General features: G+C 43.1%; 1 protein-coding gene across 3 annotated transcripts; it reads right to left on the reverse strand.

Annotated features, from left to right (window-relative positions):
* Positions 1-86,071: 86,071 nt before the first annotated feature.
* MRS2 (magnesium transporter MRS2) lies at positions 86,072-243,268 on the reverse strand. 3 transcript variants are annotated; one of them, XM_085607042.1, is made up of 13 exons: positions 243,004-243,051; positions 233,994-234,067; positions 228,587-228,661; positions 228,369-228,405; positions 225,070-225,182; positions 218,318-218,491; positions 217,310-217,440; positions 205,304-205,420; positions 154,020-154,172; positions 141,041-141,158; positions 108,499-108,597; positions 96,906-97,019; positions 86,072-87,754 (listed from the first exon to the last, which is right to left on the reverse strand). In XM_085607042.1, the coding sequence occupies exons 5-13, from the start codon at positions 225,112-225,114 to the stop codon at positions 87,644-87,646; spliced, it is 1,062 nt and encodes a 353-aa protein (XP_085463168.1). In that variant the 5' UTR covers positions 225,115-225,182; positions 228,369-228,405; positions 228,587-228,661; positions 233,994-234,067; positions 243,004-243,051; the 3' UTR covers positions 86,072-87,643. The 3 variants fall into 3 exon arrangements, with proteins under 3 accessions (XP_085463168.1, XP_085463166.1, XP_085463167.1); XM_085607040.1 differs by lacking the exon at positions 228,587-228,661 and having other exon boundaries at positions 243,004-243,246; XM_085607041.1 differs by lacking the exons at positions 108,499-108,597; positions 228,587-228,661 and having other exon boundaries at positions 243,004-243,268.
* Between the last annotated feature and the right edge of the window lie 525 nt (positions 243,269-243,793).

Below are 243,793 nucleotides of genomic sequence, written 5' to 3' on the forward strand. Positions count from 1 at the left end.
AAAAGGAAAACAGCCTTTACCACAGAATGCCTTTACCACGCAGACTTTAACACGCATATGTCTTTACAACATATGCCTTTACCACACATAGGTCTTCAGCATGTATGCCTTGACCACGCATGACTTCAGCTTGCATGCCTTTACTACGCATAATAGTAGGTAACTATGATTTTTTAGTACATTTTTTAAAACAGGTATGTTTTATTGATTAAATTTTACACAAATTTGTAATGATTTTATAAATGATATAATATTTATATTATTTAAATAGTTATTATCTACTGGCGGTCGCCAGTAGATAGTTATAGTTAGGACCGTGTTTCCATAGGAAATCTGAAAATTCTATTTTGAATAACTTTGGCGCCGGTTGACGGATCCTCGCGAAATTTTCAAAACTAATGGGGCGCTTCGCTCAACTCCTACCCTGAAAGTCTCGGGGTGATTCGTCAAGCGTGGGCTGAGAAAAAAGGGGGGTCCCAAAACGTGTTTTCCCCATGCATTTTCCCATAGGACCTTTAGTCGAAGGTATAGCCCAAACAGCTGAACAGAATTACTTGAAATTTGGCAAAGAGGTAGTCCTCAGGTCAGGGATGTGCCTTTTGCATATATGGTGTCAATCTGTTCAGTAGTTCCTGAGAAAATTGCAGTTAAAAGCACATAAATATCTATAGCCACGCACCGTGCGCGCACGGTGCCGTGCGCGAGCGTAATTGTGATTGGTGGTTACATGTCAGTCAACATTCGAATCGGTCGAAATCAGGAAGTGTTGTCCGCCATTTTGTGTGTGACAGTGAAAAAGAAAGGTGGAGAACGTGAAAAGGGGGCAGGGTACAGAGTTCCTGACCCCCTAGCTTTTGTCAGGGGGTCCCTGAAGGACCATGAAGGGTGAAAAACATATATATATTTATTTTTAATCGCGGGGTGCGTGCACCGTGCACGCACGGTGCGCGCACGGCGGCAAAAAAATCATTAAAAAAATAGAATTAAAAATCCAATTTAAGTGTTTAGATGTTAGGTGGCTCTAAAAAGAGCCGTTGTGTTAATAGAGGGACAAAGGAACAGAAAAATGGCAAAAATTATAGGGTGCCGCACGTGTGCTGCTGTATCTTGCTCTCTATTAGGGGAATGCTGGTGTCCCCATAAGAGAGAAGAGCATTGCACGCATTGCACCGTATATGCACCCTCTTAAACAGAGGGTGTACATCCAGAGGAACAGAAGCAGGTGAAGCTGCCGCCGCAGATGAAGTGCTCGGCTGAGCTGCCGATGATCTGCTCGGCTGAGCTGCTGCGGATGTGCTCGGCTGAGCTGCTGGAGGGTTTTCTCTAGCAGCTCGAGCATAAGCCACAGGATGTACATCTCTAACGTGCCTGATCATAGTGAAGATACTAAAAGAGTATTTCTTTTTAGGATCTCCTCTTGATAAGTCACGATCACAAAGAGTGCAGGTGACTTTTGGAGCATTCACCTTCTTCTGCCCCTCTGTAAATGTAAAAAATTGCCATATAAAAGAGTCTTTCTGTTTCCTCTGTCTCTGTCTCACAAGGGTCTCCTGCTCACTCCCAGAAGATGACTGCTGCTCTGCCATTCTCAAGTACTGGAGTACTGGAAAAGCTGCCCAGCTCCTTCTCCCAGGGAATCAGAAGTAATAATGAGGGGAGTGGGTGTGGTGTTGGAAGTTTCTGGAACTGAAACTACTATAAACCAATGAAAAGTGTTGTTTCTTAATCACATGACCTGAAACTACTATAAACCAATGAAAACTGTTGTTTCTAAATCACATGACTTGCCGTGCGCGCACTGTGTGCGCACGGAGCACGCACGCATGCGCGCACGGAGCACGCACGCATGCGCGTACGGAGCATGCGCGCATGCGCGTACGCGCACGGAGCACGCACGCATGCGCATACGGAGCACGCGTGCATGCGCGTACGTGCACGGAACATGCACGCATGCGCGTACGGAGCACGCGAGCATGTGCGTACGGAGCACGCACGACGTACGCATGCGCATGTGGAGCATGTATGCATGCGCACACGGAGCACGTACGCATGCGTGCACCGTGCGCGCACCGTGTGCGCACAGACAAAAACACTTAAAAAATATATATATATGTTTTTTAAAGTGTTTATAAGTTTATAGAAGATATTAACTATGCTGTTCAACTCTATCCAAATAAAAAAATAAAAAAACTTAGCCATTCCATATTACAGGATAAAGTTAATCTATAACTATATATATAGGTAGCTTATTGTAAAATATATATTTAAAATATATAATAATACATTCATAAATTAGCATTTAAAAAACCTTGCAAATTCACTTAAAAAACCATAGGTTTCACACATGTTATAGTTAGGAATTAGCATTTAAAAAACATTTGAAATTCACTAAAAAAACTATAGGTTTCACACACGTTATAGTTAGGGATTAGCATTTAAAAAACCTTGCAAATTCACTGAAAAAACCATAGGTTTCACACACGTTATAGTTAGGAATTAGCATTTAAAAAACCTTGCAAATTCACTGAAAAAACCATAGGTTTCACACATGTTATAGTTAGCTGGACATTTCACTCGTAAAAAAACAATGAAATTCCCCCATTATAGTTAGTTCAGCTAACTATAACTCGCGCGCCCGCAATCCACTGCTGATGACGTCACATATTACATCACTCATGACATGGTCAGTGACATCACTCATGACATCACTGATGACATCTCAAATTACATCACTGATGACATCACTGATGACGTCATCCATGTGATAAATTACCACATCTTCTCAAACCCTAACATAACCTTTAATACACGGACACAAAATTTCAGAGTTCCATTCTCAAAACCATACATACTCCAATACCAATAACTACATAGCCATTTATTAACTGTTAGGTCTACATACACTTCCACTCATTCACCTGTACAGTCACTCATACTTACAGTCACTCCATACAAGACTATCATATGCATTTATACACCTATATAGACACTCACACACCACCAATCATCCATAGAGGTACTCTCACACCTAGTCAGTCATGCAAATAATTACACTCCCATTTACTCACCTATGCGGTTATACACACTCAAGTTCACTTAATCATAAAAATAGTACCACATTCTTACTCTCTTATAGAATCATTGATACAAGCACACACTCATCCATACAGTCACTCTCACAATCACACACTCTCACATCTACCCACTTATATACTCTTACACGCATATATACTGCCTTTCACATATGTAGTTAGTCACAAATGTACCACTGAGATATACATTCAATCCCTAACACACCCATACATACACTCACTCAACCATACAGTCCATCACAGATGAACTCATAAAACCATGCACCCATAGAATCACCCACTCACACATCTATGCATAGAGTCACACACACCCTACCCACATAAACACTCAGAAACCCATACAGATACTGATACAAGCAATCAATAACTCATATAGACACTCATATAGGTATTCACAAAACCATGCAGCCACTTATACACCAACATACAGAAACATACAGACATTTACACAGTTTAGTCACTAGTCTGCAGTAAGATACATTTAATGACTCATTTATAGAGTTAGTTACGCACCACAGAAAATCATCCATTTACACACTTGTACACCCACTCATTCTTGAACAGGCCTTTCCCTATATATATTAAACATATTAAAATTGTTCAGAAACACATACTCAATGGATGATGTCATCAGTGATGTCATCAGTGATGTCATGAGTGATGTCATGAATGATGTCACTGACCATGTCATGAGTGATGTAATATGTGACGTCATCAGCAGTGGATTGCGGGCGCACGAGTTATAGTTAGCTGAACTAACTATAACGGGGGAATTTCATTGGTTTTTTACGAGTGAAATGTCCAGCTAACTATAACATGTGTGAAACCTATGGTTTTTTCAGTGAATATATATATATATATATATATTACCTACTGGCGGTAAGAGGTGTGAAAAATTTAAATATTACCTTTCAAAACGAAGTGCATCATATGTCCTCCATGTGCGCACGGTGCGCGAAGCGCATCGTGCGTACATGGCCCATCTTGCGTAACGTGGGCACGCGGTGCGCCTAGCACACCGCGTGCCCACCGTGCGTGCACGGCACTAACTGCGTAAAGTGGGCGCGCGGTGCGCGAAGCGCACCGCGTGCTCACTGTGCGCGCACGGTGCGCGAACGGAACGAACTGCGTTAAGTGGGCGCGCACGCCACGAATGGCGTAAAGTAACTTAGCATTTAAAAAAACGTACAAATTCACTGAAAAAACCATAGGTTTCACACACGTTATAGTTAGGAATTAGCATTTAAAAAACCTTGCAAATTCACTGAAAAAACCATAGGTTTCACACATGTTATAGTTAGCGTAAACCAATGAAATTCCCCCGTTATAGTTAGTGCAGGCAACTATAACTCACGCGACCGCAATCTTCTGCTGATGACATATGTGTCTTTATGAAAAAAAAATATTTGTAATATATGTATAGCTAAAAATTTATGGAAGAAGACATGGGCAAATAAGTGTCTAAATACAGTATTAGCATCAGCAGAGGATTGCGGTCGCGTGAGTTATAGTTGCCTGCACTAACTATAACGGGGGAATTTCATTGGTTTTTTATCAGTAAAATTTCCGCTAACTATAACATGTGTGAAACCTATGGTTTTTTCAGTGAATATATATATATATATATATATATATATATATATATATATATATATATATATATATATATATATATATATTCACTGAAAAAACCATAGGTTTCAGGGGCGTTATAGTTAGCTGGACTTTTCACTCGTACAAAACCATTGAAATTCACCCGTTATAGTTAGTTCAGCTAACTATAACTTGCGCGCCCGCAATGCACTGCTGATGACGTCACATATTACATCACTCATGACATGGTCAGTGACATCACTCATGACATCACTGATGACATCTCAAATGACATCACTGATGACATCATCCAATGAATGTGTGTTTTTCTGAAAATTACACATGTTTTATATATGTATATCTCAAGGTCGATGGAAGAATAAATGGGTTTATAATTGTCTAAATGGATGATTGTTTTTGAAAAATTGATTGTATAACTGACTGATTAAGTGTATCTTAGTGAATACATGGCTTAGTGAGTAATGTTTAAATGTGTAAATATCTGTATCAGGCTCTCACTTTGTGTATAAGTGGCTGCATGGGTTGGTGAGTAGCTACATGAGTGTCTATATAGGTTATTAGTTGGTTTTTTGAGTATCAGTATGAGTGTCTGAGTGTCTGTATGGTTCGGTGGGGGGTATTACGTAGTGCATAGGTGCATGAATGAGTGACTCACTGTTTGTATGTGTTGAAGACAGCATGTGTGCAGGACTTTATGGGTGGATGAGTGTGTGCATGGGTGTGTTAGTGAGTGATAGACTGTCTCAATAGTGTCTTTATGAGTAACTACATATGTTTTAAACTAGTATATGTGACTGTTGGTGTATATAAATGAGTATATGTGAGAGTGAGAGATTGAAAGAGTTCCTGTATGAATAAGTATGTGTTTCTATAAGTGATTGTTTAAAAGACTAAGTATGTGGTAGTTTCTGTAGAAGTAAGTGTGGTGGTGTGTGTATAACTGTATATGCAAGTAAATGGATGTTTGATTCTTTTTAATAGCATGAGTGACTATGTGTGTGAGTAACTCTATGGATGAGTGGCGTTGTGTAACAGGATGTATAGGTGTGTGAGTACATATGATGAGTGAGTACATGTATGAGTGACTGTATAGGACTGTTGGTGAATGAGTGGATGTGTATGTGGATCTTAGAATTACTGAATAGGTTGTTGTAACTGGTATTGGTATGTCCATTGTTTTGAACATTGTAGTTTCTATTTTTGAATGTGTGTATCAAAGGTTATATTAGGGGAAGAGGAGGTCTGCCACTCTATCACAAGGATGATGTCATCAGTGATGTCATTAGTGATGTAATTTGAGATGTCATCAGTGATGTCATGAGTGATGTCACTGACCATGTCATGAGTGATGTAATATGTGACGTCATCAGCAGTGCATTGCGGGCGTGCGAGTTATAGTTAGCTGAACTAACTATAACGGGGGAATTTCAATGGTTTTGTACGAGTGAAAAGTCCAGCTAACTATAACGCCCTTGAAACCTATGGTTTTTTCAGTGAATATATATATATATTCTTTAGTAGTGGGATTTAAGGGATATGGGGCAATGCGTGGAGAAGTGTATTAATACTCAGGTATTAATCAAAATACCGGTATCTTAAATATTTAAATGTAATTAATTTTAAATAGAAATGTAATGCATATTATGCCGCAATATGCTGTAAACACTTTTTAGTGGCAGGAGTAAAGGAAATAGGGGCAATAGGTAGTGTAGTGTATTAATTAAATGCCCGTGTACTAAATATTATAATTACATTAATATTAAATAATTTTTTTAATTGTGCATATTAAATACAAATATACCAAAAATGTTATAGGGAAGGGATGTAAAGGATATAGGGGTATTGGGTCAGGGTGCGTATTAATACTTAGGTATTAATTAAAATACCTGTATATTATTTAACAAATGTAATGAAAGATTTTTAAAAAAATGAAAATTAAATTACTGTTAAAATACAGAAGAGTATTTGTAGATTAAAAACATTTTTTTTAAAGTAATTGAAAAATTAAAAAATACATCTTTTTTTTAATTGGTTAAAAAATGAGATTGATTATAAGAGAATTATTAATCATTTTTAGAAATAGAAGTTAACAAATAAACACAGGTTTTATATATTTTCCATGCATTGCCATTCATTTAAATGGGAGAAATTGTCCTTTCTTGTTCTAACTATTCAGGTAGGCATTCATGGTTGTGCGTCTGTTTCTACAGTCAGTGGAGTGTCATGGTCTAGTCAGAAGCACGAAGGAGCTGCTGTCAGGTAAGATTATTTAATTTACTTTAAACAACCTATTGTTTAACTATAACCATAACTGATAAGGAGGGGGAGGTAGATAGATGTAAAATGAAGGTGAAAAGTCCTGTCTGGCCATTTAACCAGTCTTACATCCCCATATAGGTTGTGTTCATGTGCACACATTGAGCCAATTGACATTTTTTTACATATAGGTTTTTTTTGTTTTTTTTCTAAAGCTTTATTTAGTTTTGAAGAGCATAACAATATAAAAATATCGGCTGTGCAGTCAGTTAATAGCCAGTACGGAGATACAACATGACACTCCCTTCTCATATACAAAAAACAGTACATTATCAAGGCATCGGACCATAGAAAGACCCCTACCAAGAGCCCACCACCCTCGTCCGCCGGAACTCGTAAATGAAAAGTACGCATGCAGGACCCATCATTCAAGCTCAGTGGTCACCCCTATCTTCGGTCCATATCCCCCAATCCAGCCCACACCTATAGAATACTACATATAGGTTTAAAAAGAAAAATGTTAAAATTTACAACACTTCTTTTTAAACCTAGAATAAAAAAAAAAATAACCAATTTTAATATTTTTTCTGTCGTATTTTTAACCGTGTTCTATTTTTGAAGAAGAAGAAGACAACGACCAGGAAGAGAGAAGACAGTATCTTTGGATTGGATTTCTCTCTTTTATTTTTTGGAATATTTTTTAAAACATTTTTTCAGGATCTTTCGACATTTTGAAATATTATTGGAAAACTGAATGATATTAGCTTAATAAAGATGAGCTTTTGTAAAAAAAAATAGTAATTACATTTAATCTACTATTGGATTACCACAGGCTCTTTGTGAGTAGTTCTATGAAAAATCACCAAGAGTTGAAGAAAGAAAACGTCAGGTAGGAGATAAAAATATTAATTAATTTATAAAAATAATAAGCAAAATGCCAATTTACTTTAAGATTTGGATTTTTGTTAAAACAGGGGAGTAATGTATTTTAATGTTTAAAGAGATTAATAGTGCCAGTTGTGTACAATAATTTAAAGGTAGTCTGAATTGTGCCTGTCTTATTTCTTGAAAACCTTGTTCCTGTTTTTCAAATTTACAAGGAATGATGCAGGTTGGGGCCATGTTTACTGAAAGAACCATCACAAGAAATTTGACAATCCTTGATGGCATTATTTGTCTTTGCACCTCCCTGTAAGCAGGTAGAGTACCAGTTCCGCCATTCAATTGGAAAGTGTGGCTTCCTCTTGTGACCCAACCTGCTTAGATGCCATTTCATGTATCTTCAAAATAATTTAACCCTTTCAGTGCTTATGACGGAATGGTTCCGTCATGAGCACAAGTGCTGCTGTGCTCATGACGGAACCATTCCGTCATGAGCGCAAGCTCAGAGAATCCATCTGCTGCAGGTAGCAGAGGGGTTTCCCTTTCTTTTTTTGCCTGGGGAGGTGGGGAAGAGCTCCCCCAACCACCCCAGGCCTATTTTTAGATTTTGTTGCAATGACGATCGCGCGCATGGTGCGCCATCTTCATTGAAACAAAAACTAAACTAAAACTTAGTTTAAGTATCAGTGTTGAAGTGCTCATGGGGCTATCTCAGCCCCCGAGCACCGAAACACTTGGGAGAGGTATCGTTGGAAAGGGGAGAATCTCCCCTTTCCAATGGTACCCTTCCCTAGTGGATCCCTGCTTGAGGATCACCCCAGGAGGGCGATCCCCAAGCAGGGATCCACCCACTAGCACCAGGAAGGGGGGAGCAGCCCTTTGGGCAAGGGCCTTTGCTACCCCCATGTTTGTTGGGCAAATTCAGTCTTTCTGCCCCCCGGGGGGTAGATGGGGAGGCAGCCCCCAATCTGCCCTCATGGGGGGTAGAAAGCTCACTAGAAGCCAGGGATTTTTTTTACTAAAAAATAGGGGTGGGGGCTGCCCAATATGAGCACCCCATGCACAATTAGAGTCTTTCGCCCCCCCCGGGGGGGCAGAAAGACCACTAGAAACCAGGGATTTTTTTTTTATTGACGTTGGGGCGGGGGCTGCCCAAAAAGGGCATGACAATGCCTGACCCCCTCACAGAAATGTCAGTCTTTCTGCCCCCCCGGGAGAGCAAAAAGCCCACTAGACACCAGGTATTTTTGGGGCAAATCTGAATTAGGCTGGGGGCTGCCAAAAATGAGCATGCCAATGCCCCCACCTCTCCCCGTAAAAATTACAGCCTTTCTGCCCCCCAGAGGGCAGATGGGGGCATTAGCCCCCAATTTGCCCCCCGGAGAGGGGCAAAAAGTCCACTAGATGCCAGGGATTTTTTGGGGCAAATTTTAATTAGGGTGGGGACATAGGCATGCCCATTTTAGACAGCCCCCACCCTAATTAAAATTTGCCCAAAAGAATCCCTTGCATCTAGTGGGCTTTCTGTCCCCCCCTGGAGGGCAAATAACAGCATTAGCATCCAATCCGCCGCCCCAGGGGGGCAAAAGGCCCACTAGACACCATGGATTTTTTGGGGCAAATTGATTTAGGGTGGGAGCTGCCCAAAATGGGCATGCCCATGCCCCCTCCCTCGCACAAATTACAGCCTTACTACCCCCTCTGGGGGGCAGATGGGGCAGTAGCCCCCAATCTGCCCCCCCGGAGGGACAAAAAGCCCACTAGATGCCAGGGATTTTTTGGGGAAAATTTTAATTAAGGTGGGGGCATTGGCATGCCTGGCATCTAGTGGGCTTTCCCCCCCCCCCGGGGCAGATGGGGCATTAGCCCCCAATCTTCCCCCCCCGGGGGCAAAAAGCCCACTAGACGCCAGGGATTTTTTGGGGGCAAATTTGAGTTAGGGTGGTGGCTGCTCAAAACGGGCATGCCCAGGCCCCCTCTTCCTCCCCCGCAAAAATACAGCCTTCCTGCCTCTCCTGGGGGGCTGATGGGGCAGTAGCCTCAAAGCCCACTAGACGAAAGGTATTTTTTGGGGCAAATTTTAATTAGGGTGGTGGCACTGGCATGCCCGTTTTGGGCAGCCCCCACCCTAATTCAGATTTGCCCAAAAGAATCCCTGGCGTCCAGTGGGCTTTCTGCCCCCCCAGGGGCAGATGGGGGCATTAGCCCCCAATCTGGCTCCCAGGGCAAATTTGAATTAGGGTGGGGGCTGCCCAAAACGGGCATGCCCATGCCCCCACCCCCTCCCCCACAAAAATTACAAACTTCCTGTCCCCCCTGGGGGGCAGATGGGGCAGTAGCCTGGGTTTTTGTCCCCGGGCTCGGCAGCCATCTCGGGAAACTACCAAACCCAAACATTTCTGAAAACTAGACACGCAGGGGAGTCCAGCGAGGTATGGCTTGCGTGGGTCCCCCAACGTTTTCCTACCCAGAATCCCCTGCAAACCTCAACCATCCTAGATTCCCCTGGGTGTCTAGTTTAAAAAAATGTATAGGTTTGCTATGTTTCCCTAGGTGCCGGCAGAGCTAGGGTTCAAAATCTACAGCTAGGCACTTTGCAAAAAAAGGGTCAGTTTTCACTCTGAAAATGTGGTGTGTCCACGTTGCGTTTTGGGCCGTTTCCTGTCACGGGCACTAGGCCTCCCCATACAAGTGAGGTACCATTTTTCTCAGAAGACTTTGGGGGACGCGGGGTGCGTGGAAATTTGTGGATCCACACAGATTCCAGAACTTTCGCCTTGTGGACCAAACACAAGGCCTTAAACTGGGTACGCTTTCTAACTGGTAGCCAATGAAGCCTCTGTATCTCCTTAGAGATTGAAGCATATTTAGGGATTCCTGATACCAACCTAGCGGCGGCATTCTGCAGGAGTTGCAATCTATTCATTATTCCCTCCTGGATATTGAGATACAGGCTGTTACAATAATCCAGCCTGGACATAGTAAGTGCTGTAACAACTGTTTGATGACACTCTACAGGTAGGAGCGAGAGAATTTTCTTACAGGACCTTAGAGCAAAAAAAGTGGCAGAAGACACTGAATTTACTTGGTCACTAAAACTGAGCTTGTGATCCACCCACACTCCTAAATTTTTTACCTTCTTGTGTGCAGGAAGAGAACCCAAAGTGTCAGGCCACCAATCAGGGGTCCAGAACGTAGGGGCATTGCCAAAACATAACACCTCCGTCTTACTGGAGTTCAATTTAAGGCAGTTTCTGGCCATCCAGTTCCCTACGGCGCTCATACAGCCCCTAAATCGAATCGCCGTACTTCGCCACTCATCTGTTTGTAGTGAGACCACAATTTGAGTGTCGTCGGCATAAGAGGTCAAACTAAACCCAAAAGACTGAATGAGCGGCGCCAGGGAGGACACATAAACATTAAACAAAGTCGGGCTTAGAGAAGACCCCTGTGGGACCCCACAAGGTAGAGAAAAGGACTTGGATGAATTTTTTTTTGGACAAGATTGTAGGTTTGCAAGGGATTCTGGGTAACAGAACCCAGTGAGAGCCAGTCAAGTCACCCCATCCTGGATTTCACTGGGTGTCTAGTTTTCAAAAATATATAGGTTTGCTAGGTTTCCCTAGGTGCCGGCAGAGCTAGGGTTCAAAAACTTAAGCTAGGCACTTTGCAAAAAAAGGGTCAGTTTTCACTCTGAAAATGTGTTGTTTCCATGTTGCGTTTTGGGCCGTTTCCTGTCGCGGTCACTAGACTTACCCACACAAGTGAGGTACCGTGTTTCTCAGAAGACTTTGGGGAATGCTGGGTGGGTGGAAATTTGTGGATCCACAAAGAATCCAGAACTTTCCACCACAGAAATGTGAGGAAAAATTTTATTTTTTACAAATGTTTAGGTTTGCAAAGGATTCTGGGTAACAGAACCTGGTGAGAGCCAGTCAAGTCACCCCATCATGGATTTACCTGGGAGTCTAATTTTCAAAAATGTATAGGTTTGCTAGGTTTCCCTAGGTGCCCGCAGAGCTAGGGTTCAAAATCTACAGCTAGGCACTTTGCGAAAAAAGGGTCAGTTTTCACTCTGAAAATGTGGTGTGTCCACGTTGCGTTTTGGGCCGTATCCTGTCGCGGGCACTAGGCCTACCCACACAAGTGAGGTACCATTTTTCTCAGAAGACTTTGGGGAACGCGAGGTGGTGGAAATTTGTGGATCCACGCGTATTCCAGAACTTTCCACCACAGAAATTAAGGAAAATTTGTTTTTTGGGACAAATGTTTAGGTTTGCAAGGGATTCTAGGTAACAGAACCTGGTGAGAGACAGTCAAGTCACCCAATCCTGGATTCCCCAGGGTGTCTAGTTTTAAAAAATGTATAGGTTTGCTAGGTTTCCGTAGGTGCAGGCAGAGCTAGGGTTCAAAATCTATAGCTAGGTACTTGGCAAAAAAAGGGTCAGTTTTCACTGTAAAAATAAAAGTGTGTCCACCTTGCGTTTTGAGCCGTTTCCTGTCGCGGGCACTAGGCCTACCCACACAAGTGAGGTACCATTTTTATCGGGAGACTTAGGGTAACACAGAATTGTGAGCAACTGTTCTTACCTTTCGACTTTTGATGCATTTCTGCCTTCCAAATGAAAGACTAGAAGTAAAAAAGAAGCCATTTTGAAAAAATTACCTATAATTCTCATGCTACTATGGGTACTCACAATTTCGGAAATGTGGAAATTTCTACTGTTTCTAAACTCTATATTTTGTTCCTATTTCATAAATACATAGGTATCTCTTATACCGATTTTTCCATGTATATATTTTCCCAAATGAATTGCTCTATACCCGATACATAATAAAAAACCATTGCAAGACGATGCTCAGTTATTGGCTCAGGGTTTGTCGGGGTCTTGGTGAACCTACAAGTCCTATATATCCCCACAACCAGAAAGGTCCAGCGGATGTAACGGTATATTGCTTTTCAAACAGCTCTCATAATTTGAAGAAGTTACAGGTGAAAACGTTGGCCCAAATAGCTGCTTTTTTCAACTAATTTTCAATGTTTCCTATATTCAACTGTTAGTTTCTATAAATAAACCTTAAAGGATCTACACAAATGACCCCTTGCTGAATTCAGAATTATGTCTACTTTTCAAACATGTATAGATTTCCAGGATCGATTATAGCTTTAATTCCCATTTCTACCATTAACTGGAAGAAGGTTGAAAGCACAGAAAATAGCAAAAATAGGCTATGTCCCAGAAAAATGCCAAAACTGTGTAAAAAATGTTGGTTTTCTGACAAAAGTCTCCTGTCCCTGAAAGCTGGAAAGATGGTGATTTCAGCACCACAACTCCTTTTTTGATATCATTTGCATGGAAAAAAACAGACGCTTTCATCTGTAGCCCTTTTTTCCCATTTTTCCACAAAAAAAAACATTTTGCTGTATTTTGGCTAATTTCTGAGTCCCCTCCAGAGTAATCCACAAACCCTGGGTACCTTTAGAATCCTCATGATGTTGGAAGAAAAGGACACAAATTTGGTGTTGATATCTTATGTGGTCAAAAAGTTACAGGGCTCTAAGCGCGAACTACCGTAAATCGCCAAAAAAGGGCTTAGCACAAGGGGGAAAGGCCTAGCAGCGAAGGGGTTAAAAGAGGTACCAATTTTTTTCATATTGTGTAAAATCATCAACATAATTTATGTGTAGAAGTCTTCTACACAATTAGAAGGTACTTAACACAAAGCTGTGAGTTTTAAGTTCAAATTGTAGTTTATTGTTTGACATGTAATCATCAGCCAACTATGTTTTTTTGACTTTTTCCCAATATGCCTGAGAAAAATGAAAAAACATTGTTGAATTTTGGTGCTTGGGTACATTTTAATAATAGTGTTTATCATTTGTAATTTTACAACTGATAAAAACTCTGTATATTTTGAGGATTGTTAATCAGGGAGTAAACCATAAATACGTGGGATGGTAGTGTTAGTTATGTTAGCACGTATGATGTACATTTGGGTGAAAGGATGGGGGTTGATTTAAAGGTGCCACCCATCATTCAAATTTCACTATTTGCAAGGGTTACAGTACTATAGCAAAGGGTAGCAAAGATAAATTTATATTTTTGAGGATGTTTGTTATCATATAGAAGGAAAGGTTCACAGTTAAAAGATTCTGTTACTTCAGGGGGCAATGTTAACATCAGAAGAGGTGTGAGTAGTTGTTATTTGAGGACTACTCACCTGTTTTTGTTGTTGCACCATTCTTCTTAAAATCGGAATTGCGGGCATACTATTAACAACATGCATAGCCTCCATTCCTCCCCACTCTGCACACCACCAGCACCGCGGGATTGAAGATCTTGTTAGTGCTGGCGGTGTTGTGGCAGGCTGGTGGCTGTACGACCACCAGACTCATAATCAGGCGGTCGGACTGCCTAGGTTTCGGCAGTTGGACTGCTCCCACGGGTTCGGCACCAAACTCGTAATACGCATCTAAATCTGCTCCTCTTCAGTGCCCAGCACCTTCCCTAAGCTGGCCCTCACTGGAGTTAGAATAGTAATTCTGCCTGCCCCCTTCAGTGTCCAGCACCTTCCTTGAGTTGGCCTTCACTATAGTTAGAATAGTAAATCAGCCTCCCTTCAGTGCCAAGCACATTCCTCAAGATGGCCCTCACTGGAGTTAGATGAGTAAATGTGCCCCTCTTCAGTGTCTGGCACCTTCGCCTAACACAGAAGGTGCAGCCCTTTTAACACTGCCTGTACAGAGGGCACAGCCCTTCTAACACTGCTTTTACTTAGATTTTTCTTGTACGCGCTAAAGCGCAAGCTTTTGGGAGGTGCCTGATTCACACGCTCGCCGCATATCGGCACCATATTGGAACGAGTCTTTTAATGTTTTTTATGTGTTATTAGAGTTTCTCCTCTTTGATTTAGTTTGGTTTTCTTTTCCAGTATTTTTCAGTTTTGCAAGGGAGCTTTCCTTCTCTGCATACGGAGTAGCTGGACTCCAGTTCGGTCTTCCTTTTCACCCTCACGTTAGTTGAGCGAGTGCCTGGACATGCCCCTTTCCCTCCCCCTGGTCCCAGACGTTGGGATATTTAAGTAGATAGAGAGCGTGTCTGTGCAGCCTAACGCAGAAGGTACAACCCTTCTAACACTGCCTCTACTTTCTTTTCCTTGTCGGCGCTAGAGCACAATGTTTTGGGAGTTGCCTGATCAACACGCTTGCCGCATATAGGCGCCATATTGGAACAAATCTTTTTATGTGTTATTAGAGTTTCTTCTCTTTGATTTAGCTTGTTTTTCTTTTCCTGTATTTGCAGTTTGACAAGGGAGCTTGCCACTCTGCATACGGAGTAGCCAACTCTGTTTTTTTCTTCCTTTTCACCCTCACATTAGTTGAGTGAGTGCCTGGACATGCCCCTTTCCCTCCCTCTGGTCCTGGATGTTGGGATATTCAAGCAGATCGAAAGCGCATCTGTGCAGCGGATGGGCGCAGCAGTCACACCGCTGTTGCCACAAAGGCATGCCAAATACAAGCCCGTCCACGCTCAGCACCAGCTGTGCTGCCCGTTGACAACCAGACTCTGGGATAACTCACACTTACTCTCAGGAGGCACTCCTAGCACTAAAATTCACAGGTAAAGATCAATGTAGCACCCTCTTTGTTCACCAGAACATTGATTCTTACTGTATATGCCTTAACTGTCAACTAGGCCTTAACCCACAGGATATTAGTGCAATAAAGAAACCCTTGGGCCCTACTGGCATTGAGGAAATTCCCCACCATACATTAAGTGGCTCTCTTATAAACGCCAGATCACGCATTAAAATAGACTTGAATTTTTTGAATTTGTACATACATAGAACACGGACCTATTCTTTATCACTAAGACCTGGGCCGACATTTGATTCAGACCTGACTTAGCACTCACCAGTCCTTCCAAATAATCTCTTCTTAGATTAGATAGGGTAGGTAAGAGAGGTGGTGGGTTAGTACTCATGTTTAAGCAACATCTTAAATGCACAAGCTCAAGTGTTTGTTCCTCCAATGATTTGGAAGCCTTAATTTTTAAGTCCATTATTAAAGACCATTATTCCTTTGATGGTCCACTATTATATTGACCCACTGGATCTGGAGTGAACTTCTTTGACTATATAGGCCATGTGTTGGAGACTAAGGTCAACTTTGAGGATTTTACTGTACTCGCAGATTTCAATTTCCATTTGGAAAATCTTGAAGATGGAGACACAGCAAAGTTGATAGACCCTATGAATAGCCTTTGCTTACGCCAAAGGGTCACCACCCCCTCACACAGCACCGGCCATACACTAGATGGCATCTTTTCTGACAACTCAGCACTAGCCTTTTCCGGGTCAGTACCGTTGACTTGGTCAGATCACAATGCAGTTATGTTCCATCTGATCGTCGACCCCTCACAGGGAGAGTACAATCGGTCTTGATGGATCAATCAATCAATCAGTTCATTTGTAGAGCGCACTGCTAACCCGTGAGGGTCTTAAGGCGCTGGGGGGGCGGGGTGCTGCTACTGCTCGAACAGCCAGGTCTTGAGGAGTCTCCTGAAGGCCAGCAGGTCCTGGGTCTGTCGTAGGCGGATGGGGAGGGTGTTCCAAGTTTTTGCAGCGAGGTGGGAGAACGATCTGCCGCCGGCGGTCGCTCGACGGACGTGGGGGACGGTGGCAAGGGGGAGGTCAGCGGAGCGAAGTTGGCGGTTCGGGGTGTAGAAGGTGAGTCGTTCGTTGAGGTACGCTGGTCCGGTGTTGTGGAGTGCTTTGCGAGCGTGGGTGAGGAGCTTGAAGGTGATCCTCTTGTTGATGAGGAGCCAGTGCAGGTCTTTCAGGTGTGCTGTGATGTTGCTGTGGCGCGGCATGTAGAGGATGAGGCATGCAGAGGCGTTCTGTATGCGTTGTAGTCATTTCTGGAGTTTGGCTGAGGTTCCTGTGTAGAGAGCATTGCCGTAGTCCAGTCTGCTGCTGACAAGGGCCTGGGTGACCGTCCTTCTGGTTCCGGTGGGGATCCATCTGTAGATCTTGCGGCGCATGCGGAGGGTGTTGAAGCAGGAGGAGGGGACGGCGTTTACTTGCTGGGTCATTGACAACGCGGAACCCAGAATGACTCCCAGGTTGCGTGCATGGTCAGTGGGCATCGGTGCAGCTCCCAGTGCGACGGGCCACCATGAGTCATCCCAGGCGAAGGGGGTGGATCCGATGATGAGGACCTCCGTCTTGTCCGAGTTCAGTTTCAGGCAGCTGTTCATCAATCATTCGGCGATGGCCTTCATTCCTTTGTGGAGGTTGGATTTGGCGGTGGTGAGGGCCTTGGTGAGGGAGAGGATCAGCTGGGTGTCATCAGGGTATGAGATGATGTTGAGGTTGTGTGATCGAACTATGTTGGCGAGTGGTGCCATGTATACGTTGAAGAGTGTCTGTCTGAGGGACGATCCTTGGGGTACGCCGCAGATGATCTTGGTGTCTTTAGAGCGGAATGGGGGGAGGCGGACACTCTGGGTTCTGCCAGTGAGGAAGGATATGGTCCAGTACAGTGCTTTGTCGCAGATCCCTGCGTTGTGGAGGCGTGTGTGGAGGGTGTGGTGGCAGACAGTGTCGAAGGCGGCCGAGAGGTCCAGGAGATGAGGGCCGCTGTTTCTCCGTTGGCTTTCTTTCTAACTTTTTCTCCCTTCCTTGTGGCGTTCCGCAGGGCTCCTCGTTGAGCCCTACCCTTTTTAATCTATATGTCACTCCCATAGCTATCCTGATAAAAAAAATGGGTTTCTCGGCCATCAGCTATGCTGACAATACTCTAATTAACATTTCAGTTTCTGGCAATCACCAAGAATCAGCAGCCAGCTTCCGTAATGGTATGCGACAAGTCAGTGACTGGATGCTGAATAATTGTCTGAAATTAAATTCTGAGAAAACTGAAATACTGCTGCTGGGAAACAATGTCTCCTTCTGGTCCCCTAAGTGTTGGCCATCTGGTTTAGGCTCGGTCCCAACCCCAGTAGAAAAAGCTAGAAATCTGGACGTTATCTTTGATAATCGTCTGTCCTTTAACAAACAGGTGAATGCAATTACCTTCAGTGACTTTCTCTCTTTAAAATTTTAAAATGCTGGGAAAATTGTTGACTTTTATCCCAGTAGATCGAAGGAAACTAGTAGTAACTGTAGTACTCTTTCTAAAATTAATTACTGTACTGGTCTGTATATCAACCTATGGAAACGCCTGGACAATAAGTTACAGATCCTACAAAACCCAGACTCAAATCGTTCACTAAGGCCCTAGTGAAACTTCATTGGTTGACAGTTCAGAAGAGAATACATTTCAAGGCACTCTGCATAGCATTTAAAGCCTTACATGATGAGGGCCAATACTACTTTCAAAAGAAGTTTGTTAGGTACATCCCTTCTAGGACACTTCAGTCCTCCTCAGCAGTCAACTTCATAGTACCCGAATTTAAATGAGTCAGCTGGGGAGGCAGATGTTTTATCTGTGGTACAACCAAACGGTGGAATGCCTTACCTGCTCACTTAAAAACCTGTCCATCTCTGCTCTCTTGTAGAATTCTCAAAACCTGGCTTTTTAACCACCCACTGTGCCAACTATTCTGTGAAAGACTAGCGCCAAGACGCCCTGGGGCATTCGAGCGCTTTACAAATTCCGTTTTCATTTCATTTTATTTCGCTGAGTTGGCTCAAACTGGAGTTAGAATAGCAAATCTTCCCCTCTTCTATGCCCAGCACCTTCCCCAAGTTGACCCCTCACTAGAGTTAGAATAGTAAATTCCCCCCCCCCCCTCATTGTCCAGCACCTTCCCCGAGTTGGCTCTCAGTGAAGTTAGAATATGTGTGATTTATGTGTGTGACTTATATAGGCGATTTATAAAGTGCGGCTCTTACTCCGAGGAGTGTCCAGGCTCTATAGTGAAGGAGCTGTCTGTAGGCAGAAAAAGAGAGCAGCCTGAGCTGCCCCCTTCAGTGTCCAGCACCTTCCCTGAGCTGGCCCTCAATGAAGCTAGAGTAGTAAATCTGCCCCCTTCTGTGTCCAGCAGTCTCTCCAAGTTGGCCCTCAGTGGAGTTAGAATGTTAAATCTCCCCCCACCTTTAGGGTCCAGCACCTTTCCCAAGTTGGCCCTCACTGGAGTTACAATAGTAAATCCCACTGTATCCAGCACCTTCCCTGGGTAGGTCCTCACTGGAGTTAGAACAGTAAGTCTGTGCCCTTCATGGTCTATCTACCCCCCTTTAGTGTCCAGCACCTTCCCTGAGTTGGCCCTGACTTACGTTGGTGATAGTAAATCTGCCCCCCCCCCTTCAGTGTCCAGCAAGTTCTCCGAGTTGGTCCTCATTAGAGTTGGGAATTGTAGATCTGCCCCCTCGTCAGTGTTCAGCACCTTTCAGTGTTCACTTCAAGAGTTTACATAAATACTCACTTTCAAACCTAGGTGGCACTGTGATCAGCACTCTCCGTATCTGACTCTTCTCCCATCAGCAGTGCTTGTGGTCAATTCACAGGGCAGTGTATCGCTGAGCACAAAATGAAGGACAGCTGTTTTTATATGCTTTTATAGGGTTTACCAATATTTAAAATAAAGTAACTGCTGTAATCTTTGTTTTGTTGTTCGAAATATAGACTTTATATTTTTTAAATAAAGCTTTTTTGTCATTGTTTTTTACCTTCTTCAGTGTGTGGGGGTCGCCATCTTGATTGGGGAAGCTAGCTATAGAGTTATTCATATTTTTTTATTGTCATGCAAACCTGTGCAAATCGGTAATTGCATTGCATTTTAATTAAAAAAAAAAATGTTTTAGGTTAACTTTCGTAGTGTAGCGCAGAGCAATTTGGAGAGTTTGCTTTTTAATGTGTTGTTTTGTGTGACGCTGGTATAATGTAGTTGTATTATAATTTAGAAATGATTATAAATCAATATTTTGTTTGTGTATTTTATGTGTTTTAATCACTATAATGTGTTACAATTTTTAAAAATAATTTAAATAACTAAGTTATAACATAGAATTGCGCGGTAAAGGTATACGTGATAAAGGCATGCTTTGTGATGTCATGCAACCTCCCAGACGGGCATGGGCGACTATTTTATTATATGCGTCACTAGGATGCATTAAAAATGCTAAAGTTAACAGGGAAACACATACTTAGTTCTATTTAGATTCCTGTATGTGTAACACTACAGTGGCGTCAGCTGAGTGTTTATTCAGCACAACGACTTGAAATGAGAACGATCATAACAAGTGTCAGGAGGCCCATTTAGCATTTGTGCATTGCTGTGGGCAAAATACTAAACGGTCTTTCACATTTCACCTCAATATTTTTTTTTAAGTCAGAATGTTCAATACATAAGTATGGATAAAAAATGGGTGAATATGCAAAGCAGGAAACATCATTATAGACACAATAATATACTACAACATAAAATTGTTAGGGTGTACGATATTCCTAATACTGACATAAATAAATGCATACACAGGGGGAATCCTGGTGAGCATAAAAAGTCTTGCATCCGGGGCACCTCTGTGCTTTCCACCGTGATGTGAGAATGACCCATTTAAATTGTATAGCCCTATGACAAAAGGAAGCATTTCACACATATTTTCCTTTCTTTACAGGAAAAAGGACAATGATGCATTCAGAGAAGTATGGAAAGCAAGTTCCTGCTCTGCGTTTTTGTGTTATATATTTGACGGAGGTGACCTCGTTCCACGTGGCGGTTATTTGGTTTCCCCTGTCTATTTTGCCTTCTGACATCCTGTTTTGCTGGCTTTAGGAATCTTGCCACTTTACCACAAATGCATGTGCTCTCTACTTAAAACATGGTAACATTGGCTTATCCACAATTGGTATATTTAATTTACTTATAAGTCCCTAGTAAAGAGCATTACATGTGCCCAGGACCTGTAAATTAAATGCAGCACTGATTGGTCCACCTACCTAAGTAGCCCTTCAAACATGTCTCAGGCTTGCCACTGCAGAGCCTGTATGTGCATGTTGATCTGGCAAACTAACTCTCTTGCCAGGCCCAAACCTTCCTTTTTGATGCATATACGTCACTCCTAAGGTAGGTTCTGGACAGCTAAGTGCAGGGTGTCCTGGCAGGGAAAAACTCTTAGATGTGTTTTTCATTACTGCAAGGCCTTTCTCTCCCATAGGTTAACATTGGGTTACCTTACTACATCTTCTAAATGTAGTTTCTAACCGGGTAGAGATGGGACCCCCAAATTTAGTGTCTCTGGAATCACAATTTAAAATACTAACTTATGGTGAACAACTGGGTATAAGTGCTGGACCACTGACACCAACACTTCAGAAAACATCTGGACCTGTAGATACTCTGCCAGGAAGAAGGAATGCTGTGCTGCTCAAAGGACTGTCAATCTGCTGGACTCCTGCTCTGCTGTGCTGATGTGCTGCCTGCTTCCTTTTTGCCTGGGAAGAAGGACTGGGCCTCCATCTCTCTACCAATTGAACCAAGGGTTGCTCAAAGGGCTTTTCTGCTTGCCTCCTGTTGGAAGTCTCGGGGACTTCAAAGACTTCACTCCACTCTTAAGCAGCACCTGCCATCTAAGAGTCTTGCCCTGCCAAGTGGTGCCAAATCAGTCCTGGACCCTTGGAAGTGGGTTTAACGTGCTGCAACTGCAAAAAACCACACATCACTGTCATTGAGTGACTCAGTACCAGCGCATCTCCTTCAACGCCGAGGCATCACCGCTGCTGCTAGGATCAAGGACATCACATCGCTGGCTGCATGGCTTGATGATGACACATCACCTACATCAGTGGGGTTCGAAGACGATGCATTTCCGATTTGCGCGGCTCGGAACTGACGCATCTCCTACATCTCCAGGATGGATGCATCGCCTCCTTTGCACCTTATATCTCGATGCAACCCCGAATCAAGGTTCTGCTTCAGAGGGCCAAGGCTGTTCTCTGTATCCGACCTGTGGTACACTGCGGTCAGCCTGAAATTTTGGATTTGACCTGGTCTAGCGCGACCAGAAAGCCCCGATTCGTGCTTTATGCTTTTAAGCACTATATTTCAAGATATTCTTTAAAGATTCATATCTCTGGTTCTACATATTGGATTTTCGTTGTTTTGGTCTTGCATGGTTCAGTAAATTAAGCTCTATTTTTCTAACCAGGTGAGGTATAGTTTTATGTGGTGTTGTCACTGTTTACTGTTTTAAGTGTTGCACAAATACTTTGCACTCTTAAGTTGAGCCTAACTGCTTTGTGCCAAGCTACCAGAGGGTGAGCACAGGTTGATTTAGGGTGTGTATGTGACTTACCCTGACTTGGATTGTGGTTCCTGCTTGGATAGGGTGCACACCTCTGCCAACCAGAATCCCAATTTCTAACACAGACAGATTAAGATTCACAGTGTAAAAGCAAGAATACACTCAGTTATGACTGTACTGGCTTTAAATAGGAATTTGAATCTGAAGTACTGTGGACACAGCAACCATTTAATTTACACACTTATTAGGCACCCTTTTATCACAGTGACAGAGACATTTTTGCAGTTTTATGTAGCTAAGAGTTGGCCTGAGGGCATCACATGATGTTAAACCGAGGCTGGTATAAGAATCTGGTTCCCGAGATCCAATGGACAGCCACTATAGCTGCTAGGCCCCAAATCCTCCCCTGCACACAGCATTCAAACAAGTTAAATTTGTACAGTTTTCACAGATAGCTTTGCAAGAGAATAAAATACAGCATCCAATTATTAGGAATACAGATCTAGCAGCATACGGAAACTTTGTTTTCGTTTGATGTCGGCTTTCAAGAACTAGAAGTGAGCTTGCATATCAGCAAACTTTCTCAATTCTTGACCGTTCCAAGATATCCAACATATTAAGGCATCAGAATGTTTCGCAAAAGAATGGGACTAAGACACACATTATTTTGGATCACTGGGTGATTAAGTGATTTGCCCTGAATCACAGGATGTGAACCCCAGTCTGGAATTCGTGCCTGGTTCTCCATGTCCAAGGTCATTCATTGTAGTTACTAGAACTCATCTCCTCCCTTGTACACAGCATTAAAAAATGTTAAAGTGGTACAGTTATACAGAAAGTTGTGCAAAATATTAAAATGTAATATTCATTTAACAGGAATACAACTCTAGAAGGATAGTGTAACTGTGTCCCAGTTTGATGTTGGCATTCAGGAAGTAAATGTGAGATAGCATATTGGTACACGTTCTCAATTCTTGCCTGTTTCAAGATGGCAGTATGTAAGCGCATGCAGTGATCTTTGAATGGTTTACCAGTACTTTATCATTGGCTTACTATCTAAAGTTAGCCGATGGGTTCAAAAGCAACCCATTGGCCTGTCTTGGAATAGGGAACCTATAATAAAGTAATAGTAAGCCATTTAAGAGATGACTGGCAATGAAAGCAGTATCTTTTAATATCAAAATACTTTTTTTAGCTAGACCTCATAATAAAATCTGAGCACAAACACAAAGATATACAATACAGTACCCTCACTACCTTTATACATCATAGAGCTGAGTACATGAAATGCCTTAGTTTACCTTTGGAGTTGTGTGTATGGATATAAGTATGTATGTTTTATTTGTATGTTGCAATTATGGCCGAAAGACTGTGGAGCTCTCTACAATATCAAAGGCAAACATGCAGTCATTGAGTGGTTGTAGCAGTAGTTGGGTTCTGAGAGTTGAGATACACTGTTACTGAGTCATGATGTAGCGTTCTTCAAGGAGATGTATCTTCAGCTGTTACCGAAATGGGATCAGAGTTGGGGCAGTCCTACTGCCAGTGTACTTATGGTTAGGTCTCACTTTCCAAAGAAAAAGCGTTAAAAAAATATTTATTAACTTTTGTGCTGTTTGATGAATCTGCCAAACTTTTCTGACCAATCGGGCAGGAAGTTAGAACTTTACTCAGAATGAGTGCTTTTCGTTATTTGGTGTAAATCCTTTCAGCTGTTTTCGAGAAATTTGAGTTTAAAGGAGGAGCAGGGGTGCTGGTCATGCAGGGGTTGATTTCCTAGAAACGATAGTGATATCTGCACCGTTATGGACAGCCGGAGTCCTGCAGGACGTCTGTAGGACTGAAGATTAAAAAAAATACTCGAAACCCATTGGCAGAGGGAGCTTTCTCTCAGGTCAGCCAATGTGCTATTGCGGTACCCGTGACTTTATCACATTACCTTGTGATCTGATTGGCCAGCTGCAGCAGGTCAAGAAAATGTTGTGTCCACCATTGCAGGACTCGGGGACTTGGTCCCCATGTCCTTAAAAAGTTTTGATTAAGGGCATATGGGGCAGGGTATGGACATCCAGACCGCCCAGGCACTCGTGTTGGGGACCCAGAGAGAGCTTATCTGTGATTAATATAAAGAAATTACTTTGGACCATGGTGTACCACAATACTTCCGTGGGACACAGCATGGCCCTCCTGTAAGATATCGTGGTACTCCTGTTGGAGCCACTGTACACGCTTTCACCCCAGGATACTGCTGTGCCATGCAAGCTTCCTCGGAGACAAGTGGAAGACAGCAGATAATGTCTCGAAGTGACCACGTTACCTGACAACATACTTGCTTTTGTCTCGAGATTGACAATTATTCTGGTGACTAAGATTAGCAAATCTTCTAATAAGGGCTAGATATACAAGCTGAAAGATGGCAAAAAGGATTTAAGTGCACAACCATTAAGAGATTAGATACAAGAGGTCCTGGAAAAAGATAGAAAAATGCATCAGTCATTTTGTAAAGTGGATGAAAGCATGGGTACACTATAAAGAAAAATATGTGCAATAGATATTTTATTCATATGAATATGAGGGCACTGATGTTTTAGTTAATAGGCACATATGTATGAACATCTAGAGCCATTTAAAGGTCTGATAGCAGGCAAATCGTTAAGGGCCACATAAATGAAATAATTTTGCATTTGCTAACGGTGCGAATCGCTAAATTTGACTGTTTGCAAATTCAAAATAGCTTCAAGATGTATAAAGGCTTTGTAGTCACAATTTTAGGTAATCACAATTTTTTGCGATTACCTAAAACCGCGAATGCAAATAGGTAATTGCAATTTGCGATTCTGTAAGCATATGTACCAAGCATTTTCTAATTGCAAACTGTGCATTTAGGAAATGCTATTACCATCGACTCCAAGTCAATGGTAACCATGTGCAATTTTTGAAAAATGCATTATTCAAAGTGCCATGTAGCACACACATGCCCCTAGGGCATACGTGTGCTTTACAAGTGCACATTTTTTGGGGGGTGCTTCAGGGGGGCCGTAGGCCCCCGGGCCCCCTTGGTTTTACATTACCATATTTGTGATTACCATTTAGGTAATTGTAAATTAGCTAATGAAAACCATTTGCACCTTTGGGCCTTTAGGTCCACAGGAATGAATGAAGTAGTATTACCTAATAGTGATTACCTAATTGTGATTGCAAGCCTTTAGGAATCGCTATTTGGTAATCGCTATTTTTTTACATACCATTTTGCATTCCTTAAATAGCGATTACTTAAAATTCAAGAAATGCTAAATGTTTTTCTGATACATGTGGCCATGAATCACAACTCACAACTTAAAACTCCAATTCCTGTGTCCAGTGCAAACCAATCCCGATAAGCAGTAGTAGAGTCCCACAACACCACCACCATGAAGTTTTAAGGACAAGAAGCCGCCCACTGTGAGTTTTCCTCCTCCGAATTTGGATATCTGTGTTCCTGAATTCAGCTGTTTTCGAGCAGACAGCATATTGCCTTTGGAGACGTGTATGCTTGCAAAGAGTGTTTAAAACAATGAGGCGGGCGATTATGTCTGAAGAAATGTTACACAAACTGCAAATATGCGTAACTTTGTGTTTTTTTTTAAAATAAGACATTGTTGTGTTGCCTCTATTGACAGTTTGAGAACGGGTATTAATCCAGTTCGGGTTTTACACAAAACATAATGAGGCAGGATGGGACCTTTTGAAACCAAAATGAACTGAAAAGCATAAAACTTTGAGCATAGTCAGTAAGAAACCTTAAAGTAATGTGATATATAGGGCTTACTCTGTTGCGCTGTTTCTTTATGAAAACCCGTTTATGCAATGGTGAATATTGGTAATTTTCCCACGAGTATGTGTTTACCCAATTGCTGTTTAGTAGAGTGCATCTTCTATTTTTAATTGTGCAAGGGCTTTAAAAGAAGCACCAATATGGCGCTTTTTAGGTCGAGAAAGGCAGCGTGACTGCCGAAACGCGTCCCTCATATGCTCTAGCATGTGTCTGATGCAAATGATGCAATCCTCTTGTGCTCTAGCATGTGTAAATGATGCAATAAACGGGAGAAACCCCCATAACAACAATGAGTGCAGGCTCCTTAATCAGAAGAAGGTTTGGGAGAATTTTTCTACATTTCGAGCACTAGTGTTATCGCTACTTCCGGTGCACCACCAGCGATCTGGCAGCACGCCAGTATTACCGCAAATGTGTTTGAAAATAAAAAAAAAAAATATATATATATATATATATATATATATATATATATATTCACTGAAAAAAACATAGGTTTCAGGGGCGTTATAGTTAGCTGGACTTTTCACTCATACAAAACCATTGAAATTCCCCCGTTATAGTTAGTTCAGCTAACTATAACTTGCGCGCCCGCAATGCACTGCTGATGACGTCACATATTACATCACTCTTGACATGGTCAGTGACATCACTCATGACATCACTGATGACATCTCAAATGACATCACTGATGACATCACTGATGACATCATCCTTGTGATAGAGTGGCAGACCTCCTCTCCCCCTAATATAACCTTTGATACACACATTCAAAAATAGAAACTAAAATTTTCAAAACAATGGACATACCAATACCAGTTACAACAACCTATTCTGTAATTCTAAGATCCACATACACATCCACTCATTCACCAACAGTCCTATACAGTCATGCTAATTCCTAACTATAACGTGCCTGAAACCTATGGTTTTTTCAGTGAATTTCAAAGGTTTTTTAAATGCTAATTTCTAACTATGCCTACAGAGATAGGACATGTGAAGAAAGAAGAAAAAACGCACAGAAAGAAAAACAAGAAATGCAGAAAGAAGCAACAGAAGTCCTCAAAGACGGAGAAAAGTGCAGGAAGAAGGATAACGTGCAGAAAGAACAAACAGAAGAGCAGAAAGAAGCCTTGTTGCAAAATCATCCTGTACCCTCAACTTTTTCAGACGGATACTGGTGGTAAGTCTGACTAACCAGCCCTAGAGCCAGTGCTATGTTAAAAGACACTCAGAATACAGTGAAAACACCTACATACTCTAGGGAACACTATGCGTTGGGGTCCCCCTGTGATTAGCATGACCTCCTCTGTAAGCCCCTAGTATATAATAGGGCAGGGGATTAAAACGACCTCTTAAAACGCGCCACAGGGCGTGTTTGCACACGTCACCTCAGGCCCCATCCCCTCCCTTCCCCACTGTGTAAACACGCCCTGTGGCCGTTTTAAGTTGGGAGATTAAGCCCCCTTGAATCCTGAGGGTCCCTAGGGTCCAACTAGACCACTAGGTACCTCCAGTAAGCGCCACAGAGCTGCGTTGCAGAGAGATGTAAAAAGGGGCACGGCCTAGACCACCTCTCTGCAACGCAGCGCAGTGGCGCTTACTGGAAGCACCTGGTGGGCTAGTTGGCCCCCAGGGTCCATCAGGATTGAAGGGGAAATATTTCCCCAACTTAAAACGTGCCACAGGGCTTGTTTGCACACGTTAACTCAGGCCCCGTCCCCTCCCTTCACCACTGTGTAAACACGCCCTGTGTCCGTTTTTAGTTGGGAGATTAAGTTCATTTGAATCCTGAGGGTCCCTAGGGTCCAACTAGCCTACTAGGTACCTCCAGTAAGCGCCACAGAGCAGCGTTGCAGAGAGGTGTAAAAAGTGGCATGGCCTGGACCACCTCTCTGCAACACAGCTCAGTGGAGCTTACTGGAAGCACCTGGTGGGCTAGTTAGCCCCCAGGGGCCCTCAGGATTGAAGGGGAATTATTTCCCCAACTTAAAACGCGCCATAGGGCTTGTTTGCACACGTCACCTCAGGCCCCATCCCCTCTCTTCCCCACTGTGTAAACAAGCCCTGTGGCCGTTTTTTTAAGTTGGGAGATTAAGTCCCCTTGAATCCTGAGGGTCCCTAGGGGCATAATAGCCCACTAGGTATGTCCAGTAAGCGCCATTGCATAGAGGTGTAAAAAGGGGCACAGCCTCCACCACCTCTCTACAACGCAGAGCAGTGGCGCTTACTGGAAGCACCTGGTGGGCTAGTTGGCCCCCAGGGTCCCTCAGGATTGAAAGGGAATTATTTTCCCAACTTAAAACGCGCCACAGGGCGTGTTTGCACATGTCACCTCAGGCCCCGTCCCCTCCCTTCACCACTGTGTAAACGCGCCCTGTGGCCGTTCTAAGTTGAGAGATTAAGTCCCCTTGAATCCTAAGGGTCCCTAGGGTCAAACTAGCCCACTAGGTACCTCCAGTAAGCGTCACAGAGCTGCGTTGCATAAAGGTGTAAAAAGAGGCGTGGCCTCAGAACACCTGTCTGCAACGCAGCTCCCTGGCGCATACTGGAGATACCTGTAGGGCTAGTTGGCCCTCAGGGACCCTCAGTATTGAAGGGGAATTAATTCCCCAACTTACAACTGGCCAGGGGGTGCGTTTGCAGAGTGCTGCAAGGAGGGGGCGTGGCCTCCGGCACGATGCCGGTTTTTTATTTATTTTATTTTTTTAAGAAGGAGGGCTGTGTGACCCCCCTTCTTTTTCTAATTTATTGGCCCGGAGGACCCCAGCACCCTAATTTGTTTTGTTGAAAAAAATAAATTTGGCCCTCCCAAGGCCCTAATCGGCCCCGGGGACCCCAACGCCCGGGTCATGGGCTTTTTTTTTTTTATTCTTTAGGAGGGGGCTGCGTTGCCCCCCTCCTCAGGCCACTTATGGCACTGGGGACCCCATCCCCCGGGGCCGGCCTTTGTTTTTTATTATTTAAAAAAATATATATATGTATAGAAACAACTAGGACATGCTGGACAAACCGTATGTACCTATCACCATGACGATTTCCGTGATATTCATTAAAAGGCGACTATGCATACAATGAATCCACGTGGAATGTATTTACACCGCTAGTGAAGCTTTGACGTGTCTGACGCCCTACCGTGCCTAATCCCGACACCCCCGCCGGTGGGTACTCTCCAAGTACACACCCTTGTCATTTATTTACACAAACATGGGTAGCTATTGACGGGCACATTTAATACACACGCACACCAAGCCATTCAAAGGGGACTCAACAAAAATTCGACCAAACTATGCAAGAAACCCCCCTCACGGTTAATAAAACACACATCCACCGCCGGATGTGTAATACCTTTTATTTTACTCTCTGGAAAGGACACAAACCTCACTTGAGAGTCACAGCGTGCTCCTGGCTGAACCCAATGCTGTGTTACACCCACCAGTGCCCGCCGAGTGCCACACACCTCTGTGTTGTATTCCACCAGCTAGTGCGTATGCTATGACACTCTCTAGCCCATGTGCACTGTAACACCACCCCGTGAATATGTCATGCCACACTTGCCTTCGCACGGGTTATATTGCCCCATCTAACGTGCCTTCCTCGATGCCTATGTTATAACGCACAGCGCTATGCCATACATAATACAATCTGGGATCCATATCTTTGTCACAGTGCATATGCAACGTTACACTCCCCAGCACATATTTTATATTACAACTTTAGAGACTAGTTAGGTTACACAACACTGCCCTGTGCATATTACACTTCAAGGCCCATATCACATAGCATGCGCTAGTGCCTGTGCTATCTCACGCTCGCCAATGAATCTGTCATTGCGCACAATGTATTGCATATTATATTTCACACCCCGGTTCATCTTATATTACACTTTTTGGTGCATAGTTTATACCATATACTATATCTAGTTTACATTTTCAATCGTGCTCTCAGGACTATGTTCTATATAACACTGCGTCCACCTACCTTTTTCACGGGCATTACATTTTGCGATGGGGGGTGGAGGGTCAGAGGGTGTTTCTGCCAAGTGAGCCCGGAGTCACAGTCACAAACGTCCTCTTCTTCCTGAATAAAAGTGAGATTATGCTGCATACTTGTCAATATTTTAAGTAGTTCACACAGACACACATTTTAAAAACAATAAAGTTCCTAATACCCACCTTCTCTGAACAGTTAGCTTGTGTGCCCTATCCACCTCCTCCCTACCTGTGTTGTCTGAATCCATGGACTAGCCTCCTCCCTCCTGCCTTGCATGGTCTGATGTGCTGCCACTGCCCTCCATTTAGCATGAGGTACCAGTCCACTCCTCCTGCCCTCCATTGCCCAATTCTATTGCCCATCATTGACCTCCTGCTTAGCCTCTGTGCTTAGCTTGCTGCCCCTATTCTCCTTCCCCCTGCCCTCCGATGTCTTTGTGCATGCCCCTGCTCCATCGTTTTTGCCCACCATGTTCCATGGACCTGCCACTCCTATCTACTCTGAGTGTTCTGTTGAGCTGCCACTCCCCTCCCACCTGCCTAGCATTGTCAGATGACTGTAACCTGTCCCTGCCACCTCCACCCTGCCTGTCCACATGCCATGCCCCTATCCCCTTCCTCCTGTCCTCCATGGTCCATTTTACTGCCACACCCTTCTGCCCTCCCTGGTCTGTTGTGCTGCAACTGCTCCTCCTGCCTGCCCCGCGTGGTCTGCTGTGAGGCCCCTTCGCCTGAACTCTCTTGTCTGTGCCCAGGTCCTGACCCTCCCTTCTATCCTCCATGGTCCTTTGTGCATGCCCCTGCACCCTCCTTCTTGCCCATCATAGCCATTGTGCTGCCACTAACCCTCCCGCTTGCCATGCATGGTCTTCTGTGCTGCCATGGCCCCTCCCACCTTCCCTGTGTGGTCAGATAGCTGCCCCTGACCCCCTCCCACCTTCCCTCCATGGTCTGTGTGTATGCCATCATAGTCTCATTGTTGCTCTCCATGGTGTGTCTTGTTTCTAGTGTCCATCCTGCCTGACCTCCATGGTCATCTTGCTGCTCTTGCCCCGCCCCCTTGCCCCCAGCCCAGTTTCCATGTGCAGACCCCTATTCCCTCCCTCCTGGCCTGTCTGTTCCATTGTAATGCCCCTGATCCGTCCCTCCTGCCCTTTATGGTCTGTTATGCTGCAGCTTTCTCTCCTGTCTGTCCATTATGGTCAGCTAGCTACTATTGCCTCTTTCCCCTCTGTTCTCTGTTGTCCATGTGCATGGTCCTGTCCCCTCCCTATTGCTTTCTATGGATTGTTGTGCTGCACTCCCGTCCCGCATGCCCTGTGTGGTGTATTGTTCTGCTGCAAACCCTGATGCCTGCCCTGTAGGGTCAGTTTGGTGCACCTCTCTATGTCCCTCCTGTCCTCTGTTATCCGAGTCCATGTCCCTACCCCAATTCCTCCTGCCTACCATGATCCAATGTACCATACTTGCGAACATTTTGAAATTGGTAAGAGGGAGATTTTGAAAAAAAACTGGCGTATTGATTTTCCCCTTTGAGTTACATTGAAAAAGAGGAGATTGTAGACAGGAGACAGATCAAATAAAGCCCATTTGAGCTTAAAAACATTGGGCGTTTCCTGGCTGAAACGGGTCTGTTGGCATGTATTGTTGTACTACCACTGCCTCTTCCTTCTGCCCACAATGGTCTATTATATTGCCACAGCCTCTCTTGCCAGTCCTGTATTGTTGGTTTGTTGCCCCTGCCCCCCTTTCCACTGCCCTCCATAATCTGGTGTGCTGCCACTGCCCTTCCTGCCTGCCCAGTGTGGTCAAATTGTTGCCTCAGCACTCTCCTACCTGCCTTCAATTTTCAGAGTCCGTGCCCCTGGCCTCTGCCTCTCAACAGTATCCCAATGAACAACTAGATCGCTAACATTCTATATTTCTTACAAAAGTGTGGAATGTCTGCCGTCATCTTGATGTAATCAAAACTGTAATACCTAGAGCATTTCCTTTAGAAATTACATATATGAGAGGGTCTTATTTGCATCAAAATTATGGTTAGTGCTCTAAAAAACTAAAATGAGGACATATTTTCTGAGTTTTCAAATAGCGACAAAGAGCTTTTAAATTATTTGTAATCTTTATGTTTTTTTATCCCGTTGACCACTTGATTAAATGTTGCACCTAGGGGAGAGGATGTGGTGTTACTTCCAGAGCTGCAGACTTTGCAACTGGGGAACCAGGTTGGAGTTTCGGCTTCAGCTCAACATTCTGTGATTCTGGTCAAATCACTTAATCTCCCTATGTCTACAACCAAAATGAATTTGATCTTGTGTGATGTAACCAATTCTCATGTAAAGCACTCCAATACCTGACAAGTCTGCACTATATAAAACTGCAAATACACAAACAATACGTGTTTTGCACACTTCTGTCATTGGGCTACATGTGGGCGATATCTGTGCTGCATTTGGGCTCTTTTGTCTCTGGTGGCCATCTTGGTAGATTTATTTGTTATGAAGTTTCCTAATTTCCTCATTTACTGCAGTCTCCTCAGTAGGAAAGGCTTTCAGTTTTTTACTTTGATTCCATCAAGAAGGTATTCAGATATGTCACACATTTGCCATAAATTCTGAATGTTAGCACTCTAGTTGCTTATTAGATCACTGTAGTAAAGCTACTGCTCACCACAGAAATCTGCTACTGGTATTAAAAGTGCATGTTTCAGTCTGCATATCAGAATTTTTTAATGACATAGAAGAGGATTTGAGAAGTCACTCAAAATGTTCCCTAATTTTTCTTTCTTCAGCAATAATCATAATTTCTATGGCAAAATGATCCCCCTCATTGTGTTCCTTGTTAAATAAAATGTTTTAAGTGTTACCAGTTTATTCCAATCAAGATGGCTTCAGGTGTGCCATACTTTTGTCATAAGTAAGACAGTAAGCGCTCTAGCTGTTCTTAAGAACACTCTGGAACATTCTGTCATTGGGCTATACTTGGGCTACATCTGGGTGATATTTGGGATACATTTGGGTTATTTTGTCTCTGGTGGCCATCTTGGGAGATTTATTTGTTAAGAAGTTTCCAAATTTCCTCATTTACTGCAGTCTCCTCAGTAGGAAATACTTTCAGTTTTTTATTTTGGTTCCATCAAGAAGGCATTCAGATGTGTCACACATTTGCCATAAATTCTGAATGTTAGCACTGTAGTTGCTCATTAGATCACTGTAGTAAAGCTACTGCTCACCAGGGAAGTCTGCTGCTGGTATTCAAAGTGCATGTTTCAGTCTGCATGTCAGAATTTGTTTATGAAATAGAAGAGGATTTGAGAAGTCAACATGTGCCCTAATTTTTCTTTCTGCAGCACTAATCATAATTTCTATGGCAAAATGAACCCCCTCATGTTGTTCCTTTGTAAATTAAATGTTTTAAGTGTTACCACTTTATTCCAATCTAGATGGCTTCAGGTGTGCAATAGGTTTGTCATAAGTAAGACTGTTAGCACTCTAGTTATTCGTTAGAACACTCTGGGACATTCTGTCATTGGGCTATACTTGGGCTACATCTGGGTGATATTTGGGCTACATTTGGGCTCTTTTGTCTCTGGTGGCCATTTTGGGAGACTTATTTGTTATGAAGTTTCCTAATTTCCTCATTTACTACAGTCTCCTCAGTGGGAAATACTTTCAGTTTTTTACTTTGGTTCCATCAAGAAGGCATTCAGACGTGTCACACATTTGCCATAAATTCAGAATGTTAGCACTCTAGTTGCTTATTAGATCACTGTAGTAAAGCTACTGCTCACCAGGGAAGTCTGCTGCTGGTATTGAAAGTGCATGTTTCAGTCTGCATGTCAGAATGTTTTAATGAAATAGAAGAGGATTTGAGAAGTCACTCAAAATGTGCCCTAATTTTTCTTTCTGCAGCACTAATCATACTTTCTATGGCAAAATGAACCCCCTCATTTTGTTCCTTTTTAAATTAAATGTTTTAAGAGTTACCACTTTATTCCAATCAAGATGGCTTCAGGTGTGCAATATGTTTGTCATAAGTAGGACTGTTAGCGCTCTAGTTGTTCTTTAGAACACTCTGAGAAGCTGCAGTAGAACACAAAGGAATCAACTGCAGTATCTGCCCTTGTTGGATGTACATGTTTTACTGAGAATGTCAGACTTCATTCTCATATGACTGAGAAAGATAATGTGAATTTACAGAAATATGCTCTCAGTTTAGCTTATAGATATAGAAAATAGTTTTCTCTCAAACATGATTCATGATATGACAGCAGAAGGCTTTTTCACATGGTAAAATCACCTTAGAACACACCACAGTTCCTAAAATGAGTATGGTACCATCAACAAATGATTTATAATGTAACTAAAGTCTTAAAACCTTCTATTAACTGCAATGCTTTTTAATGAGGTGCTATCATGTATATTGGTCCCAAGATGGCTGCCAACACTTCTTGGATGAAGTACTGACAGCCAATCAGATCTCACGATGAGATGTGTGGTTAGGCTCTGCCCAGATATATCTATCTTTTTAACTCTAATTTTCTAAGGAACTACTGAACGGATTTACACCATTTAAGCAAAAGGCACGAGTCTGAACTGAGGACTACCTCTTTGCCAAATTTGGTGTAATTCCGTTCAGCAGTTCGGGCTGTAGCTGCGTCAACAGGTCCTATGGGAAAATGCATGGGGAAAACGCGTTTTGGGACCCCCCTTTTTTCTCGGCCCCCGCTTGACGAATCACTGTGAAATTTTCAGGATAGGAGCGGACCGGAGCTGGCCAAAAGTTTGGAAAAGTTCGCGAAGATTCGTCAATCGGCGCCAGCGTTATTCCAAATAGAATGTTGCGGATTTCCTAGGGGAAATAGGTCCTAACTATAACTACCTACTGGCGCCTGCCAGTAGGTAATATCTAAATATATATATATATATATATATATATATATATATTCAGTGAAAAAACCATAGGTTTCACACACGTTATAGTTAGGAATTAGCATTTAAAAAACCTTAGAAATTCAGTGAAAAAACCATAGGTTTCACACATGTTATAGTTAGCTGGACATTTTACTCGTAAAAAACCAATGAAATTCCCCCGTTATAGTTAGTTCAGCTAACTATAACTCGCGTGCCCGCAATGCACTGCTGATGACGTCACATATTACATCACTCATGACATGGTCAGTGACATCACTCATGACATCACTGATGACATCTCAAATGACATCACTGATGACATCACTGATAACATCATCCAGTGAATGTGTGTTTTTCTGAAAATTAAATATGTTTTATATATGTATATCTCAAGGTTGATAGAAGAATAAATGGGTATATTACTGTCTAAATGGATGATTTCTTTTTGAAAAATTGATTGTGTAACTGACTGATTAAGTGTATCCTAGTGAATACATGGCTTAGTGAGTAATATTTAAATATGTAAATATCTGTTTCATTTTTTCACTTTGTGTATAAGTGGCTGCATGGGTTGGTGAGTAGCTACATGGGTGTCTATATAGGTTATTAGTTGGTTTTTTGAGTATTAGTCTGAGTGTCTGCATGGTTCGGTGGGGGGTATGACGTAGTGCATAGGTGCATGAATGAGTGACTCACTGTTTGTATGTGTTGAACAGAGCATGTGTGCAGGACTGCATGGGTGGATGCGTGTGTGTATGGGTGTGTTAGTGAGTGAATGACTGTCTCAATAGTGTCTTTATGAGTAACTACATATGTTTAAAACTAGTATATGTGACTATTGGTTTATATATGTGAGTATATGTGAGAGTGAGAGATTGAAAGAGTTCCTGTATGAATAAGTATGTATTTCTATAAGTGATTGTTTAAAAGACTAAGTATGTGTAAGTTTCCGTAGAAGTAAGTGTGGTGGTGTGTGTATAACTGTATATGCAAGTAAATGTATGTTTGATTCTTTATTAGCATGAGTGACTATGTTTGTGAGTAGCTCTATGGATGAGTGGCATTGTGTAACAGGATGTATAGGTGTATGAGTACATATGATAAGTGAGTACATGTATGAGTGACTGTATAGGACTGTTGGTGAAGGAGTGGATGTGTATGTGGATCTTAGAATTACTGAAGAGGTTGTTGTAACTGTTATTGGTATGTCCTTTGTTTTGAAAATTTTAGTCTCTATTTTTGAATGCGTGTATCAAAGGTTTTATTAGGGTGAGAGGAGGTCTGCCACTCTATCACAAGGATGATGTCATCAGTGATGTCATCAGTGATGTCATTTGAGATGTCATCAGTGATGTCATGAGTGATGTCACTGACCATGTCATGAGTGATGTAATATGTGACGTCATCAGCAGTGCATTGCGGGCGCGCGAGTTATAGTTAGCTGAACTAACTATAACGGGGGAATTTCATTGGTTTTTTACGAGTAAAATGTCCAGCTAACTATAACATGTGTGAAACCTATGGTTTTTTCACTGAATTTCTAAGGTTTTTTTAAATGCTAATTCCTAACTATAACGTGTGTGAAACCTATGGTTTTTTCACTGAATTTCTAAGGTTTTTTAAATGCTAATTCCTAACTATAACGTGTGTGAAACCCATGGTTTTTTCAGTGAATTTGCAAGGTTTTTTAAATGCTAATTGTTTTTTTTTTCTTCTATTTTTTTTAACTTATTTATTTTTTATTTTTCTTACCTTTTATAAAGACTATGGCTAAATTTTTAAAATTCTTTAATATGTTTTTTTTTAAATATATTTTTTAAAATAAACATGTAAAATTTATTTGCAGTACTTTTTTTTTTTTTTATTATTATTTTTTTAGTACGCGTACCGTAAGCTTACGGTAAGCGTACGGTTTTCGCAACGCTCGTAATTTTTCTACACTGCTTGCGTATAGTTACGCAATTTGCGTAGCCGCGCGTACTCCGCGTGGGACGCGTGCGCGCGTACGCTACACGCGCACGTTACGCGGAAGTGTCGGGTAGTGTCTGTTATGCGCATGCGCGCAAGCGCGTGTCTTTTTTACGCGCATGCGCACTTTTGACGTAAGCGTACCGTAAGCGCACCGTAAGCGTACGGTAGGTCATGTGATCATGAAACACAACTTTTGATTGGTTGAAACTACTTTCAGTTCTAGAACTCTCCTACACCACACCCATTCCCCTCATTTCTGCTTGTGATCCCTTAGGAGAAGGAGCTGGGTTGTCTTTGTGATACGATGGCAGAACAGCAGAGCTCTTCTGAGAGTGAGGCTAGCACTAGCAGCACTGTTTTGAGGCAGAGAGCGAGGAAACAAAAGCCCTCTTATGTATGGGATTATTTTACTTTTCCTGAAGGCCAGCAAAAGGTGAATGCACCCTTAGTAACTTGCAAGCAGTGTCAGCGTGTACTTTCAAGAGGTAATCCTGACAGGAAGTATTCCTTTGGGAATCATACCATGAAGAGACACCTCAAGGATGTACACAAAAGGACACATGGTCATCTTTTTGGAGGTAACTCTTCAGAAAGACAAGCAAGTACATCCACAGCAGCTCAGCCTGGACCATCATCTGCAGAGCTGACTCCTTCTTCTGCAGGTCAGGTGAGCCCTTCATCTGTGGGGGGAGCATCTCCTTTTGCTGGCCCTCTGGAAATGAACCCTCGATTTTGGAGGGTTGATATTCGATGCGCCTTTTGTCAAGATCTAATTTGCCATAGGGAGACCAGTGTTTCCCTAGTGAACAACAAAATAGATCAGCGCACTTGTCGCTTTGAATAATTTTCCCATTCTTTCTTTCCTCTGTCCCTGCATGAACACAACGGTTCTTTTAAGAGCCAACCTTCTATTAATTTACACATACAGCCTAGTTTTTATTCTAGAATGGTATGAAACAGCCAATCAGTTCTTTTTGTTTTGTAAAAAATATGTATGCCTCCATTTCCAAACTGTCTTTCTTTTCATATTGCCATTCTACTGAAAGACACCTCCTGAGTGCATCCAGTTCTCCTTTGAAGATGTTCACAGTGTGGATTGTAGGGCACAGCTATGTCTTCTGGAGTGAAAAGTTTGCAGAGAAAACAGATATGGTGAGAGACCTTGCTTTGCCAAATGTAGACATTAAATGGATTGGTCAGAGAGGGTTAAAATGGCACCAATTGATGCCATTGGTGAAATCCTTCATGCAAATCCAACACCCTGACCTCATAATAGTGCACTGTGGTGGCAATGACCTAGGCACTTTGACTGGGGTAGGTCTGGAAATGCTTATGAAGGACACCTTTGCACAACTGTTTTCACTTTTCCCTAAAACTGCCTTTGTGTTTTCCAACATATGCCAAAGGCAAAAATGGAACTGGTCCAATCATTTCTGTCCGCAGATTGACAAAGCAAGAAAGCACGTCAACAAATATGTTTCTGCTTTCCTCCGTGACTATGGTATGGGTGCCATTTACCACAACAACTTGCGTTATGACATGCAAGACATTTATAGAGGAGATGGTGTGCACTTCAATGATGAAGGGAACAGAGTCTTCCTCTTGAACCTTAGACTCTGCATCGGTACTTACTTGTAGGTACCACTAAAAAATCATTTCATAAACACAACGGCTCTTTTTAGAGCCCCCTAATATCTAAACACTTAAATCTGAATTTCATTTTTTTTTTTTTTTTTTTTTCTACCGTACGCTTACCGTAAGCTTACCGTACGCGTACCCCGTGATTTTTTTTAAAATCCATAAATGTTTTCTTTGTACTTTTCTGTCCTTCTTTGACCCCCTCACAAATGTAAGGGGGTCTGTAACTCTCCTCATTGCCCCCTTTTCTTGTTTTCACTCTTTTTTTTCTGAGTGAAACACACAAAATGGCGGCCGCCGCTTCCTGGTTTCGGCCGATTGGAATGTTTACTAAGATCTAACAGCCAATCAGAATCGCGCTCGCGCACGCCACCGTACGCGTACCGTAAGCTTACCGTAAGCGTACGGTAAGCGTACCGTAAGCGGGCTCAGATATATATATTGATTTAAAGGCTATTTTCTCAGAATCTACTGAACAGATTTACACCAAACCTACAAAAGGCACTTCCTTGACATAGGGACTACCTCTCTGCCAAATTTCTAGTAATTCTGTTCAGCCATTCGGGCTGTAGCTCGTTCTAAAGGTCCTATGGAAAAATGCATGGGAAAAACGCGTTTTGGGACCCCCCTTTTATCTCAGCCCCCGCTTGACGTATCCCCCCGAGACTTTCAGGGTAGGAGCGGAGCCACCTATTTTGAGAAATTCGCGAGGATTCATCGACCGGCGCCAAAGTTATTCAAAATAGAATGTTGCGGATTTCCTATGGAAAAGGGGTCCTAACTATAACTACCTACTGGCGACCGCCAGTAGGTAATATATATATATATATATATATATATATATATATATATATATATATATATATATATATATATATATATATTATCTACTGGCGGTCGCCAGTAGATAGTTATAGTTAGGACCGAGTTTCCATAGGAAATCTCAAAATTCTATTTTGAATAACTTTGGCGCCGATTGACGAATCTTCGCGAAATTTTCAAAACTAATGGGGCGCTCCGCTACGCTACTACCCTGAAAGTCTCGGGGTGATTCGTCAAGCGGGAGCCGAGAAAAAGTGGGGGTCCCAAAACGCGTTTTCCCCATGGATTTTTCCATTGGGACTTTAGTCGCAGCTACAGCCCGAACGGCTGAACAGAATTACGTGAAATTTGGCAGAGAGGTAGCCATAAGGTCCATGAAGTGCCTTTTGCAGGTTTGGTGTAAATCTGTTCAGTATTTCCAGAGAAAAAAGCATTTAAATCAATATATATATCTGTACGCGCGCACCGTGCGCGCTGGGTGCGCGCACCTTGCCGTACGCGAGCTCAATTCTGATTGGTTGTTAGATCTTAGTAAACATTTGAATCGGTCGAAACCAGGAAATGTCAGCCGCCATTTTGTCTCTCGCACTCTGAGGGGGTGAAAAACAAATGTGGAGAACGTGAAAAGGGGGCAGGGTGGACAGTTCCTGACCCCCTAGCCATGGTCAGGGGGTCCCAGAAGGACCACCAAGGGCCCAATTTTTTTTTATTTTTTTTTCGAAAAATCGCCGAGTGCGTGCACCCTGCGCGCACCAGCCAAACGGAAAAAATTCTGCGAAGTTCACGCAGCGTGCGCGCACTCCGCGATTTATAGAAAAAAAAAATGTATTTGGCCCTTACTACGGATTTGGCCCATACTACGGACTGCATATAGTGGGCGCGCGGTGCGCCGTGAAAAAATTTTGTTTAAAAAAATATATTAATAAATACATAACTTAGCATTTAAAAAACCGTACAAATTCACTGAAAAAACCATAGGTTTCACACACGTTATAGTTAGGAATTAGCATTTAAAAAACCTTGCAAATTCACTGAAAAAACTTTAGGTTTCACACATGTTATAGTTAGCTGGGCATTTCCCTCGTAAAAAACCAATGAAATTCCCCCGTTATAGTTAGTGCAGGCAACTATAACTCACGCAACCGCAATCCTCTGCTGATGGCGTCAGATATTACATCAATGATGACATATGTGTGTTTCTGAAAAAAAAAAACATGTAATATATGTATAGCTAAAGATGAATGGAAGAAGACATGGGTAAATAAGTGTCTAAATACAGTGATGTAATATCTGACGTCATCAGCAGAGGATTGCAGTCGCGTGAGTTATAGTTGCCTGCATTAACTATAACGGGGGAATTTCATTGGTTTTTTACGAGGGAAATGCCCAGCTAACTATAACATGTGTGAAACCTAAGGTTTTTTCAGTGAATTTGCAAGGTTTTTTAAATGCTAATTCCTAACTATAACGTGTGTGAAACCTATGGTTTTTTCAGTGAATATATATATATAGATATATATATTATCAACTGGCGGTCGCCAGTAGATAGTTATAGTTACAACCTAGTTTCCATAGGAACTCTCAAAATTCTATTTTGAATAACTTTAGCGCCGGTTGACGAATCCTCGTGAAATTTTCAAAACTAATTGGGCGCTCCGCTCAGCTCCTACCCTGAAAGTCTCGGGGTGATTCGTCAAGCGGGGGCCGAGAAAAAAGGGGGGTCCCAAAACGCGTTTTCCCCATGTTATTTTCCATAGGACCTTTAGACACAGCTACAGCCCGAACGGCTGAACAGAATTACGTGAAATTTGGCAGAGAGGTAGCCATAAGGTCAAGGAAGTGCCTTTTGCAGGTCTGGTGTAAATCTGTTCAGTATTTCCTGAGAAAATAGCATTTAAAAGCATATCAATATCTATACGCGCGCACCGTGCGCGCATTGTGCGTGCACCCTGCCGTGCGTGAGCGCAATTCTGATTGGTTGTTAGATGTCGGTAAACATTCGAATCGGTCGAAACCAGGAAGTGTCGGCCGCCATTTTGTCTCTCGCAGTCTGAGGGGGTGAAAAAAAAAGGTGGAGAACGTGAAAAGGGGGCAGAGTGGACAGTTCCTGACCCCCTAGCCTTGGTCAGGGGGTCACAGAAGGACCCCCATGGGAGGAAAAAACTATCTTTTTTATTTTTAAAAAATCGCGAGGTGCGCGCACCCTGCGCGCACGGCACGAACTACGAACCGTGGGTGCTCGGTGCGCGAAGCGCACCGGGCGCCCACAGCGCGCGCACGGTGCGCGAAGTGCACCGTGCACGCAGGGTGCGCGCACCTCGCGATTTAAAAATAAATAAAAAAATTCACGGTGCGCGCACGGTGAAAAACCTGAAAAAAAAAAAATTTATAAATACATAACTTAGCATTTAAAAAACCGTACAAATTCACTGAAAAAACCATAGGTTTCACACACGTTATAGTTACGAATTAGCATTTAAAAAACCTTGCAAATTCACTTAAAAAACCATAGGTTTCACACATGTTATAGTTAGCTGGACATTTCACTCGTAAAAAACCAATGAAATTCCCCCGTTATAGTTACTGCAGGCAACTATAACTCACGTGACCGCAATCCTCTGCTGATGACGTCAGATATTACATCACTGATGACATATGTGTCTTTATGAAAAATAAATATTTGTAATATATGTATAGCTAAAGATTAATGGAAGAAGACATGGGTAAATAAGTGTCTAAATACAGTGATGTAATATCTGACGTCATCAGCAGAGGATTGCGGTCGCGTGAGTTATAGTTGCCTGCAGTAACTATAACAGGGGAATTTCATTGGTTTTTTACGAGTGAAATGTCCAGCTAACTATAACATGTGTGAAACCTATGGTTTTTTAAGTGAATATATATATATATATATATATATATATATATATATATATATATATATATATATATATATATATATATATATATATCCTTTCCATTATGGCCCATATTCCGACATCCAGGAGCTCTTGGCGGTGCATACGCGGTACGGCGGAGCCAAGCCATTCCATATTGCAACCAGCATCTCCAAACGGAGACAAATCCGCTCGCACTCACAAAAAATAGAAGCTCTTCTGCTTTTGAAATTTTTAAAGCTGTGATTTATTTCAGCATACCAGTAATCCTCCACGCGTTTCGATCTTAGCAAAGATCTTGTTCATGAGGTGGGTAATTCAGCGTTGCCACATTCTTTTCTATTTTTAAAGGTTTCCTGACACAAAGTGACATAATTTCCTGCTTTCTGTTGCAGTGCATGCTGGTTACTGTAGTTCTTTATAATCAACCGCTATTATACTCCAATTATTTTGTAACCCAAATTCGTGAAAGCAAATACACGCAGTAATTATATATACATTTCAATAAAACCAATTCATATTTCAATTTGAACTCAAGCTCTATGGTATTAGCGAAGCCTTATTACACTAATGATACAAATGCATATCTTTAAATCAATTGATGATCATCATTTTCCAGCAATATTCCACGTGTTGAATGACAACCCGTGTCTATTTATAATTTCAGCACGCGGTTACCCGTCATCTATTGTGGTCACTTTCAGTTCTATTAATCAGCAATCCCGCCCTCTAGTGGGAGAACTTTCTATTTTTCTTACCCTCCAATGGGTGAAAGCTGCAGCCAACATTTCCTTGTTTATCAGAATTTTAATCTTTCTACACCACTGTTGTAATTTCTCCTATTTTCTTTTCATCGGCCCATTCAAATATATTTGTGTTGTCGACAGATTTGAAACTATAAAATGTCTGAATTGTATTTAACCCATTTATCAAAACTATAAATTCAATTTTGAAATTTTAAAATAATTTTTTTGTCTTGATGCAACCTAAATTATAACCCTCCACCAATATACAATGTAAACTAAAAGTATTAAACATAATCTTACAAATTGAGAGAGGTCAGTGATTTGTTCAGTTCATCATATTCAGTCTTCAGATTTACAAGTGCAAGTACATCTCTTCGTCCTGGTTCAATCCATTCGGAGACAAGTACAAAAGTTAAGAATATGTCTTGATTCTTTCTGTCTGAGAATCTTTTCTCTGTTTCCTCCTTTTATGTGTTTGGCTACTGCTTCCACCTGCATGCATTGCTTCTGTCATTGTTAATTGTTGCTCGCACATGCTCAAGGATACGTTTTTTCAGTTCACACTTTGTGCTATCCATATATATATATATCTCCAACAAAAGGTTAGCCCCAATGGAAAGAAGCCTCAGGCAGGTGAGTAGTTCATCTTGTTAATGGTGGCAACTTGCAAACAGGCAAGGACACAAACATCTTCATCTCAAAGCCAGACGCGTTTCAGGAATCACTTCCTTTCTTCAGTGGCATGTACTGCTGAGTGAAAGACAGCGTTTTGTCTAAAGCTAATCAATCTTGCAAAACTATTGTTCTAGTAGCTACTAATTTGTATTATCTGCTAATAAAGCACTATACATACTAGTAGTCAGCTTATCTTCTTCTGTAGAAAGTTTTTTAATTTCATTGTCATTTAAAATTATTCCCAAAAGTGGAATGATTTCCCCAAAAATATCTCCCACTAATTGTGTCCCATCAGTAGAACTACATGTGTGTATGTGAGATGAAGTCATTGTTAAAGGGCCTGCGCTATTTACATGATACATCTTGGGAAACAATAAAGCTAAATAACAAAACCCTTCCCAGTCAGCAGATAACTGGAAATATGCATCCTGTACACAAGCATGATAACTCCAGTAATAATTGCTATTCCATTACTGTTTGAGCAGGCCCTTCAGAACTTTGAATGTGTGCACACAGCTACTTATCCCAATGTATCTCCTTCTAAAATGGTTTCTCCCCTTGTAAACACATGGCCTCCCTTTTGGTCTATATAATTTTAATTTTAGACATATTTTCTTTTTGCATTCATCTTCCTCTTTCTTCCAACCATTCATTAAATCATCTTCCTCTTTATTTGCCTTACCAAACACGTGAGCTCTCCTTTCTTCTAATGCTAAAATACATTTCTTCTCCAATAGTCTCATCAAACAGGTTAGATTCATTTTGTATGCCTTGACAGTGTCTTTAACTGTAGTGGACTCAAAGAAATACCATGCAACCTCCAAATCTTTAGCTTGTGGATCAGGGTTCCTTCTTTTCTGAAGGGAAACGTTAGAAAGAATCATGTCATAATTGGAAAACTAATAATTGAAACATTGCTGTCTATAAAATAAACTAAGCAATATACTGAATGTAACTGCGTATGAAAGTAGAATGTAGTGATATGCCACATCTTCTGCGGCTGAAGAAGTTAAATGTGTGCAAACGTAAACATCCTTAGTATCTAAATCTTGATTGTGTTCCCGAACGAATCTAGGATAAACCTTTGTTGTGAAATCTTCTTTTGAGACATCTATAAATGAAGCTTTTCGTTTCTTCTCATCTATTGTGTGTGTAAGTGATGTTGGTGCAATGGCACCTCTGCCCAGTGGATCCATGCTTGAGGATCACCACTGGAGAGTGATCCCCAGGCAGGAATCCATCCACTAGACACCAGCGATTGGGGGCAGCCCCTTAGACAATCTGCCCTGCCCAGGGGAAAGAAAGTTCACCAAACACCAAGAAAACAACGTATGGCTAGGGGCTAATCACCATTAGCATGGTGATGCCTTGCACCCCACAAAAGCACTCAACAGTCTTTCTACTCTCCCCCAGGAGGTGGATGGGGCCTTAACCCCCAGTTTGCTTCACCTAGTAGGCAGATACCCACTAGACATGAACGACTGCATTTATGCAGTATTACTTTGGTGGGGAGGGGTCACTTTGGGCTTGGGCGTATCCTCTCCCCACCCTAAGGCCCATTAGATGTTTTACCACCCCAAAGTGGTGGGTAGGGGTATTCATCCCAATCTGCCCTCCTAGGGGTTGGGGGATCCAGAAAGCACAGTAAACACCAGGGATTTCAAGAAGGCACCAAAACAAACAAAAGGAGGCAGCAACTTAACTTGGCATCGACTCATGGTGTCTCTCCAGAACGGGTAATAGCGTCTTTCCGCCCTACCACTGGCAGATAAAAAGTTTGTCCCAATTGAGGAGGCTGCCCCAAATCTGCTCCCCAGTGGGTAGAATTCTCCCTAGACACCAGGCAGTTTGCATTTGGGGCAAAAGAAAGGAGTGTGGCCATTGCATTCTGGCATTGGCATACCTCCACCCCATAAGGGACAAATCAGTATTTTGGCCTCCACAAGGGCACAGAAGGAGTTTGCCCCAGCAAGCACAGTGGATGACAGGACTGTTTTTTAAATTAAATATCGGGGTGGCTCTAACTCAACCTGACATCAGGCCTCACCCCAACCCTAAATCCACAACAGTATTTCTGCTCTCCTGGGGACTATAACATCCCATCCCACAGGCAAGAGAGAGGCCATTTGATTCTTTTGGGTATTGTTTTTTCATATAGGCCAGGAGAGTGGGGCCAAATCAAAATATCTTACCCATGCCATGGTGAATGGCTGTCCTTTTTGGGCTTCAGTAGGCTGCCATCTGGAGAAAACTACCGGACCCAGGCAATACAGAAACCTAGACACCCAGGGGAGTCCAGTGTGATGTGCTTCCCATGCTGCCTATGACGTTTTCTTACTGACAGTGCCATGCAAACCTTACATTTTCCTTGCATTTCTGTGATATAAACTTACAGAATTAGGAGGAATCTAAAAAATTGCTACCACCTACAGTTACCCCACTCATACCAATAATAATGCTGCACCACTTGTGAGGCTGGACCTAGTGCCCATGAGAGGAACGGATCAGACCAAGGTCAAGGAGCCCTTGCGTGGGAACTCTTATTGGCCTCGGTGTGATTCATTCCTGTCCCGGGCACTAGGCCCAACCACACAAGTGGCGGCGCAATTTTTACGGTACATGGAAGCCAATGCTGGGTGTTAGAAGTCTGTGGATTCCATAAGTTTCCTTTACAGAAATGGAAGGACAATGCATGATTTCAGTCAAAATTGAAGGTTTACAGGGCAGTGTGGGTAAGAAAAACAAGGCACACCCCCCTGGAATCCTGTTTGTCTAATTTTCAAAAATGTCTGTGGTTGGTAGGCTTCCATGGGTGGCGGTGTGCACAACCCAAACTCTGCAGCTACCCCTATTGCTGATCTCTCTATGTAGCACTTTAAGAGCTCTTGTGCCAAGGTCTCTTTACCCTCCCACACAAGTGAGGTACAATTTTTATTGAGAGACTTAGGGGAATGTTGGCTGGAAGGAAGTTTGTGGCTCCCCATAGATTCTAGAACTTACCATCGCAAAAATGTGAGGAAAATTTGATTTTTTTAGAAAAAGTTTGAAGAAGCAGGGGATTCTGGGTTAAAATAAACCCGGTGAGAGCCACACAAGTCACCCTACCTGGATTTACATATTTGTCTAGTTTTAAAAAAAAGTACAGGTTTGCTAGGTTTTCCTAGGTTTCAGAAGTGGCTGAGCTAGGGCCCAACATCCACAGCTACCCACTTTGCAAAAAAATGTTCAGATTTAAATGAAAAAATGTAACGTATCCATGTTGCACTTTTGGGTTGTTTCCTGCCACAGGCACTAGGCCTACCCACACAAGTGAGGTGTCATTTTTATTGGAAGACATGTGGGAGCATAGAATAGTAGATCATTTGTCATTACCAATTGTATTTCATTGCATTTATGCCTTCCAAATGTGAGCCATTGTGTACAAAAGAAGACATTTTGAGAAATACCCTCTGAATCATATGCTAGTATGGGCACATACAAATTCAGAGATGTACAAATAACAACAGTTCCTAAACTCCTTACCTTGTGTCCATTTCAGAAATACATAGTTTGGCATAATTCACCACATGAGTTGGTCTATACTTGGTACACAATGAAAACCTGTTGTAAGGTACAGCTCAGTTGTTGGCTCTCAGTACTTTGGGTTCTTGGAGAACCTACAACCTCTATATATACCCGCAACTACAAGGGTCTAGTGGGCGTAATGGTATATTGTCTTTGTATATCAACCAAAAGTTACATATGAAAACATTGTCACGAATGGCAGTTTGTTCGTACTCATTTTCAGTATTTCTTTATTTCAATAGTTAGTTTATTTGAGAAATCCTTAGGGGCCTACACATATGACCCCTTGCTGAATTCGGAATTTTGTATACATTTGAGGAATCAATATCTTCACTGGATCACCCATGGGATTCACACTGGTTTCTACCACAAACTGGAAGTAGGCTGAGAGCACAAAAAGTAGGAAAAATGGGCTACCTCTTTGAAAAATGCCAAAGCTGTGGAAAAAATCTAATTTTCTTTTTACTATGCTGCACAGTCATCCATACTTCTCTACAGGGCACTGAAAGAATAAAAGCCATATCCGCCACTTCAGCCATATAATGAGTACCTAGGTTGGTTTACTTGAAAATGCAGTTCGCTGGCAGAGATTAAGCAGTCGAACTGTGTGACAAGTTGGCTGGTTGCAGGTTGTGATGGTAGAATGGGCAGTCTGACGGTGTAAGCCCCCGGGCAGCATCTTAGGATAGGGCAACCGATGCATTCAGATCACAGATCACTCACTGGCCCACTGGACACTATTTGTACATGGGGTTATCTGTGTTCGCTCCATGCCTTTGCATGCCCCAGATTGCAGAAGTCTGCTCTCAGATACTGTTTTGTGGTAAGATATTACTAGCTACACTAAGCAATAGCAGGAGATGGTCATCTGCAGTGGATAGTTGGCATTAGGAGCGATTCTCTGTAAAACACTTGAACAGTAAAAAATAATCTTTAGGGCTGAATCCTCGCAGAATTTGTTTACCAGTTCTGTTGCAAATAAACAGTTTCTACCCTTTATTTCAATTTTTGGCGAAAATAAGCATTAGTTTATCACGCAGCTTGGAAAGGATTAGACTGTGAAATCGTTGTTCTGCATGATTTTAACAAAATAACAAAAATCATCATTTGTATGATGATGTAAAACACAATCCTTCAAGCTGAGCCAGAAACCAGACATTTTCAGCTAGACTTCCAACGATTACAGCAGCTGTGAACTCAGCAAAAAGCTGTTTTATGACTGGCAAGGTTTAGGAAGCAGATGTGAACAAACATTATCACGTCGAGAGCACTCAAACACAGAACATACACTGTAAATCAATCTACAAAAAAAGCTTTGATAAAAAAAGATTGTTGGAATGCCTGACGTCATAACAAGCCTTGTGTACAAAATGTGTCTTCGATTTTTATATGTATGTAAAATCTTTGTTAAATTTGTCATTTTCAGTTGCCAAACATTTATACACTACAGATTCTATTCATATTTAGCATCGTGAAATTATCTATATCGAGATGAAAATTAAAACTTCCGAGTGGTGTCCTAGTTAGCTTTTTCTGTCATTCGGGTTTGTACTTACACAATGAGTCAACTGCATGAGTTAGAACTGGAATTGAATCCTTTATTTTTTCTTAATTTTTCAAACATGACTACTAGCATGTACATTCATGTTTATTTCATAAATGTATTTGTATTTTTTGGTCTCGCCTGAGGGAGCGCATTTGCTTGCGAGTTTTGTTTATTTAACTACAGTGGGGTCAGAGGTGTTTAGAGGCGGTTTGTAGAGCGAGTCTGGATCCGGTCAGTGTGAATGGGGGTGGATTAAGGGCTACCGGGCCCTGGAGGGTCAAGCCCATCAACGTGGTTTCACTATCTGCTATGGTGTCAGGGTAATACCAGTCTACCCTTCCTCAACATCCACAAGGTTGGAAATTACCTGCACCCAATGTTCCACCAAAGGGGGCCTATGAAGTCCTCCCTCATATCCTCCTCCCAAAGGGCCCCATCCTCTTCTCTCGCTCAACTCTCAACCTCTTACTCACCCTACTAAGCGGTGGGCCAGTCGATGATTTCCAGTGATGTACGATATCCCTACGGGCAACACCCATGGCCAGGTCCATAAATCTGTTACCCACTTATTTTCTCTGGCAGTTTGTCATATAAGCCTAGAAGGCAAGTCTCTACTACAGCGTGCAACTGTTGGACAGCCCAACATCATATGCAGGAAACCTGCACAGTTGCGGCTCCTCCGCCAAGGCGGAGTAGCGTCGACTAACTGCCTCTATGCAGCAAAAGAAGATAAAATGATAATAACTAATGTCATCATTTTATCTTGTCCTCCTGCTGTGGCAGTTTGTGTGAGGCGGGCGGGGCTGAAAAGCGGGTGAGGAGGGTACAACCCTCTTAAGTTCCCTCCTTTCGGGCCACCCAAAACAGCCATGCACACTTTCAGTGTTCTCCATGCAGGCTGCATTACAGCCTGCGTGGAGAACATGCCCCCCTCTCCAGCTCCTGTCTGTGCGCCGTGTCATTGTGCTCAGACCAATCACCATGCTACATAGCAGCGTGGTGATTGGCTGAAGGGAGCGTGGGAGCCCTGGCATTTCCTGTTTCTCCCAAGAAGGAAGAGGACGCAGAAGAGCCACGGTAGGGGCTGGCCTGATGGCCGGCCGGGCTGACCGGCCCGGAGGTAAGTGATTTGTTTCCATTTTTTTATCCGATCCCCCCTGCACCTTCACTCCCACCTGCCCACTGTGGGTGGGAGGTAGCTGCCATGACTGAACCTGCATCAATAAGAGCGCAACGAGGGCAGTAGGTGTTCGTGATATGTAGTATTACATTCAGTCTAAGGAATGAGCGGTAGATGCAATGTAGGTAGTTGTACTGCATGAATTTAAATGGCGTGTTGCAGGTCGATGTGTATGTGCATGCTAGAGCCTTTTCTTATTCCTTCCCTGTAAATTGCCTTCCAATTAAGGTCTCCCACTTGTCCCGCAGTGCCGGCATGGGATCCGCTTTCATTGCTTATGACATTCTGAGCAAACAGGAGATTAAGTGGCTGCCCTGTCCAAATGTTACTAATGTCTGCAGGAGGTTGTGTGTGGGTGGCTCTAGGTCCAAGGCTCCATAAAAGCTGTGCACCGCCCACGCCGTATATGTTAGAAACTGGCCATCTCATAGAACACCCCCATCACCATTCCTCCTGTGTGCAGAGAGCCACCTCATTTTAGCAGTTTCCCAGCATCTTCAAGTTTGCTTCTGTCCAGGCTACCATGTGTCTTGCCATCATGAATCCCCCTCTCATCATCTGCAATCCACTAGTGGCAGATCCCAGCATATGGGGTGGCTGGGCCCACCCTAGCAAGCAGACCTCTTCAGCAGCGGCGGGCTATATGGAGAAGCCTGGGTTTCCTGCTTGGTGTCACTTTGTTTCCATAATCAGCACTACTATCGCTTCCTCCTTGCTCGCACCCAAGAATTACCCCAGCTCTGTCAAACATATTCCTAGCAACCAATGGGTCAACTATTCCAGCTGTGCTGGATAATTGTACATTTCAAAGCTGGGGATGCCCAGCCCACCCTTGTTGGTCAGTCTCTGAAGAGTACGGAGAGACACCCGATTGCTCTGCCCATCCCAGCTCAGGACTTATAGGAATGTATTCACGGTCCAAACCAAATCTTCGGGATCCAGGCTGGTAGGTTTACAAAGAAATACAGCACTCTAGGCAGCATAACCATTTTGGTTAAAGTTATCCTGGCCATTATGGGTAGCCAGAGTGTTTGCCGCATTGCTTCTCAGGCAGCATATCGCTCCGCTCAGGTTGTCCTCCCTCATACCCTTATCTTCATGGTATACTTTGATACTCATGTATTTAAAGACCCTGGGTGCCTATCAATCCCCAGTAGCCATACCAGGGCTGGAGGTTCTGCATAATTTGGAGATATCGGTAACGCATAGGTTTTCTGCCAGTTGATACAGAGTCCAGAGATCTGCCCAAAAACCTCCAACAGTTTCACACACTGGGGGATACCTGTCGAGGCATCTGGCAGATAGAGGATCATGTCGTCTGCAAATAGAGAGACCTCATGCTCTCTTTCAAGTAATTGGATCCCTCTGTTGCGCCCATCGGTGTGCAGTATGCATGCAACAGGCTTAATTGCCATGGCAAAGAGCAGGGGCAAGACTCAACAGCCTTGTCTGATGCCCTGAAATAGTCCAAAGGGCTCTGAGATGTAGCATCCAGTATGGACCTGCGGTCTCACTCTGTTATACAGCAGCGCGACCAACTTACCTCAACTTTCTCAATGAGATATTCTGGCCGTGACCGCCTGTAAATAGTCCCAACATAGGGTATTGAATGCTTGCCAAATGTCCAATGTCCATCACTCCAGCCCGGTAGGTCAAGCGGGTTTCAGACAGCACAAGGTACAAACACCGGACGTTGTAAGAGGTATTACACTTTGGAATTAACCTATTTTAGTCCTCTGCACCAGAGTAGTGAAAGGAGGCAATAGGCAGTTGCCCATGATTTACTAAGAATTTTAAAATCTAGATTCAACATTGAGAGGGTGCGGAATGTGATCCATGGATATTTCCAATGGCTATGCACAAACTATACCAGGGTCTCCCTAGTGGTCTTGGTAGCGAACTGCAGTTCAGTACCCGTGCATACATTTCAGCTAATCTCATACTCAGTTGTGAGGCAAAGGTCTGATAAAACTCAACCGGTAGCAGATCGATCCCGGGAGTCTTTATTCGAGCTAGGGACTTGATGGCTGCTCTAATATTTGGTTCTGTTATGGGGTCCCCAAATAACTAATCGTCCTCCTCCATCAACACCAGCAATGTCGACATGGCCAGAAATGCATCCAGTGTAATACCATGGAGGTGATTGCGCATCTCATATAACCCCCGGTAGTGGTTGATGAACACTGTATGGATAGCTCGATGCATGTATACGGGTTCTCCCTTTGGTCACATAATCTAGGTTATGGGGCATCCACTATCCCCCAGGCGAATGAACCATGCCAGCAATCTATTCGCCTCTCCGCATGGGTGGTGGTCAGATAGTAACACAACTTTAAAGACCTATGTCTCTCTGCAGCATGATTTTCTGTTTCCTCCCTCAGTACCAGGGTGCCAACCTAACACATGGATGGTCTGGGATTTCCCTCCCAAGTCAAGAATGCCACCCTCCAGGGTGGTCAGCTCAGTCCGGCATGCTTGCTCTACATCCACTGACTGACTGAGACAGAAGCTCCAGACGACTGCCTTAAAGGCATCCAACTCAATATTAATGTGAGAAAATGTTTAGAAGTTTGTCCTAAAGTACTCTTATATTGTCTCACCTAGGGAGTCTCTGAAGGTGGGGTCGTTTAAAGAGCCCGGTGGGTTTAGGCACAACATGTATACCCCAGCGGACGGTGGCCAACAGTGGGTTAAGGTCAGATAGGGTACTGCATGCTGGCAATCTGTGTGATCAAGTCCAGGCAGCACAGTATTTTGACCAGGCGCACATGTCAGTCATGCACTGGAGAATAAAATGAGTATTCTCATGCATTCTATAACCTCCACATGTCGGTCAAGTTCACGTGAATTGTCCAGTCCTTGAAGCTCTCTGCCCCCTGCACCATCAGGGAGTCCCAGAGTGGTGGGACAGATCTGTTCAGGGTGATGTCTGCTATACAGTTGTTGTCTGCCCCTAGCAGCATCAGAGCATTAGGGTCAGTGGAGAGTATTTGAGTGAGAGTGTCAAAAAAGGGGGCTTACCCTATCTTCAGGGCGTAGATGCTACCCATCCCCATTGAGCCATCCCGTCAGGAAGACATAGCGTCCTTCATGCTTGAGGTGTGTCTTCTCAACTTCCCAGGGGACCACAGCCCTCACCCACATCAGCACCCCCCTGGAAATCGCAAAGTACCCAGTGGCATAAGTTTGACCTCCCTACCTCTCCTCCCATCAAATGCGTCTCCTGAAGGAGTGCCATGTACTCCCCTCTCTGCCATAAGTAGGATAGTACCATATATCTCTTGGTGATGAATCCAAACCCCCGAACACTCCAGGAGATGAAAGTATATGGTGTTGCTAATTCTGACATTCTGAGTAGATCTACAATTCTCCCAATCCCCCTCCCCAGTTCGGCAACCAGTGACACCTCACCCCACCCATCCAAGAAGTATGCGACTGTCGACCATCAGCTGCATCATCAGAAGCTGTGGGAAACGGTGAGTGCATGTACCAGAACTGGGTGTGAACACAGAAACAAGCCCATTCACCCTTACCACCGGACAGAGGAGCAATGGTCCCCGACCAAAACAATAAATTAACAGTTGCTTATATCATATCCCTGATGCCATAGTGTTGGAAGAGGTGTCTCTGTGAGGGGGTATCCAATCGCCACAGCCATTCGGGAGGCCTATCCTGCTACTGACGTCTCGTGGTTGCATCAGTGATGGATTCCGTGCAGCAGCCAGGAAGTCACCTTTCAGGTGCCAGCTACGTGTGGTCAGGTGGGCAGAGCATCCAAATCCTGCAGTAAGTGGTGAAGATGCACCCTGTCCAAGTTTTTGTTTCAATAATATCCCCTGTTTTGGTTGCATGGCCCTTAGAGGTCATCCGCCAGTCTAGTAGTTAAGGTAGGTCCATGCAACAGGACCTCTGGCATCTTGTACGAGTAAGCAGCACTCTCCAATGAAGAGGTGGTGCGGCATGTTTTAAGGCTTGGTCCCGGTGAGGTTGGCAGGGAAGCGGCTGCATCTATTGTGGCACCTCTGTGATGTTCTACTTGGTCCCTGGTCAGGCATGCATGTCTGGAGACAGCTCAGCACCGGCAGCACTTCGGCACCCCAGTCCCCCTCTGCTGCCTGCTCCTGCTTTGTATTGCTCAAGCCAGTACCAGGTGTCAGAAGGGTAAGTAAAGAACATGTTTCGGTCATAGACTTTGAGTCATGCAGGGAAGAGCAACCTGTAGTGGATACCAGCTTCTTGCAGTTCCGTTTTTGTCGTTAAAAAAAGAGAGGGTCTATGGACTGTAATAGTGTTGTCTGGCAATATGGAGACCGAGGTGGTGTCCAAGCTGAAGTGTCCAGCCTCCTGGGTGTGCCGTAGTATGCAGTCTCTGTCTCTGTAGTGGAGGAGCGCAGCACCACCGAGCGGGGGGTGCCCGAGGTGGTGGCAATCTTGCCAGCACCCTGTGTACCCTTTCGAGGGCGAAGAAGGGTGAGAGTTGCTGGGGGACAACATACACCACAGGACGGTGCACCCACAACAAAAGTCCAAAATTCCTTTTCTGTTTTTATTATTTTCTTTATTGAGAATGTTCTATTTTCTTTTCTTAAAAACACAGCCAAGGTTGCAGCCAACACGTTTCGTTCAGTTAAACTGAACTTCATAAGGGCTTATTTGTGAGTAGTTGTCGAATAAGTATTTTTTTCCTGAAAACTTCACAAAGAATCCATTCCGATGCATGCCAACTTAATAATTTGTGGCATCATTTTCATCCACTCAAAACACCGGAATTTGTGTCTTCTATTGCACTCTCACATTCTCCCTCAATTTGGGACTAGATTCAGGTGTTGTGATTGGGAAACAACTGTCTCATCCAAGTTTAATTGGATGAAAATGATGCCACAAATCATTAAGTCATAGTTATAGATAAGGGTAAACCCAAATTAGCCACTGGAACTAGGTAAAGAACAGTACAGTAAACAGTAGGTCCCACTAGAAAAAATTAACACAAAATTAAATGTCATAAGGCATTAATACAATCATACTCAATGTATTTGAGATCAATAGTATTTAATCTTATCAATCAGCATGAAATAATCACGATCCTGTAATTAATCCGGTAAACAGTGTATCACAGATGTGCCCTACTCAGAGGGGGAGGGGAAGAAGTTGTGTGCACTTAGTGAGGGTTGAGAAAGTGAAAGGAAAGGTAGTGACAATATATCCATCACAACATGGTTTGGAAAATGAAAATGGCTTAATTCAGCCTTTTAGTTAAATAATAACACAATCGACCTGTTTAGGGGTTTGTGTGTTTTGCAAATCATTAAGTAGACAAACTTTCTACAAAAAAAGACTTATTCATCACAAACTCACAAATAAGTCCTGATGAAGTTCAGTTTAACTGAACAAACCGCATTGGCTGCAACTTTGGCTGTGTTTTAAAAGAAAATATGACTTTCTCAATAAAGAAAATAAGGAATAAACAAAAGGAATTTTGGACTTTTTTGTGGGTGCACCATCCTGCGGCGTATGTTTATGTATCTCCAGACCTCTGTAGGGTGCTCCAGTGGACCACTGCCAGTCCGGTGGGGGGGGGGGGGCGGGGGGGGTTTCACCCAGTCCAGCACCTGAAGGCAACGTCCCACAGTGTCTATGTCCTTGCACACCCCTGTGTGCAACATGGCTGTCCAAGACTCACGTGTCCCCAAGAAGTTACTCTATTTTCGGTATGGGCCTTCAGTGCATCATGCTCCCCACCTCCATCACTTCTTTCTCCTGCAGGGGTTGTTCCACCTCTTGTCGCAACCAGTGCTGGGTGTTACTCAGCTCCACTGGCCCTCTGGGGTAAGCGTTGCGTCTGCCTCTCGTTTGCCAGGGCCCTTGTATGCAGCCCCAATCCACAGCGGTCGCCGTCTCCTCAGATGGCAGGGGACCCACAGCAGCTGTGGATGGCGTTCCTGGGTGGAAGCACTCCAACCCTGGCTCCAGAGCTGCTGTACAGGCAGATCCCAGCACACTGCAGCGCTGGGCAGTTGGCCACCCCTCCTATCTCGCTACTGGTGGACATCAAAGCGCCATGAGACTGGTCCTCCTGGGTGTGCCTGATGAGCCCTCTAGAGCCGTGGCCACCTCAGCAACTGTTGTGCCCCCGATCTGACAGCGACTTACTAGCCCGCTGTGCTTCTCACTGTGCTAGAGTTCCACTGGCTTCAGGCGCCGTTGCCCGGTAAGAATCTGAGGACAGGCCAGAAGCAGCTCTAGTGCACGGCCACCTTGCTGTGAGGCTAAGCAAGCCTCTATGGACAAAGTACTGATTAATTGCTTTATTAGTGTCCTTCCGCTTGTTGCCTCGGACTCATCTGTTTATGTTTTTGGCAATTTTTATAGCGCACAACTACCCGGGGGTGTCTCGGCGCTCTGTAAACAGAACGATAGCAATGGCAGATTTTAATGTGGGAAAAGCCAGGTTTTCAGTTTCTTCCTAAGGCTAATAAGCGTTGGGGCAGTTTTAATGGAGAGGGGGGAGTGTGTTCCAAAGTTTGGCTGTGGAAATCACGAAGCATCTGTCTCCCCAGTTGGCCTTTTTTGTTTGTTGGACTTTGAGCAGATGAGCTGTGGAGGAACTAAGCGTTCTTGGATTCTCTAGTGGGCAGAGGGCGTTTTTGAGAAATTGTGGGCCTAAGTTATTGATGGCTTTATAGGCAATACACAATGCCTTAAATTTTGTCCGGTTCCTCCTGGGAAGCCAATGAAGCTGTTGAATATACGGGGAGCTGGAGGTGAACTTAGGAATGCCCAGTAGGATTCTGGCTGAGGCATTCTGTACTAACTGAAGCCTGTTAAGAACTTTTTCCTGGGCGTTAAGAAGGAGGGCGTTGCAGTAGTCTGTTTTGGAGAAAACCAAAGTGCTGATTAGAGTTTTACCAGCTGAAATGGGAAGGTAGGGAAGAAGTTTTTTGATTTTTTTCAGGGTAAAGAAGGAAGCGGAAACTACGGAGTTGACATGATGGTGGAAGGTCAGTCTATTATCAAAAATAACTCCAAGGTTACGAACCTTGGTGACAGGTTCAGGTGGAGGTCCCATCTCAGTAGGCCACCATCGAGGGGACCAGGTAGGTTCCAGTTTCCCGAATGTCATCACCTCTGTCTTGTCAGAGTTTAATTTGAGACAGTTTGATGACATCCAGGAACTAAATGCAAGCATTCCTTTTTGAAAGTTTGCAGCAACTGTCATTCCGTCATCATGTACGGATAGGACCAATTGGGTATCGTTGGCATAGGTCGTGAGGCCAATGCCGTAGGACTTAATCACCCTCGCCAAGTCCGAAACATATATATTAAATAGGGTCGGACTTAGCGAGGAGCCCTGTGGTACTCCGCAAGGAAGGGTGAACGTATGGGAAGTAAAAGGGCCCATTTTTACTGCCTGTGAGTGGTTGGCCAGAAAGGAGGCGAGGAGTTCTTTGGCCTTGTTCTGAATGCCTATTGCTGAGACACGGTCGATCAGGGTGGCATGATCGACCGTGTCGAAGGCAGCAGAAAGATCTAGCAGTATTAATACTGCCGCTCCTCCTTTGTCCAGTGTAATTCGTATTTCATCTGCCGCTTTTATTAAAGCGGTTTCAGTTCCGTGTCCCTGCCTAAACCCAAATTGGGTTTCGTCCAGTAAGTTATTTTCATCTATGAATTTAGAAAGTTGTATATTCATAGCTTTTTCAAATCATTTTGCTGGGAAGGGGAGACATGCGATAGGTCTGTAACTGAATGGAAGAAAGGGATCAAGGGTAGGTTTTTTCAGAAGTGGCTTGATGATAGCCTCTTTCCACACTGAGGGATATGAGCCAGTAGTGAACATAGCGTTGCAAATGTTAGTCAAAGCGGGGGCAATGGCTTCTGGAATAATGTTGAGAATAGTCGGAGGGCAAGGACCTAGGGGGGATCCTGATTTAGTGCTGGAAATTAAGCAGAGGATTTGTTCCTCAGTGACTGCTTTAAAGACAGAGAAAGAAGGAGCGTTAGAAGGTGGTGGTTGATTTGTTGTGGTAGTGGAGGAAGATTTATGGGTGAAGGCTGAAAAGATTAAGGTGACTTTGTCTTTAAAGGAATTAGCAAGGGAGTTGCAGAGGGATTGAGATAGATCAGAGCGGGGGGCAGAGGGGTTTGAGAGTTGATTAACCACTTGAAACAATTTTTTTGCGGAATTGTTTGCCTGAGTAATTTGGGAAGTATAATATGTGTTTTTTTCGGAAGTGATGAGGTCTTTATATTTGGAGAGGGCGCTTTTGTATGAGATTTTGTCAATGGGATTGTAATAACGGCGCCAGTGTCTTTCCAAATTTCTGCAATGTTGTCTCTGAAGACGTAGGGATTCCGAAAACCAAGGGGCAGAAGGAGACTTTCTATTACGTTGGGAAGTTTTTAGAGGTGCTAATTGAGAACAAGCCATATGTAAGCTGTTGAGGTAGTAACTGGAGGCTAGTGACGGATTAGGTTCAGTGGGGATGATGCTCTCGATCAGCATAGAGGCAAGAAGGGAGGTATTGATGTTTTTCCAATCTCTAAAGGGGATAGGAGGAGATAATCCGATTGAAAGTAGAGGAGATTTGATTTTTATGGAGAAGCAGACTGCTGAGTGGTCAGTCCAGATAAGAGGGATCACATCTGAAATCAGAATGTAAGGGTTATTGGTGAATATCCCATCTAGGGTATGGCCTGCCTCGTGTGTGGGTTGATGAACAGTTTGCTGAAGTCCGGCTGCTGATAGATCGTTGATTAGAGCGATGGTGTCGGTATCACATGGGGATTCAAGGTGGAAATTGAAGTCTCCTAATATGGTGTATTGTGGAGCTCCAGCTGTGACCTTGATTAAGTTGTTAAGGTTGTTGAGGAATTTAGATCTGGACCCAGGCGGGCGGTAGAGTAGCGTGCCTACAAATGACTGGTTGCCAGAGAGGCTGATGGAAAAGGAAAAGGCCTCACAGTCTTTGTATTTAAGATCGATAATTTTGACTGTGAAGCAATTCCTATAGATGATGGCTAGACCGCCGCCCTTTCTTATAGTTCTGTCTAGTCTGTGCACGCAATAGTCTTCGGGGGTGGCTGCCTTAAAATCTGGACCGGAGGAGTCTTCACCCCAAGTCTCAGTGATGAATAAGATATCAAGATTATGTGACACAATGAACTCTAAGATTTCAGTTTTATGTTTAGGGAGGGAACGGACATTGATGAGTGCTGCTAAGACCTGTGAAGGGGTGTTAGCAGGGGGGGGTATGAAAGGTGCATGTTGGACATTTGTGAGGACCTACCATGGGGTCCATATATAACAGATGTGGTACATGATGTGAAAGGTTCGCCGGAGGATTAATATTACGGAGTTGAACTGAAGTGTATTTGATCAATGTGGGGGTTGAAGGAGTGCGTGGTGGAGTAGGGCTAAGAGGGGTGGCCGTAGGCCTGGTCTCGGCGCGGACGAGCGCAGACGAGCTTGCCTTAAGCGCGCCTTTGGCGCGCAAACGTCGCGCCCGCTGCGCTCATCCGCTGCGCTTCCGGTAGGTATACATCTTTTATGGAAGTGGGGAGAATGTTGGAAGGGGGCGTGGCCAACACAAGTGGGCGTGTCCTTTGGGACCAGGAAATGGCGGCAAGCAAGAAAAACAAACACTCACCCGCGGCAGCGATAGATCCGCTGTACGGGGATGCCTGTAACTGACGAGTCGAGTGCCCAGAGGATCAGTGAGTTAAAAACACAATATTTCACACTAGATTAAAATAATTGTCAAGCTATCGTTGCTCCCGGCTTCCGCCTCAGGAGGTTGCTGTTAGAGTGCAGCGCTAGAACTCAGCGCGCGTTTAAATAGCCTGGTGATGGGGCGTGGCCAACACAAGTGGGCGTGTCCTTTGGGACCAGGAGATGGCGGCAAGCAAGAAAAACAAACACTCACCCGCGCCAGCGATAGATCCGCTGTACGGGGATGCCTGTAACTGACGAGTCGAGTGCCCAGAGGATCAGTGAGTTAAAAACACAATATTTCACACTAGATTAAAATAATTGTCAAGCTATCGTTGCTCCCGGCTTCCGCCTCAGGAGGTTGCTGTTAGAGTCTTTTTTCCTAATAGCTTCCCCCATCGTCATTGCTTCCTTGTCGTAGTTACTTGGCCATTATTGCTTACACCCTCCCTTCTCACATTGTTGTCCTTGCACCCACTCCCGAAATTGTTTGCCACTCACACCTCCGTCCCATAGGCAAGCAGATAAGAGGCTTCTGACATCTGGTGCTACATACGTTCAATGGCTTCACAAAAAGGCTCTCTCAGCGACCTGCAGGGCTGCCAGCTGCATTTCCATGCACAACAATCACAGCTTTAGAAGGGTGTCGCTAATGATCTTAATATTGAGATGATGTTGCATTACAGCCAGAGCAACATAACACCCTCTAATGCTGGGCAAATTATTTAGGGCCACATGTTTCATGCATTTTACCGATTGCAAATGGCCCGACCAGGCCATTTGGGACTGGTAAAATGCATGTTGGTATGTATGAATTCCAATTAACAATTTGGTAACATGATACCGAATCGTAATTTGGATTTGCAAATACATACCGATTCAGTATTAGGAAGGGGCGTTTCTTCCTAATATCAAATCGCAAAAGTATGTATGAATGTTTTACGACCGAAATGCGGTTGCAAAACATTCACATATTACCACCTACTTCAAGTAGGTGGTAACCCATTCGCAAACAGGAAGGAGTCCCCAAGGAACCCCTTCCCCGTTGTGAATGTTCGTAAAAATGTTTTTTAAGAGCAGGCATTGGTCCCATGAACCACTGCCTGTTCTTTATAAATGAAAAGAAAACTTTTCATTTTTCTTTTTCAAACGCATCCTGTTTTCCTGTTGGCATTAAAAAACAAGCATTTGCAATGCAATAGGTCTCGCATTTACGCAAGTTTAAGCTATTGGCATTGTAAATGACAACGCCTTTTATTTATGTTTTGAAAACAAAAAGAAAAGGCATTGTTATTTGCAATGTCAATAGCTCAAACTCGCGTAAATGCGAGACCTATTGCAGTGCAAATGCTTGTTTTATACAGCGCTCCACCACCCTTAGTATTCATGGCGTTAAGAGGGGGTTCCCAGCAACCCCCAAGAAGAAGAATAGGACAACTGAAACGTGAAGACGCCATGCAAGAAACCTAAAGGCAGAGAAGACGTCCTCAATGAGCCTCCAACAGAAGGGATACATTTCAGTGTTTTCCTGAGGATTGAATAAGTCTACGGCGCACAAAGGTCTAGAGAAAGAGGATACTAACACCCTGTCCCTCGGTGTCTGGAGGACAGCCCCGGGGCACCAGTCCTCACCCTTCCAAAGCAGAGGGGGCCGCCAGAGAGAGGGCCTGGTAATGCGCCACTCTCTCTCTGGTCTCTACAAGTGAGCCCCACAGAGTGACCAAGGACTGAATGGGCATGACACCTCACTAACATGGTCAGTCATACCCTGTGGGTGCACTGGGCTAGGCTGGCATTACCCATGACCTCCTGCCGTACGCTGAGATGCCCATCTGTATCTTCCTCGTGCACTGCCCCTTCCCTTCAGGGCACATAGACCTCACACGCAGACACACACGGATAGTGCGTGCCAGGGGCCCACGCTGGTTCCTTCTCGCTAATGTGATAAACAACCCTCTGCCGCCGCTGCTATTCCAGCTGCGAGACAGTAATACGGTTATAGAGCCATTAAGGGGAGAAATCCGCTTAATGTGCATTCAAGGCGCCTCCTGAGGTGAGAGTGGTCTGGCGTGAAGTGCTGTGGCGCTAACATCTGCCTGCATGAATGAATAAATTAATGACTGAAAGTCTGCAGCAGCAAGCACCGCTGCATCCAGGCAGCCCTCCCTGCTGCACCATTCACCCTCCTTTCATTGAGTGCCAACCTCTGCCAGACTGTCAGCCGTGCCAGCAACCCTCTTCAAGGCTGCCACCACGGTGTACCACCCTATTCTTTCTCCACACGCCCAGGTACTCCTGTGCCACCCTCTTGAAGGCTGCCACCACGGTGTACCACCCTATCCTTTCTCCGCACGCTCATGCACTCCTGTGCCACCCTGTTCACAGACTGCCACCACGGTGTACCACCCTATCGTTTCTACACACGCCCAGGCACTCCTGTGCCACCCTCTTCCCAGGCTGCCAACACCATGTACAACTCTGTGGAGCCGACGGGAGGGAGGAAAAGTGAAAGCGATGCACGCGCAGAGAGGAGATGTGCACGCGTACGGAGTGCACATCTCCGGTCCGTACGTGTGCACATCTCCTGCAACAATAGAGTCTTGCAAGGCAAAGCATCGCATGCGCTGCGTTCGCTAGCGAGACCTAAAAATGATTGCAATCACAGACTTGGTGGTCTGCTTCTGTTTGCGATTTCCTAATAGCGAATTTTTGCGATTCCCTATTGGAAAATTGCAAACAGCTATGTACAAAAGTGTGTTTTACACTGTTTGCAATTCCCAATGGGTTGCAAAGGACCTGCCTCATTTATGTTCATAAGGCAGGTTGCAATTTGCGACCCATTGGGACTCACAGGGATGGTGGCCTGCTGCTCTTTAATAAAGCAGTTTTTATTTTGAAATGTAGCCTATTTCCTTATAAAATGTTGTTGCCCACATTCACAAAGGGAAAGGTGTCCCTTGTGGACCCCTCCCCTCTGCGAATGGGTTACCACCAACTTGAAGTTGGTGGTAACTGCAAATGTTTTGTGACCGCATTCCTGGTCGCATAACATTCTTACATACCACTGCGAATCAGTATTAAGAAGGGATTCCCTAAACACCCCTCTTCCTAACACTGAATCGCAAACGCTATTTGGGATTCGGTAATAGCTTAACGAACCGCAAATAGGGTTTGGTACATCAGAACATGATTTTTTCTGGTCGTAAATGGCCGTTTGCAAGCAGAAAAAAGCCTTTTACATCTGGCCTTGAGTTCCTGGACAGAAGGCTGTTTGACAAATTGTACAAGACACCTTCATAGTATTGCTTGTGTTTTTCAGGCAGTCAGGAATACACCAGCAAAACATGCCAGCAGGCGTTTCGGGGGCTTTGGCACACTGGTCTGTGTATTGCAGAACAAGCATGTTGTACAGGAGAATGGCTGCTGTGCATTATGGTTGAAAGTAAAAAAAACAACAAAAACACTATAATGCAGCCACTTTTGACAGCGTCATAGCACTTGTTTTTTAATTTGACCATATCGCACACCATGGCTTAAAAACATTGACAAAGCCAAATAATGGAGCCATTTTTCTGTGTCAGTGTTATTTTTAGCTGTGTTGTACAACACTGCAGTGCTTTGCAGCATGGTTGAACGTAAAAAAAAATACACAATGCGGTCATTATTGACCGCATCCTAGTACTTTTTTATTATGTTCCAAACATCCTGCACAGCTGCCGCACTGTTGTACAACATGGCTAAAAAAACATTGGCAAAGCCAGCAGATCGGGCATACGCAAAACCTGCTGACTGTGCTAATGCTTGTATATATTTCAAATGCAACACCACTTTTAGTCTTCCTCAGAGAATTTGCATGAGAGAGGGTGCAGCAATTGCACACATGCATGGAGTTGTTTCCATTTTTCAGGTTTGTCAGTATGCACCACTTAGACCTAGGCTAGAGATGTCTGTCAGTAAAATCACAATCAGCAGATGGAACAACACTTAAAGTGGTATCATTTGTTGGTATCTGGCACCAGTTGGACATCGAGTGTTTCTATTGGTCTGAGGCTTCGCGCCTACCTTGAGGAGTAGGTGAAGTAAGATTGATGTCAATATCAGGATCAATAGTGGTTGCTGTGGTGCGCGTGGAGACCAGCAGGACAGGGAGTGGGGTGAACAGATAGGATTCCAGATCATACATGTGATGGAAGTGGCATGCAACCCGTCCTCTACAGAAAGTTATAATGTCTCCTTCAAATTTGAGGCGTGCCAGGAGGACATATAGGATTTCAAGAGACGGATCTTACGCTAAATGTTCTGCATCAGGCAGGTCAGATACTCTTTAGGTTCTAAGCTGCAGATGTCAGTGGTCTAGGTGAATGGTGGGACTAGAACACATTGGCGAGGTGCCCAGGAATGTGGCTCTGCAGTGTCTTGAACTGAGTTTTTTTTGTTGAGAAGCAATATAGCGTCTTCATTTCAGGAGTGATGTGAACTATTGCTCACTACAAAAATCAGTCAAGTTCATGCTTGGCATTCATTGTAGCTTGAAGAGACACCCTTTTACCAGCTCACTGCATGCAAGGTTACAGTAATTCAGCTACAAAAGGATTTTATTCGGGAGTAAGAGCAGGGGAAGATCTCCATCAAGCTGACAAAGTTAGTACAATGCAATCCTGGCGGTTGCACTAACATGTGGAATTTAAAAGATGTTACTGTCAGACAAACGCAGCCAAGTTGCAACCCTTTTGTCCAGGTGTAGGGAGAATACTGGTGAGTCAAGCCAAGTAAACAGGTGAACTAGTCGGTCCAGATGAGGTGTGTAAAAGATCGTTTGTACCAGCATTTGCGACACCGCCAGATGTGGCGCTTTTCACTCTGGAAGTCATCCAGGCTCTTAACCACTCGTCAACATGCCCCAAATTTCTCACCTAGCTGACGGCAGAAATAAGCATTATCCGCAGCATCTGATGACCTATGTTCTGACCTTCCAGAATGCAGGCTAACAGGCCAAACATTGCGGTGCTCCACACATTGGGGCATATCAGCAACGAGTTGATATAAAATTATCGCCGCTTTTGTGTCCGTTTTTGGGCGAAAAGCAGCGATAATTTTATCGCCTAATTAGCAAGGTCACGCTATCGTGTGAAACCTTGCATTAGCGCCCGGATTGTTAACGCCCAGCTTTTCATCTCTAATGAGAAGCAAAGTGGGCGTTCCTGACCGGACATGACTGGAGAAATGTCGCTAAGCGACATTTCTCCTATGATCAAGCTCCACGCTATGAAACATAGCAGCAAGAAAAGTAGCGATAACCTCTGTTATCGCTACTTTCCTTACGCCTGCTTCAGGACTGACTTAGCCATGATATCCTATAGAAGGTGTATATCATGGCTAAGTATGTGAGGCCCTATCATCGAGCTAACGCCAAACTTCGTGAGATTATCGCTAGGTTTCCAGCGATAATCTCACGTTTGGCAGTTAGCGCTAGGATTTTTATCTCTTTTGAGATAAGCGTTGCTAATAGCACGCTATCTCAGCAATAAAAATCCACGTTAGCCGGCGATAATTATCCTAGCGCTAAGTGCGCTTCGTGATAATTATCGCCGGTTGTTGCTGATATGCCCCATTACTTTATGTTAACACACATGCCTGGCCTTCTCTGAGATCCAGAAGTTAGGATTTCGACCATTGCAATGGGTCGTATTATTTGTGGACGTTTCAAATGAAGATTTAATATTCTACCGACATCAACAGAAAACCAACGTTCAAATAGCTTAGAAATAGAGGCATAATTTAAGGGTGACCAGGGAGACAAATTGCTAGCTGAATGCAGCCTATGGAAAGTGTTTTGCAACTGCTGTGATCAATCACATTAATGGGAGTCGAGTAGCCGCACAGAAGTGTATTGGGTTTGAAAGTCAGAAAATGTCACTCTGCAGAGAGGAGAGAAATTACTTACAAAGTTTGGTCACATAGAGTTTACCTTACCTCACCCTCGCAGTTCAGTGTGCTGATAGTTGCAGGCTGTGACCTGGGGCTGCAAGTGCTATAGATTTTTTCAACATTAAATTAGCAAAGTTCCCAACCAGTCAAAGTTGCACATACAGTGGTGCTCAGCAGTGGTGCCACCTCACTTACATCACAGGAGTTATGGGCAAACGTGGTGTTACCAAGCACGCATGCATAGAAACACCCGGAAATTATCAGTGGGAGTGGTGAGCCTCTTGTGCCCCCCTTACATTTCTGACAAATGGGGCACAGAATACGTCTAATGTCGCAAATCATTGAAGACTTGGTTTTTTAACCAATAACCTGTAAGCTGCTTTTCAAACACAGTCTCTGATCTGCTTCGGCGCCGGGAAACCCTTTTTGGGTAGCTGTCACGCCTTATAAATTTATTAAATAAATAAAAGCACATTTCATCAACACGTGAGAGCAATGTGGTTTGGTAGGCTCCTTCACAGAAGGCACAGGCTCATCTGAGTGGCAACGTGATGCTGTAAAATTAGCTGCCACAATCCCTGAAAACCATTCCAGTATTATTGAGTTAATATTCAGATCTTAATGACTTTTCACAATTAATAGAACAGAAAGGCTCTTTTAAGGATAAACATGAAAGCTCCCGTCTAAACACCAGAAAACTTTCAGAACTTCCTTCTACTTATACTAAGAAATATGGATAATAACTCTATAAATCATAATACCCATAGTCTTTCAACTTTTGACAATAGACAAACTCACATGAAGGTCACTCCTGACAGGATCCCACACTCAAATGCAGCACTGCAAATGATAACATCTAGAGTCACTCACTCATATTTTTGTGCTTGATAGTGCTTAGAATCATCCAGATGTTTGCTCTTGGCTGTTCAATAATTGTGATTTTATAGTAGATTCATACAGTGTTTCACAATGTTATACGTAAAGTAGCTTTGCTTTTATATTTAAACAGCTTAGAAGACTTGTGACAAACTTGAATTTTTTGGAAGAACACAATAGTGAAGTAACAAGTGGTAATGTCTACCTATTCCTTCAAAGGGCGGACCTTGAATCTATAAAAATATGGCAAATACGAAAGTGGAAACAAGCAAGAGATTTGGCAATTACAATAATTGTAGCTTATTTGCCGTTTTGTAAGTCCCAGGTGCCAACAACACCATTTCTTTATGCTATAAAGGAACCGGTCACTGTAGCAAACCATAGGAAACTATAGGTAGAAGAGCAGACATTGAATCACTATGTAGCTAGAATCCTTACTTAGCTTTTTGTGATGTGTGTCCCTCAACAGCTGAGAGATTGCAGGCCATACTTGAAGCTCACTATCTATTTTCTGTTAGACACCTGCTTCTTTGAGAAGCTAATGAAAAAAGTTTTGGGGGAGAGGTGTGAATCATTGACTAAAGGCATGGTGCTCCTAAGAGGAGTGGCAGCTACAATGTGAAACACTGAAGCCACTATTGGTCACAACTCCAATCTGCTGTGTTACGCCCATATCTGGGCCCAAAAAAAAGACAACATAATTCTAAAAAAGAACACTGTACGGCTTGAGGATATCACAGGAAAATGACAGCACTATGTTATATAAATATACTCAATAATGAAAGGCATAAGTGTGGATATTTAAAGGCAGTGGTTTACAATAGGTGGCCTAGACAAAAAAATTCGTTGGCCCATGATATATACATTCAGAACATCTTCCTGGCCACATATGGAGTGAGTTTTGTTTTTAGAAGTACACTGGAGCAAACAATGCAAGGTGATGGTGAGTTGAGGGAAAAAATGTAAAAGGCATTCGCATCTGCCTCTGGGATCCAATATACTGATATTGTAAATGTCACAATCCCGAAATTGCACGCTACTTTGTTCAGTAATCCACCCAGAAATAAACTTTGAGTGCAAGAAAGAAGTCCAACTCCTAAAACGACTCAGCTGGCTTAGGGTTCACTGTCAATAGGTCTTCGGGAACTAGGGAACTAGGGAGGGTCATTGTACTAAGTCCACTAGAAATTCTCTTTTGAGCTTATAACATTGGGTTGCGTAGCTAAGGAAAAATTGGATGAGTGGAATTTTGGTTCTACAATTAGAATGTATAATAACTTTGTCACACGACATTGCATACATTTTTTAGGAACATGATTTGTGTGGCAGATGGATATCACTAATGCTCCAATGTGTATTTCTGACATATATGGTCCAACTCAAGCTCATGTGGTTGAGGTTTGGAAACAAATGGCTTCCAGGTTGCTGCACTGTACAAATAATGTAATTCTCTGTGAGGGGTGAAATCCAACCTACTAGACATAGGTATTCCAAAAGTAAAGGTTTCAAACATTAAGTAGAAAGCATTTAAGAAAACTAGAACTTTATGGTCCTACATATTCTTGCGGATTACACAACCGTGAGATTCAGGCATATGCATTTTATTATGTTGGTAAAACATCACTGTAAAAGACTGACTGTATTTTCATCATTTACATTTTAGACCAGAGGTAGTTAAATACTGAATTAGGGGCCTTTCTGATTTTAGATTACGCACTGGGCAATGTATGTTCTGGAAGATGAAGGGTTAACATATAAGTAAGAGTTTACTTCAGCCGTTGTAGATTTTGCGGCAGCTACTCCTTTAATCATCATCTTTAAATTCTAGTGTGAACAAAGATAGGAGGTAATAAATCAATATAGATTTAAAAATGGTAAACATTTTAAGGGATATCTTGATAAGCTTGTTAATATAATATTTTAATTTAACTGACAGTGCTTGTGGCTTTGTACCCAAGACAAATCCTCGATATTAGTGGAGTCCAAATAGATCTGGTAAAATGCTGGTTAAGTATCTAAAAATTAAAAAAGCAAAAGACTTGTTCATTCAATTGTTGATGACAATTAAATGATGTGTCTTTTGGATTCTGGAATTTTTAAGTATTTTAACAAATTTCTGCACTCTCATGAAAATAGCTTTCATATGATTTAAATAACTATTTCTTATCCATTTAAAAACTACTCAAAGTCCCCAAGAATGAAAACATTTTTAAAGCTAGTGATACGTTTAAGAGGGTAGGGCACCAGGTCCTGTTGTGTTCTCCACTGGAATTTTATTTACAATTTACCACAATTTTAATACCCAAAATAGTTCAATGGTACACCTCTTTTGATGTTATGAATAATTCACAGGGAAGTTCTGTATACTTCAAATATTATCGTTCATTGCTCTGATAAACCTTCATTGTAAAATGTTGCCTAATTATTGGTGCTACAATAGCCATTCGTACACTTACTATTTAGTTTTGTCAGTGGCCAGTTAGTTTAAGATACCTAGGATATTTCATAATATTATGCTTATGTGTTGTACGAGTAAATTGCCAAGAGGGTGGCTGTTTTCTCTTAGGGTACTGAAAAGCTTCAGTTTGGATTTTATGACTAAATCCTCAGTGGCATGGGGCTGGTCTTACACTTTTTAAAATGATTTATTGCATTATTCTTCCAGATCCCATAACTCTGTTAATTATTCTTATTTCTCTAAACAGAAGTATAAACCAGAGTTGTCTTCTTTCTCTCTTTTACTCATTTTGTCCGTGGAACATCTTCTCAGAAAGCTACGGCAAAATTAATCCTTATAAGTTTTAGAAATGCTGAAAAGAACTTTAAAATTTCCGCTAATGCAGCATTATTTGCATTATGCTTCAACTCCAGCTAGTACAATGCCAACATTTGTCTAATGAAATTCATTCTACAAAAGCTTCAGGATATGAACTGAATATTGATAAGTTTGAAATGTTACCTGTAAATACCTTTTGTCATAAACGCTTATTTCACCCTTTTGGATTAGTATGGAACAGATCTAGAAACACATATTTGGTTAACAGATTTTATTAAGGCTACATTGCATTTAAATCTAGATGCCTTTAAACAGAACCTGAAATTCCAATCAGAAAGAAAATGAACCTTATTTGTATCCTGGCTGGGCAGACTAAAACAACTGTTAGAAAATTGAAAATGTATATTCTCTAGATCTTTATGAATTAGGAAAATGCAAGTATTTACTTAGGAATTATTTGTTTGGTGACAACCAAAAGTAGAGTTAATTTTCTCGATTTCTATTACTTCCATTCTCTCTTTTTGTTTGAGACTGGTTTAGTGTTGCTTGTGGTCCCTTCTGGTGGCTCCTCGTCTAGCGGTTTGGGATGGACTATTCTCATGAGGGGCAGGGCTGGTACTGATTTGCAAAAGGCAGATCTTTTTTTATAGTGGCACACTGGCTGAAAAACAGTGGACTGGCATGCGGCAGAGAAACTGCTAGTGCTGGAGATTAATTCAAACATTCCACCCATCACCTTATTGTTATTGCTTTTGTTTGAGACAAGCATGGTTATGATTCACGATGAACATGATTATGATTGCTAAATTAAAACTCATGAAACAAGCTCATTGGTTTAACATAGTTACAGATGGTTAAGCATATAAAAACAAATTGTATAAATCTCTTAATTCTTATTCTGAAACCAAACGTTACAGTGCCTGATGGTAAAAATACATAATTTGCTTCAACGTATTGTACTGAAAGACCTTTCTGATAAATAATTGATGTAGTATAAAATTTGGTGCAACAATAGTTTCAAGTTTAATAACAAGGTAATTCAGTGGGATAGATGGAGGTGTAAAGGCCAACCAAGTTATTATTATTGATGGGGTCATTCTTCCTTTTGTAGATGTTGCACTGTATTTCTGTACATAAGTTGTAAGTTAACTTATCATTTCCAATTAGAAAATTTGACTGACTTCGCCACTTCCTAATGGAATGGAATCCAGGTCAGATAGAGTGGGCTAGAGCGAATCTATTTTGTTTACAGACAGCCATTAAACAACAAATCATTTATACCGGTCACTCTTCATATTCTTTTTGTCAGATTTATGTTACACTGGATTTCAGAAGGTGATGTGCATGGGAGAAGGGAGTTCACAAACATCCTTAACAAGTTTGTTCTATGTGGGCTTCTTTACTCATTAATTGTTACTTTTTATATCCATATTAACTTAAATTTGTTTACATCTTCATTATATGTAGTCTTTATCACAAAGTTGGTATTTTGCTTGGAAACCTTTTGAATAGACGTGAGTGCTCCAAATCATTGGCAAAGATGGAAAAGGAATCTTGTTGTAATTAAAAGATAGTCCGGTAGACAAGTCATGTATAAGTAAGTTGTAGGTTTATTCATAAGATAACAGATTCAGATAAAATACTGCGAGACAGGAAGATTTAAAGTCCATATGATGCCCCTCCAGGAGCAGCCTCCCTGCTGCTCAGCCTGCACACTCCAACTGACACTCCCAACCACAGTAGACACCCATGCAATCTATGACCTCATCCAACCATCCAACATTCCAAACCTCACCAAGCTCTCCAACACACATTCTGGCTGAACAGTAGGGAAGAGGTACTAATGGAAGAGAAATGACAACAGTAGATTATAGCACATCCCCCTTCCTTAGGGAAACCAAAACACAATTAAATGCAAGAAAAATAGAAATGACTTTTAAAAGCATAAGGCACAAAAGAGTAAAGTTACATTGCTAACGTACAAGCATAAACATTCTGGAAGAGAATAATAAGGAAATACATTAAGCACATTGAATGTATGAAAAGCAATCAAATGAGAAAATACATCAAATAAATGAATGCGTGAAAATACATTAAGTAAACAAATTAAGAAATACATTAAATACATGAATGTATGAGCCCCATCCCCCTCCCAAAGGGAAACTCATAAAATGGGCAATCACCACGGATAAGCTCACAATAAAAGAGAAACACGCCTCTCTATAACACGCCTCCCTATAGGGAACAAAAGTCCCTATGAAACATCGTAATAGGGGAACATCATAATAGGGGAACAATCTCCCTATGAAACATCGTAATATGGGAACAACCTCCCTATGCAACATCGTTGTGAGACCGGCCTCACGGCGTAGGCCCTCCCGATCATCCAGCCAACCTACAACCACCCCCAAGACACGGCATCTACGACTCCGGCCGCCCCAACCACACAGACCCGAGGGCCGGCCAGAGCCCCCGACAGACTCGACACCCTACCACGCATGTCCGACCAAGGGAGCGGGAACCCCCGAGCCAGACCCAGAGGCGCCAGCCCAGTCACACCTCGGGTCGCCTTCCCCCGGGAGGGCTCGATCGGCCACCAGGCCCCTGGGGAGCAGGCGCCTCGCCTGCCGAGCGTCTGGGTCCCTCCCAGACCCACCTGAAAGGACCAAAGAAACGAGCGGCAGGAAATCCCGCCGAACCCCCTCAGTCACACAAGGCCCCTCTCTGCGAGGACTCCGGACTTCAAAGGGCAGGGGGAGTATAATAAGGGGTGCCGGAGGAACGAATGGCAGAGAAGACCTGGAACCATCGAAGCCTGCTGACGCTGTCGCGGATACCGAACCACCTGGGCCTGCTGAGTGACTCGCGGCCCCCAGCCATTGAACCATCTGAGCCCTGCCGACGAGATCGCGGCTCCCGAACTCCGAACCACCTGGGCCTGCTGAGTGACTCGCGGCCCCGACCCTCGTACCACCTGAGTCCTGCTGACGAGGTCGCGGCTCCCGAACTCCGACTACCTGTGCCTGCTGAGTGACTCGCGGCTTTCCCCTCGAGGACGAATTGGCAAGAGATCGCCCAGAGAAACAACACCCTCCAGCTCGAGGATTGTGAGCTATCCGCAGGGTACTTGGCAGAGACACTACCTTCACAGACTGTCCCGCTACCCCCATTCCCCTACCATCGATTTGTAGTCTCTTGTGCCGCTGATGTACTACTTACACCTTGGATCATAAAGATCCCTTGAAACCTTCGATAAAAGAACCTATCGTCCTACAAAGAATACGTGTGGTGTTCCTCTGTTCATAGTGTAAGCTCAGGGTGCGCGCGCCTGGTTCGGCCTACTTGGGAGAGGTGGGTCAAAGGGGTGGGCAAGACGGGTGTCGAACCCCCCTTCGGCGAACGCCTTTCCAACATTTGGTGGCAGACGACGGGATCCGAGCCGACACCGAAAGAGAGCGTGCAGTGAACGACTGACGCACTACCAAACAGAGATGGAAGGAGAAACCTCCCTGGGTGCCGCAGGTACCGAAATGAGCCCGACGTTCCGAGAGGATCAATTGGACTATTATACGCATAGAGAATTAAAACAATTTTGCAAAGACCTTGGAATCGCTACCATCAGATTAAGCACAAAGGAAGACTTCCAGAAAGTATTGAAGACCTGGGTCGAGACGGGGGCGCCCCCGACCCAAACGGAAGGAGACTCCGCCCATGAACCACCAAGCATCCCGATGAGAAACAGCGGGCCAGAGGGGAACCTGTCCCCCGAGGAACTAGCAGACCGAGAGAGAGGCCGCAACCACGAACTTGAACTGGCCAAGCTGAAGATCGAGGGAGAAATAAAACTGGCCGAGAAAAAGTTAGCCGTCGAGCAGCTATGGCTACAAGGGGAACTCGAGGAAAAGAGACGCCAAAGAGAGCACGACGAAAAGAAACTCCAGCTGGAACACGAACGCAGCCTGAAAGAGATCGAGTTGAGGGCTAAAAGCGAAGAGTCACGACCTTCCGGGAATCTACCATCCGCTCCCTCCGTGGAGGCCAAGGTCCACATCCCCAAGGATGTGGTAAAGGAGTATTACAGAAATGACGATATCCAGCAGTGGTTTAAGGCCTACGAAGTCGCCATGACCTCTCACCGAGTCCCACAGAAGGATTGGGCGGCTGGGCTATGGGGCCGGTTCTTAAGCGAAGGAAGAGATACCCTGCTGGACCTGCCCTCCACGGTCATGAACTCCTACAGCCACATGAAAGAAGCCCTCGTGGGCCGGTACGGACTCACCCCCGAGATGTACCGGCAACGGATCCGAGATTGCAAAAAGATACCGGGCACCACATGGGTAGAATACGTGAACTTTTACAGCCGGGCCTTGGACGGGTGGATCAAGGGCAGCAAGGTCTCCACCTTCGAGGAGCTGTTTGACCTGATCGCCTGGGAACATTTAGCGGCCAATTGCTTTGTAGAACTGCGCCAACATCTCCTGGACAGTAAACTCACCGACCCTCGAAAGCTGGCCGCCGAGGCTGACCGCTGGATGAACACCCGGGCCACCCGAGGCCCCGTGGGAGACTACGGTCGCCACAGTCAAGGACACCCCCGCCAGAGGGGCGGAGGAAACCACGGCCGACCGAGAGACTTCCCAGGGGGGCCTCCGCACAGCCCTTCCAGCAGCCCACCAGCGGCAGGTCCAGCCCCGTCCCCAGCCAGCACCGGAGCCCCGGGGCGGCTAGGGCCACGAACCAGGATCACCTGCTTCCGCTGCCAACAGCCCGGACACTACGCCAATGACCCCCAGTGTCCCCAGTATCAACGAACCGCAACGACCAACCCCCCGGCCCGGCAGATGGCCTCCGTGGCCCTAGGGGAAGAGATGGAGGACTCCGAAGAGTGGGAACCAGCTGCCATGGCCCTGGTCTCCCTTGGTGATCGAGAAATGGTTCCCGGGACACCCTTGCCCGCCAACACGAAGAAGTACCGACAGCAGGTGACCATCAACGGCCACCGAGTCGAGGGCCTCCGCGATACCGGGGCAAGTGTCACCGCGGTCCACCGCAACCTAATCTCTGACGACCAGATCCTACCTGGTGCCCTCTGTCCGGTCATATCCTCCGACAATTCCGAGAGCCTCTGCCAGATGGCTCTGGTGCCTTTCGAGTGGGGAGGAGTCTCCGGAGAATTGAAGGTAGCCGTCCGAACATCACAGCCCGTAGACTGCCTCCTGGGCAACGACCTTGAGAGTTCTCCGTGGGGGCAAGTGGAACGAAGAGCCCATCTCGAGATGATGGGCCTACCCGAATGGGTCTGCGCCACCACGCGCTCCATGACCGCGCGATTGCCCCTCTCCAAGGGCGGGGAGGCCCTCCCACCGAACACGGTCCCCGAGAATCGGGACACCCTACCAGAAACAGACAACCCTCCTGCGGAAGGAGAAGAAGACGCTAACCCGGGAGAAGGGCCGGAATCTTCCGCCCCTGAGGCACTGACTGAGCTCGGAGAACTGCCCGAGATGGCCCAGTGGCGCTGTGAGGGAGGTCCCTCCCGGGAAGAGTTCTGCCAGGAACAGGCCACCTGCCCTTCCCTCGTGGGACTCCGACAGCAAGCCGAAGCACAGACCGCCGGTGACCGGACCGGAAACCATTGGGTCTATTGGGACAATGGCCTCCTATACAGCGAACAAAAGTCAGCCGAGCTAGGCGCAGCCCGAGTACTGGTAGTACCCCTGCACTTCCGAAGCCTCCTCCTGGGCCTGGCCCACGATGTACCCTTGGCAGGACACTTAGGCCAAGACAAAACATATCAGCGATTAGTTACCCACTTCTATTGGCCCAAGATGCGAGCAAATGTAGAAGTCCACTGTAAATCCTGCCTCACGTGCCAGGGCAGTGGGAAAAGTGGCGGAAAGCGCAAGGCTCCATTACAACCCTTTCCCGTTGTGAGTACCCCGTTTGAGCGGGTCGGCATCGACATCGTGGGACCTTTGGATCCGAAGACCGCCCAGGGCCACAGATTCATCCTCGTCCTGGTGGACCATGCCACCCGCTACCCCGAGGCCATTCCCCTCCGCACCGTGACGGCTCCCGTGGTGGGCCGGGCTCTCATGGGGATCTTCTCCCGTGTCGGATTTCCTCGCGAGGTTGTGAGTGATCGCGGCACGAACTTCATATCCCGCTACATGAAGTCCCTGTGGCAGCAGTGCAGAGTAACATATAAGTTCACGACCCCCTACCACCCCCAGGGCAACGGCCTGGTGGAGCGCTTCAACCGAACCCTGAAGGGGATGATCCTGGGCCTCGAGGAGCCCCTGCGCCGAAGATGGGACGTCCTCCTCCCTTGCCTCCTGTTCGCGTACCGGGAAGTTCCCCAAAAGTCCCTGGGGTTCAGCCCATTCGAACTACTATACGGACACCCCGTCCGGGGGCCCCTGAGCCTGGTCAAAGAGGGCTGGGAGACAAGCCCCCGGGGGACCCCCCCTGATGTGTTCCGCTACATCCTGGCGCTCCGCAACCAGACCCGGAAGTTCAGAGAACTCGCAGAGGCTAACCTCGAGGCCAGCCAAGAAGAAATGAAGCGCTGGTATGACCAGAACGCAACTCTGGTCGAGTTCCAGCCGGGCCAGTAGGTTTGGGTCATGGCCCCGGTGAAACCCTGCGCTCTACAGGACAAATGGACTGGCCCCTTCAAGGTGATCGAGCGAAAGAGTCAGGTCACGTACCTGATCGATGTACAGTCCCCACGGAACCCCCTCCGGGTTCTCCACGTGAACCGTCTCAAGCCCCACTTTGTGAGAACGGAGTTGAGTTTGCTACTGGCCACCGATGATGGGGCGGAAGAAGACACTGAACCCCTGCCCGACCCCCTGTGCGCTAAAGAACTGGATGGTTCCGTGGAGGGAGTGAAACTGTCGACCACCCTCACTCCCCAACAGTCCGACGACTGTCACCAGCTGCTCAGACAATTCGCAGACCTCTTCTCCCTCATCCCCAGAGTCACCGACTGGTGTGTCCACGACGTGGACACCGGCGACAGCCCACCTGTGAGACACCGAGCCTACCGGGTGCCTGACCGGGTCCGCACCTGCATCAAGACCGAAGTACAGAAGATGTTAACCCTTGGAGTGATCGAACCCTCCGATAGCCCCTGGGCCAGCCCGGTAGTCCTGGTCCCGAAAGCGGCCGCCCCTGGGGTCGCCCCCGAACTAAGATTCTGTGTGGACTACCGGGGGCTCAATGCGGTCACCCGAGCGGACGCTCATCCTATCCCCCGCGCCGACGAGCTCATCGACCGCCTTGGGGCCGCTCGTTTCCTCAGCACCTTCGACCTGACCTGTGGCTACTGGCAGATTGCGCTCACGGAGGGAGCAAAAGAACGCTCCGCCTTCTCCACCCCCGATGGACACTACCGCTTCAGGGTCATGCCATTCGGGATGAAAAACGCCCCGGCCACCTTCCAGCGGTTGGTAAACAAGGTCCTGGCCGGACTCGAAGAGTTCAGCGCAGCGTACCTTGACGACATAGCCGTATTCAGCTCTCAATGGCACGAGCATCTCCAGCACCTCCGGCAAGTACTGCTGGCCCTGCGCCAAGCCGGCCTAACAGTAAAAGCCAGCAAATGCCAGCTCGGGCAAGGCTCCGTGGTCTACCTGGGGCATCAGGTGGGCAGCGGGCAGGTCACCCCCCTCCAACCAAAGATCGACGCCATCAAGTCCTGGGAGCCCCCCACCACTAAGACGGAAGTCCGGGCCTTCCTGGGCCTCACAGGATACTACCGGAGGTTCATTAAAAACTATGGTAGCCTCGCAGGGCCTCTCACGGAGTTGACCTCCAAAAAGCTCCCGAAGAAGGTGCAGTGGACCCCCCCGTTCGACGCCTTGAAAACCGCCATGTGCACCGCCCCAGTACTCAAGGCCCCCGACTACTCCCAAGAGTTTGTGGTCCAGACCGACGCATCCGAACACGGCATCGGAGCCGTCCTCTCGCAGTTCAACGACAAGGGCATAGATCAACCCATAGCCTTCATCAGCCGAAGGCTGCTGCCTCGAGAACAGCGTTGGAGTACCATAGAACGAGAGACCTTCGCCGTAGTCTGGGCCCTCAAGAAACTACGGCCCTACTTGTTCGGAACCCACTTCCGAGTGCAGACGGACCACCGGCCCTTGCGGTGGCTGATGCAGATGAGGGGAGAGAACCCCAAGCTATTACGATGGTCAATCTCCCTCCAAGGGATGGACTTCACGGTCGAGCATCGCCCCGGGGCGGATCATGCCAACGCCGACGGCCTGTCCCGGTTCTTCCGCTTCAGCGAGGAGAACCCCCCAGTGGATGGGTAGTTCTCCTCGCCTTTCAGCTGGGGGGGACGCGTGTGAGACCGGCCTCACGGCGTAGGCCCTCCCGATCATCCAGCCAACCTACAACCACCCCCAAGACACGGCATCTACGACTCCGGCCGCCCCAACCACACAGACCCGAGGGCCGGCCAGAGCCCCCGACAGACTCGACACCCTACCACGCATGTCCGACCGAGGGAGCGGGAACCCCCGAGCCAGACCCAGAGGCGCCAGCCCAGTCACACCTCGGGTCGCCTTCCCCCGGGAGGGCTCGATCGGCCACCAGGCCCCTGGGGAGCAGGCGCCTCGCCTGCCGAGCGTCTGGGTCCCTCCCAGACCCACCTGAAAGGACCAAAGAAACGAGCGGCAGGAAATCCCGCCGAACCCCCTCAGTCACCCAAGGCCCCTCTCTGCGAGGACTCCGGACTTCAAAGGGCAGGGGGAGTATAATAAGGGGTGCCGGAGGAACGAATGGCAGAGAAGACCTGGAACCATCGAAGCCTGCTGACGCTGTCGCGGCTTCCGGATACCGAACCACCTGGGCCTGCTGAGTGACTCGCGGCCCCCAGCCATTGAACCATCTGAGCCCTGCCGACGAGATCGCGGCTCCCGAACTCCGAACCACCTGGGCCTGCTGAGTGACTCGCGGCCCCGACCCTCGTACCACCTGAGCCCTGCTGACGAGGTCGCGGCTCCCGAACTCCGACTACCTGTGCCTGCTGAGTGACTCGCGGCTTTCCCCTCGAGGACGAATTGGCAAGAGATCGCCCAGAGAAACAACACCCTCCAGCTCGAGGATTGTGAGCTATCCGCAGGGTACTTGGCAGAGACACTACCTTCACAGACTGTCCCGCTACTCCCATTCCCCTACCTTCGATTTGTAGTCTCTTGTGCCGCTGATGTACTACTTACACCTTGGATCATAAAGATCCCTTGAAACCTTCGATAAAAGAACCTATCGTCCTACAAAGAATACGTGTGGTGTTCCTCTGTTCGTAGTGTAAGCTCAGGGTGCGCGCGCCTGGTTCGGCCTACTTGGGAGAGGTGGGTCAAAGGGGTGGGCAAGACGGGTGTCGAACCCCCCTCCGGCGAACGCCTTTCCAACAATCGTAAAGGGGAAAAACACTACCCTATGAAACGTCATAATGAGGGAACAGCATCCCTAATGAAACATCGTAATAGGGGAACAATACTCCCTATGAAACACCATAAGAAGGGAACAAACCTCCATATGAAATATCATAATGGGGAACAACATCCTTACAGAAAAACATCATATTAGGGGACAGAACTCCCCATGAAACACCATAATAGGGAAAAAGGCGCCTCTGTGAAACATAACAAATTGAGTGACACACACCACCCATACCATTCTACATTAGTAAGCTGAACAGAGCACTTACTGTTCCGAAGCACACTTCTATGAGATACGATCCCGGAAAATCACCAAGAGGGTCACCATCAGTCTATTTTTAATGTTGAAACGTCACCTGGAAAAAAAAACTGAATTGTGGGAAAGACGGCCCACACAATCGTCCCTAAATAAGGTAATTAGGATAAGAAGTTATGCACCGCAACACACGCGCATAAAAACATGCATAGTAAACTTAAGTACCACAATCTAAGTGAAAATTCTTGGACTATGGTGAGCGGTCTCTCACCCGAAATCGTCACCAGCGGGAAGTTCTTGGTCATGAGTTGCATGCAGCTCCAAGAGAGTTGTCCTTGACTCTACTAGGATGGACAGTTCATCGCGGACTTTGTATGAAGAATAGAGACCAGCAGCATGGATGGCCATTAAAACCAGTCCAAACTCATTAGCAGATATGGAGTTGTGAACACGGGCATCGATTTCACCCCCAACCTCCTGGTGCTGGTCAAGTAATTCCCTTGCTCGTGCCACATCGTTGGTCAGCTTAAAAGCATTAATAAAGGCACACATGTCTATTACCCGGCTTGTGAGGTCTCGGAAATCTGCGAGGAAGGGCCAAAACCTGTAAGAGTCGCTGTGAGCATCAAAGGAAAACATGTGGTTGCAAACAGGAATTCCAAACAACCCTTGAAAAATTCTGCGCTATGGCCAAATGCAAGATGGCGCCACGCTTATTGACGCTGCACCGGGTGGCTGTACGGCGCGTTGCTGCATATAGGCGTCACAGAGCAGCGGAGAAGATTGAAGGCACAGAAACGTCATCAAGGATTCCCGTGGCCAGCGCGCAGCACCAAGCAGACGGTAAATTGCGCCTGTACATATTCAAATGTCAACGGTGTTCAACAACTGTTAGCAAAGTTGTAAACCACAAGTTTTAATGTCAAAAGCCGAAATCTGATACACTGTACCTTAGTAGACGTGCTCAATGGAGTTCCACCGATGCCCATTGGAAGATCCTTCCGGCACATGAAATGGGAGAAAGTCTCCACCAAGTCACCCAACACTTCAATAGTGGGACACCTCCACCCTCACACGGGCCGCAAACTCAGAGGTATCACTAATCTCTGTATCTTCAAATCAGTGTAATGGCTCACCAGGGGTGTGGGTTTCTCCAGGACGCTTCCCTGCTGCAAATTCCCAGCACCCGTCGCTGTGCCTAAACCATTTCGGAGCTGTCAAAATCGTGATTATGGTAAGGACCCACTCGATATCACCTCAACTCAACTGCTCACTCTAGACGAAACACAGGGGTAGTACACACTTTGGCAGCTTGGCAGATGCGGTCGGCTGGCACGAAATTCACAAAAGCAGCCAGACATCAACAGACTTGTAGAACAGTCACAGCTGGTAGCAGTTCAAATTCAGCTGAAGTAGAAGGTCAAACGCCCTAGTCTGCAGGCTGTCCTGTTGCAGACAAGGGACACTGGTGGGGCTTGCCAGGGCGTTTCCGTAGTTATACTTTATCTTGGGGTTTCAGTACATAAGTTTCAATCCTTAGTTCCAGTAGCAGGGTATTCCTTCAACAGCACGCAGGTTCTTTTAAAATCATCACCAGTGTTGTAATTAAAAGATAGTCCGGTAAACAAGTCATGTATAAGTAAGTTGTAGGTTTATTCATAAGATAACAGCTTCAGATAAAATACTGGAAGACAGGAAGATGTCAAGTCCATACTATGCCCCACCAGGAGCAGCCTCCCTGCTGCTCAGCCTGCGCACTCCAACTGACACTACCAACCACAGCAGACACCCATGCATTCTATTACATCATCCAACCATCCAACATTCCAAACCTCACCAAGCTCTCCAACATTCATTCTGGCTGAACAGTAGGGAAGAGGTACTAATGGAAGAGAAATGACAACAGTAGATTATAGGAAATCTCTCTAGCTGTACACATGTAACCTGTTTCCTTGATTTTATCTGGATCGCTGTAGCAATAATGGAATCTGGTTTGTGGTGCCCAGTGAGGCAAGCTGATGGAGGTGCGAGTTCTGTACTACTTCTCCAGGCTAAGAACTACTGCAGAGAGTAACTCGTGAATTTCATTTCAGCTCATATGCCAAATCTAGCTTTAGAATAGGAACCACATTTTAGGACTATCCCAGGCTGCTCCTTAAGGTCATAACGAAATGATTGTTTTTTTTACAGATGTCATTAACAAGTCTTTTAGCTCTTTTGTTCAAGTGAGTGTGAAAGTGGGTGGTGTTTTCTGGATTTCTTAAAGGACCTCATAATCCCAACATTCTCCATTCCCTGGATGAATGCAATCTTCCCAACGGCCCAAAAATTCACCTTTGGTAACTTGCTGTTATCTTCCTTCTGTCCCAGATCATGAGGCATAGGTAGCAAGGGATGTAATGGTGGCAAAGACAGAGATAGAGGCTTCTGTGACAGAGGGAAGGTGAATGATATAACCACAAAATGGAGTTATGGCTGTAGTAGATATGTGAAATGGAAAGCATCCATCATCTGCTGTAAAGAGTGCAAGAAATTAACAGGAAGCTACAACATTTAAAGTTCCCTAGGGTAATACCTATGATCATAGTAGAGTCGCTATTCTCACTCGAACTCCTCCACAAAGTGTCTAGGATGGTAGGATATGCAGTCACAGCTCAGTAATTGTAAAGAATTGTGCCACACACGGAGCTTGGTATTGCATGTCTTTATTCCTCAGCGTGTAACTGTGAACTCCACATTCTAAATCATGAATTCTATTAACCACACCCGAACACTTACATCACAGTTTTACGGAGTCCATCAGGAACCAAAACGGTCCGGTCATATCTCACTCACAAGACACTATACTGCGGCTGCATCTTCTTAATCTTTGACAAGGTCATATTCTGTGATGCTGAGCAGGGCTATAAGTTATCTCAGAGACTTGCTCGCTATCACTGTCCTCTGCCTCCTCTTAAGTGCTTGGATTACGCACTCACAGCTGAGCCAAAACCTTTAAAAGTGATGTAGGTTAAGGCTAAACGTAACAGGTGTACAGTTATGCCATAATGGCAGTATATTTTTGAACTAATGGGCCATCAAGAATGGTACTGATGAAAGAACTGAGAAGGGGGTTAAAATGATGCACTGTTGGTGGGGTAATTGAGATGCACACTGATTGTACCACCAAAGTAGGAGACAATGAGGTGATAGCCAATGGTATGCACTCTTACGAAGGACCCTGTCGGCAAAGCAAAGCAGCTGGTGGATCAGATGAGGTAATTAGCATTAGACTGCTGGCAGTGACACTGGCTGTAAAGGTGCCAATGATCCACCATCAGGTGGAGGTGCTGATAAACAGAAAAAGCGATTCACCTGCTGATGGTCTCTGCTTCTTTGCAACCATTGAAAGGTCTCCAATCAATGACGGTTTAAGTGGGAAAGCTGTCAAAGCGACTGGGAAGCTGGATTTCAGTGCCATTTTGTGACTAGAGTTCAAAACGTGGAAGAGGAGGTATATTCCTTATAAGGTACATGTGGAGGCACTCATTTCAAGAACTTGAGGGTGCACTGTGTACCTAGAATAATCCCCTGATGAGGGGGCATTGCCGGGGGGGTGGCGGAACCTTTGCTCTTAGAGCAACAAAGTCTCTGTTCACTGTCTTACATGGATTTAGATGGGAAAGCCTTCAAACATTTCATAATATGCTGCATTATGTTTGGGACACAGGCAGTACAAAGCACCGTTTGTGTGGGTCATCCACAAATATTTACTCACAGACATTATTAATTAAATCAAAACTTTATATTCAGAAAGACTTGGCCAACACGTGTTTCGCGAATTCACAATATCTATTGTTGCTTCCTCAGGGCAACACTCAACATAAACGTCTTAAATGATGAATTTGTCTGGAGATATTCCATCTCATTAATTCATTTTGTGACCTGATGAAGAGGCAATAGATATTGTGAAGTTGCAAAACATGTGTTGGCCAATTCTTTCTGAATATGACATTTGAATTAATTAAATAATGGTCGAAGAGCTCCATTGATGATAATCAGTAAAGCTTGATTCTTCTACAACAATTCCCATAACTATAAACATCAAACCTTGTATTTTTGTAGCATTTCTAGATAGTGCCAGGGGGAAAGGTGCTATATTTTGTTTTGAGGACTAACTAGTTTAGCAAAGAGCCCCTTCCTTCCCAGCTCATAAATATTTTCAGTTGGTAACAGGATGTTGAGGCCTTGTAAAGGGATTATTTTCTCCTTTAAAGGAGTGTCTGCCATGCTGTAGAGTGACTATTCACTGTACTGTGTAACTGAAAGAAGTGTGGTACACAATCCAGGGAAATTGAAATTAAAGGATTTCTCTTTGAGGGGAAAAAGGGCAGAGCTTTCTCAGAGGACTCCATAACATGATATGGTAGAAATCCAAGCCATGACGAATTCAAGAGGGAGTGCATTGTCACAATCACTCACTGCCTGGTATTCGTTGAGTTCCACTTATGGTGAATGTATTACTAAACAAACACTGATGTTGTTGCCTCTGGCCATTGTAACACTGTTTATTGCAAAGTAACATTTCTGTCAGGGATTTCCAAGCCTGAAGACAAGGAATGATTTAAACATGTTAATGAAAGAACCAATGCTGGAAAACCATCTTATTGGTTGAAGGGCCAGGTACACTATTACTCCATTATTACTTTTTACCATTATCACTATTACTCAATTGGTCGCAAAAAAACACACAAACTTTTGTGAATAAAATGTGTACTAAAATGTCAGTTAAAAAAAAAAGATAATTCGCAGGAGGTTGTAGAATGATCTGCCTAATAAATATTCATTACTTAGGTGTTAATTTGAGACTCCATGTAATTGGCTGCAAACACAGAGATAGTGTCCAGCAAAGAACAGTAGACCACCATGCCCATCATTACTAAATGGATTTTGTTCAGTATAAGAAGTGGTGCTGCTTTGAGAAAATAAAAATTAAAAAAGAATTCATTGGGTGCAGGCAGTGGTTTCCTGGACAACTACCTACTTCTCCTGAGGCTGCCAGCAAAATTATAAAACTTGAAGATGTCTTAAAGCAGAGGTTTTCAATCTGTGGAGAGCGACCCCCAGGGGGGTCATGGAGTCCTGCTCACTTGTCCCTGAATTCCAAAACGTTTGTTTTTGTTTTGGAAAAAGACATCCCTCCTGGGACGGCTAATTTCACTCGTTAAAATGCTTCAGGTGAGTCTCCTGTGCTGTGAAAAGCACAGGGTGCCTGGTGACGTGAAAGAAATGCAAATGTGACCAGCCAGGTCACAAATGTGACCAGCCAGCCAAAGGTGACCAGCTAGGGTGCCTGGTCACCTGAAAGTAATGCAAATGTGCCCTATTAGTTCATCTGCAAGTGCAAAGGGTGCTTAGAATCCAGTGAATCACTCCAACCTTTGTGATAACAAAGATTATTTTTTTTGTGGTAGTGAAAAGAGTTAACAACTGGGCTGTGAATTGCTTGCCTTTAATCCCAACAGCATTTACACAGCCCTTAGTACCCCTAAGGAGGTGTTGCATCGACAGTTATGTACAAAAAAAATTGCATTACATAGGCCCTGGTGTTACTAAAATCTACATTTTGGAAATACCATTTTATTGTAACGCTATTTACATATTTTGCATCAGTCTTTCTTATACTGCGTGTAATGCAATGCAATGCAAGTATAAACAAATGATTTACATATTCACAGTGCTTTCTGTTAAAGCCTGTGACCCCAGAGCACTTAAAATACAGAAGTCACTATTCTCCACTGCACCAACCAAGATTTAATTTTGTGGCTCGCTGGTTACACACAGACCTTTGCAGTGCATTAACTAATAGAGGTTTCATAATGTCCTACAGTGCATATCCCACTGAGTAAAAATTTTTTAACATTTATTTTTCATTTACGCTGCCCATTATTTTATATGTAGGTACTGGATGGTGAAAGACCTAAAACACGTACAGAATATCTTGGAACTTATTTATGAGAGGCTTGCGCCACCAGAACATCACTTTTTATGATGCTTCGGCAGGGCAAGTGTCTCAACCATACCTAAGAGGCGGCACAAAGTCACCCTGCATGGCTTTGCATGGCCTCACTGATATGGAGTAAGACAAAGCAGCGCAAGTCACTGCGTTGCCTTACTCTTCGTCAAGAAGGTGTTCCATAGGCGTTGCATGGGCGTTCCCACGCAACACCCATGGAGTTTGATGCTGCCCATATTTACAAAATCACGTAAACATCGGGCAGCGCCAAAAACGTAGGCCTCCCCAGCAGAGGCGTAACGAGGAGAAATTTTTCATTTCTCCTTGTTTTTTCCTCTTTCCATGTGTGCGGCATTCTGCAGCTCACATAGAAAGAGGAAAACGCCTCTTGGGATTGTTTTTGTGAAGCAAAGTACCCCTTCCTTCACAAAAACAATCCTGCCTATGTTGGTGCTAGGCAGAAATTTGTGCATCAACGCAAGGGGAAAGGACAGGAATGCACGGTATGTCATAAATATGGTACATTCCTGCCCTTTCACATTGGCGTAGGGCAGCGCTGCAAGAAGACTTGCGGCGCTGCCCTACGCCAATTCCTCATAAATGAGGCCCTTTGTTTTTAGCTTCACCTCTGAGCACGCCCCACACTCACTGACCTTTGGTTGGCTAAACACTGTCTAATATTGGGCCAATACATTTATAGTTTCCAATAGGATTCTCCTCTTTTGTCAGCTACGTAGGAAACCCCTGTTGGCTTTTTGTAAAATATTTTCATATTGGACAGTAGTTATTCGCTGTCTCTGGAATTTGGTGCTTGAAGATCTGTTGAACCATATTTAGCTTTTTTGGAGCAAAAGACACGGAGGATAAGCCTAAACTTGGTGATAATATATATTTTACTACTTGTGTTCTTTAAGGTATCATTTTCTCCTAATTAACCCAATCCCCAAACAGGTATTTGTTAGGCCAGTTCTTCATGACACGTTCAAGTCAGGGAAAACTGGACAATCATTGTGACATGTAATGCCTATGTCATTGGAAACACAGGAACCAGGTGCTTAGGAAAGCTTAATGAAATGCCAATACCTTCCCCCTTGGGTTTTGACTTTCAGCAGGTAAGAAGGTCAGACAGTCAAAACCATTTCTTAGAGGGTGTTGTAAAGTGAAATGCTTAGCTTAACTAATGCACAGATCACTAACAAATTATTTAAAGTCTAAGCAGTGTTGTTCTTTTGATAAAAAAGGAAAACATTTTTATTTATAATTAAGAAAATATACTTAACAATTTCAGTAACTCTTATAGAATTAACAAAACGTTTTCTGTCTTACAGTTAGTCTGTAATTAAATCTGTATTTTCGACCTAACACGCAATGGAATTTACGATACATCTGCAGAAAGGGATGTAGACTAAACAGTACACCCAGAGTGCAGTATTAGCTCAAATGTAGTACAGTCAGATACACTAAACAGTTCTAGGTGGTGAAACACAATGCCGGTGCCATCTTCACCAGCTGCAGCTTCTTGTCATATTCCATGGGCAGGACAGAGGTTGTGATTGCTGTTCAGAATTCAAACATAGGGAACAGTGGAGGTGAATCCTCAAGTCAGTCAGTTGCTGGTGGGGTGTCGATGAGTTGAGGCAGTATTAGGCTGATGCGCATGGGCACTCTTGTCTGTAGTCATTGTAGCTTACAGAGCTCTCAGGTGCACAACGTGAGCAGCAGTACAGTGACCCAGCATGCCAGACGGAAAGGTTGCAGTGACTTGAAGGGCCAACAGTTGCAGCAGAAACACAAAGACCTTCACAACAAGGGTCAACACTGCCTGACAAACTAGCAGTAAAGTCAGGAAGGCTGTTATGTGAACTGCCAGAATCACTGCTCAGATGTGTAAAGAAAATAGATTACCATGTCACAATAAACTATTGTTAAACTACGATGGAGTGCATGTAAAAAAGGAGAAAGAAAAAAGAAAAGTTTAGTATAATACTAACATCATAATCCATACTAAAAGAATATTCTATTTTCGTTTTCATTCTCTGAAGCCTTAAAAGAGGAAAAGGTTACAAATGTATTACAAGCAATCAAGCTCACTGCGTTGTAGAGACACTCTACTAGACAACCACATTTTAAAATACACAAACATACAACTAAAGAGGTATCTGAAAATACACCTGAAGAGGTTACTTTTTACATATACGTGTAACAGGTTCTCACCGTTTAAATTAGATCTACAAAAGGTCAACCAAATTATCAGTGTTTTAGTAAGAAAAACACGTTAGAAGTGCCATTAATATGATTTGGTTATACAGGTTATTAAACTTGAAAAGTAACATTTCAGGGATGTCAGCAGTTCTCTATTAAATGGAGAAAATATAATTGATCTAGAAATCTAAGATCCGAACTTTCAGAGGAAGAACAGCTTATGATTAAAAGCATACAATTAATATCTGATACTCCACAAATAATCTTACAAACCATGAGGAATAAGATGAGGTAGTGAAGCAACTCTTGCTTCTCACAGCCTGATGTCTGGCTTGTATGGTGGCAAATGAGTGAACAGTAAAACCATGTGTGCACATTAGATTTTTTTAAAAGCCGTATTTTAGAGCAACATTTTAAAGTTAACAAGGCGATCATCTAAGATTGCCACAGCGAGGCTTAAGAAAGTCATGATTAAATTGACATATGAACTTTGTTGGTGATAATACAACAAAAATATTTGCCAAATAAATAACCCTGTCAAAAGTAATAGAATTTTAAGCAAAGCTTGTAACTGATCTTTTCAACATAACTGCGATCCTAACGGTTTGTCAGGGTACTTTTGTTGGATGCAAAGGTATCTGTTTTAAGGACATTTCTCAATTCTGGCCTCCCGCTTCCAGAGTGATTTCTCTTCAGCGCCGATGGGACCTAAACAAACAACAGACACATTGTAAACAGACTGAACAATAAAAGTCTCACTTTGAAATATTTACTTTGCACAGCAGGATATTTCCTTTACTACTGAATAAAGAGGGTAAATAGCAAAATTAAACCACCTCTGTAGTAACGCCAATAATATCACGTGTCCTTTACACAGTAAATTCATTTGCCAAATAATTTGTTTCAATGCTAGAGGTTATATCCCTTAAATAGAGGCAGACAGCTTCCAATTAGAAATGTGTTAGACCTGTCAGCCCTAGGGGGGTCTTCCCCAAACGTTTTACCTTCCTCCTCGATTTTTGCTGGCCTTAGGACTCTGCGCACTTTACCATGGCTAACCAGTGCTAAAGTGCATGTGCTCTTGAGGTGTTCTCCTCAGGATAAATAACAGGCAGGAGACCAAAAGAAGTTGAAGAAACAGCATAAGTTTATTGTACATCTCATGCAAGGGACCTCTGCCACCAACAGTCCAAGCGAACTGACAAAAGCTTTCCAATAATAACATTCTCTCTCAAGGGGAAGAGTTCCGCAATAGAACACAATTTAGCAACCTCAGAAAAGGAGATTGCGCAATACAAGGCACAGAAAGGAGAGACATAAACGCAGAATACCACATACCTTCCCCCTTATAGCATAAACACGAAGCAATAGAGAAAGAAAAACAAACAAACAAAATAATGAAATACTTAGTGAACACAATCTTGTAAGCAACAAGGAGAGGTCCTCAAACGAGAAGAACACCTCCTGGGTGCTTGAGAAGTAGAGCAGGCAGCAGGAACACCAATACCAAAAGAAACACAAGGAGGACACTTGGCAACTGTACCCAGGTTCCAGATCCTATGGTCATTGGTCCTGACAGCATTGTTGAATAATTTAATAATTCACAAGGGATTACCAAACTTTGGGGCAGCAGCACCTTTTCTTGGTAATTTCACTCTGACCCAGTCACCAACAACTACGGACATTTTCTTAGCAGCCTTCCTCACATCAAACAAATACTTCCTCCTCTGCATACACCCAAACTCCTTTTCCCTCCAACCAGTAGTATCTTCAGGTTCCCAGTTAGGCATTTTCCTGCAGGAGACCACCCAAGATGGAATTATATTAGTAATGGCTGATCTACCCTTAAATAATCTAAAGGGAGCTACTCCCGTGGATGAATGAGGTGTAAACCTATATTCACAAACCTTTTCTTTTGATGGCCAACTCCTAATTATCACCAGAAACAACTGCTAGCTGCATAGCATCTTTCAACACTTTGCTAAACCTTTCCACAGCGCCATTACACTCTAGGTGATATAAGGCAGCCTTTTTATGTTTTATACCCCTCTCTTCCAAAAATTCCTCAAAGAAATGCGAAGTAAACTGAACTCCGTTGTCAGACAATAAAGACATGGGAAACCCTTTACGCTCAAAGAGCTCTTCCAGAAATTCCACAACAATCTGAGATTCAACAGAATTGACAATTTTAATTTCAGGCCACCTAGAATATAAGTCCATACAAACCAAAACAAATCGATCCTGAGACCTTAACTTCACAAGTCCCAAAATATCAATTGCAAGATCAACCCAAGGACCAGAAGATTGTTCCCGGATGTTCATTGGTTGCGTCCTGCACTTCAGCACCTTGTCACTCCGAGCACACTGGGGGCAATTGCGAACAACCCTTTCCATGAAAACATCCCTCGCTGGCCAGCCAGTAAGCCTCTCTAACCCTTTCTTTGGTTTTTGCTATTTCCATGCGACTCACATGAGCATTGTCCACCAGCTTATCTTTCAAAGCGTAAGGAAGTACCAATTTACTTACTACCTCGCATCAAGATACCACTCACCAAGGTTAACTCATCTCATTCCAAAAGCCTTTAAGATTTATTTTCATCACAGTCATGCTTGTTGCCCCAACCATAATGAACTTTCGCCAACACAAGTTTCAAGAAATGTTCGTGATCAACATTTTCTCTCCACACTTCCTCTTAAAAAAAACCCTCAGTGAGAACACAAACATTCACCTCTTCTTCAAACTCCTCGCCAGAAAAGAACTCCTCTGGCATATAAGCAATAACATTTTGACTACAAAGCCTGGAGAGAGAGTCTGCCAAAATGTTTTTAGAGCCGGGAAGATAAGAAACATCAAATTGAAACTCTTGCAAGGCAACAACCCACTTCCTAATCCTGTATGAGACAAAGTCAACCCCTTTCTAGCAGAAAACACCTCTAAGAGGTTTGTGATCAGAAACATGAAACGATTTTCCCCACAAAAACTCCTTTAGCTTGTGAATGGCCCAGTAGACTCCCAGAGCTTCTTTCTCCACGACAGAATAATTACACTCTGCACCTCTCAAGGGTCTGGAAATGAAAAGAATGGTCTTTTCAGAACCACAAGCTTTCTGTACTAAAACAGCACCCAAACCTTTTGAACTAGCATTCGTCATGAGATATGACTCTAACAAGGGCTCAAATCCAGATATGGAAGGAGCATCATTCAAACACTGTTTGATGACATCAAACTCTTCACTACAGGCATGACTCCACACAAACTCACAACCCTTTTTTAGCAAGCTACACAAAACTTCAGTTTTTTGGGAACAAACTTATCATAAAACTCCGCCATACCCAGGAACTTTACTAATTCCTCTTTGTCCTTAGGGTATTCCAAGTTAGAAATGGCTTGTACCAAAGAGAGTTTGGGTTTAATACCAGAACCAGAAATTAAATGACCCAGGTACTCAATTTGTTAAATTAGCATTTTTCAGATTTCAGAGTGAGACCAGCAGAAAAGAGCTTTTCTAAAACCAGAGTTAACCTTTTATCATGTTCTTCAAGGTTAACACCATGGATAAGGATGTCGTCTTGATATACTTTGATCCCAGCAATACCACTGAGAACTCTCCCTATCACGCTCTGAAAAACAGAGGCCGCTGAGATAAGTCCAAAAGGCATCCTGAGACACTTGAAGGTACCAAAAGGCGTGATGAAGGTGGTAAGATCTTGAGAAGTTTGATGAAGCTTGACCTGATGGTACGCTGATGAAAGGTCCAATGTGGAAAAGTGTTTGGCTCCAGCCAAAGAGGACAAAATTTCAGTGATACTGGGGAGAGGTTAATGGTCCACGATGACTTCTTTATTTAACTCCCTCAAATGTATGCATAATCTAGCCTCCCGATTGGCCTTGAAAGCCATAACGGCTGGAGAATTCCACTCAGTCGCCTCTACCTCTTGAATGATTCCGTTTTTGATAAGCTTATCTAATTCATTTTTCATGCTATCGTTCACTAGTAAAGGAACACCCTTGGCCTTTGCTACTTTGGGTACAGCTCCTGGTTTGATCTTAACGTGGTGAACATAGTTCTTGAGGCAGCCTAATTCCTTGCTAAAGACTTCTGGATATTTCGCAATCCAGACATCAGCCCCATCATTTACAGCTTTAACAGCTGGCGTATACCTCAAACACACCAAGGGCGTTTGATTTGGATCTAGGTACACGTAAGGATCCCACTGGTGCAACCAACTAATCAAAGAATCCCCTCTCATAGAGATATCAATTTTACCAGGAACAACCTGCCTTTGAATTCAATAGTGCCCCAGAAATACCCCAAAAGATCAATAACTTCTCCTCCATAACCTCTGGGTTTGATGTCTGGCTTGACCAATTTGACCTTGTTACATAGCAGTTGATCATAAAAACTCTTAGGAATAAGAGTGATTTTGGCACCAGAGTCAAATAGCATTTTTACAGACTGATCATTTATCAATACATTCTCAAAAGGCCACTCATTCCTTGAATCAACAACTTGACAAATCTCAAAAACCTCACCATCTTGCTCGTAAACATCAACTTCCCTACCTTTCTTCTGCTCCCTCTTCGATCTACAGCAACACGAAAAATGGCCTTTCTTGCCACAATTGGAACAGGAAACCTTCCACCCAGGACAGTCTTTAAAGTTGGCCATGTGCCAGGATTGCCACACCTAAAACATTTACCTTGAAACAAACTGTTACTAGAAGGTGAAAAACTTTAAGAAGGTCTCCAGGCAAGGCCAGGCAGATGCGAGGAGGCCCAAAGCGGTGCACAGCAGTGCGTTGTGAAGCCAGCGGAGCTGATGCCAGTAACAGGAAAACCAAACCCTACCGTGAGACTCCAGGGTACAGTACACCAGTGTGCTCCTCAGGAAGACAGGAGCAGGGAGGCTGAAAAGTCATCTATGAAGAGTACTCAGGTTGAATGAAGCAAAGAAGACGTTAGTCGAGGGCAGCACACCTGATAAGCCTCACAAAGGATTTAAGGTAAAAGCAACCTTATATCTTCAAGCATGAAATACATCTTCAGATGTGGCTGAGTTGGATAGTTAAGCTGAGTTGTGTTGAGGTCCCCGCTTGATGAAAGTAGGTTCACTCGTCGCCCAAATCAGGATAAATAGCAGGCAGGAGACCAAAAGTAGTTGAAGAAACAGCATAAGTTTATTGTACATCTCATGCAAGGGACCTCAGCCACTAATAGTCCAAGCAAACTGACAAAAAAGCTTTCCAATAATAACATTCTCTCTCACAATAGAACACAACCTAGCAACCTCAGAAAAGGAGATTGTGCCACCCACACGAGTAACCTTTTTAACGTCTCAGGCCTGCCATTGAAGCCTGTGTGTGTATGCAGTTTTAAACAGTCATTTCAACATGGTAGAGTACATCTTCTGCCAGGCCCAAACCTTCCTTATTAATAAATATAAGTCCATCCTAGGATAGGCCCTGGACACCCCAGAGGGCCGGGTGCAATGTATTTAAAAAGTAGTATATATCCTGGTAGTGAAAAACGCGTACATTCGTTTTTCACTACTGCAAGGCCTACATCTCCCATAGGATAACACTGGAGTTACCTTACTACATTTTATAAGTGTAATTTCCAAATGGAAATAGGTAACCAGTTCATGTTAGGCGTCTCTGGAATCCTATTTGTAAGATCCTAACTTATGGTAAAGTGGATTTTAAATTACAATTCTGAAAATGCCACTTTTAGATAGGTGGCATTTTCCTGCATTAGAAATGTAGGCCCTGCAGCCTGTCTCTGGTCACATGACTGGGTGTAACTCAAAGCTGGGGTTTGTGTATTCCTCCTCGACAGCCGTACACAATAGGAAGATTCGGTGTGCCTGGATGGGCCATCACTGGCAACATGGGAGGGAGGAGTTGAGCAAAGTCTGGATCCAGGACAGGGAAGACAGGATGCCTGGGGACTTAACAGGGAACCTCTAGAAGCTTCTCTCCCACTTCAAAGGTACAACGGGGTATAAATACTTGACCTCAAACACCATCACTTTGGAAAATTCTGGACCTGTGGATACTCTGCCAGGAAGGTGGACTGCTGAGTTGCTGAAGGATCCAACAACCTTGCTCCGGCACCTGGTCTCTGCCATGTGTGAGTATATCTTGCCAAGTGGTGCCACCCCAGTCCTGGACCCTTGTAAGTGGGCCTAAGGTGCTCTGCGAGCCTCTGTGGATCCAGCAAAACTGACTTATCTCCTATGCAGCGCTGCGCAACCCCGAGCAGAACCGACTCATCGCCACTGTTGCATGAATGGGAACCACCACGATTACTCGCATTGTAGCCCGTCTCCTCATTGGAACCGACGCAACGCATCCTTGGCGCAGGCCCTCATATCGCTTGTGAACGCCAGCCTCGTCGATGACACCTGACTCTGCTTCGCAGCTCCTCGGAACAGATGCATCACTCTGACTGCGCGACGCAACCTCGACTTCACAGCGCAAGTGTTCGTCGACAGGATCTTCAACGACAACGCAGCAGGTCCTTGTACTGCAGCTTCACAGTATATCGGAACCGACACATCGGTACACCCCTAGGGAAGCACTTCTTACACCCAAAGAAAGAAATGAAAATGCACCCCTAGTGTGCGTAACCACATTTTCGGGCTGTACCAACGATGTGAAGAAGATAGTGCAGAAAAACTGGGCTACGGTCAAAGCATTGGAACCACTGAAGGAGTTTCCGATCTTTGCATTGAAGAAAAACAGAAGTTTAAAAGACAAACTGGTACGCGCTGACACATCTAAGAGAAAGAACACAGTCAATCCGCAACTTGTTCTCCCTACCACCTATCAAAGGACACAGAAAATGTGGCAATTGTTCCTCGTGTGATAGCACAATGGAAGGCTCAATGTTTATGTCGGAAAAACGACTCAGGCCATCAAAAAGCGAATCACACAACACCGCTCAAGAATTCGCTGTAAAATCCCAAGTGCACCAATGGTAACTCACTGCATAGAACATCAGCATGGCCCAAACGACATAAAGTGGACAATATTAAAACATGTGTCTGGAAAAAATATCGATAGTATATTGTCCAAATTTGAAGCCAAAACTATCATGTACTTAAACACCATTGAAAACGGACTGAATGAAATGAGTGAGATAAATCATTGGGTTTGATTAAATTACCACAATGGCTCTTCTTTCCTCCCCCCGCTCTGAGTCTTAGAGAGAGACCTTTATTAATGTGGAACTCTAGAAATTTAAAACAAATATAGGGTGGCAACGTGGTGCGGTTCTGTATAACTGCTATGTACGTGAGCAAGACTGCCCTCACATGGGGATCGAGGCTATAATGTGTCTGTAAACCTTACTATTTATTAAAGCCTTTATTCGAGGTAACACCAATAATGCAAGCGCTTTCTCTTTCAGAGAATCCAGGTACACGGCACTTAACCAGAATTAGGGACATAGTCAGGCACAATTAGTTCCGCCCATATTTCCAGAAGTAGTTTTACGAACGCCTCAGTACACTCTATAGTCTAAAGCGCCTCCGCCAGATAGCGTGAGTAACGCCGGCGATTCGTTTCCACGGCCCATTTGATAAGTCACAAGAGAGCGAGCGTACCCAGTAGAAGTGCCCAGGATTAATCTCCATGGATGTTTCGCTATGCAGCGCGGATGCACGAGAGAGCGAGTGTTTCCATTAGAAGTGCCGGGGATCTAGTAAAACCAATTTCTGGAGTAGCGGTCTTATTCGCCCAAGCTGATCCAGTTAGCACCTGTATGTACAGGACGTGAGTGTGCACAGGTACATTTGTGATTTATTCTTTTTTCACGTTCCATCACCGAGATAACACGCGCTGTAAGCACGTTGGCCTGCATGGACATTGGTGGGTTTAGAAAAGAACACGCCGTCAGGCACTTTAACCCGATGCATAAGATAAGACACTCCCGCAGCATGTCATGAACCACGCGTCTTTAGACACGAGTGATATTCTACCACGCCACCACCCCCACACCCAGGTGATTGTAGTAATCCCTAACACCGTGAATAATAAGCCAATAATAGAGCTGAGATGTTTGGTGATACAAACATTAGTAACAAGGCCCATACATTATTCCTTTCAGGCTACGTGTCATCCCGAGTGTGGTACAAAGAAGTTCCATGTCCTCCACAAAAAACAGATTTGGTATGTAATGCTCATGTTTATGAGTTACATGTGTCTGTAAATAGCACATACAAAAAGAGTTTCACTAGCTCCCGCTTTTTAATCACACAGGTGCTACAAGTCCTCCTTGATAAAGACTCACCCCGATAAAGCTTTACCCTGATGAAGACCTTTGTCACAAGAAGTGCCATTTAGAAGGTCAAAACGCGTTGGTCTTATATTTCAGAGAGGATCGCCAAAAGAAACTGGTATAAACTTTGGTCTTGGATTCAGACATAATAGCGCCTACGGCGTATGGCTCTAAACCAGGTTCCAGATTGTGGTGCGACCTCCTATTGGTATAAAACATTAGCGCAATGTGATGACATCAATGAGAGGAGTCCCTCCATTGTTTATTTAGAAAGGAGTATAACTACTATTTTTTTGCTGAAACGCACAGTTCTTGTTGCTCGGCAGCATTAATATGTTTCATGTCTGTAAATTGTATAGATGTTTGTCTATTGTAAATATGTTTTTTATGTATTGAATATGTTTTTTGTACACACTCTATAGAAGAACTAAGGCAAGAAGGTAATTGTCTAGCCAGTCCTGCATAGGGTTAACATGTCTTGGAGAAAAACAAACTCAAAAAATGCTTTAATGTATTAAGTTACAATGCAGGGATAAATAAAAAATCCTCCTGGAGATAAAACAAATTTGGATGTATGGTGTCAGAGGTTACTTGTTTTGCATATACAGATATCCACATTTGGCGCTTTTGCGTCTTTTGGTGCTATTACTAAAATCTTTGTGGTTGCTGCTTGAGTTGGGTTTCACCCCCCTTAACCAGTAACGCAATTAATTACAGACAGTCTGAAGACTAAGGGGCATAACGTTTTGGATGTACAGGTAATGACTGCCCATGGATGAGAGATTTTCAGTACTCGACTAATAAGGAACTAGAGGTCTCCAGCATAGCTTGGGGCAGTAATCCTCAGACCAGTACTAAAATGTTACAGAAGACACTCAGACCTTAAACCTACCACTTTTATCCAGGTCCTGAAGACAAAGATCCATTGTTTGTGCAGAGAAACATTCTAAACATTCAACTAAGTCCTTGTGATAAGCCTAAGCAACTCTCCAAGCAAGAACCTATTTACACTGAGGTGGAATTTATGAAGGTCTTAACATCACATTATTTTTGCAGTGTCTAAGATCATACTTAAGAAACATAGTGGGAGACATCTTTAAATGTATTAGATGTGGCTGGAGTCTCGTCAAACAACAGGTATGTGGAGATAATAGAAATCCGCATTTCCAGACACTGAAATCTTTGCATGAAAAGAGCTGGATAATAATTGAAGTGGATAAGGTCCAGCTAGGCCCTATGTGTTAAACACACAGCTACATTGTCCTAGGCTATTTGAATCCTAAACATCAGTCCCCCTAAGTCTGAATTACAGATATGAATGTAGATATTCAGCAAAGGCAGGTCTGTTCAACAAGGAAGAATATTACCACAAATACTTTCGTTTTTGGTAATATGTAAACATTAAAAAGGCACTATAAAGTAATGCTCAGGTGCCTATTGTAAATTTACCATGCAGTAACATTAAATGAAGTGGGTTTGATCAAAGAATAACTGTAAAATATCTGAAGTCAGTTTAGAATATTTTGAGGCAGTGTTCAAGTACACTAGATAGGGTCATACTCAGACTACTTAACATACCGGTGGAGGAAACGAAGGCTCCAGATGTCGTCCAAGGAATGAAAGCAAACGTCTCCAGATGAGTCCACTTCCCAAAAACATAATTCCTGTCACAAGCCAAAATACCTGAGGAATCTAAAACCAAAACAAAAGTTATAGATTTAATTATACTATTTTACATCAAGTCTCTGTCATTAAAAACATTTCTACTGTCTACTTATCCATCTGTTTAAACAGTATCCATAACGTTGTCAATCCAAGCATATTTTAAGTGAGACCTGCAATTTCTTTCCTGCAGTAAGAAATACTTCTGTTGTATTTATTTATGAAACTCACACATGCATGAAGGCATCTTCGCACTACAGGGTGTCACAGCATGCTCACTTTTCAAACTACAGCAAAAAGGACATTTTCAGGACCGTGTTAAGTGACAGATCTTTCTATATGATTTAATAAATATGGTAAGAACATTCCACGACGATGAAACAACTATTGAAAGACTTGTCTGTCAATCTTTGTCTTTTTAGTAAGCAACAACCAGACGGTCTTCTGAACTTGAACTACGAGTCCTTATTAAACGTAGGTGCAAGTCTTACCTGCCAGAAAGGTAGTGCAAGGTGGGGGAGAATCATCTCGGCCAGTGGTCTGATTGTACTTATGGAATTTAACAATGCCGTAGTCTCCTTATTTAGCAATTAGAGATAACTTAATACAGGCAGTTTTCAGTAGACCAGCAGGCCAAATAGAAAATTTTAATCCTGAGAACCTGAAGGTAAAGTATGAAAGCAATGGCCTTTCTCGGTTGGTTGAGCTGCAAAAAATTCTTTAGAACAAATTACTTTGCTTGTGCCTACACGCTAAGTGGACTGTGCAGTTTGAAGTCTGAATTCTTTACCACGCCTGAAAGCAAGAATTCCAAGTGACAATAGACCAATGAAGGTGCCCCACAGTTCTTCACTGCTGCGGTTTACTATAAACGTTTTTGCCTCTTCAAAGAGTGTGCACTCACCCAAAACTGGAGCAGCAATACAAAGTACGGAAATTGACAATTGTGGGTGAAGATCTCCAAGTCCAGCCATAGTATAATCAATTGGAGGCATAGGCATTTGTATAAAATTGGAACCTATTTGAGAAAATCAGAACAGCAAGTAGCTGAAAAGATACAATGAAAAAAAACGGTAACTGAGAGGATCCACGTGGGATACCCTGGGATAACTCTACAAAGTAAATTCAGGGAAGGAAAAACACTGTTTAAGTTGGTGGTAATCATCCAAACCAGGAAAAGTTTATAAAGTAGCCCTCTCAAAATTGGCTTAGTTCAGGTATCTGATAAGTATGCTATGATCCACAGTACTAAATGCAGGTAAGAGATCCAAAAGGACCAAAATTGCAACTCCCCCAGCATCTATGTCCAAGAGCAGAAAAAAAAAACGTCATTGTACTCATTATGGTCACTGTACCGTCTTGCAAAATAATTGATCTGCATATCTTGCTTCAGTGGTTAGAGAACAGACAGGCCGAAAGTATGCTTGATCGATGTGCTGCTATATGTTGTATTGAAAAACATCACATCCAATGTGCTGTGAATGTGCTTAAAGTATGGCTCTCTGGTTTCTACTTGAAAATCTACACTTGATTAGGTTTAACATTAGGTCATTGCACCTTTTTTGATAACACGTTGCTTAACACATTTCCAAGTGGAGATGTTCAATCTTCAAGAGACCTCTCCAGACATATCTAATCTCTTTGCCATCATAAGGCTGACTCCCTCTCCCCTATCTATAGCAAACCTCCCATCTCACCACATCCTATCCAATTTCTAAGACACATTGAACACCATGCAGCTAAAGTCATATCCTCTTAGGCACAGTCAACAGCCCTTCCTGTATGCACATCATTCTTCAGAACCACATCTACTCTCTGTTCCTTTAACCAATTTTGAAAGCACTCTTGCCCCACCTCCAGAGGGCCATGTCATATTTTCTTCTCCCAGTGTCACATGCAATTCCACTCTCCTTTCAGGTACATGTTCAAACTTGTCTCCACCCTTTTGAGGACCAATGTTTGAAAACCTGAACCATGACTTTGGGATATTGTCCAAATCCCCACTCTCTCATTCAAGCAAACATGCTAGAAGCCTACTCTGTTTCCATTCATGTGGCCTGCTCCATTTCCAATCACCCAGTCCCCTCAAAGGTTATCTCATTCACCTATTCCCTGAAACATTGCCAACTCCATCCTTTCCAATACCATGTTCATCTGACACACCATGCTTAGCCATGAGACTCCTTCCTCTCCCGCAACACCTTGACTACTCTCTTATCTACCTAGTTCATGTGCAACATAGTTTAAACCCTGAATGCATCTTGCACCATTGGACAAGTGTCTGATCTTATTTCAACCTTTCCAAAGAAAGTCTGATTTGAAGCCATCTCCAACTTCAGAAAGAGGCTTGAATCCAAATTTGACTCCAATTTCATTTTTTCAAAGCACATGCAAGGTCCCCAAATGTCAGCCTATTACAGAGGTGTGATGAAGAAACTGTGGAACAAGGGACCTTTATTCAAGAGCTCTGACGTGTCCCATGTGTCGGCATGAGTAGCCGACCCAGTCCCAGTTTTTTCTTTTCATTCTGATACTTATAATCCAGAAATGTAGTGCCAGAATCGAAAGGAAAGAAAAAAGCTGGAAGGAGATATTTGCTCATGGACCCAGAAATCCTGAGTGCTTTGCTATTCCGTAGGAGGGCTGCTAAATAAAGAAAGCATGTTTAATTTCTTGATAAAAATGGTGTAAAATAAAAGTGTAGTGTTCAGCTATATTACTCCAATTGCTGCAAGTCTACTCTCTATCCCCCTAGTTGGTACACACCACAGTTCTATTCCTCTTCAGACAAGTGACACAAGCCCCATCCTTTATCAACCCTTTAAAGCGCGTCCGATCTGAAGCCCTCATTAGTTCACCAGTCACCCATCTTTGGAAGTTACATTGGAATTTAAGCCTTCCTCTCTCTTTTCTCCAACACTTGCGAAAGCTTCACATTTCAGCTTATTTCAGATATGTGACACAGGCACTGTGGAGCAAAGAGCCAATGGCAGATAATTCCCAGAGCTCTCGCATCTCCCACGTCCATGTAGGAGTACAACAACCAGGATGGAAAGATAAAACCTGGACTGGGGTCAGCCTGTCATGAGTTTATAATGGAATAAACAGGACTGCAAATAACAAGAAGGCTATATAGGATTAACAACTCACACATGGACAAGTGCAGATTGAGTTCTGTCACTGTAATTAAGGGCTCCCCTCACAAGAGATAACCTGTGAAAGTCCCACCTGAAACAGTTGTGTTTTAAAAGAAAAGTACTTAGGAGTTTCAAGGTGGGTGGAGTTTGAGGAGGTTGTGCTTCTGGCAAAGGGCCACCCAGCAACAGAAAGCTATCGCTGTAACAACTTCCATGTTTATGTGCTAGTCAACGGTCTGGCTGCCTTTATATGCAAATGGCTGCTTCGTCATCTTACATAGTATCAAAGGAGCGAATTGCACCAAGTGGACGATTCTCCATCCAAGCTCAGCAATGTAAGCACTCAAATGGCACGTAAAACTGCTTGATTCAGGTTAGTCCATTTCTTGAATTACTCCTCTCAAATGACATTACTCTCATGGCACCAAAGCTGAGGCACTAATTGGTGCTACTATGCAAAAAATTAACCAGCACCTGCTTACAACCTCTTTAGCCAGTTTTAGTTCACTAGGGAATATTACTTGGCTAGATTTGTTTTTAATGGCTTTCATTACTATTGGAGTGTTATTATCCACTTTCTGTTCTGAGGAGGATAGGGCACTGCTACCGTCTAAGCTGTGACTGCTAGATAACACTTGTACTGAAGTTCTGTAAATCTCCAGCTCTTAGTAATTTAAGAAATATGAAATCAAAATGTGATAAAAACATTAGGTACAAAGTAGTCGTGAAGTATGGTTTGAGTGTGCAACAAACTTTCTCATACATAACTCGCTTGTTGACACAACTGGAAATTTGTTGCTCGTGAATTTTTTGTATCCCAATTCACTTTAAGATGACCTGCCTAAGAAATGGACAAATATTAAGACAAAAACATGAGACCCACAGATGTAAAATTGAATATTAAAGAATATATGTTTAGATTAGACATTGGCGACAATGTCTTTACTAATAAAGGCAAGACCATCTCTGCAGTTTTATAAGACGACTCTCTTTAATATTTGTACCCGAAGAGGATTTTGTAATTAATGGCTAAATTCGTTATGTCATGTTTCTCCAAAGCATGGAAAATTGTTGTTTAATTATTTCAGTTTGTCATAAACGTTAGGTGCAGTAACACAGGCACAGATTCAGTAAGGAGGTAATTTTTAATTGTGTACAAGCCACAGCACTACTGCCCTATGATTTCATTGTAATGTCTTCCCTTTAATATCACCCAGGTGCAAAACCAATACGTCTGTGCTATTTTAGGTGTGGGTGTGATAATGGCTTACGGTGTCATCCTCTGGGCTATCTTATTAGCTACTGCTGCACAGATAAACTGCAGTACTTCTACCGAAAAGAGAACTAAGCAACCTGTAGGTGTGCTGGGCTGTGTCTGCATGCATGAGCATACTTGTCAACATTCTGTGACAATAAAATGTTTAGATGTTTCAGGTTTGAACATTACTAATTCACGTAATAAATGTGCAGGAAGTTACATCACAACTTTTGACCAGATATTGACACAACAGGAAATCACATCAAAGGACATGGAGCCCTGGAATTTCTATCCCCTAATCTCTGGAGATTTGCGAATGGCCCCAAAGTGTACCAAGCGAGCCTGAGCAACTATTAGCTCCCTCTCGTCCCCATGCCCCAGGGGGCGTTTTTTAAGGTTCTCAGCCTTGGAACGAACAGTGCCAAATTATGCATTTTTAGCTGAATAAAAAAAAAAATCTATCAGTGAAAAATCCATAGGATTAACTAGCAATTCTGAGGTAACACAACAACAGGGAGCAATATTTCCAGTATCAGCAAATTATCTAATGAAACTGCATCCCCTAAACAATACACTTAATACACTCTACACATGTATGACGCAGTAAAAGCATTTGCTCATATAACAGAAATGCCTATGGTGGCTCTCTTCCACGTGAAATAACAAAAGCTGTAAATTATGTGCTAGAACATACTTCCAAACCCCTTTTGCTGTGCAGCAACTGTATATTAGGGTCAACAAAATAAATCCCAATAGAAGTGATCAAATTATATATCTCCAATATATATCGAAGGTATTTGTCCAATAGGACAGAGCTGCTATTTATGTTTGAGGTCTGCTGTAAACAATGCTCAATGCCCTGGCCACACATACTTTTGGCTGCACTTATGCACAAAAATGTGACTATGCAATATCAAATGGACTTGTATTTTAGGGTGCTTCTAGTGAGCAACAGTAGCATGTGGATAAATAAATGAAATGTAAGCATGTCCCACAAACAATGGGGCAATGTTAGGATGCAGAAGGCCACATCCTGAGTCGTCGTGCACCGATTAGCTCTTCAAAGCAAATGTGCTCTAGAACAGCAGTGCAGGTGCCCTTCTTCTGAGAAGAGTGGTATCTCCTTGGTTTAGCTCTGTCGTTGTTCTTTGTTCTGCCCTCGAAGGCGGATGCAGAATTATGTAATCTGTTAGGGATTACATATGGCACATCTCCAAGGGGAAAAAATCTCCTCACAATGGGCTACACTGCTTGGTAAAGGAAGTATGCGATGTGCATAAAATAAGCAGTTCACAAACGCTGTGCATATTTAGCCAATGATCTGTAACTAGTGTGGATGCTAAACAACGAGTGTAATCTGAAAGGGGAGCCATTCAATTGTATCGTACGGTAAATACATATATAAAGTGCTTACTATCCCCGTCTAGGCAATGAAGTGCTTTACGAAGGGAAGCACTCTACTCTGGAACCCAAAGTTAGTGGAGAGCCCAGTGGTTAGAGGAATGCAGAAGAAGATGGAGGTTAAGGAGAGTCTCATCTGAAAGAAATAAAAGATATGGTACCCTTGAAAGATTTAAGTCAAGGTCAATTTTTCATGCCGGGTTTAGGACATTAGTGGGAAGAGGGTTTTTCTGAGATGGTATGCAATCTGAAAAGTCAAAAGGGTCCTGCAAAACAGACCACAATCTGTAGTTGACTGCAGATAAGTCAAGTAAACAACATTGTTTACTGTGCATGTTAATATTAGGGGTGGGCGGAATTTGCGAAATTCACTTTTGCAAATTAACGCGAAAATGTTAAAAAATCTCCGCAAACACACGGAAATATCGCGAAGATGCGGAAGTTTTTTTCCCGCCCGTTTGCGGTATTTTCTGCGTGGTTGCGGCTCGCCAACTTACCCATGCGGTTGCTCACGGACGCGGCTATCTTGTTTTCACTTGTCTCGCGGTGCAGGATCGCGAGAAGAAAGACGTGATCACGCGACGAATGACGTCACTGCGGGCGCGAACTGTCGCGAGACAGCGCAAATGGATACCAACAATCCAACATCTCATGGAGAATGCGACCGGATCGGGAAAACTTGTCGGCGAATGCGGGGATTCATGTAAGGCGATCGCGCGCATGCGAGAATGTATTATTTTACAGCGCAAGCAAGCAAAAAATTTCCAGTAAAATGCGGATTGCGGAAATTTTGACATTTTCGCGCTCTCCGTGGAACTCGAATATGTCAAATTATCACAATTTCCGCGAGCGGAACGGAATTTTAGCAAAGGCCTAGTTAATATGAAATAATCAACGGTTGGATAAAGTGCTGCTCTATAGCAAAGTACCACACACAGGCAACGAAAGTAAGTGAGGGAAGCAGATGCTAATCAACCATGTGACAGAAATCCAAATTACTGACATGCCAGAGACATTAGTATTCAGTCTCGTCACTATATAACAAGTCATTTTCAGTACTGGAGGCCCTTACGCTAGTTGGGAAATAAGAGGATAATTCAGTAGCTCCACATGAATGGGATACCCAGGTGACTAAAGGCCAAAAAACACCAGAGCCCCTCCCATGCAGACCAGAGTGGGGCCCTATTTAACAACATCTACACCACACCTAGTAGCTCTCTGTCCTAGGCTTGGGCAGTAGACAATCCAACATCACCTTGTCAAAGTGAAGATTGCTAGAGCCTTTTACCTGACAATGAGACTGTATTGAACTTAATCTACTCTATAAATTGAATACTTCAAAAGCCAACCGTTTACATGTGGCAAACTAGAGACTCTGACTCTCTCCAAAAGCGTGGAACACAATTCTGCAAATGTCTCACATGCTCACGCGGGGTGAGGTCAAACATTTCAGGATGACATCGCAGAACTGGTGGAAGACGCAGGCACAGACATACGACTGCAAAAAGTAGGCCTAATTGTTTCTAAATAAAGACATATCCCTTTAGGCTCCAGTTTTCTCCAACACTATGTCAGTGTCAGACTTTATTTTAATTCTGTTACCAAGATGATCACAACCACTTCGCTTGGATTATAATATATTATATTAACCACAGTATTGATCGCTATAGCATCCATGTTTCAAGTCACAGACCCTGCCCCTCAGCTGAAACACATCCATGGATGCACTATAAAACTAATAGTCTACGTGTGTGAACTAGCAGTTAATGATTTACATAGAACTTATGATGTGCTAAACCTAAAAAAGATGGTGAGCCCTCTTAAGTTCTTATATTTATGAATGCATTCTATTGGCACGCCTAATTGATGAAACATGAAAGACAAAAGCAAAGTGCTATATATATATATATATATTCACAGAAAAAACCATAGGTTTCAGGCACGTTATAGTTAGGAATTAGCATTTAAAAAACCTCAGAAATTCACTGTAAAAAACATAGGTTTCAGGGGTGTTATAGTTAGCTGGACTTTTCACTTGTACAAAACCATTGAAATTCCCCCGTTATAGTTAGTTCAGCTAACTATAACTCGCGCGCCCACAATGCACTGCTGATGACGTCACATATTACATCACTCATGACATGGTCGGTGACATCACTCATGACATCACTGATGACATCTCAAATGACATCACTGATGACATCATCCAGTGAATGTCTGTTTTTCTGAAAATTAAATATGTTTTATATATGTATATCTAAACAATGATGGAAGAATAAATGGGTATATAAGTGTCTAAATGGATGATTTGTTTTTGAAAAATTGATTGTGTAACTGACTGATTAAGTGCATCATAGTGAATACATGGCTTAGTGAGTAATGTTTAAATATGTAAATATCTGTATCAGTCTCACTTTGTGTATAAGTGGCTGCATGGGTTGGTGAGTAGCTACATGGGTGTCTATATAGGTTATTAGTTGGTTTTTTGAGTATCAGTCTGAGTGTCTGCATGGTTCGGTGGGGGGTATTACGTAGTGCATAGGTGCATGAATGAGTGACTCACTGTTTGTATGTGTTGAAGACAGCATGTGTGCAGGACTGTATGGGTGGATGAGTGTGTGTATGGGTGTGTTAGTGAGTGAATGACTGTCTCAATAGTGTCTTTATGAGTAACTACATATGTTTTAAACTAGTATATGTGACTATTGGTGTATATAAGTGAGTATATGTGAGAGTGAGAGATTGAAAGAGTTCCTGTATGAATAAGTATGTGTTTCTATAAGTGATTGTTTAAAAGACTAAGTATGTGTAAGTTTCCGTAGAAGTAAGTGTGGTGGTGTGTGTATAACTGTATATGCAAGTAAATGTATGTTTGATTCTTTATTAGCATGAGTGACTATGTGTGTGAGTAACTCTATGGATGAGTGGCATTGTGTAACAGGATGTATAGGTGTATGAGTACATATGATGAGTGAGTACATGTATGAGTGACTGTATAGGACTGTTGGTGAATGAGTGGATGTGTATGTGGATCTTAGAATTACTGAAGAGGTTGTTGTAACTGGTATTGGTATGTCCATTGTTTTGAACATTTTAGTCTCTATTTTTGAATGTGTGTATCAAAGGTTATATTAGGGTGAGAGGAGGTCTGCCACTCTATCACAAGGATGATGTCATCAGTGATGTCATCAGTGATGTCATGAGTGATGTCACTGACCATGTCATGAGTGATGTAATATGTGACGTCATCAGCAGTGCATTGCGGGCGCGCGAGTTATAGTTAGCTGAACTAACTATAACGGGGGAATTTAAATGGTTTTGTACAAGTGAAAAGTCCAGCTAACTATAACACCCCTGAAACCTATGTTTTTTTCAGTGAATTTCTGAGGTTTTTTAAATGCTAATTCCTAACTATAACGTGCCTGAAACCTATGGTTTTTTCTGTGAATTTCAAAGGTTTTTTAAATGCTAATTTCTAACTATGCCTACAGAGATAGGACATGTGAAGAAAGAAGAAAAAATGCACAGAAAGAAAAAAAAGAAGTGCAGAAAGAAGCAACAGAAGTCCTCAAAGACGAAGAAAAGTGCGGGAAGAAGGATAACGTGCAGAAAGAACAAAAAGAAGAGCAGAAAGAATCCTTGTTGCAAAATCATCCTGTACCCTCAACTTTTTCAGACGGATACTGGTGGTAACTGAGTCTGACTAACCAGTTCTAGAGCCAGTGCAATGTTAAAAGACACTTAGAATACAGTGAAAACACCTACATACACTAGGGAACATTATGCGTTGGGGTCCCCCTGTGATTAGCATGACCTCCTCTGTAAGCCCCTAGTATATAATAGGGCAGGGGGATTAAAACTACCTCTTAAAACAGGCCACAGGGCGTTTTTGCACACGTTAACTCAGGCCCCGTCCCCTCCCTTCACCACTGTGTAAACACGCCCTGTGTCCGTTTTTAGTTGGGAGATTAAGTTCATTTGAATCCTGAGGGTCCCTAGGGTCCAACTAGCCCACTAGGTACCTCCAGTAAGTGCCACAGAGCTGCGTTGCAGAGAGGTGTAAAAAGTGGCACGGCCTGGACCACCTCTCTGCAATGCAGCTCAGTGGCGCTTACTGGAAGCACTTGGTGGGCTAGTTAGCCCCCAGGGGCCCTCAGTATTGAAGGGAAATTATATCCCCAATTTAAAACGTGCCATAGTGCGTGTTTGCACACGTCACCTCAGGCCCCGTCCCCTCCCTTCACCACTGTGTAAACGCGCCCTGTGGCTGTTCTAAGTTGAGAGATTAAGTCCCCTTGAATCCTAAGGGTCCCTAGGGTCAAACTAGACCACTAGGTACCTCCAGTAAGCGCCACAGAGCTGCGTTGCAGAGAGGTGTAAAAAGGGGCTTGGCCTCAGAACACCTGTCTGCAGCGCAGCTCCCTGGCGCATACTGGAGATGCCTGTTGGGCTAGTTGGCCCTCAGGGACCCTCAGTATTGAAGAGGAATTAATTCCCCAACTTACAACTCGCCAGGGGGCGCGTTTGCAGAGTGCTGCAAGGAGGGGGCATGGCCTCCGGCACGATGCCAGTCTTTTATTTATTTTAATTTTTTAAGAAGGGGGGCTGTGTGGTTCCCCTTCTTATTCTAATTTATTGGCCCTGATGACCCCATCCCCCAGGGCCTGTCTCCTAATTATATTTTTTTGACCCCAATCCCCAGGGCCGGCCACTGTTTTTTATTATTTTTAAAAAATATATATTTATAGACACACCTAGGACATGCTGGACAAACAGTACGTACCTATCACCATGACGATTTGCGTGATATTCATTAAAAGGCGACTATGCATACAATGAATCCACGTGGAATGTATTTACACCACTAGTGAAGCTCTGACATGTCTGATGCCCTACCGTGCCTAATCCCGGTAGACACCCTTGTCGTTTATTTATACAAACATGGGTAGCTATTGACGGGCACATTTAATACATATGCACACCAAGCCATTCAAAGGGGATTCGACAAAAATTCGACCAAAACTATGCAAGAAACCCCCCTCACGGTTAATAAAACACACATCCACTGCCGGATGTGTAATACTTTTCATTTTACTCTCTGGAAAGGGGGCGAACATCACTTGAGAGTCACAGCGCGCTCCTGGCAGAGCCCAATGCTGTGTTACACCCACCATTGCCTGCCGAGTGCCACAAACCTGTGTTGTATTCCACCAGCTAGTGCATATGCTATGACACTCTCTAGCCCATGTGCACTGTAACACCACCCCGTGAATATGTCATGCCACACTTGTCTTCGCACGGGTTATATTGCCCCATCTAACGTGCCTTCCTCGATGCCTATGTTATAACGCACAGTGCTATGCCATACATATTACAATCTGGGATCCATATCTTTGTCACAGTGCATATGCAACGTTACACTCCCCAGCACATATTTTATATTACAACTTTAGAGAGTAGTTAGGTTACACAACACTGCCCTGTGCATATTACACTCCAAGGCGCATATCGCATAGCACGCGCTAGTGCCTGTGCTATCTCGCGCTCTCCAATGAATCTGTCATTGCGCACAATGTATTGCATATTATATTTCACCCCCTGTTCATCTTATATCACACTTTTTGGTGCATAGTTTATACCATACACTATATCTAGTTTTCATTTTCAATCGTGCTCTCAGGACTATGTTCTATATAACACTGTGTTCACTTACCCTTTTCACGGGCATTACATTTTGCGATAGGGGGTGGAGGGTCAGAGGGTGTTTCTGCCAAGTGAGCCCGGAGTCACAGTCACAAACGTCCTCTTCTTCCTGAATAAAAGTGAGATTATGCTGCATACTTGTTCATATTTTAAGTAGTTCGTACAGATACACGTTTTAAAAACAATAAAGTTCCTAATACCCGCCTTCTCTGAACAGTTAGCTTGCTGGCCCATCCCCCTCCTCCCTATCCTCTGTTGTGTGAATCCATGGACTAGCCTCCTCCCTCCTGCCATGCATGGTCTGATGTGCTGCCACTGCCCTCAATTTAGTATGATGTACCAGTCCACTCCTCCTGCCCTCCATTGCCCAATTCTATGCCCCATCATTGACCTCCTGCTTAAACTCTGTGCTTAGCTTGCTGCCCCTATTCTCCTTCCCCCTTCCCTCCGATGTCTTTGAGCATGCCCCTGCTCCATCCTTTTTGCCCACCATGTTCCATGGACCTGCCACTCCTATCTACTCTGAGTGTTCTGTTGAGCTGCCACTCTCCTCCCACCTGCCTAGCATTGTCAGATGACTGTAACCTCTCCCTGCCACCTCCACCCTGCCTGTCCACATGCCATGCCCTTATCCTCTTCCTCCTGTCCTACATGGTCCATTGTACTGCCACACCCTTCTGCCCTCCCTGGTCTGTTGTGCTGCAACTGCTCCTCCTGCCTGCCCAGTGCGGTCTGTTGTGAGGCCCCTTCCCCTGAACTGTCTTGTCTGTGCACAGGTCCTGACCCTCCCTTCTATCCTCCATCGTCCTTTGTGCATGCCCCTGCACCCTCCTTCTTGCCCATCATAGCCATTGTGCTGTCACTAACCCTCCCACTTCCCATGCATGGTCTTCTGGGCTGCCATGGCCCCTCCCACCTTCCCTGTGTGGTCAGTTTGCTGCCCCTGACCCCCTCCCACCTTCCCTCCATGGTCTGTGTGTATGCCATCACAGTCTCACTGTTGCTCTTCATGGTGTGTCTTGCTTCTAGTGCCCATCCTGCCTGACCTCCATGGCTATCTTGCTGCTCCTGCCCTGCCCCCTTGCCCCCAGCCCTCTGTTTACATGTGCAGACCCCTACTCCCTCCCTCCTGGCTTGTCTGTTCCATTGTAATGCCCCTGATCCGTCCCTCCTGCCCTTTATGGTCTGTTATGCTGCAGCTTTCTCTCCTGTCTGTCCATTATGGTCAGCTAGCTACCATTGCCTCTTGCCCCTCTGTTCTCTGGTGTCCATGTGCATGGTCCTGTCCCCTCCCTCTTGCTTTCTATGGATTGTTGTGCTGCACTCCCGTCCCGCATGTCCTGTGTGGTTTATTGTGCTGCTGCAAACCCTGATGCCTGCCCTGCAGGGTCAGTTTGGTGCACCTCTCCATGTCCCTCCTGTCCTCTGTTATCCAAGTCCATGTCCCTACCCCATTTCCTTCCATGATCCAATGTACCATACTTGCGAACATTTTGAACTTGGTAAGAGGGAGATTTTGAAAAAAAACTGGGGTATTGATTTTCCCCTTTGAGTTACATTGAAAAAGAGGAGATTGTAGACAGGAGACAGATCAAATAAGCCCATTTGAGCTTAAAAACATTGGACGTTTCCTGGCTGAATCGGGTCTTTTGGCATGTATGGTTGTACTACCATTGCCTCTTCCTTCTGCCCACAATGGTCTATTACATTGCCACAGCCTCTCTTGCAAGTCCTGTATTGTTGGTTTGTTGCCCCTGCCCCCCTTTCCACTGCCCTCCATAGTCTGTTGTGCTGCCACGGCCCTTCCTGCCTGCTCAGTGTGGTTAAATTGTTGCCTTTGCACCCTCCTACCTGCCTTCAATTTTCAGAGTCCGTGCCCCTGGCCTCTGCCTCTCAACAGTATCCTAATGAACAACTAGATTGCTAACATTCTATATTTATTACAAAAGTGTGGAACGCCTGACGTCATCTTGATGTAATCAAAACTGTAATACCTAGAGCATTTCCTTTAGAAATTACATATATGAGAGGGTCTTATTGGCATCAAAATTATGGTTAGTGCTCTAAAAGACTAAAATAAGGACATATTTTCTGAGTTTTCAAATAGCGACAAAGCACTTTTAAATTATTTGTTATCTTTATGTTTTTTTATCCAGTTGACCACTTGATTAAATGTTGCACTTAGGGGAGAGGATGTGGTGTTACTTCCAGAACTGCAGACTTGCAACTGGGGAACCAAGTTGGAGTTTCTGCTTCAGCTCGACATTCTGTGATTCTGGTCAAATCACTTAGTCTCCCCATGTCTACAACCAAAACGAATTTGTTCTTGTGTGATGTAACCAATGCTCATGTAAAGCACTCCAATACCTGACAAGTCTGCACTATATAACACTGCAAAAACACAAAATAATAAGTGTTTTGCACACTTCTGTCATTGGGCTATATTTGGGCTACATCTGGGTGATTTTGGGCTACATTTGGGCTCTTTTGTCTCCGGTGGCCATCTTGGGAGATTTATTTGTTATGAAGTTTCCTAATTTCCTCATGTACTGCAGTCTCCTCAGTAGGAAATGCTTTCAGTTTTTTACTTTGATTCCATCATGAAGGTATTCAGATATGTCACACATTTGCCATAAATTCTGAAAGTTAGCACTCTAGTTGCTCATTAGATCACTGTAGTAAAACTACTGTTCACCATGGAAGTCTGCTCCTGGTATTAAAAGTGCATGTTTGTCTGCATGTCAGAATGTTTTAATGAAATAGAAGAGGATTTGAGAAGTCACTCATAATGTGCCCTCATTTTCTTTCTTCAGCATTAATCATAATTTCTATGGCAAAATGAACCCCCTCATTGTGTTCCTTTTTAAATTAAATGTTTTAAGTGTTACCAGTTTATTCCAATCAAGATGGTTTCAGGTGTGCCATACTTTTGTCATAATGAAGACAGTAAACGCTCTAGTTGTTTTTAAGAACACTCTGGGACATTCTGTCATTGGGCTATACTTGGGCTACATCTGGGTGATATTTGGGCTACATTTGGGCTCTTTTGTCTCTGGTGGCCATCTTGGGAGACTTATTTGTTATGAAGTTTCCTAATTTCCTCATTTACTGCAGTCTCCTCAGTAGGAAATACTTTCAGTTTTTTACTTTGATTCCATCAAGAAGGCATTCAGATATGTCACACATTTGCCATAAATTCAGAATGTTAGCACTCTTTTTGCTCATTAGATCACTGTAGTAAAGCTACTGCTCACCAGGGAAAACTGCTGCTGGTATTGAAAGTGCATGTTAGAATTTTTTAATGAAATAGAAGAGGATTTGAGAAGTCACTCAAAATGTGCCCTAATTTTTCTTTCTGCAGCACTAATCATACTTTTTATGGAAAAATGAACCCCCTCATCTTGTTCCTTTTTAAATTAAATGTTTTAAGAGTTACCACTTTAATCCAAGCAAGATGGCTTCAGGTGTGCCATACGTTTATCATAAGTAGGACTGTTAGCGCTCTAGTTGTTCTTTGGAACACTCTGGGAAGCTGCAGTAGAACACAAAGGAATCAACTGACAGTCTCTGCCCTTGTTGGATGTACATGTTTTACTGAGAATGTCAGACTTCATTCTCACATGACTGAGAAAGATAATGTGAATTTACAGAAAATAAGCTCTCAGTTTAGCTTATAGATCACCTTCCAAACCTCTGTGGGAAAAGCATGAGAAAATATTTTTCTCTCAATCATGATATCCCAGCAGAAGGCTTTTTCACATGGTGAAATCACCTTAGAACATACCACAATTCCTAAAATGAGTATGGTACCATCAACAAATGATTTATAATGTAACTAAAGTCTTAAAACCTTCTATTAACTGCAATGCTTTTTAATGAGGTGCTATCATGTATATTGGTCCCAAGATGGCTGCCAACACTTCTTGGATGAAGTGCTGACAGCCAATCAGATCTCAGGATGAGATGTGTGGTTAGGCTCCGCCCACATATATATATGATTTTACTTTTGATTTTCTCAGGAACTACTGAACAGATTGACACCAGACCTGCAAAAGGCACTTCCCTGAGCTGAGGACTACCTCTCTGCCAAATTTCAAGTAATTTTGTTCAGCCGTTCGGGCTGTACCTTGGACTAAAGGTCCCTATGGAAAATTGCATGGGGAAAACGCGTTTTGGGACCCCCCTTTTTTCTCAGCCCCCGCTTGACGAATCCCCCCCGAGACTTTCAGGGTAGGAGCGGAGCACCTCGCGATTTTAAAAAAAAATAAAAAATCTCACGGTGCGCGCACGGTGAAAAACCTGAAAATAAATAAATAAATAACTTAGCATTTAAAAAAACGTACAAATTCACTGAAAAAACCATAGGTTTCACACACGTTATAGTTACGAATTAGCATTTAAAAAACCTTGCAAATTCACTTAAAAAAACCATAGGTTTCACACATGTTATAGTTAGCTGGACATTTCACTCGTAAAAAACCAATGAAATTCCCCCATTATAGTTAGTGCAGGCAACTATAACTCACGCGACCGCAATCCTCTGCTGATGACGTCAGATATTACATCACTGATGACATATGTGTCTTTATGAAAAATAAATATTTGTAATATATGTATAGCTAAAGATTAATGGAAGAAGACATGGGTAAATAAGTGTCTAAATACAGTGATGTAATATCTGACGTCATCAGCAGAGGATTGCGGTCGCGTGAGTTATAGTTGCCTGCACCAACTATAACGGGGGAATTTCATTGTTTTTTTACGAGTGAAATGTCCAGCTAACTATAACATGTGTGAAACCTATGGTTTTTTAAGTGAATATATATATATATATTCACTGAAAAAACCATAGGTTTTCAGGGGCGTTATAGTTAGGAATTGCCATTCAAAAAACCTTAGAAATTCACTGAAAAAAACAAAGGTTTCAGGGGCGTTATAGTTAGCTGGACATTTCCCTCGTACAAAACCCTAGAAATTCCTCTGTTATAGTTAGTTCAGCTAACTATAACTCGTGCCCCCGCAATGCACTGCTGATGACGTCACATATTACATCACTCATGACATGGTCAGTGACATCACTGATGACATCACTGATGACATCTCAAATGACATCACTGATGACATCATCCAGTAGGTATGTGTTTCTGTACAGTTTTAATATGTTTAATATATATAGGGAAAGGTCTGTTGAAGAATGAGTGGGTGTACAAGTGTGTGAATGGATGATTTTGTAGGTGCGTAACTGACTCTTTAAGTGAGTCTTTAAATGTATCTTACTGCAGACTAGTGACTAAACTGTGTGAATGTCTGTATGTGTCTGTGTGTAGGTGTATAAGTGGCTGCATGGTTTTGTGAATAGCTATATGAGTGTCTATATGGGTTATTGATCAGTTGTCTGAGTATCTGTATGGGTGCCTGAGTGTTTGTGTGGGTAGGGTGTGTGTGACTCTATGCATAGATGTGTGAGTGGGTGATTCTATGGGTGCATGGTTTTAAGAGTGCATCTGTGATGGACTGTATGGTTGGGTGAGTGTATGTATGGATGTGTTAGGGATTGAATGTATATCTCACTGGTACATGTGTGACTAACTACAGATGTGAAAGGCAGTATATATGTGTGTAAGAGTATATAAGTGGGTATATGTGAGAGTGTGTGATTGTGAGAGTGGCTGTATGGATGAGTGTGTGCTTGTATCAATGATTCTATTAGAGCGTAAGAATGTGGTACTATTTTTATGAGTAAGTGAACTTGAGTGTGTTTAACTGCATAGGTGAGTAAATTGGACTGTGTTTAATTACTTGCACGACTGACTAGGTGTGTCAGTACCTCAATGGATGATTGGCGGTGTGTGAGTGTCTATATAGGTGTATAAATGCATATGATAGTCTTGTACGGAGTGACTGTAAGTATGAGTGACTGTACAGGTGAGTGAGTGGAGGTGTGTGTAGACCTAAGAGTTAATGAGTGGGTATGTAGTTATTGGTGTATCTATGATTTTCAAAATGGCCGTCTGAAATTTTGAGTCGGTGTATCAAAGGTTATATTAGGGTGTGAGAAGATGCACTAATTTATCACATGGATGATGATTTTTCCGGGCCCATTGCACTACAGGGCTTCACAACGCCTCAAGGCTCGCCACCTTCGCAGGGGCCTCTCGTACTCCCAGAAAGTCGTCCTTTCGGCCGAGGCCAAGGAGGAATTACAATGGTGGCTTGCCAATTTGGAAGCCTGGAATGGGCGGGCGATCTTAGGTTCCGCGCCCGATATCGTTATCGAGTCAGACGCCAGCAGGTCCGGATGGGGCGCACGATGTGGCGAGTTTGCTACCGGAAGTGTGTGGTCACCACAGGAGCAGCGGCTTCACATCAACTGTCTAGAGCTGTTGGCGGGATCCTTTGTGATCAAGTGCTGGACCAAGGACTCGGTCCGTTCTTGCGTCCTCCTCAAGATGGACAACGTATCCGCGGTGCGTTACATCAACCACCTGGCAGTATTGCCTCGACCATCATGTTTCCGTCACGGCGGAATATCTACCGGGCCGCAACAACCAAGTGGCGGATTTCCACTCACGGCATGTTCAGGACGTGAGCCTGTGGAAACTACATCCGGGTGTATTTGCGGACCTCCAGAGCATCTGGAGCCTGTTTTCGGTGGATCTGTTCGCATCCCTCTTAGATTACCAGCTGCCCCGGTTCTTCAGCTGGCAGCCGGATCCTCTGGCGACGAGCACAGATGCTTTTCTCCAGGATTGGAGAGAGGAGACGGGTTATGCCTTCCCCCCAGTTTGCCATGCTAGCGAGAGTTTCAGCGCAGGTGCGTCGCCAGGGGGCGGACATTGTGCTAATATCTCCGATTTGGAGATCTCAAGTTTGGTTTCCAGTTCTTCTGGAACTTTCCTGGGATTTTCCAATCCTACTACCCCACTTCCCGACTCTTCTCCTCGATCCCGACGGGTTTCCTCACCCGCTCATAGTGCAGGGATCCCTTGCCCTGATGGCCTGGCGGATTACCGGGGACGATGGGCGATCCCGGGCCTTTCGGGAACGGCTGAGAAGCTCATGTCAAAGGCTTGGGCCGATAGTACGGTCAAGCAATACCGATCCACTTGGAGGCGTTGGGTGCGTTGGTGTAAGCGCCGGAATCTCAATCCCGTGGCGGCAGATGTGACTTCAATTGTAAATTTCTTAGCCGCTTTGGCTGAAGACGGTTTGGCTTATAGAACCATCAATACCTTTCGCTCGGCCATTTCGGCCGGACACTCCTTAGTGGACGGCTCCCCGGTGGGTGAGCACCCTTGGGTTTGTCGCCTTCTTCGGGCATCCGTCTTTCTTTGCCGCAGGAGCCTCGTTATTCCCAGCTGTGGGATGTGAACCAGGTCCTGAACCTTTTCTTGTCTTGGCAACCGAACCGTTTTCTATCTCGGAAGGAGCTTTCAGCCAAGCTGGCTAGGCTTCTTTGTCTTATATCTTGTCGACGGGTTTCGGATGTCCGGGCGCTGGATGTCTCAGGAAGGATTTTCACCCCTTTTGGGGTTACTTTCACTATCCGAAGGCGGACGAAATGCGGTACCACCTCCATTTCCTATCCTGCCTTTCCGGACTCTCCTAAGCTTTGCGTGGTGTCCTGCCTCAAAGCTTACGAAGAAATGTCGGACGAGTTCTGCCCTCCTGGAGAACGACAGTTGCTTATCGCGCTGAGGAAACCGCACAAGGCGGTCTCCTCCCCCACGATAGCCCGTTGGGTACGTTGGGTGATGCAGGAGGCAGGCATTGATCTCCGTGTTTTTGGTGCCCATTCTACCAGAGGGGCCATGGCCTCCAAGGCGTTTACCCTGGGAGCTCGTCTGGAAGACATTCCCAATGTGGCAGATTGGTCTTCGGACTCCACCTTTAAAAGGTTTTATTTCAAACCAGTGCTGGATATGGCACATTTGGTGGTGAGCAAGCTTTAAACGAGCATAATCCTCGCCTCCGGTCCTGACATAGAATGAAAAATTTCCTAGCTAACGTAACGGAAAGTTTCAATTCTATTAAGGACTCGGAGGCGAGGATTATTCCACCCAGGGTATCAGTTCTGGGGATACCTTTCCAACCCTCGTACTGGGGTAAGTAATAGGTTTTCTTCTGAGTTTGCGTTTCGCTTGTACCTATTGAATGTCTATAACGGAATTCCTTCCTTGCAGGACTAAGCCTTAGCCAAGGTTCTCGCTTACCCTGTCCTTTGCTTCCGCAGGCGACTCTGGCAAACAGGATTCGTGAGGATCTGGGACTAGCTGGCCTACAGCATCGAAAGAGGAGGAATCGATAAGGACAGAGGACTTCATACCCCCAGGAGCCATGTGATTGGTGCATGGATGTCGGACTGTCTACCCATGGACACTCTATTGTTTTTGTATTATGTCCTTAATAGAATTGAAACTTTCCGTTACGTTAGCTAGGAAAATTTTCATTCTAGACAACAACCACTATACCTAGGAGTTTAACAAAAATCATTCACAACACTGGAAGTGATAAGGGAACTGCACACAATCTACATATTTCACGACTGCTCTTTAGTGTCAATGCCTGACTCATTTAGTCAACACATAAGCAAAGACTGGCTTCTAATGCTACTAAAACTTGACAACATGACAGGTTTTAAAACAGTTTTCTCTCAGCAAATACACGATGTTACCAAACGCTTCTCTCACAGTGGTTCCCAAATTCACAAAGACTCACAGTGTGATTCTAGACAAGCACCAGTATTCCTAGGAGTTTACCAAAACTCATTCACTACACTGGAAGTGATAAGGGAACTGCACACAATCTACATATTTCACGACTGCCCTTTAGTGTCAATGCCTGACTCATTTAATCAACACATAATCAACGCATACGCAATGACTGGCTTCTAATGCTACTAAAACTTGACAACATGACAAGTTTTAAAACCGTTTTCTGTCAGCAAATACACAATGTTACCAAACGCTTCTTTCACAGTGGTTCCCAAATGCACAAAGACTCACAGTGTGATTCTAGACAAGCACCAGTATCCCTAGGAGTTTACCAAAACTCATTCACAACACTGGAAGTAATAAGGGAACTGCACACAATCTACATATTTCACGACTGCTCTTTAGTGTCAATGCTCGACTCATTTAATCAACACATAAGCAAAGACTATCTTCTAATGCTACTAAAACTTGACAACATGACAGGTTTTAAAACAGTTATCTGTCAGCAAATACACGATATTACCAAATGCTTCTCTCACAGTGGTTCCCAAATGCACACAGACTCACTGTGTGATTCTAGACAAACAACACTATCCCTTGCACTATATCAAAACACATTTCTTCATCATGAAGTAGTACTACATTTTAGTATAGAAACATAACATAACTCATTTCACAAATTCATAAACAATGACTGGTTTTTAATTCTACCAAAATATAAAAACTGCACAGTTATCTCTCTACAAACACATGAAAAACACAAATGCCAATCACAGAATGGTTTCTACATGCACACACATTGTAGAGAAAAAAAGTACTCCCTACACTTTAGCAGGAAAAATACATTAGTCTGATTAAAATCAAAATAGTCCACATACATCCCCTCACAATTAAATAACTCATCTCTCAAGTTCTTTTCTAGATTAAAGAGTATATCAATCACTCACCATATTTTCTTTTACAGAATCTCTACACTGTGCACCTGTCAGCAAAAGCAAAGAATGGAAAAGTTTCCCTTTCATTTTCCACACATATACATGTAAACATCAAATCACAATCCTTCGCACATAAACTCAAAAGCAAACATACATTTCTATTGGTTAAACATTTCAACCCTTTCCAACTGAAATACATTTCAACCCTTCCCCCAATCTGTTACCATAGAAACAGGTCATGGAACACTGCACTGAGCTCACAGGTCACAAGTTCAGCACACAATGTCCCTACACAAGACAGAAAGTGTGCTTGACTTTTCAACATATCAGCTTATCATATATAATGTTCCTTACAATCTGTTTTTGTTAACCAATAACAATCATACCTTTAAAAAACAAAAATATACACCCTACCTTTCAGTGTAGAAAGTGGTTATACAACCGATGATTTCTTGTCGTTTTTCAAAAAACGTTGCCGTGGATCCGCGCACCCACCGCGAGAGAATCCGTGCATCCAATGCGATAGGATGCGCGCACCGTGCGCACATTTCGCCGCTTTTTTTTTTAAAAAGGGGGGCCCCAGGGGGTCCTTCTGGGACCCCCTAAGCACCTCTAGAGGGTCAGAGTATTCCCACTCTGCCCCCTTTATATGTTTTACGCACTTATTCCCCTTGCTTCTTCAGCCTCGCTTCTACCGAGGCAGAAAATGGCCACCAACAGTTCCTGGTTTCGAATGTAGAGAGACGCTCGACAGCCAATTAGCATTCAGTGCGCGATCGGGAGGGTGCGCGCTCGGTTCGGGGAGGGTTCGCGTACGGTGCGGGTACGGTCCGCGGATCCTCCACGGCCATAGATATCACTAACTTTTTTACCCTAATTTTCTCAGGAACTACTGAACAGATTCACACCAAATATGCAAAAGGCACGAGTCCGAACTGAGGACTACCTCTTTGCCAAATTTGGTGTCATTCCGTTCAGTGGTTCGGGCTGTAGCTGCGACAACAGATCCTATGGGAAATTGCATGGGGAAAACGCGTTTTGGGACCCCCCTTTTTTCTCGGCCCCCGCTTGACGAATCACCACGAAACTTTCAGGGTAGGAGCGGAGCGGAAGGCCAAAAGTTTGGAGAATTTCGCATCGGCGCCGAAGAAATTCCCAATAGAATGTTGCGGATTTCCTATGGAAAATAGGTCCTAACTATAACTATCTACTGGCGACCGCCAGTAGAATATATATATATATATATATATATATATATATATATATATATATATATATATATATATATATATATATATATATATATATATATATATATATATATATATATATATATATATATATTACCTACTGGCGGTCGCCAGTAGGTAGTTATAGTTAGGACCCCTTTTCCATAGGAAAGCCGCAACATTCTATTTTGAATAACTTTGGCGCCGGTCGATGAATCCTCGCGAATTTCTCAAAATAGGTGGGGCGCTGCGCTCCGCTCCTACCCTGAAAGTCTCGGGGGGGATACGTCAAGCGGGGGCTGAGATAAAAGGGGGGTCCCAAAACGCCTTTTTCCCATGCATTTTTCCATAGGACCTTTAGAACGAGCTACAGCCCGAATGGCTGAACAGAATTACTAGAAATTTGGCAGAGAGGTAGTCCCTATGTCAAGGAAGTGCCTTTTGTAGGTTTGGTGTAAATCTGTTCAGTAGATTCTGAGAAAATAGCCTTTAAATCAATATATATATCTGAGCCCGCTTACGGTACGCTTACCGTACGCTTACGGTAAGCTTACGGTACGCGTACGGTGGCGTGCGCGAGCGCGATTCTGATTGGCTGTTAGATCTTAGTAAACATTCGAATCGGCCGAAACCAGGAAGCGGCGGCCGCCATTTTGTGTGTTTCACTCAGAAAAAAAAGAGTGAAAACAAGAAAAGGGGGCAATGAGGAGAGTTACAGACCCCCTTACATTTGTGAGGGGGTCAAAGAAGGACAGAAAAGTACAAAGAAAACATTTATGGATTTTAAAAAAAATCACGGGGTACGCGTACGGTAAGCTTACGGTAAGCGTACGGTAGAAAAAAAATAATAAAAAAATAAATGAAATTCAGATTTAAGTGTTTAGATATTAGGGGGCTCTAAAAAGAGCCGTTGTGTTTATGAAATGATTTTTTAGTGGTACCTACAAGTAAGTACCGATGCAGAGTCTAAGGTTCAAGAGGAAGACTCTGTTCCCTTCATCATTGAAGTGCACACCATCTTCTCTATAAATGTCTTGCATGTCATAACGCAAGTTGTTGTGGTAAATGGCACCCATACCATAGTCACGGAGGAAAGCAGAAACAGATTTGTTGACGTGCTTTCTTGCTTTGTCAATCTGCGGACAGAAATGATTGGACCAGTTCCATTTTTGCCTTTGGCATATGTTGGAAAACACAAAGGCAGTTTTAGGGAAAAGTGAAAACAGTTGTGCAAAGGTGTCCTTCATAAGCATTTCCAGACCTACCCCAGTCAAAGTGCCTAGGTCATTGCCACCACAGTGCACTATTATGAGGTCAGGGTGTTGGATTTGCATGAAGGATTTCACCAATGGCATCAATTGGTGCCATTTTAACCCTCTCTGACCAATCCATTTAATGTCTACATTTGGCAAAGCAAGGTCTCTCACCATATCTGTTTTCTCTGCAAACTTTTCACTCCAGAAGACATAGCTGTACCCTACAATCCACACTGTGAACATCTTCAAAGGAGAACTGGATGCACTCAGGAGGTGTCTTTCAGTAGAATGGCAATATGAAAAGAAAGACAGTTTGGAAATGGAGGCATACATATTTTTTACAAAACAAAAAGAACTGATTGGCTGTTTCATACCATTCTAGAATAAAAACTAGGCTGTATGTGTAAATTAATAGAAGCATGTTTTGTATTGGTACAAAAAAATGTGTTACCAAAGAACAGTACTATGGATTTGCTGTTAGGTTTGAAAAGTCAAGCACTCTTGCTCTGTGGAATTGAAACATTGTGTGGCGAACTTCTGACCTAACTCCACACAGCAGTGTTCCATGAGCTGTTGCTATGGTAGCAGGCAGAAGTCAAGTTGGGGGAAGGGTACTAGGCAGAAGTCAAGTTGGGGGCAGGGTACTTTTGGAAAAGGGTTGGTTTTCAACCAATAGAAATGTGTGATTACATTTGAAAAAAAGGGGGAAGCACTGAGATTTGAAACTTACATGTATATGTGTGGAAAAATAGAGGGAAAGTTTGCCATTATCTGGTTCTGCTGAGAGGAGAGAGGTGAACAGAACAGAGATCCTGGCTCTGATAATCTGCTGTTTGAGTGCCACATTTCTTTCACAACTAACTAATTTTAAAGGTGAGGATAGAGTTTGAGAGGAGATGTATATGGTAAATTAAGAAATGAATAATAGAAATGGAAATTCTTTTTGTTGAAGTTGCGTTTATCATTTTCTGTTTTGGGAGAAATTTAAATGTGAGGAACATGTAAAATAATATGGACTATGTTTTCACGATAAATTAAGGTGTACTGGAAAAAAAAAGAATAGTTTAAGGGTTTGAGGTTGGACTCAGTAATGCAAATACATTCAGCATCACTAAGGCTGGTTGCCCTTGCTGGAATGTAGGCAGCCACCCAGGTTACACATGGTGGTGGTCTGAAAAAGCAGTTTGGACATGTGCATTTAAAAAAATCAAAAAAGTGGTTTCATAATGTGTCAGTCTGTAAAAGTGATTTTCACTTGCCAAAAAAAAAAAGAGCAGTAAGTGTGCATTCAAATTGGCAAAGAAATTTCGTTTTGGGACTAATGTGAAAACATGACTCTGTGTGGAAATAGGAATTACAGGCAGAGATTTATTGCGTTTTTTTCTGCTGATTTCACAGTTGCATTAGTAGGAAAAAGGGGGAGCGATTTTTTTGGGGAAGAAGCAGACTCTTCGCACACACCCATCTGCTTGCCATGTATAATCATGCACAGTATTTACAAGCGAGTGGGGTTTTCAGGTTTCAGTCTGTAATGCAAATACATTCAGCATCACTAAGGCTGGTTGCCCTTGCTGGAATGTAGGCAGCCACCCAGGTTACACATGGTGGTGGTCTGAAAAAGCAGTTTGGACATGTGCATTTAAAAAAATCAAAAAAGTGGTTTCATAATGTGTCAGTCTTTAAAAGTGATTTTCACTTGCCAAAAAAAAAGAGCAGTAAGTGTGCATTCAAATTGGCAAAGAAATTTCGTTTTGGGACTAATGTGAAAACATGACTCTGTGTGGAAATAGGAATTACAGGCAGAGATTTATTGCGTTTTTTTCTGGTGATTTCACAGTTGCATTAGTAGGAAAAAGGGGGAGCGATTTTTTGGGGGAAGAAGCAGACTCTTAGCACACACCCATCTGCTTGCCATGTATAATCATGCACAGTATTTACAAGCGAGTGGGGTTTTCAGGTTTCAGTCTGTAATGCAAATACATTCAGCATCACTAAGGCTGGTTGCCCTTGCTGGAATGTAGGCAGCCACCCAGGTTACACATGGTGGTGGTCTGAAAAAGCAGTTTGGACATGGGCTTTTTAAAAAAACTGAAAAGTGGTTTCATAATGTGTCAGTCTGTAAAAGTGATTTTCACTTGCCAAAAAAAAAGAGCAGTAAGTGTGCATTTAAATTGGCAAAGAAATTTCGTTTTGGGACTAATGTGAAAACATGACTCTGTGTGGAAATAGGAATTACAGGCAGAGATTTATTGCGTTTTTTTCTGGTGATTTCACAGTTGCATTAGTAGGAAAAAGGGGGAGCGATTTTTTGGTGCAGAAGCTGACTCTTAGCACACACCCATCTGCTTACCCTGTGGAATCATGCACAGTATTTACAAGCGAGTGGGGTTTTCAGGTTTCAGTCTGTAATGCAAATACATTCAGCATCACTAAGGCTGGTTGCCCTTGCTGGAATGTAGGCAGCCACCCAGGTTACACATGGTGGTGGTCTGAAAAAGCAGTTTGGACATGGGCTTTTTAAAAAAACTGAAAAGTGGTTTCATAATGTGTCAGTCTGTAAAAGTGATTTTCACTTGCCAAAAAAAAAGAGCAGTAAGTGTGCATTCAAATTGGCAAAGAAATTTCGTTTTGGGACTAATGTGAAAACATGACTCTGTGTGGAAATAGGAATTACAGGCAGAGATTTAATGCGTTTTGCTCTGGTGATTTCACAGTTGCATTAGTAGGAAAAAGGGGGAGCGATTTTTTGGGGGAAGACGCAGACTCTTAGCACACACCCAGCTCCTTTCCATGTATAATCATGCACAGTATTTACAAGCGAGTGGGGTTTTCAGGTTTCAGTCTGTAATGCAAATACATTCAGCATCACTAAGGCTGGTTGCCCTTGCTGGAATGTAGGCAGCCACCCAGGTTACACATGGTGGTGGTCTGAAAAAGCAGTTTGGACATGTGCATTTAAAAAAATCAAAAAAGTGGTTTCATAATGTGTCAGTCTGTAAAAGTGATTTTCACTTGCCAAAAAAAAAGAGCAGTAAGTGTGCTTTCAAATTGGCAAAGAAATTTCGTTTTGGGACTAATGTGAAAACATGACTCTGTGTGGAAATAGGAATTACAGGCAGAGATTTATTGCGTTTTTTTCTGGTGATTTCACAGTTGCATTAGTAGGAAAAAGGGGGAGCGATTTTTTGGGGGAAGAAGCAGACTCTTAGCACACACCCATCTGCTTACCCTGTGGAATCATGCACAGTATTTACAAGCGAGTGGGGTTTTCAGGTTTCAGTCTGTAATGCAAATACATTCAGAATCACTAAGGCTGGTTGCCCTTGCTGGAATGTAGGCAGCCACCCAGGTTACACATGGTGGTGGTCTGAAAAAGCAGTTTGGACATGTGCATTTAAAAAAATCAAAAAAGTGGTTTCATAATGTGTCAGTCTGTAAAAGTGATTTTCACTTGCCAAAAAAAAAGAGCAGTAAGTGTGCTTTCAAATTGGCAAAGAAATTTCGTTTTGGGACTAATGTGAAAACATGACTCTGTGTGGAAATAGGAATTACAGGCAGAGATTTATTGCGTTTTTTTCTGGTGATTTCACAGTTGCATTAGTAGGAAAAAGGGGGAGCGATTTTTTGGGGGAAGAAGCAGACTCTTAGCACACACCCATCTGCTTACCCTGTGGAATCATGCAGAGTATTTACAAGCGAGTGGGGTTTTCAGGTTTCAGTCTGTAATGCAAATACATTCAGCATCACTAAGGCTGGTTGCCCTTGCTGGAATGTAGGCAGCCACCCAGGTTACACATGGTGGTGGTCTGAAAAAGCAGTTTGGACATGTGCATTTAAAAAAATCAAAAAAGTGGTTTCATAATGTGTCAGTCTGTAAAAGCTATTTTTTTTAAAAACAAATGTATAAATATTTTTTTGAGTGGGTATGGTAAGTCAATAATAATAATTGTAGTCTCTCAAGGACCTTGTAATGTGAATATTGATTTTTAGTGTTTTAAAAAAAAAAAAAAAAAAAAAGTACGCGCACCGTACGCGTACGGTAAAAAAAAAAAAAAAAAAGTTTTTAAAAACATATGTAAAAAAAAGATGAAAGATAAGGTTGGCTCTTAAAAGAACCGTTGTGTTCATGCAGGGACAGAGGAAAGAAAGAATGGGAAAATTATTCAAAGCGACAAGTGTGCTGATCTATTTTGTTGTTCACTAGGGAAACACTGGTCTCCCTATGGCAAATTAGATCTTGACAAAAGGCGCATCGAATATCAACCCTCCGGAATCGAGGGTTCATTTCCAGAGGGCCAGCAAAAGGAGATGCTCCCCCCACAGATGAAGGGCTCACCTGACCTGCAGAAGAAGGAGTCAGCTCTGCAGATGATGGTCCAGGCTGAGCTGCTGTGGATGTACTTGCTTGTCTTTCTGAAGAGTTACCTCCAAAAAGATGACCATGTGTCCTTTTGTGTACATCCTTGAGGTGTCTCTTCATGGTATGATTCCCAAAGGAATACTTCCTGTCAGGATTACCTCTTGAAAGTACACGCTGACACAGCTTGCAAGTTACTAAGGGTGCATTCACCTTTTGCTGGCCTTCAGGAAAAGTAAAATAATCCCATACATAAGAGGGCTTTTGTTTCCTCGCTCTCTGCCTCAAAACAGTGCTGCTAGTGCTAGCCTCACTCTCAGAAGAGCTCTGCTGTTCTGCCATCGTATCACAAAGACAACCCAGCTCCTTCTCCTAAGGGATCACAAGCAGAAATGAGGGGAATGGGTGTGGTGTAGGAGAGTTCTAGAACTGAAAGTAGTTTCAACCAATCAAAAGTTGTGTTTCATGATCACATGACCTACCGTACGCTTACGGTGCGCTTACGGTACGCTTACGTCAAAAGTGCCCATGCGCGTAAAAAAGACACGCGCTTGCGCGCATGCGCATAACAGACACTACCCGACACTTCCGCGTAACGTGCGCGTGTAGCATACGCGCGCACGCGTCCCACGCGGAGTACGCGCGGCTACGCAAATTGCGTAACTATACGCAAGCAGCGTAGAAAAATTACGAGCGTTGCGAAAACCGTACGCTTACCGTAAGCTTACGGTACGCGTACTAAAAAAATAATTAAAAAAAGTACTGCAAATAAATTTTACGTTTATTTTAAAAAATATATTAAAAAAAAAACATATTAAAGAATTTTAAAAATTTAGCCATAGTCTTTATAAAAGGTAAGAAAAATAAAAAAAAAAATAAGTTAAAAAAAATAGAAGAAAAAAAAAACAATTAGCATTTAAAAAACCTTGCAAATTCACTGAAAAAACCATGGGTTTCACACACGTTATAGTTAGGAATTAGCATTTAAAAAACCTTAGAAATTCAGTGAAAAAACCATAGGTTTCACACACGTTATAGTTAGGAATTAGCATTTAAAAAACCTTAGAAATTCAGTGAAAAAACCATAGGTTTCACACATGTTATAGTTAGCTGGACATTTTACTCGTAAAAAACCAATGAAATTCCCCCGTTATAGTTAGTTCAGCTAACTATAACTCGCGCGCCCGCAATGCACTGCTGATGACGTCACATATTACATCACTCATGACATGGTCAGTGACATCACTCATGACATCACTGATGCCATCTCAAATGACATCACTGATGACATCACTGATGACATCATCCAGTGAATGTGTTTTTCTGAAAATTAAATATGTTTTATATATGTATATCTCAAGGTTGATAGAAGAATAAATGGGTATATTACTGTCTAAATGGATGATTTCTTTTTGAAAAATTGATTGTGTAACTGACTGATTAAGTGTATCATAGTGAATACATGGCTTAGTGAGTAATATTTAAATATGTAAATATCTGTTTCATTTTTTCACTTTGTGTATAAGTGGCTGCATGGGTTGGTGAGTAGCTACATGGGTGTCTATATAGGTTATTAGTTGGTTTTTTGAGTATTAGTCTGAGTGTCTGCATGGTTCGGTGGGGGGTATGACGTAGTGCATAGGTGCATGAATGAGTGACTCACTGTTTGTATGTGTTGAACAGAGCATGTGTGCAGGACTGCATGGGTGGATGCGTGTGTGTATGGGTGTGTTAGTGAGTGAATGACTGTCTCAATAGTGTCTTTATGAGTAACTACATATGTTTAAAACTAGTATATGTGACTATTGGTTTATATATGTGAGTATATGTGAGAGTGAGAGATTGAAAGAGTTCCTGTATGAATAAGTATGTATTTCTATAAGTGATTGTTTAAAAGACTAAGTATGTGTAAGTTTCCGTAGAAGTAAGTGTGGTGGTGTGTGTATAACTGTATATGCAAGTAAATGTATGTTTGATTCTTTATTAGCATGAGTGACTATGTTTGTGAGTAGCTCTATGGATGAGTGGCATTGTGTAACAGGATGTATAGGTGTATGAGTACATATGATAAGTGAGTACATGTATGAGTGACTGTATAGGACTGTTGGTGAAGGAGTGGATGTGTATGTGGATCTTAGAATTACTGAAGAGGTTGTTGTAACTGTTATTGGTATGTCCTTTGTTTTGAAAATTTTAGTCTCTATTTTTGAATGCGTGTATCAAAGGTTTTATTAGGGTGAGAGGAGGTCTGCCACTCTATCACAAGGATGATGTCATCAGTGATGTCATTTGAGATGTCATCAGTGATGTCATGAGTGATGTCACTGACCATGTCATGAGTGATGTAATATGTGACGTCATCAGCAGTGCATTGCGGGCGCGCGAGTTATAGTTAGCTGAACTAACTATAACGGGGGAATTTCATTGGTTTTTTACGAGTAAAATGTCCAGCTAACTATAACATGTGTGAAACCTATGGTTTTTTCACTGAATTTCTAAGGTTTTTTAAATGCTAATTCCTAACTATAACGTGTGTGAAACCTATGGTTTTTTCACTGAATATATATATATATATATATAATTCCTTGTGCATGATGCACCAAACATCCAATGGCATATGATGAGAACGAGATGCTCTTCTGAGCGGAGTCAAAGCCCATTCTATGTATATTTTAAAGAACTAATTATAACGGGTCTTTGCAGATAGAGTCACTAATAAATGTGACTAATTCACACATTTTCAAGAGAAAGGGGAACTCATATGCCATCAATGTGCCTAGAGTACACTTACCCTGAGGTCTGAGTTAAGGATGAGGTGTGAGGTGAATGCACCTGACCTGCCCAAGTCTCAGTCAGCCCTGTTAATGGCATATCCGGAACATGGCCATCACTAACGTGCAGTGTTAATGTCAGAGCACTGACAATGTGTCTGGTATTAATCACCAAACTGCTTTAAAGACTGGAGATTTATCTACTGTGATAAAATATGTAAGTATTAAAATTGTGATAGCTGGGTTACTGCCCAATTGTGGAAATGTGCCTAAAAGTAGGCACATTGGTGCAGGGTCACCCTCTTGTCCAAGGGTCCAGAGACCAACAAAATAGAGATCAGCACTGGAGTTGGAATAAATAACAAGTTTATTAATCACTCATGAGTGGGACCACAAACTGTGTCCCTTTTATACCGGTTTTCTGCACTGTAAGCTTGTGAACAGAAATAGGAAGAACACGTTTTAGAAATAGTTATCAGCAAACAAGGGCAGATGAATAACCACTTGATCAGCAAAGTGGGAGGGGGTGCAGAAATGCTTATGGCAGCAGTAAATGGTCGACAGTTAACATCTATGACCAGGTGTACTCGTAGCTACAAACCCCCAACACGTACATTGCTTTAGCTGAGTCAGGAAGTCAACTAAAATAGATAACACAAGCAGAGTGAAAAGACGAGCAGCAGAGGACGAAAGAATTACGAAGGAAACTAAATGAACACCACAGCCAAAATGGCTGTCTCTTATGCTAAGTAAAATATTACACATTTGCACAGACGACCCTTTTAGCATAAGCTAAGACATTTTCTTATGCTTCAAACGGGGTACGATAAACATCATGTATATCAATTAACATAATATCGCTGACTTCTTGGTCTATTGCTAAACGGGCATTTACATTTTGGACATTCGTTTTAGATGGTAGACAAGTTGTACAAGTGAAAATACAGAGGGAACAAAGCATTGGCCCACATTGGATACATAAACAACAAGAGAAGAGAATTGCAATAATTATGAATAAGGCCAATAATATTTTAAGACCCCATACAGAAAATATGTTCCAGAACCATCCAGCCCAAGTCTCTGTTCCTGAATCTTGATGTATCTCAGTGGCTATTTTGTGTAGTTTAGAGATGACCGCATAAACAGAAGTTGAATTGTACGGTGTCAAGACACAACAGCTGGATCCGATGATACAGCATGCTCCACCTCGGTCAGCCAGAATAACATCAAGAACAAGTCTATTCTGCAAAACAACCATGTGGATCGATGCTTGTTCTTTTGTCAAGTTCCATAATCCGCAGTTGTCTGATTGAACACTGCTTCCATTGTACGGGTGATTCGACGGACCAGCTTACTGTTCTGTACTGGGACAACAAAGAAGAAGAATCCTCTGGTAAAGTGTATATTGTTCCCATGTGGTTTCTGTCTGGTTGACTACAGAGACATCAACTGCACGTTTTCCCCTACTACCAGCATGGTGATCAAACATTTGCACATCTTGATGGTAGGTCGGGGGAGCTAAAAACATAGGTGGTAGAAGGAAGGCTATGTAACAGGTACCAGACCAGCCTGGATGTAGGAAGTATTATGCCTTAGTTCCACAAAAAAAATAAGTGTGACGTGATGCAAGGAAGTTGCTTTGGCCTCTCGTAGACATCTGCAACACTGTAGTACAGTTACTGTGGCCCACTGGCACATCGCCTGTACTTTGTACACAAAGGGGGCCAGTGGTCATGGCAACAGAGATAACAAGGGGTCCATTTCCTTTTGCCGACCTAGAATTTGGATACACATAGTTTTTTGCTGCACTTCATTTACTATATTCTTCCATTTCTAAAGCAGTCCCTTTTGCTTGTGGGTCCCCATCTTTGTTGAGGTAACATACTTTGTTCATTAGAGGCATATAGAAGTTTGAACCAAGCTGGGCATGAGCCATTGTGAGAGAATGGCAGCGGTGACAACGGGATTCCTTTTATGTTCTGATGAGGAGGAATCTTGCCACAAACCCAACAGTTAGTAGCATTGCTTAGCTGGTGTGTCTGATGCAACATTTGAAGAAATGAATTGTTTCTCAGATTTTGCCGGTATCCCTGTTTATGTTGCGGCAAATCAAAATGATGGTGCTCTTTTGCAGAAAGTGATGTAACAGTAATGTTAGGTAAGGCGGCTCCAGGCATTACTTCCTCCACTACCCACATTACAGTAGCGATGATGGCAGCAGTCAAAGTCAGACGAAGGATGCACGTTGTCGCAGCGATCTCCTTCTTCTTAGGCGAGCTAATTTTCGTCGGCAAACAACAAAATAGATGATGCCCCAAGGTCCTGGGCAGGCGTTGGTTTCTTCACTATCGTTGAGACGAGTAGTCACTAAAAGGCTACCCCTCTTTGTAGTCAGTCTTTAACCACCCAGGACAGTGGCTCAAACAGTCTCTTTCTGTGATGAAGTGTCTTTCTTCCTGGATCGAAGTAGGTATCTAGATGCACCAGGGATCGTGTGGTCCGGGAAGACTTCCTCAGGTCCTTCAGGTGACGCAGCTCATCCTCTCTCGGTGACCAAAATGTCGCGTTGATCTGTCAGCACAGCAGGGCTCACAAAGGAAGACCTTCCTGCACCTGCTGATAAATAGAAGACAAGCTGTCAGTTAACTGGGACAAATAGTCACTCATCAACATGTCTGGGGTACCCAATACTGGTGCAGAACAAAGGGCTTGGCGTACCTGTTGGAAGGCGCTCTGGCACTCAGCAGTCCATGGGAGGGGCATCGGAGCGTCTTTAGTCAAAAGGGCCAACAAAGGTTTAATAATGTGCGTTAACTGCCTACAAAAAGAAGTGAGGCCAATCAGTGCACGAACATCCTTCTGAGTACGGGGTACAGGAGTGTCTAGAATGGTCTGAACGTGGTCTGGTGTGAGTGCACGTCCCTCCTTAGACAGGAGGTGACCTAAATAGGTAACCTGCTGTCTACAATATTGCAATTTCTTTCAGGAGACTTTGTGATGATGGGAGGCAAGAAATGATAACAATAACAGTGTTCCTTCTTCACACTAGGTAAGGACGCCAGAGCGGCATCCTCATTGATGAGACAGGATCTCTCAACCATTGGATAATTGTTATTTAAAATAACACACACACCTTCTGGAGGACAACTTATTGTGGCACGAAAATATTTAAGTATATCGATACCCACAATGTTGTCCGGCGTGTTAGGGGAAAGCAAAAATGGACATTCTGCAGTGAATTTGTCAAGTCAGAATTCAAGTGGCTGTGAAAGCGGGCTAGGTGTAGGTGTCCCATCGAATCCTATCGATGTTATCATTGTGCCAGACAGGGGAGCCCTAGGAACCAATTTGTTTTAGACAAGGGCGCTATGGGTAGCTCTTGTATTAACCAGAAACCGATCAGTAGTGTCAGGCGCTGAGTCTAGGCGCCTACCAACGCGTAGAGAGGAAGACTACAACTCCCAGACACCCCGCCCAACGGCGGGGCCTCCTCGTCATTACGCGGCATCGCGAGACATCCGCGCGCATAATTCTGGGTGATTACTTGCCGTGAGGATTCACGGCTTCCTGGTTCCTGAAGCGGTGGGTCGGAAGGCACCCCCGCGCCGCCTGACTAAATCCTGCACTGAGGTAAGCGCTGTGTTGGTGGGACAACTGTGAAGAGACATCTCGCTGCGGTAAGCGCTGCAGTCTCTGCTGTTCTTAACCCTGGCCTCTAGACATCGTGCGAAGGAACATGAACTCGTTCCCGTGTCAGCGCTATTGAATGCGCTTCTATGACTGGGAGCACGTATCCAGGCACTGCGCTGAGGCAAGCGCTGCCGTCTTTGTGGCTCCTGGCGTTTTAGTACTTCGTAGGGCAGTAAGAGGGCGCTGACGTAAGCGCTGTCCTGCCCAGCCTCCCTGGCTCCCCCTTCTTTGTAGCTCCTGGCGTTTTGGTACTTCGTAGGGCAGTAAGAGGGCGCTGACGTAAGCGCTGTCCTGTCCAGCCTCCCTGGCTCCCCTCCTCTGCAGGAATAAGGTCGTTGGGTTATGGATTGTGCTGAAGGACTCTATGCTGGGCTTTGACCAAGTCTACCTTACGCCTCAGGAACAGACGTTCATGTGACCTTTCCGCATATCAGGGAAACTTTTACTTTGGATTACTTCGGTTTTTTTTGGCTTCGGAGTTCGAGACTACTAAAGGCTGATGGGGGTTGCATCAGTAGCCTTCTCCATTTTGATATATATATTTGTTGAGCATGAAATGAATGATTATGGGTATTTATGAGGCAGGGTGTTCGTGTTTTGACTGCTAGCATGCTTGATGGTGGTTTGACCTGTCTTGCTTTCTTGTTGTAGGTGTGCAGCATTCTTACTGGAGAGACGTATCTCTATGTTGGTACACGGGACTGTCGTATCATTGACTAACGGCTCCCTAGGTAATAGACAGAGGTAGGGAGACCATATGAGTGTAGCAGAGTTGTGTAGGCCTTGTGTTAACCGTGTGTTCTTTTGTTACAGGTTTCCTCATCCCTGCTGCTCCTACCCTAATTCCTTTCTCTCGCCTGATTGCCTTAATACTCTGTGTTGCATTATTCAGAGTTAGGGACGTCGGGAGGCGGACCCCTTTGTGCATCGCCTGGATCCTAAGGCCTCACAGTGGATCTAACAAGTAGATCCCAAGACGTTTGCATCAACATAAGGATCCATTTGATCTACTGGCACCTCAACTGGTTCCTTACCCCATCCTAGGCATCCCTATGCATAGTCGGAATCTGCAAGGGCATCAGCAGAATAATCAGACATTTGGTATTGATTTCGTCTATCAAAAGTATTAGAATAATTTGGTCCTTGTTCAACTGCCTCAAACCTGGGACCAGCTCTTGTATCTCCCCTGTTTCCTGAATTCCCTGGGCGTCCTCTCACACTACCCCTTCCCCGTTGGTACTGCTGACCTCGCAAAAGAGGGAACTGAGAACGCCAATGCAGAGTCTCTTTACAATAAGCACACGGATCAGGGGACAAGTGTGCTCAAGGGAGGGGGGGCACCCCAGGTTTATACATTGCACGTCTGCCTCTTACACCTCCCCTAAATGGTGGACCATATACTTGAGCCAACATAACTTTCGCCTTTAATTATTTAACCTTCTTATCCTCCCTGCTTGTTGCTTCCTTTTTCCTGTCGTTCATAATATTGGGCCATAGTCAAAAGGGAAACTTGGGAAAACGTGGTCCAAGAACTCTCGCTGGCCTTTAAGCGACTAGCTATTTCCAGTAACATATTAGCGACAAATTTATTGACAACCAAATGCTTAACCGTATCATCGGCCAATGACTGACCACTAAAATCATAGAATGTTTCCTCAAACCTTGAAAAGAAATAAAAAACTGACTCATCTGTTTACAGGACGCTAACGTAGTCCAATCTATTTTCTTAGGGGGTATGAGAGTCTTTAACTTAGTCACAATAGCTTTAGGAATATCTAATATCTCCTTCGGAGGTGTCAGCGCAGGCTCCCGTTCCGCATTTATTTGTTTTAAATGTTCCCAGGTATCACCATATGCTAGATTGTCATCTATTTTACATATCGTTCTCCACATATCAGGAGGCAAAATAAGCCAGAAGAACATATCAATAATCTGGCACGGTCATAATGCAGGAGCTAATGGCTCCTTCCACCATCTAATAGAAGGTGGCAGGAATTTTCCGGGGGTTGGGCAAAGCAGCTTTAAGAGCCATCAAGTCAGCTCTACTCCAAGGAGTGTAAACCCAATTATATATAAAATATCCCTTTTCATCATCCGAAGTTTTATCATCATTGGTTCCCGCACCCTCGGAGGAACATACAGGGGTGCAGCTTCATGCATAAGTGTTATAGCAACTGTAGTACTACTGGGTGCAACCTCTTCCACCGGAGCATCTACATCCTGTGCTTGAGTTTGAACTGCTTCCTATACCTCTCTGTTTTCTAGCTAATTTTTGCTCCTTTCGCAAACGTAATGTTGCATCTCGTATTTTAACCACTCGTCTAATCATATCATATAAGGTCGAAAAAGAGAAAGTCCCCTCTGTTAATCGTTTATAATCAGTATTTATATCAGCTGGCTCTAGTTCCTGAGAAATTGGTCTATAATCAAATATTACCTCCCAAGCAAATTTTTCTACAAAATAAAATTGCTCCATATTTTGCCACTGTTGAACCATAGCTACGATGACAGATGCAGTGTGAGGCCGACAAACCTCCTCTCTAGCAGCTGTTTTTAATTTATCTTTTTCTGCTTTAGTCAAAGTAGAGCGAGTCTGTTGCCCATTTTGCTTATCTTGTCCTTTGTCATCTGAAGACAAACGCTCGTCGTCGGAAACCTCATCAGGGGCACTTGGAGTGGGAAATTTATACGGGGTGGGGGACGTTCTAACAGGATGCAGTCATCCTGAGGTTTATTAAGTATGTGATAAATAGCGTGCCTAATAGGGTACTGGCCATTTACCTCTAATCGACGTTCCCCATCTTCTTTTTCTATGTTTTCCTTCTTTTCTTTTTTTAATTCTAGCGCTTTTTGATATATCGTTTTTCGTTGTTTTTTTTCTGCTATAGCTTCTGCTCTCTCTCGTACTTCTTTCTCCCACATACGCACACAATCAAACATATCCTGCCTACTTTTTAAAAAAAAATAAACACTGCTTTACATATTGAACCTTTTTAAAATCGAATGACCCATTCACTAGCCATTGCAGATCAGAATCTTTCTTTGTGTATTTGTTCCACAGTGTACCGTACATTATGGAAGAAATACCATATTTGTCATACATGTCTCTATTAGGTGTCCCCTCTGGCAGAGCCAGCTGACTTTTTTTCAAGCTTACTTTGGTACCACAAGAGCAGCAACACCACCTACGGAGTGTGCTGAGAACAGGCATGCGTTTACCAATATGTGTAAAATATTACTACTCCAAACAAATATTTCAAAAAGAGAAAAATAACAAATTCCAACAAAAAGCCCGGGCTTAACAAATCAAGAGTGCCGCTTCAGCGACCTTACCAAACAGAAGTCTCCCAACTCCCATCTGCCGATCTCTTGGTCGACCTAATGGTCACTTCAAAATTGCGTCAAAGAAAACCTCAGTTGAGACCAGCCACCACCTGGAGGGTCAAATCGGGAAAACCGGAATAGTCACGTTGGCCTGCAAAGACAAAGGTCTCCTCGTGCAGTGCCCTTCCTCAGTAAGATTTCTATCCTCCATCAAGACCACTCCACGTGTCGGGCGCCAACTGTGAAAATGTGTCTACAAGTGGGCACACTGGTGCAGGGTCACCCTCTTGTCCACGGGTCCAGAGACCAACAAAATAGAGATCATCACTGGAGTTGGAATAAATAACAAGTTTATTAATTACTCATGAGTGGGACCACATCCACACAACACTCTCAAGTGCTGCAATGAGGTAGTACACTGAATTCACAAACTGTATCCCTTTTATACCGGTTTTCTGCACTGTAAGCATGTGAACAGAAATAGGAAGAACAAGTTTTAGAAATAGTTATCAGCAAACAAGGTCAGATGAATAACCACTTGGTCAGCAAAGTGGGAGGGGGAGCAAAAATGCTTATGCAGCAGTAAATGGTCGACAGATAACATCTATGACCAGGTGTACTGGCAGCTACAAACCCCCAGCACGTACATTGCTTTAGCTGAGTCAGGAAGTCAACTAAAATAGATAACACAAGCAGAGTGAAAAGAAGAGCAGCAGAGGACGAAAGAATTACGAAGGAAACAAAATGAACACCACAGCCAAAATGGCTGTCGCTTATGCTAGGTAAAATATTACACATTTCCACACTGTTACCCAACTAAATGCGAAAATGGCTGTCGCTTATGCTAGGTAAAATATTACACATTTCCACACTGTTACCCAACTAAATGCTAAGTAGGGGAATAATTAGGCTTGGAAGCCTACAGGTAGCTGTATGAATGCTTATGGCAACAAGAAAAGTAGGCAGTAAGGCCAAATAGGCCAGTGCGGAGTTGAAAGGCAAGCTTAGCTTTATATAGTGATGTTGATGTACACATGAATATTGTGAGAACAAGACTTGACTGCATCCATGGCCAGTCTGAAACCTGTCTGTTCTTTGTCCTCCACTTAGCAAGGACCTAGCCCAGCAGATTCAGCTTGTCTAACTTTTGTGAGGCAAAGATTGATTTGCCTGTCTCAAACAGTAATAGTGCGCGTGCAAAATAAATAAATAAATCAAGGCATAAATCTGATACAGATGCTTAGAGCTTATAATGTGCTGTGATGAACTCTGGCTGCGAGGAATAAAGGACTTGAAAATATTGGCAATCAGCATCATAACAAGTAGTGCCCCACCTTGTCAAGTGATGTGTGCTATTGCACAGCTTACAACTATTGCCGCAATCCACCCTGCCCCCAGCTACACCATGGTGGATCACAAACCATGTGGAAGAAGGTAGTCTCCATCATTCCAACATGCCAAATCACTGTGATATCTGGTGCCTTGGCATGGTTCCCCCTAATGTTTTGCCGGTGTTACTTTTGCTGGCCTTAGGAGTCTGCACACTTTACCACTGTTAATCAGTGATAAAGTGTTTGTGCTCTCTGCTCAAAACATGATAACATTGGCTTATACCCAATTGGTATATTTAAATTACTTATAAGCCTCTAGTAAAGGGAGCTACATGTGCCCAGGGCCTGTAAATTAAATGCTACTAGTAGGCCTGAAGCACTAATTATGCCACTTACTTAAGTAGCCCTTTAAACATGTCAATGGTTTGCCACTGCAGAGCCTGCGTGTGCAGTTTTAACCTGCGATGTCGACCTGGCAAAATATACCTTTTGAAAGGCCCAAACTTTCCTTTTTAAGGCCCTGGACACCCCAAGGGCAGGGTGCAGTGTATTTAAAAAGCTGGACATATAGAGTTAAGTTTGACATGTCCTGGTAGTGAAAAACATTTGTTTTTCACTACTGTAAGGCCTATTACTCTCATAGGATAACATTGGTTTTGCCTTATTACATTTTATAAGTGTACTTACCAAAGGGGAAGAGATAACAACAGGATCATGTTTGGTGTTTTAGTAATCTGAATTTAAAATCCTAACTAATGGTGCAGTACAATTTTGAATTACAATTCTAAAAATGTTTTCTTGCCTTAGCCATTTTTTTGCTTGCAGCCTCTCCCTGGTTACATGACTGGTAGTTAGCAGTTGGGTTTTGTGTATTACTCCTAGACAGCCGCACACAATTGGAGCTTAGGTGTGACTGGATGGGCCATCACTGGCAGGATGGGAGAGAGGAGCTGGGCCCAGCCTCCCTTTAACCCGAATAGGCTGTGTCCTGTCTCCACACAAAGAGCTGCATCCCTGTTGTTAGTCTGGAGCCAGGGACAGGAAGGCAGGGCATCTGTGCATTTCATTGGCATGCCTCTAAAGGTTTCTCCCCACTTCAAAGGCACAACTGTGAATAAAAGAATGGCCTCAGACACTACCACTTCAGTATCCTTCAGGACCTGTGGATACTCTGTCAGGAATAAGGACTGCTAAACTCTGGCTTTGCTGAGCTGACCTGCTACCCTCTTGCCTGGGTGAGAAGGACTGCACCTGCATCACTTGAACCCATAACCCAGAGTGATTCCAAGGGCTAGTTGGCTGGCCTCCTGATCTGAAGCCTAAGGGACATCAAAGGCTTTCAAAAACCTTGACCTGGTCTTTGTCATATGTGAGTCCAGCCTGCCAAGTGGTGGCACCCCAGTCCTAGACCCTTGAAAGTGGGCTTAGGGTGCTTTACCAGCCTCTTTGGATCCAGTGGAACCCATGTATCTCCTCTGCTACGCGGTGAAACCTCAAGCAGAACCGACACATCTCTGTTGCTGCATTGATTGGACCCATCGCAAAGGCTTGCATCGCCTACGCAGCCCGTATTGCCTTCCGAACCGCCGCTGTGCTACGCATCCACGGTGTAGGCCTTTGCATCACGTCGACGGCAGCCTCGAAGACAATGTCGAACTCTGCATCGCAGCCTCGCAGCTCCTCGGAATCGGCACATCACCCCAACAGCACACTGCATCTCCGACTCTGGGCTTCCATTACAAGCCCTCGTCGATGATGACGCAACAGGACCTCAAACAACAGCCACGCTGCATCTCGGAACCGATGCATCATAACAGCTGTGATTTAAGGTTCTCTGTTCAGCAGGCTTAACTTGGTCCCCATAGCCAGCCCGCGCATCTGTCGCGGTCGGCCTGAACTTTAGGCTTTGTCCAGGCACAACTAGATATCCACAGTTGGTGCTTTATGCCTTTTGCCGCTATTTTTTCTAAAAACTTTAAAATTCAATAACTTAGGTTCTATTAATTGGATGTCATTTCGGTTTTGTTTTATTTATTAGATTCAGCTCTATTTTTCTAACTTGGTGTGGAATCTTTTTGTGTAGTATTTTCACTGGTTTATTGTTTGAAGTGTTGCACAAATACTTTACACATTGCCTCTAAGCTCAGCCTGACTGCTCTGTGCCAAGCTACCAGGGGGTGAATACAGGTTAATTTGGGGGTTGCTTGTGTCTTACCTGGACTAGGATTGGCATTGCTGCTTGACCAGGGCTCACACCCAGATCAACCAGTGACCCAATTTCTAACAGTGCCTTAAACCTTGTGAGAAATACCCATAATAAGATTCCTTGGGCCACCACATAAGTAGATCTCGGACTGTCTTTCATAGTGGTATTTTAGCTGCTTAAATTCCAATATTAGTAAAGGTATAATTTTGGGACATACCTGTACAGATGCAATTGTTCTAAAATATTGACTTCACCATCACCATGGGTATAAACAATGTATTTGAATGAATGAATAAGAATTATAAAGCACACTAAACCTGAAGGTATCAAATCGCTAGTGCATATTGGGAAACAATTGAAGGAGACCAAGAAGCCACACTCACAGAAGAGAGAAGAGCCAGGTTTTAAGTTGCTTCCGGAACACTGACAAACACTCCAGGGCCGCAATGTGCTTAGATAAAGTATTCCACAATTTTGCTGCTGCCACCAAGAAAAGCGGCCGCCATATCTGGTTTTGCAAAATCTGGGGACAATCAAATTCCTGAGAGAGTATGATCTAAGTAGTCTTTTAGATGTGTACCACTGAAAAGCTGTTCTGAGAAGCGCAGGCCCTTGATGGGAAACAGCCAAGAAGACCATGCAAAGGACTTTATACATCACCTGCTTTCTTACTGGCAGCCAGTGTAGGGAGCAAATACCATCCCTCACTGAGATATGTTTAGGCACATTTAAAACAATGCGGGCTGCTGCATTCTGAATGACCTGAAGTCTGTTCAGCAAAAGCATTGCAGTAGTCTAAGTGCAATGTTATAAAGGCAACAACCACTGCAACCCGAAGATCACGAGGAGAAGAGTGAAGATTTTCTTCAAGGATATGATGATGAAGAAACGAGAGCAGGCCACCCGACTGATCTGAGGGTCAAAATTAAGAGTATTATCGAAAATAACCCCCACGTTTTTTGCAGATTCAACTGGAGACGGTAAAGGACAAATGCCCTTCGCCACCAAAGCTCAGACCACACAGAATGTTGAGCCCCAAAAACCAAAATCTCAGTTTTTACGGCATTTCATTTTAAACAGTTGCCCTTCATCCAAACACTGATGCCATTTATGCACTGTTTAATCTTATCTGCTACCAGAGGCTGATATTCCCATATGGAGCTAATAATTTGAGTGTTGTCAACATATGATAACCTTGTAAGCCGAACAAGCGTACCAACTCAGCAAGTGGGAAGACGTACAAATTGAAAAGAGTGGGGCTGAGGGAGGACCCCTGCGGGACCCCTCAGGGGAGCTTCAACATCTTTGATGCTATGTGAGGGGTCCTTAGCTGCTTAGACTTGCCAGTTAATCATGTGATGCCTAAACTGTAGACCCTTACACAGTCACTCTACTCAGACTACCACTCCTTAACAGTTTAATACCAGTAGTCACACAGCCAAAATCAGAACTGTGGAAACAGCTGAGTGAAGGGGATGTTTACATTTCCAGTTAATGCATGTGCAGCATCTTGAACTGTAAAGTATCAACTGCATAAAACATGTACACAATGTGCAGCAGAAAAAAAAGTGCTCAAAAGTGTTCCTAGTTTACTAAGCCATGTATCAAGTTAATGTTCAATTACTACAAAGGCAAAATTAAACTCACTGCTCCCCTTCCCCTATGGTGCACACAGTTTCCATTTAGTAGGGCAGAGAAGTGGCCTGTGTTCAAGCAAACCTTTACTGAGCAACAGCAAGGTTGGTAAATTTAGAGGACTCCTGCCAGGCCAATGACAAGTGAGAAACATAACTTAAACAATACATCACACTACAGTATCACCAGAGATGCTGGCAGGACTATGGTGTCGCTGTCTCCACCCACGGATGACAGCACAGCTTGCATGATGATACGGGTAGGTGTTTCTCTAGAGCATCTAAGCAATCTCAGAGGCCCTGCCCTTCATAAGCTCCTACTGGCTCCAGACAGGCAACTAAGAACCAGATAGGCTGCATTTCTGAGTGTCAACTCATCTGAGCGTGACACCAGGTCAGGTACCCTTATATTTTTCAGAGTAAAAGCAAAGCAATTCATCAAAGCAAAGTCCCTGAAGGAAAGATGCAGGATTCCACTGTGAAATCTGCAGGCACTACGCAAGGCTGAAAACTCTTAGTTTACCCCCTCTGTGGCCATGTTGCGCACTACACAAATAGCAAATGCACTCACTGTGTCCGTGCTTAGGTCTGATGCCACTTCGTCTGTGGCTAATCTTTTTACAAACCTACATTGCAGGCACCTCAAAGCACCTTATGTTGCATTACAGAAAAAAACTTAATGAATTAGCAGGAAAACAAGTTCTTTAAAATAAATTGGTTCTGTTGTGGGTTTGTACACGTGCGCATTTATACTCTACATTTATGAATAGAGAGAGAATACCCATGGTGAAGAACTTGGAATAAAAGTATTTAACTTTTCCGTCTCCCTGGTAGCAGTCTTTTCCTTCTTACTGTTTAAGGAAGACTTCAAAAAACTTGGAATCGTCTTTCCTCACACAAATACCTCTGCACCCATCTAGAAGACAGTCATAAATTTCAAAGAAAAAAACGTTTGCCTATACAGCTTTAGTATTTTAAAAGCCCTTATAGCTACTAACAGCTCCGATCTCTTAAAATGTCCCTTTTTTGTGTGAATGAAGCATCAGCCTCCATAGAAGAGCAAACTTGACTCCCAACTTAGGTAGCTGAAGCAACTAGGACTCACCTCTTCAAACGAGGACTCCAAATTCATGCCAAAAGCTACACCGATTAATCCGAACAGGGATAAAGAGAAGGTGCCCATGGTCAACTGTAAATTCAACCTCATCATCACATTACGATGGCTGTAACACAAGAGAATAAATGTCTGGTTTGTAGTAAGGATACATTAGGATGAAGTCAAAAGCATTTGTTGCTACAGTATGGGGTTACAATTGTAGACTCTCTTATAAAAAAGAAATCATGTAAGAATGTTATATAATATGATTAATGCTTATTGCTAAAGAGTCTCTCTCGCTCTCATAAAAGCACATAGAATAAAACATACATAAAACATTTGACATTTACAATACAAATGTGCAAAATTCAATATAATAACATAACCAATGAAGCACCCTATGACTCCTTTCTATGAAGCGGGCTCTAAGAGCGTAAGGATTTAATGCAATTTGTCTGGGGGTGCCTAATACCTACCTAGGCTTAAATTAATTGTTGACATTATTGAAAATCCAGCTATCCTGAAGCTAAGCCAGTTTGGCTTTTCTTGGCAATAAAATAGGTTATTCACCTGCTAAAAAGTTAAGAGAATATACAACTCTAATCCTAATCGTGTTATACATCAAGTATTAACCTTCCTATTCTCCAACGATTGTACAGCTGCCATGTTAATGTTCGCCACTATACAAGTCTCTTATAAGGGATACTTATTCTGCACATACTCATCAGAAAACGAGAGTGAACAAAGATTGACAACCTGCATGTGTTGTATTTCAGAATCCTGAGTGATTCCTTAACTCCCAGTTTCTGACAGAGTGGAATAATTCAACATCTCCTTTGCGATACATAGACTGGGCAGAAGAAGAGAATGTGCTCAATGGGTTCTTTTTGAGCTCCACAGGCCGGGCAATGCAACTCATTTGCCCATAATACATGCTCCTACTTTGCAGTAAAAGCCCGGACAGGTAAAGTTCCATACCGGACGTATAGTAGAGACGCCTGGCTGGAGGACGTTCTATTTCGTCCAGGAAGTCCTCTAGCTTAAAGGGATCCTTAACTGTGGGTATTCAATTGCACTCTGTCCAACTATAACTCATAGAGAAATAATGACACCTTACGACAAGTCTAGTACCTGCCAAAATACTTCAAAAAAGAGAAAACACATTGTTTGCAGTTGGTAATTGAATGAAGATTTGCTCAAGGCAGTTGGCACTCATGTTAACGCTATGCACACACTTCTCTTTGTCGGAGTCCAATGCAATAGCCCCGATGAAGGATGGTTATAGGTGAAAGGCTGGTTGAATTGATGTTACTATTCTGAGAGCTTTTACCTAGGTTTACCTCAAGTCACTTTAAATGGAAACCGAGAGCATTTTGTAGGCTCACCTCAGCTTCTAGCCATTTTACTTATGTAAAAATTGGCAGTTTTCACCCTGAAAAACCGCGAAGCAGCTTTAAAACAATATTTAAACAACTGACTATTCACCTCATTTGGGCCTTTTGATTAGCAACCAGTGAGTCGATGGACCTTAAGTTCTACCCAGAAGCCACCATATACTGCATGCAGTGTGAATTTCTCAACTACACCTAGTGCGATAAGAAACTGAAGTGCAAAGCCGCTAAATTCAGAGATTTTTGTTGCATGTGTATGCTTGTATCACAACCCACGCAGCCATGTTCCCATCCAACTTTAGAAAAAACTTCATAAAATGCAGCATATCGGTGTGAAGGTTTTAAGCAGTGCCAAAGTGGATCATGTTTGGAGTGCGACACAGTTGAGGAATGAGGAGTAAGAGTCAATATAAGGGGAACATATCCTACCCCTATGTTCTGGGTCTTACTTACTCCCAACCTATGCACAGTTGCCACAACTATTAAAAGCAAAAAAAAGACAAGATGAAAAACATCACTGGGCAGGCAGAGAAATAAGCAAAGCATTTGCTTAGGAGCCCACCCTTGCCAAAAACATGTTTCACCCATGGAGAAGCACTTAAAAACAGTGCTTAGAGAAAGCAAGTTGTGTGGCACACGTAGTTGCTCTGGAACTCTGACAGTAACGTTCCTGGAGAATATTCTGGCTTTGGTAAACTGTATTCAATCAAAGGAAGCGATCTCCCCTTCAGTACATAAAGCCAGGAGATGAAGGATAGAAACAATTTGCAAAAAAGGATTTGGAAGAGGGTTTGTCAGCATGTGGAACAAAATGGTTACTTACCGGTAGGAGTAGTTTTGCAGCTTGAAGAATTTTCTGGATTTACATGCTTTGCATTATTCCACCATCTGCGGGTTGGGTCTGGAAAAGTCTCATTGAAGTCTTTTTTTTCCATGGGTTTCGTCAACCATTTGAGTTTAAACCCCCCTTCTGTGATGTCAGAAGTATGCCCTGGAAATCCTTGGACACAGTCTCCGTCTTCAGATTCTTTTTTCTTCTTCTAGATGGCTGTGTTCTCTTGAGTTGAGTTTGTATATACACCTCTACTGATGGAGGTGGGTGGGTTGCATGTGAATCCAGAAAATTCTTCAAGCTGAATACCTACTCCTCCTGGTAAATAGCCATTTAATTTTGCAGCATGAATCCTTTTTGGATTCATATGCTATGCATTGATTACAGAGCAATTTTCCTTCATGTGGGTTGGTTCTGTTTTTTAAAGTGTGTATTTGCAAACAAATGCTTCAGTACTATGTCTCACTTCTGAGTTGATCTGCATGACGTAGTTTTTGTGAAGGTATGTATTGATGATTATGTAGCTGCAGCGCAAATGTCCTCTAACGTTACGCAGCCTAAGAAGGTTAGCGCTGGTCCTTTTTTCCTTGTTGAATGCGATTTCCTTTCCTAGCATGCATGAAGGATACAAAGAACTGTTCTCCTTTCCTGATGTCCTTTGTTCTCTCCAAATAGTACATGATTGCCCTTAGTACATCTAACGGGTGTGCAATGCTCTCTCTGCTTGCGTTTTAGGATGTTGAAAAAATAGGCTGGGAGGTGGATTGCTTGATAACATGGAATTTTGAAACCACCTTCTGGACGAATTGTATAGTAGTAGAAAACTTTATTGTTTGGTCAATAAAAACCATAATAACTGTGTGCAAATATCAAATAAATATGCAATTAAAAGAAACAGAGTTGGCGGTGCCCCATTTTCCTTCAGTGTGAGACATCATCAGTTTACTGATCTATGCCCTCCCAACATTAAAGTGCCTACATGCATTGTTCAACTTAAAAGGAGACACTTTTTCCCAAAGGCAGAGACTTTTGCCTCTACACAATCTGATGAGACTTAGTATCAATAACATTAGTAAAATTCAAGGAATTATTGAGAACCAATTCAAAAGGTTAAAATAGCTGCCCACACCACAATTGTTCTTGTTGACAGAATAGATACTTAGGCTGATTAATATGTGCTAACCAATTTTGCTCCCCCAGATCTAGATTAAAAATATTTTGCACAGTCCCATTCCCTATTTAGATCACTTGCCAGCCCTGGGCCTGTAGTCCAGTTCGGCACAGGTGAAATAGTGATTTATCAGTGTTTTGACTTGCTTTTGGCTGGGCGTAGATTCGGTTGGCAGGCAGAGCTAGAACCTAAGTTTGTTTACTAATTTAGCAAATCTCGCCAGGACTCATGGAGCAGAATGCGTAAAACATGGTAGGGAAGCTTCCTGGCACGTGCGCACTCCATGTGCTCGAAAAGTCGCCATGGCCAGTGATCTCTGTTGGGTGTCTAATTTGGGGGCAGCAACATAACAAGTGCATCCACAATTCATAGCTAACTTCACAGCCTACATTCCCCTGTTCCACATTGGCTGACCCAAGCTGGGCTGAAGTCATTTATTGGTAGTGCTTAAAGTCGCATGAACAAGAACTTCCAACGTGTTTGCGCATTTATGGTTTCCAGGAGGTATGGTTGCGGGCGGCTTCCTCGCCAAGTAGGAATTGTTCAAGGTCTGAACCTGAGCCGAATTGTCTAGTGGCCTTAGGTCTTGCTCCCTTGAGGATTCCATCAGTTGCCTGTTTATTACTTCTTTCCACGCTGTATATGATACATCTCCATTCGTAGGGCTGATTTCTGTATTTGGAGGGAGGAAATAGGGCCCTTTCAATTATTAGATCACGGATTGTCTGGAGCCTCAAAGATAATATTTCAGATGGACCTTTCGTGAGTTAGCGGAAGCCTTCTTTGTCCAGATATTTTAGTAGGGAGGCTTTACAGCCTAGAGATTGATTCGCAAGGCCAAATTTCATTCTTATTCTTGTCCGGCACGTGTATCGTGGCTGTTTAATTATTTTCCTATAGGCGGTACAATGGATCTGCTCCAAGACAGAAACTAAGGTTACTGAATACGCATGATGCCCGTAGTGCAAGACAGGAAGGAGAGCTGCATTGATAACCCTGAATATAGGGGCGTCGGATGCAATGCTGAGTAGCAAGTTCAATTGGTTGATACGGTGAGTAACTGCACCACCTTTTTTTTTCAGAGATTACATGTGTGCCTTGAGTTTTCTGTTCTCACCAAACCATACTCCCAGATAGGTATATTTCCTAGCTGTGTAAAAGGTCATACTACCCAGGTGCCAGGTTAGGTGCTTTTTAAGTGAGTGTCTCCCAAAGTTGAGAATATATGTCTGGTCTTGGTTTACCAGGAGATGATTATCCGCATTATAGGAGTTCAGGGCTTTCACTGCTTGTTGGATTACTGCTTCGGTGTGATCCATTAGCACAATATCATTCACATATTGGATAATGTGAAGTATGGTGGTCCCTAGCTTTAGGGGTAATAGGCAGCTGGTCTCCATGAACTTTGCCAAATCAGTGGTACAAAAATGAAAAAGCAGGGGAATCAGAACGGAACCCTGCTTTAGACCGCGGTTGGTATAGATTTTGTGTGTGTGAATGTACTGGCTACAGTTTTCACACAGACCCATGTCCCTGTAAACAATGAGGTGATTGCTCTTAGCAGCTTTAGGGGTACATCTCAAATTTCAGGTTTTCTCCATAGGGTTGCATGGCCAGCCCTATTAAATGGCGCACTATAATCTATGAAATAGCAAAAGAGCGGTAGCTGATAGCTTAGTGTGGCTTGATGTCTCAAGAAGGATAGTGCTGTGATGTTATCCACGGTGGATGCCACAGCCCGGAAGCCTGAAAACGGCAGGACTTAGTGATGAAGCACCCAGGCCTCTAGTTGTTCCAAGAGAACACGAGCGTAAGCTTTGACATCTAAGTCCAAGAGCGCTATTAGGTGGTAGTTTGAATCTTTGGTCTGGTCTTTCTTCTTGTATACAGGACACGGAATAGACCCTCTCCAAGCTTCAGGGACTGTTGCAGTTAAAAAGGCGATATTGAAGAGTAGCGATAGCAACCTGGCCTGCTTTTTTGGAGCACATTTAAATATACTGGCTGGAAGGCCATTTGGACCAAGTGCTCCATCAATTTTTATGATCATAATCTCAACCGTATCAGAGTTTGTTAGTTCTGCAGTAGGGACTTGATTGAAATCAGCTGATGCAGGCCGTCCATTGTGTTGGAGGGCAGAGGACCGGTCCATGTATAGATCTGTCACATGCCTTAATCATGCAGCTTCCAGCACACCGTTTTCAATTGTTGCTTTGCTGCTTTTTAGTTTGTTGATGTGATCCCAGAGTCAACACTGGTTTTGATCTTTAAGCATCTGGAAGATAGTCAACCATTCCTTTAGGTTAATTTTGTTCTTTTGTTCCTATACTGTTTTTTTAGTGCGTTCTCATATGTTTTACTGCAGCGGCTGACCTTGTGGTAGGCTTTTGTTTGCGAGCTCGCTGGGCTTTACGAAAAGCTCTTTTCGTGCAGATGATAGCTTTATTATTATGGATTTGAGGCCTTCAGTGCCTGCCATTTCTTGGGCAGATTGACTTGCACCCATGGCCAACCAGATGAGTGTTAAGGTCTTCTATGAGGTTGCACCCACTCTTGGTGCACGGATTCTTTGCATTTTTTGATTAGCTTGGCATCCTGTGTGCCTAGCTAGACAGTGACCGCTGTAATGTGTTACGGTCTGCACTTAATTCTCCTCACTAAGTTCACAAGATCCTCCCCAGTTGAGGAGCCCATGATTGCATTCTGTCAGTTATGTGAGATGTTAAATCTAATGCGAACCTTGGTGAGTTGTGGTCGCATTCTGTTTTATCTATTTTGAAATTTACCAGCTGGCCTGCTAAATGCTCTGATAAAAAGGCAATCAATTTTCAAAATTCCTTTGCAAGTTGGTGGAAACGGCCGCTGAATTCCTTGTGCCTCAATCTGCTGTTGAGCCAAAGTCAGTTTGTTGGTTGCCCAGAAGTCTTTCATAGCCTCCCCCTCTTTAGACTGAGACGATTTCAGTGGTATTCCCCAGTCCGTGCATATTAAAGTCTCCTATAAACAGGATTTTGTGTCATGGGTAGTCCAGAATGAGCGCCTCCATGCTGTCACGCAGGTCTTATATCATAGTAGTATTGGCTTTTTTGAGAGTGTTGAGGTAACAGTTGTCGAGAATCAAGCTAATTGTTTTTCGGTTAATTTTTATGCCTGTGCTTTCGACTGCCTGTACCCCCGTTGAGCTGGGACTGATTGAAGTAGCCTCCAGTTTGATGAAGAAAAATAGGTATCCTGAGGGACAACCGTAGAGGTTTGGTCGAAGCACCGGCTTAATTTTCATAGAAACTGGGCATCATCAGGAAGAGGGCCAAGGTCTCCAGATAGGCTGTTGCTTGCTTGCTTGCTAGCTCTGGTGCTTTTCCATGATGCTATTGTAATGCTAGATGTGGCATTTGTTCTAACGAGCTGGTGTCAGTGGTCTGTCTCAGGGCTAAGGATGATACCCCTACTCACGATGTATGCTGGTTGATTTGTCACAATGGACCTCCCTCTGGTTGTGTGTACATAGTATTGTTAGGGAGGATGTTTCCTTGTCCACTGCATTAGCAATACAGCGTATTTCCCGTCGTGTTCGTAGTTGCTTGTCTTGTGGGCTGCTGTAGTAGAATGTATGGGTATTTTAATGGCAAAGGCTTTAGAAGTTCAATGCCGCCCCCCCCCCCCCCGTCCCCATTCAGAAAAAGGTGTTTTTTTCCACTCAAATGGCGACACTGTTGCCCTCTCTCAGCCACACTGTAGTGGTGACTACTCCGTTTGAGCCTAAGGTTGGTGGATCACACCTCACCCATGCAAGGTCATCCGAAGTGAGGTGATTCAGTGAGGAAAAATGACCAAACAACTTCAGAATGTTTCCTCTATTGGGGCCTTTAGGACTGTAGGAGGGTACGAAGACCAGCTCCAAACCATCACGCCATTCCTCCTCCCTCTCTGATATGTTATAAGGCACTGGGTGTTTAATATGTACTAATGGTGCTTGCCCTCTGTCATTCGATGAAGGTACGACAGAATTAGAGTTAAATGAAGGTCCCCTGTTTTCTACCCCATGTTAAAGCCTAGGTTTTTGCATCTAGACAATTATTGTCCGACTGAGTGCCATGTCCACAACGCGTCTCTCCGTTCCTGGAGGTAGCATTAGGCTCAACACCGGCACTCCTGCAATGGCCCGGTCGGACCACGCACCACCAGCTTTGTCCGGATAGTGGCCCGTGGATATGGGGCTGGAATTAGTGACCTTAATGCGTCAAATTGTGGGAACTCTATGGTGGAAGCTTATGTGTGGGGCCATTATGTTGTATTGGGGTAGGCAGTCCTTCATTTACTTTTTTGGCCCATCCCACTGGAGGCAGATTGGTTGACTTTGGTGGTTACACAAATATGGGGAACAGGTTTGTTGGATTGAAACCCTCCTGTGCATTGGTTGTAATGGATATCACGAGCATCGCCAAATTCAGCTTCGATAAATGTTGTTTCTTCTTCTGCTTCGTCAGTCTTTTTATAGCTATCCTTGATAAGGTAGTAGCTGTAGGGGGAATGGGTGCAAACACATTTACTGAAACCTTGTGTTTCACTGTGATTCATGATAGAACGGAGGTGACCCGACTTTGTGTAGATTCTTTTGGCAGATGCTGTTGCCTCAGCGAGGTCAGATGTATGATTAGATGGGGTAGTTGATTCAAGCGTATTAAAGATTATTTTCTGATTAGCTTTCTCGGCCTTTAGCGCATTGCTCTTTACGGTGTCCACTAAGGTGCTTAATATCTTAGGTAGAATGCTTAACTTGTCTATATTAGGGAAGCATGAGCAAGGTTTTTCCTTCATTATTGCTCTCATTTGGTCCTCCAATCTACATAGGTTTGTCCCTAGTTCAGCCAGGTGAGTTACCAGTGATTGTATCAGGTCAATCTGAAGTTCCAGCTTGTTCTACTACCAGAACAGCTCCCTGGGAATTGTGTCCTGTGAGGCGCTTATGGAGGCCAGCGAGGGGCTGGTGGCTGAAGGACACAATCCCTGAACAGGGTCGCTGACCCTATCTGCATGGCCCCTATCCAGTATTGGAGTTTGTCCCAGTGTCTCATCAATTTGGGCCTCTATGTAGAAAGGAAACAATCTGTTATGCTTTCCCTCCTGGCAGTCAATGGCATTTTAATTGTGGGGGATGTTGGTTCTCCACACCTCTGTGTCGTTGCCAGCAGCCACTTTAGGTTTGGACTTGGAAGAATTTAGGCAGCCCCCATGACTGTGTTTTGCTTTACTGCGGCTACTACTGCAGCCCTGCTAGGGGTCAAAGTAATTGGATTCACAACCCAACATGTCCTGGTGATGAAAGGAGTTAGATATGGCCATCAAATGGGAAGCCTGATAACATACACGTCAATAACAACAATGGGCACCCACTAAAACGCTGAAGGCAAACCTCCCAGCCCCATATGAAATTCAAGCAATAAGAAAAACATTCAGGACAAATAAAGAAGAATAGCATATAGTGATGTTTAATGTCTACCTATATCCAAGGAACAAAATGAAGGGCATCAAACAATTGACCAGCAAATTACTGAGGATCCTAGAAGAAGAACAGACAGTCACCGTCCTATTAGCAGAGGATTTTTACTTACATCTACTGGGCACCACAACGGATGACGACCTGCTATGTGAGCTAACAGAGAAATTGAATATTCCAATACAGGGGCTAAGCCATCAAGACAAACAAGCTAGGCTAGGCACCCACTTTCTGAGAGAACTACAGCACCTTAATTTTAGGGCCTTGAATGGTCGTTTCCAGGAAGATAACCTGCTGGCGCCAACGTTCCACTCAGCAGCAACCACATCAGTCCTCGATTACATGCTGCCCTTGTTTCACAAAATCTCTTCTTACTGCCTGGGGGTTTCTGACTTGAAGGACCACCTACCACAAGAAGTAACCTTCAAAGACTCAATCAAACCTCTATTCTTAACAACTGAAGCAACTGTCACAGAATACACTACTAACAATTGACGGATTAAGTGTAATCCTTTGTATGCAGAGAAGCTACTAGAACTGGCCACATTTCTTCTACAATAGAACCAACACCTAACAAGGAAATCCCATAGCTACATGGGAAAATGTCACCAAGACCCTTAGTAATATATCTGCCATCAATGTAGCCTCGAGAAAGGGGCCTCAGGCTAGAAGGCTCCCAGCAAACCTCAACATTTTTCAAACCAAAGACTCAAGCATTCCATAGACCAATCTCTAAGGAAACTCCGCAGGAACCCACAAGACCACAATCTGCAGTGCGATCTGAGAGAACCTAAAGCCATTAAAAAAAAAGCTCAAATTGACTGCAAAAAGACGAGAAAATGAATCACTGTGGTCAAAGGTGCTACAAGACACAAAGAGTAAAGACAACGTTCGGTTCTGGCGCACAATCAATACATTATAACATCCGACCCACCTAGGAATAAACTCACAACTATCTGAGGAGTCTTGGGCAAAGTTCCTGAATGAGCACTTCAATAGCCCCGAGCAACAAGAAAAAGACAAAGTGACCACCGCTAAGCTAGAAGAAGATGCACCTACTTACACCAACGTTAGAACCATTGGTGGCAAAGTAATACTAGATCAAGATGTTCCTCTAACTACTGTGGAAGAAGATTGCAGCATTAGGTTACACCAAATCAGGAGGCAAATAGCTAAAGGGAGGTTGGAAGGCGCCCAGGCCCCAAAGGGATTCCACACATTCTGTACAAGTAAGACACCTGTTATTGGACTAAAACCATGGTAACAGTCTTCAAACAGGTACTGACGGATTAAACAATTCCAATATCCTGGAAGGGATCAATAATTTGCCCTATCTACAAGCAGGGCGACACGGTCAAGGCAAAAAACTACCCCCTTGTCGCCCTGACTGACAACGATGCCAAATATTATGCATGGGTAATTTTGGAGGAACTTACATCTTGGGCTGCAATAAAGTGCATCATACCAATAAATCAAACTGGCTTTTGCAAGCATATGGGAACAACCACCAACATCATGGCCCTAGCACTTTTGATGAATGCTGCAAAGGAAGCCAAGCAATCATTATTCCTTTGCTTTATCGATTATCGCTCAGCATTTGATCATGTCGACTGAGCAATATTATGGCAGAAGCTGCACAATTGGGGCATTCCTCCAGTCCTTCTAAAGCAGTTCGTTTTTATTACATATGGACTTCTGGGTGAAAGTCAAGCTGGGAGCAGGGGCACACCTCTCCAGGCATATCACCACTACTAAAGGGTAAAACAAGGGTGGGTCCTTGCCCCCACCTTGTTTGATCTTTTTATGGCTGACCTGCACGCAAGATTGAATAGCTGTACATCCCATGCTTTGAAATTGGGAAAGATGACCCTTTCATATCTTCTCTATGCGGATTATCTACTTCTGATAAGCCGGACTCCAATCGGACTGCAGCACTTATTGGATGTCACATATGAATACAGCAAAAAGAGAAGACTGAAATGGCTCCTCGATGTGCACCGCCTAGAACCAGTGGCAGAATATAAATATCTCAGGGTCATTTTAGATAACAAAGGATCTTACAAACCACAGAAGGAAGCGTTGAGACAAAGGCATCACCGCAACATTAGCCAAGAGATCTTTAGAGAAGAAACTCCTCTCCTCATTAACATACGGGAGCGAGCCAATGCGAGGGAGAGATGCAATCACCCTGGATAACATTGTCATCAAGGCATACAGAACGATTTTCAACCTCCCAAATTACACCTCCCCCACACAAATGTGATTAGAATTTGGTCTGCAGAAGCAGACCCTGGCCAGAAGGGAAGTGTTCATAAAAAGCTGGCATAAGATAAAAGCAGCAGAGCAAAATGCATCAAACTCCCATCTTTGGGCTGAATTGACACACCAGGAAACATCACCAGCCAGAGCGTATCTTCAAGGCTCCTAAACGCAACTTGGCATGAACACCATTTGGAAGATTCCAGCAACCGACACTAGCTTAAAAAAACATAAGCTGATTAAAGCGATTCCAATGAGAGAAGACAAGTCTGTGCTGGCGAAAAGATCACATGGCTGGTTTGTACTAAGCAAACTACGTTGCCACTAAACCGCAACCATACTTGAGCACAGGGTTTAACTTACTAGTGATGGAGAAATTCTTAAGATATCACTTGGGCATATTACCTATCCTACCTCAACTCCCTCTGTGGAAACGGAATTTAGGAGTAACCACTTGCCGCCTATGTGGAACTGGAAGACCTTTCCCACATAATATTTACCTGCAAAAGATAGACGTTCAATGTTCCTCTCTCTTTTCAATCAAAAAGGCTTTTAAATTTATAGATAGGCGATGATGGCCTGCTTTTATCCAACTGCCACACAACTAAACTGTCGCCTCACAAGATTACTCAACATAGTAGAAAGAAGACTGGCTCAACTGCCACCTTGCAATGGGAAAACATGAGAACAATCTGATGAAACGGATCCAATAGATTAAATGCAATATCTGATAAAGTGTCTAAGACCCATCTGCCTACGATTGTATCTGACCTTGTCATTACAAGCTTCTGAAAGCCTTGCACCAGCAACTAGCACTCACTACGCATATTTAAATCCATCCCTTTTTTAACTTTACATAGAGGAATTGCACTACTTATGTACACAATTGATGCATTGTCCCTTTACTCAAAAGTTCATCGCAGCCTTCACCGGTTCACAGGACACATTAACAAAAGACATTAATATAAAGATCTGCTTTGACTAGTGACCATCATGGCCTTGCCTTCATGCCGCTTCAGAGCTCTACTTTTTTATAATAAGCACTTTTTAATGGAAGCTGTTGAATTCTTCTTTTCCTGTAGTCCATGAGCATTTTCATAATTTGACATTTTAACTCTAATGGTTCATAATTCACTTTTTCAATTCATTTTATTTCTTTCAAATACCCTGCTTAATCCATGTTTAGGAATGTCTAGAATGGCATGTATTTGCAACGGGTTTTACTAATCATGCATAATACATTTACTTACTAACGTACTTACCACTGCAGTTGCCTGTTTGATCCATTCAGGCTTCAAAAAAATACAGACAACACAACAGCTTCCATTCTACAAAAATAACTATTTAAATGAATGCAAACTTTGTCCGAAGCCACACTATATGCACAAACGCTGGAGTTGGAAATTGTTGCAAGAATAAAAGGGGACGTGACATAGACTGAGCACCGCAGTACACAATGTGGTGGGATACATTCCAGTTAAACTATGTTTTCCCCTAGAACTTTACAAATTCATCTTTTAAAGGGAATTCTTATTTACACTACTTTTAGAGATCATCTGTTTTGGATGATTCTACTTTCAAGTATCCAAATAATTTCTACTAGAAATCAATGCATATGAAATTCAGAACAAGCAACACAATAGTAAATAATTTGTTGGGCACTAGCCACAGTGTATTTAATGTTAACACATTTTTCTATAATGTTCATATAATACACATTTAGCACGCACAGTTCACTTTAAACCTCAGACAGACATTTCTGTTATGCCCTTCAGAAATAAAAAATGAGTTGTATAAGCATTAGAGGTAGGCTTGCAGATATGTGACAAAAAGCTAACCTGTCCAGGTTGATGAAGATGACACTTTCAGAATCATCGATCAATACTCGCAGTTCCCGGGCAGAATTGGCAAGATCTTCTGCTTCTCTGTAATAATTCTCTAACAGCAGTTCCATTTCCTCTGCATGGTCGATGCCAGAAGTGTTCTCCTCGCTATAAACAAAGAATTCACAGCAACAATTGTCAATGTTTGTCCTAAAACATGATTAATATATTAGCTAAAAATGATTGGTCTCTTTCACAACTTACAGAGGTACAACTGGAACTGATGGAAACCTTAAATTACATTTTGTCCCCTTGATAACTTTTGCATCCCTTGACCGATTTGCAAGAAACTTGGGGCAAAAGGTCTTCAGAATTTGGACTTTCAGTCAAATATGGAGCCGACTGGTTATCACATTATAATGAAGGTCTCAAAATAGGTACGTTTTCCAAACAAAAAAGTGACTGTGCAAGCAATGCAAAAAACACTTGGATTTTTCTTTGTTTGGTTACTAATTAAGAAAAAAAACATCTTGTGCACATGCAACAGCGCTGTATATGTCCAAAAATGTGTGTGAATAACATGTAATTGGTCGCAAAGTCTATAAAGTGGAGACTAGATGAATGTGCAGTTTCAAGATTCACCATGTGCATTTTTAACATATATTTTTAAAAATCGTGATCAGATTAATACATCACAATCAAAGGTATATGAAAAAAATGCATGGAGAAAACCATGCCCTGGCGTGATTGTTACACCTTCTAACACACACATGTGTAGGCCACGATTTATGCTGGATGCAAAAACAGATATATTGTAATGTTCTCCCACAATAAAGTAAGCACATGGACATCCTCGGCATCAGCAGAGCTCATGCCAGTTCCAAGTGTCACAACTACTATAAACAAGAATACGTCAATATTCGCAAACTAAACACATCAACAAAGTCAGCAGGGGAAGTGCACCACTTGTTTAGCCTAACTGCTACATTTACCACACTAAGAACTACAGCACAATATATTTGTTTAAAAAAACACACACTCAAAAGATGTGTCAAACAAATCCAGCTGAAAAAGTCTTTTGACATGTTATAGGAAAAACATCATGAGAGTGTTATCAGCTTCTAACACATACATGACTCAATATGATGTTTGCAACACCAATTACATTAAAAAAAATAGCTTTGTGATGTTTGCAAGCGTTAACCTTACCCCCCAAAAATGAAAAAGAGGCTCTCACAGCAAGCAGCATGCAAGCTGTGTGCATAATAGCCAAAGTCTTTGAAAAAACAAAAGTTAAAACTGAGTTAAGTTTGACAGGTGTGTCAATAGCAGCTGAGGCACAAACGATAAAAATAAAAGAAATTCACAAGTTAAGGTACTACATTAACCGTATCTCCCACTCCGCCACACAGCATTAATCTCAACTTCTCCCCCATTCTACACTTTTTCTAAAGTTAAATATGTTCTTGCACATACCATTGCACATTACATAACATACAGTTTCTGAAATTACATCTAGAACAATTACAAATTTATGTAATCCACGTATTCTAGACTAGCAGACAGGTGTGCCATGTGCATCAGTATGCAAGTATGTATGTTTGTGGTATTTGTATAGGGTGAACCTGGGAAAAAAATAGCAGATCAGTATAAATGGTTGCACATCATACCATACAACAAAACCGTACAATAATATCACATCATTTACTCCTTGTTAGACGCTTTCACAAAGTACTAATAGCTCCACACACAAAGCAACAGCTCAATCAGGTGACAATGGCTGCAATGGAGCTTGAGTCAGATAAATCAGTCAGGTTCGTCCTGGTCAAAGATTTTATCTTCTGACTTTAGTCTTTTAAGTCTCAATCCAGCACATAAGTACACATCTAAACGCCCCCACCCATGGACATCAGAGGGGTGGGAGCATTTAAGAGACTCCCAGGGTGTCCGTTAGAGGCACACAGTAGGGTCCAGTCCAGGTCCAGTGCCACTGGTCCTCTGGGGAGTTGCAGGAAAGACCTCTTGTAGCTTGAACAGGAGGTCAGTTCCAAGGGTAACAGCAGAAAATTCCACAGTACCCCCTCTGCCAAGATCCTAAATGGCAAAAACGTTCTTCCCCTGTACAGAATCTTTGTGCCCACCCCAGAGTTGTGGCCAGGGAAATGAGGTTTATGATCACTCTAGACCATGCCTTGCACGGGGATTGGGGAACAAAGAAGGGCCCTGCCCAGGTATTAGCTAACATTTGCCTGTGACAAGGTAGGCCTCTGAAGTTATTTAAGTTACTGGGCACAGCCAAAATAGTAATCTAGCCAGAGGAAATTAAACCTCTCCCCACACCCAAAGCCTTTGTCCTACCCTGGAAGCTGTATTCACACGTCATCAATGGGGCTATTCAACTGCCAGATAAAAGTTGGAGCTTATGCAAATGAGCCTCCAGAGGCTTTAGTCGGGGGGGGGGGGGGGGGGGGGAGGGGGGGAAGGTAACTTTCAAAAAGTACCTTTTCCTTAATAGTTCCTAAAAAAAACATTGAGTTTACCATTAAAAGGAGTCTTTGAGTGATATTTCTAGCTGCTTCCTAGCCAAAATTAGCATGATTAAATGTAATAGTGTTTTCCAACAAACATCCACGCCTTGCAACATGGAAAATAGCTTCCAGGGATTTTTTCACTCCAAGGACATGTTTAACATTAAACTTTTACATGCCCCACTTCTAAATACAATGCACCCTGCTTTATGGGCTGTAGGGCCTTCCTCAGGGGTAACTTATTAATATTTAAAAGGAAAGTTTAGGCCTGTCAAAACAGGTTAATTTGTCTCTGCAGTGGTGAGCATAATGGGTGCTACTGTTCACTAGTGACATTTAACTTACAGGCTCTGGTTACACTTTGTACCATATACTTGGGACTTATAGGTAAGTTAAATATGCCAATTGGGGGGGTATAACAATTTCATCCTTTAGGAAGAGAGAGCGCAGGCACTCTACCTCTGGTTAGAAAAGGTAAAGTTCTAAAGCCAGCAAACACACCAAGGCAAAACATTGGGGGTACGCAATGCAAAAGATTGTAATTTCCTACACCACGAGTTCTGGAGTGATTCATTTTTTATGTCTCTGATGTCTCCTACTGAAGGCCCCACATTGTAACTGATGGGAGGAGACTTTCTGCCCTTCTACACACAGATTTGGTGAGAATAATTCTTGATTGATGTACCCTTTCCAGTGGTGGGGTTTAAATGTCATAACTCTTTAGATTACTAGCATAGCAGTAGGTAGCAGAAGAATCCACCCAACCGCATTTGATGTCAGTGGTTTGTGACCAGTAACCCAAACAGAGTTAGTCTGGGTCAGTTATTTTTTAACCTTGCCTAAGTAATTTTCCATTTGTGGGTAGAAAACCATGCTGATGGCACTTTCCAGGGAAGATCTACATCCTCTATTTTGTCCTAGTGAACTGTACATACTGGTTCAAGAATGGCCTTCTGCTGCAAATAACTGTATATTCATTCAGCATCCTACTGACTTCATTGGACTCATTTTTGTTTTGAGGCATTTTAGTAAATATCCTTTATTTCTGAAGTTATAACCTAGGTATTTTTCTTGCTTAAACCGTGCTATTTTCTAAAGCAAATACACATTTTGTATCAAGAGAAGCCTGGTGGGTTGCCTATTACAAACATTTAAATCACTGCTTGTTTTAAACAAAGAAAAGCCATGCTTTTCTTTGAAGTGCAGAGAGCGGAACCTGTTTTAGGCAAGAGGTGGGTTAGGAATTTAAGAATCTAATAGCAGTCCTTTTACTGAAGACAATACTGCCTTATAATCTCACCACTGGCATCTGATTCCAGAAGGCATTCATCATGCATTCATGGATAGTCATACATGCAGAGCACCATTCTTGGGTGACTGAGCACTAATTACACACTAAAGGGCTGTTTCTTTTTTTATTATACCCTGCCATCCTGCTTGTATCATGTGTAATACAAGAAGAAGCAGCAATATCTTTGCCTTGGTGTAAGCAAATTATGACAAAAAAAAAAATCACATAACCTTCTAAAGGGAGGAGATGTAGCCTAACAGCTCAAGCTACTAACCTTATACCTGTGGAAGCTCAACATCCTGTGATATATAGGGATAATGTTACTTACCCAGTAAGCATCTGTTCTTGGCATGTAGAGCTGTAGATTCACATGCTTTGCATACTCCTGCCATCTAGTGTTGGGTCCGGATGTTTGCAAGTTGTTTTTCTTCGAATAAATATTTCCAGTCACGAGGTAGGTGACTCCTCCTTTTGGTGATAGTGCGCATGGGCATCGACTCCATTGTTAAGATTGTTTTCCCGCAGAGGGTGAGAATGGAGTTAGTAAGTGTAGAATAGAGATGGCCATGCGTATGTATGTAAAGTAAGAAACTGCAACAGGTATGGGTACCGGGGGAGGCGGGTGGGCGCATGCAAATCTACAGCTCTACATGCCAAGAACAGATGCTTACTGGGTAAGTAACAATATCTGTTCGAGGCATGTGAGCAGTAGATCACATGCTTTGCATATACTATACAGCAGTATACTCCCAAAGCGGTGGCTAACCTGTAGCTGTTGCAGTTGTTTGAAAAGGTGTTTTAAGTTCTGCCTGGCCTACATTAGCTTGTTGCCTCGCTAACACATCTACACAATGGTGTTTGGTGAATGTGTGCGGTGTAGACCATGTTGCTGCCTTTCAGATGTCAGCTGGGGAATTATTCCCAAAGAAGGCCATAGTAGTCCCTATTTTGCAGGTGGAATGTGCTCTAGGTGGTATTTTCAAAGTTCTTTTCGCCTTTACATAGAATGTTTGGATACATTTCACGATCCATCTTGCAATTCCTGATTTAGATATGGGATTGCTTTTGTGTGGTGGCAAAAAAGCAACAAAAAGCTGTTTTGTCTTGCGAAATTCTTTTCTTCTTTCTACATAATACAATAGAGCTTGTCTAACATATAGTGTGTGCAAAGCTAGTTCTGCTACAGAATCAGGTTGAGGAAAGAACACAAGTTACTCAACTGATTGATTGATATGAAAGGCAGAAGCTACTTTAGGAAGAAATTTGGGATTGGTTCGAAGACCCACTTTGTCAAGCTGAAAGAAAGGCTCTTGAATAGTTAGTACCTGAAGTTCACCAACTCTCCTTAGTGAAGTGATTGCAATAAGAAAAGCAACCTTCCATGAGAGGAATTGTAATTGACACCTGTGCATTGGTTCAAAAGGTGGACCCATTAGCCTTGTAAGGACTATGTTTAAGTTCCATACTGGTGCAGGTGGGACTCTTGGTGGTATCACTCTTTTTAATCCTTCTATAAAGGCTTTAATCACTGGTACTCTGAATAGAGATAAGTGTTGTCTGTTTTGAAAGTATGCAGCTACTGCTGCTAGATGCAAGCAAATGGATGTGTAGGCTAGTCCAGATTGCTCTAAGTGTAAGAGATAACAGATGATGTTTTGTACTGAAGCATCAAGGGGATTGATATTGTTATTATTACAATAGATAACATACCGTTTCCATTTTGCTGCATAGCATGCCCTAGTAATAAGTTTTCTAGCCTCTTTTAGGATATTCATACAGTCTGGTGGTAATTGTAAATAACCAAACCTACATGACTTCAGGAGACAAATCGCTAGGTTGAGTTCTTTGGGATTTGGATGCCTGATTTCTCCATGGCTATGAGTGAGGAGACTGGAGTTGAGATGCATCTTTTGGTGTGGAACTACTGGGAGCTCCAGCAGGGTGGTGACCCAAGGTTGACGTGCCCATGTGGGAGCTATGAGAATCAGTTTGAGGGATGTTTGTCTGAGCCTCTGAACTACCAGAGGAATGAGTGGGAGAGGCGGAAAAGTGTAGGCAAATATCCCTGACCAGTTGATCCATAGTGAATTGCCTTTGGAGAGCGGGTGTGGGAACCTCGAGGCAAAGCTTTGGCATTTTGCATTTTGAGCTGTGGCAAACAGGTCCAGGTGAGGAAATCCCCATTTCTGAAAGTAGGTGAGGAGAATTTGGGGATGAAGCTCCCATTGTGGATTTGCTGTCTCTGTCTGCTGAGAGCATCTGCAATCTGATTGTTTACCCCTGGAAGATGTTCTGCTAGGAGATGAATCTTGTGGTGTATAGCCCACTTCCAAATGGCTTGCGCTAGGCGTGACAGTTGGAGAGAGTGTGCCCCCCCCCCGTTTCTGTATATAGTACATAGCTGTTATGTTGTCTGTGTGGACTAGGACTGCTTTGCCAAGATGTGAGTTTGTAAAGCTCTGAGCGCTAGAAACACTGCTAGTAGCTTTAAGGGCTTTATATGGAGAGTCTTGTATTTTAGACTCCATAACCCTTGGATTGTGTGATTGTGTAGCTGAGCACCCCAATTAGTGAGCGATGCTCTGCTGTTAGCACCGTCTGTGGAACTGGGTCAATAAAGGGCCGCCCTTTGGATACATTTTGTGGATTCCACCACTGCAGGGTTCGATGGGTGCGGCCACCTACCAACACTAGACCGGTCAACTAAGCTTGCGACTGGTTCCTCTCACTTGCGAAGCATTCTTGAAGGGGATGCATGTGCAGTGTTGCATGGGGAACAATTATGATGCAAGACGCCATCATCCCTAGCAGCTGCATGATACTTTTGCTGGTAACAATTAGTTGGGTTGAAACTGAGTGAGAAGGGACTGAATGCTGGGAATTCTGGCTGTATTGGGAGAGGCTAGAGCTCTTTGAGTGTCTACTGCGGCTCCCAGATAGGTGTGTGTGTGTTGTAAGGCAGTAGATGAGACATCAACGCGTTCACTGTAAACCCTAGTTGGTGCAGTAAGTGAATAGTGGCTTCAGTGTGTTGGAGACACTTTTGGTAAGTGCTGGCTTTGATGAGCCAGTCGTCCAGGTATGGGAAGACATGGATGTGCTGTCTTCTCAAATGGGCTGAGACTACTGCCAGGCATTTGGTAAATACGCTGGGAGCAGTAGTGACTCCGACCGGTAATACTTTGAATTGGTAATGATGACCCGCTATCATGAATCTGAGGTATTTGCGATGAGTAGGATGAATTGGGATGTGGAAATATGTGTCCTTTAAGTCAAGAGTAGACATAAAGTCACCCTGTTGAAGAAGTGGGAGCACTTGTTGAAGTGTCACCAAATGCTCTGACAGTATGTAGTGATTTAGTTCTCTGAGGTCCAGAATAGGTCCCATGGAGCCACCCTGTTTGGGAATTAGAAAATGCAGAGAGTACACGCCTAACCCTTGATATTGTAATGGCAGAGGCAGTATGGCTCCCTTTCACAAGAAAGACTGGACTTCTTGTTCGTGTAGGTGTAAATGTTTTGGTGACAATTTGTGAGAGCGTGGAGGAATGTTTGGAGGAATGTTGGTAAGCTCCAGGCAATAACCATGTTGGATAATTCCCAACACCCATTTGTCTGTGGTTATAGATTGCCAAATGAGGAGGAATTGTAGAAGACGTCCCCGACAGGTGTTAAATTATTGGGGGAAGTGTAGGCAAGTCACTGCTTGTTAGAAGAGGGGGAATTACGTGGTGTGGAACATTTGCCCCTAACTTTGCTGTTGCTACCTCTGTATCCTCTTCTACAGAAGCCTCTTGAAGAGGAAGATTGATTGTTGCCTTTGTACGAGGTGGCTGTATTATCTGAGGACATGGTTTTCGACCCTCCACAATAGAAGGAGCGACTAAATGAGCCACATTTAGGAGACTGCAGGGATCCCATAGACTTGGCCACTTCTGTATTTTATTTTATTTTTTCCAATGATTTATCTACTTCGGTGCCAAAGAGATGCTCCTTGTCAAACGAGTATTTAAAATAGACTGTTGGACTTCAGATTTGAAACTAGAAATCCTCAACCATGCATGCCTCCTTAGTAACGCACTAGTATTGATTTCTCTAGCTGCGGTGCCAGCAGCATCTATAGCACATCAAATTGATGAATTGGAGATGAGCTTCCCTTCCTGCACTAAATCCTGAGCTTTCGCTTTGTGCTCATCTGGGAAATATTGGAGCAATTGCTCCATTTCGTCCCAGTGTCTCTATCACACCTCGCTAGTAGGGCCTGGGTGTTGGCAATGTGCCAATGATTTGCTGCTTGGGCGGCCACTCTTAACAGAGGCGTCTAACAGTTTTGACTCTTTGTATGGAGGGGGGCATCCCACTGTAGTTTGTGAATTGGCCCATTAGAGACAACGAAAGAGTCTAGCTGTAACTGCCCTTTAATAAAAGCTGGATCAGAGGGAGCAGGCTTATATTTTTTATCTATTCTGGGGGTGAGAATACAAGCATGCACAGGGAATTTAAAAATATCATCGGCATGTCTCATCATACCTCTGAGCATAGGGAGAGTCTGGCTAGCCGTTTGTGTGTTACCGAGCATTTCAAATGAGAAATCTTCATCTAGAGATTCCTTATGTAACTGTACTCCATGATACTCTGGAGCTCTAGCAAATAATTCTAGATCCCACATTGTTGTCAGGAGGGTAAGGCTTTGCAGGGTAAAGATCTGGGTCGTTATCTGTGGGTAAATCAGTGTTGTAGTCCTTCAAGGGATCTATTGGTAAAATATTGCCCCCCCCCATCTCCCTCATCAGCATCATCAGGCGGTGGTGGTGGAGAGTTAGTTGGTGTAATGAATAAATGCTCCAATGTTGGGGAAGGTGGTGCAGGGGAACGTGTTGGAAGAGGAGGAGACGGATTAGTACCAACATTCTTCCTCTTCAAAGGAATATGATCAAGTGTGTCCTCTGGCTGAGGTTTTCTCTTCTTTGGCCGTTAAGCAAGAACATGTCCTGTATCTGGATTAATATAAAGTTCCTTCTGTTTTGGGTTCCTATTTGGGTGTTGGGATGTCAAAAATCGGATCCTGTTGCTTCGGAGGAATATTTTTCGGTTTCGGCACTGAGGACTTCGGTGCCAGGATGGAATGGCTTTTCGGCACAGAAGGTTTCAGGTCGGAAGCCGTCTTTGATTTCCGTGGCAAGGATTTCGGCTCCGAAGCTGTTTTTGGCTTTGAGTCTGAAGGTTTTGGCTCAGTGCCTGTCTTTGGTTCACTCGATCCTGAGCCGGAAGGCTTAGTGGCGTGTTTTCGTGCCGAGCCGGAGCGTGGAGTGTCAGAAACATCTTATCGGGGCCAACCATGGCCCGAAGGAGAGGGTGGAACCGAAGCCTTTTGCTTGGGCTGATTTCGATTTTGGGGAAAGGGGTGTTAGGTACTCACGGGACGTTGATCTCGGACTCCGATTCTGGAATAGATGCAAGTTCTTCTTGTTCTTCCTTGGCCCCTTGTGCGTCGAATTCGTGCTCAGATCCTTCACCGAAGATGTCCGGCATGTATTCAACATTTTGGCTCTGCATTTCGTACGTTGAGCCTGATGATCGAGGAGTGTTTTCTTCGATGTAAACGATTTGCACGCATCGCAGTCCTGTTCGATGCGCTCTGGAGACAAGCACAAGTTGCACACTTTGTGTGAGTCGTGCGCGGATACTTTGTGCGGCACCGAGGACAAAATTTGAATGGAGTCTGTTCCATCGACTGCAAGGTTGACCGACGCGGTTAGGCCGGACAGCCTTCCTGAAGTTTTCCGATCGAAATAGAAGTTTTCCTCGATGGATATGATACGCGGAGAAGTGGGATACACGTTCAAAACAATACTGACGCAGGTAGAGTGGAATGCGCACCGAGGGGAACCCGAAGAACGGTTTCAAACCGGAGCACAGCAATACACTTCCGAACCCGATGGCGGAAAAAAACAATCTAACAATGGAGTCGATACCCATGCGCACTATAACCGAAAGGAGGAGTCACCTACCTCGTGACTGGAAAGACTTCTTTGAAGAAAAACAACTTGCAAACATCTGGACCCAACACTAGATTGCAGGAGTATGCAAAGCATGTAATCTACAGCTCATATGCCTTGAACATATATATTTATATATATATATATATATATATATATATTCACTGAAAAAACCATAGGTTTCACACACGTTATAGTTAGGAATTAGCATTTAAAAAACCTTGCAAATTCACTGAAAAAACCATAGGTTTCACACATGTTATAGTTAGCGGAAATTTTACTGATAAAAAACCAATGAAATTCCCCCGTTATAGTTAGTGCAGGCAACTATAACTCACGCGACCGCAATCCTCTGCTGATGCTAATACTGTATTTAGACACTTATTTGCCCATGTCTTCTTCCATAAATTTTTAGCTATACATATATTACAAATATTATTTTTTCATAAAGACACATATGTCATCAGCAGAAGATTGCGGTCGCGTGAGTTATAGTTGCCTGCACTAACTATAACGGGGGAATTTCATTGGTTTTTTATCAGTAAAATTTCCGCTAACTATAACATGTGTGAAACCTATGGTTTTTTCAGTGAATTTGCAAGGTTTTTTAAATGCTAATTCCTAACTATAACGTGTGTGAAACCTATGGTTTTTTCAGTGAATTTGTACGTTTTTTTAAATGCTAAGTTACTTTACGCCATTCGTGGCGTGCGCGCCCACTTAACGCAGTTCGTTCCGTGCGCGCACGGTGCGCTTCGCGCACCGTGCGCGCACAGTGAGCACGCGGTGCGCTTTGCGCACCGCGCGCCCACTTTACGCAGTTAGTGCCGTGCACGCACGGTGGGCACGCGGTGTGCTATGCGCACCGCGTGCCCACGTTACGCTAGATGGGCCATGTACGCACGATGCGCTTCGCGCACCGTGCGCACATGTAGGACATATGATGCACTTCGTTTTGAAAGGTAATATTTTAATTTTTTGTATATTTTATAAGCCATGCACAAATGGTGCCCTTCGGGCACCATTTGCACACGGGGTGGAGAGAGTGTGGATAATTTATTTTTTTATTATTTTTTTTTTTAATATTTTAGTTTATCTCAGGTGTAATAAGCCATGCAAAATTGGTGCCCTTCGGGCACCAATTGCACACGGGGTGGAGAGAGTGTGGATAATTTTTTTTTTTTTTTAATTTTTTACCGTACGCGTACGGTAAGCGTAATCGGCGAAATTACCGAAAATATAAAAATTCCGTTTTTGGCCTTGGGGGATCTTTGGGGACTCATTCAACATGGCTATGTGTGTGGGAGCTGTCTAAACAGCCCCTTTACATGTTTTTGGGCTTTATATTTTAAAAATCACTCTCAGTGCGAGAGAGAAAATGGCGGCCGCCGCTTCCTGGTTTCGGCCGATTCGAATGTTTACTTAGATCTAAGAGCCAATCAGAATCGCGCTCGTGCACGCCACCGTACGGTAAGCGTACCGTAAGCGCACCGTAAGCTGGCTCAGATATATATATTGATTTAAAGGCTATTTTCTCAGAATCTACTGAACAGATTTACACCAAACCTACAAAAGGCACTTCCTTGACCTGAGGACTACCTCTCTGCCAAATTTCTAGTAATTCTGTTCAGCCGTTCGGGCTGTAGCCCTGTCTAAAGGTCCTATGGAAAAATGCATGGGAAAAACGCGTTTTGGGACCCCCCTTTTATCTCAGCCCCCGCTTGACGAATCCCCCCGAGACTTTCAGGGTAGGAGCGGAGCGTAGCGCCCCACCTATTTTGAAAAATTCGCGAGGATTCGTCGACCGGCGCCAAAGTTATTCAAAATAGAATGTTGCGGATTTCCTATGGAAACGTGGTCCTAACTATAACTACCTACTGGCGACCGCCGGTAGGTAGGTAGGTAGGTAGATATATATATATATATATATATATATATATATATATATATATATTTTATTATTATTTTTTCACCGTTTTCCTCAAAGAAGGAAACACTGCACACCAAGGAGGTTATATAATTCAGGATTTTATTCTTCCGTGCAAATAGTCACCAATCTCCACCACCAACACGTTTCAACCACAATCGGTCTTGCTCACGGTATGTGAGTCTTTTTTCAATGTTCTTTATTTATAGTGATACCCATATTGGCCTTTAGGAGGAATTATGGGAATTGTAGTTTCATTTCAATTATATCATTTTGACATGTTTACGATATATTGATAGATGTTATTTCAATATATCTATTCGGGGAATTAATTGTATCCGTGTATTCTGATTATTTACATTGTGTCAATGTAAATAGTATACATGATTGTATTGTACTACATAACATTAGTATGTTATACATTGAATTCTTATTTGTTCCAACCTTGGATTATAAGATAGTTGCTTAGTGCATGATTCCCAAAGGTTTAGGCTTAGTGCCCATGCGGGAATACTGTGATGGTTTATTCAGATAATTGCGGATACAGATATCTTATATAATTGCCCCTTAATCATTAATTCATTGTTAGTTCATGTCGTGCAGCAGGCTCATGGGAATCATGCACTAAGCAACTATCTTATAATCCAAGGTTGGAACAAATAAGAATTCAATGTATAACATACTAATTGAAATGAAACTACAATTCCCATAATTCCTCCTAAAGGCCAATATGGGTATCACTATAAATAAAGAACATTGAAAAAAGACTCACATACCGTGAGCAAGACCGATTGTGGTTGAAACGCGTTGGTGGTGGAGATTGGTGACTATTTGCACGGAAGAATAAAATCCTGAATTATATAACCTCCTTGGTGTGCAGTGTTTCCTTCTTTGAGGAAATCGGTGAAAAATTGAATCGAGGACTGGCCCGTTCTCGACACTGGCACCCGCTATGGAATAGCGCGCTCTCCCTTGGGGCCGTTTGACGAGTTATATATATATATATATATATATATATATACATATACATATATATATATACATATATATATTATCTACTGGCGGTCGCCAGTAGATAGTTATAGTTAGGAGCGTGTTTCCATAGGAAATCTCAAAATTCTATTTTGAATAACTTTGGCGCCGGTTGACGAATCCTCGCGAAATTTTCAAAACTAATGGGGCGCTCCGCTCAGCTCCTACCCTGAAAGTTTCGGGGTGATTCGTCAAGCGGGGGCTGAGAAAAAGGGGGGGTCCCAAAACGCGTTTTCCCCATGCATTTTTCCATAGGACCTTTAGACACAGCTACAGCCCGAACGGCTGAATAGAATTACTTGAAATTTGGCAGAGAGGTAGCCATAAGGTCAAGGAAGTGCCTTTTGTAGGTCTGATGTAAATTTGTTCAGTAGTTCCTGAGAAAAAAGCATTTAAAGCAATATATATATCTGTGAGCGCGCTCCGTGCGCTTACGGTAAGCTTACCGTACGCGTACGGTGCCGTGCGCGAGCTCAATTCTGATTGGTGGTTACATGACTGTAAACATTCGAATCGGTCGAAATCAGAAAGTGTCGGCAGCCATTTTCTGTCTCTCGCACTGAAAAACAAAGGTGGATAACGTGAAAAGGGGGCAACGAAGAGAGTTGCAGACCCCCTAGCGTTTGTCAGGGGGTCCACGAAGGACCAAAAAGTACGAAAAATACATTTAATATTTAAAAAAAAAAAATTGCGGAGTGCGCGTACGGTAAGCTTACCGTACGCGCACGGCAAAAAAAAAAAAGAAAAAAAAAAAAAGAAATAACAATCACATTTATTAAATAAATTGAAGGACCCGCAAGGGAGAAAACAAAATTGTTACTGTGTAAAAAAAGGCGAGGCGCGCACGGTATGAACTGCGCAACGTGGGCCCACAGCGCGCGCACGGTGCGCGAAGCGCACCGTGCGGGCAGGGTGTGCGCACGGTGAAAAACCAGAAAATAAATAAATAAATAAATACATAACTTAGCATTTAAAAAACCGTACAAATTCACTGAAAAAACCATAGGTTTCACACACGTTATAGTTAGGAATTAGCATTTAAAAAACCTTGCAAATTCACTTAAAAAACCATAGGTTTCACACATGTTATAGTTAGCTGTACATTTCACTCGTAAAAAAACAATGAAATTCCACGTTATAGTTAGATCAGGTAACTATAACTTGTGCGACCGCAATCCACAATGTGTCATTTCAGATGTCATCATTGATGTGAAGAGTGATGTCACTGACCATGTCATGAGTGATGTAATATGTGACGTCATCAGCAGTTTATTGTGGGCGCGCAAGTTATAGTTACCTGATCTAACTATAACGTGGAATTTCATTGGTTTTTTACGAGTGAAATGTACAGCTAACTATAACATGTGTGAAACCTATGGTTTTTTAAGTGAATATATATCTATACACATATATATATATATACACACACATATATATATTACAGCTAAAATGAGCAAGTGATGAGAAGTAGGATGCTTGGAAGTATAAACACATATGTTATTATTTTTATATCGATCGCAATGCACTGATAACATTTAAAATCTGTCATTATATACAAGGAGAATATGTTTATATATTGGTGTTTTAGATTTAACTATACACTGATTGCTTGTGTCAGCACTGTGAATCGAGTATGACATTTTGTTTGTAATCTCCATACCTATCCCATACAATGGGCAAAATGTTAAAACATTGTAATGAAATAGGTTTGCCATGCACAGTCTTTCCCCTATGCCTATGTGACTTCACTGGTATCACGTGCAGAGTGTGTTCCGTCTACAAAAGGGTGTGTCTTTGTGATTCACGTTGTCATGTGAACAAGGCTCAGGTGGAGCCGAAACATTATGGCGACTAGCACGCAAGATTTTTAAATAAAAAAATGCACTAAAATTGGTCCGTGTCTGTACCATTGGGGACCGACGCTAGAAGCGGGCGGACTCGACGGAATTACGGAAATCAGTGGATATTGCTGGCCGGGTGGCGACGTACGGCCATATCACGAGACCCTCTCTACAACGGACAACGCCTGAAATGGAGCCAATTCCCGGTTCTCTGGGCAGTTTGAATCCTTGGAAGAGGAACGGCGTTTGACCCCCCTTGAGCTACGGAATTGAAGGCCTGAACGAGTATTGAGGAGGAGGATTCCTTGGGAAGTGCCGGGTCGGAGGACACGCCACACCGAAGGTAATTGCTCAACCGGAATTGATATTGGCCAAACAGTCCGATAAGCGGGGGAGGAGAGATTGAGTGCGGCTGGGAGGACACTGTTCTTAGATTTGCATTAGTATCGGTGTTAACCCCAGACGTTAAACTTACAATACTTGCATTAAGTGCAACCAGGAAATGTCGACCAACAACGTGGATGAACGGGAGGCTGCGGCGCTTAAGATGTTTTCTGACAGTCTCCCTATATCAGCGACAACACGGGATAAAAGCAGCGGTGTACCCGCAGTAGGCAACAGCACATTGAAAGATAAATTTAAAATATTAGAAAAAAAGTTACGTAATGAACAGAGCAAATGGTGGGAAGCGAAATCCTTGCAGAGCTATCTTGATGTAAACAGAATACCGAGAGGTCTACGTATCTTAACGGCGCCAAGTTATGAGAACCCAAACCCAGAGTTAATGAGGGAGTGGGCCGAGAGCAACCTAGAGGCATCACGAAGACTAGTACAAATTTTAGTAAAATATGCTGGCATTGATAGGGCGCAACTATTGAAGGAAATAGCTGTGATACAGGATGAATTGGAAGTGATGGAAGATAATGAGGAAAAGAAAAAACTAACAGAGGAAATGAAGGACAGACTTAAGAAGGAACAAGCAAAGATAATGGACAGGAAAGCGTACAAATTCCAACGAGATCGTAACGATTATGAGCTGGGTCAGATTTTTACTTTCTCTAAAAAATACGACGCATTTCGGGGCAACAAAAACAAATCCCAGGGTCAGATTAAGGTTGGATCAAGAAACAAGGAACAAGCAGATTCGACAAGATCTGATATAAGTTCAGTGACTAGCAGTGAATCGGATTTGGACCAAAGGGAATTAGTAACAAATAATATGGCCAAACCACATCCGGAGGAAGAGATTAATTTTTTATGCCAGGAACGAATGCAATCTCTGCGGCCCCGCGCCCAAAGGAACTACGGAGGAAACACGCAAATTACAGGCGCAGGCAGAGGTACAGGGCAAGGAAGTGGCACATCTTACAAGAAGAGAGGCAGAGGTCAATGGAGAGCCAAAAACTGAGTACTGATGAAACTTCAATAATCAATTTGACCACTACAGTGCTCACTGAGAATGAAAAAAGTATACTAAAACTTGGCCTTTCTTATGCTCCACAAACTAATATGAACTATACAAACACGAGATTTGATATATACAAAGCCGTGCGCAAGTTGAAACTCCGCAAGTTCCACCTTATGAAGAACAAAACTCGGTGGTGACAACAGCACCCGAGAGCTCAGATGTTGTTTTAGCATCAGGGACGATTATACCCAGTGGTATTGTTGATTTGTGGATGGAGACAGGATTGGACTCCACAGCGATCCTAACCGCAGAAGCAGGTGTTTAAAGTAATAAGGACTGTATAAAACAAATATCACCAGTTTCAACATTTAAACCCATCTCTACCTTCATCCCAATTCTAATACGCGACGCCATTGATATATTTAATGAGAATGTTGTCTCTCAGATTAAAGAGTTACACAAGAGGAAAAGTCATAAGAAACCCAGATTTGATATGAGGAACAAACAATATGAGTCATTGATCCACAAACTGAGTAAGGATATGAAAACCATTGTACGGGGCAGTGATAAAGGTGGCAACATCGTATTAATGACAAAGGCAATGTATGACCGAGAGGCCTATTCCCAGCTCAACAATAGAGAGCACTATGAACGAAGCAATGTATCGAAGATGAAATTGTTGCAAACCGAATACCACAAGAAATTATCCAAATGGAAAAACAAGGCAATGTTGACTGACGATGAATACAAGTTTTTGAGGAATGAGCATCCAACAATTCCGTTCATTTATTTCATCCCCAAAGTCCACAAAGACATGGAGAACCCCCCAGGCAGGCCTATTATTTCTGCAAGGGGTGGGTTATTGGAAAAAACATCAGTCTATATAGACTATTTTTTACAGGGAGCTGTGAAATCATTGGACTCATACGTTCAGGACACTGGGGATTTTTTGTACAAATTACAAGTGGCAGAATGGAAAGAAGATTTTTGGATGCTAGCGTTGGATGTCTCATCACTATATACAAGCATTTTACATGAGGACGGTACAGCAGCAGTAGTGTACTATCTATCTAGGCGAGAGGAACAGTTCAAGGATCACACTGCTATGTTGTTGGAAATGCTTAACATTTGTTTGAACAACAATGTATTTATGTATAATAACTTGTTATACCGACAGTTACAGGGAGTTGCCATGGGGGCCAGTTTCTCTCCAAGCTACGCATGTTTGCACATGGGGGCTTGGGAGGAACTGGTCCTTAAGATGGAATTCGAAGAGGTGATGAAGACTAATATTATTGTTTGGTATCGGTTTATAGATGATCTGTTTGTAGTCTGGCAGGGTGATAGGGAATCAGCTGAAGCATTTGTCAGAGCTATAAATATTAACACGCTGAATCTCAAGTTTACGGTCACCATGAGCCAAACGAGTGTCACCTTTCTAGACATTGAGGTGTATGTTGCAAATGGTACATTAGAAACCAGGCTATTTAGAACAGCAACAGCCGGCAATACTATCCTTCATGCGGCAAGTGCACACCCACAACATCTGATTGCCAGCATACCATTTGTGGAGATGCTGCGCCTACGTAGAGTATGCAGTAATGAGGTGGAATTGGATGAAGCTCAGGCATTAAGTAAGGGTAGATTCTTACAACGTGGCTATTCAGAATCAATGATAAATAAAGCAATCCAACAAAAAAGGGGACACTGTTCCAAAGCAGGGTCAAGAAAGATACCCAAAAGAGCCTATCAGTACAAAGAAAAAAAGAATCATAAAAAGAAGAAGTCCTAAGTAGGGTGGGCCCATAAAATGAGGGAAGGAACATGTCTTGCCTCTTGTTGCCCTCACACACCCCGAGAGGTGTCATGCTTCATCATCGGGCATGTGCTCCTCGTTGGGCCGGCGCTGCAATTCCCAACGGGTCCCCCGAAGGGTCACTTTATCGGAGATCTTTTGAGGCATGCCGGATGGTGCATGAGGGTGTGCGGGGTGGGTCCTATGTAGGGGTAACAAAAATTATTACGTGCAAAGTGAGTTAAAACTGGCAAGGGGTAACCTTCTAGAGGTTAAAATGATTGAATGACCCTCTTGGCAGTATAAAAACTCTAAATAAGAGTATCATCCCAAATGGCATCATATGCCTAAGTATCAAAAAACGGCCAACATGTTTCGCGCCTCTGTCGCCGCTAATATAAGAATAAAGATATAAAAATGTGATACTAGGAAAATGTGATGAAATATATAGGGATTTAACCCGTTACAGCTAAAATGAGCAAGTGATGAGAAGTAGGATGCTTGGAAGTATAAACACATGTTATTTTTATATCGATCGCAATGCACTGATAAAATTTAAAATCTGTCATTATATACAAGGAGAATATGTTTATATATTGGTGTTTTAGATTTAACTATACACGGATTGCTTGTGTCAGCACTGTGAATAGAGTATGACATTTTGTTTGTAATCTCCATACCTATCCCATACAATGGGCAAAATGTTAAAACATTGTAATGAAATAGGTTTGCCATGCACAGTCTTTCCACTATGCCTATGCGACTTCACTGGTATCACGTGCAGAGTGTGTTCCGTCTACAAAAGGGTGTGTCTTTGTGATTCACGTTGTCATGTGAACAAGGCTCAGGTGGAGCCGAAACGTTATGGCGACTAGCACGCAAGATTTTTAAATAAAAAATTGCAATAAAATTGGTCCGTGTCTGTACCATTGGGGACCGACGCTAGAAGCGGGCGGATCGACGGAATTACGGAAAGCAGTGGATATATATATATAAATATTACACATATTCTTATTTTGAGTGAAAATGATGATTACGATACAACTGTTCATAATGAGTATGCAAAACTGTTCAATGTCCAAAATGATGTCGCGTTTTATAGTTACAATGATTAATGTACAATTGTTAACACTAAGGGGCCTATTACAATGGCGGTCGGAGGCTTTCCAACAGGCGTTGTTGGTTTCAATGCCGACCGGCTGATAACGATGCAGCTGGTCAGAATTGAAACAGGCCGGCCATTCCGGCAGGCTTCCGACGGCCAGTTGGAACTGGCTCGTAATCCCAAAGGCGGCCTTTCCGTCCTTGGGATTACGATGCATGGTTTCTGGCATGATTTCCATGCCGGCCTGTCCGACATGGAAACCATGTCGGAAAGCATGTTTGGGGGGTCCCCACCAGGGCCCCCTTGAATGTGCGGGCTCCGGGGGAGGGTCGAGGGGCGCCTATGGTGCCCCCCTGTTGATCCCTGCACCCCGTGGCAGGCACCTCAACGGGGTACAGAGTTGAACCACACCTCCCATTTCCCTATTGGAGCATGTATTATGGCCGGCTACGGCCGTAATGCATGCTCACATAGGGAAATGTAGGCATGCGACCAAACCGTGTTCGTTCGCATCCTAATTAGGCAGTCGAGACCGCCGATCGGGTTTCGGCCGCTCCCTGGACCAAGTCGGTGTCAGTGACAGGTGGAAGCAATTTGGCTAAAAATCGAAATCGGCCCCTTAGTGACTAACATTATCAAATGTAGGAGATAAAAAACTGTGATTGATGTAACTTTCTATACATATGTTTGCACCTCCGATCTACTATCCGACGTATACTCTCTCTATTGTGTTTGTTCACTTGTAATGACGTGGATAAAAAGCACCAGAAAAGACCGTATGCCATGTGTTCAAGAACCACAGTGGTCAAAAAAGCGTTGTCTGTTACCGTATTAAAAATACCTGATTTAAACTATGCTGACCTGGAGTGGCTCGTTCCCTCACTGGGATTGTTGGTGAGGGAGGTCTTGTGAAATATAGAGTGGTGGCTTCCGCTTTTGAGCCCAGACCGGTTTGGCAGGGAGTCCGTAAATTGCTGTTTACATTTGGGAGGCAACTTTTTTGAACGACCGACAACTCACAGAGTAATCTGCAATCCGCGTTCTTTAAGCTCTTAAGTCACGCTAAAATTGTGGTACGACATGTGCAACTTAAGTGTTTTATAGCCCACAGCCTCAAAATTCACTAAAGCAGCCAGGGTTTGCTAGGATATGCATTCCTTTGTGCAGACCCAGCACAGCAATCATCCTAACAATATGCCTGAGGACTTTGTTAAAGGGCAAGACACTTCAGGACTGATTTTCATACCCCGCATTGGTGGCACTGAGAGTAACAATGATACACCTGCCCTAGGAGACACTACTGTGAATACTAAACAGAAAGGTAACCTATAGTAGAAACTCTGTCGTAAGGAGGTTCGCCGCTGGTGGGAAGCTACCTCACTACAAAAATACATGGAGGTCGAACGTATCCCACGTGGTTTAGGAATTTTTATAATACCTACTTGTCCAACCCTGACCCTCAACTACTCAAAGAATGGGCTGACAACACAAATGCATGTACCGGCTCCTAAAACGCAACAATGAACAGTCTTTTGGGGCAACCAAAGAGGCAGGCGCAAAATATACAAAACCAGAAACAACAGAAATGGAGGACAAGACTGTGAGACCGGTATGGGAACACACAGCAGAGGACAGAAGAAATAATGATGGAGCCAAATGAACGAACAGCCTAGCTTACGGTACTTAACCTTTCTAAGTGGGAATTTACTCAAACAGAGGGGAGGTTCTCAGACTGGGTGGATCATTTTCCCCAGATGGGTTTTGGGATTATGCACAAATGCGAGAGTATAAGTTCGCTCACATGTTGAAAATTGTACAAAGTCAATGCTTTGAAGGTTAAGGGAAAAGAGACACAATGTTCTGAAGTCTAACCAGTAGAGAGATTAAATTTGCTCATCGTTGACACTGAAACCCTCCATACTCTCTATGATCTAACTAATTTTAACGATGACGCTATAAGAGGGGAACCATGTGACCCCTTTCACAACATATTTACAAGGGATCTACCAATCTCATATGGTATTGGAACGGATGCAAGCACTGAGACAAACTTCAGACAACCATCCAAATACGTACCACAGACACCTAGAGATATTTTGAAATAATGCAAAGAGGCACCAATCAAACACAATCTAAATAAGAACCAGTAGGAGGCTGTTTTATCATTTCAAAAAGATGAAGAGCTCATCATCAAGTCCTGTGACAAGATGGAAACTTAGTTCTCATGTCTGAGAGGAACTATGTCAAAGAAGCACGTAGACAGCTGAATGATTCATCATGTTACATGAAAATGGATAAAACCTATTGGATAAACGTTCAATTGAGATTCATAGATCTCATGAAGGTGTGTTATAACAACCAACTTCTCAATTGGGATGAATTACAATTCTTGAAAAATGAAACAAACCTATAGTTCCCACCCTCTACCTCTTGCCAAGAATCCATAAAAGCCTAGAGAACCACCCTGGAACGTCCTATTGTCTCATCAAAAAACTGTTTACTTGAAAACACCTCTATCTCTGTAGATAATTTAATCTTTCCATTTGTCAACAACTTTATTTCATATGTAAGGGACACTAAAGATTTCATCAAGAAAATACAAGATCTCCATTGGGAACAAACATGTTGCATAGTTTGTATAGATGTAGGAAGTCTCCACACAAGTAGAAAACATAATGAGGGACTCAATGCATGCAAATACTTTTTACGAGCCCGGTTATACATTTCTTGGAACATACACATATGCTACTAGACATGATTGAGATCTGTTCATCTGAGAATATCGTCATGCTTGAAAATGATTTTTTCTGGACACCTGCTTCGCCCCCAGCTTCACCAATTTGGTAAGGACTGGTAAAAGGTGCAGGTGCTCTGGGGCAGTGACTTAACAGACTGGAGTGATAAAATTAGCATTTGGTTGAGATGATGTGTTTTTCACATGGGATGGTAATGAAGCCGATTTGAATCTGTTTGGGTGCGTCATAAACGTGAATAATTTAAATCGGAGGTTTACGATGCAATACAGCCAGGACACAACAGGCTTTTCAGACATCAGGCTCACAGCAGGTGATGGGACCCAGAGTATAGAATTGATTAGGAAAGATACCACCGTTAATTACATTTTGCAGACAGCAAGCAGCCACACACCCAATTTTAGGTGGCCCATTCCTTTCAGTGAGTACATTTGAGCAAAGAAAAACTGTAGCTCTGAACAGAGCTACCACAAAAGTAAGGGTGACAGACTGCTAGCCAAGAGTTACCCACGTAAAGACTTAACACTCGCAAGCACAAAGGCTGACAAAATCAAGAGAGAGGAAGCACTTTTCCGGCTGGCACTAAAAAAGACCAAAAATTCGTGAAGGACCTCGAAGCTTCATAACCAAATTCACACAAAAGTCATGGAGATTAAAGAAGATCCTAAAAGACATATGGGACCTTTTACCACAGGTCCAATATATTAAAGAACAAAATAGGAATGATTCCCACAAGCACATACGAGAGAAATGCATCTTTGAAAGAACTGCTGGTTCACAGCCACTTAGCAACTAAACAAAGAAACTGGCTCAAACAGGGAAGGGGTTTTCATCGTTATGGTCAATATAAAGCTTGCAAACAGTACCAATGTACAAGAAATAACCTTACAGTGAGTGAAAAAGAATTAGTCGTGCATACCCACACTGATTACTTGCAAAACTGATTTTGTAATATATGCCATCATGTGTCCATGTGACAAGTTGGTTATTGGCTCAATAACTGTGCCAGTCAAAAAACGTATATTAGAACAATGGAGAGCCATTACCAACTGTGACCAGAGTTATAGTACAGAAAAGCATTTCAATGAAGCACACAGGAGGGATTGGAAGAAAGCTAAACCTTTCGGCCTGACACAGTACTCAAACATCCGAGGAGTGGAAACAGAGTAGCAGCATTAAACATACTGTAATCCTGGTTTATCCTGGAAACTGGCTGCATAACCCCTATGGGTATGAACGCAGATGAAAAGCTATTTGCACACTTGTAAATAGGTAGCTGAGTGAACCTCCTGTACACTTTTAACATTTTAACACGCACAACATCCTTTTTTATGATTTCACCCTTAGGACATCGTCGGATGATAGGAGAGCAAAACCTGAATTATTTTGAGTTCTTCTTATTCTCTTCCTATATTTCTTGCGTCAGAACCCCTTACCATCATAACTCGCTTATATATGTAGATATCCTTTTTTAGGTCTCGCCTGAGCCAGCGCATGCGCTGCTCTGCCAAGACTTTTTGTAAACGGGCTTCAGAAAATTCTACCACACACATTTGGTGGTGGCCTAGAGCTTGCTGTCACGCGCGCGCTTACGAGCACAGGCGCTATCTCGCGGGCACCCTGACAGCCGCGATTACTTTCGCGCCGCCGCCGATCCTTGTTCTTTTCTTGTTTACTGGTGTCACTATATCTTGGACACAAGCTGCCCATTCAAACCATTTAATTATGCTTTTTGTCTGACTGTTATGAAATGAGTTCACCTTCTTAGCGCTTTACAGGAAGAGTAAATGCACTTACGCACTGAGTTTGTTTCTCGCAGGAAGTTCGAAGCAGCTGTAGTTCAGACTTCAGTAACTATAATGTTTATGCTGTGTCATTACCTGTTTGTTCTGCAGTCTGCATTGGCATTCGGCCCGGTTTGTGAATTCCATTCGAAAATAAAAGTGAGGCATGACTCGCAGCTCACAGGAACCTCCCTTGAAGTAAGTTTTCGAAAGGGAGGGAACCTAATACATAATAAAGAAAAGTTCTACCAGTGCGGAAGTTACGGAGTGGTATTTTACGAGCAACTTCACCTCTGTGAAATCAGTGTTAAACAGTAACATGTCTTTGAATGATTTTCTTGTTAACTACTTTTGCGCAGGACGTAAATACAGGCTCATAACATGCACGTCGCCTGGCATGTATAAGGTAAGAAACCGTGCGCTGTCAAGCCATGAAACAGTTACCTATCACTTCGGTGTCTGGCCCCGGGTTATGGGAATGGCGGCTTCTCGTGACTAGCTCATTTGCTCTGCACACATGGTTTCACAGTCATCATTGCAACGTGTAAGCCAGGGATAATCTACTTTTCTTCAGTGTGGCTTTGTTGTTTGTGAATTATAGTCTGTAAGAATGAGAACTTTATCCATATATCGCGTGCGTAATCTCCTAAGTGAACTTCTGGAACAGGGAAACATTCGTCTGAAGGTATGGCTCTTGTGTCACACTGAACTACCTGTATTCCAGAGATTAATTAGAAACTTCCACTTTCTGCCTCCATCACCCTGCCTTAAAGAGCTGTTTGTTTTCTACACCTGGATAAACTTGGGTTCTGAGAAATCTACAAATAAGATGCAATTACTGAAACATGGCGTCAGCATTTAATCCAAGAGTCTTTACTGATACTTGACTAACGTGGCATGTGTCGCGATTGATAGGCCCGACAATATTTTAATTATTCAGGCATAATTTGCAAAATCTCGAGAATTTTACGTTATGCTTGTTATACGAAATTCCGCCATTATGCCGCAACTGCAATTACGTGCCGTTCGCACCAAATTTTACATTGAGTACTTGGGTACACATACGGTCAGAACAGGAGCAGCCAATGGTCATGCCACTTTGCACTTTTTAGTACCCCAAAGTGCACCCTCGCACCAAAATGTAATACATTTTGCGCTAAAATCTAGATAACAGATTTGCATTTTGTGTAATTACATAGAAGTTCGCATAACTTTCCCAACATTTTATCTAAGTAAGCAAACGCAAATTACAGCAATTTTGCATACATCGAGCTACCATGGAGCTGATCGTGAGTGGTAACTCCGAACCCCAAAAAATCGATACTGCATAGTATCACCCCTACTGCACAAGTAATGGAGAGTATTGTAGGATTTGTCTCTGCATGTTTTCCCCACTACTCAGTACATATTCCACAGCATTTGAAAAGTGACGGGTTTTACTGCACCCAGTAATGCCAGGCATGCAGTAAAACCCAGAAACTTGTAATCAGAGTGCAACCACCGTATCAGTCATGATGGGTCCCGTAAAGAGGATGCAAAGGGAAACAAACAAAACATAGCCAATAGGTCTCACCTTTGGGACCTTATAAGTGTTTAGCCATCCAACAGTTGATGTTGTTGCACCAAGAATATTTTGCTGCATAACTAAATTATTATTATTATTATTAAATTTATTAGGCGCACAGCTACCCTAATAGGGTTTCCCGGCGCAAATACGTCTAAATTTAGACTAGGTAACTAGGCCATTTGCTGAAGGAAGAGCCAGGTCTTAATGTCTCGGCGAAATTTTAGATAAGAGGGTTCCAACTTCATATGATTAGGAAGGGAATTCCAAAGTTTCGGTCCGAGGTACGAGAAGGAGCGTTCACCCATTCTTGTCAGTCGCAGATACACTGGAGCTGCACCTTGTTTTATTTTAAAAATATGACAAAGAGCTTTGAATTTGATGCGGGTATTAATGCAGAGCCAATGAAGATCCTGCAAAAAAGGAGTAACCAAGGCTCTTCTTGCAATATGGCAGAGAAGGCGCGCTGCAGAATTTTGAACCATTTGCAGCCTCCTCACGGGTTCCCTATTGCAGCCTAAGTAGAGTATATTCCCGTAGTCCAATCGGGACATTATAAGAGATTGGACTACGGTTCTTTGTGTAGAGAAAGGGAGTATCCAAATTATTTTCCGCAGCCATCGTAGTATAGAAAAACAAGTACCCACCGTACTTACTGCTTGTTGCCTCATGGAAAGTTGGCTGTCAATGATGAAGCCTAAATTACGGGCTTGGGTAACCGGCTGAGGAAATAAACCCATTTCTTGAGGCCAATGAGAATAGTTCCAAAGATGTTTATCTTTCCCCAAGATGATGACCTCAGTTTTGTCCCCGTTTAATTTCAGGCAGTTGGTGTTCATCCATTTCGAAACTTGGAGTAGACCGTTCCTTAAAGAAGATATCGTATTGTCTTTAGAGGAGGATAACGAAAAGATGATTTGAGTGTCATCTGCATAGGAGTAGAGGGTGAGCCCTGCGTCTTCGACGATGGTAGCAAGGGGACGCACATAGATATTAAAAAGTAGTGGACTCAAAGTAGAACCCTGAGGAACTCCATATGCGGATGCTCGAGAGGTGGAAGAAACCCCAGAAGAAAAGACTTGAAATGAACGGTCGCTCAGAAAAGAGGACAGCCAAAGTAGAGCTGAACCGTCAAAACCTGCTAACTGAAGAGAATTCAGCAAGATAGGGTGAGACACGGTGTCAAATGCTGCGCTCAGATCTAACAAGATGAGCGCCATGGTCTCACCCTGATCTAAGCATTGACGTAGTTTTTCAGTTACTCCCAAAAGGGTAGTTTCAGTAGAGTGGTGCGTTCTGAAACCCGATTGAGAGGGGTGCAGATATCCCGATTTTTCAATGTGAGTGGTTAAGTGAAAGTTGACATGCTTTTCCAGGATTTTAGAAAATACTGTTAGAAGTGAAATAGGGCAGAAATTCGCCAAGACCGAAGGATTGGCATTGGGTTTTTTCAGTAAAGGAATCACCATCGCGTGTTTCCAATCCATTGGAACATGTGATTCACGTATTGAAGTATTTAGGAGATCTCTACAGAGTCTCAGTACGGTTGGGGAAAGTAATTTTAAAATATTAGCTGGTAGAGGGTCCAGAGGAGAGCCTGAATTTACCTTGGATAAACAGTATTTAAATGATTCCTCATTAAGGAGAGGCCACTGTGAAATTTTCACTGTGGCAGAATGGGAATCCATTTGCACTGTGTTAGGGGGGTCATCCATGTGTCTCGTGTCTGTGTCAGACAGATTTGAGTCCTGAGGCAAAGTGGGAACAAATTTACTATATATTGTTTTCACTTTCTCGGTGAAGAAATTAGCAATGTTGTTGCATTTGGTGACATCCAGGGCAGGAGGTACAGGAAGAGTGTTTGCCCCGGAAAGTTTTTTAACCATTGAGAACAAAACTTGAGGTTTGTTCAATGAATTCGTAATGGTTTTTACAGGCGGCATGGTATTTATGAAGGGCTATCTTGTAGTCAGTTTTACAATTAGGAGCATAAAGTTTTCGCCACTTCCTTTCTAAAACTTTGCATTGTGATTTTAGACTCTTCAAATCTTCATTAAACCATGGAACTGGGGTACGATGGGAAGAACAAATTTTCGACGAGGGAGGCAGGCAAAGATTTAAAGAGGAAAATAACCAGTTTGATATTGCCTTATTTAAAGGAATAAGTGGAAGTGTCGGATCTGGAAGATTCCCTTCAAGAAGATCATTTAACGTGTCTAGTTTCAACTTATGCCAGGGTCTCTTATTCCTTGATTCACATATTGGCCGAGACGCTGGAGAAACAAAAACCTTAAGTTGGAAATAGACCGCATAATGGTCAGACCAACTTAGGGGCAGAGCAGGGTAGTTGCATACAAAGGAAAGATTCAAAAGAATAGGGTCTAGTAAGTGCCCTGCTTGATGTGTAGGTCCCTTGTTGTGGAGAGATAAGCCAAGGGCTTCCAGGTCGGCTAGAAGAGTAGCGTTATCTGAACTCGTTAGGTCTTCCAAATGAAGGTTGAGATCGCCCAAAATCAAGAAATTAGCGGCGTGTAGAATGAGAGGGGCAATTAAGTCTGGCAGGGACGATGACCAAAGTTTTGCGTAGCCAGGGGGGCGATAAATGAGAAGTCCGGAAACAGTAAGTTGCGGAGAAATAGCAAATTTAAATAGGGCGGACTCACAACCTGGGAGAGATTGGGACTCAAATTTACAAGAATAACCCGATTTAAAAATAATCCTTATTCCGCCGCCTCTTCCCGTACTCCTGTCACTCCTGACAAAGACATAATCAGGGGGAAGAGCCTCAACAATATGGGCCAGAGCCATCATGAAGCCAAGTTTCAGTAAGAAAAAGGGCATCAGGTTTCTTTGAATGTAAGAAATCATAGATATGAGCCCTATTTTTAGGGAGAGAGCGACAGTTTAAACTCCAGAAGTGTAAAACCTTGTCTGCTCCTGGAAGTGACATATTCTTTGGAAAAGACGAGACTGCAGGCCTCTGGCGTTTTTTTAGGCCGCGGCCAAGGGCGAAGTGGCAATTAACACATACAAATCTTTGCTGTAGCTACAGTGCAATCAGGAGAGGCCAAAACTCGCAAAGACCTCAGGTTCGCGGCAGAATATTTAATAATATTTGTCCTTGCAATAACATGCGAAGAGAGCTTACCTGGCACTGGGCACGGCAGGGCGCGGACGGGCGCAGATGGGCTTGCCTCTGGCGCGCCCTCGACGCGCCTGCTGCGCGCGCGCGCTGCGCACTTGCATCCGGCAGTCCGAAATAGAGGCCGGTGCAAGCTGATAGGCTCGCGATAGACTCGCGAGTCACGTGACCCTGAAGGAGTCAGTGACAGAGCGCTTCAGAACAGCGCCATGTTAGGCAGTGCAAATTAGCAATTACAAGAGGTTAAAAGAATGAACAAAAGCGTTCCAGTGATTTTCTTTCTTATGGTGCGGGTCAGCAAGTAGCAGTAATACAAGTACAATTTTAAAATAAAAGCCGGGTAACTAAAATACCAATCATAAAATAAAAATTAAAATGTCTAAAAAGAAAGTGGCCTGTGCCCTAAAGTGCAGCAATCTTATTTCTCTCAAATACAGCTCGTGGAGCAATGGGATCGTCCTTCAACAAGCGGTGTCAGTTACCACAAGTGCACGCTTGCATCCGGCAGTCCGAAATAGAGGCCGGTGCAAGCTGATAGGCTCGCGATAGACTCGCGAGTCACGTGAACCTGAAGGAGTCAGTGACAGAGCGCTTCAGAACAGCGCCATGTTAGGCAGTGCAAATTAGCAATTACAAGAGGTTAAAAGAAGGAACAAAAGCGTTCCAGTGATTTTCTTTTTTTATGGTGCGGGTCAGCAAGTAGCAGTAATACAAGTACAATTTTAAAATAAAAGCCAGGTAACTAAAATACCAATCATAAAATAAAAATTAAAATGTCTAAAAAGAAAGTGGCCTGTGCCCTAAAGTGCAGCAATCTTATTTCTCTCAAATACAGCTCGTGGAGCAATGGGATCGTCCTTCGACAAGCGGCGTCAGTTACTTATAAGGTCCCAAAAGCAAGACCTATAGGCTATGCCAATGCTTGTCATTATTTCTTTAGAACAGGGGTGCTCGACTAGAATAGGATTCTAGGTTGACCTCAATTGAGATTTTCTCTTGAATGGAGTTGCGAGCAATGTAGCCCTGGCGAGTCTCCCCATTTCGTGGAGGTCAACAGTCTAAGAGGTCTAAGAAGAACAAACAGCACAGTGGGAAATATGAAGTATCCGACGCTTTGAAATATACTACTTAGCCTCTGAGCTTAGCAACGACCATAGATTCCAAAAGTACAACACAATTCTTTTCCCCTACCCCCGTTTACTTTAAGATCCTTTAACTTGATCTTTACTATGCTCACACTACACTAGCTGCTTGAAGCAAGTGAAAACTTTTAAGTCACGTATAAAAGCATTGGTGAGAGGAAAAAATTTAATGACCTTGTGATTCTATATTTCACCATGAGTAAACAAGTCTCTAAGGGCGAGTAGAATACATACCTTTGGCTAACCTTATATTGATGTGCACTTTAAAACCATGTCCATTGAAACCATATAGGGGCATATTCACAAGGATCTATCACCGAGTTAACAGCACTTTATCGTGGCCAAAGTTGTGATGAACTTATCGCCCCAATCACAAGCTGGTGTAAACAGCACAAAGCACCAATATACCCGCGATAGCAGCCGCAAAAACATCGCCACAGATGACCCCCGAAACTATCGCTAATGAGATGCAGAGTAGGCGTTACCGTACGAAAAGCCGCGACAACATTCTCAACGACCAGCCAGATCGGCGATAACAACACAAAACAGCAGATAAGGTGCGTTAGCACCAGGAAACTAACACCTGCTCAGACCTGGTACAAAGTCGGATGACAGCCTGCACCACAAAAGGGAGCCCAGCCCACAGCCACATCAGAAGGGCAACAGATGCCATGGAGCCACTAGTCATGCGGCCTGGACACCCAAGAGGGCCACAACCCCCAACTCCACCACCCCAGGACCCCAACCCCCACCCGGAACCCCCACCCCGGACCACCACAGAGGCAGCGCAGACAAAGACAGCGGACCCCCAGGAAACGCACCAGCCTCACAGACCCAACACCTGACAATGTCATTGCCCACTACAGGCTCAAACATTGTACGTATCCTGACAAACAACGCCCGACAGGCCGACGGCACCAACACAGCGGACAACCAACATCCCTCCCCACACAAAGCTGCTGGCTGTGCTGCACCCGTTGGCCCCTGGTACCCCCCAACCAACACCCGCCAGAGTCGGAGGAGTCTCACAGCCAGCCACATCCAAGTACCTCACACCTGTCCTGGACATCACCATCAGCCTGGTACCCCAGTCCCTATAAGTGCAACACAATGCGCAGGATCCGCTGGAGACCAAGCAAGGACCATACGCCATAGCTGGATGCACGCACGTGTTGGGGGCAATCCACAGCACACATGTCCTACCTGTGCCCCCTGGTGACACAGCACACAATCACCGCAACAGAAAGCACACGTCTCACATCAATGTGCAGGAAACAACCGAACACCGTGGAACCTCCACCAATGTCGCCTCCAAATACCCAGCAAGTGTGCGTGATACCTTCATCCTTCGACAGTCCATCAGAACCCAGTGTTAACCAGGATGGCATCAAGGGAAATGCACAGCCCCTTGGCAAGTTCCAAATAAACACCCCACTCACCTCAACTCCACCACCATGCAACTCACAACTACGGCAAAGCACACATCACAAAATCACAACCAACATGCAAAACAACATGCCCACCCACCAGACACGACAGAACAACTCACAATGGTAACCTGGGCAAGCCGTGAACATGAGCCAGGAATGGCATGGCACCCCAGCCACACAATAGCCGAATGTGGGGAGACGTGGCAACCAGGCATGTGTGAAGGATGCAGGAGAACCATGATTGGTAAAGTATACAATGCCAAGAGTGGCAGAGATGTGCTGGACAGACCGCAGTATGCAGAACACACCCATATCCATGGCGACATACACCTCTGGTGTATGGAGTGTAGTGGACGCAACCATGTCACCCCAGTCAGTGGGGGAGTTCGCGGAAATGTTGCCAGTTACGTCCCCCCCCGTAAGTGTGAGCGGAGTGGGCTGGCCCGGCGTACGCCAGGCCAGCGCTGGGGTGTGAATAAAAAGCACGTAGCCCTGGGCGTGGTTCTCTTCCGGAAAGCCCAACGTCTCTGCCAGGGAGGTGCCTCTCACCACGCCATGAGGCAGACGCTGCCCTCGTGAGCGGAGTTGCCTGCGATCCTGTGCGCCTGCCGTACCCTGGTCCGCTGCACCCCGAACCCATCAGGCCTGCCCCTGTGCAGCCAGGCCACACTGATCACCTTCCGACACCGGCGTGTGTCAAGGAAGGCCCACAACATGCCTGCGCAAGCTCCAAGACCGAAGCCCGCGACCTTGGCAGCCTCCTCAGACCATCACGGCCTCCACGACACAGGCCCTCTTTAGTCCTTTCTCGTTGACGTACTCTACTACCGCCTCCGGCCTACACCACGGTCAAGTAGGACACACATTTGAAACTGAGTCTTGATTACACAATGACAGAGTACATATGTTCATTGCAGATTTTTTATCAGTGTACTCCCTTCGATGTGGTGCCACCAACTCTGTGCATTGCATTCTTACGACACATGTCTGTTGTCCCCTGCTGACTACTGCCTTCGGCCGACACTACGGACAAGTAGGTCACACATTTGGAACTGAGTCTTGATCATACATTGTCCGTGTACGCACAAGAAGGAAGATTCTACTTCACTGTACTCCCTTCGGTCAGGTGGCAGCAACCATGTGCATAGCATCCCAACGACACGTGGCTGTGGGCCCTTGCTGACCGCTGCCCCCGGCCTACACTGCGGTCGAACAGTCACATACACTTTCAAATTCAGCCTTGATTTATTTATGGCAGACTTGATGTCATTGTACAGGCCTCATCGCAGACTGCATCTCCTTTCAGCCCCGGTGCCACTATGTCTATTCGCCGAGACCCATGGACACTTTCTGGTTGCACTTTGGTGGCGACTGAGTCCATGGACTTGGGGTTGTCGTCGCCATCATGGCGGTGATACTAACTTTGTGGCGAAAATGAGGCCGTGGCATTCCACCCCTTCATTTGCTGCTTCCGGACAGCTTCCATCCTCTGCATCATGCCCTGGAGCACACCTTCCACTGTCCCCAGCAACATACACATCGGACATTGATGAGGACCCGCTCAGGTCGCATGGCCCATCTGACTGCACCACAAATCACCGTCCCGTGGCTGGGTGCCTGTGCCGGCCGCAGTGCATCCGGGGCCACTAACTCTGTGCTGGTCATGTCTGGGACCCCTTCTTCTGAGATAATGGATGGCCTCTGAAGCGATGGCCTTGGGGTCATCAACGCCATGTGTCTGTGGCCCTGCGCTGTCCGCAGCCTCTGGCCTCGTCTGCGGCCCACCAAGGCTCACACATCAAATCGAGTCCTGACCGGCCTAGACATCGCATCACTGCAGGAGGCACACGCCACCACCGCCAGGACTGACTCCATCTGCAAAATACCTGTGTCGAAATGGTCGTACCGCAGACTGACGGAGTTGCCTCCACATGTCGTGGATGCCATCTTCTGCCTGGTCTCCTGCTCAGCACTCCAGGTGCCACTGACTTAGTGCACCACAAATCATCATCTATCACTGTTTGGTTATGTACTGTTGTGGGTTCACGCAGCAATGTCACCTCAGGCGGTCTGGGAGACCTGGGACGTCGATGAGGAAGATGATGCAGGTGTGACACCCCCCCACTGCAGCTGCATCATATAGGTCCCAAAGGGACAGAATCCTAGACATTCTCTTCACATGAGCGCGCTCAGCTCTGGTGCCCCAGACTCAGTGCACTGCAACTCACGGACACTTCTGTTTGCTCATTGTGTGCCCTCTGGACTTGCTCAGGCTATCTCCATGATGCTCCACAGTTGTCACTGTAATGCTGGTGTTGTCTGTTTCCGTATTTATTGTGTTAACTGTTATATTTGTTGCCAGCACCAACAACTCCCTGTGGACTGGCTTGCACCCACCCCACACACATCCAGCACAGGCGTCACTGTACTTGTGGCCCTGCCAATAAAGGGGCCGGGCGCACGTGCCCGTAGCCAGTTCGACATAATATCTGCGTGTGTCCCTGTGGTCTTGTTGTATGCATGAAGGCCCTGGGCCCTACGACATTACATTGTGCTTTGTACAGCCGACACAGACACGTCACCGCAGGCAGCGGGTTAGAGCTTGGACATGTAGCTTTGTCGTCACCCCCTCAATTCATAAGGGAAGTGGACTGTGCCGTCATACGCAGAGCCAACGTGGGTGTGTGACTGATATGTGCATGCCCGTGGGCATGGTTCTGTACTGGGAATGCGCATCTGCGTGTATCTCTATGGCAGTGTGGGTTTCCTTTGTGGGGTGTAGGTGGTCCCTGAAGGGTAATGGACACCCACGTATGTGTTCTGTTACGCCTTCCATGGGTTCGGACCACACCCGCACCTGTTGGGCCACCTCCTTTTGACGTTCTGATACCTGGCATTGGTGTGCCATGTGTGGGTCGGTGAAGTGTTGTGTACCAGCCGTGCTTGTGGGTGCTTCATGCTGTGTGGTCTGTTGCAGGAGCTGGGTTCTCATCTAAGTGGCTTGTCGGCCCTGGTCCTGGTGGTGGGTTGCGTGGAATGTCCATGGGCATCGGTGTCGAAGGTGTGGTCGTCGTCTTCGGCATCACTGATGGGTTGTCTGGTGTGACCTGCTGGAGGTGTTGTTTGTCCCTCTGCAATGTGAAGGGGATATGCATGTTGACACTGTTAACATTTATGTTGGCGCATTGTTCTTGTGGACATGCAGACAGTGTGACAATGTACATCATGACTGTTTGGGCGGTGCTGGCAATTTGAGTTGGGACAGTGGACGTTTGGACTACATGACTGATGTGAGGTTGTACCCGTACGTATGCAACTTACAGTTCCCTGCTCTGTCCAATGTAATTGGCCTGTTTCTGCGCATGGGCAGACCCAGTTGTGTCCCCTGTTCTGCAGTGTCGGTGTTGTACTTTGTGCCACATTGTCATGGAATGTGCTGGGATTGCTATGTGTGTGTGCTGCAGTATGCCACGGGGATGGGGACAGGTCCCTGGGTATTTGTGGTTGTGCAGTGTGCTACACATCATTGCGCATGTGTGCCCATCTACACCCGTCCCCCCAGTTCCTTTTAGATCTTCACTCTGTTGTTGTTGTGTCAGGTCCTATCGAACTGTGTCCGGACTCCTAACTCCTTGCACCGTCTCCACACTGATTAGTGCCTCCATTTCCTCCAGCTCCTCCTGTGGCGCAGGACTCCCACATCCTGTTGCCGTTGCTGCCTTCCTGTTGGCAGCGGGTTTCTGCCTGGTTTACGTCTCCACGTCATGCCAGCGCCTCTTGGTCTCCTCCATTGGCCTCCTCGACACTCCGTCTGTATTCAAGATAGTCTGCTTGTGGGTCAGTTGCTTGCTGGTAGTGTTCTGTCACCTCCATGAGTCTGGTCTTGTTTACCTGCGGTCTGCACCCAGTCTTCCTCTCCCGCTTCTCCTTGGCCTTCCCCGACCCAGTTGTTCCTTGCTGGTGGTCTGTGGGGTTCGCGTTGGCCTCTGCGCTGGGTCAGGGTGCATCCATGTTGCTACGTGCTTTGGCTTATTTCTGGTGTGTTGTTTCTGTGGTTTTTAATGGTGCATTTTCCCGCCACACGCGTGGGATTTGCAGGCCTGTGGCTGTTTTTCGCTACTTTTTGTACAGCGATTGGCCTCATCGCATGATTTTTTTGCCTTCGCGTTTCGCATTTTGCAGCGTGGCGTTGATTTTTGTGCGGCAATTTGACGCGTTATCTGGTGACTATCGCATGCTACTGCCGCGTTGTGAATACTTGGTTGGCACGGCGTCATTTTCCTGCGATAGGCTGCGATGTTGAGAGTTGAATTAAGCTACTCTTGCGGTCGTTATCATATGTTCTTGTGAATATACCCCATAGTGTTTAAAAATGTCATCATTTTGAGTGACATGATGATTAAGATACAACTGTTCATGAGTCGCATTTTTTAGTCACACTGATCAATATACAATTGTTGACACTAAGTGACTAACAATTATGAAATGTAGAAGACAAAAACTGTGATTGCTGTAACTTTCTATACATATGTTTGCACCACTGATCTAATTTCTGAAGCATAGTCTTTTTATTATATTTGTTCACCTGTAATGATGTGGATAAAAAGCAGCAGAACGGACCATAAGTCATGTGATCAAGACCCACAGTGCTCGAAACGCTGTGTTTGTTGCTGTATTAAAAATATATGATTTATACTACGCCGATCTGGAGTGGCTCCTTCTCTCTCAGGGATTGTTGGTGAAGGTGGTCTTGTGAAACACACACACACAACGTGTTTCGACAGTGCAACAGCCTTTGTCACTCGAAGAGCGCCATTTTGTAAAAGGTATAGATACTCCCTTTTTGGCATAGACAAACAAAATACTATCAGGTTCTGTGTTAGCAGCACAATTGAAACAATTTTTAAACACTCTGGGTCATTAGATAATACGAGCAAGATATTGTGGTTTAGTATAACAGCAAAATTTACACTTTTTTCTTTTTCATCTAATTAGTCATTAAATTTGTCTTTAAAAAAAAAAGTAGGACAAATAATTATCAGTTGTTAAATACCATGGCAGAAAGAGAAAGCACTGATGATACATAAAAGTATAAGCAGAAAGACAGAAACATAACAGAGGAAAAAATCTCCAAGTACCAAGTGGACCTACATAAAAGATCAGTTGTCTCAACGATATATCGATGTATGCAACAAAACAAAAGAGATTATGTAAACATTAAACTTTAAATAGATATAAACCCATCGATAATGAGTGGATAATAAAAGATCGCATCATAACGAACCTAAAAAAGGTACCCAAATGTGATAAAAATGATGTACGTTGTGATTTAATTTATAAATCGTTTTTTCAAATCTAGCCATTTCAAACATATCCTCAAGCCAAGAATGAATCGTTGGATAAACATAAGATGAACTTCTTGAACTGCATTTCAGCCTGAAAATAGCAAGAACATGCAGTGCCCAAATTATTGTTGCACTGTGGCATATCCAAAAAAAATACTGTAAACTCAATTGATACGTTTTAAGACTAAAACTAGCAGGATCTTGCAGTGTGCAAATTATTGTAGGGAATATCTTTGTTTCTTTTGACATTTGAAGCAAACTGTTCATTAATGCAGCCTCGAGGGGCAAAACAGATTCCTTGTAATCCATTGTTGCTACCAATTAAACACAAATCAGTTGCATTTCAAGCTAAAGTACTTGGGGCGGAGATGTACGATCATTCCATTTTGCGATTTACAAATTGCGACTTTGTGCGACTCGAAATTTGTGACTCGCAAAATAGAATCTACAACAGTGTCTTAGACACTGTTTGCGATTCCTAATGGGGTCGTAAATTACTTGCCTCATCAATATTCATGAGGCAGGTCGCAATTTGCGACCCATTGGAAATGGCCAGCACTCACAGCACTGCTGGGATCATTAGACCACCATTTCTGTGACTGCATTTTCAATAAAGCAGTTTTTTCTAAATGCAGCCCGTTTTCCTAAAAGGAAAAAAAGGCTGCATTTAAAAAAGAAAAATTAAACATTTCAGTTTCATTTTTTAAGAGCAGGCAGTGGTCTTAGGGACCACTGCCTGCTCTTAAAATATATTTTCGCATCCATTCACAAAGTGGAAGGAGTCGGGGACCCCTTCCCGTTTGCGAGTGGCTTACCACCTACTTGAAGTAGGTGGTAAACTGCGAGTGTTTTGCAACCGTAATTGTGGCTGCAAAACAATCATACATACAAGTGCGACTCGCTATTAGGAAGGGACGCCCTTGGCTAAAAAGGGTCGTACATCTGGCTCAATGTGCAGTGCACGCTAATTATCATTTTAAATGTCATGCTTTCATTAAATGTTTAAAAGCACACTGAATAGCACAAAATCATCATGTAGTACATGCTAATTAAAAATAGCCCCGAGGGACCATGCAAGTTCATAACAATCCATTCCTGCTGCAAGAGCCTTATATAAAGTGCTCCTGCAGTGCGCCAAACATTTGTTCAAAAGAACCTCAAAACAACTAATAATGGCAGTCTGTGCAGCCTGTTGATACGTATCTAGTTGCAAGCATTTCTCCAAGACTCTATCTAGTTCAGCACCCATGTTCATGTAATTAGTCACTCTGTATTACTTTGCCAAAATAGTAATCCAATCAATGTTAGACTCTTCAGCTACTGAGAAGAATCCTTAATCAGTCTTTTCATTGTTAATTTTGTCAGGATTGCTGAGAAATGTTTAATCTCTATTCCGGTGCGGTGTGATCTGCCTAAAACACAAATGTTGTCTTCTGACCCACACCACATGCGAATGCCGGGGTGCCCAGCTCTGATCTGTGGTGCAATCCAGTGATGGGGCTAACCTGCAGATTGAACAGAGCACCGCTGAGACCATCCAACTGCTCTCCGAGCTGTTTTTCCACACCTCGCAAAATCTGCCACCACTTCTCCAGTTTTTCACTTAATCTTTTGGGCAAGAAGCCCCCAATGATCATACCCACTTGCAGGGGTTCGTTGGGTTGCATCTAATCACTGGTGACGCTGAATATATATTACCACCACACCCCCCAGTGTTATAGTTAGGTCAGCTGTCCCATAAGAAAAGCGTTTTTTTGTGTTTCTAATACCTTTGGCACCGTTTGATGAATCTCCACAAAACTTTCTAAAATGGTACTACTTTTGACTAGTTTGCTCAAGGAAAGTTTTGGGTTGATCCATCAAGCAGGGGCCAAGAAACCAAGGGGGGTCCCAAAACGCAAAATCCCCATGCATTTTCTATAGACTTCTTTAGACTAGGCTACAGCAAAAACACATGAACAGAATTACACCAAATTTGTCAGGATACTAGATCTTGGTACGCAGATTGTGCTGTTTGTGATTTGGTGTAAATCCGTTCAGTAGTTTTGGAGCAATTACAGATTAAAAAATAAAGATATCTGGACGGTTGTGTCAACGAGAGGCTCGAGAGACTACCACAGCAGCACTAATTTAAAAATGGAGAGTTCTAATTGGGACAAAGAGCTTTTTTCCCTCGGGCCAATTCACGCCCAAGAGTTAGACTCCTGCGGAGCAAGGAAGTACTAAGAGGAACCCCCGGAGTGAAAAAAACGAAAACCTTAAATTGACAAAAAGTGCAGCGTTCCCACGGGACTGGGGGAAAAAATGGCGGCCAGGGCAGCATTTATTAAATAGGGGGCACCTCTAGGGCAAAAATCATGAAAAAAGAGAAGGGGGCTGCATGCACCCCCTCCACGAGCCTTTAATGGCCAAAGGGTAACAACCCACGCGATAAAAATTTGCATAGATGGAAGATTGGCTTTACGTATAGTAATAAAATATTACCTACGTTAAAAATACCCTAGTAATTCACACACAAAAAAACAGAGGGTAAAGTATTTATATAGTTAGGTGTGATAAAAAGATCTGTGTTTATTTTTTTACTTTCAAATTAATTGGGAAAAAACCCAAAGATTAAAGTAATATTATAGTTAAGTGAATATGACATTGACGACATAGACGTTTTGAACAACAGCTTTACTTGTGCCACCGCCCTTGCACTTATGACCTCACATATTACATTATTCATGACATGTTCTATGACATAATTTATGACATCACCGATTACATCTCAAATGACATCACAGATGACATCATCCAAGCTTCTTTTGTACACAAACCTCTATAAACAAATATGGCATTATAGGCCTGATTGTGACAAGTACAAGATAGCTCAGAATAATATGAAGCTTCATTAATGCCATAATAGATACTACTTATTTAGGTGCAGCAAGCATGTGTTATGTGCAACACCAACTCTATAACATACACTTCATGGTATAGATGGGTAACTCCTACTGGACACGGTGTTCAATCAGTATACAACTGCTAAAAAAAACAAGTTCCTCAAGATACTTAACGTCTGTTCCAAAACTAATGCCCTACTATGGGCAGCTTTTTCTGTATCAAACCCCTCACAGTCACCAAATTTACATTGAGAAATTAAGTTGCTATGAGTGGAAAAGTGGGTACTGTAAACAGTGTTTACTCGGTGGTGAGAGTTTATTCTGTACCACACTGTTTGAAAAATAGTGAAACTCCCATGAAAAATACACCACAGAATATTAAAAAGTAGCTAATAAAAACAGTGTACCGTCTATTCAGCACTTGTAACGAAAATACACTATTCTCTTGCAATAACCAAGTCATGAAGGTGCCAAAGCTCATACTACTTGTGGTGAACACTTTACAGATAGCCCATCTTTTGAAGCAAAAAAAGGCCATGCACATAAGCTAGAAGCGGGTGCACACAGTCTTCAATGCTAAGTAGAAATTGTAATGCTGAGACGATTGTGTCTAATAACTCAAGTCTGCTTACAATACTTAGGGGGTGATTAGTAGAACGGGCGGATCGCCACTGCCCGTATGACAGGAAGACCGTCCGCCGGTAGGCAATCCGACCGATTGCCTACCGGGCGGAAAAGCACAGCAATAAGGCAAGGCACCGCCGTCCATATTACTATGATGGCGGAGAAATGCCTTTCCATGGCGGAAACTCCGCCATGGAAAGGCATGCGGTTTTTTTCTTTGGGCCCCCAGGGTGTTGGGGGGGCACATGGGGGGTACCATAACCCCCCTGCATTGTCTTGGACATGGTGGCAGGCACCCCGGGGTGCCTGTCACCTTGTGCATGACAATGCACACAGTGCATTCTCAGTATGTGATGGGCGGTGCTGTGAGCACCGCCCGCCACAATGCTGGGAATGGAGGAAGCCACCGTCACGGTGGCTTCCTAATTGCAGGTGCGGGACCACCGCACCACTGGCACCGCTAGGGTGGCGGGCGGACTGAAGTGTGCCCGCCATCCTAATCGGCCGCTTAGTATCTACTACATAGAATCTCTGCCCTGCAAGAAACTTTTTCTACAGAACCAAAAAACCTGTGTGGAACGTACTGGTCACAAGTCATCAAATATCATCGGCACACAGAGTTACTCTTATCTCTACACACCTACAAAACAAACTAACAGTCATTGGATGATGTCATCAGTAATGTAATCAGTGATGTCATTTGAGATATAAATGATGTCATAGAACAAGTCATGAGTTATGTAATATGCGAGGTCATAAGCAGTGCATGGCGGGGTGCAAGTCATAATTCTCTCTACTAACTATAACTGGTGAATTTATACGTAGTTTTTTCGTTCAAAACATTAATGTTGTCGCTGATAAATTCACTTAACTATAACGTTACTTAAATCTTGGGTTTTTCAGTAAATTTCACACTTATTTAGGTTTTTTTAAACAAAAACTGATCTTTATATTACTCCTAACTAGAATGTTATATATATATATATATATTACCTACTGGCAGTCGCTGGTAGATAATTATAGTTAGGACCTATTTTCCATAGGAAATCCGCAACATTCGTTTTGGAATAACGTTGGCGTCGATTGATGAATCTTCGCGAAAGTTTCCAAACTTTTGGCCAGCTCCGGTCCGCTCCTATCCTGAAAATTTCACGGTGATTCGTCAAGCGGGGGCCGAGAAAAAAGGGGGGTCCCAAAACGCGTTTTCCCCATGCAATTTTCCATTGGACCGGTTGACGCAGCTACAGCCCGAAGTGCTAAACGGAATTACACCAAATTTGGCAAAGAGGTAGTCCTCAATTCATACTTGTGCCTTTTGCTTAAATGGTGTAAATCGGTTCAGTAGTTCCTGAGTAAATCAAAAGTAAAATCACATATATATCTGGGCGGAGCCTAACCACACATCTCATCGTGAGATCTGATTGGCTGTCAGCACTTCATCCAAGAAGTGTTGGCAGACATCTTGGGACCAATATACAGGATAGCATCTCATTAAAAATCATTGCAGTTAATAGAAGGTTTTAAGACTTTAGTTACATTATACATCATTTGTTGATGGTACCATACTCATTTTAGGAATTGTGGTGTGTTCTAAGGTGATATTACCATGTGAAAAAGCCTTCTGGTGTGATATCATGAATCATGTTTGAGAGAAAACTATTTTCTCATGCTTTTCCCACAGAGTTTTGGAAGGTGATCTATAAGCTAAACTGAGAGCATATTTTCTGTAAATTCACATTATCTTTCTCAGTCATGTGAGAATGAAGTCTGACATTCTCAGTAAAACATGTACATCCAACAAGGGCAGAGACTGTCAGTTGATTCCTTTGTGTTCTACTGCAGCTTCCCAGAGTGTTCCAAAGAACAACTAGAGCGCTAACAGTCCTACTTATGACAAATGTATGGCACACCTGAAGCCATCTTGGTTGGAATAAAGTGGTAACTCTTAAAACATTTAATTCAAAAAGGAACAAAATGAGGGGGCTCATTTTGCCATAGAAATTATGATTAGTGCTGCAGAAAGAAAAATTAGGGCACATTTTGACTTCTCAAATCCTCTTCTATTTCATAAAACAATTCTGACATGCAGACTGAAACATGCACTTTGAATACCAGCAGCAGACTTCCCTGGTGAGCAGTAGCTTTACTACAGTGATCTAATGAGCAACTAGAGTGCTAACATTCTGAATTTATGGCAAATGTGTGATACATCTGAATGCCTTCTTGATGGAACCAAAGTAAAAAACTGAAAGTATTTCCTACTGAGGAGACTGCAGTAAATGAGGAAATTAGGAAACTTCATAACAAATAAATCTCCCAAGATGGCCACCAGAGACAAAAGAGCCCAAATACAGCACAAATATCACTCAGATGTAGCCCACATGTAGCCCAATGACAGAAGTGTGCAAAACACTTATTTTTGGTGTATTTGCAATTTTATATAGTGCAGACTTGTCAGGTATTGGAGTGCTTTACATGAGCATTGGTTACATCACACAAGATCAAATTCATTTTGGTTGTAGACATGGGGAGATTAAGTGATTTGACCAGAATCACAGAATGTTGAACTGAAGCAGAAACTCCAACCTGGTTCCCCAGTTGCAAAGTCTGCAGATCTGGAAGTAACACCACATCCTCTCCCCTAGGTGCAACATTTAATCAAGTGGTCAACTGGATAAAAAAACAAAGATTACAAATAATTAAAAAGTTCTTTGTCGCTATTTGAAAACTCAGAAAATATGTCCTCATTTTAGTTTTTTAGAGCACTAACCATAATTTTGATGCAAATAAGACCCTCTTATATATGTAATTTTTAAAGGAAATACTCTAGATATTACAGTTTTGATTACATCAAGATGACAACAGGCGTTCCACACTTTTTTAACAAATATAGAATGTTAGCAATCTAGTTGTTCATTGGGATACTGTTGAGAGGCAGAGGCCAGGGGCACGGACTCTGAAAATTGAAGGCAGGTAGGAGAGTGCAGAGGCAACAATTTGACCACACTGGGCAGGCAGGAAGGGCAGTGGCAGCACAACAGACTATGGAGGGCAGTGGAAAGGGGGGCAGGGGCAACAAACCAACAATACAGGACTGGCAAGAGAGGCTGTGGCAATATAATAGACTATTGTGGGCAGAAGGAAGAGGCAGTGGTAGTACAACCATACATGTCAACAGACCCGTTTCAGCCAGGAAACGTCCAATGTTTTTAAGCTCAAATGGGCTTTATTTGATCTGTCTCCTGTCTAAAATCTCCTCTTTTTCAATGTAACTCAAAGGGGAAAATCAATACCCCAGTTTTTTTTCAAAATCTCCCTCTTACCAAGTTCAAAATGTTCGCAAGTATGGTACATTGGATCATGGTAGGCAGGAGGAATTGGGGTAGGGACATGGACTCGGATAACAGAGGACAGGAGGGGCATGGAGAGGTGCACCAAACTGACCCTACAGGGCAGGCATCAGGGTTTGCAGTAGCACAATACACCACACAGCGCATGCGGGACGGGAGTGCAGCACAACAATCCATAGAAAGCAAGAGGGAGGGGACAGGACCATGCACATGGACAGCAGAGAACAGAGGGGAAAGAGGCAATGGTAGCTAGCTGACCAAAATGGACAGACAGGAGAGAAAGCTGCAGCATAACAGACCATAAAGGGCAGGAGGGACGGATCAGGGGCATTACAATGGAACAGACAAGCCAGGAGGGAGGGAACAGGGGTCTGCACATGGAAACAGAGGGCTGGGGGCATGGGGGCAGGACAGGAGCAGCAAGATGACCATGAAGGTCAGGCAGGATGGGCACTAGAAACAAGACACACCATGGAGAGCAACAATGAGACTATGATGGCATACACACAGACCATGGAGGGAAGGTGGGAGGGGGTCAGGGGCAGCGAGCTGACCACACAGGGAAGGTGGGAGGGGCCATGGCAGCACAGAAGACCATGCATGGCAAGCGGGAGGGTTAGTGGCAGCACAATGGCTATGATGGGCAAGAAGGAGGGTGCAGGGGCATGCACAAAGGACCATGGAGGATAGAAGTGAGGGTCAGGACCTGGGCACAGACAAGAGAGTTCAGGGGAAGGGGCCTCACAACAGACCGCGCGGGGCAGGCAGGAGGAGCAGTAGCAGCACAACAGACCAGGGAGGGCAGAAGGGTGTGGCAGTAAAATGGACCATGGAGGACAAGAGGAAGGGGATAGGGGCATGGCATGTGGACAGGCAGGGTGGAGGTGGCAGGGACAGGTTACAGTCATCTGACAATGCTAGGCAGGTGGGAGGGGAGTGGCAGCTCAACAGAACACTCAGAGTAGATAGGAGTGGCAGGTCCATGGAACATGGTGGGCAAAAAGGATGGAGCAGGGGCATGCACAAAGACATCGGAGGGCAGGGGGAAGGAGAATAGGGGCAGCAAGCTAAGCACAGAGGCTAAGCAGGAGGTCAATGATGGGCCATAGAATTGGGCAATGGAGGGCAGGAGGAGTGGACTGGTACATCATGCTAAATGGAGGGCAGTGGCAGCACATCAGACCATGCATGGCAGGAGGGAGGAGGCTAGTCCATGGATTCAGACAACAGAGGATAGGGAGGAAGTGGAAGAGGCAGCAAGCTAACTGTTCAGAGAAGGTGGGTATTAGGAACTTTATTGTTTTTAAAATGTGTGTCTGTGCGAACTACTTAAAATATGAACAAGTATGCAGCATAATCTAACTTTTATTCAGGAAGAAGAGGACGTTTGTGACTGTGACTCCGGGCTCACTTGGCAGAAACACCCCCTGACCCTCCACCCCCATCGCAAAATGTAATGCCCGTGAAAAGGGTAGGTGGACGCAGTGTTATATAGAACATAGTCCTGAGAGCACGATTGAAAATGAAAACTAGATATAGTATATGGTATAAACTATGCACCAAAAAGTGTGATATAAGATGAACCGGGGCGTGAAATATAATATGCAATACATTGTGCGCAATGATAGATTCATTGGAGAGCGCGAGATAGCACAGGCACAAGTGCGTGCTATGCGATATGCGCCTTGGAGTGTAATATGCACAGGACAGTGTTGTGTAACCTAACTAGTTTCTAAAGTTGTAATATAAAATATGTGCTGGGGAGTGTAACGTTGCATATGCACTGTGACAAAGATATGGATCCCAGATTGTAATATGTATGGCATAGCGCTGTGCGTTATAAACATAGGCATCGAGGAATGCACGTTAGATGGGGCAATATAACCCATGCGAAGGCAAGTGTGGCATGACATATTCATGGGGTGGTGTTACAGTGCACATGGGCTAGAGAGTGTCAATGCATACGCACTAGCTGGTGGAATACAACACAGAGGTGTGTGGTACTCGACGGGCACTGGTGGGTGTAACACAGCATTGGGCTCAGCCAGGAGCACGCTGTGACTCAAGTGAGGTTCGTCTCCATTCCAGAGAGTAAAATAAAAAGTATTACACATCCGGCGGTGGATGTGTGTTTTATTAACCGTGAGGGGGTTTTCTTGCATAGCTTGGTCGAATTTTTGTTGAATCCCCTTTGAATGGCTTGGTGTGCGTGTGTATTAAATGTGCCCGTCAATAGCTACCCATGTTTGTATAAATAAACGACAAGGGTGTCTACTTGGAGAGTACCCACCGGCGGGGCGCCGGGATTAGGCACGGTAGGGCGTCAGACACGTCAGAGCTTCACTAGCGGTGTAAATACATTCCACGTGGATTCATTGTATGTATAGTCGCCTTTTAATGAATATCACGCAAATCGTCATGGTGATAGGTACATACGGTTTGTCCAGCATGTCCTAGGTGTTTCTATAAATATATATATTTTTAAAATAATAAAAAACAAAAGGCCGGCCCCGGGGGATGGGGTCCCCGGGGCCATAAGTGGCCTGAGGAGGGGGGCAACGCAGCCCCCCTCCTACAGATTTTTTTTTTAAAAAGGCCATGATCCGGGGGTTGGGGTCCCCGGGGCCGATTAAGGCCTTGGGAGGGCCAAATTTATTTTTTTCAACAAAAAAAAGTAGGGTGTAGGCCCTGGGGGATGGGGTCCCCAGGGCCAATAAATTAGAAAAAGAAGGGGGGCCACACAGCCCTCCTTCTTAAAAAATAAAATAAATAAAAGACCGGCATAGCGCCGGAGGCCACGCCCCCTCCTTGCAGCACTCTGCAAACGCGCCCCCTGGCCAGTTGTACGTTGGGGAATTAATTCCCCTTCAATACTGAGGGTCCCTGAGGGCCAAATAGCCCAACAGGTATCTCCAGTATGCGGCAGGGAGCTGCGTTGCAGACAGGTGTTCTGAGGCCACGCCCCTTTTTACACCTCTATGCAACGCAGCTCTGTGGCGCTTACTGGAGGTACCTAGTGGGCTAGTTTGACCCTAGGGACCCTTAGGATTCAAGGGGACCTAATCTCTCAACTTAGAACGGCCACAGGGCGCGTTTACACAGTGGTGAAGGGAGGGGACGGGGCCTGAGGTGACGTGTGCAAACACGCCCTGTGGCGCGTTTTAAGTTGGGGAAATAATTCCCCTTCAATCCTGAGGGACTCTGGGGGCCAACTAGCCCACCAGGTGTTTCCAGTAAGCGCCACTGCGCTGCGTTGCAGAGAGGTGGTCTAGGCCGTGCCCCTTTTTACATCTCTCTGCAACGCAGCTCTGTGGCGCTTACTGGAGGTAAATAGTGGTCTAGTTGGACCCTAGGGACCCTCAGGATTCAAGGGGACTTAATCTCCCAACTTAAAACGGCCACAGGGCGTGTTTACACAGTGGGGAAGGGAGGGGACGGGGCCTGAGGTGACGTGTGCAAACACGCCCTGTGGCGCGTTTTAAGAGGTAGCTTTAATCCCCTGCCCTATTATATACTAGGGGCTTACAGAGGAGGTCATGCTAATCACAGGGGGACCCCAACGCATAGTGTTCCCTAGTGTATGTAGGTGTTTTCACTGTATTCTGAGTGTCTTTTAACATAGCACTGGCTCTAGGACTGGTTAGTCAGACTCAGTTACCACCAGTATCCGTCTGAAAAAGTTGAGGGTACAGGATGATTTTGCAACAAGGCTTCTTTCTGATCTTCTGTTTGTTCTTTCTGCACGTTATCCTTCTTCCTGCACTTTTCTTCATCTTTGAGGACTTCTGTTGCTTCTTTCTGCATTTCTTTTTTTTCTTTCTGTGTGTTTTTTCTTCTTTCTTCACATGTCCTATCTCTGTAGGCATAGTTAGAAATTAGCATTTAAAAACCTTTGAAATTCACTGAAAAAAACCATAGGTTTCAGGGGCGTTATAGTTACCTGGACTTTTCACTCGTACAAAACCATTGAAATTCCCCCGTTATAGTTAGTTCAGCTAACTATAACTAGCTCGCCCGCAATGCACTGGCGAGGACGTCACATATTACATCACTCATGACATGGTCAGTGACATCTCAAATGACATCACTGATGACATCATCCTTGTGATAGAGTGGCAGACCTCCTCTCCCCTAATATAACCTTTGATACACACATTCAAAATTTTCAAAACAATGGAGATACCAATACCAGTTACAACAACCTATTCAGTAATTCTAACATCCGCATACACATCCACTCATTCACCAACAGTCCTATACAGTCACTCATACATGTACTCACTCATCATATGTACTCATACACCTATACATCCTGTTACACAACACCACTCATCCATAGAGTTACTCACACACATAGTCACTCATGCTAATAAAGAATCAAACATCCATTTACTTGCATATACAGTTATACACACACCACCACACTTACTTCTACAGAAACGTACACATACTTAGTCTTTTAAACAATCACTTATAGAAACACATACTTATTCATACAGGAACTCTTTCAATCTCTCACTCTCACATATACACACTTATATACACCAATAGTCACATATACTAGTTTAAAACATATGTAGTTACTCATAAAGACACTATTGAGACAGTCATTCACTCACTAACACACCCATGCACACACTCATCCACCCATACAGTCCTGCACACATGCTGTGTTCAACACATACAGTGAGTCACTCATTCATGCACCTATGCACTACGTAATACCCCCCACCGAACCATAGACACTCATACTTATAATCAAAAAAACAACTAATAACCTATATAGACACTCATGTAGCTACTCACCAACCCATGCAGCCACTTATGCACACAGTGAGAGACTGATACAGATATTTACATATTTAAACATTACTCACTAAGCCATGTATTCACTAAGATACACTTAATCAGTCAGTTATACAATCAATTTTTCAAAAACAAATCATCCATTTAGACAGTTATATACCCATTTATTCTTCCATCGACCTTGAGATATACATATATAAAACATATGTAATTTTCAGAAAAATACACATTCACTGGATGATGTCATCAGTGATGTAATATGTGACGTCATCTGTGATGTCACTGACCATGTCATGAGTGATGTAATATGTGACGTCATCAGCAGTGCATTGCGGGCGCGCGAGTTATAGTTAGCTGAACTAACTATAACGGGGGAATTTCAATGGTTTTGTACGAGTGAAAAGTCCAGCTAACTATAACGCCCCTGAAACCTATGGTTTTTCAGCGAATTATCTACTGGCGGTCGCCAGTAGATAGTTATAGTTAGGACCGTGTTTCCATAGGAAATCTGAAAATTCTATTTTGAATAACTTTGGCGCCGGTTGACGAATCCTCGCGAAATTTTCAAAACTAATGGGGCGCTCCGCTCAGCTCCTACTCTGAAAGTCTCGGGGTGATTCGTCAAGCAGGGGCTGAGAAAAAAGGGGGGTCCCAAAACGCGTTTTCCCCATGCATTTTTCCATAGGACCTTTAGACACAGCTACAGCCCGAACGGCTGAACAGAATTACTTGAAATTTGGCAGAGAGGTAGCCCTCAGGTCAGGGATGTGCCTTTCGTGTAAATCTGTTCAGTATTTCCTGAGAAAATAGCATTTAAATCAATATAAATATCTATAGGCGCGCTCCGAGCTCGTACCGTAAGCTTACCGTATGCGCACGCCGCCGTGCACGAGCGCGATTCTGATTGGTTGTTAGATCTTAGTAAACATTCGAATCGGTCGAAACCAGGAAGTGTCGGCCGCCATTTTGTCGCAGTCTGAGGGGGTGAAAAACAAAGGTGGAAAACGTGAAAAGGGGGCAGGGTGGACAGTTCCTGACCCCCTAGCCTTTGTCAGGGGGTCCCAGAAGGACCCCCAAGGGCAAAAATTAAATAATTTTTTTTCGAAAAATCGTGGAATGCGCGTAGCGTACGCGCACGGCGTAAACGGAAAAATTCCGCGAGAAAAATTCCGCGAACTTCGCGTAACTATTCCCCGATTACGCGTACCGTACGCGCACGGCAAAAAAAAAATTTCAAAAAGGAAAGCTTAAAAAAAAATAAAAAAATTTGTGAGGTAAGGTTGGCTCTTAAAAGAGCCGTTGGGTTAATACAGGGATAGAGGAAAGAAAGAATGGGAATATTATGAACGTCTACAAACGTGCTGGGCTATCTTATTGTTAATAAGGGAAACACTGGTCTCCCCAAAAACAATAAGACCACAACACGTTGTACACCTCATTGAAGCCCTCCGAAATCGAGGGTTAATGTCCAGAGGAGCTGAAGAAGGTGATGCTCCCACCTCAGAGGAAGGGCTCAGCTGAGCTGCCGATGATGTACTCGGCTGAGCTTCTGAGGTTGGGCTCCGGTGACTTACTGAAGAGTTTTCTTCAGTATGTCGAGCAAAGGTCCTGGGATGTTTATCCCTAAGGTGTCTCATCATAGAGTGATTTCAAAAGGAATACTTCTTCCTTGGATCTCCTCTAGATAAAACACGCTCACAAAGTCTGCAAGTGACCAATGGAGCATTGACCTTTTTCTGCCCCTCTGGAAAAGTAAAATACTCCCACACAAAAGAATCCTTTTGTTTCCTCCTTCTCTGTCTGATGATAGTGCTGCTAGGCTCACTCTCAGAAGAGGTCTGCTGCTCTGCCATTGTATCTCAATGTCAATTCAGCTCCTTCTCCTAGGGGATCTCAAGCAGTAATGAGGGGAATGGGTGTGGTGTGGGAAGTTTCTGGAACTGAAAGTAGTTTCAACCAATGAAAAGTGTTCTTTGTGGATCACATGACCTACCGTGCGCGCTCCGTAAGCTTACGGTACGCGCTCGTAAACAAGTACGCATGCGCAAACGTGACGCTTACGGAGCGCGTACGTAAGACGCACTCACGCATGTGCATTACACGCCCCTGCGTAACCGCGACGTTGCTTCCGCGCAACGCGCATGCGTGTACGCGTACGTATCACGTAAGCGCACCGTACTTATGACGTACGGAGCGCGGAGCGTCAGCTTAACGTACGCGCATCGTATCACGTAAGCGCACCGTACTTATGACATACGGAGCGCGTAGCGTCAGCTTACCGTACGCGCACGGCAAAAAATGCTTTAAAAAAAAAAAAATACTAGTTTCAAGAGTTGTAGAAGATAATAACTGTGATGTACAACTGTATGTAAACATTAATTTTTAAAAAATTAACCATTCCATAATGCAGGATATAGTACATATATTATCTTATACATAGGTTGGATATTATTTTTTACCAAAAATCTCAAAAAAAAATTTGCATTTAAAAAACCGTACAAATTCACTGAAAAAACCATAGGTTTCACACACGTTATAGTTAGGAATTAGCATTTAAAAAACCTTGCAAATTCACTGAAAAAACCATAGGTTTCACACGTTATAGTTAGCAGGACATTTCACTCGTGAAAAACCAATGAAATTCCCCCGTTATAGTTAGTGCAGGCAACTATAACTCACGCGACCGCAATCCTTTGCTGATGATGTCAAATATTACATCACTGATGACATATGTGTCTTTCTGAAAAAAAAATATTTGTAATATATGTATATCTAAAAATTAATGGAAGAAGACATGGGTAAATAAGTGTCTAATTACAGTGATGTAATATTTGACATCATCAGCAGAGGATTGCGGTCGCGTGAGTTATAGTTGCCTGCACTAACTATAACGGGGGAATTTCATTGGTTTTTCACAAGTGAAATGTCCTGCTAACTATAACATGTGTAAAACCTATGGTTTTTTCAGTGAATATATATATATATATATATATATATATATATATATATATATATATATATATATATATATATATATATATATAATGTAATCTGGTGCTCATGTAGAGAACTTTGTACCCTACGGCCAAGTTCACGCTATAGAAAAACTGCAAGAAAAAGCAAACATTTTTTTAAAACTTGCAATTAGATGGACATTTAAAAGCCCAGAAAAATAAACAGATTCCCCTGCTCATAATAAATTAACACACTTTATATAAATAAAACCTTTGACATTGAAACTAGCTAGCTATAGTGAACTACAAGGTAGCATAACATATTACCTTTCCATTGACTATATGATAATGCTATGGGTACATTTCTTTATTGGGATATATTATTATTTAATGGTGTTCAGCTGTCAATTTCTGTTACTTATTTGTGTAAATATGAAGAGGTCTTGAGCACTGCTTTTTGTGGGCAAGCTATGGTTTTGATGTTGGAGCACTATGATGCACAATCAGAAATCTACAGCAGAAGGATATGGTTATGGAGAACATTACAAGCAAACCAATAACTGGTCCTGACCAACACCATTTTACAGTACTTACAATACTTGTGGATCAGACCATTTCGTAAGACAGAGCTCTTCAATTAACTCGTCATCATCCAGGATTTCCAAAATAGCTTCTTTGAAAACTTTAATATCTGTTTCCAGCTCTGACAGGCTGGAATAGAATAGTAAAATAAACAATATTAGACGAGTACTCCCTCTGACAGTATATATACTCACTCAGAGACAAGAATTAAAAATATGCATTAAAGTACACCATGTCAGGCTTTCTTTCACAAAATAATGTTGGTGGGTCTAACCTATTCGGAACAGTCTAAATATTGCCTACTGTAACAATCCTTCATTTGATGTATTATGCATATATGGCATACATGTATTTAATTTCAACACATAGCAAAACTCAGTAGCCAAAACATCTAAGAAAGAGCATGGAATTATATTCTAAATTATTCGTGCCAATATCATCCCTTGATTTACTACAGCAGAAAATGTATTTGCCTATGGAAACTGCAAAATGTTGAATTAAGGCGGTATTGGTATTTTGAACAGCAATTACTATGTATCTAAACAAATAAGAGTACATTTCTATGCATTCCTTTCCTGTGGAAAAAGGGGTCAGAATAAAACAAATATTTAACCAGCTTTTTTCAATTCACTCTGTTTTAAATTTGACTTAATTGATTCAAAATGTTTTGGAGCCATAAGAAGATGGCAACAGACATGCATGTTATGCAGATTTTAGCTGCTGAACTACGCTAATGCAGCAGCTCTAGTTTTGCGTTGGCGTTTACGTTAAAAAAAAAAAAATCACAGGAAATCCTCTCTTTAATTTACCGCCTGAGTGAAATAAATAATCTGTTGTAAATATGTTTAACAGGTGTTCTCTTTCTCATGTTGCATTACTGTGCAGAGAAATGTACATGGCCAAATGGAAAGCAATTTGCCTTTTTTCTTTCATACTGTTGCGAGTTGCTTATAAGAAAAGCATGCATTTCTTCTGACAGCATTAAAAGAAAATTAGTTACACTGTCCAAATTACAAAGAGCAAATGTATGTATTGTACAGAAAATGAGAAATGCTAAACTTGATGCAGACTGCATTGTAATAATCCCCGTTAATCCACATAAATCAACCACACTGTTTTTAATACAGGACTTTCATTTAACAAATTAGTCAATTCAGCATATGAAGTCTTTATTTGCTTCAGCTGAACCAACTGGACTAACACCAACCAAGAATGATTTATAAAAGGAAAACTCAAGAGAGGATAAACGGTATTAAACGTACATGGAACTATTTGTCCATAATGCCTAACAGGAGTACCAGAATAATGGAGGGCCTAAATTGAAGTACTACAGATATATAAATATACCTGAGAGGCCAAAGATGAAAATATCAAAGCAGTCAAAGACGTTTTATGGCATGGGCAAAGTGGGCTTTGGTCCAGGGCCCCATCCTTTCAGGGGGCTCCTGATAGAGCCAACTCTGTCCCTCATAGAGTCTTGCCCTGATGACCTTGAATAATTCGTAAACAGATTATTTTTAGCCCCTTCCCCGCTCATGACGGAACCGCTCCGTCATGAGCCACGGTTGCCGTGTGCTCATGACGGAGCGGTTCCGTCATGCCACGACCGTTGGCGGCCGCTCCGCCCACGCGGCGCTGTTTCCCCACCTGTGCGGGGGGACAACGCAACTGGGCGGAGTCATGACGGAACCACTCCGTCATGAGCACAGCTCAACCGTGGCTCATCACGGAGTGGCTCCGTCATGAGCACAGCGCTACCGTGCTGCCCCCCCGCACCTCCCAGCGCTGAGGCGGAATTTCCGCCGCAGCGAAGGGGTTAATACAGTGAAAGTCTGTTACAGACATTTTGCAGAGACATGCTGTGTCTACGTTTCATACAACATCCCTAAACATTTTTTTAGATCACAACAGGACCTCACATATGAGAAATGGGAGGGTGACTCAGAGATTGTTTTCATTATTATTAGTGATCTCCTGCTGCATTACAATTTTGAAAACAGACCTCCCTCCCCCTGTATATTCAATACAAAAACATTTTGAATTTGGAGGTGTGTGGCTGTGCACTGTCAGTGACCTAGCCAAAGAGGGTAGAAAGAGGTGACCCTGGATCATAAATTCCCAAAACTATACCGATCAGGGCCCCCAAATATGTTTGGCCCAGGGCCCCCAACCTCCTTAACCCTTTCGATATGCATGACGGAGCGGTTCCGTCATGCGCATCGGTTGCGCTGTGCGTATGACGGAACCGCTCCGTCATGGCCCCACCCGCGCAATAGAACCTTCAGCACAGCGCGGTAATCCGCGCCGTGCTGAAGGGGTTAAGATATCCCTGAATGCAGTGTATATCGTTGCATTTGATGAATCAATCAAAGAAGGAGGATTGGATAAACACAGGGTCTGAAGTACTCAATCCCGCAGTAAAGAAATTCCGAGTAAGCATAGCCAGAGACTGAATTCGCCTTGGCAACTAACTATTTACCAACAGCAAATATGATTAACTGTAATGCCTTCATCCCTCCCATGTATGTGTGCCTGAATGGACTTTGCCTGTGAATGTGTGTGTCATGTCTGCGTGTGAATTGGTGCCTGTGTGTGTATGGTTACCTGTACAACTAAAGTTATGTATGAAAGCTGCTTGGGGGTCTGCTGATCCCTATACAAGCATGTCTGGCTTTCATCTGCCCTGTATGCAAAGGCTCATGAATATCTGTCGTTCTGTGGAGATAGGTGGCTGTGTGTATCAATGCATGAAGGTCTACAGATGTTATGTTATGTTATAGGCATTTATATTGCGCACGGCTACTCAAGAGGGTCGCGGCACAGGAGCCAAATGAAAACGGTGAGGAGCTGAAAGCAACTGCAAATTAGATTTAAAAAAGCAGGGTTTTTGGCCGTTTCCTGAACAGCCTAGAGTCTTGAGTGTTGCACAACCCGTATGGAAGGGAATTTCAAGCTTCTGCTGCCTTGTAGGTCAAGGAGCTGCCCCCCATTCTTGTAAGATGGAAACAGGGGATCACTGCCAGACACTGTGAGGCTGAACGCAGCTGTCTTTGTGGCACATAAAATACAAAACATTTCCAAAGCGGGCCAGATCCGTGCAGGGCTGCATGGGCCAGAGTAAGGGCTTTGAATTTGACTCGTTGAGCCACGGGGAGCCAGTGCAAGTCATGCACATGTTGTTTTATGCTTGATCTTCCTGGGATGTTAAGCGAAGCCCTGGCCACAACATTTTGTATTACCTGCATTTTCTTCAACTGGTACCCTGGCAAGCCAATGTACAGTGCATTAGCATAATCCATGCGTGTGAGAATCAGGGCGCGGGTAACCATTTCCTTGGCTGCCCTGGGTAACAAGGGTAAAAACTTCCTAAGAGATTTCAATGTACCAAAGCACTGTCCTGCTAGTTTCTTTATCTTCGTTAAACCAGACCCCCAGGTTTTTGACTGGTTGACCCGCAGAATTAGGTAGAGGATATTCTGCCGTCCAAAGCGACTCCCTAAACTGCGGAGGACAAGACCCATACAGAAGAACCTCCGACTTGTCCTCGTTACACTTAAGCTATATTGATTTCTTTATGCAGTGAGGCCTGCTCTTTCAATATTTCTGATCATCCATCTCATGTCTTTATGTGTAATCTGTACACAAGCATAACTATTGGTGTGTGTGAGTGAGTACCTGTATGGTTCTTGGTCTATGGACAGGGCATTCGGGTCTATATCAATAGGTGCCTGTGAGAGAGAGAGATAGTGTGTGTGTGTGTGAGAGAGAGAAAAAAGAGTGAGAGTGTGACTGTGTGTGTAAATATATATAGTTGCTTGTTGGTCTGAGGTTCTGGTAAGTATGCATGTCTATGTGCGTGCATGTATGTATGTATGTAATGTGTTTCTGTATGCAAGGATTATGCAAAAATTAAACTACTGGCTTTGTTGAATCGTATTTCATCACTAGTCTCTTGACAACTCTCATGACTGATAAGAGGTTACATGCTACATTCCGCAACTGCTTTCGTTCATATGGAAGTCGCCAGGTAGAGGAAATAACTAGGAAAAGCTCTGAAGCTTTTGGTTGTAAAGACTGAGTTTTGAAGCCCCAGCAATAGCTTTCAAGTAAATTTTAGCAATTTGGTCCCTTCTGAGCAGTGGTGTGAGTGGCTGCAGCTAACATATTGGTGGCGTCACAGAAATTGTGATTAAGGACAGCTCAGGAGTCAGAGTTTCATAGGAGTACCCTAGTGGGTGATGGTGTTAGACGAAGGACAAAGAGGAGACATTGGTTTTGCTAGGATAATTTTTGGCTGAGAGTCTGTCTGCTATGTCATTCTTTTCCTGCCACAAATGGCAAAGCAGGGGAGTAGGCAGCCAGTGCGGTGGCTTACGACTGGCGACCCTGAGGATAGAAAAAGTGATCCATGGCAGAGAATGTCTCTGCTAATAGAGCTGCAGTTTTCCCTGCTTGGGTAGAAAACTTTAAGTCTTCAAAGGATTTCTTAGACTTTGGATTATTGTGAAGGATAGAAAACCTAAAGACATAGACTAACCAGCAAAACAGTTGTAGTAGTCGAGAGCACTTAAAGAGACAGACTTTAGTCTACATAATTTCCACTTCATATCTAACCCAACCATAAGACATGCATTTAGGGCAACCAAGTATATTCTGAAGATGATGCAACAAAATAAATCTTAGCGATCCTAAACGGGTTAAATGGCGGCAACACGCAAACGAACAAGTTAATATGTCGTCTACGCGACTGTTCATTGCCCAAAGAAATTTAAAACTGACCTCAGATTAAGCCGTGAGCGTCAAAACGTCCATTTGAATTTTTGGTCGAGCGATTACACCACTTGAATCTCTCTGAACAATTTAACGGAATCTATCGATGTATACACGTTAACTTCCTTGAAAATAAAGATCAACACTAAAGAGCTTACAAACCTTCGCGAAATAACGACGACATTTGTCCTAATTATTCGTTTGGACATTATAAAAGAAACACATCAAGGGGTCAACCTTTTAAATTTAATAGTCCTGAAGATGGTCTTGTCAATGAAAATTTAGAGACCGAAACGTCGACTTTCACACTGTTTTCCTGCGAAAAATTTGACTATTTTTGTGAAAAAGTGTTTGAGTAATTTCAAAATGAAGGCATGAATAATTAAAGCATTTCCTTCCAGTATACCTACAATTGTTCTTATCTTAAGTACCCTTTTTTGAAATTTGATGATAAACTTGATTTTTATATATACACCCGTCTTTATCCTTTTTTTTCCTTTATTCTTTTTCTTCATTTATGTTGAATTTGATGATATATATGTATACGATTGATGCATAACTTGAAAAAATTGATTTTGTTTAAAAATACAAACTGTGACAGTAATTAAGTTTGTAGGTATATAACTATCCTACCTATAACTGAGATCAAGAATCACATAACAAAGCATCTAAATAAATCCCTTGAAGGCACCTTCTTACCTGTATATTACTAGCTTATGTCAGGGAAAGATATAAGGTGGTTATTGAAAGGAGACCTCGTGCAGGTTGTCTGGGGCTCTCCTCTTTCCCCTACAATCAGTTTACTCCTTTATTGTGGTCTGGAGGTTGCATGCGCTACATCTATTGTGAAGGAGGGTGCTCCGTCTTCTTTAAACGTTGAGTCCACTTTGCCTTTGCACTCAAGCCCTCCTACCTTAGTCAGTAGACCTGTAGAGTTGGGCAGGATGCCACTGCCCTCCATATCCAACCTTTTATGATGTGTTTATGGGTTTCTCTTCTCCAAAAAAACCAGACTCCTTGTATGCAGCTGATTTAGTCTCAACAGAAGGTAGACTATAGGTCTGCCACTGCAATAGATGCCGGGTGCCATTGTTATTTTCTGAAGGCAAGTTTCCAAAGCAGTCTCTCTCCCGCTCAAGTTGCTTTAAAGGGCAAATGTATGCACAGCACCACATTTCATTTCAGGTATTGGTTCTGAAATGCTAATGAGTTTTATGTGCCTAGATCTAAAGAATCTCTTGATGATTCCGCACCTCTGCCCCCACTGCATCAAGGTGTCCACATACGTTTGGCATGCAAAAAAGTCTCTTTTTGGGGCACATAGGCACTGTGCAGTATCAATTGCCTGATGTTTTGGTGTGGTCACCTAGAGTTAAGTTAGCCCTGGATTACTCAGTTGGGTGTAACAATTGGCTTTGGAGCCAGTACACCCAGGGATTCTCACAAATGCTGTGTGGCCAGATATTTCCTCTCATGCTGGGTGACACAGTGCGACTGATTGGGAAGGTGACCCTCTTACTGATAAGGACTGCTGACTCTGACAACACCCAATCCTAAATCGTCCTCACTGCAGTCTGACCACTATGAAGTCCAACGTCTCTTTCTCTTCCGTATGGCCCATTCTTGGAGATCAACAGAAGACGGTTAGCAACTTATGAGGACTGTAAACACACAAAAAACCCAGATTCACCTGCCACAAAATACTGCCTCTAAGAGGACAGCTGTTGAGTACTTTTAGCAGTATCTCATGCAATGTGCAAAACCTACCATAAAAGGCAAATTGGCAGAGGAGACCGGTTGTTTCAAAATGCACACCCCATTTCTAGGAATGAAAAAAGCAATGGAACAAATTCTACCACCAAGAAAGAGAAAGGACAAGATGAACAAACCCCTTGCATTATGCCATATAGAAGAGCAAGAAATTGCATGGTGAGACACAAGTGCAGCTACATGTGCAAGGACATCTCAAAAAAGGGTAGAGTTTTACTTGAAACGATGAGGAAAGTGACGGGTATGCCGGTGCCACTAGATGCCAAGTCGGTATTGTTGGGAGTGTCGGTGGAAGAGAAGTGGCCTAGTCATGTTAACATCTGGCTAAAAAAAAGCTGCGAAAAGGTATGGGGGCCATGGAAGCAATATATGGGTATGAACAACCAAACAGGGGAGGAGGTAGGGGATGTTCTCAATGCTTTAGTAGGAGGGGAGGTAGAGTCTGAGGCTAGTTTGGTGGCAAGTGGGAGTTTCTCAAAGTTTCAGAGTAAGCCGGGGAAGGTATTTAGAATATGTCAGGGGCCCCTGCGAGCGGCCCGTTCATTGGAATGTGATCCATTGTAACCAATTTGTGTCTTGATTCGGCTGCTTGATAAAAAGATTTTATTACAAAAAAAATATTAAAAAGGGTAAAGTTTTACTTTTTAGGAAGCTTTTTAGGGCCTGCCTTTGGTGCAGGCAATGCAATTTTAGTTGGGAAAGGTTAACAATAAGACAACAATCGATGTTTATTCTGAGCAGAATATATACCTGCAATGCCTATTTCTACACATGCCCCTGAATATTGGACAACTTGGATTGTAGCCCAAACTGGGAAGTGCATTATGTATGCTGTCCGGACATTTTAAATGATCTCTTGACTTGAGTGCCATATTCAGCCTGCTGTTCCAATATAAGCAGAACAAACTCTTGTGCCATCATTTTGACTATCATCATTCTAATGGCCTTGGAAAAGGCAAGTGTGAAAAACAGCCAGGCTGAAGGGGAAAGTCTGGTCCATACGGGCGATGCTGTTTATTGACCATATAACAAAGTTTGATCACTTAAGCAAATCCGTGATTTGAAAGCATGCATCTTACATCTACAGTACATATCCAAACCTCCCTCTGTAGACCACAGAACATCTGGTGCAGTACCAACATCCATCTGACAAAGGCTGACATTTCTACTTCAGACCTTTCAAGTAAGTCCCCATGATATTTTGTTGCTGGTACTCCGTTTATCGCCACCTTTGGTATCACCAACTTGATCCAGGAGAAAAATTGCTTCATGACCAGTTTCACTGTTAGATAGGGAACTCTGAAAACTGTACATGTAGCTACTATGTACATTATAAAGCCCAAGTCTGTTTCTTGATATAATCAGGCATGCTGAAAGAAGGGTTGAAATGCTCCATCCCATTAGAGCTTTCAGCGAAGGAGGCACAGTGATATGGTCATTGTTGGCTGTTTGGGCGTTTCCTGGGGAGCTTTCTTCCATTGATCATGGGAGCCTGTTTTTGTCCTATTAACGCAACCAATGTTAAAGGCCCAATTGCCTTTAATTTATGGAACTCCTTTTCTACACTGGAAAGGCTTGTCTTTAGAGAAAGGGAGAGCTTGGATTTTCTGATGCGCGTTTACCATGAGCAGGGTAAAGTACCGATATTCCGAATGGCTCAAAACAAAACCAGTCGACATACAACAATATCCCAGCAGTCTTTGACAAATTACCTGATCTGCAGTGATCACCCACTATTTTAGAATCTCTGAAACGTCTGCCCTGCAATCTCTAGAAAGAAAAAACACAAACTACTCCCAGAATGAACCAGGATAGAGGCTGTTGCTTCTGCTGTTTAGCATAGAGGCCATTCATCTACATTCTTTTTCGAGAAAAGATGATAATGCCTAAGGATAGCGGCGGAACCCACTGCAAACAGCTGAAACAGCCTGAAAAGCACAAATGGTTCAACATCAAGAAGAGAAGGTCCTCCTCGTCTGGGAACTTAAATTTCTTGTACTGCTTTTTTTTTTTTTTAAACGTATGCAAGACAGTATAATAAAAAGCTTCACGGAGGGTTCTAGGAGGTAGGGAATTTAAGGCATTTGATATCATGCCTGTGGTTGGATGCAGGGTTTTAAAAAATTACAGTTTGAATTTTCAGGACAAAAGTGTTGATATTTAGTTTTCTCAATGTTGTATTGGTGCCCTTATTGAAGGTGACCACAATGTAAACCAGAGAGAGTCTCAAAGGGAAGGAATCCAGTGTTTTAGCTAATTGAGTTCCCCATTCTGATATTGTGCCAGCTGCATTTAGTGTGTTGTGATATGTTACTTGTATCAGCATAGACTACAATTCACCCAGTTGGGTATCCTGGCACTGAAGCAGGAGCTGTATGGGCTGAGCCGGAATAGATGAAACGCCGGGCCTCGCCTTGCCATGTCATCCACATGGATGTGGTGCGATGCCCGCATTGTTAAAGATATTTAGCTCTAAAGTAAGGCATGCCCCAGCGTGGGCTTTATTCTAAAGGGTGACGGACCGCTGCCATGCTTGATTACCCATTGCTATGGGTGTTAGCAGTAATGGAGGTATCTCTACTGGCTGTGAAATTTGAGTGGCTGTAAAAGAATGATGCTCTTAAATATGCAAAGGCTGTCATCTCCAGACACGGCAAATGGTCACTCATAATCAGACGAAGGGGTGTTCAATCAGGTGTGCCCAGGTTAACAAACTCTTGGCAGTAATGCTAGAGGTACAGGTGAAGCCCGAAAGTCTCGGGAAACATGTATGACAGAAGGTGCCTCTGTATTAAGCAAAAATGAAGACAAAAGTGCCACATCTAAGGAAACCCAGATAGAAGCAAAGTGGCTCCTTCTAAATGGGGGCATTTTCTCCTCCGGCCCTTTTGCTAGATTAGGACCCAACTATCAGTAGTTCCTTCTCAATATGGAGGATCATTGGTACTTTAAAGTCACATATGCAATTTCCTCGCATATGTCACCTTTATCAATGCTGTTAGGATTCGGGGGGCATACTATACAAACTGCTTTTCTTTTCTGAGATTTCTTTCCATCACAGAACATGTATCTACCAAAGATAGCAGGGTGGTGGTGGAAAAGGCACATGGTCAAAGAATGTCCTTGGGGAAAAGAAAGAACAAAATAACCTTACTAGTTTCTGAAACAAATATCAATTTATGTGGACAATCTAACACAGAGTTACAGCAAAAAGTTCACCTTAAATGGCTTTTACTAGTGAAAAAAACTGATCTAACGCCTCACTAGGCCTGCTTTTGGCCAAATGAGTGGTGGACATACACTGGGGTAGGAAGACCACTCCCAAAGTACAGGACTGGTTGCACAGTTTAGCCTACTGCAACGTCAACGCTGAGGCCTATGCAAGTCTTATGCCAACTACATCACGCCCCAAGGACATATTGGGTCCATTTAGGGAATATGTTGAGGCTGCCAAATAGTCCTCTGGCTCGCAAGAGGCGAGCTGAATTGTGCCGGAGGGTGTGGAGTGATTGACCTGGGCCAGACTTATAGAGCTGCCAGTATTAATATTCAGGATGATTGTTTTTTCTTCTGCATTTGCATCTTTTTTCTTTTTGTGTTTACATGTCGAATACAGTGCCGGCCATGGGAAAAAGAACTGGAGGATTGTTTCACATGGGCGAGCTGAGGCCAAGCCCTCATGCATTGCGTAGAGATCACAAATGTTGGTATCATTGTTATTGCTATATTGCAAATGTCATTGAGCTGGTGGGAGCGACATGTATAACCTACGACATTACTGTAAACGATACTGTGAGCAAGGTGTTTATTGTATACAAATATTTGTTTCATATCTGAAATAAAGTTATATAAAAAAAAATGATCTAAAATGCCCAGCCAAGTTCTTTTTTTATTTTGGAGAATGTGATTACAATAAAACAGAATACTCCGGTCTTCCTATCAATATAAAAGAGAAACATGCTATGTACATTACACATAAATTATAATTAATCAATATACCATAAACTGCAATCTCCAAATAATCTTCAACCATCCCACGTCCTGTCTTGTACCAAATTCATGACAAATCAACAAAGCCCTCCCCACATCTCCTGACACTACCCCCTAAAGTCACCGTGCTCACCCCCCTGCCTCCTCCCAGGAGAGACCCTTGTTACAGCCAACTCCTGGTTACCTCATGCTAATAAAGTGCCTGTACATACATTCCTACCTCTTACTGATAAAGTGTCTATGCAGAACCTCCAACCTCCTATACCTTGCAAGCCCAGTCTCTCCAATGTCTGTGATATGTGGAGCACCTACTTATCCAAGCATGAAACCAAACTTCCCGTTGGCTAACTTTCTTCATTTTTGTAGCTCATTCTTTGAAACGGAGGATAACTGAGGACTTTTAATGGTTAGTAATTAAACACCAGGCAACTAACACTGCGCTAAAAACAACATTTGTATTCTAATAATCTATAATAGTGAGAATCCAATAAACCCAGGTGGGCTACTTTTGGCAAAGGGAAAATGTTCTCTTGGGCAGTCCTGGTAACCGTATGGAATATCCCTTCCCGGAAAATTCATTCGCAGGACCAAAACATGTGTAACCAATCCCCCTCAGATCTACACTCACTCCCCGGGTACTGAAGAAAACATTTTATTCAGAAACCGTGACGTATAGCAGACATCCATTAAAAAAAATTGTGTGCTGAACATTCGCACCCCTAAAACAAGTATAGTTCAAACCATAATACCTCTACCAATGTCGATAGACTAAATCGATCCCTGTGCCCCGCTTCCATTTATTTCTCATTTTTTCTATCAATTTCTCAGAATTGAAACTAAGAATATAAGGGGAAGATTGACCCTGTCCTCCCAAGCACAGGTAAGTTCATGTATCCCTGCGTCGGGGGACGGGAACAAATGGGACAGTGGAGCATTAAGGTTCCTTTACTTCAGGGATCAATTGCATATTTCTTCAAGGACAGGGTAATATCTACATGGACAATTTCCTTCGTGGTTTTTCTTTTTTTGAGGGTCGAACCAGGAGGGCAGGGTAGTTGAAGTGGGTAATTACAGTAGCTTCTAGCCGTATGCATCTTATAGCATCCAACTATTTTAATTTGCTTCTTTTAAGAACTCACAAAAAGTATTACTGCACATTTTCTGCACAAGACCGTTTTACAAACATAGTTTTTAAATATTATGTTTTCCAAGATGCTGCACAACGCTTGTATCAAAGAGGTCCCCATGCCAAGAACAATAGTGTTGGCTTGTCTGCTAAAACATTTTAATAGTGGAAAAATCATGGAACATTTCACATGTATTTTCAAAGGTTAACCATATTCAACATGTAAATCAATGTGCAACACCTTCCCACATGTATAACATTCATGAAGAAATCCATTTACAAAATGGATTATATGGTAATCTGATAAATGTTCAGGAGAATTCAATCTGAATGATGTTTTCTCTATACTTTCGGATGCTTACCTCTTGCCGTTTTGTAGTAATATGTGTAGTTTGCTCCTATCCACTGACAAAAGCTTGGGGTCAACAAGAGCTTCCAACGTCTCAAGGATGTAGGGCTGCAGAAAATGCAGTCTCGCCTGCAGCGTGTTGATCTAGACAACAACATTACCCTTAATAAGGATTAAAATCGTCATTTTAGAATACGCTGTGGTTTTGAATCCTCTTTCACAATTGAAAAATAGATCAAGCAAATTATAAGTCAGTGAAATGGAAATTGCGCACCCATAGATAGCCCTCTAAATGTACACTTGGAATGGATTTTATGCAGGTTTACTAGTTGTGGCCTTGTGGTTATGAACTTTTGTATGTGTAGTTTGGAATCAACGTGTACACCAAGGTATCTGGCAGTGGATGTTGAGGTCAGTTTGCTTAACCACTTCCACGTGCCGGACGGCCCCCGACCATCCGACCTCATGGTGGGCGTGTGCGTCTAATGGCTGGGGGCCTTCCAATCTGCGCACACGTGGACTGTGCGCCACGGCGAAGAGGTTAAAGCAAAGTTAAATGGGACTAGAGACACCGACTTGTGCTCCCTTTGCAAGTACATCTGGCGATAACATGCATGTATGCATGTGTTTGTGTGTGCACTAGAACTTATATTATAAGCAACATATACATTCCAACTTAAAATACAGGCTCAAAAACAAAATAGAGATCTTACTTAAAAGTGGAGACAATTCAAAGTTGCTTTAAAAGGAAAGGTAAATCACTTCTAAAAGAAGCAATTAAGTGTAGCTGACCAAAATTAAAATTATGTTTGAAACAATACACAGATGATGTCAGGACAAAAACCTGTCAATGTGTGTGCTCTCTCTATTTGGGAGGATACCAAATCTGGCATCAATCCCAGTGTAAGTTTAAGATTTCGATTTAACGTGTTGCTGATGGGGTCTGGAATGAACACTTCGCTATCTTTTATGGTACTGCTAGACTTTCTCCATTTGATATGTGCTTTCAGGTAACACTCACCCTGTGTTGGAGAATGGCCTCAATGGCTCGAAATTCAAAAGGCAAGGAACACGTCACAAGCTGACCTTCCCCTGCGAGCTGCAAAGCCAGTTCCTGAAAAAGCCACTGCTCCAAGTTCAGGTTCCGGTAATCCAGTATAAGAAGGTACTCTGGTGTTATGACAGCTTTCAAAGACTGAAACATACACAACATAGTTGTTTAACCTGGTGAAATATGGTGCTGAAAAAAAATCAGAGCATCATACATGCATGCATGAAGTCTGGGTTTAAATTAAGAACATCCTGGTAAACATTTACAGACAACCAAAATCTTTATCAACCAGTGTGCTGAATTGGCAAGACAATGAAATGACAGATTCTAACTGGCACCCAGTGATTACTCGGTATCATAGACATTTCTTGAAACTTAACCAGTCGCCCATTCAAAGCTGGAATCCTCAGTGCATGAAGATAAAATGATAGAAAAGATTAAACCCCTTTAATTGAGGCTTTGAATTTTGCCAATTTTCTGTCCATATTCAAGTGTCTTCCCCTTAAAAACATGCTCAGCTCACACAAGAGAGCGATGGTCTATTCAGAAACTTAGTACTATGGGTCTGGAGTTTATTTAAATAAAAAGAAGATCAAGAACAGAACTGATCTTTATAAGGAGCAGAATGTATAAAATAAATAAGTCATCAAAAGGACAGTTGGAATGTGATCTATGTAATGAGTCAAGGGAAGAAATAAAGCAGTGGATCTGAAGCTGAGGACACTGCCAGGGTATCTGTAGGAAACCAGTTTACATCTGCCAACCTCTCTGAGCACTACAGAAAATACTCCACTGCATAAAGTCTACACGCACACAATCTATGTCAGGAGATGAGGTGGGGCCTATAGCTGGCATACAGCCTCTCTCATCATAGCCGAATCTCCTGCAAAACTGTTATGCACAGTGATGACTGAGAGGAAAGCTCTATGACAAAAACCCATGGTTACAGTGAAGAAAGGGGACTGGGGCTCAATAGAGAGTTCTCTAATCAAACTGGAGCAGAGGCCTAGAATTCAGTTAGAGACACCAATGGACACACTGAATATGTGGCACTCTAAGGGAGGCATTCATCCTAATTAAAAAAGGGCATAACAGTGCACATTCCAAGCCCTTGCTAGCAGAGACCACCAACCACAATAGGGATATCAAGGGCATATATTTTTGAGGAATCTCAGAGGCAACCTAGTCATAAGTAAAAGACTAGCAAACCTAGAGAAATCTTCAATCTTACCGATTCTGATCAGATGTCCCTGAAAGAATACTCTGTACATTTTCCCTAAAACGCTACTAAGAGCCTATTTACGAACCTGTGGCGCAGAAGTCTGAGGCTGCAATATGCTGGCAGCGCAGAATGGAACCTTCCAAGCATATTACAAGTTGCCTCACTGCAGCCCAATCCACAGGGGTGAGCTCACTGTGGAAAGTTTGGTGGTGAGGCAACTTAGGGGGCGCCTCTGTGCATGGGAATGCATGCATGGGGCACACCGTGTGCCACCCTGTATGTTAGCACCCCTTGTTCCTGCACAGGGAACAATGCAGGACATGGTGCATTTCTTCCCGTACCTGAACCTTCTTCAGCGCTCCCACAGAGCTGCCTTTCTGTGGCTCTTCTTTGAGCCTGAGAAAGGGACTGCCGTAGGACCGCTGCCACAGGACTGCCCACCAGGATTAAACTTGTATTTTGGCGGACGGTCTGACTATGGGTTTGGTGGTCACGCAGTAGGGTGCTGGCATGGTGGCCCATTGCGAGACCGCCAAATTCTTAATCAGTGTTTTCTAAAAGGTGAAAGTATTGAAAAGCCTAACTAATCATATAAAAATGGGTTGAATCTTAACAAAGCTCCTCAAAATTTTATTTCCAAACTAAGACATTGTTTACTGGAAATGGGGAGAGAGAACTTCAGAAAGCAGGAAAGGACCTATAAGTAATAGGAGAACCAAAGAGATATGAAAAACGAGATGTGATGGAGACGTCTCGTTAGGATTGGTTATTCAACAGCAAACATTTATATTGCTTCATCTTACAATTTATAACATTTGATGAACAAAGCTTTACTCCACCAGTGCAAAAATAATAATCTTTCTAAAATTCATTTTACTGTGAATATTCCACGGATGTATCTTTGAAATACATTTTTTAGTTTTTTTTTGAGAGGACCAGTAAAAATAAGCTAGCGTTTTAACCATTTTACAAGTCAGTTTGTACACACATCTTCAATAAGAGGGACTGGTCATTAATCAAAACACATAAAAAAACACCATGTTCCATGTAGCACCTTTGCAAGCTGTAAGAGGTGTTTGTATATCAGATGCCCCAACTAATGGGAAGTGCTCTCAACTCCTTGTAAAATAACTGAAAAATCTATCATCTCCCCTCCAACGTTCAACTTGTATAAGGAGCTTCTTCAAATCCTGCTCACTAAGATCCGCCAGAAGGCCAATGACATACAACTCACTCTAGAAGTCACAACTTGGGAAATTAGTAAATTTAAGTAATGTCTTCCCTTGATTTGTTTCTGCATGTCAGAACTTACCTCACCTGCGATACATGGAAACTAAATTCATCACAGCCAAAAGCACTAAATAAGCAGAGGACCAGAAATGTCTCTCAGACATTAGACTCCATGTCTAAAGACTTCCGGATGACCATAAAGTACTGACATCCTCCGTTCTGAATGATGGAAACACCTCACTTTTCAGCATGCCCGTATAACCTTTGGCTTTAACAAAAAGTGTATTGTAGGCTACTGCCCCCTGAAAGAACTAAAGAGCTGCAGTCCCTTTAGTTCCACCTGGTGAACCTACTGAAGCATATACAAGGCAGTAAGGTGTAAAACTTTCAAAAACATATTAAAATATTTCAGGGAAAAAATCACCATGTTGGAAAACTAACACATCAAGTGGCTATTGAATTACACTTGCAAACAAGAAGTGTAAAACTGAACAGACCAAAGTACAAACTCATTCAAGCTGCACAGTGTGGATTTGGAACAACATTCCTAAGCAAATCAGGCTTATGTCTTCATTCATGTAGTTCTGAAAGACTCTCAGAACACATTTTCATTAACAGGCATCTCATTTCACAACAATAAGAATCCTTTCATTTCTATGTACACAGCCCCAGACTCCAAAAAACAAAAATCCCAAATACTGTATACAGGACTTGATTCGCAAAGGTATGTTTGCACGTGTAGATGTACTCTTAACCATAAGTGTAAGTCTCCACTTTTTTGTCAGTAAGCATTTCCCAGCAGAGACACCTATGACTGAATTTATGAGTGTAAGGTAAACTATTTGTAACTTTCCACTTGCTTGTGAACATTCTCCACCATTGGGGTGGAGAGCTTCCTATGTAAAATATAGGGACATTTAATAAAGTGGATTTAAAAATAATATACATAAAAATGTTATCCAAAATAAAAATGTAACCTATTTTAAAACAATTAATATTAACCTAGGACTACTTAAAGTAAAAGATACAACCCAATCTATCTCCTTAAAGTGTACTTTGTAATAAATTGTAAATTTAATTTAAATATATTATTTGTTAGAGTCATTTTTAACAACATTTTATCATTAAAATCAATTACCCTCATTAACAGTTTCATTTAATTTGTAACAAACTAGGTTATACGTTACCTTTTAAATAATTTTAACACTTTTTAAACAAAGTTAAAAATTGTATTCTAAGTGTATTTGTATTACTAAATAATAATAAAAATGTATTTCATAAAATATATATATATGTATACATCTATCTATCTATCTATATCTATCTATCTATCTATCTATCTATCTATCTATCTATATCTATCTATCTATCTATCTATCTATATATTTTTTTTTTTTAACATTGGTAGGTAATTCAATTTATGTTACATTATTTCCTAAAGGGTGGGTGCTAGTATTCCAGCCTGCCGCCATTGTTTTAGATGGTCTTGGGTTAAGGTACCAGTGGTTGGCCATTTGTGATGCTGGACCAACTACAAGGCTGGGCTGAAATATATTTAGGCCTGTTTTGTCAACAGAAGAGATGAGGTGGTGATTACTGGCTGCAGGTTTGTGAAATGCATTTTGTAGTACGTAGAGTAGCACTCCTAAAATACTACTCTAATTCCTCCAAAATGCCATTGGTGAATCAGGTTCACAATCTCTAATCACTTTGAAACCCTAATTTATTGTACAGTACTTACCTGCTTCTGTGCAGCATGTGTACAAATAAACAACTGGAATGGTCAGACAGGACTTTTTTTTTTAAGGTTTGCAGATAAACTAAGGCACAGGCTTAAAAAACATTCATAAGTTGTGGTCCTAAATGTTTTGACAACTTGAGACCAGGAAGCACTAAAGATGGCCATTCTGAATACTCCTGAAGTCCCTGTGGCTTGCCACTGACCTTAGTGACTCTGTAGGGATTGACAAGGAAACCATGCAAAAAACGGGAGAATAGGCTTTTGTTCTATCCTGCACATACATTAAAGATTACAGGGAAGGACAGCATATTTATTCTGTGCTGGTGATTGTAGAAGTAAAACTCACATACACCACTTTAGCCCCAACTGCAGACGTCTATTAACAAAATACAAATTATTGTTTTTCTGTGTTTTTTACTCATAAGTAGATACACTATTTACACATATAAAAGCCATAGGGATACAGCTAAACGAATTAACAAATTGATCACTGAAAGAGGGGCAGAAAGGGGGAAGTCAGACAGAATTGGAAAAAAGTGGTAGTGTCGTAAAAAGCAGGAGAACGAGCGAGAGAATGGGAAGAAAAAAATAATTTTTCAGTCAAGAATATCAGATTGTTGACTTGCTCTGCACACATGCTGCTCAGAGACCCTTTATGTTGGCAGAGGGTTTATATGCCACTAACGTGGTTGGAGTCTTACATACTAAAATAAAAACAGATTAAAAACATAGACCGTTTGGCTAGAGAAAGAGTGGATTAGCAATTTCCCAAATAATTCAGCATGCAACAGTATACTGAACTACTACTATGCTGCCGGAGAATGACAACTAAAGCTCAAATGAATGGATAAGACATAAGGTAATATAGGGGCTTACATAAAGTGTCAGAGCCCTCACACCCTTTCTCCATATTGTCAAGGCCTGACTAACCCAAGGCACCTTCTTAAGCGGCCTTAAAACTGGACAGATCCTCTGATAAGAAACCCTACACTAAATCCCATCCACCTTTCCAACTTCCATCCTAAAACATACCTGCCATTTGTTGGAAAAAATCTTTGAGAAAGGCGTTGCCAGCCAGCTACTGGAGCACATTAGGAGGAATAACCTATTCAAGACTATGAATTGGCGTTCAGACTACATTGTATTACTGAAACAGCCACGCTCCAAATACACAACAAACACCCATTTCCTCAATGAAAAAAACAATTCCTATCCCCTGATCCTGTTTAACCTCTCTCTCCATCTTTCAACATCATCGACCGTCCACACTGATCCACACCCTGAAAACCTGCATGGGCTTCTCTGGCACAATCTTACTATAGTTCATATCCTAAATCACCCAAAAACAGCAACTTATTCAGATAGGAACTACAAGATTCCAGACTCTCCCCGTCATCTGTAGAGGAAGCCAGGACTCCACCCTGTCACCCATCATTTCCAAATCTCCTCAACCAATTATATAAAATGACCCAAAGTCTAACTCGAACACATCCAAAAATAGATAACAACTTACCTTATGCTAAACCCCACGAAGACTGAAGTCCTCCTGTTTTATAAAAATGCCAAACATTCTATGATTTGTTCATGGCACTCTGACTGAAAACCCAAAGGGTTTCACACCCCAACTGGGAGAACAGGTCAAATCTCTCCATTGACCCTTTATTTAAACCTCTCATGCAAAGAACACACTTCGAACATGACCAAATAGCCCGATTCCAATGCATTGTCCTAAAAAAAGTGAAATTGTTTCTCCCATGAGATGACTTCACAATGACAGATCAAGTCCTAGTCCTCTTCCACCTAAACGGAGGCAACGGTCTGCTCAATGGCATCCCATAGACCACCCTTTCCCCCTTGAGTGGAATCGTTCACCCAGCAGAACGGTCCTTCTGGGCTGAAGAAATCCAAACATATCACCTGCACACAAAATGATCTACACTGGCTCTCTCTGCAAGCCCAGATTGTCTCTAGGATCAGCAGCTTCACTTACACAACCCTCTACACTAAGATCCCTGTTTTGCTAGCTAACAAATTAACATTATTAGGATGGCAAGACCAGAGGAGGCGCTCTGAATCACCAGTTTAGAAATAAAACACTTCAAGAAGGAGAAAACAAGTCATCTTGCCCTATGCGCCCAGGTCTGGAACAACACTGCCTCCAAAATCAGAACAGCACCAACCCTCCGACGATTCAGTAAGAAACTGGAAATTCACCAATTCAGGGAACACAACCTCAGATGGACTGACTTCTCGCCACTTCCAATAGCTGTACCCCATGTCGGTCCCCTCCTCTCCAAACATCTCCACTGGTGTTTACAGTGCTCCTTAGCTAGCCAGTTAAATTCACGCTTTGGAAATATCAAAACATACAAACAAAGCATACAGGGTTCAGGGTGGATACAGACTTGAAATGATAACTGTTCTGTTCAAGTAACACAGGGAACAAATATGTAAAAATAGAAGACAAAGTTAGACTACAATCCCACACATGATTTGTAAAGCTGCAGCTACCCCAGGGCAAATGATTACCTCTAGTCTCATGATAATCCTGTTGTTTCTAGAGTTAATGCTCATTAAATGCTGAAATCGTAAATCACGGGCTTGTAGTCCTAATTCCTGGTATAGCTCAGTCTTCTTTCGTTCTAGCAAGTAAAAAATATACAAAATAGAATTAGAGACATATGCTTTGTAGCCAGGAGAAATTTAGACAGAACCAAATACATGCTGGTATATAGCCTAGTTTTAAAAGAAAGCAAAAATTCCAAAGACATACACTAGTCTGTTTGGAGACTCTGCTCAAACACAAGATTGAAAGAAAACATATTAAATGAGCAGAGAAGGAGGGCTGGGTTTAAGGTCAGAAAGTAGCTTCATGGATGAAATTTGAAGGAAAGCATTTAGTGGTAGAAGAGAGGTGATGGAATGACTTCAGTGGAAAAGTAAAATAATCTAGCATTTATGAGGATTTATTGGGAACACTATTTATTACATTGAACCTCACTAGGTACATTCAATTAATGATGAAGCATTTTTCACAAGCAATGAATGCATGGTCAATAAAAAAGTTACCATAATGATATTCTGAAAAATAATTTAAGCAAGCAACATATGTCCAGTTTAAAAATAAACAAGCAAGAGCCAGCCCAAATTTATACTGTCTTTGAGATTAATGTTGATGCACAGGAGATATAATACAAAAAATGAAAAGCCCAAAAATTAAGTAATGTCTAAGAGAACTCAAGGTATCCCAGATTGAATGGCACAGAGGAAACCATAGCTTTATGTGAGGAGAAACAATTGTTCAATGGTGTTAGTTACAGTTATAGTTTCCAACAAAGTCTACACATTTAAAGGTACAATAAGAGGTAAACAAATGTTGGCTCCAGAACTGATCCTAATAGTCCTCTTCAGGATAGAGCTGAGAATGTATTGCATAAATGTCGACAAATTATTTAACAAAGTGCACTGTATCAGGTGTATTTGAACATATGTGTCAAATCAATCTTCGTAAATTGGCTTGTTAGAATATTTCAATTTTATAAGTATGTTGAAGTGAATATAATATAATAATTCTAAAGCTTGCAAATTTTAATTTCTAAAATATTTAGATGCATGAACAGAGGAGAAGAGAAATTGTTGAGAAGTATCAAAAAGGTGTAGGAAGAGAAAAGGAGCTGTAAAAGTCTAAAAAGTGACAAGCTGAAAGAAGAACAGGTGGTATCAAATTCAATGTTCACAGTGTGTTAGCAACAAAATAATTCTACACACTACATTGTCTATTGGTTGGGAACATGTGGGCTAAGAATATCTATGAATAGGACACAATCCCAATAAGAGAATGAAAATAGAAGACATTCCCTAACCTAAAACATATCTTGAAAATGGATAACAGTAGTCGCCAAAGGAAAGTGTCAAGCTCTCTCTAGATTGCATCACTCTGTTGTCCAAGAAAACAAGCAAGTCAGTAAAAGGTTTAGTATAGCTGGTTCAGTTTTACTTCTGTTTCTTATTGTACAGTGAAACCTTTTCAATCATCTCTGCTAAGAGATAACTAATACACTTGTATTATTTCAGAATGTAAATTAACTTTACACCTGTGTTTTAAGAAGGCAGTGTACACCTGTCATTTTTTTCAAAAAAACAAACTAAAATTCACATTTCAAATTTGATGGCCTATGATTTACCTTGAGAAAAGGCTATATTTAGTAGATCTAAGCACACACTTGTGCTAAGAGACATTGGTAGAACTACAGTGGAACTGGAAAATTATCAACTTTAATACTTCTATCCACATATTTTTGAGACCAGGTGTGGGTCCAAGTTAAATTACTAGGGCTGGTGCATCAGTTGTGAAAAAAGTAAATAACCAAGTACTACTATAAATGTGGAAATTGACTTTGGGTCAGAGTTCACAATTGTGCCACAGCCTAATATTTTAAAAAGTCACCAAGGTTTGACGTTACTGGCGTGACTTTGTGTATCCATTGGTTTTCTTTTAGGGTGGACATTTTATCAATATTATCAACCAATATTCTTATTTTAGTTTCATTAAACACTAATCATTTCAGTCATTCTCAGAGAGAGTCAACGTACTATGCAGTTTCATAATCAGAGGAACACTGACTGTACTACATCTTATTTTGGAACTGTGCTGTGATATTCATTTTCTTAACTCATCTAAATTATCCTGCATAACATTATAGTTACATTATGTATAATAAATTACATCTGATGAACCTACAATTAGTATGGGATGTCCTGGCTCTTGCAACGACCTTAAAACAAATATATTAGAGTGTGTTATGAATTCACAACCCGTTGCAGTGTCCTCACTTGTAATGCTCACGAACTGGGGTCAAAGCGCCGATCTTAATTGCACCCTGCAGATCCTTCTTGTCCTACTCATTTTACAACTTTTCCCACTACTATTAATCACCCCACTATCTCTACCTCATACAATATGAGTAGCAGAGAAGGAGAGGATTTTCGTATTATGGTGTCCTGATCAAGGTTTTACCGAAGTTGAAATAGACTTAAGGTTGATTAATAAAGTAATAGTGTCTTCATCATGAAAATTAAACAGCCATGCAATTCATTTCTCCGTCATCTCCCTGATCCTTAGCATCATGTCAATCTAAGAACCCATCTCTGCTACTGCTTTAAAATGAGATGTGTTTGGCAGAATTCTTAATTATGTTAATAAGTGTGTAAAAGGGCACATGGCGGTTATGATTAATTTCTTGGAGTAACAGTAAATGGTGGCTACGTGTCAGTGTGTTGGCATATAATGGCATCTTAGCATACTAGTTGGGGCCAGCTGACACATCCCTCAGTGGCCTGAGCATTGTGTAGGCCATGGAAGAGTGGGGGATGTGCCAATGTTCTTGCTTGAAAAAGGAGGTAATAGCAGGTGGCTGCAGATCCACTGGTACCTCCTGTTGCCAATTGCAAATAGGGTACAGGGGCCAGTTCGCCCACCACCCCTTTACCCCACAAGATTTCAGATTACAAAGGACTACATTAGGTGACACAGTCTGAAAACTGAGTACAGGGCTGGCTGGCTGCCAGCTGCCCTGCTCAAAGAATTGTATTTCTGGTTGTAAAAAGAATCCCACAACACTGAAGGTTTTGTTTGTTCAAACTGATTTCCATCTGCAGGCTTCTCCAACTTAAAGCAGCTATAAAAACATCTGCAGCGGTACACAGAAGCGTTTCCTTTGTATTCCAGATTCTAGAAAAATTTAAACTGAATTATTTAAGGGCACTAACATGATTTTCCCCACAAAAAAAGAAGTGCATGTCAATAATTTACACATAACACTACTTACCAAATGAGGTCAGAGTACCTTTCTTGTCGAATTTTAACTAAATAATAAGAAAAAAAAAATAGCATTTACTTTTTATATAAGCACAATTTTACTTAATAAACTTGTTGAGCACCAATTTAAACAGTGCAATACTAATAGTTTATTCTTCCCCACAGCTACATGTCCTTTATAAAAAAGTTTTTGGTTTTTTTGTACACAATAAAACATCAGGAACCTACCAAGACAAATGTGTACGTGGCACCACTGTTGTGGCTAAGCACAGCGTTTTGGTTAAGTCATACACGTGTCCTGAACTGTTAAAAAGAAAGGGCAGGGGTAAACACAGAACTCTGCTAATTATGTTCCTTTAAACAGAGGTGATCTTAAAATATATTTGCACTTGATATACAAAAATATGCTTGCACTTGATATTGAAAAATACAGAAAAACCATTAAAATTCCTACTGAACAGCATTGTTAACCTGAGCAACGTGCCCTAACCACTTTATCCATACACAGCTTCTTCAAAATGTCACACCCCTCTACGATGTCAAAGTCAAGTGCACAGTAAATTTAAATTTACATAGGTTGTGTAAAAGAGAAGGCCAAAACGGCTGCCTGTCCTGTTTTGCCACAATTTAGCGCCTCAATTTCAGAAGGAACAGGCTGAAATAATTATGTGTTTGCCCTAGCAGTCCTACAAAAGCATACTTTTGGGTAGGCCAAAAATTTGAAGAACCCAAAGAGGGTGACTGCAGTTTGTTTTAAACATTATTCACACCCATATTCGAGTATGGATTGCATAAAAAAAAGATTACGGATTTGCATGTATTTATTTTACTTATGTTTTGATAGACATACAAAAAACATGTAAACAAGAAACTAGGGGTGGATGGAAGTTGTAGAAAAATTCCACGGAATTTCACTAATAGCTGGAAAATATGCAGCTTGCGTTGCAATTGAGCACCTGTAGAGCGAGCACCGCTGCTGCTCAAGTAAAAAATGTACTTGAGCCGCAGTAAATCTACTCAAGCAGCCGCCCTCTAATCGCTCACAAACACCAGTGACCGCCCACTTAAGAAAATCACGCTATGGGACTCCAAATCTCGCTTGCCAGCTTACATATTCGGAAGCCTCACTGACGAATAAATTCCATCATATGGCGATTGGCGGAATTTGGGCAGAACTACGTATTAAAGAGTAATGCGAAGTGGCCAAAATTCTTCCAAATCTACAGGCAGAACTGAACATTCTCCCCACCCCTACACGAAACCACATTTTGACAACTAAGGTAACGTATTTACAAAGCAAGGGAGAGACAACAGGTTCATCAACATGAAAACAGTTCATTAAGCCCAAGAAGTACTCCATAGATTTTGAGCTCATGGTAAAAATATATCTCTTTAATATTCTTCAATTGTTTGATATAAAACAGCAGAGCAGGACTTTGTATAGCACAATCAATATCCAGTTTAAGTCTTTCCTTATCACTCAGATTCCTCCTCTAGCCAATACAGTTAAAGAGAAATTCATAGGCAGTGCGTCTTCAAATCCTTTTATTCTTCTGAAGTTACTTGGAGCCCGCAGCATGCCCCACGTCTGTTCTCAGATTTAGGACTCATCCAGCTTAGTTTTTGAAATTTTGATCACTCTTTGCCAAATAAAATTCATAGTTAGCAGATCAAAAGCTGCAAGGCAAAACTCCAACTTTTTCACTGGATGACAGTCTTCCAAAAGAAGAGGCTCGGTGGATAATTGCGAGAGTGCTTTATGTAATTAAATTGACTGTGGTTCTTACGGAGCGAACGCTGGCTGTCAAGCCAAATGAACAATAAATAGATATGTTTCTTTTTTGTATTCAAAACATTTTTATTGAGAAAGAAAGCAAAACGGACAAGAATACATACAGTGAATGACATACGTTGTCCCAGTGAACATAATAAAATATATTCGTGCCTAAATCATTCTAACCTATAATGAGTCATGTAATTCATGTATTAGAAATTCATACAGGTCCTGCGAAATAAAAGTAAAGTAACCCCAAAAATCAACAGAAGAACAAAATAGTACATTAAGTCATGAGACATATCATACCAAGCATACCATAAGGTCTGATTGCAAAACATCATTTGAGCACCAATTGAGTCCCATTACTATCAAAACAACAACATTGCAAATGCATTGTCATAGTCCAAGTCCAAGACCAAGACCTGGGCCGAGATCCTTTTTATACATACCCTGCACCTATTAAGGCAGAACTCTGTGTGATAGATGGTACCGCCCCTTTCCTTCAACCTATAAAAATTAACACACAGCATAAGTCTCACCTCCTCATTGACTTACATGTGACCATAACACATCCTGGACAAACATGGAGGATCATGGTGGGTCAAACGAGAAGGCATCTAGAGATTTCCATAGCTTCTTGTAGGAGGTGCGCCAAGGTGAGGAATGTAGGGCAGGATTGTCAGCTCCTCTTAAAAAGGATAGCCAATCCTGCCATATCCTGAAGGACACTTCAGAAGCGCTCTTCCATTTACACAACACTACCTTACAAGCCAGAGTTAGTAAAATATCCAGCAGTTGGCGGTCATGAGTGTTATGCAGATTCTGATTCAAGACACCCAGTAGAATATAGACAAATTCTCTCTCCGGTTTGATGTTGAATATATGTTCTATACAATCAAAGACTTTTCCCCAGAATGGTCCCAACGAGGGACAGTTAAAAAGCATATGTGCCAAGTTCCCTACCCCTGAATCACAGTTCCAACACTTAGCACTATCTCTCAATTGGAGTTTAAAGAGCCTATCTGGTGTCCAGTATGTCCTATTAATGAGCATATATTTGGTTTGAGACAGAATTGGTGAGATTTTACACGATAGAGCAGTGGTGTGTATCATATCCCAATCGAATACTAATCCCGTAGAGTTGGGTTCGGATTCCCACCGGAGTTCATTCCGTCTGTGGGCCTTCCTTGGTGTAGGACGGAGAAGCTTGTAGATTTTTTAAACAAAATGCCCCGCCGCCATGATGCGTGGGTCTTAAGCCAGGGGTCACAAGATTCGAGAGGACGAGTGGATAAAAGGACTTTGAGTTTCAAAAAGTCGTAAAAATCTATCGGCGCCACGTTATGCTTAGCTTGAAGCGAAGAGAACGGCAAAGGGTGTATCCCTTCGAACAAATCGCTCACCAAATTGACCCCCTTCTTTGACCAATTTTCCCAATGAAGATGCTCTCTGTTTATCTTAAGTGGGGGGTTACACCTGTTTTATGTGCTTGATCTAGTCTTAGGAGAGCCCGTCTTGTATTTAATAAAATATATTTGGAGTGAAGAAGATGGGAGAGATCCATAGTAAGTAACGCGGTAAGGGGGACCTTATCCATAAGGTATTTCTCAACATCAGGCCACAGCGGAGTGTAACCAGAGTCTACATTAAGCCACTGTGCACCCTGTTTACAGAGGAAGGCAGTCTGATAGTTTCTGAAATTGGGGAGACCCAGGCCGCCTTTTTCCTTAGATAGCTGCAGCTTCCTCATTGATATCCTGGGTTTCTTCCCCTGCCACAGGAACGTACCAAAGAGCCTATCCACCTTGGTTAAAAAATCATCAGAGAAGGTCATTGGTAGCATACTCGCTAAGTAGTTCACTAGTGGGGTTACCATCATTTTCAAGGTTTCGACCCTACCCCACCAAGACAGATACTTCGGAGACCAGCCATCTAAAAATTGATATTTTCTTTAAGATCAGATTTTCATTAACCCGTAATGTTGTAATTAAGTCTTTATCAAAATCTAACCCCAGATACTTGAAGCAGTCCGGTTGCCAAGCCAGACCGGAATCCCCCATTACCTCTCTGTTTCCCAAATTATTTAACAGTTTAACTTCCGTTCTGTCCTTATTTAACTTATAACCGGATACTTTGGAGAACTCGCCAATAATAGACATAAGTGCCGGTATAGCCTCCTCAGCCCTCTCCGATACAACCAAGACATCATCAGCGTATGCGGTTATCTTTATTGTACACTCCCCAAATGGAATTCCAGCAATACCATTACTGGTCCGCAGGCGATGGAGGAATGGTTCAATCGCTAGTAGGAATAGTGAAGGGGAGAGGGGGCACCCCTGTCTTGTTCCCTGATGTAATTGGAACGACGAGGAGAACGAGCCACCCGCCCTAACTCTAGCAGAGGGACTGGAATAAAGGGACATCACCATCCTCGTAAAAAACGGGCCCAGGTTAAATTTATGTAGTACTGCCTTCAGGTAGGTCCAATCGACTCTATCGAATGCCATTTCGGCGTCAAGCGTAATTGCTACCGTGGGGGTGGATAAAAGTTTAGATTTTTCGAGTACATGAGCTAGTGTTCTGATGTCACTGGATAACCTATACTTCAAAAAGCCTGCTTGGGAAGGATGTATCAGTGTGGGCAGAACCTTCTGAAGTCGGTTGGCTAGAATCATGGCTAAAATCTTACAGTTTAAGGTTAATAAGCGAGATAGGCCTATAATTCTTGGGGAGTGATGGATCTTTCCCTTCTTTTGGAAGGACGGCTATGATAGCCTCCGATAATGAACTTCTCACCTCTCCTGTCTAGTTGATTTCCTGAAACAGGTGCAAGAGTGGATGTGATATGAGAGAGGAGAAGTACTTATAAAATTTAGCGGTGAACCCGTCCGGTCCGGGAGCCTTACCACATTTTAGCTTCTTAATAACTTTCTCCACTTCTTGAATCATGATAGGACTATTAAGATCAGCTTGATCGGCAAGGGAAAGAATAAATAGATATGTTTCTACTGCATGTGCAAAATCTGTGGAGTACTTCTTGGACTTATGGAACTGATTTATTTCATGTTGATGAATCTCTTGCTCCTCCCTTGCTTTGTAATAAAACCACGTTTACCTATATTGAATACAATACAAATATTGTAACTTTCCAGCTCAATTGTTTTAAAGTGTAAGAGTAAAATTACATTTCATATCAATGGCGATACATTAGAAACCTACTGAATTCCACTGAAAAATGCAACTAATGACTTCATAAGTTCCAGTGCTGTCACACTAAATGACAGAATACACTGTGGGGCTCATTGCCAAAAAGGCTATCTAGATATATGGACATTTAACCCATATTATTAACTCCTGAATTAGCACCAAATTTCTGACTTTCTCTGAATTCACATGCAACTCCAGGAGGGCTTCTGAAAATCTGTGACAGTCATACATTTCTAATGGTGCATAAGTACATAGCCAAATAGGCACTTGGAAATGCAGCAGGTCTGTTTTTTCTCTTGTACGTATTTCCAGACGAAAGTTATACTTAGTTGTGTAACAGCTCAGTGATGGGGTGAGGAAGCAGAGTAAGAAATAATATGAGTTGAAACCCTTTACAGTTTAACCATTAAATTCCAATACAAAATGAAGAAACTTTACTTTTATGTACATAAACCCATACACACAATAGGGCCACTGCGAGTACCCACTTGATCGAGTTAATTCATAACCAATGTTTTTATACATCAGAAATCCTCAGAGAGCAGCAATGCACGCCCTACGAGTCTGCATGCCGCTCCTTATTTTTAAAGTCTTTAATTAAAACACTGCTCTTCATTTTTCAATTGTGGGGATCAAGGGCAGTGTACTCACCACAGCAAACACTGGGGCCACACTTGATAATGTTGCTTGAGATGTGTCTGTGGTCAGGTGTCGATACAATTTCCCTGCAGAAAGAAATTCAAAACAGTTGTTGGAAGCTTTTCTTTACTTTATTGCCACAAAGCTGTCATCTAAATTAGGGGGAAATGTATTTATCCTTTATTGGAGTAACATTTAAAATTAGTTTTTTCTTCCTTCAGTTGAAACCTCCATTAATAGTCTCTCTTCATGAAGTTCTTGTGAGTGTCTGCACCGCTGGATAATGCTCCTCAGTGAACTAACTCTAACAGTTTAAAAGGGATATTTTATAGAACAGACATACGGTAAAACCAGCTATATTTGGTTAAGATAAGGGTGCCACTAATCTACCATTTGGAGATTTAACTTTAATCATAACACCCATGTGTACGGTGCAAAAATGCTAATGAGACTCTGAAAGAGTCAGGAAAAAAACTGGATTGGAAGGCTGGATATTTAAGTGAGTTATCTGAATATGAAAGAATTTTATTGTTCAATTTGCATTACAATTGATAAGCGAAACATTGCATTTAAGTTAGGCTAGTATGAGATCTCTTATTTGGGGTTAATAAGGTTGAGGCATAGTTTGTCCGAGTGGACCCGCTATTGATTAGTTTAGGTCATTATTGAAAAAGAGAATGCACAATGTGCATTTTGCCTCTTTTCACCCAACCAAGCAGCCTACCTGCAGTGATGTGGAGCAGGGATCTGCATTCTTTCTGATGCGACTTACTATCAGCATATGCCTTGGGGAGAATTACTTGGTCATTTTGATTTAAATTATCTCCTATGCAGATGACCAACACAACTCCTGCTGAGCTTCAACCATCAGGCTTAAGCCAATATCAAATGACTAGGACAGTACCTCAGAACCATCCGTGACTGGAAGGCGAGGAACAACTACTTTAAGCTAAATAGGGACAAGACGGTTTGGTCAATATTTGGACATTGGAATCCAAAAGAGGAACGTTTGGTCCTCCTGCTTAAAGCAATCAAAAAAGACCCTGCCAATCGTTTGCATGAGAAGGAAGCTACTATCAGTGGAGGACTGCCCATCTCGACTTCTGTATTACAGCAATAAGTTTACCTTGGGATTCTGGGAGCCCTTTTAAAGAGGCAGCAAAGAACAAATATGACCACGTGCCTGCAGCTCCAGGACACCCTACCCTTCGTTGGCTGTAGAAAAGGTTGCATATCTAAATTATGGTACCATGCAGAGTGCAGCGTGCATAATAGAGAACTGGTCTGGCCTTAATTTCGGCCAATTTAGCTTCCTATCCGTCAATAACACCTCTGAGTGCTGACAACTTTCCTGTTTCATGACAATTTTAAAAGATAAGGTTCCCTGTTACAACATTAGGTAAAAGAGCTATATATTGGGCAAGCGGCTTACTGTTTCCCTGTATTGGGTTTTACTGCTTTTATTGATTACATTTGCATTTAGAATTATGCATGGGCTAAAAGTATTTTTTTCCAAATAAACAAAGTTTAAGTGAGAATGTTTTAACTGTCTCTAAGATAACATCATCGGATTTATTTTTCTGAAACAGGTACATTTCTGGTTGTAGTGAAATAAGGGTAATGTTATGTATTCAGATAGATTTGCTTGCTTCTTTAAAGAACCCCTAGTGTTGACTTGCACATTGTCTTGACAAGTTTATTGATTTTAATGTCGTGCCATCTTAGACATCCTTGACTTACCAGCTACTGACCTATTCAGTCAAGTAGAGGCTTGCGTGTCCTTCGAAGAGCGTTTATGAAAAAGCCTGAAGGCGCAATTTGTCCTTAGGTCTCACACAAAGCAGTTTTCTTTTGTGGAGCACAGCCTGTCCTCTACATTTATGATAGTCGTAAACTTTTTAAAGCAAGTTACTATTCATTCAAATGACAACGGTTTTGAGTTTAGTGATTAGCAAATGACAATAACAGCTTATCTATCTCCTTCCTCATTCTCTATCCAGAGAGAGCGAAGGCTGCTTGACAGCGGCTATCCGCATTGCTGCTCTCCTCAGCTGAAAAATCAGCCTTTCTAGGTCTCGCCTGGCGTAGGGTGCGCGCATGCACAGTCTCGCTGGCGAGATTTAATGAGATGTGGGTATTTTCTGTAAGGGGCATTAAGCCCCGCCCCTCTTTTCCATTGGCTGGCGTCACCGTTTAAGCTAAACGGTGGCCAGCCATTGGAAAAGAGGTGTTTGTGACGTATTTGCTTGGCTTTCTGAGCCGTCCCATTCGGACGGCCTCGCCTGCTTTGCGTTAGTCGCAAAACGTTTCTTATCTTTATGGGGCCAAACACATGGCCCCATAAAGACAAGAAACCATTTGGCAGGCGAGGCCGGCAGAAAAAGCCGAGCAAATACGTCATGGCATAATGGCGTTCGCTTGGCTTCTAGACGTGGTGTTAACTGGGGGCTGGAGTCCCCTCTGGCAGCGGGAGGCAGCTGGCGGCAGAATGAAGCAAGTTGCGGGCTCTAATAAGTACATAAATCACATCAACAAAGAGCTGTTCCTTGTACTGGGGGGCCAGGGATACAATCCCTTTCATGGATTACTTAAGCGAGGCAGGTTTTGAGGGCTGGATTACTGGGGTACACTCTTTATCCTGAGTCTCGCAGGGCACATCTACCCTGATCTCCCGACAGGTATCGTAAGAGCCACTAAACAATCAGATCGTGTCTTGTCCGAGTTCAGACTCCAATATCCATGGTCTCCACAGAATCACTCCCCCGTGTAATCTCAACAATGGTGTCACTATTTAAAGTAAGCCCCAAGGTGATGTTACCGGTAGAGGTTTGCCCCCGTGATCCTTTTACTGCAGGAGTATGTGAAACGGCCCCCTCTGCTGTTGTCAGGGAGTAGAGAAACAAAGTGTGCCCCCGTAATGTCACAGGTGCGCCGGCCGCCACCAATCTCGGACCAGGTGCGGTTACTACTAGAAAACCCCTTCCTGGTTACTACAAGACGGTAATAGGGCTCAGGGACGCGTTGAAACTCCGCCACCGCCTCTGCTGTTCGTGTCTCTCTCGGGCACCTCCACGCTCCGAGGCTCTCGCCCCCCCCCCTTCCCCGCAGGAGCCAACACCACTCCCACCGTCGACGTGAAAAAGGAGGAACGTTCCGCCCCCCAATCTCCGGCTTCTGCTTCGCAGCTACTAGGGCCTCGGACACCTCCTTGGTAGTAACAGGACTCCCGGTCCAGGGGAAAACACCGCTTCGCAGTTCCCTCTGGCGGCACTGTGTGGGGGAAGGCGCAGTTCCTCAGGGAAAGGGAGAGCACTCCTCACTCTCCCGCTGCTGACGACCTGCTGGGCGAAATTTTAAAGTCGTTTACACCAAGCAGTAAATCGAAGCGGCAAGTCTGTGTGCCCCAGAGTACAGGGGGAGATTAATAGCTGAGATGCAGCGAAACGTCTTTTTAGCAGGAAATATTTTTTGCACTATATTAATCAGACTGACTTATGCATTTTTTTCTCAGCTTCTTATGCGGGGCCCATGTGAATGTCGAGGTTGCCAACAAAAAGCACAATACAAAAACCTTAGTTATTGCATTTACGAAATGTAGGTTTCTGAGCTAACATTGAAAAAAGGTTTAGAGGCAATAAGAGGACTAAAGTAGCATCCGCTCACACCAGGTACCATCCTGGGCTGGTTCTGGGAAAGGGGAAATTTGCTTTTCCTCTCCTAAAAATAAACAAGCATTTGCAATGCAATAGGTCTCGCATTTACGCGAGTTTGAACTATTGACATTGCAAATGACAATGCCTTTTATTTATCTTTTAAAAACAAAAATAAAAAGGCATTGCCATTTGCAATGTTAATAGCTCAAACTCTTGTAAATACAAGACCTATTGCATTTTTAATGCTTGTTGCAAAGGCTGCTGATGTGTAGTTCTACTTCGCTTTATGCCTTACCCACCCTCCATATGGCCATCACATAGACTGAAGACTTTTCTCGGGTAGGTTGTGGTAAGCATTACAAACTGCAAACAACTCAGCTTCTCACACTTCCGAGTGGCAGCCAACCAAAGCAATTTGAGGGTCATGTATGCTAACACATGATCCCTTCAGGGCCTGCAACATGACTAAAGGTCGAAACTACATAGTTACTGGCCGTCTTGTGATCATGGTACAGGAAAGAAGATTGCCAGAGTAGGCCTAAGCAGAGTCGCTGACGTGCAGGACTGCAGGAAACAAAGTGAAAAGACATGGGTAGAGTGCAGAGGAGAGCTGGAGTCAGAATGGGCGCACAGAGACAGATTAGTTCTCCATTTGGTACAAGTGTGTATTGTCTTTGCATAGGACAGAATCCAGATATATTATTGAGGCAGGATGTTTATCACCAAGGGGAATTAATGTGGATGAGTGGCTACATGTGTATCTGCAGTGTTTTCCATTGATATAGGAGTGACCCATTGGACATCCTAAGGTTTGTGTGATAAGCTAATGAATGTTTTTAGATTTCAAATAATTCATTTCTTGTCAAGAACAACTGACTCTGCCCAAGGTTGCGGACGATATCGCACCACAGTAACTTTCACAATACTGTGGTAGTCAATAGTGTGGACATATTATGGCAGGACAAAATTTTGCCTTTTGATAGTGTGACAAGCAGCTGTACAGACACCATTCAAGAGTGGGTTTGGGCTCTCCCCACTTACATTTTTGCAAGTGGCTGTGTGCCCTCTAGAAACACAGAATCCCACCGAGCCTGGCAGATTCTCATTCTCAATGTACCAGCATGTCAAGCTGTCTAGGGGTTCTGGCAAGATATGTTGCCAGTTTGTTCAATATATTACTGGTGTTGCACGAAGAGTCCAGAGATGCCAAATGTGCCATTGGTAGTGAGAGATGAAAATTCCATTTAGGTTTGGCCTAAAGGTTCTGGGCATGGTTCTCCCACAACCTATAGATATTGTCAGTAGTAGTGAATGTTTTGAAAGCAACTCAGGAAGTATCACTCCCTCACAGAATAGCGACATAGCAATATTGCAGATTTCCCTCCTCCAGAGGATATGTACAGCATGACAGCAGTAAAACAAACATTTGTCTCTAAGAAAATACAACTTTAGTGAATGCCTCCCAATGTTTCATAGAAATCATGTATACCATGCAGTAATATTCACATTAACTGGGTTTGTTCACATTCCTTCAGTGCACATAGACTTGTATGAGGGTTGAGAGGCAGATGGGTAAACAGAGAAGGCAAAAGGGAGAGCAAATTACAGGGAAAAAGGAAGGGGTCGGGGTCCTAGGTAAGAGACAGGGGGCGAGAGAAGAATAAAAAAGTATTATTAATGTGGCTATCATTGCATAGTATATATAATATATGTGTATTTCCCCGAGCAGCGTTAGTGAATCAGGTGCAGAGGTGTCAATACCCAAGAGTTTAAAGGGCCACAGAACCCCAATTATGATCATCTTTAACTATGTAAGGGGAGGTAGATGGGTCCAATTCTCTAGCTTGCTTTAGGGTCCACTGCATCATTGCAACACCAATGTTTTGCAGTAACATTTGCATTCCCTGTAAATTTTTCCTGTTTCTCCAGATAAGAGAGGGAATCGAGACAGGGCAGAGAGAAGAGGGATAAACAGAGAGGAGAGATGTGGGTTACCTAGGGAAGGCTAAACAGTAGTGCCGACAGTGGAATGAGATAGACCTGAAAGAAGTTATATATGCACCAGAATTGGGGGAACAGCAGGAGTGTGGCACACATATTTTTCCAGCAGCAAGTTGTGAAGTGCAAGACAGGCAATAGTGGCACTGCAAAAATGAAGGTGGTCTGACTCTCCTCTTTCTTGGGCTGATCTCGACCCAGGGTGATCGGTGCAGCTACCAGCATGATCATATTGCTAGGTGATGGGTAGATTTTTTAGATCTCTTCTTCAGCTACAAGGATTTGAAATTAGTTTTCTCATAGCTTCTCGGTTCGGAGTTGGGAAGTATGCTCCATGTGAATGTTCCCTTTGCATGTGCTCCCTTTCAGGTTAGTGTCCAGAATAACTGATTTTAAGGTGTCTACCCTAACAGAAGAAAATTCCACAAGGCCCGTTCCTATGCCTCCGTCCCCATAACATAATTTTCATTGTTTTGTTCTTAAAGTGGCCACCCCTCCCCCTCCAGTCTTTCATTTCCTCTAAGCCCCTTGGGGCCTGCTGGGCTCACAGTTCCATTGCTTAAAGGCAGGTGGGAGGGGGGTGAGGAGCAGAAGTGTATTTCCTGATGCTCCATATCCAGTGCACGTTGCTGATATTTATAGGAGGCTCTGTGCATGCTTTCTGTTTGTAGCCAGTATAAGAGGCCCAGTGTGACAATGTAAGGACGTTGCAGACGCAGTTATCGTGACTGAATTAAGTGCAGCCTCGGATCGGGTTGTAGCTTAATGCACCCAAGTTTCCTTCTACCGTGACATCACAAGCTCCACTATATGCCTGAACTGTACCCTATGTGTGAGGCACCCAGCCCCAGGGCTGTTCACGGCAAAGCTCAGTGTAAAATAGGTGAAGATTCACACCAGGGCACTTTGGCTCCCGAATGTGCCTGGTTGCCTGATACTCAAAGAGAGGGTTAGATGAAACCGTGAAAATAGTGGGACATACATATTGAATTGGATGTTTTTTAATGTGTGAGAATTAAGTGGACTTTCCCAGACACCCAAGAAACGGACAGTGCACCACGCCATCGCATTATCTACCAGCTGTTGCTGAAGACAGGAAAGGACTAAAGATGGACTAAAGACGCCTTTGAAATTGAAAGAACGTGAACATACACGCACTCTTTAAAACGGATGTTGTAATTATGCTCGGATAAAACCGGCATTAAAGGGTTGTGGAGGCGGTGAATTAATTTGAAATGCAAAGTAAATTGAAACAGAACCACTGTGGAGTACATAGTTTTTGCTGACGCGGTCTGTTGAAAATGAACTAAATACTTATAGCGTATAGAGTTAAGTAGATTTGAAGGGATTGTTGTATCATCATCTTGAAGAAATTGGCTTATTGTACCTCTAGACCTTGCCCTGAAGAAGTCCTGTGAGGTTAGGACGAAGCGCGTAGGCTGTGGCTGTATCTTGTTATTTATATGCACTGTTGCGAGAATCATGAATAAAATAAAAGAATAAGAATATAAACGAAGAAAGTTGTTGTGTTGTCTTTGACATAAAAGATACCTGTATTTTGTCTTTTTGAATATGTATTTTTCCTGTGATAAATGTTGGTATCCAGTATAGAAACTGTGCTCCTCTACCCTTGCTGCTTTGCATTATGGAAATCGATGTGTTCATAGATAAAAATGAAATCTCAGCCTTATTAATAGAACCGCTCATTTTGAACTCCACATCAACCTCGACTCGCAAATATGTAGCCAAGCAGGCCCTGAGACCTATGCTCGGGATTACTGATTGATAGATCACAGGGGGGAGGGTGCATAGCTGGCAGGCAAATACTCGGACAAGAAACTTGATCAATCCCAAAGATAGGCGCAGCAACATTACAATGGTCGGGCGGGGAGGGGATTGCCCCAATAAAGCACACATGTCCAGAGGGGGTACATGGACTCCTAAAAACACCATAGAAAGTCAGATGCCATGAGTTAGGAACATATAGCCAATCAGGACCTAGTACACGTAGTGATCAAGCACTCCCCATATTATCCACTGGCCACACTGTCCACGCAAGGTCGAGACCCACCTGTAGTAACCATTTGACCATTAATTTAGGACTCCAGAGGCAACCAACATTCCTCACCATGTATGGTACGCCGTAACTTATATAACCTGTTGTGTTTTGTATAAAAGAAGGGCATATACCGATGGTAAATCGAGACTGTCCTCAGACCTTGTGCCATTAGGTGTTCTCCCGGACGTAATGTGTAATTAAACAAACTATTACTGCTTTGCCAAACGCCTCTTTTCTTCTGTTTTTTGAATAATTCCGAACTCAAGCAACACAAGTGAATTAAGCCATCACCCGGTCTTCTTGATATTTAAAGTTTCTATGTCAGGTCAAGCCTTCTCTTTTACAATAGAAATTAGTCAGTGTTGCAGGGGCTATTGTAGGTGTGAACATGCGCTACTGCAGCACTGTATAACTCAGCCTTTCTCAACACCATCAGCACCAATTGCTGTGGTAAACAAATCAAACAAATACAAAGGACACAACCTACAAACATTGAAAAATGCACTATTCTTATAATAACGTCTATATTCATGAAACATACACAATAATGCCAACGAGGTAACTGCTGGCTGCTAGTCCTGTGAATTAATTTAGCATAGCACTATTGGCAAAAGCATTAACAAAATATAGCCTATCGCTGTAACGGTACATACACTTAAAACAATACATATCCTTGCTTTAACAGCCCAGAAAACATTTGAATGTAAAAGTGGTCAGACTGTGCGTCTAACTCCGATGTGCCAAATTAGTAAGTAACACTATATGTCCACACCCATGTAACATTGGCATAAAAATTAGACGAAAGATTACGCTCCCTTTCTTCTAAGAGGCTAGAAAATGGAACTTGATGGAGCATTACCAAAATCCAAGGGCAGTAGTTAGCATTAGGTTCTAGATCATATATTTTATCCATAAGTACCTAGACCGACTTTTTAACCATAATTAATCGCGAGACATTTTAATTTGTTCCCTTTTGCCTTTAGTGCCGCTTCTATTATAAATTCATGACCCCAGGAGTCTGAATTCAAAAACGATGAGGCTGAGGTAAAGAAACTGAAGCTAATAAGAATGCTCATCACCGCAGGGGATCAGGTACACACCCCTTATGTATAATACAAAGTGAAAGCGTGCTTTACTTGTGCTATCACTTCCGGAGTACAGAGGGCTGTGAATACAGCTATGCACATGCTGGTGATGTGTCTTCTAAGTGTACAGTTTTAGAGCTTTGGTATACTTTTAAGTGTGTTCCCTGTTAGCGAGACAATGGTGTCAATGTCTATCTATTAGGACAAGACAGTAACATTGAGCGCACCCAAGTAGCATTTGCGACTGTTAGTCTCCCTGCGCAGTGCCGCCGATGCAACGTGTCCAACTGTCAGGTGCCTGCAGCATCGCAGACAGGAGCCCCTCGGAAGAAGGGGAGCACGACCGCCCAAGCAGAGCCAGCAACTTCGCACTAGTATTCGTGTCAGCTCCATTAGTGCCGCTCCGGGTTTATGCGTGCCACAGAGGACAAGCAGTTCAGAAAACTACAGAAAAGGATGGCAAACCGGAGCAAGACTCGTCACTTGATTAAACGGAGACATAGAAGAAGGACGATAGTGCCGGGTGTTCGTCAGCTGCAACTTCCCACAAATGCAAACGAGGCGGCCATCTTGATAGAGCAGCAGTTTAGTAATTTGTAAAAGTGGTAAAATGTGAAAATTGTTTTAATACGTAACATCCAACATATAGCTGTTATAGGACAGATAAACTAAAAAAAATGAATAACTGGACTTTAAAAAAAAATATTTTATTTACAGCACAAACCCAGTTTTTTATTGGCACATCCAGACTTTTTATTGTAACCTACAGACTGCTTTAGATTTCTGTCATAGCCAATGCATGCCAACATTTTAGATCAGGAAAGAGTGAGATTTCGAAATAATCTGGGTAATGCACTTTTCCCATTGATTTCAATTGGAACAGACACAATTTTAGGAGGGAGACAACTACAATATAGTCATTTTTGGGTTTAAATATTGGAAGTCTCCCATTTGGAGCGGGACTGGGCCTGTATGGAGTCATAGTTCATGTCAACACAAATACAATATACAGTCCCC

The sequence above is a fragment of the Triturus cristatus genome, chromosome 5_2 (genome assembly GCF_964204655.1).
Source record: "Triturus cristatus chromosome 5_2, aTriCri1.1, whole genome shotgun sequence".
NCBI lineage: Eukaryota > Metazoa > Chordata > Amphibia > Caudata > Salamandridae > Triturus > Triturus cristatus.

What these genes read in the sequence shown, in the direction of transcription:
- MRS2 (XM_085607040.1), bottom strand. Translation starts at nt 243,169, where the DNA reads ATGGAGCTGACACGAATACTAGTGCGAAGTTGCTGGCTCTGCTTGGGC. An exon ending in GGATTATCATGAGACTAGAG is followed by an intron (nt 218,492 to 225,069) that starts GTAATCATTTGC and finishes TGTATGTTTCAG; the next exon opens with TCTTTGAAAGCTGTCATAAC. An exon ending in TTACTACAAAACGGCAAGAG is followed by an intron (nt 205,421 to 217,309) that starts GTAAGCATCCGA and finishes ATTCTATTCCAG; the next exon opens with CCTGTCAGAGCTGGAAACAG.